The 288358-nt window shown below is 45.3% G+C and overlaps 1 protein-coding gene and 1 long non-coding RNA gene across 3 annotated transcripts; one reads left to right on the top strand and one right to left on the bottom strand.

Moving 5' to 3' along the window:
* Positions 1-68859: 68859 nt before the first annotated feature.
* LOC146854036 (C-type lectin lectoxin-Enh4-like) lies at positions 68860-183055 on the top strand. 2 transcript variants are annotated; one of them, XM_085651891.1, is made up of 8 exons: positions 68885-68932; positions 70529-70632; positions 77574-77621; positions 93024-93145; positions 138370-138507; positions 140869-140986; positions 177919-177994; positions 182828-183055. In XM_085651891.1, the coding sequence occupies exons 3-8, from the start codon at positions 77579-77581 to the stop codon at positions 182844-182846; spliced, it is 516 nt and encodes a 171-aa protein (XP_085508017.1). In that variant the 5' UTR covers positions 68885-68932; positions 70529-70632; positions 77574-77578; the 3' UTR covers positions 182847-183055. The 2 variants fall into 2 exon arrangements, with proteins under 2 accessions (XP_085508016.1, XP_085508017.1); XM_085651890.1 differs by lacking the exon at positions 70529-70632 and having other exon boundaries at positions 68860-68932.
* LOC146854035 (uncharacterized) lies at positions 157338-279867 on the bottom strand. Its single transcript, XR_014981160.1, has 4 exons — positions 279784-279867; positions 238603-238723; positions 228047-228140; positions 157338-157774 (listed from the first exon to the last, which is right to left on the bottom strand). It is a non-coding gene; the product is annotated as an uncharacterized LOC146854035 (long non-coding RNA).
* Positions 279868-288358: the final 8491 nt, after the last annotated feature.

Genomic DNA, 288358 nt, shown 5'->3' with positions numbered 1-288358 from the left:
TGGGAGATCTCAAGAAACAAGTAGAAAAAAATTCATCTGAAATTACAAGATTAAAAGACAGCGATAAATAACTGAAGGACAAACTAGAAAGTTTAGAAACTAATGCAAGAAGAAAAAATATTAGGATATTGAATGTCCCAGAAGAGGTTGAGGGAGGAGACATACGGTCCTTTATTATTAATCTTCTTAGTGAATTACATCCTGACATAGAAAGACAGACCCTAGAGGATGACATACAGAGAGTCCATTGTGACCGATACTCCAAGAGGCCAGGGGAAAACAAAACAAGATGGATCCTAGTTAACTTCAAAACGTATTTGATAAAGGAAAAGATTCTTACCTGGGGTCTAAAAACAGGAGTGTATAATAAAGGGGCCTGGTTGTTCCGTGTTAGATCAGACATATCCCGCATCACACAGGATAAACAGTGGGAATTAGGGAAATCTATCCAAGAACTAAGAAGTTTGGTTGCCACAGCAAACTTACGATTCCCCGCCTCACATAAGGAACAAAAAAATGTTCAATTTCAAGGATCCCTCTGAAGTTAACTCCTTGATTACCCAGATTAAAAGCACATCCAACTAAAAAATGCCAAAATTCTGCCTAGATAGAGACAGAGTCCAAGCCCAGAGGTATCCCAGCTATACCTCTATTATTGAGGGATTGGAGGGACAAGAATGATGGGAGGGGTAGGGTAGGATTTTTTGTTCTTGCACAGGGTAAGGGAGCATGTGGAAAATAGGAAAAAAAATTGTCCTCATTTATAAATAAAAAACAAATAGCTCAAATAACGTAGATTGGCCCAGAAAAGCGTGTCACTTTTTTAATTGTAAGTAGCATATATAGATTTCTCTCTTTGAGCACTTACTTCTCCTATGACAGACATAGGTAGGACAGAGAAGGCAAAAATCTAAAAATCATGTCATGGAACGTAAACAGCCTTAGGGTCCCCTCTAGAACAAATAAAATCCTAGCATACCTAAGACTCTCTGCTGGCGACGTGTTCTTTATACAAGAATCACATTAACTTAAGGAAGAATGGACATTGATTCTAAAAAATCAAAAATGGTTGGAACACTGTATTTGCACAACCCAAACATGCACAATAAAAGGGGTTGCTCTAGTATTCAAAAAAAATATCCAAGCTGTACTTCGGGATTGTACTGTCGATCCTCTAGGGAGGTGGGCAGTTGCCAGGGCCAAAATAAATGGCTCCTGGCTAATGTTTGTGGGGTATTATGGACCAAATTTAGATGATCCGGCTCCATTATGTACTTTACTCCTTCAATTAATCAATATAAATAATCCAATTAGATTTGGTGGTGATTTTAATTTGGTTTTGGACCCCAGTCAAGATTTGATTTCTAGTAGAGCAGTGACAACGACACAAAATATCAGAGCAGCCCTAAAACAGCTGATGTCAGATATGGGGCTTTTAGATATATGGAGAGAGATGGGAGATAAGACAAGGACAGCTGTGGGGGAAGTTTACCTTTCACAACAAGAAGTGCGGCCATCGTTCTAGGATTGATTTTTTCCTGGTCGATGCTTCTACATGTAAAAACAGAATTAAGGTTAGCCATGTCCCGGAAAGTTTGTCTGACCATTCTGGTGTGGTCCAAGAAATTGCCGTTACAAAGCTATTGTATTCTCGTAGGTGGACCTTAAACTGCTCACTGCTGTTGTAAACTACAGTAATTGATAAATTAAAAACAGCAACCAAAGAGTTTTTTTAATTTAATCTCAACTCAGCTTCCCTCAATATGGTATGGGACTCATATAAGGCATACTTGAGAGGTATCTTAACAACTTATTCCGGTGCCCAAATGAAGAGAACGAGGGATGACATTACAATTTTAGAAGCTGAGGTACATACTTATCAGGAGGATTTGATAATACTCCAGGTAATTTGAATACTGTACTTAATTTAACCCCAGCGAAACATAAGCTTGTTCAAATACTGGTAATATCATTGTTGAGGATTCCGGGATTGACGATGCCTTTGTTCAATTTTTCAAAATCTTTATACAGAAGAGTTGGTATTGAACGAAGATTATATGGATGATTTCCCTTTAGATCTAGAGCTCCCAACTCTTCAAAGTGAGTAGAAAATCTATTTAAATTGCCCCACAACTCTAGAGGAAGTTGGTCAATCCATTGGAGCTCTGAAAAAGGAGAAAGCCGCTGGTCCTGACTCTATCCCAAATGAGATCTATGTCATTTTAAAGGAGGAGCTTGCCCCATTCCTCCTTCAGCTGTTTAACTCGGCTTTTATAGAGGGCCAAGACCTCCCTTTGTCATGGGAAGAAGCCACTATAACTATTTTATTGAAATCAAACAAGAACCCGAGATTCTGTGAATCTTACAGGCCTATTTCACTCTTAAATAGTGATCATAAACTATACACCCAGATCATAACTAAACGCCTGGACAAAGTAATAGGACCACTAAAACACTCAGATCAGAAAGGGTTTATGAAAGGCAGGCAGCTTTTTGAGTTAACGCATAACTTAATCGGGGCAATAGACATGGCACAAACATATAAGATCCCACTAGCAGTAATGACTTTCGACACTGCGAAAGCATTCAATCGAGTTAGTTGGCCTTTTTTATTTAAAATGATTCAGTGTCTTAATTGAGGGGAAACGTTTTTAACAGCAGTTAAAGCAATTTACAAAAATCCATTTGCTAAAATTCTGGTTAATGGTAATCTTACAAGATCAATAAAAATAGGCAGGGGGACTATACAGGGCTGTCCCCTTTCCCCTCTTCTTTTCAATATATACATTGAACCCCTTGCTTGCAAACTAAGAGCTTGCCGGAACATCATTCATTTTCGTCGTAATGGTTGGGAAAAGAAAATCAGATTATATGCCGATGATTTTATGATTCTAACAGGTGACTTTGAGAAATCATTCCCAGTGATATGGGATCAGTTGGAGAGCTTTGGGAGGGCATCTGGTTATTTGATCAACCAACAAAAAACAGAGTTGATGAAATGGAATATCCAATACAGGAGTGATCTCACCAAGAAGGAAATCAGATATCTAGGTGTTCAAATAGTCCACAATATCGAGAAGATAGCTCAGGTCAACTTAGAAAAAGTAACTAAGACACTTTCTTTTCTGAGGTATCGCCAATCCAGATTTACATTTTTATTTTTGTGCCTTCCACCTAAAGAACTTTCGACAACTACTGATGAACAGCCCAACTTTCTCTCCGCTTTTTGAAGCCCTTACAGTTTGTGTCTCCCACCAGGCAAGGTTTTTCCTTTTAAATTTGGCCATCCAAAATTCTTAAAGAAGGTGAGACTGAAGATTCTGGTGGCAGCAGTTAAGCTTTGGTCTCAGGTTAGACGACTTCTAAAAATTCCTTACTATAGTGATGCAGCACCACTCTGGGACTCTCCAGGCACTCCGGCCTGTCTGGAGGAAGCCCTCACCCTTCCACTTCGATCTTGTGGTATCTGTACATGGGGGCAACTTATTGTCAACTCAGAATTAATTTTATGGCATCACTTTTCCACGATTTGCGAACATATGGCCTCGAAATTTAAGTACTATCAATTGTTAAGTTGGGTAAAATCTTCAGGAAAGGAGCTAGAAGGGAAATCTGACTTGGTGTTAAAGATCTCTACACGCAATACAACGCGGAAAGAAGTTGCAGAGTGGTATTGGCTATAAGTTCAATGTGGAGAAGTCACACAAGACTCATTTACAGAGATTTGGAAGAAGGACTTACTGAATAAAGATCTTGAAAAACTAGGGCAAGTATCTATGACTTTTTTATGGACACATGTGAAATCTGCACCTTTAAAAAGAACCATCTTTTCACAGTACATAAAGCATACTGGACACCACAGAAAATATATAAAATGGGGAGTGGTAAGATCAAGAAATGCCTGAAATGTGGAGACGACCGAGCAAATGAGATACATATGTTTTGGAGCTGTCCCTCAATTCAATCCTTTTGGCAGAAAGTGGGTAAGATCATATCAGATAATATGGGTCAAGAGATTAAGCAAACTATACACCTTTTAGTGTGTTATCAGGGAATTCAGATAATCAAACCTTAACAAAAAATCATAAAGCTCTTTTTTTTCCACTGATTCTTCTTGCCCGGAGGGAATTAAGTATTAGGTGGAATCTTCCCTGTTCCTCTACAGAAGAGGAATGAATATACTCCATTCAGAGGGTATCCCTATTAGATCGTTCAAGTAAACTGGTTAAGAAAACCACATATTGGGAAATTTGGGATGATTGGATTAAAAATTTCACTCAAAATGTACCTCACTAAATATCACCTTCTCTTCCGGTTCTTAGATTAGAGGTTTCTTTCCTTTCTTCACTTTCCACTTTTTTTCTTCTTTTTCTTTATTCTTTCAAAATATATTTTTTGTTTTGTTCGTGCACTATGGTCTAATGATTAAGGATATGCTAAAGAGGTTGCTTTGGTGGCAGGGCCGCTGATATGTTAAAAAGCACCTACCTAAAGGAAAATCTAAGATTAGGTGTCATTCTCCAACCAAGAGGTTAATTTGTGGACCCGGAGATACATTTTATCCTTCTCTCCCCAGTGGAGTGACCAAAGATAAACAATATCCTCTTATTGGATTGGTTTATGCACTTTCTCTTGGAATTTAAAGCATAATTTGGATAAATGCAGAGTCAAGAAGCATGACACGTACTTTCATATGTTTCTATCTTTTTTGCAAAGGCCTATTCAGAAAACAATATGCCTCACCCCAGAAGCTTCATTCTGCCCTGCAAAGGACATTAACTGTACCATGTGAGTTAGACATTTGACAGCACAGCTTTACCCTAAGGCATTTTGGCACAAAAACTACACAAAAAGATGATAAATCTCCATACGGAACAGTTGGTCCTTGATAGGTTTATGAAAAAAACTGTGGTTTACATTGGACCAGAGGGTGATGGAAAATATATGGCTAGGCTGCAGAGTCAAGACTGAAAAGACAACACCGCTAAGTTGTAATCTCATAAAGCAATCAACCGTGTGTATGTCTGCTTTCAGAATCATCGGAAAGTACACGTCGTGCTTCTAGAATTGCTGCATTTCTTCTATTAATAGAGTGTGGATGTGCAGAACAGTGTGAGCCTTTTTCAAAGTAATCATGTTAATCACAGCACCCGTCTTGCACTGCAATTACCATGAATGCTTTCTCGGAGGCCCACAATCTGCCCCACAGTCTTGCTCGTATTACAATTATATTTGATGTAATTGAAAAATGTACCTAAATGAAATGAAATCACCACAGTAATTTTGTCTTACCACCAAAAGGATCTGCCTCTTGCTCATGAAGATCTCGATGCGAGTTGAGAAGAGCGGCATCCCTGGTGTCACCATCAATGTTTCCAACCATAGATGCCTCCTGCTAAAAGCCAGCTTTGCGTGGCTGGAATCCGGAACAACGTGCAGGAATGCACCTGAAAAATCTTTATGTTTTTCCCTATTCCAGCTGCGACAACTCAGAATAGTATGTTCTAGGGAGGAAGTTACCAGCTGGATCCATGATTGAGACCCTCCCTTCAATGGCAATACCCTTGATTGGTCCCTACAAAAGAGATCCTTTTCAGTACAACCAACATTTTAGGCAGGGCTTTTAGTGGGCTGGGTCCTGCCAGTGCTCATCACCGGCAGTTCTAAAAAGCAGGTGCTGAGACTGGTCCCTTTCAGAATCTCAATTAGTGTCCTCACCTTCCGAGTGAAAATAAAGTCTTAACTTGACAGCAGAACTACTCTTCACTGCTTTTGAAGTATCTTTAAAGGGACTCCTTACAGTTTTCCACAGTCTCATAATTTCAGGACTTAGACATTTTAACTATTTTATACAAAGATACCATTGTTGTTCCTTATTTTTCCTATGCTACTAAAAAACATTGGCAAAGCCAATGCTGGTGTGTAATGTTACTTTTGGTAATATATATTCAGAGATATTGTTGTATTATAAATCTTGATGCAAACACAGAAAGAAGCAGAAAAATACCAGCCGGGCGGCACACTATGCTAAGCAGAGATTTCTAACTGACATGTTTTAAGCCGTGCCCCTAATTATATCGGCCACGTGCCCTTGAGAGACCCCCCAGTTTTTTCATCCCACTTAAAGCCCTGATAATGGGCTCTTGATTTTCTAATCTCCCAAATCAATCTGCCTCACAGCAGTGCTCTACTAGGAAACAAAATGCATCAAGTCTAGAAGATTGACCTGACCATTTGTTAATAGAGCGCTTCTACGGGGCAGATTTTGTGCCTTTACGAAAGTATACATGGTAATTGGAGTGCATGATGGGCGTAGTGATCATCTTGAGTACTTTAACAAGGCACACAATCAGCCCTGCAGCCGTGCTCTATTAACAAAAGAAATGCATCAAATCTAAAAGCACAACGTGTGCTTTCAGATGATTCTGAAAGCACATGTCATGCTTATGGACTTGCTGCATTTCTTTAATTAATAGAGCACAGCTGCAGAGCGGAATTTGGGCCTTTGTGGAAGTATTCATGTTAATTGCAGGGCATGATACGCTTTATTAAGAAAGGAAATGCAACACGTGCAGGAGCCACTAGATGCTGAATGGGTGCCCCTCCTTAGCACCACAGGCTTCCAAAAGAAGGACACTTGCCTGCAGCTCCCCCGTGTTCACCTCTTCCACAATGGTCTCTTCCTCCACCTCCCACAACCAGAAAATGCCTAATTTTTGCACTGCTTGCATTTTAAAAGCGGCTGCATGAACGCTCTGACAGGATATGCTATGTGCGTTGTGGAAATGTGGATTCTCCTGACCAGTTATGTCCCCTATCTTGGACCCCAACGGTTCTATGTGCATGTCACAAGTACATGTATGTTTCCCTCCAGTTCCAGTTATGAAGACGCAAATACATGTGCGTCCACCGTCAACATGTCCTCTGTCAGATCCGCCATGAATGGGCTGGATATTCGATTCCTAAGTATGAAAGGCCACCGACTTTTTATGGCTAAGTTACTCCATTTTTGCAGTTCAGGCAGAGTAGGCCCGATTCTGTCCTCAAGCCTTTCCCTGCTCTCTGCCTCTGACAGCTTCAGCTTGAGCTCGCATCTGTATCCATGAACTTTGTCCTACTCCCTGTGCGGCTAACGGTGCCTGCCTCGGCCAGTTTTGCCTGCCTGCCAAGAAACTGTATTTCACCTTCGAATTATCTACTTTGCTCCTCAGCCGATGCATTCCTGTCTAGTAGTTTAAGTAAACATTCTTCCAGCTACCAAGCAAAAGGCCCGGCCTCTCTGTCCTCATGCAAGTAATTCATAGCCCTGTTACCATGGAAAGTTTCTGCCCCTTGCATCTCATATAGACACTTAGACGCTTGTACACGCACACACAGTCAGTATAGAATAGATTCTGTCCGAGAGCCCTTCCCTTGTGGATAACACAGTTCTTTAAACATAGGATATTAGATATGATTTGGGATTAGGTTGACATAACCCCAGACTTTTGTCTCCACATGTAGAGCTAAATGTCAAGTCCCTTTCACCCTCTAGTTGCACGTCTATCACACGTCATGCTGCTGCGCGCGCATCTCTGCCAAGTATTTCTGCTGACATTGCGAAATCATCTCCAGGTATCCACCCACACATGACAATTTACCCATTATCATCAAGTGGACGCCCACATGGACGCCCACCTTCACGCCTACTTACACACCCACATGCTCTTATCTTATTCTCTCTTGCTCTCTTGCTTACGTACAATTGAGAAATGTATATATACTGTACTCTGTGAATAATGTTTTGAGAATATTGAGAATACTTTTCAGCCCCGTCCAGATCCTTTTTGGTGATGGAGATATTCTCCCTTTGACTCGAGTTATTGGAATAAAGCCCTTTATGAATCTGATACCACAGACTCAGCCTCTTGCTTTATGCATGATCTTATTGATATCTGAAAAATTATGACAGCGTGATATTTTATTTACCACAGAATGGCGCCCGAACAGTTTAATCTCTTTCCCCACACGCCGGAGATGAAGGTCCAGTTTTGCCCCCTTCCATAGCCGTGATGGACTTCAAGCGTGCACGTCGCGGGTTTTCCCGCCAACTCCCTCAGGCCACCGAAGGGGACAGACTGCGACCAGGCATCCATACGAGGCGGTGAGGAACGCAGATTGTCTACCCAGAGCCCACCTGCGAGAGAGCTGCGTCCGAGGTATACAGAGGCCCACCAGGTTTTCAAAGTCCCGATGTCCAGAGGGTCCGATGTCCGCAGTCGTCGAGTCCAGTCCATTCTCTGAGGCCTTCCGTTTCAAGGAGCTACTCGGTGAGTACCATCGCCGGGGAGGCGTGTTGACGCGCACATAGGTTGTGCCGGTCAAGACGGATTTGGGTACACAAATCCGGTCTGCACTGTTTAGCAGTGTATATGTACTGTTTAGCAGTATATCAAGTATTCCGAAGTATTCAGTTATTGTCAAGAATTCAGCGTGGTGATTAGTTAGGCAGACTGTCATCATTGTCGGTCGTTGTTAAAATGTTTAATGTTTAATGTTTAAAGTGTTCAAATATTGTGGTATGAATGATTGTTCATTGTTCATTGTTCATTGTTGTGCTTTTTGTATTAAGTGTGTTCCAGATTAAGTATCAGATCAGTTGTCAATATGCCGCTCTTTTCGAAGTTAAGACAGATTATTACTAGAAAAGGGGTGCTTGAAGAAGCAGTTCCTATTCCTCCTAGGGACACTCCAGGGCAAATAATGTATCACAAGCATGGCTTAGACGCCATATTATTCCTTGATCTATGGGTGGACTACACCAAAGAGTTACCAGAAAGTCAGAGATGGCCCGTAGCTGGGACCTGGGATGCCGACTGTATCATGAAAGTCGAAGAAGAGTTGTGGAAGAGGAAAGCTAGACAGTCACAGAAAGACGCTGTTGAATTATGGCGTAAAGAATAGCATAGACGCACAGAGTAAGCGCTCAGAAAAGAAGAGAAAAGTAGGGAGGATTCAGACAAAGCCCGAGAAAACGTGTTAGTTGAGGAAGGTATACGAGTAAAAGCAGGACAAGTAGATGGACAACGAAACACTCTTATGAAAGAGAAAATGTAGACCAGCTTGGAAGGATGCCATTGAGTTTTTGGCGCAAGGAGTGACATAGAAGGACAGAGTAAGTGTTTCACGAAGCAGAGAGAAGTGGACTGGTGTCTGGAAAAGCCAAGGATGAGATGTTACAGGAGGAATTTGAGCTGGTAAAATGAGCGCAGGCTGACAGAAAAAGAAATACTGACGTTGCTGGTATTTATCCCGTCCTTTCAGAGGACCTAGCAAGAGTGGCCCCAGTAAAAAGACCAGTTATAATACATATATTAATTACATAGTAGCCCAAAGGTTCTTGAGCCCCCACCAAATGAACAGCGCATAGCTGGTGTTTACATGGTCCAACATTTGACTACGTTGTCAATAGGAAATTGAGAGGGGTGCAGCTAGAGAAGGAGCAACTCCTGTGATTTGATGACACCCCTAATGTACAAAGTGTTAACGAAAAATAATTAGTGACAAGTTTAGCTTGGAAAAAGAATTGAGGGTATTTCGAATTTGCAAATTTTTCATGAATACAGGTTTGTGTTCTTGATGGTCCAGTGAGCCAATGTGCTGGGTCAAGTCGGTAAGATTATGACCCCCTGAGTGCAAATTGTATGTAAAAATAATTTTTCAATTGAGCGAATTATTGCAGTTTTTATGGAATTGAGTAGTCTTTTTGTCTTTGACAGCTTCAGAGTGAGGAGAAGGTGGGGGCCGTGTAGAGCAGAATGTGATACAGAAATCGGAGACAGATTCTGACCTTGTAGCCAGTGTAGGTGGGGGCCGATGAGAGGAGCAGAACAGGGCACTGCTTAGAAGGCTTCTCTGACATCGCATCTGTGTAATGCCTGCAGCTGGAGAGCCTTGGGGCCAGGAGTAGGAAAAACAAACAAAAGATGGCTGGAGGCCCAGGCTCAGGCCGCGCTGAGGGGCTATTTTTAACTTCTCTGATAAGACAGGGCAGCTGAGAAATGTAAGTCGAGAAAGATTCCCTTGTTCTATTCTGTGCAAAACAAGTGCCCCGAGGAAATGTCTATGGAGAAGATTTGTTTTATTTTTTAGCAATTGTTATATTGCTTCTGGTCAGAAAGTAAAATGTTGCTCTTGCTTGGAATTTTAAGGGCTATGTGCCTATATAAAAACGATTTTCAAATTCAGACATTTTTGAATTGTGGCCACAAGCTGCCACCAGTTGCATTGGATAAATGATCCAGTGGTTACGGGTCTGTGAGGAAAGATGTGAGATGCATCTTCGACTAGGACATGAGGGTACATTGTGTACAAAGAAGCATAGCACATTTTTATAAAAAAAAAAAAAAAAAAAAAAAAGAGACAGGTTCGTGTGTTCGTCATTTTTTTGATTATTGTTGCTGATCCTGTGTGTCAGACTTGACGCGGTCATCATTGGAATGACCCACTGCCAGATGGGGTTGTATAGGGCAGGTAAATAAGTTATTGATTATAAGCCTGACAAATTAAGCAGGCCAGAATGTTCGCATCTGAGCTGTAGGTACTGTAATTACGCATCGCTGCTCATTTATATATGTTAGTGTAATTATCTATGCTTTCTGTGCCCGGTATACTGATGGCTTGGCACAATTACTAAATTTCACAGACATGATATTACCATTATCATGCTGTCAAAATAGCAGACAACACGTTATCAGTGTATGTCTAATTGGTGTTGGAGATGAATGAAACAAAAGAAAAAGGCTATGCAAGACTAAAATATTTTTCACATAACTGCCTTTCTCTTATAGACAGGCAGCCTCGGTCATATGTTTCCAGATTGGACATTAAGGAACAATTATGATCTGTGCACTCGCATTTTAACTCTTGAAAGGCCTGTTTTAAATAAGGACTGCCACCACAGAGTGACATATGAGGCCCGGTATTTAGGGTAATGAGAAAATATCTGACAGGATTTTCCTTTTTAAAGTTTGCTTTAGTAAGCTCATTCTTGTGAGTGGTGGCCCCAAAAGTTGACTTGTTTTTGAATTAGGCTATTTATTGTATAGGTGGAAATTATTGCACATTGATTGATTTCTTTAGCAGATAAATTATTAATTATCAACATTAACATCTGTTCTTAAACTTGGTTTTCCGAATATTTAGGTAATTTAGCATTCCTATTAGGGCCTCCTAGCATTAATATTGACTTCAGGTTGGTGTAGGTTCATGTACTAGGGACATTTGCATATGAGATGTCATTTGGCTAGCTTATGAGCTAACACAATGAGGTTTGTACATTAATTTGAAGGATTTCTCGCCGTTTCACATACGCTGTGTATCTCCTATAATTTTGCTTACGCCCAGTAGCTACACACAGGGATTAATAGTGTTGACAAGACACAGGGTTTGATAGTGTTTGACAGCAGTGAAATCTGTTTCAGATTTCCTCCTGTCAAAAAGGGGGGGAAGGAGGAGAATATTGGCTTTCTGCTGGCCCCTGAGGAGGTTCGCTTCCCGCTAGCCCCTTAAGAAATTAAGCCCCTTAGAAATTAGCCCCCTTAGAAATTAAGCCAAGGAAATAGGTATGGTGTTTTCCCCTTTTTCTCATGTTTTATTGTGATCTTTCAGGGGAATTAGTCCAAGCCCCTAATACAGCTTCTACTAAAGTCCTCCCTTGGACACAAGAACACACTGTGGCATTTGAAGAATTAAAGAGAGCTTTATGTCAAGCACCAGTTTTAGCAAACCCTGATTACAACAAATCGTTTATGCTTTTTGTGACAGAGCGGGATGGAACAGCACTATCTGTCCTAACACAAGATCATGCAGGAAAACACGAGCCCTGTGCTTATTTTTCTAGTACATTAGACCCAGTAGCACAGGCTGTGCCTGCGTGCCAAAAATCAGTTGCAGCAACGGCCTTAGCCATAAGACAAAGTGACTCGATAGTGCTGGGCCACCCTCTGACAGTACAAGTACCACACGCAGTAGAGGTTCTCTTGAACCGGACACAAACACAACACCTGACTGTAGCTAGACTGACGGATTATGAGCTGACGTTATTTCAACCACACATAGAGATCAGACGATGCAACATACTGAATCCCGCTACCCTTTTGCCCTCCAGTACAGAAAGCGTTTCACCACACAACTGTGTTGAAGTAATACATACCGTGACTAAACCAAGACAAGACTTGACAGATGTTGCACTCCCAGACCCCGAGCTAACACTATATGTTGACGGCTCATGCATGAGGACAGGGGCGGGAGAATTAGTGGCAGCATATGCAGTGACTGCTGATACTGTAATAATAGAGACTAAAAGAATAGACATATTGTCAGCACAAGCAGCAGAGCTCATCGCCCTGACACAAGCGTGCATAAGAGCTAAGCACCTGAGAGTAAACATTTACACCGATTTTCTGGCGAGAAAGAGGTTTCTTGACCTCTCATGGGGCCAAGATACAGCATGGCCCCCTTATTCAAGCCCTACTGGAAGCAATACATTTACCAACAGCCATAGCTATCCTAAAATGTAAAGCACATACTAGAGCCACAGATACCATTTCCCAAGGCAATGATCTGGCAGACCGAACTGCTAAACAGACAGCTCAGACCCCACTAGACATGACAAAATCACAGATACTATCACTGTCCAAAGCCATGACAGTTAGGGATCCTTCCAGGGATGTACAAGACATTCAGACACATGCTACTGTAGACGAATTAAAGAAATGATCGGAACAAGGAGGGGTACTGACTGATCAGGGTTGGATGAATAAGGGCAAATTCGATGGTACAAGTGATTATAAATACCGCACATAGTCCTGCACACTTAGGAGAGAAAGCAATGATAGATAGCTTACAGAATATATGGTTCAACAAGCACCTGCGTGCAGCAGCGAAACAAAAGGTCAGAACATGTATGATCTGTTGCCAATTCAATGCAGGTAAAGGCATTCCGATGGAACAAGGTGGATTCCATCCACCTGACCACCCTTTTGAAGTGCTCCAAATGGATTATATCCAAATAAACAGATGTAGAGGTTACAAATATGTCCTGGTACTAATGAAGCAGGTGTCCCTTCTGTTAGGGTATACCTGGAAATTCCATTGTGTGCGACATCCTGAAGCAGCAGGCCTTGTAGAAAGACATAATCAGACATTAAAATTTTGCGCAGACAAAGGTATAGACTGGATGGTAGCCCTGCCGGTTGCCCTCTTTTACATGCGAATTGTAGCTCATTCTAGAACAGGCTTATCTCCCTATGAAGTGGTCTTTGGTAGACCACCAAAATATGTGGGCACTACAATGCCTAAAAGATTACTTATGTTGACAGTAACATGCTGACAGATTACCTGGCTTCCTTGATGTCTGCACTACTCTCTTGTTGTTCGCAGGTTGCTGCCGCCTTCCCTGACAACACCCAGGTCAAAGAATACTCCATCGCTCCTGGATGACAGGCGCCAAAGTCAGTGCTCTGGACCACGGGGACGGCCGTTAAAGTCAAAGTGCACCTTCACCACTCTTTTACAAAGGAAAAAAAAAACTTTGAACTTGGATTTTGAACAACATTTTCTAGAGGAGAATGCCCAGAAGTTTCCACAAAGCTAAACCTTGATTCAAAAAGTCAGAACCCGTTTGATCAATTAAGTCCACTAGGTGGTGAAGCGGTTGAACATGTATTCTGGCTCGCATAAGATCTTGGACAATAACAAAGCAAAAATAAGAGAGCTAGATAAGAAGCAAATAGATGTATAGTGACTGTAATTTTTCAATATCTTAAGAGCATCACGATAATATGTATCAGCTTAATACTACATGCTATTTTTCCTCCTATTGCCTCACTCTTATACTCCTCCACTAATGATACCATAAAGCACACCATAAAGCACACATTTAGTGATCTGCCATCCTATGAGCTATCATATCGACTTGCCTTACGCAACAATACCTTTATTCAGATGCTGCACCATTCACATCAGACTAGCAATGCTACAGACTGCTGGGTCTGTGGCCGACTCCCCCCCTATCAGAACTATAAGGGAGTTTTGCCCCTTTATTCTCTATCCGTTCACACACAATGGCTCCTGTGGAGCATGGTTTAGTTTGATTAATTCCCTAGATTCGAATTCCGCAGTTTATCAAGACAACTGGGTATGGGGAAACCTGAACTTAGTTTTGCTTAAAGTCTGCTACCCTAACAAGGAGGGACTTCCCAAAAGAACAGGAACTGATCTAAGAAATGAAGTATATGGATTAGGTAATTTTACACTTAACCTCATGATCCTGAACGTTGAATCTGAAACTACACCAATCTTGCCCGCCATGTCCGTATTCCCAGTAAAAGAGGAATTATGTATAAGAAAGAATGGCTCCATACACATGGGCCATAGTAAATGCACCACTGTAATAAAATTCAGTGATCAAGGCAAGTCTACATTTAGAGCTTCTCGTCATTCCTACTTTATATGTGGCCAGACCGCATATATACGCTTACCTCTAGATTGGGATGGTACCTGTTACATAGCATTCCTCCTACCACCTGTTTTCCTAGCTCCTCCTGATTCTCATAGAAATACTCATTTAGTACACAATAGACAGCAGAGAGATCTCCCAATTGTCGATTACACTGAAACAGCATGGGAAAAATACACAGATTTCAATAAAGGTTTCTTTCCCTATATAGGTACAGTTACCAATAGTAAGCTGATACGTAGATTAACCAGAACCCTTGAAGCAGTAGTGAACGAAACTATTCCCGCCTTAGGCAATTTAACAGAAGAGCAGTCTGCTATGCGGATTGTTGTGCTTCAAAATAGTCTTGTCCTTGACGTTATCCTGGGCGATAGGGGCGGAGCTTGTAGGGTCATCGGATCAAGCTATTGCATTTTTCATACCAGAAAATTCGCCATCTGTATATAAAGCCATAACTCGCCTTCATAAGATTGTAAGCCAGATACACCAGAATCCAGGCACCTGAACTTGGTCCGGTTGGTTTTGGAGTGTATTATCTACCTTTGGATGGAGGGTCCTATCCTTCCTAGGTATTGGCCTTCTCATACTATTCAGTTGCTGTCTATGTCTACAATGTGGACCAGCGATCTGTGGTCTGTGTGCCACATCGTGTATTCCACCACCAAGATTTCATTCAAGATCACGGAAGAAGAAAGAAGAACAAATGATGCTATATGAACAGATCAATGGATTGATGAAGATTGATATCTCTTGAAGGGCAAGTAGGGGACAAGGAGGGAATGTGGAAATGTGGATTCTCCTGACCAGTTATGTCCCCTATCTTGGACCCCAACGGTTCTATGTGCATGTCACAAGTACATGTATGTTTCCCTCCAGTTCCAGTTATGAAGACGCAAATACATGTGCGTCCACCGTCAACATGTCCTCTGTCAGATCCGCCATGAATGGGCTGGATATTCGATTCCTAAGTATGAAAGGCCACCGACTTTTTATGGCTAAGTTACTCCATTTTTGCAGTTCAGGCAGAGTAGGCCCGATTCTGTCCTCAAGCCTTTCCCTGCTCTCTGCCTCTGACAGCTTCAGCTTGAGCTCGCATCTGTATCCATGAACTTTGTCCTACTCCCTGTGCGGCTAACGGTGCCTGCCTCGGCCAGTTTTGCCTGCCTGCCAAGAAACTGTATTTCACCTTCGAATTATCTACTTTGCTCCTCAGCCGATGCATTCCTGTCTAGTAGTTTAAGTAAACATTCTTCCAGCTACCAAGCAAAAGGCCCGGCCTCTCTGTCCTCATGCAAGTAATTCATAGCCCTGTTACCATGGAAAGTTTCTGCCCCTTGCATCTCATATAGACACTTAGACGCTTGTACACGCACACACAGTCAGTATAGAATAGATTCTGTCCGAGAGCCCTTCCCTTGTGGATAACACAGTTCTTTAAACATAGGATATTAGATATGATTTGGGATTAGGTTGACATAACCCCAGACTTTTGTCTCCACATGTAGAGCTAAATGTCAAGTCCCTTTCACCCTCTAGTTGCACGTCTATCACACGTCATGCTGCTGCGCGCGCATCTCTGCCAAGTATTTCTGCTGACATTGCGAAATCATCTCCAGGTATCCACCCACACATGACAATTTACCCATTATCATCAAGTGGACGCCCACATGGACGCCCACCTTCACGCCTACTTACACGCCCACATGCTCTTATCTTATTCTCTCTTGCTCTCTTGCTTACGTACAATTGAGAAATGTATATATACTGTACTCTGTGAATAATGTTTTGAGAATATTGAGAATACTTTTCAGCCCCGTCCAGATCCTTTTTGGTGATGGAGATATTCTCCCTTTGACTCGAGTTATTGGAATAAAGCCCTTTATGAATCTGATACCACAGACTCAGCCTCTTGCTTTATGCATGATCTTATTGATATCTGAAAAATTATGACAGCGTGATATTTTATTTACCACAGCGTGCTACCCACACAACACTGCGCGCTCGGAATGACAAAGGTGTTCGCGCATGCACCTTACAGGGAACAGTGGTCCTGTTCCCCTGCAAAGTGCTGCATATACCCCTGTGGTGAGTCTGGAGCCAGGGCAGGAAGGGAGTACCTCTGTGCACTTAAAAGGCCATTTCTGAAGTCTCTCCTACTGCTTGCAACTGTTACACTGATGGTTATTATTTTCTTGTAGACAGTTTTGGCTTCCATCTTTTGGGAGGTGCCTGGCTACCGCAACCACTCTAGGTGCATTGAGCACCACACTGGATAGGGCTAATTCCCTTTATTTTAATTGTGTGCTTCTAATTTAGTTTTATTTGCTTTACCAGTAAGAAATGCCAGTCAGGGGAGCATGTTGACGTTCCGAGGGGTTGCTGGACCTCAATTTGTTTTTAATTTTACTCACCTTTTTTTCGGATCTCTGAGCTGCAACGTACATCAAGCCACTTTTGGTGGGCTATTTTTACAACGGAAAAGTGCATCCGCGCTCATACCGCTGGGAACTATTACACTGACTGCTTGTATTTCCATGTAGGCAGTCTTAACTGCCATCTTTTGGGAGGTGCCTGGCTCCCACAACCGCTCTAGGTACACCAACGCCATACTGGATAGGGCGGATGCCCTTTATTTTTATTGTATGCTTTTAATCTTTTCTCACTTCTCATTTAGTCGTATTTGCTTTACCAGTAGGAAAAATCAGTTAAGGAGCCTGCTGACGGTCCTATGGGTTGCTGGACACTAGTGTGTTTTAAATTTGACCCACTCTTTTGTTTGGATCTTCGCGCTGCAGAGCGTAGCAAGCCACACCCCCGTAACATGCCCCTCATCTATGGCGGGCTATTTCTACAATGGAAAAGCTTGTCCATGTAGCGGGCACTCAACTCGCACGCCAAAGGCAAGCCCGTCTGAGTCCGTCCACGCCATGATCGCGCCAAGCGCCAGCCCCCCAGGTTCTTTTACTCCAGGCCCTGAACCACCTCAGTTATACCTAGGCTTTCCTGTTTTCAGTTTCTATTCTTGGTAAATTCTGGTGGTGTTTTTTTCAGTGTTTTCAAGTGATTTCAGTACCTTAAAAACAGTGATTATCAGTTGTTACTCATTTTCATGCTGTTAAAAACATCAGAAACAGTATTTTGCTGGTGTTTATGGATTGTTTTGCTTTTAATATTGCTTTCAGCAATTATAGTGCATAGTATATAGATAGTCTACCTACAGTGTGTATGAGGTCCAAATACATTTTTACAAATCAACCTTATTGTAGTACACCATAAAATACTTCTTCAGTGAGTCTTTGGTCATTCGTGCTTGCTCTTTCCTTCCCATGTAAACCTTTATCTGTGAAAAGCCCCTTCCAACATTGGCACTTGAGACGGGTAATGCCAACACAGCCAGTACACAATTTGATAACTCTGTCTACTGACATAACTTTCCATGCCAATAGTTGTGCACCTGAAGGGACATTTCTATGCATCTTTGCAAGCCATTTCTCATACATTGTCAAATAAAATTTCCTCCATTGCTCCTCAATATGTCTTTGCTGACCAAGTGGCAAGAACTCTAACATGAAACGTGTTGCAGTGCCAAAGTCACTAAAAGTGTTGTCCAGCCTACTCTAAAGGAAATGTTTCACGTCTATACCAATTATGGTGAACAAGTGTGTTTTCAGACAGTTTATTTTTATTATGTCCACTACAGCATTCGTATTTTCCTGTAAAAATCTAAGAATGCAGTAGAGTGTACTTTTTTCACATCACTATCTATATGGGACTGAAGATCCTCACATTTCTTGCCTTTGGCATCAGCACTCAGCAAAAATTCTGTAAACACTTGACAAATGGATAATATAGTATTCCCAGGCTCTAGGACTGAGAGCCACCAGCTAAACGACACAGTTGGGAAGACTCATTCTTTAATGTCACACAAAGCACGAAATACGAAATATTTGCATTTTAGTTCAAGTGTTTAACAAAACAGTGCACCAGAACGGACTAAAAAGTCAATAGCATTCTTCATCAATTCTGAGGATTGTAAAGATGCTTTTCGCATAGCATGTAGCTAGTGGCAAGGATCCCTTACAGGAAAGCACTTCAGCTCAGGTACCAATTTTTACAGGTCATCACACAACATTGTCATATGCGTACCTGAATTACTACAAAAACCAACAATACCACTCCAATCTTTGTTGAACTTGGTAAGAACATTTTACAGCAGCATTCCAAGTGACACACCGTTCCATGTTTTCCAAAACTCTGGTGTCATGTTTTCACCATTATCCCAGTTGTTTGGTGACAGCACTCTTTTCACATATACCTGTATTGAATCTTGGGGTGTTTGGCAATTCACCTACTATCAATACTGACTCGCTAGAAATGGGGGCTGATGTATCACAAGGTTTTTACCAATTCTCAGTGGGTAAATTTGATGGTACATATTGAGAAAGATTCTTATGAAACCAGCCATTTTACCTATCAGTGAAATAATCAAATGTAAAAATATCACATTTGATTTTAATATTACTGAAATCTCTACACTTTATAAAATAATTGAACAAAACCTAGCACATCCTTCTAAACCCTGCACCTTTAGACCAAAGACCACAAAACTGGAATAGCAAAAGGAAGAAGAAATACTATTTTAGTGACATCCCTAAACAACAAAACTCAAACAAAATAATGTTAGCACAGTCGTTCTTGCTGCTACCTTGTATAACAAAGTTACATTGTATTGGCCCATATGACTCTTTTAATCTCCTTTACCTTTCTTTGAATGACATTCAGTTTGTGGTTATTCAGGTGTTCTTTTAATGTTTGTATGTTTATACTGGTGAAGGATATTTCCCTGTTGGTGGGGTTTTAACAGTTATTATAGGTTCAAACCTAAAACAGGACAGCCTAGTTATACCCCACTGAAGATCCTTTAGCTCTTCACTATAATAGTAAGTAGCAACTTCCAATTACTGCAGTTATCACTAATTTAAATCCGAATGACCATGTCACTTGTCCACAGTGTAATCCATCTTTAGACCTACTTGCTCCCATTTCTGATTTACCAAATGGCCCATGCATCTCTACTAACTCTCTCCTTGCAGGCCTTCATCTTTCATGCATGCTGGTCAAAGCTAGATTGCTAGTCAAGTACAATACAGAATTTCACTTATTCATTGAAACTTATAAACCATCTCTAGTATTCATCAGAGAAATGTGGCCCTACATCTGCCCCTGATCTCATTGGAGCAATTCCCGTAGGTATTTCAATCTATCGCTAAGATAGATCCATTCATGAGGGGAGAGGCCTGGCTATTATTCATCTAACCACTCTATCTATCTCTTGTCGCTCCTTACCTGCCACATTTTTTTAGGTGGTTTTATTTTGTGTCTCCTTGCCTAATACCCAGGCTTTAAATGGGACACTGATGCCCTCTGGCCCATGCTCTAATTGTATTCAAGGAATTGGCAGCCTATTGAAAGCTGATATCCTCCACAACAATTGTACTGTGATGGGGGATTTTAACATCAACACTTCTTCAAACAATTGCCTCTCCGGGACTTTCTCAGCCAATCACTGGCGCAACACACTCTTGATGGAATCTTTTCCAACCATTTTACTCTGAGTATTAATAATATTTTACCTTTAACTTTGATGGACCATTCGGCCACCCTATTCCTGTTTACAGGAAGGGGACCTCCTTTGCCCGGAAGATCAACTCGACGCTCATTAAGTACTTATGATTGGCACACAATTGATACTGAAGTTCTTCCCAATCTTCTACATAACTCACAACCTATGGTCTCAGAAGACCCGGAAACTGTCGCTCCACAATATACTGGCTGGGTCATCGAGGCAGTACAAGCAAACTTGCAGAAGGCAAAAAAAGGACTGGCGCTGTCAGTACAACTCAGCGGAAAGAATTAAGTATAAATCTTGCCGAAACTCCTATAAAGCCATGATCTTTTCTGCTAAAAATAGCATGCATTTCAACAAAAATTGAAGTAGCTTCTATTTCCTCCAAGAAACATTTTCTTACGGTGACTAAGCTCACAACAGAACCTACTAGATTCTCCTTATTTGCTTACCAATCTTTCTGGAACTCCTTACCCAACGTTTCTCAGCAACAAACATTTACAACACATTCAGTTTTTTCTTGTATCTCTGACAACAGTCTCAAAGCTTCCAATGACCCCAAGCTTCAATCCTTTTCTCCTCCATCCATTGAAACCATTATAAAACTAATTACATGAGCAAGACCAGGATTTCCAGAAGATCCCTGCTCACCTAAGATAGCAGCCGCTATCGCAGAGACATTAGCCCCAATCTTGACCGAATTCTTTATCACATGTTTCATACAGCCATTTTTCCATCCATCTGGAAGAAAGCTTTGATGCTCCCTTTAATGAAAAAGCCATCTCTTGATCCCACAGAGCCAAAGAACTACCCCCCATATTGTGTCCCCCCTGCTGGCAAAGATTATTGAAAAATAAATGGTCAGCTAGTGAAATTTATCCTGGACAACAATCTTTTGGATTAAACTTCATTTGTCTTTCGCTCTGGGCATATCACTCTGATGACTTTAATTAAAGCAAATGAGGAAATAAGGATATTCTTAGTTCACGGCGGGAAGGCCGCCTTGATACTTCTGGACCTGTGAGCGGCATTCGATATTGTACATCATGGCAGACTACTGGAGAAGTGTGGCTCAATGATTAGAGCGGCAGACCCTGATGCAGAGGTCTAGCCCGGGACCAGGGTTCAATTCCCCGCCTCAGCGGGTCTTGGGCTCAAAAATTCCACGGACCTGATAATTCTTGCCTCGGTGCCATTCCAATCATGGGGTCCCACTCTGCAACTCTGGGAAATAGCTTGCTTAATCTCCACAACGGCCCCCACAACGCTAAGGATGCCTAGCCTCCACCTTGGGGGTGCCCAGAAGTGGACGCCTCACAGGGAAAGCCAGGATGGGTTCCACAGCGGTATTCGTACAAGCGCCTTGAGACCCTTGCGGGTGAGTAGTACGCTATACAAGTATCAATTTACAATTTTTACTGGACTGTCTGAAGCATATCGGGGTCACTGACAGGATGTGGAAACTTCTTAGTTTGTATTTGCAGGGCCTTGAACAAATGGTAAGACTGGAAAAATGTGTATCTCACTCCTTTTCCCTCCCATGTGGGGTTACACAGGGCTCATCACTTAGCCCTATTCTTTTCAACATTTATGTTACCCCTCATGCGCAACTTATCAAATTGTTTGGCTTCAGCCTTATGTCTTATGTCGACGAAACTCAAATTGTGGGCCACTAGCCAATGACTCGAGAGAAATTGGACTCAACTTTCACAAGTGTATGCAGGCCATTAATCATTGGATGGCATATAACTGCCTCCAACTGAATTCAGCCAGGACGAAGGTTCTCCTTTTTGGCACCGACCAATCCTTCATGATGCCCACCTGGTGGCAAATGGTTCCAAGAACTGGTTTGAGCTGGACTAGGCACAGGGACACCAAATGTGCCCCTTGTGCAGACTTTATGGCACGGAGTCTGTGCACCCACCCAGTTCCAATACACTAAATCCTGTCTGGGGGGTGGTCACCTGAGGTGAGCCAAACTCCAACATTTGAAAAGATAGTGGGCCGGTGGGTGCAGGCTCCCAAGGGAACTGGAGGAGAGGGTTCCCAGCAGAATGAAGAAGATTTACCCACAGTCAAGGTTCACAAATCGAACTAGATGCTCCACCTCAATTCCAAGGAGGGCACCCCGAGTGGAAAACTTGCTATTAGTCGGGGCCTGAAACAGAAGGTGGGGATACTTTGTTTTCCCTGTCGAATATTTCAGATTGGTCTGATTCAGAAAGTCACTATCATGTATCGGACACTAGTAGCTCGAATGGGAAACAAGACAAAGCCTTGAGTGATGCTGCCACAGCAAAGAAGTGTAGAAAATTCCCTTGTTGTATTCCACTTTAGGTCTCCGTATTTAAATCTTCCTAAAACATGTCCTTATATAGGCACAATTTGCATTGCCCTTATATAGGCATAAGATCCCAGTCCTTATTTAGGCATTAGCCATCGAAATACAGGCATGGTCACCTACATCCGTCCACCCCAACGTCACTACGAGTTCTTAGAAACCGAACCCTTAAGCTCTTGGTAGTTCCTCTAGCACAGGATTATTGGTTTCTCCAAGAACTCATTCATTATTCATGAACCGCTATTCCTTAAGAGTTAATTCCTGACTTCTTCCTCTGCCCGACTTTACGTCAATGCTAACATACCAAAGCACCTACCAGGTATAAATATACCTTCTATTGCCCAAGCAAGTTAGAGGAGACCTCAACTTTAGAGGAGCCCGCATCCCAGCCTGACGCACTGAGAAGACACTGTTATCTCTGCTCACAGAGAATCCAGCTCCCAATGTTCTGCCTCCCTTTGCGGGGTGTTAGAGTTTGAGACCCGGAAAGAGATTCCCACCGCTCTCATTCTAAGGTATGGAGCCAACTAGAACATAGAGGGACTCTTGGCATACCAAACTATAGCCTACCATACTATAGAATACAGCACCTACTTCTTACCTTGTACTATACTTAGGTTAGGTACACTAGAGTAGAACTAGATAGAGACGCATTGTATGAGTACTCACATTTTAGCTTGTGTTATTTATGTATATAACTATATGTGAAATAGCTAAAAGACAATGCTAGCGCAGTGTTATTTCTTTCTAATGCTTACACTGTACATAATATATCTCGCATACTGTCTTATCATCGTAACAGCTTATATCACTTACACGAGAAATAAGACTGTTCAATAAATCCTTTTACTGAAACGCCCGTCTATTCTTTCTGTGTTACTCTGAAGAAACTAAGCATGCACGATTAGCTGAGTGAAAGTGTTATCTATTGTTTCCACGATTCTGAGAGCATTCCGATTCTAAAGGGAAACAAAGTTTATGCGGTTGCCAAAAACTACTCGCTTCTTGTTAACAAGGAGTTTCTAGTGGCCTCTGAGTAAACTGGCACAAAGTAATTACGTTTAATTTACTTGTAAGGGGCATACTGACCTCAGTCGCCTGCCGAACCTATAGTGTTTCATATTCCAATGCGCAGAGCCTATTAGGGAAAAAGGAACTACACTACATGGCGCCCAACATTTGGTAAGGCACTAATTTAACGCTAGATACTGAGTAACTCAGTCGTGCTTTTCTCAGAGACCCTTACTCACATACTCCATAAGACGTCTGGAGTGGGTAAGGCTATGTATCCACCATAGCTAAATCAGAAAAAAAAATCCAAGCTGTTTGGTTTGTTCAACGTTGAAGGATACAGTGTTCCAAAATAGTGTGCACCTTATCTTTGTTTCCTTGAAACTTGTTCTGCATTTTTCAAACAATGTCCCTTAACGGGGATTAGTAACACCGAGAACTGTATAGCTGCGGCTGACCCAGTTGTAACAGCTTTTAATCTTACAGGTTTTAATGAAACCAATGAGGGTGTTATACACATCCCTCCAAACTTAAGGAGAGCCATCACTCTAAAACTTATAAAACACGGCCTGACATCAAGAGGTTACAGAGCAGTTTTCGTGATAGAGGCACACAAATCCTTTCAGACAGAGGTACTCTATTCATGGATTGCATTCCCAGAATAGAATCCAGTAACACATGTGTTTCACTTCTTTAATGAAGATGAACCACCATAAGGAATATATTCCTTTTGAGGATATTGAAATTCCACTAACTCACCTGGAGCATAATCTCTGGTTTAAAGGCGCCCTAAAACATCACAAAAACATTACCAGGCTCAGTCCACTAGGTAGACAAGGAGCGACGTGGCCAATTCTAGCCAGCTACACACCTCATCCTAACATCGAATCGATGGCAGACGATGAATTACTTACTGAAATACAAGAGTTAATAAAACTTTACAGACAATTAGTCCAATATGTCATGTGGACTTTCACAGTCCAACCACCTATAACCATTCCAAATCAAACCCCTCAACAGGGTAAAACGCTAAAAATCACTCCACACACTTTACACGCAGTCATGGGTAAAATGCACACAAAGGGTGAACAAATTACATTCTGGATAGCTCAAAAAATTACTCAAATCAAAGCAGTATTTCCTAATACTAGCCCTTATGAGAAATACAGAATTCTAACAATCTTTTTACCAATAAGGATCACACCACAACTGGGAGACTGCACCACTTGGGGCACAGTCTTTGCTGCCATCTATACTAAAACACATGGTGTTCCGTCAATTGCAGTAATACCAGATGTCCTGAAGCAAATTCAAAATGAATACGGGGCAGAGCCTGCTCTGAATTTAGGTATGAAATTACTGAAAAACTTTGACCAGGTCCCAACTATAATATCATCTAATATTAAAGGGGAGGCAGCATCAGTGGCGATCCGCCAATGCTTAAGGGAATTTGATATAACAGAACATCAACAGGAACTGCCCAGAATAATAGAAAAATCTGATGCAGAATTAGGCAGAGATGGTTTGGGGAGAAAACCATTGAAGCCTAAACTGACTGAAGGCCCTGAGATGAACTCTATTAAACAAAATCCTATATCTTCTAAAAAGAAGTGGAAAATTAATAAACAAAAGTCAAAAGAGAAACGTTCTCAATCCCGAGGTAGGTCTCCTCAAAAAGGAGCCCTCTGAAAGGAGTTATAACCTCAGGAATAGGGATAATTTGAGAAAACCTGACAGGTATCAGGATACTGATACACATTCCTCTCGTACCTTCCAGATATCCTCACAGACATCAGAAAGAAGAGGATGGTCAGATCATAAAGAAGAACGGGTTAGGTCCAAAGACGATCAGCACGTTCAGAAAAATAAATCAAAACCTCAATTCTCAAAAAAGAAGGTAGCAGGTCTGAAGATCAGACATGCTGAGGATACTGAGAACACAGCTCAAGAACGGAGAATGGGCTCAGACAATGCTGGACAGTGCAGCAGGAGTAACAATAGCTCGCTAGAACCTGAAGGAACTTCTGGAGACAGTGGACTTGAATGAGTACATCACAATAGAGACTGTAGACACCAGGGTTAGTACTCCACAAAGATTATATGAAATAACATGGAGGAGGGGGACATACCAGGAAAAGTGAAAGCACTCTTTTGGGAGAAACTTTCAAGGGGTTATGATATACTTCTAGCAGAACAGGACTGGCCACCAACATTTGTCAGTGAGTGCCCACATGGCGAAGACAGCATTATGCCAGCCTTCTCCAACCATATTCCAATTCACTTAAAATATACTTATGCCAGGAAATGGGCCGTTGCCCAGTCCCCAGCATTATACAAAAATCATGTAGGATGAGATGAGGACTCACCTCACCACTGCAGTGTAGTTCCTATTTCCCTTATAGGCTCTGCGCATTGGAATAATATACACTATAGATTTTGCATAGGACTAAGGTCAGTATGCTCCTATCGAGTATATTAAGCTTAATTACTTGAATGTGCCAACTAACTCAGAGGTCACTAGAAACTTCTCGAATAAACAAGAAGGGATTAGTTTCTGACAACCGCATAAACATGACAACTTTGTTTCCCTTAGAATCGGAACGTGGCGCAGAATCGTGGAAACAATAGACAACAGGTTCCCTCGGTCAATCGTGCATGCTTAGTTTCTCCAGAGTTACACAGAATTAGATAGATGGGCGTTACAATAAAAAGGATTTATTGAAGAGTCTTGTTTCTCTTGTAAGAGATATGAGCTGTTACAATCATTAGACAGTATGCAAAATATAATACGCACAGCGTAAGCAGTAAGAAGAAATAATACTGCAATAGCATTGTCTTTTAGCTATGACATATATTCATATACACATACATACATAACACAGGCTAAAAAGTGAATACTCGTCTGATGCTTATAAATAGCTCTACCCCAGTGTACCTTACCTAAGTGTAGTGCGAGGTAAGAGTAGGTGCTGTTTTCTATAGTACGGTATATACTAAGTTTATATGTTATATGTTAAATCTGGTATGCCAAGAGTCCCTCCAGGTTCTAGTCAGCTTCATACCTTGGAATGAGAGAGGTTGGAATCTCTTTCTGGGTCAAACTCTAACACCCCGCGAAGTGAGTCAGAACACTGGAAGCTGGATTCTCTATGAGCAGGGATGACAGTGTCTGGTCAGTGCGTCAGGATATGGTCTCTTCCGAATTTGCCGTGGCGAATCGTGCAGTCAATACGTGCCGAGCTGTCCCGTGGCTTGCCATGGTAAGGGAAGGTATATTTTGACCTGGAAGGTGCTTAGGAATACTAGCATTGACGTAAAGTCGGCAGAGGAAGATGTCATGGATGAATCCCTAAGGAATAGTAGTTCATGCATAATAGATGAGTTCTTGGAGAAATCAATAATCTTAGCTAGGGAAAGTCCCGATGGCTTAAGGGTCTGGTTTCTAAGAACTCGTTGTGAGTTGGGATGGATGGATGTAGGTGACCATGCCTGTATTTGGATAGCATGGCTAATGCCTAAATAAGGACTGGGATTCTGTACCTAAATACGAATTGTGCCTATATAAGGACATGATTTAGGGAAACCTATGTACGGGCATCTGAATCGAAACACAACACCACAAAATACAACTAAAAAATCAACCTACTGCACAAAGGCAGTACCCAATAACGCAAGAAGCTAAAAAACAGATCAGGGAGATCTTAGATCAACTTGAATACCAAGGGGTGATTGAAACATGCATCTCCTCAATGAACAATTCTTTGTTTCCTGTAGCCAAACCAGACAATACATATCGTCTAGTTAAGGATTACAGACACTTGAACATTTGTAGTGCAAAATGCTCATAGTACAGCATTAATGAATAACATTGTGTGTAAAAAATATAAAACAACATTAGACATTTCAAATGGTTTCTTTTGTCAAAACATAGCACCGTAAAGTAGGTACTTAACAGCATTCTCAATAATGGTAGTCCAGATCAATTTTATCGACTCCCACAAGGGTACAAGAAGAGCCCGGGGTTATTCTCAGCAAGGGTAACAGAGTTACCACAAATTTATGATGACGAGGCATTGTCATATGTCGATGACATCTATCTGACAGACGATGACCTACATAGGCACTTGAACAGGGTGAATACCATAATACTGGGCTTCACATCTGAGGGCTAAAAATTCAACTTTAAAAAATCCAGAATTGCCCATCTCAATGTCCTTTTCCAGGATATGAGCTTTCATAAGGCAAAAGCATGGCAGCTAACTTTTTAGAAAAGTGCGCGCTACTCCAACCTCCAAAAATGCTGAAAAATTTACAGTCGATTCTAGGTTTCCTAATTTCGAAAGAACTTACATTCCAAATTACGCAGAGAGGGTTAAACCTCTCTATGAATTAATCAAACCTGAATTTTCAACAAAACATTGGACACAGGAAAGCACAGACATCCTGTGTTTACTCTAAGCTATCATGTTAGCAACAAATCACTTACAAACACGTGTAAATAAATGCAATTTAGTGATCCGAATAATTTTGAGTCACAGCAGATTAACCTATTTAACATTTAATGAAGGTGAAAAAGTACCAATTTGCATACAAATCACATTTGTATACACAGGCAGAAATGCGCTTCACGTCAACAGAAAAAATACTGACAGCAGTTCAAACCGCTGTAGCAAAAGAAAGAGCACTAGCTCTGGGGAAACGCATTATTGTCGTGACTCCAGTACAGGCCTTAGAGGCGGTAATGAAAGCGAGCATTCCAAATGCAAAAGCTTTACATCCAAGATGGATACAATGGGTTAATTCTCTTGCTGCAATAGATGTTGAATATGTTTTTGATCCTGATTTACTAACACAAGCGTTCCTGCAATATGAACATGAATGTCCTCTGCCCACTGAAATTCTGCCTCTCGATCAGTACAAATTCATAATTTATACTGACGGATAAGCATAACCCGCTACAGGGAGTAAGCAAGCTTACAGTGCAGCGTGTGCAATCATTAAAGGTCGCATGCGCGATGGTAAATTTCGACCAATGGTCACTAAAACTCAATCTCTAGGATATTGTACAGCTCAGCGGGCTGAACTACAAGCATTCAAACTGGCCCTTGAAAGTACAAATCGCAAATTCCCCACACTTATAGTGTGCGATTCCTTTTACTGTGTTCAGTCATATAATGAATATTTACAGAACTGGCTTCAAAACGGATTCAATGATGCAAAAGGTGACACAATAAAGCATAAAACGCTTTGGGAACCAAAAACTCAATTGATACACACGCTGAGTCATTAACGGGATGGCGTTCACATTGCAGGGAATTCATTGGCTGATGAAGCCATGAAGGGGGCTGTACAAACAGCTTCCGTAGCTGCGATCACTTGTTCAAAAACAAGAATAGACAGTGAGATATTGTTGGCTGTCAATGCTTCAAGCAAAGGCAGTGGTGCATCGTTACCAAAGAAATTTCCACTCAAGTACTCTTATGTAATTGGTGCAAACAACATTCCTTTTGCTCGAATCCCTGGAGTGGGGGGATAGGGTGATTCCAAACATGGAATGTAGATTAGGACTGATCCTAGCAGCACATGAAGGGATGGCCTCTGCGCATGCAGGTGTTTCTGCAACAGTAGCTTTACTAAAGCAGAGATATTGGTGGCCTGGCATTAGGAAACAGACCAAAAACTATGTTTTGGAATGTGAAATATGACAACAGATGAAAGTCTTCACAGTGAAACGTCCTGCGCAGACACCCCTGTTGATTTCAGGCAAACCATTTGCTTGTGTTTACCTGGACCACTGCGGTCCCTTGCAAAGGGACGGTAACTATAAATATATAATGGTCGCAGTGGATTCAATCAATCAATTAATCAAACATTTGTAGAGCGCACTACATATCCGTGAGGGTCTCAAGGCGCTGGGAGGGGGGTGCGCTACTGATCGAACAGCCAGGTCTTGAGTAGCCTCCTGAAGGTCAGCAGGTCTTGGGTCTGTCGTAGGCTCAGTGGGAGGATGTTCCAGGTATTGGCGGCGAGGTGGGAGAAGGATCTCCCGCCGGTGGGTGTTCTTTGGATGCGCGGGACGGTGGCGAGCGCGAGGTCAGCGGAGCGGAGCTGCTGTTGGGTATGTAGAAGGAAAGTCGTTTGTTGAGGTAGGCTGGGCCAGTCTTGTGGAGTGCCTTGTGTGCGTGGATGAGGAGCTTGAAGGATATCCTCTTGTTGACGGGCAGCCAGTTCAGGTTTCTCAGGTGGGGGGTGATGTGGCCGTGGTGTGGAACATCGAGGATCAGTCGTGCCGAGGCGTTTTGGATGCCTTGCAGTAGTTTGATGAGCTTTGTCGGGGCTCCGCGTAGAGGGCATTTCCGTAGTCGAGTCTGCTGCTGACAAGGGCCCGGGTGACTGTTCTACTTGTATCTGTCGGGATCCACCTGTAAATCTTGCGGAGCATGCGGAGGGTGTTGAAGCAGGAGGAGGAGATGGCGTTGACTTGCTTGGTCATGGAGAGCGTTGAGTCAAGGATGATTCCCAGGTTGCATGCATGGTCGGTAGGTGTCGGGGCTGCCCCCAGTGCTGTCAGCCACCAGGAGTCCTCCCAGGCTGAGGTGTTGGAGCTAAGGATGAGGACCTCTGTTTTGTCCGTGTTCAGCTTCAGTCGGCTGATCTTCATCTAGTCGGCGACGGCCTTCATTCTTCGTGGAGGTTGGCTTTGGCGGTGATGGGGTCCTTGGTAAGAGAGAGGATCAGTTGAGTGTCGTCAGCGTAGGAGATTATGTTGAGATTGTGCTGTCGGGCGACGTGTGCGAGCGGGGCCATGTAAATGTTGAACAGTGTAGGGATGAGGGAGGATCCCTGGGGTACGCCGCAGATGATCTTGGAGGCTTCAGATCAGAATGGGGGAGGCAGATGCTCTGGGTTCTGCCGGAGAAGGCTTTGTCTTGCATCCCTATGGCGTGGAGGCGTGCGCGTAGTGTGCGGTGGCGGATGTTGTCGAAGGCGGCGGAGAGGTCCAGGAGGATGAGGGCTGCGGTCTCACTATTGTCCAGCAGGGTCCTGATGTCATTGGTGGCGGCGATGAGGGCGGTCTCGGTGCAGTGGTTGCTGCAGAACCCTGACTGGGAAGGATCCAGGATTCTGTTTTCTTAGAGGTATCGGGTTAGCTGTCTGTTGATGATCTTCTCGATGACCTTGGCCGGGAACAGGAGCAGCGAGATGGGCCGGAAGTTCTTGAGGTCTCTAGGGTCTGCCTTGGGTTTTTTGAGTAGGGCGTTGATCTCAGCGTGTTTTCATCTCTCTGGGAAGCTCGCGGTTGCAAGGGAGAGATTGATGACGTTGCGCAGGTGGGGTGCGATGGAGCTGCTGGCTTTGTTGAGGATGTGGTGCGGGAATGGGTCTGACGGGGAGCCGGAGTGGATCTTCATGGTGTCATCGATGCTCACGCTGGTCCAGGCTATCAGGGGCTCGTGGTCGATGGTTTGCGGAGAGTCTGTTGTGTTGCTGTCCATTGGGGCTGTCTGGGTGTTGAAGCTGTCGTGGATGTCTGCTATCTTGCGGTGGAAGAAAGTGGTGAGGGAGTCGCACAGGGCTTGCGACGGCGGGATGTCGTTGGTGTTGGATCTGGAGTTGGAGAGTTCCTTCATGATATTGAAGAGCTCCTTGCTATTGTGTGCATTGTTGTCGAGGTGGTCTTTGAAGGAGGTCCTCTTGGCAGTTCTGATGAGGTGCTGGTGGTTGCGGGTGGCGTCCTTGTGGGTTGGTGGCTGTCCGGAGTCTGTTCGCTGTGCCATTTCTTCTCTAGTTTCCGGCAGGCTCGCTTGAAGGCTAGGAGTTCTGGGGTGAACCAGCTGGCCCTCTTGCTGGTGTCTCTGTGGGGGGGTTTGTTCAGCGGGGTGAGGGTGTTGGCACAGTCATCGATCCAGCTTATGAGGCTGTGGGCAGCGTCGTCAGTGTTGGAGGGTTCGGTGGGTGGGCTGAGAGCGAGGTTTGCGTGTAGTTGGTCTTCGGTGATTTTTCTTCTGCAGCGGCGAGGGATGTGTTTGGTACGATAGTGTGTGGTGGGTTTCTAGAAGGAGAAGTGAATGCAGCGGTGGTCGGTCCAGAGGAGTTCGGTGGTGTGGTTGAAGGCGACGTGGGGGCTTGCGGAGAAGATGGGCGCAAACGGGCTTGCCTTAGGCACGCCCGCTATGGCCACCATATATGGAGATGTGGGAGGGAGGAGCTGGGTAGCGGGAAGCGGGAGGCAGGGGCAGCGAATGGGCAGTGAGAGGGCGGGGACGCAGCGGCGGGAACGGGAGTGGCGGGGGCACCTGAAGACAACCGGGCACAATCAGGGGCAGCGAGGGGGAACAGACGACAAGAGGGCACAGAATGAAGGGGCAACGAGGGGAACAGAAGGCAAGCAAAATGGCTACAAATCAGGGGCAGCGAGGGGAAACAAAAGGCAAAAAGTGTACAAATCAGGGACAGCGAGGGGGAACAGAAGGCAAAATGGGTACATATCAGGGGCAGCGAGGGGGAACAGAAGGCAAGAGGGCACAGAATGAAGAGGCAATGAGGGGAACAGAAGGCAAGCAAAACGGGCACAAATAAGAATGCAGGCAGTACAGGGAAGACAGACAGCGACACTTATACAAACCTAAGGCCTACCACTCGCCACCAGGGATGAGGCGCAGGTGGTAGCCTGCGGGTGGAGGGGACCTCAACTTCTACAGCAGCGGCAGCTGGGGCAGGGTCAGGACACACAGGCGGAGGTGTATGGTGGGGGAGCGATCTACCAACAAGGTCAAGTGTTTAAGGTTCCTATGGATGTGTCGTGCTTAAGGTTCCTATGGATGTGGCCTCAGCGCTCAGCTGACGCTCAAACTGTTATAAAAGATTTGCGAGTCTTTATCGGCACATACACAATTTGCACACTACATTCTGACCAGGGCCCTGCGTTTTGCTCTTGGGCTTACAAAGAAGCCATAGCCAGTTTGGTCGTAGCATTGCGGTATTCCTCTCCGTTTCAGCCTGAGGGAAATTCTGTTGTGGATAGGAAAAAACGGGACATAAAGCAGTCTATAACAGCTAGAGTATTAGGTTCGGGTGATGGGTGGGTCAAACATCTTTATGGTGTCCAACGCTGATTAAATAATTTGGCAAGAAGTTCTCTGGGGGGTCATTCCATATGAGGTCCTATTTTGGACAAGAATGTGGGTTCCTGATTTCGAATGAAAAGACACAGTGGTGGAAAATAAACCCTTTGATATCAAAGATCATTTGGCTGTTTTACAGGATCTAAATGAACTAAGATCGAAACAAAGCAACGTGTTCCTGAAGCCAACCACCACTGTGGAAAAACCAACAGTCCCAGCAAGGCCTGTCTGGATCCCAAAAGTTAGGGATCTAGTCAGAGAGAAGATTGCAGACAAGAAGGTATTTGGTCCTTCTTACAGACAACCAGTACCTGTTGTAGCCGTCCACCGAACAAGAACAGTACTTCTGCCGCCCCTTGCTGGAAAAAAGGAGAAAAGATATGTGTAAATCGACCTTATCAAACCACACTATGTGGCCGATACTAAATAGTAGGCCTCGTGGACTCCGACCTAGTAGCAGACGCCCTCTTCTCGCTACTATCCAAGAGGTTCAGACTGAAAGATTCATCAGCATTGAGACTTCAGCAGTAAGTAATGAAGGACTAAGCAACAATGCTATGGAACTCATCCCTCTTGAAACTCAAGTAACAGTTCATCCAGATACACCTGTCTACACCAATGTAACACGGGATCAACTGGTTCCAGCGCTTTCAACAAATCCTGATGCAATTACAACAATTGACCGAACTGCTTCTAGCGATTTCAATAACTTTAATGCGGTTTCTGAGGATCCGCATGAGCCTGAAACGACCCCAGCCCAAAAAACTTTCAAACAACAAGTACAAGACCTTTTGCATTTCTTGATAGAGACTTATGTGGTTTCACCATGGGTTGAACTATGGATAATTTCTGTAATATTTTTCTTTCTGCTTTGGCTAGCTTCAGTAATGACTCTTAGCGTGCTTATAAATGGCAGATACATTTGTTTGGAGATTGAAAGTAAAATTGTGAACTTACTTTTAAAACCACACAAATCAACCCATCGTGAAGCAAGAGACTTGTCAGCAGTGAACATCACAGCAGTTCCTATACAAGGTGGTATTGTTTGGGACAAAACAGATTATGATATATTCGGCCCGCCAGAACTTTTGAAGATTCCACATTTATTTAAAATTTCATTAAGTGACTTGATTACCTCCAGTACCTATTCTGATGATTGGGACTTTGAGGCTGTTAATAACATGATGTGTGATCTAGAAAGGTCAGCTGCATTCTCTAAGAATGAATACTTAGAAGGTTCATCAGACTATGAACAGCTATATTGCTATAAAATCTGTATTTGTAAAGCGTGAACTACTCACCCTTAAGGGTCTCAAGGCACTTAAGTGAGCTATTGCCCAGAGTCACATGGTGCTGAGCTGCCGCTGGAGCCTGGGATTGAACCGTGAACACAGTGCTCCAAAGTCTTCTGCACTGGCAGCTGCACCACACCTCTCCACTATAACCACTATGGCCATCATTTCTTGCATAAATCTGCAACACCTGGAATTGTATTCATGTTTAACCAATGGGAACATTGTCCTACACCACCAAAGGGTAGCTCAAAATGTTTGTAAATAAGTTTCCATATTTTTCAGGATACAATACATCTGATCCAGAAACATTTTTCTATAGGAATGTAAACACAACAGGACAGAAACATATGGTTACTTATACAAAACAAATTTATTCTGCAGCCTTTATTGCCCAACTGTCTAGACAAGGGTTTGACTTTTGGAAAGACACAATCAACACAAAATCTGTCTGGGGTTCTAAAGAATGGCAAGTGCAGGTGATAGAAGCTTTGTTTAGAGCCTGTATCATCCCACAGCACATAATGTTTTTGAATGACACTGTCCAACAAACGTCTTCCCTTTGATTAGCCAAGATCAAAGACATGAACACCCCTTCTGTACCAACACCTGCAAGATATGACACTACACAGGGAGTGGTCACAGTAGACACAATACTACAAAACAACAGATCAGATCCTGCATTGGAAAAATGATTGCCCTGGCCCACAGACACAAACATCTGTCAAGAAAGATTCCTGAATAGAACACAGGGATTTACTATCCATAAGCCAGACCTACGCTATGTTCAAAGACAGCACCTGGGGGTAGTCACAACATACAGTGCAGGAAAATTGTGCCTCGACTGGTTATAAAAATCTACACTCAAGGATGTGAAACAACTTAAAGAAGGCGCAGACCTTAGGGATTTCTTGCTAGGAGCAAGAAAACCGTGTCAGAAACGTTTCATATACGCCGGCATTTATGCTGCTTACAATGAAATATGGAAGGTTTCACAGGCAGAGGCCGCAGAAAGAATACGCGAAATTGATCGTTTTATTTTAGAGAAATCTCTTGCTGTGGTCGACAATGGGTTAACAACTTTGTCATCCAGAATATATTCACTGGGCAACATTGTATCCTCTGCTATAGACATACTGGAATAAGATTTCACCATGTTACAACAAGGCCAATCTCAGTTACGTTCTATTATGTTATTAGGCTGGACGCTGCAATCCTTGCGTGCAGGCTATGTGCCTTGGGGTTTTATCAACACGTCGCCTCTAAATACAATCTCACAAATAAACAAATCAAACTGGCACAGAGGGGAGCAAAATATACAGTGCTGAGCATTGAAAAACTGGAAAAATTACCATTTACGGTAGAAGAAAAACCAGCTACAGAATGGCTCATCCATGGCAAAATTACTCTGCCTGTCACTACTTTTCATTTTCAGTATTGCCTCAAACAAATGCAAGCAGGCAAATAAAGGGTGGGTAAAGAATACATTAAGACATCCTGGGATTTACCTTACAAATACAGATGTCGTGAAGTGCTTCTAAGCGGTACACACTGTGAAAATGCACTGAGCGGTTCACTCATGTCAAGACATTTCTTTACACGGGGCTTGTAATGGTTCAGTGGCAAATTTGTCCTGCCACCTGCAAGGTACACCAGCTACTGTGATTATTCCAGCGTTTGGCCAACTTTCTAACTGCAGTTACCGCATGTTCAATGATCAGAGTTGCTGTGGCATGTTGCCAGGGATCCCATATCTGGTAACGGTTAGCTCCAGGGCCACTTGTTGTATGCAAGTATTGTTACCCCAAATAGACACAGTCAGGAAGTCGCCTCTATGGCCTTCTTTGAATGTTTCTTTGATACGTTTTGATACTTTAAGCAGAATGTAAGCCATGCTTTTGCAACAAACTGTGCCTTTGACCTCGGCCAAAGAAACCTATGATATGCAAATTGCAAGGACTTCGGCTGAGATACAGGCTCTGTGGAGTACAAACTGCCCTATACATTTCATAGAAATGATGGGACGTAACTTAAACATGTCTGATTCGAGCGGGATTGTACATGTATTTAAGACCATAGGTTCAGGACTGTTAACACCTTTTCAGGCGGTCCTTGGAATCATTCCAAACTTCGTGCATTCGGTGTTTGGTGGTCTGCCATTAATTCTGGCAATCGTTGCAGGAATCCTGATTCTATTCTTACAATTATGCTATGGCAAGCATATCCACCGGCGTCACTCCCAGCAACTTGGAGAAAGCTCTCCTAGAAGGGAAGTGCCGTGAGCACATAATGCAACTTCTGGGCATACTTAGCCTATGTGAATTTAATACAACATGGTTTCTGTCATTAAGACTAATCTGGCAAGATTTCTTCTTACCCGTTCTACGCTGCCTGCTTTGCGGTGAAGAATGCGTGCTAGACAGCTGTCTAACACTCCCATCAGTCATGCCAACGGATGTGGATACTCTGCTGGACCGGATAATGGCCCATGCTCTTTGTTGTTCCCAGAGGCTACCAATTCTGATGACGGCATTCATTGAGATCGCACAGATGCTTCCTGCTACTGCTGAGGTACGAGATGTATTGACAGGCACACAGGTAACAACGGACGCGGACATTACTGTGGCATCCACTGTTGAAGGCGAAGCTTCACATCTCTGTGCAGTCAACCTTCTAAGCGAGGTATTCCAACTGTCACCGACATCAGTAGACGATCTTTTGTCTACAGGAAAAGATGAATTCATGTTTACGCCAGACCCATACACTGACTTTTGATTCGGCTCACAGTGTACCGGGAAAACTATAAGTTTGGCCTCCATATTTTCAAAACAGAACGAGATTTGGATCTCCTCCTAAAATTGACTTTTTACTAAAGATTTGAAATTAGATGGCGATACAATCGGCTTACAGTAGAACTATTCATATGGAACGGACTTCTTTGAATACTTCCTGGGACACATTGTCACCTTGTTTATCACAATTTCATTTAGTACCATGTTTAGCATATAATGTTTAGCATTGTGCTCGGGCGGGCTGCGCCTGCTAGGCACCGCCACCATATCCACGGTCACTTCCACTCCACCAGGCAATCGCAACGATTGCCTGTGGCTGACGCATGGTGGGAACTCTTTACGCCCGCGACACTTGTGGCACAATTCCCTCTGCCATCCTAATGTGGCTGCGGCAAATGAGAGCCAGATGGCGAAGGGACCGCTACCGCCGGCCCGGTGGTGGCTGTTTCTTCGCCATCGGAATGAGCCCCTAACTTCCTTAACCTAGATGCTCATAAGATGGAGCTGGGTATTCTAAATCACAGAACACATCTCTGGTCCAACACTTACTGGCCCTCTGAGCTTGGTGCCCTTCCTGTTACAGCGGCCTCTGTCAACAAGATGGGTGATGTGGCAGGCAATCAATTGTCCATGATCCCCATATCAAGGCAGTCATGACAAAGTGCTTTGGCCTATTCAAACCCATCAGGAAGGTCACTCCTCTTCTGACACCCAAGACTTTGCAAGCGGCTATTGCATCGGTAATTGTAACCGACTGCAAACTCCATGCATTTGAATCTCCCTGAAACTTTTTACACAAATTAAAAATGATTCAAAATAAGCAGAAAGCATATCTGTAAATTGCATAGACCTGTGCACATCTTTTCTGCCTTAATGGAACCTCACTGGCTCTCTGCGAAATAGAGAGCTTCTTTTTAAAATGACTTGTATTATTTAGAAATCAATTTATGACTGGGCTCCAACCTTTGTAGCAGGTAGAGATTCTGCACATATACAGAACTATGCACAGGAAAACAGGACCTCAGTGAATAGGGGTGTATCAACCTACCACATTAGTACCCAAAATCCCAAACTGACTAGCTATAGTGTCTCATTCGTTCTCCATCTACAGCGAAGCTACCAATGATTAGACAACCCAGAACACATCACTCTATATTGGGAACCGTGGGAGCCAAACACTCTTTCGCTCAAGCACTCGTACTTTTCCAGAATGCGAGTAGTCAGAGACGTGGTATAGTTTAAAATATTTATTTCAACTAACGCGTTCTATGGTGCAGTACACGTGCCAATACTAGCAGCAAAATGCATAAACACAATATAGTCAGCATTGTTACAATACCATAGAATCCGAACGGGGATATCATTTTAGAAACAACAGTGGAAAAGGGCTAAACAACCTAACGACCCTCCCTGTGACAAGACATAGTTTATTATAAAAAAGAAGACCACTAGGCTTTGTCAGCAAACCCCCCTACCTCAAGCCCTAGATGCAATGTTCACATCGCAAGACAAGCACAGATCTTCTCTTCAGAAAGGTATCTCTCCAAGTGAGTTAAAACATGTGGCGCTTGCAATATTAAAGCACACGATTTCCAGTAGTGCAGCTGTGTGTAGCATGTTATGTCTAGGTGCGAGGGACTGACCAGAACGGAATAATAAGGGGCCTTGTTGTTTAACCTTGAACAGCGTGTGTAGACTAAACCTCAGAGCACAGCAGAGAAAGTGCAAGGTAGACAGTTCTAATGTGAAAAGGGGCACAAACAGGGTCTTGTGAAATATATGCCTGCAGTGTTGTGCGCAAAAGCAGCCTCATGGCCGCAAAGCTCATGACAACTTAGCAAATGTCTACAATGGACCTATAAGCCATACTACACCTCCTTGACTTCTTAGACCCTCTTTTGCCAACCAGTTGAGTAACCCTTGTTTCAGGGAACAGAAAGCAGGGGGCAGGAGATTCTCAGTCCTGTCCCCCACCTTATGGAATTCACTCCCCTCCTTGATCAGGCTGGAACCTAACTCATTGATGTTCAGGAGATGTCTGGAATCCTCTGGTAATTGTGAGTGTCTTTAGTGAGCAAATTTCAAGGCAAAAAAATCACTGTACCGTTTGTAGTTTATAATTCGCTCACTGAAGATCCTGTTGCAGTGATGATTAGGCAGCTGAAAAGGTGGTGCACTTGGATACATGTAGTGCTGCATTTATTGGTCAATTAAGAAAACAGTGCATTATTGCATGTGCCATAGTCAATCATTTTCTTCAGAGTTCCTGTGCTTTTCTTTAAGGGTTTGTCCTTCACACTACATTTACATCAGTTTAGTGAGGCACCTGTAAGTGGCCCCAGTCGGGGTATCTATTTTTGATGGTTTATATTAAAGAGTGGCTATTGTTTGCAGAATGTGTCATCTTATTATGAGTTGTTAGGCCTCCCCCCTCTCTGTACCTGACTTGGAGTTTATACTGGTAAAGAGGTTTTACGTGGGGATCTTGTAAACATATTAGGATGAAGTCAATTCAGTTAAGGTTTCATGGGCATTGCTAACCCTTCTCTCCTAGGATGTGCATAGGGTGATATCAGTGCAGGTGGTGTCTTTTAGCCTACACATGTGCAGGATGATGTGTAATGGGTGGGAGTGCCACTTATTTGAGCATTAATGGCAAGTGCAAAGTGCCATAAAGTCAATTATGTACCCCTTATGTCCCTACCCTGCAACGTGCAAATTGACCCCTGTGGCACCAGGTGTCTTGGCTATGCCATTTTTCTGTTGTTTGTTTTAGGGCTATTTGGTACTTATTTTCGTTGGTATTTTGGGTGCCTCCCTAGATCTATAGTGATCTTATTTTTCATGAAAGCGGAGATAGTCAGGAAACTGTTTCCTAGCACTCTGTACTCCAGCTCGTGCCTTTTTATAGTGTTTGAGGCTGAGTTTACTGTTTTCTCTAGATGGTGCATGTAATTGGTGTTGGATTATTGTCAGGCCTATTATGAAGGTGAGCACATTCTGCATTTTACTATCGGTCAGAGCTGTGATGGACTTTGCAGACCCCCTTCTTGCAGACACTCCTATTTCCCTCGGACCATGTTTTTTCCAGGGTATTTGGACCTGCGGTTCTTGGCTGTAACTAGGGACTTCTAACCTGAGACACTCTTCTGTCGTTCTTTTGATGGAACTTGACCCTGTAAACAGACTTTGGATATTTGGATGATTTGTTGGAAAGGATGATAAAAGTTGCTGAATAGAGGGTTTCAGGCCAAGAATGCCTCAAAACTCGCCTAATGATGGTGATTGACTAGGAAAGCTGGTTGTTCTGGCAAAACCTCTCTTCTGACTGATTGAGTGCCATGCGGTGCTTCACAACCTGTTGGATCTTGTGTGTGTGCTGTGGAGGTTATGGGGTTTTTACTTTCAATACAATAAACCAGGCTCCTGACACTGCAGGACAGCCTAGTTTTAGAACTGAAAGGGGGCCTCCATTTGGCTGGAAGCTTCTGGTAATTTGGTGCCACTGTTGTGGCTTTGTGCCATGAAGAGATTTTGGGTCCAAGGCTGGGTGCCCGAAAATGGGGTCTCTTTGATTATGTGATTGGAACACCGTCCCAATTGGATTTGGCTACGCAGACATGCGTGCCTGTTTTTGAAGAACCGGTTGGGGAGCCACCCTGCCGCCTTTTTAAGACTGCCCTTGAAATGGAAAGTGGTCAGCCAGCCCCGCCCTGGGGTATCAGTAGCGGAGTGGGGCCCCTTGCTCCCAAAGGCACCCTGAATGGCAGACTCTAGCGAGGATACTTGGTCGACAAAACACATACAGGAGACATGACAAGTAAAGGCTTGAATTCCTGATGTTGTTTCCATTTTTCATTCTTTTGTATTTTTTTGGGTGCAGCAAATTTTGGGGTGTGGATGAAATGGGTGGAATGCATATGAGGTTCCTAACTTACTACAAGTTTGGCTTCTGTATTGGTGCTGAGGCATTGCCTTCCCAAACAGTTACCTTTACCATCTGTGGTTGTGGCCTTGGTCTCTGTTGAACTGGGTTCCCTGTCTGTTGTTGCTGTTGACACATGTTCATTCAACTACTTAATCTCTGTTGGGGTGGCACAATAGCTGACTGACTTCCCAGCGGCTGAGGGTAAGCTCTATTCGGGTTTCCCTGGGCTTGCTTTGTGGATGGAGACTTTGCGGGACAGGCTTAATCTCATTGACCTCTGTTCGTGATATGCTTTTAGTCAACACTTGTTGGCCATGTGGCCCATTCTGTAACAGTTGTGACATTGCCTAAAGTCTGGCTTCTGACAACCTCTCTGACTCCTGTCATTAAAGCTAGGTTGAAACCCTTTGGGGTTTTGAGATGGAGCCCCCTTCAAAACTGGTGCCATCTGTACACTGCCGGCCAACCCGGTTCCCTCAAGCGCAATCTTTTGCAGTTTGTGTTGGACCAGCTTAGAGGTCTCTGGGCTTGCTCCTGTTTCTCCCTATCCTTTCCTTGATTTTTTTTAAGATAATTTAATATGTGAACTTGTATCTCCCGCCAGGGTTTGGTGTCTAGCCTCACTATGTTGTCCAACCCACCTGTATTTCGGTGGGCAGCCCCTTTTTAAGGATATTATAGAAGAAAGCAGTGTGGGGGTCCGTATTTGTCCATGGCTGTCCTCTATCCTGCAGAACACTTTTAACACCTCCTTCGGTGCTACTTCACGATGCACAGCCATATACTGAAATGAATCCAATCAATCAAATGCTCTTCTTATTTGCTTAAACAGTTTATCCTTAATTTTCTCCATGTCCTTTTATTTCTTCACTTATCCATTCAATCCATTTTACTCATTCCAAAGGAACATAGGAGGCGTTCTGATGTCCAAATGCCACTTTATTAAAAACACCCAATGCATTTCGGGAATAGGATCCCTTCGTCAGGGGTATCTAAAATGCAAAATTACATACATAAGTAACTGATACCATCTTCTTCACTGAATAATACAACGAAACAAAATTGTGCAGCACAACATTGTTATCATTGCAATATAGACATGCCCGTTTGCGCACCCCATTGCGTATGTATATCTGGCATCACCGTGGCTCTAAGTAAGACCATTATAACACAAAAGAAATGTCAGCAGTGTTTTATTCCTCAACCTTCCGCAGTTGACCCTTGACTTAAACTCGCCTTACGCTGAAGCGCGTGAACCAACGCTTACCGTGACACTTGCATGATTGTATGTTTAAAATACGGCAAACTCATTCAAACTGCCGAGCTCCTCTGCATGCTTCAGCAACGCACCACTGCGTCGATATTCTTCATTTTTCAACCGAGTCAAAAATGCTGGCCTCTCGTGCGGTTTAAATCTCACCTCCCTAATTTCGCGCAGGTGCTTAATCACTTGTTCACCACAGTGCGAGTCCACCAGAAACTGCGGACGGACTAACAATACCAAGTGCCTCAACCTTCACTCGTAATGCAGTAATTACACTACATTTCCCATCACCACCCAAAAGTCTCTGTCTCACTGTTCCAGCCTATATATAAACCAACGGGGTCTTTTATGTTCGTTGCGTATGTTAACTAATCCCTTTAAAAAACATGTCATAATGCAATTAAATTTCTTAAACTATTGATGCTTCGTTAATGAACATAATCCTATAAATATTTTGTTATCTTGTAGCAATTCATCGTGGCCAAAAACACACTCCTACGTTCAATGTCTGATTTTCCCATGTCAAAGGTGCTTTCATCATTGTCCTTGTAATCATGCAAACTCACAAGCGGACGGGATCTATAAACATGAATAAAGTAGTGAGATGCATCTCACTACTTTATTCATGTTTATAGATCCCGTCCGCTTGTGAGTTTGCACCCTGAGTTAACCAGCATGATTACAAGGACAATGATGAAAGCACCTTTGACATGGGAAAATCAGACATTGAACGTAGGAGTGTGTTTTTGGCCACGATGAATTGCTACAAGATAACAAAATATTTATAGGATTATGTTCATTAACGAAGCATCAATAGTTTAAGAAATTTAATTGTTTTTTAAAGGGATTAGTTAACATACGCAACGAACATAAAAGACCCCGTTGGTTTATATATAGGCTGGAACAGTGAGACAGAGACTTTTGGGTGGTGATGGGAAATGTAGTGTAATTACTGCATTACGAGTGAAGGTTGAGGCACTTGGCATTGTTAGTCCGTCCGCAGTTTCTGGTGGACTCGCACTGTGGTAAACAAGTGATTAAGCACCTGCGCGAAATTAGGGAGGTGAGATTTAAACCGCACGAGAGGCCAGCATTTTTGACTCGGTTGAAAAATGAAGAATATCGACGCAGTGGTGCGTTGCTGAAGCATGCAGAGGAGCTCGGCAGTTTGAATGAGTTTGCTGTATTTTAAACATACAATCATGCAAGTGTCACGGTAAGCGTTGGTTCACGCGCTTCAGCGTAAGGCGAGTTTAAGTCAAGGGTCAACTGCGGAAGGTTGAGGAATAAAACACTGCTGACATTTCTTTTGTGTTATAATGGTCTTACTTAGAGCCACGGTGATGCCAGATATACATACGCAATGGGGTGCGCAAACGGGCATGTCTATATTGCAATGATAACAATGTTGTGCTGCATAATTTTGTTTCGTTGTATTATTCAGTGAAGAAGATGGTATCAGTTACTTATGTATGTAATTTTGCATTTTAGATACCCCTGACGAAGAGATCCTATTCCCGAAATGCATTGGGTGTTTTTAATAAAGTGGCATTTGGACATCAGAACGCCTCCTATGTTCCTTTGGAATGAGTAAAATGGATTGAATGGATAAGTGAAGAAATAAAAGGACATGGAGAAAATTAAGGATAAACTGTTTAAGCAAATAAGAAGAGCATTTGATTGATTGGATTCATTTCATTATATGGCTGTGCATCGTGAAGTAGCACCGAAGGAGGTGTTAAAAGTGTTCTGTTATGTTGTGTCGCGCAACTGGGCGGAGCGCGAATCATGTTTGCACGCCAAAACGATTCAAAAGAGTACACGATTTCAAGTTTTTGAGTACGCCGGTGTGCATCTCACTACTTTATTCATGTCCTCTATCCTGCCCCATCAATCCTTCATTTTATCCAGAACATTGGTTATGGTCTCCCCAGGTTTTATACTTTCTACAATTAATCCTCCTACATCGGGGCAGTCAGATAAACATTTCCCTCAGAGCATTCCAAATTTGGTGCCTGTACAGATTGAATGCGGCCCGTCATGCTCGGTGTTTGTCAGCATGATTACTGGAATGCGAGTTTCGGCATTCACTGTGTTAATGTACTCTTCAACGAGACTACTTAGCAGACTCTTGACATCGCTTATGGAAAAAGACACCTATCATGGGATTTGTTTCAGAATCACTCCCATTATCCCACTCAGGGGCCAGGGGTACCATCGGTATCACGCCCAGAGGTCCAAGCAAACAGCATCTCTCACTTCTTCCAGATACCAACAGTGTATAGAAACCGGTAGCACTGAGAAACGCCTTTAAGACTAAAAAACGAAAATTGAGGTGGCAGCCCTATATCACACCCAGTGACCATGCATACCATTTGTATCACACCCAGGGGTACAGGCAGTGCCCCTGTATCACACCCAGGGGACAAAATACCATCTGTATCATGTCCAGCTGTCCAAGCCACATCCAACATTTACCTTTCCTAGCTGACTATCAAAAAAAGGTGACTCAGAGGGAACATCTTAGAGGCCGCTTTTCGACGACTCAGTTCAGAAACATAAAATAGGTAACATGCCAGATATCTGTCAGTGGCAGGGTGCTCAGGTGACATTGTTGCTTGTCCTCCTAGTTTGCAATCTGTCAAATGCTGGGGCTAATGATCAGATGTGGTCTCTGACAGAACTTTCCCCCATCTATTCAGCAGAACTTACAATACATGGCTGCATAAAAGTGAATCTGTCCAGGTGGGATCTCCTTCCTTCATCTGCAGTAGGTCCAAAGTACAAATCTCTCTTGGCTGGCTCACCAAAATGTTGCTCGAATATGAATTTACCTTGAAAATATGAAAGACAAGAGGCGTTTGGCAAAACAGGAACAGGTGGTTTAATTAAATGCTGGAGCCAAGAGTACAGAAACAGAAGTGGGTCTGAGCACTGAATTGAAGTACAATCGATCTGAACAAGGTTTTATATACTTTTATTTCTAGATCATAGACTGTTTCCGCTGATCCTCGTTTGGTAAAGAATGTGGGATTTTCTTTGGAGTCATAAATAATGTTCCTGGTAAGAAATGCAGTTGGCCTTTCAGCTTGTGTAGACACAGTGAGGGCCAATGGGCAACATGTCCAGATGTCCAGCTTGAGGGGTGCATGATCGCTTCATGTACAGTGTGCGTTGTATTCTGATTGGCTGTGTGTTCCTAACTTTGTGTGGCATCGACTTTATGGTGTTTTGAGTAATGCATCCACCCCTTTGGCCATGTGTACTTTATTGGGGATCATCTCCCTGACCATTTTGGTGTCGCTGTAGCTATCTGTGGGTTGGATCTGAGTTTCCTGCTTGCGCATTTGTCTTCTGGCTACATGCCACTCCACCTGTGACATATTAATCAATAACTTTAGGCCTTGGTCTCAGAGCCTGCCTACCAGACCATGTATTTCTGAGTCATGGTTGCTAGAGAGTTCATGACAGGAGAAACCAATAATAATTATACAATCCCATTCTTGAACATACACGCATCATTGTCTGCATCGACTTTTCCAATATTAACATTGTCCAGTAGCCAGTGAGTCTTTGGAGTATGTATTCAGTGCAGCTTAAATGTGGAGTGAATGAAGATAATTAAAATGAATACACATTTCATCCCCAGAAATGATCAGGTTACAGAAGACCCATTTGTGGATGAGGACACTTGGTCTGACATCACAGAAGTGGCAAATGATCATTCTCTAGATGATCCCCCTCCAGCTTTCTGATTAAATACATAACATAAAAACAGATATGCATGTATATTTGTTGTTTGGTAGTGCAGCGTATTCCAGCTATTGTAAATGAAATTAAAAGGAACATTGCGTATAATGCAGAAACTCAATCAAGGAGGACACAACAATTGTTTTGTGGCAAGACCAACAGATCAGTTAGAGGTAAGAGAGGCTAATTTAACCTTAAGTTCAACAGTAGACTTTGGAAAGAGAAATGGTATTATAGTGTGCAATGAAGAAATTCATTTCATAAAAAGAACCACACTACACTTGTTTCCTTCCTGTGCTGTGGTACCAGTGAAAATTCTAAGAGACATTGGTAAATGGACCCCACACTAAATAATGAGGTTTAATGTGATGGTTGAGAGGGTCTTACCGGTAAACTAAACTTGGTATGCAATGTTTGTGTGATTATTCTAAATCAATGCTTGACATCCACATATGACTGTGATTGTTTTTACTTTACTAGATTCTCATTTCAACAGCTCAAATCTCTTGTCTCTAATTTCTTCTGAGACCACTCGGATAGCAAAAAATAGACTAAGAGCCTGATTACGGGTTTGGCAGCATGGGAGCGGGCTACCACACCACTGCTAGGCTCTCATACTGCATAACAAGACTGTCCCTGCCTGCCAGATTACGAGTCATTTTGTGGTCTGGCAGGTGAGCGGCGTGGCCATGCCACGGCGGTGCAGTACAAATGCTCATATGTTAGCCTTAGAACTGCACTGCTGTGGGATCGCCAATGCACGGTCCTTCAGGACTGTACCATGCAGTGTAGGAACACTGTTGCATGCACCACTGCATGAATCCACATGCACAGAGGCAAGAGGAGGCCCAATAGGGCCTCCTTTGTTTCCTCACTGCCAGCAGTTTTTATGGCATGAAAACTGCCATAAGGCCGTTGGTGGTGAGGAAACTCGTAATATGCTTGGTGGGGCGCAACAGCACCAGCAAGCATATTGCGCCCCCAAGACCCCGCAATGGATCACGGATCCTCAGCGGCTATGAATGTTTTCTGGAGGGTCGACCGCCTTACTTGTAATACTGCAGTCGGACCACTGGTGCGGCAGTCCCTGACTGCCACCACACCTCCACTGCGATTGTGGTAGTCCCATGCACCGCCAGACCCTTAATTAGGTGCTAAGACTCAGCTTAAAGTAATTTTCTTCTTCAACACATTTATCTCATTTTAGAAGAAATACAATCTACAAATACCAGTCAAAAAAGTCAGAGAAAGTCCAATGCTTACCTGGGAAACAAGAGGACACTTACAGACCTAACCATGTTAACTGGAGAGAGGTACATTGATTACGACAATGCTGAGCAGTGGATCAAGTGTCAAGCTCCACTAAACAGTTGTGGTTTGTGCATATCGCATGATAGGCTTAGCTAAATGTTTTTATTGTTTGGGTGATCAGCAGCATATATGTCATCACTATAAAACTACACCACAGACAGTCACAATCTTTCATCAGCACTAAAATTTCATAATTGATTGTTTACACTGTATTCTATTGGACAATCCACACATATTTGGTGTTGCAAGAAGCTAGACACTCAGGCCTTTATTAACTTGGTTAGCATTGTGGGATTATTTTTGTCCATTTCAGAAGTGGAAATAAATATGGAGGACATTTGTTAAAAATGAAAATATCTCCACCTTTTTATTATATCTGAAGGCTGCAATCAGATATAAATGCAGGGTTTGTACCAATACATAACTCAGTGTGGGCTAAATGGGCTGAAAAAATATATATAGCTTGAACAGATGGACACGAGACAGAAGAAGTATGTGTGATTGAAAACCTAATGCAACACTCCTTGGAAGCTTCTTCCGGGTAGCAGAATGCCTGTTGGTTCCTCATACAGCTCACCATATGAACCAAGTTCCCGTAGAATGGAAAACTGCTCACAACTCAGCCCAAGCTACATTCCCAATGGAACTTGGAATCTTTTAAGTTTTCAACTTGCCAAGAACATAGATGAATTCTCCTCCTGGACAAACTTTCATCCTTCACGGGCAGACACTCTGCGATGCAGTCTGAGACGGTAGGAAAGTCTTTGAGGTACGAGGCAGACGCAAAGCTTCTTCATCAGTTACATGGATGATGTCACCTCATCTCTGGGAGATTGGTGGCTATGCTAACACTAGCCCTGGTCTCAGAGGAGCTGTATGAGTATTCTGCAGAGCAGTCCCTTAATTCGCCATGAATAATTTGAAAATTTCAAACTGGAAAAAATGTGTTGGTTTGGGTCCTACTTTATACCCATTTTCCAAAGAGTGGATATGGTTCCACTGTCTAAAGGCATAAAACTGGTTTGAGGTGGTTCACTTTCGATTGCCAATTTATGGCTTAGTGCGGACACACGATTTGTTTTACAGGTTAAGAGTCTCACAGAAGTTAGTAATGATTTTAGTTCCAGACAGGAGTATCTACACCATCAGCACAATGAAGCGTAACTAACATTCTGCACCTAGCAGTCACCAGTATTTCTGTGGTAGTAATCAAGGATAAAGAAAAGGGCAGGACATGCAAAGAAACTCCTTCACACTTAGGAACAGAATCTGCTGACTTATCCCCTCTCCTACTATCTACCAACTTTCAGTGCCCAGAAAAATCTAATCATCAATTCCTTGCTAAAAGTCATTACAGACGTTCTAAAGGTAGTCTTCTATCCATCTCACTTGAGTAACTGGGTCTCGAAGAGAGGTGTGCAAAATGTGCATAATTAAAAAAAGTATGTAAAATGCAAAACCAGTATTTCGCGGTTACATTGGCATGAACACACATCCTCAGATCCATTCTAGATACAAGGACACATTTTCAAAAAACAGATTGCAAAAAACACAAGCACAGCAATGTGGAATGATATCGAAATTTCAAAAAATTCAAGTTAGCAAGGATAACTTAATGGCATTATGTGATTACACTGGGTAATTGTGCCCAGGCCTAATCTCCACCCTTTGGCCACAATAATAATGGAGCCAACACACTGGTGAAGCTGGTAACTCCCTCTAGCTTGCTCCATGCTTATCCATGGGCAAAATATAAATCACTCTTTGTCTTGGTTCCAGGCCACTATGAAAAGAAACTACTGAAGTGTGTGATTATATTACATTCATATATTTAGACAGTCAACTCTTCATAGGCGCTGGACATAGGGGTTCTAAGGGTACTGCAGCAGCGCCAAAACAGTTATGTTCAGACAGTGAATCAGCAATGAACATCCATTTTTATCTTGTTTTATTTCTGCAATTTTTTCATATTGAAATTGGTGTTTACTTTTCTCTCTCTGACAAATTGAGAGACATTTGTAAATTGAACTATGTGACAATCATGCTGGGGTACTGTGAGTGTAAAATGCTAATTTTTTAACCCACAAGAAAAGGTAAATATCTGTAAATGAACTGTACATATATTAAAAAATATATCAGCAGTTAAAAAAGTACATTTGCTATGCATATTTGTAGTGTAAGAATTGAATGTTTTACAATCCCTTTGATTTCAATGATGTACCACTAATGGCAGCACCCACTTTCTAAAAATTGTTCCAGCACTACTGCCTCTGTTACAGGTATTTGTTTCTTGTTATGGATTATGCAATACTTCTACAGAATTTTAAGCATATCAAGTTTTAATAAGGTAGAAGAAGATTGCAAGTACCTGGATGGCTGGTAAAGTTGTAAGAACCTGGCACACATCCAGGAACAAACATTTCAATACAATATCACACCAGGATCTCTCTTTAGTGGTAGCCAACCTACTGATCCCAGGGCATTGGTGATTAAATCTTTGCACCAGAGAATGCAAAGTAGTCTTTCTTTAACATTGTGAAAACAATACAGTTTGTTCAACAAGTTTTTAGAGAAGCCAACAAGAATGCTTTGTAGCATGCCAGGTCAAATAAAACCATGTATGAGGACCAGGGGAGTTTTTGGAGGGAATTGGAGAAAGTCAAATAGTCTTACTCTAGTTTAGATGGCATAATGCACAATTGTAACACATGTGGAGTAAAGATGGCATTAATGTCAAGATTACACTCAGATTATGCATTTTCTGGACAGGAATCAGGCTCAGGGTCTCAGATTCTAGTTAAAGAAAGAGAGAAAGCGGTGAAGGTTCAACTCTGCCCCAAGTAGTAGCCCTGGAGGCTTTGGTAAAGCCAACTATGGTGTATCACATTTTCTGCTAGTTTCAAGGAGTATGCAAAATGTTAGATTGCTCTCCGGAATTTAAACACAAACTCTACAAGTTAACTTCTGAAAGTTTTACGAACATCCACAAATTCCAAGGCTCCAGAACCTACACTGTGAGGCCTGCTATCGCCACTGTTTTAGACCAAAACCTAATCTGACATGCAAAACTACAAAATCCCTGCAAGATCTCACCTTGATGCACTGCAGTTGAATTGAATTTGATGAAGCAACAAATTAAAGTCTGAGCAAAGAGATCCGTAGAAAGCAGAAATTGCATGTTCCCTTTTTTGTATATCCTCCACCAAACAGCAGTTTGAAAATATTGACACAATATTGCACTATTATTAAGGAGAACGTTTGAGAAGAAATAATAATAATGATAATAATAATAATACAATCATCAATAATGAAGTTATGCACTATGTCAAAGCAGGAACCAAAATCTTAGCCAGGGTAAGTCACAACATGCCCTACATTATCCTGTGCTCACCCTCTGGCAGCTTGGCACAAAGCAGTCAAGCTTAACTTAAGAGGCAATGTGTAAAATATTTGTGTAACACTTCAAAAAGTAACACAGTGAAAACACTACATAAAGACTTCGCACCAGGTTAGAAAAAATGGATTAGGATTTTATAAATAAAACAAAATCAAAAAGAAAAAATTCACACAAGTAGAAGTCAAGATATACATTTTTAAAGAATAAATGTCAAATAGTGTTTTGAAGCAATAGGTGCTCTAATCGGATCGCACTGGGCCGGGGCAAAGTCAAAGGTTTAAGCCAAGAGCGATGGAGCGTGGACTGCATACAGGGACCTACTTAGGTGCACTGAACCTACGTGCCTTGATCTGGGATGCGTCGTCATCGACGAAGATGCAAGGTGCACCCGAAGCGATGTAATGGAAGAGAAACATAATTTCTTTCCACACAACTGTGGCAATGTTCCCTGTGTGAGGCGATGGTTTTAAATGTAATGTGCAGCTCCTGCTCTCCCAGTACATGATCTGTATTTGCATCTGAAAGCAATGCGCAGGGTTTGTTCCACGAATGACGAGGATGTATTGGTTTGTAACTCATGCAGAGATGAAAATGGGCCGGTTCCAATGGGAATGCATGGGTTCTAGTCAAAGTAGTACTTTATACCCACTTCCAAGAGCCTAGAACTGGGGTGGCACCACTTCCAAAGGCAACACTTGCAGCAAGAAAAGTCCAGGTACTGTAGCAGGATAAGTTGAAGTCTTTGATGACCCAGATAGATAGAATAGGAGGCAAGTCAGCAAGCCCTTAGAGTCAGTCTGGGTTTAAGTGAAGCAGGTTTACACCCAGTCAATAGTACAGCAGGCAGCAGGGCAGCTCAGCACGGCAGCAGAGTAGAAGTCCTTTTAGCAGCAAGGAAGCTCTTCTTCCTGGCAGACTGGCCACAGGTACAGAAGTGTACTGAGGTCATGGTGTCAAAGGCCCAGTTGTGCCTTTGAAGTGAATGAGATTGCAAAGAAAGATTTGTGCACAGAGGTCCTCCTTTCCTGCCCTGGCTCCAGACTCACTTCAGGGCGGTATGCAGCCCTTTCTTTGTGGACAGGACACAACCTATTCAGGTGTAAGTGTGAGGCTGTGACCAGCTCCTCCCTCCCATCACCCAAGATGGCCCATCAAGTCAGACATAAGCTTCCTTTGTGTGTGGCTGCCTAGAGCAAATACACAAAGTCCAGCTGTCGCCCAGCCCAGACTGAACAGAGACAGGCACCATGCACCAAATGGCTAATGTAAGTAAATGTCAACTTTCTAAAAGTGGCAATAAATGAATATAGTGTAAACTGTTCTTGATGAATAGGGAACACCACTCCAGAGGGCCGAGAAGGTGGCGAATCAGTTTTGCCTCTATTATTTAGACCTTTATTCCTCCCAAATTGTGCATGACAAACAGGCACACAAATGACTACCTAACTTATATCACCATGAAATGGCTGAAGGATGCCAATATGTACAGCTTATGGAGCTACTCCACCCCTCGGAAATTGCTGCTGCAATAAAAGACATGCTGAGTGGGAAGGCTCCCAGCACAGACAGTTTGACGGTGGACTTCTACAAGACCTACCAGGACAGGCTTGTGCCTTCGAGGAAATAGTATGCAATGGGTGTATGCCCCCAACTCTGCGGGAAGTCCTATTGGTTATTGTTCATCCTATTAGCCACTTTTACTTTTTAATACGGACACAAAGACTTTTTTACAAATATAGGCTAATCGACTGGCACCACAGTGTCCCTAACATCATAGGCCCTAAGCAGTCCTTCTTTATATCTGCCAGTTCTCATATATAGAACCTTCATGCGCTCTTTGTTGGGATTTCCCATATCTACCCGGATGTGCTTGCCATGCCAATTGTTCCAGATGCGAAAAAGGCTTTCGATTTGGTTGAGTGGGAGGATTTATGCTGTCAATGCTGCGGTGTGCTGGAGTGGTAAAAGTATGTTTGAAACTAGTGCAGGTCTTTTACATGGAACCAACAGTCGAGTGATGGCCCAAGTGCCATGGCAAGGGGAACTCGTCTAGACTGCCCTACTCTCTGCTTCTGTATGCACTTGTGGCATAGCCTCTGGCCTGTACGCTTAGGGATGTTGTCCTGTACGGCTGCAACTCTGGATTGTGAATCAACTGTGACAAATGCCTAATATTTACTCTCACCACTGCCACAACATTGATACAGTTGGAAAACCTGCTCAGGTGGACCACGGAGCCCATGTGCTATCTGGATGTGGTGTTGGGCCTCAGGGCCTTTTTATTAGCGGGGTCACGTCACTCGTGACACCCGTGATGGATGGGTGGGGTGCATGTGTGTCCAGCCCTCAGGAGAGTGGCTGGAAGTACAGCTTCCTGCGGGGCACTAGAACGTGTCCCGCAGGACACTACATTCCTCCCCAACTTTATTGAGGAACAAACAAAACGTTAGTCCAACCTGTGGGGACAAAAACAAACAGTTAACTGAATACCACAGGGTCCATCAGTCTTCTGAGTCAGGTGGCAGGACGACATCAGACAGGAGCTGGTGACTTTGTTTGCAGCAGGACTTTCATGGCAGGCACCCGTAGTCTAACCTGAGGAGTTCAGGACATGACCGCTGGCTTGGAGATGCCCGCTGCGTAACGTCAGTTCACTGATGACATATCTTGCGTGGCTCTCATCTCGCTGACGTCGGTGATGGTCTGTGGTGAGTTCGAACAGTTCTTTATAGTGGGTTGCGTCATGAAAATGGATGGAGTCCCAGGTGAGAGTTCTTGGAGGCGTTGTCTGATCATTTGTCTCTGTGGAACCTTTTGGCTGCAGCCGATGACCTGTCGGTGGGGCAAAGTTTCTCTTCACTCTCCTGCCTGGGGAGGCCCGTTGTCGGTGTTGCTGCGGGACTGCAGGAGGGCTGCGCTCGTGGCTGCTTGTGTGCCGACTGGAGGCAGCTGCAGGGCCACCGAGGAGCCGTTACTTAGTCGCACGCACAACTCTCTAGGGCGGATGAGTCTTGGCCAAGACTTGCTCTCGCTGCTGCGGTTCAGATGTAGGCCAGGTTCACAGGTAGCCTCTGGTTCTCTTGTCGGCTGGTGTGGCGACGGTGCAGGACTCCAGTCCACCGATATTCTGGGAGTGATGTTGTTTGACGCAGGTGCTGATGACTGGCATGATGGCGGTTGCCAGCCATGTGGTGACTTGGGATGACAGGTGGTGGTGACTTGCTGGGAGAGTTGGATGTCAGGAGGGACTTGGCAGCCATGTGCCTCCGCCTTGCTGAGGTGGAGTGTCTGTGGCGGCTTGACATGTAGAGTGTGGGGATCCTCTCTTGCCTGTCTTGGGGCCTCTGCCGACTCCATCTTGAGACGGTGTGAGGACGGACACTCAGTGCTGATCTTCACCCGTGGCAGACAGGAGTAGGGATGCAACTTGACTTAGACTGCCTACGCTTGGGGATGGATGGTCGCCTGGGGAAGCGTAGGGATGAGACGCGGTTTGCGCTTGCTGCAGCTTATGTTCAGTTCACCCGTGGAGCTGTATCCAGGGATGTCGGTCCGCCTTGGTGGCTGTCTGGTGTGTCAGGCTGTGCTCTTGGCTTGCTGGGCGAGTCCTCGGTCTTCTCCCTTCTGTTGGTCTATTCAGCCCACCTGTGTTCCTCCAATTTTCGGGGTGACAGGGCTGTCACTCTCTTCTTTCTTCAAGGGTGTTGCGCTTGGACCTCGAGGTGGCGCTGTCATGGCGCTGGCTTCTGCCTTTGCTCCGGTGCACTCCTTGCTTGCTGGGCGACGTGATGTCTGGTCACGTGCCGCCAGTTGTTGGAGCGCATGTAGCGGTGGCGGCTTGCCACGTGGGGTGTGCGACTCCTCTCTTGCCTGTCATGGGTCGCGGCCAACTCTGTCTTGAGGCAGTGTGAGGGAGGACACTGTGTGTGGTCTTCGGCCCACTGTGGAGATTTGCTGGGGCGGTGGAGATATGGGTGCTCTCCTACCTGCGTTCAGCAGTGTTTCCTTTGCAGAGATGTCTTTATCTCCCGGGCGCTTGCCCATGCTGCCAGGTTCGCTGGCATGGCTTTCTATGCGCCTCTGACTTGGTGCGCTCCATCTTCTTACGTGGGCACTTTCTTCTGGCACTTGGGGTGCCTGTGGTGCGGCTTGTGGTTGTGCCTGTTCGGTGGTGTTGGTCAGCCACGTGTGGTGCTTGCTCTGCACCAGTCTTTCTTGCGCTGTTGCTGGGGGCAGTTCCCTGGAGACGTTGCTGTCTTGGCTGGTCATCCACTTCTTGCTAGTGGGGTTGTCCTTGGTGTTGTTGCTTGAGCTTGGACAGCGCTTGCCGGGGCCGGAGAAGCTTTTCTGGTGGCCCTTGGTGATGTGCCATAGTCTTTTCTCCTTTGAAAGTCTAGGCAGCCCGTTGGGGTGGTGCGCAAAGCACCCAGTCTTTGTGTGCTTCATTTGGGGCTCGGTGTCTTACGGGGCTTTGCTGTCTTTTGCTTCTTTGCATGTTCCGGTGCTGGGGTAGTCCTGGATTCCGGGTATCTCTTTGCAAGGTGTGGGTATAGTTGCACAGGAGTGTTACAATGGTGAGCATTGGTTTGTAGACTTGTGCTGTGCTCTTGGCACTCTTGGTCTTTGGGTGGTGCTGCAGCCTGTCTGCTGTGCCTTAGACTGTTAGCCTCTAAGGGCAGACAGCGCACATAATTGTCCTGCAGGATTTGAGCCTCGTTCTTCCTCCCAGGATTAGTGGTCTGTTTTGCTGACTCTGCGCCTACAGGCAGAGTACTGGTGCAGCCGAGCCTTCCATACGGCCGGCATCTACATTTTGGGGAGAATAGGTTGTGAGGACACTGCTGGCAATTTGCTCTGGCTGGGCAGTGTGTCTTGTTTGAGGTGGTGTTAGGCATCCACCAGTGGTGTGCGCTTGGTGCCAGTTTTCCTTGTTGTGCACCTGTCCCATTCTATGTGCTACTTCTTGCACTTCCTTGCTGCTCGGGCACTTGGCAGCATTTAATTGCTTCACCGGGAGTGTGCTTAGACCCGCTTGTGGCTGCAACCAGGTTGCTTGAGTCGTCCAGACATACTTCTGCGATCTGACTACCTCTTTCCCGGGGTGACAACTGGTACGGGCTCTCATGGGCTTACTTGGTTGGGGTGGAGTGGACTAGTGGCCACCGGGTGGCAGTGTAGCATTTGTGTTCATGGCAGGCTCCGACAGTCTTTCTTGAAACTGCGTGCTGTGCGGCTTCTCATGCAGAGAAGAGGTCACCCCCCCCTCCTATGGGATTCCAAAAGGTATGTTGGAGCAGTGCAGGCTATTTCGGGATTGATCCTGGGCGGCTGGGAAAATTCTCTTTCCCTATTTAGTTTCTTTCGTTATCAGCATGAAGGGGCAATGTGCAGTGCAGGCACTTTTCTCGGGGTGGTGGCAGTTGATCCACGCTCCTCTTCCATCCTGGGGGCAGAGTGCTGCAGCTATGGCACGAGTGTTGCTTTCCTTGCCCTGCCCTCCTCTCTTCCATGCTGCAGCAGTTTTGGGCAGGCCGCATTTATTTCTCAGGGCAAACTTCCTATGCCTCAGTGCGGTACAGCGATTTCGCTGCTGGGTGGCGCTGTGACGATTTTCCATGTGTTAAGGAAGCTTCACAGTTGCTGCGGGGCAGTCGTCTGGGCCATAGCGCATCCCCCGACAGGCTGATGGCTTCTCACATGTGGTGAGGGTCTGGGGTGAGGACCTGCAGTTTGTGACCCTTTCGTTTCCGTCCTGAGCAGGGGGCTGTGTCTTGCAGCTTTCTCGCTGGGCAGGGAAGCCGGTGCCGCGCGGACACGGCAGGTGGGCTGAATATGTTCCTCGACTGGCCGCAGCGTTTGCCTCTCCGATCGCGGGCATGGTAGGCGGGTCTCTTTAGTGATGGGCCGCCTCTGGGCATGAGGTAGAGGCACTCCTTACCTGCAGGCCAGTCGCTGCTTGTGGCCAGAGTCTGGGGGACAGCGCTTCTGCTTCTATTCACGGGGGAAACGGCGTCGGGCGAGATGGCTTCCAAATGCCTGAGCAGGTAAGGGGTGCATTGCCTGTTCTCCGCACCGCTCCTTCCACTTACGACACCCCCCAGTCGCTCGTGTGTCAGTTCTGTGTGGCAGCGCACCTTTCGTGTGCAGGGCAATCCCAGCCCTACCTTTGGCGCAGTCGCTGTACACCGGTGTTCGCAGGCACTCTTCTGCAGCGGATTTTACTGAATCTTGCATTTCGCTGTAGTGCTGTAGAGTAACTTTTCCAGCTGGCAACGAACCAGGGAGCATGTTCATGCGGCATGTTGCTGGGCCGTGTTGTTTCCTCCGGCCGGCTGGCACCTCGGGCCACCCTTGTGCACAGGGCTGATGCAGGGGTGCCGGTCGAGGGACAATGGGCTTGTCACTTGCTACAGTGGTAGTCGGAGTGCAGGAGTAGGCACACTCACCCGCTTCCTTGGCGAGGCACTCACTCACCCTGGCGCAGGATGGCTGCAGTTTCTCTCCTTTCCCCCAGGGCCATAGGAGATGAGAGATAGCCATTCTCCAAGTGTCCATTCGGGACAGTGTCGAGCTCGTGCCTCAGGGCCGTGGGGATATCACATCCCGAGCGCATTTCCTCCCCAGCAGGAATGGCAAGCGCCTAACAGCGGGCACGCGAGGGCAGACCCGTCTCGTCACCAATGTGGTGTTGGGCCTCAGGCCCACATTACAGTAACGTCGGACACAGACACCAGGAGATGTATAGTAGTAACTGGCCACGAGCACGTGCACCCGGGCCATTTTATTAGCGGGGTCACGTCACTCGTGACACCTGTGATGGATGGGTGTGGGAGTGCATGTGTGTGCAGCCCTCATGGGTGTGGCAGGAAGTACAGCTTCCTGCAGGGCACTAGAACGTGTCCCGCAAGACACTACACTGGGCATCCAGATTCATACCGACCGGGATGTAGAAGGTGACCTCAGCTAGGCCTACCAGTGCAAGGGTTCGCCCTTCTCTGCACAGAGTCCTCAGACCAATAGGAAGAAGTTGGCACAGAAACTGGAATAGAAAATACAAAGTTTAATAAACCTCATGAGGTGGAACTACATTCACACAGCACCCTTCGGTATTGAATGAAGTAGCACACCAAACAGAAGGAGCATGGTCCTTTTATACCCACACAGGGGCTTAAAAGAGGGCGGTACAAGTACAGGAGAAGGTTTTATGAACATATAAGGTCATATAGAAATGCACAGTCGACAAGTAGGAGGAGTTAACAGTTTGCCAATGCTAGTAAACACATCCTGACTGTTACATACTACTAACAGAAATTCTGTTCTCCATTCCTATAGAAGTACCTTCCCAGGGGTCCCGCTTCGCCTGGTGTGTCACTTGCTGCTGAGGAGGTGCTTTCCCTCGGTGTCATCCAAGAAGGGGCTGCCTGTTACCGCTACTGTCCACAAGGAGCCGAGGAGGGCTGTAGCACGACGTGGGACTCTGTGTCCCAGGATCCCGTGCTCTCCAACACCTGTGCTCGCTCCCCGCCCACCCGACCTGGACTGTACTTAAAACCTCGCGGAACCCGCTGGCGCGGGTCCCGCTTCGCCTGGTGTGTCACTTGCTGCTGAGGAGGTGCTTTCCCTCGGTGTCATCCAAGAAGGGGCTGCCTGTTACCGCTACTGTCCACAAGGAGCCGAGGAGGGCTGTAGCACGACGCGGGACTCTGTGTCCCAGGATCCCGTGCTCTCCAACACCTGTGCTCGCTCCCCGCCCACCCGACCTGGACTGTACTTAAAACCTCGCGGAACCCGCTGGCGCGGGTCCCGCTTCGCCTGGTGTGTCACTTGCTGCTGAGGAGGTGCTTTCCCTCGGTGTCATCCAAGAAGGGGCTGCCTGTTACCGCTACTGTCCACAAGGAGCCGAGGAGGGCTGTAGCACGACGCGGGACTCTGTGTCCCAGGATCCCGTGCTCTCCAACACCTGTGCTCGCTCCCCGCCCACCCGATCAAGCCCTCCCACCCCTCATAAAGGAGGAGGCGCCATCCGCTACGCGGGACGCGCCGGACGAAGCCCGGACAAAGGGCGGGCCGTCTGTGGCCGTCAGGGGCTGAAGGAGGCTGGGCTGGGCCACGTCCTTTTCCTCTGCAAGAACTGTGAGTACATATCCCGGCTTTGTACCCAGAAAACCATGTCTACCCGTTCTGGCAAGTTGTTAAGGAATGAAGGCGCAAGGGGGCCAAATGCGGCAAGCCCCATCATTGGAACCATGGACCGCTTTATTACCAGGGTGGCGGCGGTGATTGAAAAGGAGATTGCCATGTCTGAGCGGCGTCTGTCTGAGGTTTACCTCCCCTCAAGACGTTCATCCCTGGGGGTCGACGCTCAATCATCGTCCATAATGGCCAGTACCCAGGTTCAGGCCGCTACTTCGCCTAGTGTGTCTAGTACTTCTATAGACCCACCCCAGCTGGTTGGCATTGAACAAAATATAGGCAGGTTAGAAAGTTTGGCTGCTCTCTTTCCAACAGTCATCGTGGAGGCCGATGGCCTGGGTAAAATGACTACGCCATCATCCATTAATACCCCAAGTGAAGTCATTAATGATCTGGAGCCCCTAACATCGTCCACTTCGCCCTTGGCTCTACCAGAAGGGGAGACAGTTAGGTCCCCCAAAAACCCCCAAACTCCAATCATGAGACAGGAGATTAGGCCCTTAAGTAAAAAGGCTCGAAAACGTAAAAAGGGCTGCCCAGTTAGACAGGCCGCTCTTTACCAAAGCTTAAGAAAGCCTTTTGGAGTAGGAATGAGAACTACAAGGGGTAAAGCTACAGTGAATAAACCGGACATAGCTGGGGATGTATTGAACCCTCCCGAGGAGTTATACCCTGGTGTAAATAGTGTGAAGCCTCTAAAGCTTCCTGACTTAGCAACGGCAGAAAATATTTTTGAGAAGGTTTATAGCCTCTTGAACCCGTTGCTAATTCAAGTTAAAGGCCTTGGGGAAAGGATAGACAAACTCGAGCAATCAACCCTTGACGGCTTTCATTCACTTAAAGCAGTAGTTAAACAAATAAGTAGAGTGACCAAAGCTACGGACTTGGTTGCAAATGGGAACGTGCCTTTATCTCAGCGAGTCCCTAAGCACCCAATATGTTTTGACAAGGGAGTTTCCAATAGTCCATCAATTTCACCTTCCACATCTCCCCCAAGTCCCAAAGCAGGACCCCAGCAAAAGGGTTCCCTAACCCACATAGAGCCCGATAAAAATAAGCTTAAGTCTTTGCAACAAAAGCAGCCACAGGAAGCTAGCGGCATAATGGAAGTCCCCAAAAAACTAGGGGCATGCACCAATTTTAACAGGTTAGCTCTCGAGAAAGCCCCTAGGCCCGTCCCCCATCCTACCATTACATCTACCCCCTCACTGGTCTCTAGTAAGCAAGTTCGACGGATCCCTCCAGTAAACCTTCCACCAGACTGTCAACCCTTTGCGGCAGTCATGGTTAATGTGCCCCATTTAAAGGACGGCCAGTTGGAAAATCATCAATCACTTAAGAATAAGTGTATCCACTGGCTAAAGGCAAATAAGCCAATCCCGCTAGGTGTGGATGGCATTATACTAAGTGTCCGTAGAGTGGACTGGGTTGGACAGGGGAAAAAAACGCAGGAGGGGGACTGTATAATTATAAATTTCCGAGATCCAAGAGTGGTACCATCGATTTGCACCCCTATTCCCAACATGGGGGCTCCGGGGGTTAAAGTGGTAGATCTTTCCTTCTTTTACCCCAGGCAAATCGTTGATTTTACCGGTGGAAGCTTAAGTCCCCCTGTCCTTGGCCTGAATTGGGATGAGGCTTCAGGGGATACTAGGGAGAAACATTTGTGGCCAGCAGGACCTATTTGACTGGAAGTTGGGCATAGAGCAGATTCAGCGGAAGCATTATCATTCAGTAAAAGTAATCCTACAAGTGGGATAGATGACCCTATACTCACCTTGTATGACCCTCGCTCCCCTCATGTTTCCCCGAGGAGCTCTACAGGTGGGGGCATTCCGGCGCCCTGCGACACTCCAGCTGTGGCGGACCCTGGCTTTAAGGTTTTCAGCTGGAATGTCGCAGGGATCGCAGGAAAACTGGCTCTGCCTGACTTTATTGCTCCGGTCGACGAGCACTCTCTGTGCCTCTTCCAAGAGACATGGAGTTGTGTGCCGGTCCACAGGGTGGGTTTTTCGTCTTATTTTTCCCCTGCGCAGGTTTCGTCTTCAGGGAGGGGGCGCCCAGCGGGTGGCCTCCTTATTTGGGTTGCGGCATCTCTAGATTGCAGAATTATGGAATTCCCCACAGGTTCTCCTGACATTCAAAACATCACCCTAATAGACCAAAGGGGGAGAGTTGTTTTAAATGTTTATAATGTTTATGCCCGGGGAACTGTGGGCGGGAGAAAGTCTCCTGTAATATCTCTCCTCGAGACTTTGTTAAGCAATACCCCATATAAGTCTCGTATATTGGTTGCTGGTGATATGAACTGTACGTTCGAGCCCTTGGGCTCGGACGTTTCCCTCGACCAAGAAGAGGAGGATACCAGGTGGGGGATTCCGACTCTGGAAATCCCACCGATTAGAAGGTGGTCAGAAGTGACGCTTCAGTTATATTCCCTGAGCCTTGAATTTAATCTAAGGGCTGCTAATGGGAGGACACCCTCGGATAGGTTGGGCGTCCACACGTACAATAGGCCAGGACATACCTCTAGGTTAGATTATTTTTTAGTAGACGTATGTCTGTGGCCCCATGTAAAGGACATGCAGGTGGTCCCCTCGTCTGAAAGTGACCACAACCTGCTTTCTTTAAGTATGGCCCAGTGGTGGCGACACTCAAGCAAGGATACTATAAATCGGGTAGCAGCACCACCGGAGGTCTCGGAAGTCTCCCCTTGTGGTAGGCGAATTAAATGGGCCAAAATGGTTTTATCAGAGGGGAAGCTAGAAGAAATACAATTTCACCTAAACCACACGGTACTAAACCTTGTATATCCACGGAAGGTGTGGGTAGAGTGAGTGGGCTCTTTGTCTCCCTGACAGAAGCCTTAACTAATGTCTTTACTTTACACCATAACAAATTGGGTAACAAACACTCTAAAAAACCCGTCGATGGCTGGTATACCCAATCATGTAGGGTTTATAAGGTTAAGCTAGTTGAGGCGATTAAAGCTAAGTCCCGTCCTGTGATACAGGAAGCAAGGAAGGCCTACAACAAGTCCCTTAAACTAGCCAGGAGGGAGTGGGAAGACAAATATTGGGATGACCTGCTCCAGGCCAGTAAAATTAGGGACTCAAGGGCATTTTGGCATCTTATAAGTGCACGGAAAAACCCCGATGCACTTGTGAGACCCTGTAACATCCCGCCTCAAAGCTGGGTAAAGCATTTCGGGTCCCTATACCTCCCTCCAGATGGGGATTGTAATGTGGGGTTGGACCTCACTCGAATAACTGAACCTCATGCCTATGATCTCTTTACTCCGCTAGAGATTGAGGGGGTTATAGGGTGGGTAGCCCCACGTAAGGCTGCGGGCCCCGATGGCCTCCCGGGGGACCTTATGAGGGCATATCCAGCGGAATGGGCACGGGTCATATCAGCACTACTTAATGATATCATGATGGGAGGGGCAGTACCAGAATCCTGGAAAGGGGCGGTGGTGGTCCCGATATATAAAAAAGGGTGCAGGGAAACACCGGGGAACTACCGACCCATAAGTCTGATCGACTCCACCCAAAAGATAGCTGGTAAAGCTATCCTTGGAAGGATTCTCCATTGGGTGGAGGAGAACAAAATTCTTTCAGACTTTCAGGCAGGTTTTCGGGTTGGAATGGGGACAATAGAGCAGGTGTTTAGGTTGGTATTATTGGGGTGGAAGGTGGTGGAACTGGGCAAGGGCAGTCTTTATTTGGCCTTTATAGACCTGAAGACTGCCTTTGACCTAGTCCCCCGGGAAGACCTTTGGAGGGTACTTTATGAGCTGGGTTTACCCCCTTACATCTTGTCACTTCTCATCAGCCTTCACACCCATACCTTTGCTCAGGTCCGTTGGGGTAAAAACGGTGAACTTACTGAGAAGATTCCAGTCTCTAGGGGCGTAAGACAGGGCTGTGTCTTGGCACCCACCCTATTTTCACTTTATGTGAATGGGGTGGTAAAACATCTTCAACAAGAACCAGCCGACGCCCCCTGTCTCGGAGGAGTCCGTATCCCCACCCTGCTTTTTGCGGACGACACGCTCCTGATTTCGAAGACCCCTCAAGGCCTCCAGAAATTATTAACGCGATTTCAGGAGTTCTGTGGTGCAAGAGGATTAACAATAAATGTGGATAAAACAAAATATCTAGTCCTAAATCCTCCTAAGAAACTGGGCCGCCCACCGACACTAAACTCGATCCCCCTAGAGAAAGTAGCCGAATTCGATTACCTTGGTATTCGGATTACGGATAGGATGTCTTGGGCTAGTCATATTGATAAAATGGTCCTCAGCCACAAGAGAGTGGGAGGTGCTCTAATGAGGGAGTTCAGGGCCTCTCCAAGGAGATCACTCACCCCAGTAGTTGATATCTACAAGGCTAAAGTAGTGTCATCAGCCTTGTATGGGGCAGAATTGTGGGGCCACTGTTGTTTGAACGCCCTAGAGTCAGCGGAGAGCAAGCTATTGAAATCCCTTATCTCCGTGCCCCTGAGCACTCCATCCGTACCTGTCCGGTTGGATATGGGCTGTAAAAATATTAAAGACCAGGCCCAGCTTCGCCCCCTTTTGTTATGGACACGAATCTGGAGGGGTGAAGAACTAAAATCTTACGCTGATGCCCTGGGGGAAATAATGAGCTTGGGGGGTTGGGCTAAGATAAAGTGGCTAAGAGATACTAAAAAACTTTTGGAGAATATCGGTCTAGGAGGCTGTTGGTCATCACGTTCAGCCCCTCCAAAAGAAGTTGTCAAGGCGCTTTATTGGAACTGGTGTGCGGAGCGTTTAATTACAAACTCTAATCACTGCAAGTCGACTGTCGCCTTTTTGCAAATCAAAGACACTGTGGCTTTTGAACCCTACCTGGACTTGATAACTCTCCCTTTTGATCGAGCCCTTTACTTCAAATTTAGAGTTGGATGCCTCCCCCTAGGCGCAGTGGTATCAAGTTGGTCACCTGTGGCCCGTATTTCTCCCAACTGTGCGTGTTGCCGAAGCAAGGCCGAGACCATTGTACATGTCTTGTTTGTTTGCCCGGATTATGCAAGGCCTAGGAGTGTTTGGTTGAAACCCCTTTGTCGCAATATGGGCACACGCAGCTACCTTGAAGCCCTTCGTATCCTAACTACGGACACTTCCCCCCCTTTAGTGTGTGGAATTGCAAAATTTTTAAAGTGGTCTTGGCTTATTCGTTGTAAGAGATTGTCAGTAGCTGTTTAATTCTCTTTTTAGTTAATTTATTAACGGGCAATTTATGTCCTTTTTATCTTTTTATGAATTTCCTACTGGCTTCTTGTAGCTTGTGTTTTTATGTATCTATTGTAATAATTGTATTTTTTATGTGCTTACAAGATATCTTGCATATCGAATAAAAGCTTATGACTGACTGACTAACAGCTGCAAGGACAGCTGAAAATTCACTGGGAATGTGCAAAGGTGGAAGATGCTAAATATAGTTCGTTTATAGGCAGATTACAAGAGCAGTCAACTCTGAGGGAGGACAAAGCACATGGTGAGCACGTGGCAGCACATGGCAAACAAAAACGCTGCCAGAAATACAAAATGGATTCCACAAAATGGACAAGATAGCCTCTGAATACAAGATGGATTCCGCTAATGCTAATCCAATCGCTGCCAATTTACAACAGGGAGGTGATGATGGACAAAAACAATGGGAAGGCAATACACCACCTTACCACAGCGAGAGACCACTGAGTCGCCCTCCCCTTTCTCTCTGCAGCAACATTGCCATCATTAAGATGGTGGTGTTACCCAACTTTTCATTTTTGTTTGCAACATCCCAATGCTGCTTTCCTGTGTGGTTTTTCGCATGCTGCGTGCTTTGCTGATACATTTTGCGTGGGCCAGTAATCTGGCATGAGTACGGTGAAACACACTCACTCTTAATGCCCAAGATCTTAAGGCTTATTGTGGAGCGGCGCAGTGCATGTTCGCATTTTATTAGCTCCATGGCCCGGCAGACCTGGCCCATCTATGGCTGGAAAGCGATGCTGCCTCTCCTTTGTCACTACCCTTATTCTTGTTCAGTAGGCCAGTATGTCATTTGCATGTTTTTGACATTTTGGACACTTCGTAATGCCTCTGAAATAAGACGTTGGACCTTCACCCAGGACTCTTATTACTGCCCCTTTTGGCTCCAATTGGAGTTGTGCACATGGTTCCAATTGGGTCAGGAATAAGCAGCTGCGGCAGCACTCCATGGCCCTGGGATACGGTTCATTAGGCATTTTTAGGAGAAAAAAGTTCTATGTGACTGGGCCCAGGTAAGCACCCAGTATGCTGCTCCTACTGCGCATGTGCAGTTTCATTTCTGTTGAGCGCATCATTTGTTGAGAACCTTGGGGCATATTTACAAGGACGGCGATAAATAAACGCAAAGCGCGCTTAACGCTTTTCTATTTATCGCCGTCTATCGCTGGATTATATCGCCCTGTTAGCGTGTTATTTACAACGCGTTTCCCCAGGGCGATATAATTAACAGCGATAGCAGGGAATTTGCCGTTTTGCAGGGAACATCGCTGGTTTTCCAGCGATGTTCCCTGCGATAACCTTGCTGATACGACCCTGTGGTCGTATCAGCACACCCCCCCACCCCCATATTAGGTATGATTTTTCTAACATCGGTACATATTTAAACCTCTGTCATAAATTGAGGCAAGCGGACTTAGGCACATTAGAATCCTTAGTCTGGTTAGAAATCACCCAGAAAAAACCTGGAGGTACGTTTGGTTGTCTTTTCAAGGACCATATCCATCAACTGTCGGCGAGTGAGCTATGGGCCTTCAACCCCAGTCGGGCAGCATTTAAAACTGGCATCAAAAAATGTGTGAGAATGAGAATGACGTAGTCATGCTTGGGCCCTTGTAAATTCATGCAGACGGCTAGCCCCTGCCACCTACCTGTCTTGCACATATTCATTGTATCTAAAACGTAGTTTTATGGCAATCAGAATGGGTGACTGGCGTTTCTTGCAAGATTTGCCCCCTTGGCGACGCACATCGGAAAATGTAATCTGTAGAGGGTGTGACAAGACACCCGAAACTCTGTTACATGTGGTTTGTCTTTGCCCAGCCTTTAATTCTCAACGCAGGTGCAAACTCAAATTAGAGTGGAATAGGCTGGGTGTTCGGACACGTAGGCAAGCCATTATCGCGGCCCTGAACCCCGAAAATACAGATTTAAACCTGGGTTTAATAACTTTTATTCAGCAAGCATATCGTAATTTTGTGCAAAAGAGGCCTGCTAATAAAAATTTTAGGGAAGATGAAATGAAATGATTATCATGCTCTGCAATCTGATAGATTAACTCATCAAATTGTATTCCAAAGAACACTGCCTTGTCTTTAACATGTATGTTGTATTTTTATAGTCAGCGTAACAAAAAAAAAATGTCTGAACAGTTTTGTACATTACTTTTTAAACGTCTGCTATTATCCAAATGTCATTGAATCAGGTGGTTCAGGATGTAGAAGATCTCTACTTTTATTATGGTTACTGAACTGATGCTTGCTTTTTTTTGTATTTTTAAAGATATCTGTGAACACAGCAGTTTTCTCCCAAAACTAGTGTCTGCTAAAATGCGTTGGCAGCCTTGTAAATATCGCAATGTGCACATCAGCGATTTTTGCTAGGTTGTACTGACCAGTGAGGCCCACTTTGCATCTCATTAGAGATGCAAAGGGAGGCGTCGGGTAAAAGGGTGCTAACATGTTCTAATGCATGTTAGCACCCTCTTGTTCATAGGGCGATAGTTTTATCTCTGCCTGTTTGGCTTTAAAAGCCACACAAGCGGAGATAAAGCCCTTGTAAGTATGCCCCCACGTTAGATGAGACACTGGTGGAACCGCTGTAGAGGCCGGCTCTCGCATGCATCGTACAGGCATCATAACCAATATCAGTGATCGCAACACTGTACGCCTGCTGTCAGGAGGTCAGGCAGCTGGTGTCACCAAGGGTCACCGGGATTGACAGAAGACCTGGGCATGGACATAAGCGATGCGCAATGGGCCAACTCTCGCTTCGTAATTCGCACTGTGTTTTTGAATGGTCGCCATCCTCTTGTGCACTTCAAATACCTCAACTATATTTCACACCACAGCCCGATGGTGCCGGTGTGGCTTACACGACAACCTCACACTGCTTGCATTGACAAGGCTGATTTTGCTCTGTTTGAGATATTTCAGATCCTGGAGGAGATCACAGGGGAGGCAGTGCCCCGTACACCACTAAAAGCCCTCCTGGGCCACGACAGAGAGATCCCGAAGGACTACCGGCAGCTTGTGCCTTTAAGACTTCTACTGACACGATGCAGAATGGGGATGCGCTGGATGAAGGGCCCCCTACCTACAGTGTCAGGGTGGTACTGTGACATGACCTATTGTAATGCCCAATCCGACGCGCACCACAACCTTGTGCCAGCATGTAACCGCTCCAAAGATATCTAGGGCCCATATCAGGAAACCTAGCGTAAAGATGTGGATGTACACAAGGTGAATGTTGCTGTCTGATGGGCCTCGTGTAGCAGCTTTGTTTGTTTCTTTGTTGTCTGGAGATGATGGCGCGGGTGTGAGCAGACAGCAGAGTTGCTGCTTTGCAAATGAACGACCTACGCCAGCTCTCCTGCGGACAGCCGTGGAGTAACCACAAATATGTGTGTCAGAAACATCTGCACTGATCGATACAAACACACCAATGCACTGAGTATTCATATTGACATATCAACATGCCACTCATGCACCAGTACTGCTTTTCTATTTGTTCAATGAATGTTCTGTGCTTGAGAATCCATTCTCCATTGCCTGACTGTTAAATGAATCACACTGAAAAAAAGGTTTAAAATTAACTTTTGGCAAAGGCCATCGGTCGATGTTGCATGTTCAAATCGAGCAAAGCTTAACCTTGATATGTATACATCACATGAAAGCATTTTACTTTCCAGCACAGTGTATGCTCCAGAAAAGTAGTGCTGCAGTGGACAGACATACAATTAAGGCATTGATGTCATTTTTGGGTCTGAGCATTGGCCACAAGAGCAGTTGTTCTAATGAACACCTGAATACAAGTTGTCAAGATCACAATGTCTTACCCCTGCTGATAGGAAATCAACAGGGCGTGGGATACTCACTTTACTTTATGGTCTATACATGCCCCTACCACAAGGTCAGTATAATAACAATGAGCGGTGTCCATTACCAAGGCACTGATGCTGCTGAAGGCACAGGATGAAGGCCTTTGACCACATCTCCAGATTCACCATTTTCATGCAGCTTCTTCATTACAAATGACCTGATCTATATATTAATATCATCGGCTCTATATATTAAATGCAGTGTAAAAGAACTAAGAAGGTGATTGATGATACTATTTGTGAAAAAATGTGTTTTAAAAGTACTTAGGGGCAGATTTATGTTGCACTTGCGCCACTTTTGCGCCGCCGTTGCGTCACTTTTGTGACGCAGCAGCGGCGCAAATCCTGCGCCATGGTGCGGGGTATTTACAACGTGACGCATCTGGGAGATGCGTCACGTTGTAATGCCCTGCGCCACATGTAGGCGTTCCAGGGCAGGTGGGGGCGTTCCGTCGCAGGAACGCCTCCTAAAAGTGGCTGAGTGAAATCTACAAGATTTCACTCAGTCACTTTTATGCCCATGCTGCGTCAAAACCCTGCGCCTGCTTGAAGCAGGCGTAAGGATTGACGCAGCATTGTAAAGATAGGGCCCCCCAGATCATTGCTGGAGCTGCGTCGCACTTGCGACGCAACTCCAGCAATGCGCCACTTTTCGGCACAGATGCGTCACGCATCTGTGCCGTTTTTGCCCCATGGTGCGCCACATTATAAATGCGGCGCATCCACGGTGGCGCAGCTGTGGCGCATAATAACTGGCGCATCCCTGCTGATATGCAGGGATGCGCCAGTCGTCATAAATCTGCCCCTTAATGTACATGGTAGACAGAACTAAGTACAAGTGATCAAGCTGCGATTCCTAAGAAGTGGTGAGAAGGGTCACTGCAAAATGACACCATAAGTCCTGTGAAAAAAAATAAAAACGATTCTTGTTATTCAGGAGGAAGGCCATATTTGTGTCAGTTGTGTAATGGCAATGGCAAGATGGGAAAATTCCTCAGATACCCTAGACAGATAGGAGAAAACTCGTCAAGGAGGAAATGCCCCTAGATATTTGCATGCAATCGAGGAGGGAGACCAGTCTAGTAAGCCTAGATACAGGAAATATTTGGGGGACCAGAACGTGCATTCAATTATTTGCATAAGCCTGCTAACATAAGGAGAGTATAATTTCACTGAAATGCAACTTCTGTTTTTGACATACAGTGAGTTCTTAACAGTGAAGCTTGCTGACCCAGCTTTGCCAGGTAAGACATTTGCTCATTGAGCAGGGAATTCAACTGTTGCTTACCCCTTCATTCTGCTACAAGGGTGCTGTATGGGGAAATGGGACAGTGTGTGGCAGTGAGGTTTGTTTGTGTGCAGGAAGGGGATGCATTGCAGAGGAGCTCAGGGTAAGGGTCTTTCTCATGCTGGGGAGACTAGAGTTGGAGGAAGCTTAAAGGTATGGGATGTTTTTCCATTGCCCCAAAATGCTGCCTTAAAATACTTTTTATTTTTCTTTAAATGTACAAAGTTGTGGGGTGACGGATGTTGTAATTTAGCACACATATAATGTACATAGGTGTATGTCTCATCAGTATTTTGATTACAGTGCTGGAACCTAAATGCTGGACTTTTCGGGGCAGATTTATCAATATTTGACATAAAACAATGTAGCAAGACAACTTGCTGTGCTGTGTGAAGTGGAGAGGGCTGGAATGTACTATATCTACCAACAGATGGGGCACACCTGCTCTCTCCCTGTGCTGACGCACTATGAGCTGGCTAGCGCCTATGCTGGCACCTACTCCTTGTGCAAGGGTGCCTGCATTGCAGGCAGGGTCATTTAGGTGCATGAAGGGATGCCTCCTGCACAAAAACACCCTTTAGAGGTGTTTACCTCTTTCTAAGTGTGCTGTACAATGCAGCACACGTAGACAGAGAAAACAATAAGGAGAAATGAACATATTTCTCCTCCCTGCACTTCTATCGGGAAGGCATATATTTCTGATGCAATCTTAGGTTTACCTGTCTTGATACATTTCAGAATTCATGGTTTGAATGTGTTACTCAGCATGGTTTGAATGTGTTACTCAGCATGGTTTGGATGTGTTACTAAGCCTGGTTTGGATGTGTTACTCAGCATGGTTTGGATGTGTTACTCAGCATGGTTTGGATGTGTTACTCAGCATGGTTTGAATGTGTTACTCAGCATGGTTTGAATGTGTTACTCAGCATGGTTTGGATGTGTTACTCAGCATGGTTTGAATGTGTTACTCAGCATGGTTTGAATGTGTTACTCAGCATGGTTTGGATGTGTTACTCAGCATGGTTTGGATGTGTTACTCAGCATGGTTTGAATGTGTTACTCAGCATGGTTTGAATGTGTTACTCAGCATGGTTTGGATGTGTTACTCAGCATGGTTTGGATGTGTTACTCAGCATGGTTTGGATGTGTTACTCAGCATGGTTTGCATGTGTTACTCAGCATGGTTTGGATGTGTTACTCAGAATGGTTTGGATGTGTTACTCAGCATGGTTTGGATGTGTTACTCAGCATGGTTTGAATGTGTTACTCAGCATGGTTTGGATGTGTTACTCAGCATGGTTTGGATGTGTTACTCAGCAGACTTAGGAGAATCTGGAGCACCTGGGTCATATTTTAAGCTTTGGAGTGAGGCGTTTGGAACAATACCCGGCATGAACGTAGATAGTTCTGAATAGCGTGGTGATCACTGTTGAGATATGCTGTGTGTTATTAGATACAGGTTTTACATAGCGCTATGATACAGAAAGATTACTAATATTCAGCTGACACGTGATCAAGTATGAGTTTTTAAGGCATTCCTATGTTTCTTTAGTGCTCTAACTTTGGCTCATGGCGAAGATTCAATGTATATGCAACGTGGATATCAGAACATAGATTTTATATTCCCTGTGGGATGGAATTATCTCCACTGATAAAGTAAGTAGACTTAATATATGGACGTATTAGATTCCTAGTGAACTGTTCAACTCTAAATAGTGCATACTAAAATAGGGTTTGGTTCTTTCAGGGAATATTTTGGACTCTTGAAAGGTATTTCTGATTTTTAACTTTGGAGGAGTGATGTGGGATTTATTTTTAAAGTCACCACACTTAGCTCACCGCTTTTGGCTCGTCTCACCTTCACCTAGAAATTGGAACTAGATCCTCAAGTGTGTGTGACACAGGAGGTGATCATGTTGTTTCTTGACACTTATTGATCAGTGCACACACAATGGGTGCACGCAGATGAATTCCGATAATTTGGTCATATATTGGTTTTCTCCATCACCGCATAATATACGGGGCAAAATATATGTTTGCCCACACTCACCAACTTATAACATTTTATGACTTGCAATTTGCTCGTCCTAGTGTGCCAAGATCCCTGTGCATGCCGTAAACATTCTTATAAATACCACTACGGACACGGGTGAGGTTTGATGGGTGTAATAAATACACCTTTATTGTGTAGCTTTACAAGGGCTTGTGTTTGTTTTGTATATACAGCCTTGTGAAATTCACGGGAGAGTTTCCCTTTTGTGCGACAAAACACTTGTTGGCTGATGCAAGAACAGAAAGAATAAAGAAAAGAAACCAAGCTCAAAAATTCTTTGTATCATTTATGCTTGACTAAATCAGATTGGATAATTGCGTATTACTGTAAAGATGTGTGCTGAGGATTGTGTTTTATGTTTATGTTGGTTTCGACCACGTGTTTGAGGAGGCTGGTGGTTCTTCTCTCCTTTTAGCACCGTCCATATAAATTTGTCAGAAATCCAAAATGTGTGTGAAAGTGCTACTTATCCTTGGAGCGCTATTTTACCTATAATCATACCACTGCACCGTCAGAAATTAAATTCTAAATGTTGGTGATCAAACTACCCCAAACTTTTCAGAGAAATGTATGTTGAAGTACATAAGAATTAACATCATGTTGGGAAACAGCACAGCCAGTTCCTAATAAATCAATTTTTTTTGTCTATTACCCAAATGAAAACCCTTTGGTCATCTTAAACAAGTCAGGTAGGCTCATCAGATAGTGGTCAAACCATGAAGCATATCACAACCCAATTATACAAACAAATGAATAATCAAAAGTCCAAATAATAGTGCTATTGAACAAAGGTACATTCCACTCCAACAATACAAAAATCTCAATTGTCCACTTACTTTTTACAATGGTATATGTTTGCTGACAATTACTGCCCCAACATTAGTTTTATCAACTGTATTAGTATTGTCATACCTAAAACATTTATTCAGAGCCAAGTTACAGAATCATGGTTGAGTGTGAAAATAGTGCCATGATATTATTCTCCCAAACTTATAGAAGCCAACCTGGAAGCACTTTCAATAAGCCAACACATATTGGACACCTGTTCAATATCAACAGTATAACATTAGCCATCCTGGTAAAAAAACTGAAACGTGTTCTTTCAAAACATATAAAATACAAAGGGAGCCATTATTAGGAAAAAGGTTTGTTACTGGTATACTAAAGTCAGCTCAAAATTCGAACCACAATCTAATAACCAGTCCCACAAGTTGTAACTATATTAGACATGCATGTAAAACCAAATCATGCCAGTGTCCATCTTAGAAGAAGAAACAGTAAAATACTTTCAAACGTTCAATTAGAGTTAATTCTCAAATCCAAAATCACCTATATTATGTCCATAGCTCTCATAGTACCAACAAAATAAAAAGATAAATCAAAGTTCTCAAACACCAATTGTGCTTGATAATCAGTAGTTGGACTAAATATCAAGAGACTTTATAGATTCTTTGAAATGTAACCAGGTAATAAATCATTACTGCTTAAACAAAGCACATCAACATTATAGAACCCCAACCACAATAGGGGGTCTCTTCAGGACCTAACAATAAGGAACACTTGAGAAAAATGATCAAAGGTTAACTAAGTGGGCCAGAATGGAGAAAAACGCAAAAGCTAGTCTAATGACTAACGGTTGTACCTAAATGAATATGAATGATTTGTCAAAGTTGTGAGGAACACACCAAAAGGAAGTGCATTCTTAGTAAAGGTACTCACATGGGGCCCAGCCGGGCACTAGTCGGGAGAGAGAAATAAAAAACTACATGTGAGCCTTAATGTGATGCGAAGAGGACCAATTGGCATAGACTGTATTGATCTGTAACTCACCCCTGTGAGGGGAAGGGGACAAACAGTCCTTGCGACGTATTGGATAGTGGTATACATCCGTACATACATAGATTACATGACAATCCGTGTTGTAGATTATTATCTATAAGAAGAAAGGGGAGAGAGAATGAAAAGGGGCCGCAGTGCTCAATGCTGCCTCTCTCAAGGGATGTCAGTGTTATCAAGCAAGAATGACAAGTTCCCAAGGGACTTACCCAAAATAGGAGAGCTAGAGAAGATTCATCTCATAAATAATTTTGAGTCAGGCCGCCATAGTCAACCTCACTATTTCTTCGATGTCACAGAGTAATGAAATCCATTTCTGGAGGACTGCCAAGGTCAGCCTCACCTGCAGGGCCTTGTGTCATACGGCGTGGTTGGCATTCCTAGAGACAAGAGAAGAGCGTACAAGTATTGTGCCACTCTGGGTTCACTTGGGGAAGCACACACTAATTAGTGCCCCATGCAGGGATGTTTTCTATCTCCATGAATTATTTTGCAAGGATGAAATTGGCAAAGCCCATGCAGGCAATATGTTCTTTTATGGAATTAAAGTAAAAATAAAAAAATAAAAATTTAGAAGAGTGGCAACGGACAAAGATATTTGGAGAGTCCAGAATGAGACCATATCTGTTTAAAAATATCTATACATACATGCATAGAAGGAGAATATCACAATTACAATTTTGGAGTTATAATCAAGACAGTTTTGAAAAATGTATCATTGTGTTTTGACAACTCTGGGAGGTGATATCTCATTGTACTCATTCATGGAGGTACAGTTCAAGGACATATCGTCAAATCAGTTCAATAGAATGGCGACAAAACTACGCTGTTCTTCAGCTGTATTCAGTCCATGAGTGAAATAGTTGGCCCATTCAATCCATCGGCATTCCAATCTTTGTAGAAAATGTGATAGGTCTCTTGTTCTTTCAGGAATGGTTGCCATGCTGATAACTTGCCATTTAAGATCATTTGTGGTATGGTTCTTTTCAATGAAGTGAATTACCAAAGGTGCGTTCAGTACAGTGCATCTTATTCTGCTACGATGACGGAAGATGTGTGTCTTGATTGGATGTAATGTTTGCCCAATATAAGGCAACTGGCATGGACTCCATATGCAGTAGACTACATTACGTGTATTGCAGTTTGCGAAAAGAATCAAGTCTTGCCGGATGTTACCGTCTTCAAAAACCTTTGTGTCAAAGGAAAAGGTGCTGGCAATACAGTTACCACATCGGAAGTGACCTTTCACTTCTGGAAGGCCCCAAGCTGATTTTAGTGTTCTAGGTTTATGACTAGTGCCGCATTGTGTGGACGAGTGCACCCGATGGTCTTTGATATTTTTCCCATGTTTGAACTCAAACATTGGTTATTCTATTGTGGGATCAATGTTTCAAATAAGATACCAGTTTTTTTAATCAAATTGCCGATCTTTTTTGTATGAGTGCCAAAGGTGGTCTCACAAATCAATTTCTCGAGATGGGCTTTGTTTTTGGTAATGAGTAATTCCTCTCTAGGATAAAACCATGCACGTTTTAGGGAGTTCTTCACTATTTTATTGGGATAACCCCTAGCAAACAATTTGGCTCTTAGAGTTTGAGCTTCTCTCATGTAGCCCTCTTTGTGGGAACAATTTCTACAGAGAAGTAGATATTGGCCGAATGGTAATCTATCCCTCAAGGCTCTGGGATGGTTGCTGGTGTAAGACAAGAGAGTGATTCTGTGGGTTCCTGTGGAGGCTAGTGCACAGTACTCCTTCCTGTTGTTTGATGGCTAAATCAAGGAAGGCGATTTCTGAATTGTGTATGGTGGACGTAAAGGTTAGATGTTTTTGAACACCATTTAGATATATTACAAAATTGTGAAAGTTACATTCGGGGCCAAACCAGATATGGAAAATATCCTCAATATAATGTTTACAACATAAAATGTTATATATTATGCATTGAAAGAGCATGTGTTTGTTCAATATAATCCATATATATGTTTCCCAAATTGGGAGCAACAACTATTCCCATTGAAGTTCCAGAGCATTGTTGGTACAATTCACCCTCAAATATAAAGTGGTTGTGTTGTAAATCAATTCTCAGTAGAGAAATAATGAAACTAGTAGGAACTTGAACAGGCTGTACACATGTATTCAACAGGTATTAGCAAAATGCTTTCTTCCTGGGGTATGTTTGTATACAATAATGATATGTCTACTGTAGCCAGCCAGTCAGTCTCTCTATATTGAAGGACATGTTGTCAATGAGGTTTATCATAAACATACTATCCCAAACAAAGGACTCTTGTATGGGTCATATTCCTAATGAAATAATCAATATATCTACCAATGGGATCTAAAACTGAGCCACCACCAGATAGAAAGGGCGAACTAGGGGATTAGTAACACTTTGTTGATTTTCAACAGAGAAAAAAGAACTGGCGTACGGGGTGTTTCTGTATTCATATAGTTAAACTCTTTTTTAGTTAAGTTTAGGTCCTGAAGAAACCCCCTTTTGTTGGTGGGGTCAAATGCCATTAACACGCATCTAAAACAAATCATTCTATAGCCCCTACTATTGTACTAGAAGGCTAGCCACTACTGTTGTACTTGGGGAGAGGATGAAGCCTTGCAGCTAGAGCAGTCGACTTCAAAGCTGGGGAACCGGGTTCCAGTCTCGACTACGATGCTCAACATCCTGTGATTCTGGGCAAATCACTTAATCTCCCCGTGCCTAAGAAAAAATTAATGTGTCCTTGTGTAACGAAACTGGTGCTATGTAAAGCGCTCTGATCTATATAAAACTTTCCCCCCCAAAAAAGGCTTCTATTAAATAATGAATATTTATGCTATGGTCATATTTGTATAATTTGAAACCTATTTTATGTCACAAACAGTCACCTTTCGATACGTAGGTTCTATGTTTACTTGGGACACCACACACTTTTCTTGATTAACTTGATTACGTATTTACATAAATAGCAAATATTTTTGACTGTCTTGTTGTGTAGAGTTTTACTTCTCTCTTCGACATCTCTTTACCCATAAGTGCTGCCATTGAGCTAACTATTATGATATATTATACACATTGTCCACAAGAACTCAGCGGCATAAGCAGCAAGTGCAACTACTAAAGAGAAGCATCAATGGTAGAGGCATCAGTATGTGCAGGGATTCTATTAAAGTGTGCCTTAACCTCAGCAACCTGCAGTTAAACTGTGAATCCATGACATTCTTGGCAGTGGCCATTACCAAGAATCCCTGGGTTGCTTGATCTCCATAAAATGGGTCCGGGTTATATTCATGGTGAACAGATGACCTCAGTGTTCTAGCCTATTTGCATAAAATTAATGACTTGCCAGGGGCCACTCAAATGTTGAAAAACATGACCTGGGTTGCATCTACTACAGAAAAAGTCCACATGGCCAAGCTCATGCACAAACACTACTCCAGTTTCTTGAACTTGGCCCAGGACCTCCTGTCCTACTAAAAGCTATGATCATGTTGATCGGCTGCCATGCTGTGATTGCCCAAGAAGGAACCTCGTTGATTCACTTAACCCATTGTAGACAGTGGTATCTGTAAATGTTTTATCTTTGAGAAAGGCCTATATACCCCACCAGTTTTTAACTATGAAATCATTTAAAGAAATTCTGTGGCAGGACGTATGTAAAGATCAAAGTTCAGTGGTAGTTTTCATCTTCCCGGGATATTTTCAGTTTAATGTGTGCCTATTTTGAACAAATATTGGACCAGTTTGAATTCATTAACTTGCCCTACAAACGTACATTAGCAAGAAACAAGCTGCATGGTCTCTGGAATGTTTGGGATACACATTTTTAAGTTATTATATTGATTTATAGTTTTAATCAGTGAAATGTTTATGTTCTTAACTAACTTCAACAATAAACTTAAAATTGAACTTGGTCACAACCACAGATAATCACATAAATTACATACTAGGTCTGACAATTTATAAAATGTCTTATTTTGTGATCTTGATTTGGTGGTATATTTGAACAAGGTGTTTTTATTTATGCCCAATTTACAAGTGGTGCAAGTTGTACAAGTGAAACCCAATGGTTGAGCTGACGTCCTGGTTCTCTAGTTGAAGGGGCTATCTAGCTTACAATCGCTTTGTTCAATCAATGATACCATTACTGACTTTCAACCCACAGGCAGAATTCTATGTCCATCTAAAAACCACAACTGTTTCCATGAAGCTATCCCATGACAATCATCTTCTTGGACAGCCAGCAGACATTCTCACATGTACTGTAGTCAATTCAGCTTCACAAGCACTAGTCATTCCATACCTTTCCCTTTGGAGCAAAAGAATATCTCCCTCCTAGAAAAGTGTTTTACCTCCTAGCCATCTCTCAATCCCTGTCCGCGTCAACCTCTAAACTACATAAGGAGTTTGAGTTCCTTGCCGGTTCCTGATTCAGTAAGCTCTAGTCTCTTGAAAAGATAAACAAACCCATCCTTTCAGGCACTTGGCTACTTCTCAATACGCCTCCATTTAGCTTCCTTTGGGTTGTTTAGATTTTGCTCTAGAAATATGGTTGGTTCAAAAGAAAATATAGCAGCCTAAGCCTGCTTTGCATGTTTTTCCTTTGTCAATATGTGGTGAAGGCTGACTAAAATACATTTACCCACTTTATGAACCTTCCTGAGCAAGTCAGAAGGAAATCACTAAAAACGCCTAATTTTATTTGTTTTCAGAAACCATGAATATATTCGGAATTCTGCTGCTCTTCTCGATCATAGAAGGTTTGTGATTTATATTTTTCGTAAAATGAAGTGTTACTAGTTGCATTGTTCTATAGGTAATGATTACCCATGTAGCTATTTTATTCATCCAATAGTGTAATAAATCTCAATCACATTTCCAAATTGTATTCTGCCTGAGGGGACTTTGCATATATTTTGTTTTAATTCTGGAATGACACAATAGTGAGAAGTGAAAAGCTTGCATATTCATGTTTTCCTAGAAGAGCTCCAGGTAGGAAAGATAAAGGGTTGGGACATTAAACATTTTAATTCAGAGTTCTTGCAAATATCAACATATATGCGATTTAGAGCACATTAGCACATAGAAATTCAAACAAAGTAAATAAAATAGTCACTAACCTTGCTGCATATCCTCTTTGCTACAGTCTAGGTGTTCTTCACCCCGCCAGCAGGGGCACCAGACAACTCCCCTAATCAATCTTGGAGCTGTTCTCATGCTGTTAACTAGCATGAAAGAAGTGCCAGGATTTGGTGGAGGGGGCTCTGTCAGTGCCCCCAAGGGCACTGGAGAGCTGTGCTTGTCCTCAACCCTGCTGAATGAAACAGCTGGGTTAGCAAGGTTTAAAGTGCACATGCCTAGCTGCCCGTCACAAGACAGCCAACCAAAGTGGCATGTGCACTTTAAACTTAAATGGCCAGTTCACCAATCCTCCTTGCTGCTGCCACTCCTGCCCCGTCCTGACACTCAGCCCGAGATGTGGGTTAGTGAAAAATAAAATGGTAGTAAACTAACTTTATACCATTTGTTTCCATCCCTGGGGCATTTCCTGGGAGCATTTAATTTAGTGGGGGCGACGCTTTACCCCCGTAGAACTTGACAGATTTCAACTGCTGAAATGTTCCTGGAGAAAATAGCGAGGCATATGGTAAATACCTCAAAACACATTCCTGTGCAAACAGTAGTTTGCAAGTGGGCTGGAACAGAATGGGCCACTTACATTGAGAGCCAAAAAAGAAGTCTACCAAAAGGGAGACAAGAGGGCTATGGCAAAGCAATTGCAACATGTGCCCTAATGCAAGCAGGGAAAGTAGTCTCTCATCTCCTGGTTTGTTAGTAGAAAACAGGTATACTTTGAGTCCAGGGGCCCTCCTACACCCTGAGCCCTGGTACCAATGCACCTGCTGTACTATTGATAGTTATAACGAAGAGGAAGAGAGACTCTATAAATGAAGATGCTTGGGAGAGAACGGTGGAGTGCAGTCTGAAGTTTAGGCATTGGAAGTAGGTGTCTGGGGGGCTGTAACACCCCCAAAAGTAACCATGCTGGAGTTCAAAAGGGGCATGAGCAATACATATACTTTTACATTTTGTCTTTATCTTGTCATAGGCACTGTGAATTTAGTGACAAAGGTCAAATGTCAGGCTATGACTTCTGATAAGTCAATGATTAGTCAGAAACTGTTTTTTTTTTCATTTCTCTGGCTGCAACGTGGGAGGATTTTCTGAAAGTGGCCTGGCTGACTTTCTTGTTGGGATCCAAGAAGTGAAAGCAAAGGCTGTAAGAAATCTCCTTATTTAATAATATGCAACAACATTTAAATACCTCTTATCAATTACAAATTTATTTCAAAAGATACCACCAAATAGAAAAGCAGAAATAAAGCATATTTTTTTAACTCATAAAAATGTGCTATCTATAAACGACAATGCATTTCCACACCAGGGCCGTATTATGTATACAGCACACTTTCCCTATTTGTGCCCTGGCACACCTCACTAAAGGTGTGCAGGATGCAACATAGGCACCATATTAGAAAGAATGCACTACCCCCCGGGCAGCCACAAACTTGCACTGTTCTGAGGGTAGCTCATTCAAGTGAAATACAGAGAGGCTGCTTTAATGCCACGCTAAGGGGCATATTCTCAAGGAGCTATCATTGACTTAATGGCACTTTATCGCAGCCAAATGCGCAATAAATGTATCACCCTATTCACAATCTGGTGTTAACAGCCCACAGCACCAGTTTACCCGCGATAGCAGCCACAAAAAACATAACCACAGATGACCCCCGCAACTATCGCTAATGAGATGCAGAGTAGGAGATCCCGTTTGAAAAGCCGCGACAACACCACTCCTCAACATTCTCAACAACTAGCCAGATCGGCGATAAGGACACAAAACAGGCGATAGGAACACAAAACAGGCGATAAGGCGCGTTAGCACCAGAAAACAAACACCTGCTCTGACATGGTGCAAAGTCGGACGATAGCCTGCACCACAAAAGGGAGCCCAGCCCAGAGCTACACCTGAAGGGCAACACATGCAATGGAGCCACTGATCATGCGGCCTGGACACCCAAGAGGGCCACAACAACCACTGCCACCACCCCCAGGACCTCAACCCCCACCCGGAACCCCCACCGGACCACCACAGAGGCAGTGCAGAGAAAGACAGCGGAGCCCCAGGAAACGCACCAGCCTCACAGACCCAACACCTGAAAATGTAATTGCCTACTGCAGGCTCAAAAGGACAACCATCCGACGCATCCTGACCATCATCGCCCAACAGGCCGATTGCACCAACACAGCGGACAACCAACATCCCACCCACACAAAGATGCTGGCTGTGCTGCAACTGTTGGCCTCTGGTAGCCCCCAAACAACACCCACCAGAGTCGGAGGAGGCTCACAGCCAGCCACATCCAAGTCCCTCACACCAGTCCTGGATGCCATCATCAGCCTGGTACCCCAGTACTTATACGTCCACCACAATGCACAGAATCCGCTGGAGACCAAGCAAGGCCATAGCTGGATGCACGCACGTGTGGGGGGCAATCCACTGCACACATGTCATACCTGTGCCCCCTGGTGACACAGCACACAATCACCACAACAGTAAGCACACGTCTCACATCAATGTGAAGGCAACATCCGAACACCGTGGAATCTCCACCAATGTCGTCTCCAAATACCCAGCCAGTGTACATGATTCCTTCATCCTCTGACAGTCCATCATTAACCAGCGTTCCCAGGATGGCACCAAGAGAAATGCACCGCCCCTGGGCAAGTTCATGAACACCCCAAAACACCTCAACTCCACAACCATGCAACGTACTCTCTGGTAAAGTACACATCACAAAATCACAAACAACATGCAAAACAACATGCCCACCCACCAGACACGACAGAACAACTTACAATGGTAACCAGGGCAAGCCGTGAACATGAGCCATCAACGGCATGGCACCTCAGCCACACAATAGCAGAATGTGGGTAAAAGTGGGAACCAGGCATATGTGAAGGAGGCAGGAGAACCATGACTTTGAAAGCACAAAATGCCAAGAGTGGCAGAGATGTGCTGGACAGACCGCAGTATGCAGAACACACCCATATCCATGGCGGCATAGACCGCTGGTGTATGGTGTGCAGTGGACACAACCATGTCACCCCAGCCAGTGGAGGTGTTCACGGAAATGTTGCCTGTTACGTTCCCCCTGTAAGCGTGAGCGGAGTGGGATGGCCCAGTGTAGGCCAGGCCAGCGTAGGGGTGTGAATAAAAAGCACATAGCCCTGGGCGTCGTCCTCTTACGGAATGCCCAATGTCTCTGCCAGGGCGACGCCTCCCACCCTGCAACGAGGCTGACGCCATCCTCGTGAGTGGAGTTGCCTGCGATCCCGTGCGCCTGCCGTAACCCGGCCCACTGGACCCCAAACTCGTCAGGCCCGCCCCTGAGCAGCCAGGCCACACTGATCACCTGCCGACGCCGGCATGTGTCAAGGAGGGGGCACCACGTGCCGGCGCAAGCTCCAAGCCCGAGGCCCGAGGCCCGCGACCTTGGCAGCCTCCTCAGACCATCACGGCCTCCACGACACAGGCCTGCTTTAGTCCTTTCTCTTTGATGTACTCTACTGCTGCCTCCCGCCTACACTACGGTCAAGTAGGTCACACATTTGGAACTGAGTCTTGATTACACTATGGCAGAGTACATATGTTTATTGCAGATTTTATATCAGTGTACTTCCTTCGATGTGGTGCCATCAACTCTGTTCATGGCATTCTTACGACACATGTCTGTTGTTCCCTGCTGTTTACTGCCTTCGGCCTACACTACGGATAAGTAGTTCGCACATTTGGAACTGAGCCTTGATTTCATGATGTCCGAGGCCATATATTCATGGTAGCCTGTAATTCACTGTACTCCTTCGATCAGGTGGCAGCAACCATGTGCAAAGTAGCCAAACGACACATGTCTGTGGGCCCACGCGGACTACTGCTCCTGGCCTACGCTGCACTCGAGTAGGTCACAGAATTGGAACTGAACATCGATTATTCAAAGGCAGAGTAAGAATCATTGCACGCAAGGAGAGGTGAAAGAGGAAGACGCGGTTCAGTTAGGAGGAAAAAAAGGATCATCGTTACGGAGGTGATCAAACTCTACCAACAAATAACTCTGTGCATCGCAAGACAACGACAAGTGGCTGTGGGCCCATGCTGACTGCTGCCTCAGGACCTACATTGTGGTCGAGTAGGTCACACACAATTTGAATTCAGTCTTGATTTATTTATAGCTGACTTGATGTCATTGTACAGGCCTCAACGCAGACTGCATCCCCTTTCAGCCCCGATGCACACTTTCTGGTTGGACTTTGGTGGCGACTGACTCCATGGACTTGGGTTGTCGTCGCCATAATCTCAGTGATACTGACTTTGTGGTGAAACAATGCCGTGGCATTCTTCTCCTCCATTTGCTGCTTCTGGACAGCTTTCACCCTCTGCATCATGCCCAGGAGGACACCTTCCACTGTCTCCCGCAACCCTCCGCCGCATACGCCTTGGACATTGATGAGGACCTGCTCAGCTTGCGTGGCCCATCTGACTGCACCGCAAGTCACCGTCCCGTGGCGGGGTGCATGTGCTGGCCGGAGTGCATCCAGGGCCACTAACTCTGTGCTGGTCAGGTCCGGGACCCCTTCTTCTGAGATATTGGATGGCCCCTGAGGCGATGGCCTTGGGGTCATCAACGCCATGTGTCTGGGGCCCTGCACTGTCCGCTGCCTCCGGCCTCAACTGCAGCCCACCAGGGCTCACATATAAAATCGAGCCCTGACCGGCCCGGATGTCGCATTACCGCAGGCGGCACACGCCAGCACCGCCAGGACCAACTCCAACTGCCAATTGCCAACTGCCAGTGTCGAAACATTCGTACTGGCAGACTGATGGAGTTGCTCGCACATGTTGTAGATGCCAACTTCTGCCTGATCCCCTGCTCAGCACTCCGGGTGCCACTAACTCATTGCACCACAAATCATTGGCCATTACTGTTTTGGTTATGGGCTGTGGAGAGCTCACGCAGCAATGTCACCTCACGCAGTGTGGTAGACCTGGTATGACTATGTGGAAGATGATGCAGGTGCGACCGCCCCACTGCAGCTGCATCAGAAATGTCCCGAAGGGACACAATCCTAGACATTTTCTTCACATGAGCGCACTTAGCTCCGGAGGCCCAGACTCAGCACACTGCAACTCACGGACACTTCTGTTTGCTCATTGTGTGACCTCTGGACTTGCTCCGGCAACCTCCATGATGCTCTGCAGTTCTCCCTGTAAGGCTTGTGTTGTCTATTTCTGTATTCATTGTGTTCACTGTTGTATTTGTTGCCAGCACCAACAACTCCCTGAGGACTGACTTGCACTCACCCCACACACATCCAGCACAGGCATGGCTATACATGTGGCCCTGCCAATAAAGGGGCCGGGAGCACGTGACCGTAGCCAGTTCGACATAATATCTGCGTGTGTCCCTGTGGTCTTGTTGTATGCATGAGGGCCCTGGGCCATACGACATTACATTGTGTACAGTGGACACAGACATGTCACCTTAGGCAGCGGGTTAGAGCCTCCACATGTAGCTTTGTCGTCACCCACTCAGTTCATAAGGGAAGTGGACTGGGGCGTCGTATGCAAAGCCAACATGGGTGTGTGACTAATATGTGCGTGCCCCTGGGCGTAGTTCTGTACTGGGAATGTGCTTCTGCATGTGTCTCTATGGCAGAGTGGGTCTTCTTTGTGGGGTGTAGGTGGTCCCTGAAGGGTAATGGACACCCACGTATGTGTTCTAGTTTGCCTTCCATGGGTTCGGACCACAACCGCACCTGTTGGGCTACCTCCTTTTGGCACTCTGACACCTGGCATTGGGGTGCCATTTGTGTGTCGGTGATTTGTGAGCCAGCCGTGCTTGCGGATGCTTCATGCTGTGTGGTCTGTTGCAGGGGCTGAGTTCTTCTCTAAGTAGCTTGTCTGCACTGGTAGTGGGTTGCATTGGATGTCCATGGACTGTTGTTGGGTGTCGCTGTTGAAAGTGTAGTGGTCGTCCCCGGCATCACTGATGGGTTGTCTGGTCTGACTTGCTGGAGGTGTTGTTTGTCCCTCTGCAATTTGAAGGGGAGATGCATGTTGACATGGTGTAGACATTTATGTTGGCGCATTGTTCTTGCAAAACACAAAGATCCACCTGTAGATGGGGTTCTTTCGGTTGAGATTCTCTCTATTGTCAAAGGTGTGTCTCCTACATTGGTTGGAAGCACACAGTGTTTGCTTAAATACCCCTCACACACCAAAAGGGCCCTTGGTTTCATGCTTCATTATGGGGGTCTTCCTGTCCTGCTGCGGGACAGGCGTGCTACGACCTGTGACTATGAAGGAGCACTGATCTTCAGTACTATGTGTGGTGTTGGAGTTGTGAGAGGAAGGGTCAAGGGTGAATGAAAAAGTGAATTTAAAAAAAGAACCTGGCCCCTGTGGACTAAGAAAATTTAATAGGTCACTGGAGCTGGTCCTGTTAAAAGGCGTGGGTCGGAGATGTCCTGCGTATAATGTGCGGATACTCCTAATCTAGTCAACATGCTTCGAAGCTCTGGGGCTTCTTCATCAGGACTATAACTGATCCTTTCAGTACTCACTGTGTTACAGAGAAAACTATCGATAAAGTGAAACTAGTGATATGTACAAGTGAGTGAAAATGCAAATAATCATGCACAGTATACAATACCCATTTGGTTTTTTAAATTTTAATTAGGATTTATAAGAGATAATGCTCCATGACACCACGGAGCCGCGGGGAAGGCGTTACCTTGAACGAGGCAGTGTTGACAGAACTAATGCAGTGGCAGCACCCTTCCCACCCAGTTGTGTCCCCTGCAGTGTAAGTGTTGCACTTTGTGAGACATTGTCATGGGATGTGCTGTGTGTGTGCTACAGTGTGCCACGGGGATGGGGGATATGTCCCTGTCGTAATTGTGGTTGTGCAGTGTGATATACATTGTTGTGCATGTGTGCCATTGTGCCCATCGTCCCCCCGCCCCCCCAGTCCCTGTTCGATCCTCACCCTGTTGTTGTGGTGTCAGGTCCTCTCGAGCTGTGTCCGTACTCCCACCTCCACACTGATGACTGACCTTCAATTCCTCCAGCTCCTCCTGTGGCGCAGGACTCCTACCTCCTGTCGCCATTGCTGCCTTGCTATTGGCAGTGGCTTTGGGCCTGCTCCTCTTGGCCTCCTCCACTCGCCTCCTCAACACTCCGTCTGCATTCAAGATAGTCTGATTGTGGGTCAGTTGCTGGTAGTGTTCTGTCACCTCCGTGACGCTGGTCTTGTTTTCCTGTGGACTGCACCCTGTTTCCCTCTCCCTCTTCTCCTTGGCCTTCTGGGGTTCGCGTGGCCTCTGCGCTGGGTCAGGGTGCATCCATGTTGCTACGCACTTTGGATTCTTTCTGGTGTGTTGTTTTTGTTGCTTTTATAGTGCATTTTCCCACCAGACACGTGGGATTTGCAGGCCTGACGCTGGTTTTTGTGGCTTTTTGTATCGCAATTGGCCTCATTGCAGCTTTTTTGGTGTTCGTGTTTCGCATTATTGCGGCATGGCGTTGAATTTAGCACGGCCATTTGACACATTATCTGGTGACTATCGCATGGTACCGCTGTGTTGTGAATACTTGGTTAACATGGCGTAAATTTCCCGCAATAGACTGCGATGTTGGAGGTTGCACTAAGTTACTTTTGCAATGGTTAGCACACTTTCTAGAGAATATGCCCCTATATTTTCACAGTGTAGATCACAACCCATCAATGACTGCACCCACCGTTAGAGGGATGTCTGGGTGGCCAATGGGACCCCTTTTTCCCCCCAGAGGGCTGATTTTATGAGGCGGACTGAAAATGCGGCACATTTTAATGGCAAACTTTCAGTGCACCTTGTAATGGCATTATTTGCCTCTGCACCTGCGTCCAAAAAATGGCCCAGGTGCAGAGGCAAAGTGATTCGCTCATTTGCATGGGGCCTCACTCCCATCCAAATGAGGGAATGCCCTCTCACTACATGTGTTCCAGCAATATCAATATTACAGGAGGGGACGCACAAAGCACATGCATGTTGCCCCAGGGCACAATATGGCCCCATTTTTGAGTAACTCTTAGATTTTTCACAATTCTTATGACTGATATAAAATGAACATAACATCAATGGCAGCATCCCCACTCTAAAAACCTTTCCACCACCACTGGTATGTAGTGCTACCAGGAGACGGGTAGTAAAGATCAAACTGCAGAGAAAAAGATCTTCAAGGGCGTAGGAGAGAGAGAGACCGAGAAGAAAAGCAGAGAAAAACGTTAGCGAGCAGTCCAGAGAGACACACTGCATACAGGAAGGATAGCAGAGGAGCAACTTCAGAGAGGAATGGTAACATAATTGATTCCAAGTGGCAAATTGTAAAGAGGCAGGTTAGGAGGCAATTGAGAGAGACTTTAGACAGAAAGGTTAGCTGAGCAGCTGTGATTACCCTGGGAAAGATTGTGTGGAGCTAAGGGTGCAGCGAAGGAGGATAGCAAAAGTGACAGGGGTACAGTTTCTCATAAATTGCACAGAGGCATTTTGTCATCTATGATAAAGATTCTTATTTGAACCTTTAAAATGTCTAATTCTGTAATTTCTAAGTATTTAAGTAGCATTATTTCTATATGTACACCAATGAATCAATCATGGGTTTGTTGAGTACGACTACTCACCCGAAAGGGTCTCAAGGCACTGGGGAGGAGGGGAGGTACAGGTTCCAGTCCATAAGGGAGGAGGTCTATCGAAGAGCCATGTTTTGAGGTTTCTCGTAAAGATGGGGAGGGATGTCATATGTCGGAGGTGGAGCGGTAGTGCATTCCAGGCTCTGGCAGTGAGGAAGGAGCGGCCTCCCGATCTGGACTTCCTGGTGCGGGGGACCATGGCGTAGGAGAGTTGGGCTGATCATATGGTCCTTTGGGGTGCGTGGAATTCAAGTAGGCTGTTCAGGTATGCTTGTCTGGTGTTGTGGAGGGCGTTGTGTGCGTGGGTGAGAATCTTGAAGGTGATTCTTGCCTCAATGGGGAGCCAGTGGAGTGCGTGCAGGTGCTGGGAGATGTGGCAGTGTCTTGACAGGTTGATGACCAGTGTTGCAGCGGCGTTCTGGATGCTTTGTAGCTTGCGGGTGAGGTTTTTGGTTATTCCGGCATAGAGTGCTTTGCCGAAGTCAAGTCTGCTGGTGACAAGGACATGAGTGATGGTCTTCCTGTGTTCGTGGGGGATCCATTGAAGGTCTTGCATAGGAGGCAGAGGGTGTGGAAGCAGGAGGATGCAACAGAGTTGATCTGATGGTCCATTTTGAGTTCAGAGTCCAGGATGATTCTGAGGTTGCGTGCGTGGTCTGTGGGGGTGGGTGGGCTTCTGAGGGCGGGGGACCACCAGATGTCGTTCCAGGGTGTGGGCCAATGATGAGTACTTCTGTTTTGTAAGTGTTGAGTTGTAGGCAGCTGCTTTTTATCCATTTGGCGACTGCTTCCATGCCTTCTTGAAAGTTGTGTTTGGCTGCGTTGGGTTGGTTGGATAAGGAGAGGATGGGTTGGGTGTCGTCTGTGTATGAAACAATGTTGAGTCCATGGGTTCTTAAGATGGGGGAAAGCGGAGCCATGTAGACGTTGAACAGCGTGGGGCTGAGGGAGGATCCCTGGGGGACTCCGCAGGTGGTTGGTGTAGGGTCTGAGAGGAAAGGAGGGAGTCTGACCCACTGCGTTCTGCCTGGAGAGGAAAGAGTGGATCCAGTTGAGGGCCTTTTCCCCGATCCCTGCGTCGTGAAGTCTACGTGTTAGGGTGTGGTGAGAGACTGTGTCAAAGGCCGCTGAGAGGTGGAGATGGATGAGGACTACTGTCTCTCCTCAGTCCAGGAGGGAGCGGATGTCATCTGTTGCAGTGAAGAGGGCGGTTTCTGTGCTGTGTTTTTTTTCTGTAGCCCAATTAGTTGATAGCTTTATCGATGACGTTCACTGGAAACGAGAGCAGGGAGATAGGTCTGTAGTTTTTGAGGTTGGTGGGGTCCGCTGAGGGCTTTTTCAGGAGGGGTTAATCTCGGCGTGTTTCCTGTCATCGGGGAAGGAGGCGTTCGCTAGGGAGTGGTTGATGGTGTGGTGAAGCATGGGTGCAATGGTGTCGGCAGCTCTGTTAAAGATGTGGTGGGGGCAGGGGTCCATGGGGGCCCCAGAGTGGTTTAACTTCAACGTCTTCAGTGTGTCTTCGGTGGTGAGGCCTGTCCAGCTGTCAATCGTTGGCTTCAGGGTGTTGGGGGTGGTTAATGAGGATTCAGTGTGTCGGCTGTCTTAGTCAAAGTTATCGTTAATGTTCTTGATTTTGTGTTGGAAGAAAGTGCTGAGTTTGTCACAGAGGTCATGTGAGGGAGGGATGGCATTTGACTCGCTGGTGGGTTGGGTGAACTCCTTGATGATGCCGAAGAGCTCTTTGCTGTTGAGCTCGTGTATGGAGATTCTGGCTTTGATTGCTGTTTTTCTCATATTTCTGATGAGTTGGTGTTGTGCGTTGGTGGCGACTTTGAAGTTGTTGTGGGCTTCTGTAGATTTGGAGTTCCTCCAGGCATTTTCGAGGTGGTGGCATGTGTGTCTGGACTCTTGAAGTTCAGTGGTAAACAATCTGGCTGTCTTTGTGTGTGTGTTATTGTTCCTCTTGTGGGGAGCTATGGTGTTGGGCTGTCGGAAATCCATCTGTGCAGAGTTTCGGGCTGCCGTGTTGGGGTCGTCGTCTTCCGCAACGGTTGGGGTGGAGTTGCCGAGTGAGGAGGTGAGCTGGTCGTCGGTGAGGGTTGTAGCATTGGCGGTTCGGAGATCCAGGGTTACTGGCTCTGGTCGCAGTTGGGCGGAGACAGACTTGCCTTTGGTGTGCCAGCGGCACACCCTCTGCGCATGTCTGCTGCACGGTCCCGCAGCAGCCCCCATTAAGTAGGGGTCGGGGAGGGCCAGACAGCTGGGAGGCAGGAAAGAAAGCGCAGGAGAGGCGCACAGAGGTGAAAAGTGAAAGGAGGATCCAAAATGATAGAAAATGACAGTAAAGAGGGTGAAAAAATTGAGGTGAAAGGCAAAAGAAAACCAGGCAGAAAAACTAAGCAAGAGAGAGATTGAGAGGTCAACTTGACCACCAGGGATAAGGCTCAGGTATACCCTCCGGGTGGAGGAGGGCCTCAAACACTAACATAGAGTTCAGGGGCTCAGGAGGGCCTCACTTAATGTTAGAGATGTGAGGGTGGGAGAGCAATTTCACTGACAATGAGTCAGTGGTCTTGCTCGCCTGTCCTTGCAGCGGCCGCCATCAAGTAGGGGTTGGGGAGGACTTGACAGCTAGAAGGCTGGGAGCTGAAACCAGCTTGGGCTGGTCGCGCTTGGTGGGAGGGGCTGCGGGGCAGCAGTGGCAGGAAAGAAAGTGGGTGAGAGGTGCACAGAGGTGAAAAGTGAAATGAGGATGGAAACTGATAGAGAGTGACAGTAAATAGGGTAAAAAACAGAGGTGAAAGGTAAAGAAAAAGCAGGCAGAAAAATGAAGCAAGAGAGAGATTGAGAGGTCCACTAGACCACCAGGGATGAGGCGAAGGTATAGCCTGCGGGTGGAGAAGGGCCTCGAACACCAACACAGAGTGCAGGGGCTCAGGAGGGCCTCACTTGATGGTGGAGCTGTGAGGGTGGGAGAGCAGTTTCCCTGACAATGAATCAGTGGTCTTGCACCTACAGGATTTGTCTAGTTCAAGTGTCCTCTGCTTGTGAGATTTGTATTGCTTTTCATTTTCCTACCGGCAACAGTGGAGGAGCGTCACCCCCATGCTGCAAGTGTTGCAAAAGTGAAAATAAAATGGTAATAAAATTAATTACTGTTTTATTTTTCACTGGTCCCAGCCCTAGCAATGTTTGAGGGCAAGGAATTGCTACTGACCGTCAGCAGGGGAGTGGTGCTTACTCCAGTTTACATTGTGCATTTCACTTTGGCCAGCTGTCTTGCGAAGGATAGGCTGAGATGCACAGTTATTATCATTTTATGTTTTCTGCCTCTTTGCCGGCAGGCGGGTGGGAGGGGCTGTTCTGGTCATCGAGCAGGGCAGGGTAGGAGAGTTTTGTACACTCCAAAGTGTGTAATGACTGCTTAGTCTGCCCTCTCGGGCCGCTCAAATCAGTCATGTGCACCTTCCCCATTCTATATGCAGGCTGCATTACAGCCTGTATGGAGAACAAGCCCAGGTTCCCATTCCCTGGTTGAGCGTCCAACCAGGATGCTCAAAACCAATCACAACACTGCACTGCAGCATAGTGATTGACCAGGGGGCCTTGTTGCTTACCAATCATAACACTGCATTGCTTCCTGTTCCTTGAGTTCCAGGAGAGCAGGAGCAGTGCCACAGGACCCGGTGACACAGTAAGGTATTTAATTTTATTATGCGGACTCCCTTCCGCCCGCATGTCACCCCCTTCCCCCGCGAAACCTCCCCCCATGCCCACCATTGCTGTGAGCCATGGCGGCCACACAAGGGTTTTAGTTTGAGGGAATGTTAACCAATCTCAAAGAAAAGCCACAATCCTAATCAGGGTGTATCACAGAAGTCACTAAATTAACCTGTGTTTAACACTCTGGAAGCTTGGCACAAGAGCAGTCAAGTTGAATAACTGATTGACTGTGTTAAGTATTTATGCAGCACATAAACAGTAAGAAAACACAACACAAAAAAATCCCCAAAATAGAGTACATTCGAATAAATTGAATGACACCAAAACCCTGCAAGACCAAGGCAAAGTCAAACGTTAAGGCCTACCGTGGTGGAGCGCGGTTCTTTTATAAGCAGTAGATTGGGCCAGCTCTTGGCTTACTTTTTGACTTGGTAGAAATTTGAGATATTCATTTTTAATGTTTAAAATAAAAATGGTGCAAGAAAGCATTAAGTAGCAACTGCCGTCCAATGGTCAGAGTAGACAGGACCCCGATGCAATTTTAGGCTGACTGTGATTGAGCATCATAGGACTCAACCAGATTGTACCAGAACGTACACACTCAAAAGGACACGCCCTCAACTCTATCTTCTCAGTAGAACACTCCATCTTCTTCAGCCACACCTCCAAACTCCCTTGGACGGACCACAGCTGCATCCACTTCAACTATAAATCAAAGATCTCCGCAGATGCCCACCCCAGCTCCAATGCAGAAACTGGAGCAAAATCTCTGACAAGCAACTACCCACCACCCTCAGCAACTCTTCTCCCACCACCTCAGACAACGACCCTACCCTCACCCCCATACCCTACACAAATGGATCACCGAATGCGCAAACACCGCCGCCCCCCTCAAGAAATCTCCCAACCCTCACGCCAAGAGGGCCAGCTTGTACTCCATAGAACTCCGGAATCCAGACCTGCAGACGCCTCAAAAAATATGAAGGAACTCCAAAAACCCAGCAGACCTTGACAGCTATAAAACAGCCACCACTGCCCACCACAAACTCATCAGACATTCAAGAAAGAATGTACTCCAGGACAGAATCTCCACCCACGCACACAACAGCAAGGAACTCTTCGGCATTATCAAAGAGTTCGTCCAACCCAACAGCGAATCCACCGACATCCCTCCCTCCCAGTACCTCTGCGACAAACTCAGCACCTTCTTCCATCACAAAATCAAGACCATCTATGACAACTTTGACAACAACAACCTCCATGAGGAACCCACATCCACCACCTTCAGCACCACTCAGCCAACGCTGGACAGCTGGACCGCCCTCAGCATCAAAGGCACCCTAAAGACAATGAGGACCACCCACTCAGGGGCACCCTCAGACCCCAACCCCCACCACATCTGCCGCAGAGTCGCATACATCATTGCCCCCAAGCTGCAAAGCATCATCAATCGATCCTTCGAGACGCCTCCTTCCCTGATGACTGGAAACACGCCGAGATCAACCCTTTCCTAAAGAAACCATCGGCAGACCCCAATGACCTCAAATACTACAGACCGATCTCCCTACTTCCTTATCCGGCAAAAGTTCTCAAAAAAGCAGTCAACAGCCAACTCGCCTCCTTCATCAACGAAAACAACACCCTCGACCCCTCCCAATCAGGCTTCATAAAAAAACACAGCACAGGGACCGCCCACATCGCTGCAAATGATGACATCCTCTCCCTCCTCGACAAAAGTGAGACTGTGGCCCCCATCCCCCTGGACCTCTCTGCGGTCTTCAACACAGTCTCACATGCACCCTATCCCGCAGACTCCATGATGCGGGAATCCAAAACAAAGCCCTCAACAGGATTACCTTTTTCCTCTCTGACAGAACACAGTGGGCCAGACTTCCCCCTTTCATCTCAGAGACCACACTAACCACCTGCGGAGTCGCCCAAGGATCATCCATCAGCCCTACACTGTGTTACAATGAATGCTGGAGCCTACTGGTAATATTTAATTTACAGGCTCTGGGTACCATATACGAAGGACGTACATGTAAAATATATGTGCCACTCAGGTATATCAATGTTATCATGTTTAGAGAAGGGAGCCCAAGCACTTTACAAAAGGTCAAAAGGAGTAAAGTGCACAGAGTCTTTTTGCCAACAAAAACGGCTTCAGCAACTGAAGGCAAAACTCTGGGGTGATCCTAGAGAAATAGCACATTTCCAAAAATGTGGATAGAGTTATTCTACGTAAGCAACGCTGTAACATTGCAACACTATGCTCCTGTGCTAACATAGTACTATAGAACTGTATCACAGTGCCATTAAGATGATAAGGGTTTTCGATCACTGACATCTATATTTCTCCTTCACCCTTTTTGGTTTCAACTCCCTCCTTGCCTGCGCATCACTCTCTCTCCCATTCCTTTCCCAGAGCTAATCTTTTTTTCCTTGTTTCTTTCACTGAGAAGGTAGATTCTTAGAGAAATGTTGCTCCTTTGTGTATGTATGAATACCTAATGGCTTTATACATTTCAAAAATGAATTTTGCAAACAAAAAGAATTGTGAAAATTGCCATAATTTGTATAATAATAACTCCATCTTTCTGACAATTACTTACATTTCTATTTTTATTGCTATACATTACCCTCTGCCAGTTATTGCAGGTGCCCAGGAAACATGTTTGTGTGCTCAAGGTAACTGTGAAGCCGGCTGGGTTCAGTATAAAAATGCGTGTTACATGAGATTCGATTCAATGGTTTCTTGGACTGCAGCAGAGGTAAGTTCTTTATGCATAGTTTAAGATTTCCATAATGTATTGAGGACATCCACAGAACCATAACAACTAGACCTTACATCCAAAACCTTAAGGGATACAGAAAACCATAGGGAACCTCCCAACTCCTCCAAACCCTTCAAGCAAATATGAATTGAATACCCTGTTTCTGCTGCAGATTACATACACATTTGTTACCATTTTCTAAACATAAACCGCATTAACTTAAGTCATCAACTTTTGCATGAAACACGGAGCACTGTGTTCAGTTTTTTTGTTTGTTTGATTTGTGATTTAGAATTTAAAAATTTAAATGCCTGGTAATTTCACCTGCAGAATCACTTCTAAGGCCACTTGTCTCCCACGATGGAATTCCCCTGTTTGTTTTAAACCTGTAATTTGGAGTGATTCATAAAAACCTTGTATTCCCTGATCACAGTTCAATGGAGCTCTATCCCTATCTTTCTGAGCTGCACTGAATGCATATCTGCTCCTGGTAACCCTCACTACGGGCATCATTTATGAGAAGTGACGCATCGCTGCGTGAAAGCAGTGATGCGTCACTTCTCAGTGTGACCGCCTTGCGACATGATGGATGCGTCATATCTACTGTATGACGCATCATGTCACAAGGAGTTACAGATACGTCAGTATTTCTGATGTATCTGTAGGCGTAAAAGTGATGCATTGCTGGAGTGTGTCACAAAAGTGACGCAACTCCAGCAATGTGTCCTTTTACATGGGGCACGCCCCATGTGAAAGGGCATGTATCAGTCTTACGTCTGCTGTGAGCAGGCGTAAGTTATTGATGCATTTGCACCCTAGAAGTGGCACAATGAAATCCTGTAGAGTTCACTGCGTCACTTCTACGAGGCTTACTTACGTGGGAACGCCCACCCTGCATACATTAAACCTGACGCAGGTATAATGTAGCGCAGGTGTTTACAAAGTGACGCATCTGCTTATATGCATTCCTTTGTAAATAGGGCGCAACAGGAGGCATGTTTTAGGCCGCCGATGCGTCACAAAAAGTGACGCACCGGTGGCGCAAAAGTGACGCAAGGGCTCATAAATAAGCCACTATGTTTCCACATATGTGCAGCTTCATCTACTCCAGTATCAATGTGCCACTATAGAAGTGGCTGCAGATCTGTACACAAGCCTATCCACCGGCGTCACTCCCAGCAACTTGGAGAAAGCTCTCCTAGAACGGAAGTGCTGTGAGCTCATAGTGCAACTTTTGGGCATACCTCGTCTACGGAAAGTAAATGCAACATGGTTTCTGTCATTTAGACCAATCTGGCAAGATTGCATCTTACCTGATCTACGCTGCCTGTTTTGTGGTGAAGAATGCGTGCTACACATCTGTTTAACACTCCCATCAGTCATGCCAACGGATATCGATACTCTGCTGGACCCGATAACGATCCGTATTTTCAAGTGCCAGTTTGAATGTTTGTAGTTCAGCTCGCTAAGCTGTACAATCTCCTAGAGATTGAGTTTTATTGACCATTGGCCGGAATTTACCATCGCGCATGCGACATTTAACGATTGCGCACGCTGCACTGTAAGCTTGCTTACTCCCTGTAACGGGTTGTGCTGATCCGTCAGTATAAATTATGAATTCGTACTGATCGAGAGGCAGAATTTCAGTGGGCAGAGGACATTCATGTTCATATTGCAGGAACGACTGTGTTTTTAAATCAGGATCAAAAACATATTCAACATCCGTTGCAGCAAGAGAATTAACCCATTGTATTCATCTAGGATGTAATACTTTCGCATTTGGGATGTTCGCTTTTGTAACAGGCTCTAAGACCGGTACTGGAGTCACGACAATAATGCGTTTCCCTGAGCTAGTGTCCTTTCTTTTGCGACAGCGGTTTGAACTGCTGTCAGTATTGTTTCTGTCCAAGTGAGGCGCATTTCTGCTTGTGTATACAAATCTGATTTGTATGCAATTGGTACTTTTTCACCTTTATTATATGTCAAATAAGTGAATCCGCATTGACCCGAAATTATTTGGATCACCAAATTGCGTTTACTTTCGCGTGTTTGTAAGTAATTTGTTGTTAACATGTTAGCTTGGAGTGAACGCAGGATGCCTGTGTGTTCCTGTGTCCAATGTTTTGTTGAAAAATCAGGTTTAATTAATTCGTAGAGAGGTTTAACCCTTTTGGCGTAATTTAGAATGTAAATTCTACCAACATTTAGAAAACCCAAGATGGATTGTAAGTTTTTCAGCGTTTTTTCTAAAAAGTGAGCTGCCAGGCTTTTGCCTTCACTTGAAAGCTCATATCCTAGGAAAAGGACAGTGAGGTGGGCAATTCTGGATTTTTCTAAGGTTGAATTTGTAGCCCTCAAAGGCGAAGCCCAGTATTATGGCATTCACCCTGTTCAAGTGCCTATCTAGCTCATCGTCTGTCAGATAGATGTCATCGACATATGATAATGGCTCGTCATCATACATTTGTAGTAACTTGGGGGCATATTATCAAGCGGCAGCGATAATTATCACTGGCCGCTCTTAGCATGAGATTTATTATCGCCGCCTATCGCTGGAAATCATCGCCATGCTAGTGCTGTATTAACAACGCATAGCGCAATGGCGATAATTGTCCAGCGATAGCCGTGTTTTCCATGGAACATCGCTGGTTTTCCAGCGATGTTCCATGGAAAACGGCAATATCCTTTCCACCCCCAATGGTAAGTATAGCTAAGTCAGGATTTTAGCAGACATTCGTTTGCCAAAAACCAACGTCTGAAAAAATCCTGAGGCCCACCTTGTAAATATCTCGAAGGCCCGTTAGCGATATTTTACAATGCAGTTTTACATGGCACGCCTACCTTGCATCTCATTAGCGATGCAAGGCTAGGCGGAAAGAAGCCGGGTGCTAAGGCAAGGAAACACGCGCTAGCGTGTCCTTGCTAATAGAGCAATAAAATTATCGCCGCTTTTCGCCCAAAAACGGACGCTAAAGCGGCAATAATTTTATTGCGGCCCCTTGATGATATGCCCCGCAGTTACCCTTGCTGAGAATAACCCCGGGCTGTTCTTGAATCCTCGTGGGAGTCTACAAAGTTGACGCTGGGTCCCCATTATTGAGAATGCTGTTAAGTACCTGCTTTCAGGTGCTATGTTTTGACAAAAGAAACCATTTGAAATGTCTAATGTTGTTTTATATTTTTTATGCACAATGTTATTCATTGATGCTGTACTATGTGCATTTTGCACTGCAAATGTTTTAGAACAAGTGTTCAAGTTTCTGTAATCCAATACTAGACGATATGTATTATCTGGTTTGGGTACAGGAAACAAAGGATTGTTCATTGAGGAGGTGTATGTTTCAATCGCCCCTTGGTATTCAAGTTGATCTAAGATCTCCCTGACCAGTTTTTTAGCTTCTTGCTTTATTGGGTACTGCCTTTGTGCACTTGTTTGATTTTGTAGTTGTATTTTGTGGTGAGTTGATTCCTTATCCCATCCTACATGATTTTTGTATAATGCTGGGGCTTGGGCAACTGCCCATTTCCTGGCATAAGTATATTTTAGGAGAATTGGAATATGGTTGGAGAAGGTTGGCATAATGATGTCTTCGCCATGTGGGCACTCCCTGACAAATTCTGGTGGCCAGTCCTGTTCTTCTAGAAGTATATCATAACCCCTTGAAAGTTTCTCCCAAAAGAGTGTTTTAACTTTTCTTGAAATGTCTCCCTCAATCTGGAGTGTTATTTCATACAACCTTTGTGGAGTACTAACCCTGGTGTCTACAGTCTCTACTGCGATGTACTCATTCAAGTCCACTATCTCCAGAAGTTCCTTCAGGTTCTGGCGAGCTATTGTTACTTCTGCTGCACCATCCAGCATTGTCTGAGTCCATTCTCCGTTCTTGAATAATAATAAGGAAGATGCACACAACACAACAGGTTATAACACATGTGTTCTCAGTATCCTCGGCATGTCTGATCTTCAGACCTGCTACCTTCTTTTTGGTGAATTCGGTTTTGATTTATTTTTCTGAATGTGCTGTTTGTCTCTGGACTTGACGCGTTCCTCTTTGTGATCTGACCATCCTCTTCTTTCTGATGTCTGTGACGATATCTGAAAGGTACGAGAGGAAAGAGTATCAGTATCCTGATACCAGTCAGGTTTTCTCAAATTATCTCTATTCCTGAGGTTATACCTCCTTTCAGAGGGCTCCTGTTGAGGAGACCTAACTCGGGATTGAGAACGTTTTTCTTTTGGATTTTGTTTATTAGTTCCCCACTTCTTTTTAGAAGATGTAGGATTTTGTTTACTAGAGTCCTTCTCAGGACCTTCAGACAGTTGTGGCTTCAAAGGTTTTTCACCCAAACTGTCTCTGCCTAATTTAGTGTAAGATTGTTCTATTATTCTGAGTAGTTCTTGTTGATGTTCTGTTACATCAAATTCCCTTAAGCGCTGGCGGATCGCCACTGATGCTGGCTCCCCTTTAATACTAGATAATATTATTGTTGGGACCTGGTGGAAGTTTTTCAGTAATTTCATACCTAAATTCAGAGCAGGCTCTGCCCCGTATTCGTTTTGAATTTGTTTGAGGACAGCTGGTATTACTGCAATTGATGTAACACCATGGGGCAGATTTACAAGCCCATGCGTCACTTTGTATCACTTGTACCATGTTAAAAGTGACGCAAAAGTGGTGAAAGGGGTTTGTAAATCTGCCCCTATGTGTTTTAGTATAGATGGCAGCAAAAACTGTGCCCCAAGTAGTGCAGTCTTCCAGTTGTGGTGTGATCCCCATTGGTAAACAGATTGTCAGTATTCTGTGTTACTCATAAGGGCTAGTATTAGGAAATACTGCTTTGATTTGAGTAATCTTGTGAGCTATCCAGAATGGAATTTGTTCACGCTTTGTGGGCATTTTACCCACGACTGCGATTAAAGTCTGTGGAGTTATTTTTAGTGTATTCCCCTGTTGAGGCGTTTGATTTGAAATGGTTAATGGTGGTTGGACTGTGAAAGTCCCCATGACCTATTGGATTAATTGTTTGTAATGTTTTATTAACCCTTGTAGTTGAGTACGTAATTCCTCGCCTGACATCTCTTCAATGTCAGGATGTGGTGTGTAGCCGGCTAGTATCGGCCATGTTGCTCCTGGTCTACCTAGTAGACCGAGCCTGGTAATGTTTTTGTGTTGTTTTAGGGTGCCTCTAAACCAGAGATTATGCTCCAGGTATGTATGTGAGTGGAATTTCAATATCCTCATAAAGAATATATTCCTCAGGTGGTTCATCTCCTTTAAAGAAGTGAAACACTTGTGTTACTGGATTTGATTCTAGGAATACAATCCATGAATAGAATACCTCTGTCTGAAAGGATTTGTATGTCTCTATCACGAAAACTGCTCTACCATCCCTTGGTTTTAGGCCGTGTTTTATACGTTTTAGAGTGATGGCTCTCCTTAAAGTTGGAGGGATGTGTATAACATCTCATAATTCCAATGAGGCCTTGCTAGAAAGTCATCCTTTTGCCCTGTTCACCTCCATATGTTGCTAAAGGATACTGGTGGTAACAGACTCTTATTGTAGCTTGGCCTCTGCTAAGCAGGCCCAGGGTCAGTGCTATGTGTAAAAAGGTACATGTAATTGGGTACACTTACAATTGGCAATAACAGACTCTATAAGTGTCTAGTAGATAATAGGGACAGGGGGTGCAATCTACCTGTGAGCTCCTAGTATATAATGGGACATGGAGGTTTAGAGGACCGGCAGATTTCTTGCATGCTTGTGCTGCTGTTCACCTTCTGTCCTTTAACAGCAGTCCTGCCTTTCACCATTGGTATTTATAGAACCTATAAGTCCCTAGTATATGATAGGGCATGGACGTTTAGAGGCCTAGCAGATTTCCTGCAGTTGCATTTGTGCACTGCTGAGTGCCTGCTGTTATTTTAAAGGCAACCAGGCTTTGCAGACTGCCTTTAAAATGTAATTGCGTGCAAACTTGACTTTGGTGGTACATGCATTTTTAAAGATAATCTACCTAATTTGTACCAGGGGAGAGGGGGCAGGTAACTGTAAACTGGGACCTTATAAAAGATGTTGTATTTGCCCTTGTTAAGGGAAAACCTGCCCATTTAATTTTTCTCCTATTGTAAATACTGAGCTCCATAGGCTAACATTGCAATATTTTAGGTTGATATAACCATTGATAGGAAAGGAAGCCAAATATAATTAAACAACTTACAAGACTGGTGCTGTTGAATTTATCATAGCTTGTACAGAAAAATAGTTATGCAGCGTTCTCTTCTGTAAGCCAAAATCCAGCCTTCTATCGGTCTCTGCTGACTGGTAATCCTTAGCAGGCTTGGCCAGGCTGCTCTGATTAGGTGGAGGATGTGTCCTGCAGAGGGGACTGGGTAAATCAAACTGAACTCAAGGAATGAACAGATCAGAAAGGAAAGCCACGCGTTTGTTCCTCACACCCCGTGCCCCTGCCAGATGGCAAGCTTTGGACAGGAATTTGCAGAGGTCAGGGGGAGAAGAGCTTATGGAAATGAGCCACACTATGGATTGGTTTATCAAGCTCTTACACCTTTTGAGATATATCATCCATGTTGGATTTTGGAAGTGCAGTGCTTTGTGGGACAAGCACATGCCACACTTTGGAGGAAGTTGTCTTGCTTTTGGGTGGCACCCAGCACCTCATTGGACAGGGGTACCCCTTGCTTGTCACTCCAGACCACTGAATAAATATGTGAGAGCTGCATAGTTTCTCAGATCTGCTACCCAAATCTACAAGGAATATAAGGACTGTCCTGCAGGAATCTGGATTTAAACCCAAAGTCCTGCACTCTGAATGGCTCTGCCTGCTGTACAATCTGGTACTACAGTTCTAAGGACTGTGGCTTGCTTCATGAAGGATTAAGGAGTGTAATCCCTGCAAGCTACAGGTTAACAGAGCACACCTGCATCATCTCCACCAGGGGTACCCATCTTGGAGTGCGTACAGTGAATTGCCAAGGTGCATTGTGGAAATTGTGGTCCAGACATCCCAAAGACCATCTAGGAGACCTATGTACTGGTGAGTTGGACAATTTCAACCTTAAAGGAGACCTTTAGGAAGCACCTCCTGAAAATGTAGAACTTTGTGGAACTTTTGGAGGAAATGCTCCATTGAGTGCCCAACCTGACTTCGAGGGTCAAGCCGGCCACCTTCAATTGTGACCCAGTCACAGTTTAAGGTTAGTTGCCTTGCCAAAATTTTGATCAGGGCCTCCCTCTTAGTGTATCATTGCAACCAGGGCTCCTTCGCTGTCGGCCTCAAACTTTGACTTTGTCACAGTCAAACGTGAACAGATGTCCCACAGTGGTGCTATAGGTTTTGAGGTATTATAAAGTGGTTATTCTTTAAAAAAATCATATCTCCAGTTCCCTACACTGGATTTATTTAGTTTTGGTCAGTCAAGTCAGTCAAGGAAAGCTTTATTTGGCTGTTTTACAATACAGTCATAAAAGCACATAGTTATAATAAAATACAGTTCAATTCAAAATATTTACAACATTATACATATAAAAAAAGAGAAACAGATATCATCCTCAGTTATAAAGTTTACAAATTCATAATAAATGATTTCCTGATTTGTAGCCCCTTTTTAAAAAACGTTGTTATTCTCCACGCTATGTGCTCATTTTTCAGAAGCAGGAGTGAGAGCATGGCCTGGTGGCACAGCCTAAGCCCTAAATCCTTTAAAAATGGTACAATCCAAATTTTCCTTGGCTCCATATAAAATTTGCAGAATAAAACTATATGCATGGTCGACTGGTCTGTGATCTTATCGCAAGGCCACGGTATTAGTTTGCGTGACCAGTCGTTCATTTTCGGCAAAGATGTTAATCTATGAATATTTCCCAGTCTAAATCTAATTAAAAGGAATCTATCAAATGTTCCAGATACAAATGATAGGTAAGGCTCCATCCCTAAGGTTGTACGTGTCAGCTGATGTTGCCTCACAGTGATTTTGTTTGAAATTTCCCCTATCATTCTGCTTGTTTCCATTAACTGGAGACAATCTTTATTTAAGATCTTTCTGGGAATCTCCAGCATTGATATTGGATTTAAATAGTACTCTGGATGCCCCAGGTCATTCATAAAATCGTGAATGTATTTAATCCAGGGTATCCGCAGAGCCCCCTCTAACCTCAGTGCATCTTTCAAAATCTCCCTAATTAATTTTGTTTGGTCTTTACACCAAACTGTGTGCCATAAGAGTATTGGCTCTACTTTTACTAGGTCAGACATATAGTGTAGACCCAGCTCTTTATGACAAATAAATGAGGAGGTCTTGGGGGGTGCGGATAAAATATACCTTATGAAAGCATTTTCAAATATTTGTATCGGGGTGGCATCTGCAAAACCCCACACCCCAGCCCCATAAGTTGCCATACTGATACATTTTGCCTTATATATTTGTAGGAGTTCTGAGGATGGTTTCCCACCTAATTGTTTTGCAAATGTTACTAGAGCTGTGGTTGATCTAGAAAATGCCAGCTTTTTAGCAGAATCATGTTGATTAAAAAGTATACCTAGATAGAGAAAGTTTTTTGCTGTTGATCCCTTCTACCCATCCAGAAACATTTCTCAGGTCTTCTGGGTGCCTTGCCTACATCTGATGACATATTTTTTCGCAATGTTACTTTTAAGACCTAAATCGTTCATAAATACACTGAAGCTATCCTGAACTCTCTTCAGGCCATTTTGCGTACATGCCAATAACACATCATCGTCCGCATAAAGGAGTGCGGGAATGGGCCGACTGTTTACTTGCGGAAAATCATTGCCCTGCATGAGTAATGCTTCTTCTAATCTGTTGATATCAAGATTAAAAAGGAAAGGGGCCAGATCACAACCTTGTCTGACCCCTCTCTTGATTGGGAAAGCTTGCGTGCATTCTCCCTTCAGCCCATACCGAACACTTGCCGTAGCTCCACAGTGCAGTCGTCTTAAAAACATAATAATTTGTAGATAAACCCTGACCGTCTCAAGGACCTCCCACAGCCTGTGATGTCTAACTGAATCAAAGGCCGCGGTAAGATCTACAAAAGCCAAGAAAAGACTTCCTTTTTTTGTTCTGGTGTACTTGCCAACCAAAATTGGCAAATTCAGACTCTGTTCTATTGTGCCTAAACCAGCACGGAAACCATACTGCAGATCTGACATTATCTGACTATCCTCTGCCCAGTTTTGAAGGCGCTCCAGGATGACCCTCCGTACCACTTTGACTATGGAGTTCAGGGCGGAGATCGGTCTATAACATCCTGGGTCTTGGCGATCGCATTTTTTATAAATTGGGATTATTGTTGAATGCACCCACGTTGATGGGAGATCAGACTTAATGCTGGCATTAATAACCTGAGTTAAGATGGGCCCCCAAAGAGAAACGTTGAATTTAAACATATCGACAGGAACCCCATCAGGTCCTGGGGCTTTGCCACCCAGACTACTAGCCAGGGCCCTACTCACCTCTTACAAGGTGATTTCCAGATCAATCCCGGTGCCACTACTTAGTGCACCATCATCAAATTGCCGCCCAGTATTTCTCTGCTCATTGTACACCATTGAGAAGTGGCTAATCCATTTTTCTTCCGCAATTGCTACTTTGACAGAAGGGCCACTACTAGAAGATAACAAGGGGGTCCTCAAGACCTTCCAGAATGCAGCAGAGTCTTTCCGCTGGGCCGCATTGTGTAGGGAATCCCAGGCTTCGTTGCTCAGTGTTTGCTTTCTTCCTTTTATTGCCCCTCTATATTCTAATCTAGCTTGCCTAATTTTAGATGGTGATCTCGGTTGTTTATGCAATTCCTTCTTTAAACTAGCATAGGCCCTGGTACATTTTCCATTAAACCACCCGGGAGATGTTGATCTGTTCCTTTGTTGCACTGTTAACACGTTTTTTACCTCCCTCGTAATATCATTAAAGGAATGAACAATAGCAACATCGGATACAGCCTCACCCAGGCAAATATCCAGAGCAGACCAGCAATTCACTATCACGTTTTTGGTCAGCAGATCCGCATCCACCTTATCCCATTTTAGTGTATAACCATTCGTTTTTCCCAGTACTACATTCCCCAGCAATGAAGTAGTGTTTGTAAACTTTTTGGATCTACAAATTGGTAACTTAAGCTTTATGGAGAGGGGGAAGTGATTGCTTTTAGCAATATCACCCACTTCAAAGGCAGCGACCACGTGCGCATGAGAGCGTGAGGTCAATTGTTGTTGCAAACCCTCTCCCATTAAAAGTGGGGGAGTTGCAGTGCGGTGTAGCCAGCAATTCATTGACATAGGCGAGATCCATACCGAAGATGAGTTCGTTAAATAAATCCCCCGCTTTGGAGTGTGTAAAATGGGTGCTATAATCCTACCCAATGAATAAACCACACCTTCTGTCATCAGTATAGTTACATTGGGTACAATTAAAATCTCCCATCAACAGAAACATAGTACCTTTACCTTCCACAGTGCATAAACCTTTAGAAACCTCCTTGATATTCTTTACCACTACTCCTTAGGCATCTTGGGGAGCATTATTATATAAGTTGATCAATATGAGGCGATTAATTGCATTTAATACTAATTCTACCAGATGATAATAACAATCCCCCTCATGAAAGTAGATATTGCCTAGGGGTATTATGTTGGAAACATAAGTGCAGTTACCACCTTTTGACCTTCCTCCCATAGCCTTCACTGCCTGAGTGTGATATGTCCTAAAACCATTTATATGGATGGGTTCTATTGCCCAAGTCTCCTGCAGACAGAGGATATCTATAATCTCTATGAAACCAACCCAAACGGGATTCTGTACCTTTGAGCATAAGCCTGATATATTCCACGTAACAACAGAGGTAGTAGTAGCAATCTGGTTGGATAACGAATTAATGGAAGTCGACCCTACTTCAATAATAACATCTGAACTAGATGGCACCAATAGACCTTTATTATCCTCATTCTGTTCTAGTACGGGGGCTAAGTTCTCATGATGGTATCTCACATATATGTGTTCCTCTGTTCTTTTGAAAGGTATAACCCCCGCTGAATCCACTCGCGGGTGTAACTCAACCTGTGGAGATGGGTCCAGATGGTTAGATTTACTTTGTTCACCCCAATATCCAACTATATCAGCAGATGGCTTCAGTCAATCAACCACATCCATACTGTAGAGGGGCTCAAAGAAGTTAGATGTTGGAATACCAAATCTCTGTTGACGAGCACCTCTGATATTCTCTATCATTGGTACAAACTTGGGGGTCATTGCAGGGTGATAGAAAAAGCCTAGGTGAACCACGCTTATCCCGCCCTTCCTGACTCGATAGTGACTGATCGTGTCTAGTATGCTCCTCACCAAATCTGGGGACCTAAAGGAAATCACGACATAATCCCCTGGCAATGATTTAGGAGAACCTCCAACCCACGGAATGCGGCGTTTCGTCTTAAATTCTGAGAACAATATATCTGCATACCCTGTCTCCGTTGCCACAAAGTGTAACACCCTGTTCTTCAGGGTGGACCAGTGCTCAAGTTTTCCATGAGGAAGTCTAGGTACGTTAGTAAGAACAATGGTGCAAGGTTTGGCTTGCGGGGGGAGATGCATCTGCCTTGGCTCAGATATGAAACTTCCCTCCATGTTTTGTTTTGCTGGATTATTACCATTCTGTCTCACAGTGTTTGACTTCTCAGAATTTTCATCCCAGTTCTTCTGCTTAAGCTGTACATGCACACCTACAATACCCTCCTCCTTTCTGTTCTCAGGCTGACCAGGAGCTAAAGAGACCTGGCGTCTCTGTTGGGAAGATGCAGAACTATCTGTCTGGACCGCAGCTCTCATCTCCAAATTAGTTGTAGACAGAGTGTCCGGTTCATGCGAATTCTGTGGCACTCTCGGAGCAGGGATTCTCTTGGAATTAATTTCTGAATTTCTGTGGGCCCGCCTCTGCTACCTCTACTACCTCCGCTACCTACCTCCTCAAGCTCACCCCTTTTTTGCACTACAGACTTCGAGTGTGCTACCGAGCGTTTGACTGCTCCTTCCAGACTAAGCAACCTTTCCTCAATAGAGGACAACATGGTTATCATGGGTCTAATTATGGCAGTTTTGCCCAGAATTCCAATTGGCTCATACTTTGAACCCCCCCCCCCCCCAACTACTAGATTTTCATGCGGGGGTAGGGGGCACTCCTGTAGTTGAGGAACTGCTCCCTTCTCCAGCACCAGCCCTTGGCCTTTATGCCTAGGGGGGCCGATTTATGGGTAGTTGTTTGGTTGCAGGGATTCTGCTTTTGCACAGAACTATGCGCAGGAGACCAGGACCTCAGAGAATTGTGGTGTACCAGAAAACTCCCCTCAGAACCCAGAACCCCTTATCCGACTAGCTTAGTATCCCATTCGTTAACCTAGATCTAGCTAGGTGGTCCCAATGTATAGACAAACCAGAACAAGCGACTTAGATATTTCTCAGGAGTGGTGGGAATCCGAAATACCTGTTCGTACTTATTTGTTAGTCCACAACATAATAATACAGACACGGTAAAGTTTAAAGAGTTTATTTTATAAACCTCGCGTCCTAAGATGCAGTATTTTGGCTAACACTAGCAGACTAACAGTACAGATCAGAACCATAAGCATTATTACAATACCATATAAAATGAAAGGAGCAATCATACTATTAATGACAGTGGTATACGGCCACACTCCTTTCACTATAATCTAATACATTATTATTATTAGACTATTAGAAGGTCTCTTAGGCTAACAGGGGGGACCCCATACCGTATAGATCAGCTTAGTAGAATCACATCAAAGGATCAGCTACCGCATGCATCAGCTCTTCTGTTCGAATGAATGTAAAACCAATCTGTTCTGCAATATTACAGACGCTTGTCCTTCAGATATTGGCAGCTGTATGCATGATATGTCTAACAAGTGGTACGATCAATCTAAACACAACACTCTGTACCTTCTAGTGACCCAGACGCGTTCTTTGCATGATGTACAGACCAAGGGCACATTTCACGGTTAAGAATGTGAAACAACAGTTTGTTATCCTGTAAGGCAAAGTCGAGTCAGCATTTCTAAAATGAATAACACATAACAACAGTGTTGTATGCAGCGCAGCAGAAACGACAAGCTTGCTTGCTAAAAATGATCTAGTTTATGCTAACTTAGTGTTGTAAATAGGGCGTGGCTTAATCCATCTCACACCCCCCCATGATCGGAGCACTAACCAATAGGGACACACTTATCAAGAACGCAGAGTTCAAGTGATTCAGAATGGAACCAATGGCATGAACTATAAGTCCATATAAGGTAAGTGTAAAGTCCGAGAATAATAAAAAAAGAATTTGTTTAAAAAATGAAAAATGATATATAAAAAAAATAAACAAAACTTTCGTAGAAAATTAACACTCCTGGATGCACCCCGGAGTGACAATGTCAATCAGTCAATCCATGAAGGTATATGCACCGTAAGTTGCAACTGATTCCAAGAGGAAATCATTGGAGCGTTCCGCAAAAGTATCTGCCATCCAATTGAGCAAGGGAAAGGAACACACATGTTCATCAAGTATCGGAGCATCCAGCACCATGATAGGACAACTGTCAGTCTCCTCAATATAACTCCTTTCAGGGAAATCAATAGCTGCCTCTCCGATATCCCAGTTTCCAAGGACTCCGTGTGCAGCGCCCAAAGCCATAAACCCGACACCAGAACAATCAAATTCATGAGCCACTAAGGGACACATTAGTTCATCAAAATCCGGGTCAGGTGACGCCAAGTTGGACAGGCACAAGTCCAGAGCCCATTGGAAGGGACAATCTAGGCAATGAAAAACAGGTTGCACACACGTAAAAAAGGGAAACCGGAAAGACAATCCATACTTGACGCTTAATACCGCCAGTGGTAAGGTGCCATAGAAATCAAGCATCCGGCTACGAAGATGGAGCAAGCATAGCATTCTGTCTTGCAACTCCCGGTGTGCAGCCATACCGAAGTGCGCAAATCAACAAGAGGATCCCAGCCACCAAAGCGAGGAGCAAGGGGAAACCTCCGAAGACACTCGAAAAATAGAATGTAAAAATGCGGGGATCACACCAAAAACAGTCTGGAAAGATGTCACGAGGCCCGAGCCCACAATTTTAAAAAAATGAACAAGGCCAGTCGTAGACGAAGCATTAAAGATAGTTTGAATCAAGGTTCCAAAATGGAGGGGGAGGTCGGTATTTAAAAGAGCTTGTACCTCAGTGCGTGTGTTCGCAACATTAAGAAGAAATGTTTCACGGGACGAAGTCAACGCAACCTCTTTTTTAGACAAAAGAGCCCTTATTCTGCTCATCCTATTTAACTCTGCGTTCAAGGTTGGAATCGCTGGCCAGATGGATATATCGAGTCGGCCTTGCGGGGGTGGGAAAAGGACGTTATTACAGCAAACTACTTTTTGTGAAACAGTCACTATGAAAGGAATACCCTCTAGCATCCCACAGCAAGCTTCACTATTTAAAAGCAAATAACTACCGTTGGCAAGCAGCTTAAAAGAAGACGTTATAACTGCCATTGGAATCGCCCCCACAAGCTAAATTAGGAGCGTGTATATTGCAAGCGCCATGTAATTGTATATGTCTACAAACCACAGAGTGATCAGGAGCGGAATTGCATTCTTCACCTTTTAAGTAAACTTCCTTGCCATACCGCACGCATCTGTAAGTGAACGGAAGTGACCAAACTTCATGCAGAAACGCATCACCAAGTTGTTCATATCTGCCGATGGCATAATGTTTCATGCACGAACTAAACTTGAACAAACTGAACGGTAAAGTGACTAATCCGTGAATTAGCCACACGGCTGAATTTAACTCAGCTACAGAAAAAGGTAAAGGTTCTAATTTTTCAATGTGCAGCAATGCATAAGTTGCATCTTTCATGGACATGAACTGCTGTTTTTCAGTCAAATTAAACGGAAGGAACAATGATGAAATATTCATGTAATCCCAAGGGACTTTCCCTGCCTTTAACGTTTGCAATGTCCATGCAAACTGCATAATTGAACGCAACTGATTTTGACCATGATACAACACAGATACATCATCTTGCACAATGTCTACGACAGAAGAAACAATATTATCTAATGTATAAATTCTAGAAGACAACGTATTAATACTATTATCTATCACAGCCAATACTTTTTCCATATTGGCCTGGTCAATAGCACATAATCTAGAAGCAGCTTCAATTTGCGACAATTTCCAGATTTCATTGTAAATGGCATAAGCCCATCGTTTAGACCTGCCATTTGCAGGACCCTTAATAAAATCATTTAAATCTATTTTGTCATTTAAGCGTGATAAATGAAGCTTAACTGAAGTTAACGTGGAATGTTGCAGCCATGACTGACATAATTTACCTACAGAGTAGGTAGTCACTGTGTGTGAAGATGTAAAACGAGGGTCAACCCTAAGTTGTGTATACCCTGGAGTCAAATCCAGAAACCGACGTTGACAGGAATCTGAGCTTGTTTGCCATACCAACCAACCCTCAGGATTCAATGTCGAAATATTGAAGGTGCCATTGGAAACAAGCGACTGCAACATAGTAAGGGACAGATCTGAGTGATTTTCCCAACCAGGATAAGCACCCAGATCAGGGATCGAGGGGGAAATTAATTTTTTAGATATTGCCAATCCAAAACAGGTGGTCTGAAAAATAGACGAATTTAAAAATAAAATATGGTTTGGGATAAGACAGGCACGATGCAAAGCTTCTGTTCCTTGTACCTGCCACGGTTTAGTTCCCCAAACCGATTTAAGATCGATAGTAGCTTTCCATACGTCATAACCTCCAATAGCCTATTCATCCATAAAGGATTTGGAATATAATAATTTTGTGTGTGTCAGTCTGACCTTAGAAGTGGGTTCTACCTCCACCTTAAAATAAAAAGACTCAGGGTTTGACACACTAAAATCCGAAAAGTATGTGAATTTTTTCAATAAAGTGGCAGAGCTGCCGGGCATAGGGACATGACAATGTTCCCATTGAGTGAAATTAACAAAATTTCAAAAAGTATTTGCTCTGTGTAGGAAATGTGTGCCATAATGTTGAAAACAAAATTGCTCATCATAGTTTGCAGTATTTAAATAGAGATCTTCAGCATCAAATGCAGCATAATATTTTAAATCAGAAAACAATGCTTCTATTGCTTGTACATCCCAATCATCTGAGCGGATGTTTTGTTTAACTACATCACCCATAGAAACACGAAAACAGTTGGCACATTAATAACTTCTGTGGGACCATGAATTTGAAAGTTCACCGCATCCCAAGCAATCCCATCACGTACAGGCCAGGCGGTAATGTTCACAAACGTCTGGTCTCTTTTCATGATGTGTGATGAGGAATGGGGGGCCAAAGTTCCATCAATTAATTGAATTGTAGAACGCTCATTCAGGTAGTGTCCATTGATAAGTCTAAAAAACACTACCACAAAGCCAATTGTCATGAATAAAAAAATACAAATTAGCACCAACCAGATGTAAGTCCAAGGTGCAACCAAAAAATTTCTCTTGAACCAGGCAAAAAATATAGAGATTTTGGAAGGGACAGTGGAAGTCAATGATTCAGTTTCAAAGGAAGAATGTGACTGGGTAAGTGTTGTTGTATTCAATAGGGCCAAAGTGACTTCTGTAGGATAAGCATACTCCGGATCACCAGGCAAACCACCAGCAGAAGGAGGCACAGCCAGGTCTGAAACTGTATGCATCTCAATGGAAACTTCAGGCACGATGATAGAGGGTGGCAACACAACAGAGTTTCTCAGCATTGAAGGGCAGGAAACCGAAGGTGTCATACTATGGAGAATCGGCCACCCTGTGTAGCTTGACATTTTCAATTGAAATGTACCTGTTTTCCTTGCGACCAGGAAGTGGTGGTAAAACAACTGTACGTGTACCCAATACTCCAAGCACCGGGACTGGTGCACGATAAGAGGGGCCAAACTCCTTCTTGTTCTCCACCTTCTCACGGACCAGTTCACCAACTCGAGGCAGCCAGCCGACCACCGGAATCAGGAGCGCTTCTTCAGATGTAGAGGGCACGTGTTCCTTCGCTAGAGTGTCTCTTGCTTCTTGTAGATTCTGTAATACAGCACAGTGGTCATCGAGGTCAAAAGGCGCGGCAGCCGCCGCCATGTCTAGACCATCAGGGTCCGGAACAAACATTCTCACTCCAAAGAGCATGATGTACGGGGTCCGCCCACCCAGAGACCTCCTAGGGAGATTATTAAGTGCACGTTGGACGTCATACAAGTGGGCAAGCCAGTTCCGGCCTGTACCTAACACCTTGGCTGTCAACGATTGCTTTAGGTCACGGTTCATCCGTTCCACAACACTATTGCCCTCAGGCCGGTATGGAGACGAAAATTTGACTTGGACCCCCAAACTTCTCATTGCTTCTTTGTACGCCTTAGAGGCGAACGCCGGGCCCTGATCAGAGTGAAGGGTACCACACGCAAAACTCCCTATAAAGACACGCAATGCTTTGATGACAGTCCTGGCATCAGCACTCCTTTGTGGCCACACCCACAGAAAACGTGTGCACGAATCCACTGCAACCAAGATGTACTTGTACGCAGTATCAGAGGTAAAAGGACCGCAGTGATCTAAATAAACACACGCTAGTGGTTGATTAGATATATGCAGCTGCGTTGGAGGTGGACGCGCAACAGAAGAGGGTTTGATCTGCTGGCAAATGTCACAATTAAGGACCTAAGCCCGCGCTTGTTTATACAAACCGTACCACCAGTAACGTTGCTGCAAAAGAGACACAGTTGCTGACACTCCAGCATGCGCAGACGCAACACCTTCGTGGGCAGCTGTTATCAAATTTGGTCTGCAGTCCGCGTTGGGGATCAATCTATCACCAACGTCGTTAATCCTCACTAATGGGACGTTATCAGGACTTAAGTGATAATGGTATCGAGAAGGGAAACCTCTAGGGAAGTTTGTCCTTGTCTCAGAAGCAGCTATAGCTGCTAAGATGTCTGCATCTATCTAAGATTTTGATCTTGTAACTGCTGCTACTAAATATGTCGCCACTGCTGTTTTAGCTGCCTCTTCAGCCAAACTGTTACCGACAGCATGGATACCAACTCGTTGGTGACCAAGAGTGTGAATTACATCCACAAGTGGCAGACTCACTTTGAGTTCCGACACTCGAGCCCAAAGCGTTTTATGCTTCACTGCGCTACCTTTGGAATCACGAAAAACATTCATAATCCAAAAAAGTAAATTGTCGTTGTAAGATTGAACACAATAGTAAGAGTCACTCACTATAAGAGTAGTGACTCTGTGATCAGCAAACTCAAGTGCAAGCACCAGAGCACGAAGCTCCGCCAGTTGCGCGGTGCAATCACCCAATGACTGCGTATGCACCGCATCAGATTTGAACTCTCCATTCATGAAAGTACCGACTACAATTGCGCAAGCCGCTGAATAAGCGTGCCTTGATCCAGTTGCGGGTTGCGCCGACCCGTCAGTGTATATGACACAATGGTATTCCTCAAAGGGGCGCAATGACTGTGGAGCAGGATGAACGAATTCATACTCCAAACTCTCTTGAGTCTGCAACGCCACGTCAAAGATGTATTCGACGTCAGGCGAAGGTAAGGAGGTCGCCCATTGTATCCACCTTGGATGCAAAGCCTTGGAATTTGGTACACTAGCTTTAGTGACTGCTTCGAGAGCAGGAAACGGTGTTACCACCAGCATGCGTTTTCCCTGTGATAGCGCTCGTTCTTTCAGGATCGCCATCTGAACTGCTGTTAAGACTTTTTCAACAGTGGAAAATCGCAGCTCAGCCGAAGTGTACAGATGAGATTTGTACGCAATGGGGACTGTGTCACCCTCATTGAACGTTAAGTACGTGAACCCTTCCGCGCCTGGAACAATTCTAATGACCAGGTTGGTGTGGTTGTCACGAGTTTTTAGATATTTAGCTGTAAGAAGATCAGTTTGCAAAGTAAACAATGCATCGAGTGCTCTGGCAGCCAGCAAGATCTGGTATAAGTTGGTTGTATCAAGGCATAAAGCGTCTTGATACGCTGGGCATAATCAGGAATGTAGGATCGACCGAAATTCAGAAAACCCAGCAAGGATTGTAGTTTTTTCAGTGTCGTGGGGATACGAAGGTTTGTGCATTTCTCAAGGAACTGCGGTGCCAAGCCTCGACCTTCATTATTGAGTTCGTACCCCAAGAACAACACTGTAAATTCAGCAATGTGGGACTTCTTGAAGTTAAACTTGCAACCGAAGTCTGCAAACATAGTCACTATGTTATCCACACGAGCAAGGTGTGGAAGCAACTCGTCGTCTGTCAGATAGATGTCATCAACATACGAGTACGCTTCCGGGTCTACCATCTCCAAGAGAGAGACCACGCGAGCGGCAAAAACTCCAGGGCTGTTCTTATAGCCCATCGGGAGCCTCTTGAACAATTTTTGTTTACCACCCGAGGTGAATGCTGTCCACTCATAACTAAGAGGGGCCAGGTTATGGCAATAAAAGCCATTGGATAAGTCGAGCGTAGTTTTGAAACGTTTTCTCACAAGACTATCTACGAGAGCCGAACTATGAGTATTTTGTACCGCACACGTCCGGCAATGTGAGTTTAAATGCCGGTAATCCAAAACTAGGCGGTACGACCCGTCAGGCTTCGTTACAGTGAATAAAGGATTATTCATGGGTGACACACATGTCTCAATCACTCCTTGATATTCCAATTGTTCAAGGATGGACGCGACGTGAGGTCTTGCCTCGCGACGCATGGGATATTGGGGTTGAGGCTGGGGATCGGATCGCAATGGAATCTCGTGATTGGGAGAACGTTTTTCCCAACCAACCTGATTACGATATAACGCAGGCGCGAGCACCTGCGCCCACTCCCCGGCTAACCTAGTAGACTCCTCCGTGGGCACTGCGTGCCCAAAGGAAGGAAGTATAACTTCCTCTCCCCTAGGGGCGTCCAAAATGAAAGCCGGAGGCCAATATTTCTCCGCCAAAAGAATATCATATGTGGTGGTAAGATTATCCCAAAAAACCACTTTAATTTTGCGTTGTATGTCACCCTCAATATTAAGGACTATTTCAAATAATCTTTCCGGGGGGGCTACGCGAGTATCAGCAGTTTCAACTGTCAATGTCAGTTACTGTCGCCTCCAGAAATGGACGCAATGCTTCCTGCACTACTGTAACTTCCGCCGCGCTGTCTAGCAGCGTTAGTGCCCATGTCAGGTTCCGAAGCTGTGTCCTGACCATCTGAGGCATATCTCGCTGAGATAGCAGCAACTTTCTTTTTCTGAAATGGTGGACGTGGTCTGGCAGCATCTTCCTGCTTGCCTTTACCGTCAGTCTGGCGGGGCTGGTCTCGACCTTGAGTGCCCCGTCCTCTTCCACGCTCTCCACCACCACAGTGCGAAGTCGATGTTTCCTGTGAAGAACGAGGAGAGCGTTGTTTAGAAACCTGAAACCTATTAATACGAGTATGATCGCGCAAATCATAAGTGCGTTCACTATACGACTGAAGTGGTGAGTCAGGACGAGAAACCTGTTTCTGTTGCTGCTTCTCTTGTTTTTTGGCTCGCCAACTTTGTTTAGGAAAGTTGGGCTTTTCGTCTTTTGTAGACGAACTCACCTTAGTTTGTTGCACTACATCGGGAATTTTGATGGTGGGTTTCACACCTAAGGCACTACGTCCAACCATCCTATAGGCTTTCGCAATAATTTTTGCGAACTCCCTAGGCTTATCGGCATTAAGGGTGGGCGTAGTTCGCGAAGTAGCACTTCGCGAAGCTATGCAAAGTGAAGTTCGCACTACGCGAGCTACGCGTAGCACTTTGCGAACTGCGTAGTAACATGTTCGCACTGTGCAAGATGTTGTTTTCAATGATTGCACAGTGCGGACAAGCAACCGGCACTGTGCAATCATTGAAAATGGCATCTTGCACAGTGCGAGCTGTAGTTTTCTGCTGCTCGAGTAGATTTTTCCTCGAGCGGCAGTTTTCTCAACGCGAACTGGTAGTTTCTCATAGCGAGCGGTCGCGAGCATACGCGACCCCTCGCAATGAGAAACCTGACCTCCTCGCGTTGGGAATCTCGCCGGGAGGTTTATTTTCCATGCTCGTGATCGCGAACAAGGAAAAAGTCTCGCCGGGATGTCATTTTGCTTGCTCGCGGTCGCCAACTTGACGTTGAGGACCGCGAGCAAGCAAAAAATGACCGCAGCACTACGCAACACTACGCTACGCGTGTTCGCACTGTGCTACGTGCAGTTCGCGTAGTGCGAAGTAGTGCGAACTTCGCAAACTACGCGAGCGTAGCGTAGTGCTTCGCCCAGGCCTAATCGGCATCAGCCACAAGCTCCAGCATATTACCAACTTGGAACTGCATGGCATCTCCTTTGAGGTTGCCCATTACCATGGAACAAATCACATCGAAACTGTCGACAAGCCTTAATCCCAACTCAATAGCTGCCTCCGCACCATGACTTTCTTGAACTTTCTTGATGACTGAGGGTAGTACAGCCATAGACGGAGTGCCGTAGCACTTCGAATATGTCCCAGCAAAGACCTTGCCCCAATTGTCACAATCAACAAGTTCAGGGACTAGGTCTTTCGGCAAAGTAATGGTGAGTATCCAGTGTTTATCCACAGGTGTAGTGTTTGGAAACACGGCTTCCAATTGATCAAGTTTTTCCGCAAGCCAGTAAGGAAATTCATCCTTACTGAGGGGGCGCTTGCCGACTACCGCGTTAACCATAACAGGGCTAATCACCACCGCGTGATGGTGATCCGCCCTGTGTCCAGCAACCGCAGGTGCTCCCACCTGAACTGTGTGTGACACATACTGCACTAAAGCCCTATGGACCATAATCAGGGCTGTGTGTAGTGTTCGTAAATCACCCACTCCCACCGTCAGGTAGCGTGGGTGGGGAGTATATCCGGCCAGTACCGGCCATGTAGCCCCTGCAATTGACAACGGGCCCATTCTCGCCGATACGACCTCATGGGGGAGGGGGCCATTAAACCAAATTGTATGCTGCCAGGCAGAAATAGGAATTTCCAGAGTTCGATATGGGGCATAAGCCGCAGGTACAGCCGAGGCTGTATATTCGTGGAACAAATTATCGTCTGTATCCACCTCCGCAAAGGTCACCCATGAGTAAAACAACTCATATGGGTAGGTGGTATCAGCACTGACCACAAAGACTACGGACATCCCGTCGTCAGGTACCCCATACGCCCTCAAATGACCGCGCAGAGGAACCCTACTATGAGCGGGAATATTAACCGCCATAAGGACACCTTAAAGAGTAACAACGAGATTCACAGTAGCACTTGGGATCAAAAATTATAACCTTTTTAATTTTCAAGATTGATAGAGCCTTTAGTCTAAACCTAGGTAGGTTAAACTGTCACTCAAGTTTTCCGGAAACGAGAGTGAGGGCAGTTGTGGACTAAACACTAGTACTACTAAAGCGTCTCAGATCTTAAGACCAAACGTTAGGTGCGCCATGTTGCAGGGATTCTGCTTTTGCACAGAACTATGCGCAGGAGACCAGGACCTCAGAGAATTGTGGTGTACCAGAAAACTCCCCTCAGAACCCAGAACCCCTTATCCGACTAGCTTAGTATCCCATTCGTTAACCTAGATCTAGCTAGGTGGTCCTAATGTATAGACAAACCAGAACAAGTGACTTAGATATTTCTCAGGAGTGGTGGGAATCCGAAATACCTGTTCGTACTTATTTGTTAGTCCACAACATAATAATACAGACACAGTAAAGTTTAAAGAGTTTATTTTATAAACCTCGCGTCCTAAGATGCAGTACTTTGACTAACACTAGCAGACTAACAGTACAGATCAGAACCATAAGCATTATTACAATCCCATATAAAATGAAAGGAGCAATCATACTATTAATGACAGTGGTATACGGCCACACTCCTTTCACTATAATCTAATACATTATTATTATTAGACTATAAGAAGGTCTCTTAGGCTAACAGGGGGGACCCCATACCGTATAGATCAGCTTAGTAGAATCACATCAAAGGATCAGCTACCGCATGCATCAGCTCTTCTGTTCGAATGAATGTAAAACCAATCTGTTCTGCAATATTAAAGACGCTTGTCCTTCAGATATTGGCAGCTGTATGCATGATATGTCTAACAAGTGGTACGATCAATCTAAACACAACACTCTGTACCTTCTAGTGACCCAGACGCGTTCTTTGCATGATGTACAGACCAAGGGCACATTTCACAGTTAAGAATGTGAAATAACAGTTTGTTATCCTGTAAGGCAAAGTCAAGTCAGTGGGCCCGATTCACAGAACAAACTTAAGACAAAATCCTAAACTTAGTACCATTTTGGTATTCACAGAATGCACTTACTACTTCTGGTATGCACAGAATGAACTTACTATTTTTGCGATTCACAGAATAAACTTACTACTTTTGCTATTCACAGAATGGATTTACGACTCCTAACTTTACTTTACTCGGGCCGGAAATTCTGGCCCGGAGGCGGAGCTTCCGGCCCGGAGGCGGAGCTTCCGGCCCGGAGGTGGGGATTCCGGCCAGTGGCGGATCTCCACTACTGGCCGGAATCCCCACCTCCGGGCCAGAAGCCCCGCCTCCGGCCTGGAAGCCCCGCCTCCGGCCCGGAAACTCCGCCTCCGGCCCGGAAGCTCCGCCTCCGGGCCGGAATTTCCGGCCCGAGTGCGGACGTAAAGTTAGGAGTCGTAAATCCATTCTGTGAATAGCAAAAGTAGTAAGTTTATTCTGTGAATCGCAAAAGTAGTAAGTTCATTCTGTGAATACCAGAAGTAGTAAGTGCATTCTGTGAATACCAAAATGGTACTAAGTTTAGGATTTTGTCTTAAGTTTGTTCTGTGAATCGGGCCCAGCATTTCTAAAATGAATAACACATAACAACAGTGTCGTGTGCAGCGCAGCAGAAACGACAAGCTTGCTTGCTAAAAACGATCTTGTTTATGCTAACTTAGTGTTGTAAATAGGGCGTGGCTTAATCCATCTCACAGTTTTTCCCTGTCCCCTTCTTTTTTTCGATGGGGTGGCTGTCCACTTTCCTTGGCTAATCTTTACTTTTCGGCCCCTCGTCAGGACATTTGTCTTTGTAGTTAGATTTAGTATTTCCGGTGAGTCTTTTGTCGGTGCTTGGGCCGCTAAAACTGGTGAGACTTCCTCTTCTGAGGTTAGCAGGTCAATTTCGGCTGTTTGTCCAGAAACTGACATTGGTTGCTCTAACGTATTATTGTGGTGCCGTGGTAGTCCTGCTATAGGCTATAGGGACTGCCTACGCTCAGTTAGAGCAATTTCATGTATCAAAACGGTTTCAGCCCTAGAGAGAAAGGCATCTCATGTCCGGGCTACCCACTGCCCTTTTAGGGATTTATGCTTATTCATACTAACCCCCTCCATACACGAACATGTGATTAATAGCTTAACTTTATGAGTCTCATGCAGTCTGTTTGATAAATAGTTCTTGTGAATTAGTCAGCTGTCAGGGTAAACCAGTCACAAATCCAAAATATCAGTAACATGGCCCAGCCCAGGCTCCGGTCTCTGACGGGGTCAGACGGGCCCGCCCTTGGTCCGTGCTTCGTCCGGGCGTCATCCCGCACGCGCACCACGTCGCGGGTGGAGAGGCAGCGCTATATGCACGACTCCCCCTCACGCGCGGCAGCTGCGGTGTTACCCTGGGGGCTGTAGTCTTCTCCCTGGGTGATAGAGCAGTTCCCAACTTCGATGGCAGCACAAAGGCATCCTGCACAGCCGCCCACCAGCAGGGCGACAAAACCAGCAACAGAGATTCTCCCTTGCAACAGGAGCAACAAGGTAACAGCTATAAAAAGGCTAAAACCTGAACAGCCGCTCTTTGGCTTGGCTCTGAGCACTGAAGCGAACCCAGGACTCCATATCTGCTTGCAGCTGAAAAGATTGGAGTCCACCTGGAACTGTCACAAACTCCAGACCTTTGTAACCCTTCCGGGAAGAAGACCGCTACTTTAGTTTTGGTGTCTATTTGTTTTTAGAAATATTTCCTATTTTTATGAAATTGGTGTAGGAGTTTTATTGTGTGTTCTGTCTCAATTTTTTGATGTATTGGTGTTTTAAAATGCATTACACTTCTGTCTCCTAAGTTATGCCTGAATGCTTGTTGTCGGCAACAAATGATTGAGGACACGGCTAATATACTGTGACCTTTACTGGAACCTATACCATGTTAGTGGGCTTGTTTCTTGTTGTAGATACATACTTACCCCTACCAATAAGCCACTTTCCAACAGGCCTGTGACTGCTGTTACAGATCCTGTTGGATTTAAGAGACCACTAGTAGGGGACGAATACACTGCACAGAACATATACATTCAATTACAAATATTTGTTTGAATCCCTTGATCCCCCATAGTTCGAAAAGGTGGTGCTCTTTTCACTGAACTTTTAATTGTCTAAATTATAAAGTAAGGTATAACTCGGATAGAATATGTCTCACTAAATAAAGGCACTACAGTCTCTCATTTAGAAACAATGGTGCTGAACCATACTTTGTTTACACAAATGGTCGTACAGTGTTTTATTCATAAGGAAAGTCACACATTACTGGACATTTTTTTAAGTCCTTGATCATGCTGATATGTGGTTATTATAGAGATAATTTCTGTGATTATATTCATGGATTTTGTCTAGATCCATTAGAAAAACTGATGCTTTATATTATTAGAGTTTCCTTGTACCACATACAATGAATGCTAGTGGCTTGTCTTTGAACTGATATGCCTTAATAACATTCAACTATGGTTAAAAAATCCTGACCAGTATTTTGTCCTTGCGAAACACAGCACTACCAATGAATTTCACAGGTTGTTCTTTCATTCATATGTGCTGTGACAAAAACTTTCTGCTGCATGTTATTTATAGTTTATTTGCATAATGAATTGCTTGTCCTTGTTTTGTGCCCTCTGTATTGGAGGCTTTACATAATTTGTAGTATGAGTTTTAACCTATTCCTAACTCTCAGAGATATCCAGTTGAAAAATGTGGGTTACTGTTTTAAGATTGATACAGTAAAGGTTGCTTATATCACTTTTGACTAGGCCTGGGCGTCAAATTCCGTTCCGCTTTGTAGAATTTAGGTAATTTTGCGTTCCGCAGAGAACGTGGAATTGCCCAAAATTCTGCGTTCCACGGCTTTGCAGAATTTTTTGCTTGTTCGCGTTCTCAAAATGTGTGTTCGCAAGATATTTCCCCCGAGCACGCAAACAGTGATCGCGAACAGGAATAAAGCATCGCAAACATGCAATTCCGCGTGTTTGCGTAATTTCTGCGTGTTCCCGGAGATTTTTTACTGTTTCGCGGAGCTTTGCGTAGCGCCACCATGCAAATTCCACCCACCCCTACTCTTGACACCTAGACATGCCCTTACAGGCACTCACCAGGTTTATGATCTTTGAGGGTTTGAAGATTAGATAGATTAGATCTTTGGTCATGCTTGCTGTGTCTATGACCTCACCATCTGTGTGTCCAGAGAACACCACAGAACCCTCCCTTTATGGCATTTACTCTCCTGCTTACTGCAGGCCAGGAAGAAATTCCACAAGGTAAACTATTTAAGTATGTATGTTTTGGTAATTGTAGAGAGCAAACAGTGTTTAGAGCAATGGAGTGCTGAAAAAGAGGCATGGCAAAGATTTGTAGACAGATGATGCTGTAGACTGTAGTGCCATAAATACAGATATTCAGATAATACAGATAATCAAACAATTCTTTGAATACTCTACTCTTTATGCTAGCCCTTATTTTGTGTCAGGTGACAATACACTGTATGTTGATGTATCTTCACTGTGGGAGTTCCATACATTGAGAGTAATTAAGGAACTAATAACTTTAGTACTATGTGTATAGCTAGTAATGACTGTTTATTTATACATAGGTATTTGTTTGAAGATTCTAAAAGGAGAGGCACATTACATTTGTCTTGATAAAGGTGGCCATTACTCTGTGAACGCCACCGAAACGCGTCGGCACTTGGAATAAACTTAATCCAGTGTACCGGCCAATGATTGTGATAAAAACGCTTGGACTGCATACATGTCTGGCATTTGAGTTTTTTTACCTGGATTAGTCTACGGACCACAATTAAGTGTATTGCTGTCTGTCTAGCTTTCTTCTTCTTTTGTTTTATCTTTCTTTTAGACTATACAGTATTAATTGCTTTTAATACGTGGATATAGTGTTTGTAATATTTGTAGGATCTATGTATGTGATATAATATTTTTTTGATACTTGATGAATTTTTGCATCTCCCTCTTGATTAGTTGATATGTCCTCTATGTAATACATGAAATTGTATAATGAGATATGTTTTTTATTTTATGAAGATTTGTGAATTCTGTATAATGAACCTTTTTTGATGGCTCCAACATTACTTCAATAAAATATAGGTGGCATTCCTTTATTAGTCAGTGGTTGTCTTGTAGGACTGCAAATATAGATATATTTTTTTTGTTGTATGATTGATATGAATGGTTTGCGGTACATTTGAGATAATTAGTTGAACAACTATTTTATTTGGTTACCGAAGAGAATTTATCTTTTTCTTTGACTAAGTAATGCCCTGTCCCTTGGTACGTGGGGCTTCTCTCTCTTTATTAGTTGACAGGGGTTACACCTTAGCCACATGGGTTCTATTGTTATAAATACACAACCACTTCCTTGTTTAGGCAGAGGAGCACTCATCTGACACTGTGGGGTTACCACATGTCGAATTCCAGCTTTGCTGATTCCTGCATACCAACACAAGAGATGTCCAGCTCTACTGCAAGACGGGCATCCTGATGGCACCTGCCCACAGGTAATGGGGCGTTAGTCTACCCTGGAGGGAATTTGGCAGACCACAGACCCTGTGCAAAACTAGGTTAGGGAGCACTAGGTAGGAGTACAACTATATAGTACTTATATGCCCACACATATTCACTGTCTAAGCACATTTGTGGAAATATTCACCATTTTCACTCTTCTGGTAATGTTAATTACACTAATCTGTTTCATTCTACTAAATATCACAGTGCAAATATTTTACTAAAGAATCACAATGTTTAAATACATTTGAAAATACTTGCTGAGTATTTCTTATGTTTCTTTGGGTATGCATGAGAAACCAAACGAAAAGGGTTTCTGCAAATTCCTTGGGGGATCCAGTATGTCATGTTCTAAGATTGTACATACAGTTGTTGCCCTGCAGGGTTGGGGTTACAGATTGTGCACTGTGACTGGCAGGGTCATAGGTCACCATATCCTGAGGGTGTGAATTGAATCAGTCCGGCACATTCCTGTCATTTATGTTGTCCAACAAACGCACAGTTATACTGATTGTGGTTCAAGCGGTACAACATAGCACTTCCAATGTTAGAGTTTGGGTTCGCTGGGGTAGTTTTCTTTTGTGTACCCAAAGACCCCTAATCACCTATTGACAGGAGACGTCCTTGGTGTTAGGGAAAAATTCTCCTCAGCTGATTAGATTAAGCTCTATATATTGGCTGTATGTTATTCAGGTTTGAAAGGAACTTGGAGGTGGGGATTCCGGCCGGTGGCGGAGATTTAGCCATGGCAGAAATCTCCACCTCTGGGCCGGAAGCTCCGCCCCCGGGCTGGAAGCTCCGTTTCCGGGCCGGAATTTCCAGCCCGAGTGCGGACGTAAAGTTAGTAGTCGTAAATCCATTCTGTGAATACCAAAAGTAGTAAGTGCATTCTGTGAATACCAAAAGTAGTAAGTGCATTCTATGAATACCAAAAGTAGTAAGTTTAGGATTTTGTCTTAAGTTAATTCTGTGAATCGGGCCCACAGATTATGTTCAGTACAAGCTGACATGCTAGCTTCAAAACATTTACACACCTGTGTAAACACAACAAACTAAGTGATCTGTGTCATTGTGGGTTCATCAGGATACACCTATGTTACATTCGATGAAAGTGACATTGAGAGTGACACTGGACCAATTACATATAAATTGCCTTTATACACTAATGCAGAGATGCGTTTTGTAACAACAGAAAAACTCCTGACAGTGATACAAACTGCTGTGGTGAGAGATAGAGCACTGTCCAAGGGGTAACAAATATTTGTCGTGACTCCGGTGCCAGCCTTAGAGGCTGTCACGAAAGCTACCGTTCCTAATGCAAAAGCATTACATCCGGGATGGATACAGTGGGCCAACCATCTTACTGCAACAGCTGTAGACTATAGATTTGACTCTATACTACAAACACAGACATTTCTGCAATAAGAACATGAATATCCTCTGCCTAATGAAGTCATGCCTCTTAAACAATATGAATATATCAAGTCAAGTCAAGTCAAATAAGCTTTATTTCGGAGAATATCTCCATAAAAGATGCATAGAATTATACTATTATAAAAATATTTAAAAACATGCATAGAATTAGTTAAAAAGTGGTTTAAAATATTTAAAACATTTAGAACACCAGGACATCTATATGGCCGCTCGTTACAACAGTCATATACAGTTTAAACCAGTACAAATTGAATCAGGTGAGCGTTTTCAGGTACCGTCTCCTTGTATGCCAGAAAGCCCCCAGAAATTTGGCCACAGCAAACACAATATGGGCAGCCATTTCACTCTTGAGGATTCTAAAGGCTTCATGACACCTAGTAAAACCCAAGTTCCTGCAAATGGGGATGATCCATTTTCTCCGCGCCTCACTATAGCCCGGACAAAAGAATATTATATGCAGTTCAGTTTCGTCACTTAATCTGCATGCCGGGCAAGTGCTAGGGGCGGACTCAATCCAGTGACTAGTGAGTGCACGGATTGGCAGGGACCCATGCCTCCATTGCAGATACAGCTTCCTTATTAGTACTGGGTGTATATTGTCCAGGGCTGGTTCCAGGCTATAAGCATTTTTAATACAAATAAATTGCTCCGTGAGGGTCCCAGGGGTTGTGCAGGGGTGCAATGTGGGAGCCTTGGAGTCATAGTACATTTTAGTGAGGGCCTTTTTTGGAAGCCTGGGGCAAGCATCTAGAGGATCATTCCATAGGGTGTCAAGGCCTAGACCCACCAGACTACTCCTTACAAATTTGAGCCAACCAATGTTCCCCGAATTCGGAAGGCTAAGGACTTCCTGCAAGCCCTGCCTATAATGGATCAATTCGGGCACCGCCCACAATCTACACCAGTAGATCAGAGGGCGGAGCGCCAGATCTTCTTCCAGGGGTCTAATCCCTAAGTCGAGTCTTAGTGGCACTAAAGGTGTACTTGGAGGGAGGGCTACTAAGCACCTGAGAAACCTGTTCTCCTCCTTTGCCAAGCAAGACGAGACTTTGTGGCCCCATAATTCACTGCCATAAATAACGGCTCCTCTGGCTTGCGCCCTATAAATGTGGAGCGGAGGGCCTATAGGTTTAAGAGTTGACCTATTCTTCCCCAACAGCCTTAATATCCCACCCACATGTTGTACTAGTTTTAGCTTTGCTTTCTCCTGATGCGGACCCCACCCCATTTTCTCATTGAGGGTTACACCAAGATATTCAAAGGTGTTAACCCGTTCTAGCGTATTGTTCCCTATACGGGGAATGCAGTGGAACCTAGGCGGGGGATTGAAGGCCATAAATTTGGTCTTCGTGGTATTAATCTCCAGTCCGTGCTCTCTACAGAAGTCCACAAAGCCATCCAGAACACGCTGGATTCCCATTGGCGACTTGGAGAGGAGGAGGGTATCATCCGCAAACATAATTGCCGGAACCCTCCTTCCTGCCAGCTTTGGGACGTCAGAATTAGGGACCCCGTTGAGGTGGTCAATGACCCCATTGACAAAGAGGCAGAACAGGGTCGGTGCAAGTACGCACCCCTGTCTTACCCCTCTGCCAACGGGAAACTTGTTGGATAGGGCGCCCTGCTTACCACACCTCACTTGAGCATAGGTGTTGGTGTGAAGTCGAATAATCATCGACAATAGATCACTTGGTACCCCCACTCTAGCCAGCACTTCCCACAGCTTACCACGTGGAACCAGGTCAAAGGCCGCCCTCAGTTCCACAAATACAGTATAGAGGCTGCCACCCTCCAATTGTATTGTTTTCCAATATATGAGGGACAGCCTGAAGACCTGGCCTATGGTAGAGACCTTTTGTCGAAACCCAGCCTGGAGGGGGCTCAAGATTTCCCTATCTTCGATCCAGTCCGAAAGTCGATCCAACAGAAGCCTCGCGAAAAGCTTCTGGGGGACGTCTATCAGACTGATCGGTCTGTAGTTGGCTGGAAGCAGAGGTGAACCCCTTTTAAATATAGCGACAATCTCTGCCCCCAGCCAAGTAGAGGGAACCGCCATACCGTGGACAATGGCATTAAAAAGTACGAGGAAGTAGGGGGCCCAGATTCTAACCTCATGTTTTAAGAGGTCGCCTGGGAGCTTGTCAAGTCCTGGCGCTTTTCCCGAGGAAAGGCGAGCAATCGCCATTTCCAGATCCTCCAAGGTAAAATCTTCCATCATGGAAGAATTACCAGTGGTTAGGGACACTATCTCTCCAGCCTCGGTTCCCAGGTGATCCAGCCCAGCTACACTATAGAGGGATGAAAAATCCCACGCTTCGGGCGCAATATTTGCCTTTATAGCCAGAGCAGGCTCAGCAGAGCCATGTTTCACTATTTGCCAGAACTTCCTGGGATCTCTGACTTTGAGAGCAGATGTCATTTCTGACCAGTTCTCCCAGTCCCAATCTATTTTGGCATTTTCAAGGAGGAGCTTATAAGCGGCCCGCTTTTCCCTAATAACCAGATGGGCCTCCCTGTTTTTGAGTGTCTGGAGAAGGTCTGCCTTGGCTTTCCTGCAGCTGGCATTGAACCAGGAGGCTCTTTCTCTTCTCGCTTTCCTCTCCCGAACCACCGGGTTCAATACCTCAGCAAGGTTATTACACAGGGTCAGATGAATATCCCCCAAAGAACGGCATCCATCAGGCGAAGGCAATTGTGGGAGAAGCCTTCCCACCTTTTCGAGGGCTGGGGCAACTAACTCATAAATCGCCCGGATACGATTTGGTTTTTCCAAGAGTTTTTCCCACCTTATTCTTCGCCTATTACTGGATATAATTAAACTTGTCACCAATGCTCTGTTTTCTACCACAACAGCATTGAGGAATCCGTCGGCTGCTAAGGAGAGGGACAGGCCATTATGATCACTATCCGGCCTGGGGACTATTTTAAATTCTTTGACTAGTTTCCAATCCTGTAATCTAGTTAGTATATAATCTATCCGGGACTCATGGCCTAGTCTATTAAAAGTTGGTCGCGGAGGTATGTCCCCTTTAAACCTGCCGTTGCAAGCTCTGAGTGAGTTTGCAAGGGTCATAGTTGTTATTTGGGATACAAGTGGTGAGCGTGCCCTGACCGGGGGACCCGCAATAGTTGTAATATCCCAGAGATCATCCTCCTCACTACTGACCCCGTCTAGATAAGCCGGGAGTGGTTCGTACTGAGTGTTAAAGTCGCCTCCGACAAGGAGTGTTACTGAGCTAGAGTCGAGAAATGTAGCCAGGTCCTCCATTGTCCCTGAAATGCCCGCTACTCCAACCGGTCTGGAATATACATTTACCAGTGTTAGACCCATCCCAGTGGGCCAACACAAGGCCACACACAAAATATCCAGAGAGTTGGATTGTACAATCTCGGCCTTGCAGCCAAGATGAGAAGCAACCCATATTGACAGACCACCGGACGGGCGTCCCTTCCCTCCCCATGTGGCTAAAACATTAAAAGTTGCAAACCCAGCATAGCAGTGACTCTCTCTGGCCCATGTCTCCTGGAACATACATATATCGTATTTTTTAATGAAGTCCGCCCATTCACTACAGTATAATTTATTGGGTAACCCCGCTATGTTCCAAGATAAGATTTCTAATGACCTCAGATCCTTATCTGTATTTGTAGCAATCTCGGCAGGAATACTTTGATCTGACCCCGGGAGGGCCCAATCCCCAGTGACAGAGCGTCCACTGCCTAGGATAGCCCGTGGCGAAGAGACCTTTCTTGGTGAGCACCCACCCACCACAGTATTCCTCTCCCCCCCCAAATGTTGGACAGACAGTGTGCTCCCCTTTGGAATTATACCGTCAATCCACAGCATCAAGGCAGTCAAATCTATTAGAGTGAATAAATGGGACCCCATTCAGACCCAAGGCTGGCTGGTCCCATCTATTCATGCCCCGGGGTTCCCCTTGGGGATAGACTCTTCTCCCCTGGTACAACTTTCTCGGGCCCACCCATGACCAACCCTCGTCGCCTCCCTCCGCAAACCGCTCTAATTTGTCGGGGTAGAAGGCCGATAAGGGAAGTGTCTGTATGGTGGTATGTGGTGAGCCCCCAACCCAATTACAGATGTAGGCAACTGTTCTTGGGTCCCCTGTGCCTCTTTTGATTGACTCTCCTACCCACGGAACCCGCCTTGCCAAAATAACCTCATTATGCATGCCCGGGGGTAGGGGCCTAAATTTGTTGAGCCAATCTATGGTCTTATTTTTAATAGAAGTGGGAGTCTCATTGGAGCCCTCAGCAAGCTCAGGGACACCACTAAGCACTACCACATAAGGAGCGGCACCTGGAGGTAGATGGGCTGGTCTCCTGGCGGAATTGGAATCAGGGATCTTCATTGAAGGTTGCATAGCTTGCTCCCTAGGATATAGATTGGGTCCCTTTAGCAGATTTACCGGGAGATTAGGTCCCTGTATCTGGGTAACAGGGGTATCTACAGGGATTTTGTTGGTAATGTCCCCCCTGAGAGGTATAGATGGGGGGGGGTGGTGGGGAAGGGTTTGGAATGCCCCGTGGTGTATCATTACTTGGGACTAGATTGTTGGTACCAGGTGTAGTAGGTAGAGTAGTGGCTGAATAGAATGGATTCGTTGGGTGGGTGGATGATGTTACGGGAGCTACATCTCCCCTTGCTGCGCACTTTGAACAGATACCACTGCTGTTTTGCGGTACCTTCAGTGTCCCTACACCCTTTACCAGATCTTTCATTAAATCCTCCATTCTAGTCAACCTGCCCTCTACTTTCCCTACCCCCTGGGTAGATTCCATAAGGGTTTGCTGAGTAGCGTTTATACCCTCCTCAATACCACTTAGTCTAGCCTCTAGCCGTGTTAATCTAGCTTCGAGGAAGTCTATCAGGCATTCTATAGTGGAGCTCAGGTCTCTATCCCCCAATTGCACTTCCCCGTCAGCGTTGGAAATTGCAGAGAGACTGCTTGAGAGTGGGGGAGTAGCTTCTACCCTTGGGTTGGTGTTAAATACCTGGGGGTTCCTCCCTTGTCCCTTGCTCATATTCCGTGAGGATTGGAGGTTATCATGTTTTGGGATTTTAGATTTTTTCCCCCCCAGACCCTCGGTGCACTGTTTCCTTTTCTTGATTGCACCTTCGCGTTGGCCTACCTCTAGAGTCTTATTCCTAAATACAGGGCCCTGTGGGGGTTGGGTGGAGGGGACAAGGAGGGGGCTTTGGGAATCACCTTGTGTGTCAGGGATAACAATGTTAGTTGAGGGTTGAACATCGCCAACTAACCCTAGTAATGGAGGTGTTAAACTCAAATCCCTGGCATTCACCGGAAGACCCTGCTGAATGGGCGATAGAGCCCTAGCAATAGCCCCCAGAGAGGAGCGTTTCGATGCAGCTAAGCCCTGTGAAAGTCTCCTCTCTAGCGTGGTGATTTCTTTGTCCAGTACAGAGTTGGCCCTTATGATGAAGTTGTCCATAGTCCCCAAAGTAGAAAGTGTTTGGGCTCCAGACCTTGCAGCAGTGCTCCTAGTTTCCCTTGCAGCCATGACCACCTATTCGTGTCAGAGATGATGTGCACAACTCAGACCTATCCCCTGGCGATTCCTTTGCCTGGTGTGAGTTCAAAAAGGGGGGCCCAGTCGGCCCAGTCCGATCTCTAACTGGCTACAACAGGCCCGGTCTTGGCCCGGTCATCACGCGCGTCCCACGTTGCGGGAATAGAAGACTGAAGTTATGCCTCACAGGCAGGAGGCGTGGCCACAGAGGGGTGGAGCGGGAAGAGGACCCAGGTGCGGCCGGTGACAATCTTACTTGGCCCCCTGGTCCTCGTAGTCCCGCAGAACACCCAGGCAAGCCTCAGATCAGCTGAGGAGTTGTAAAAGTCCGGGAGCCTTTCTCCTAGCGGGTCCCGTGCGTGTAGCAGCAGCGTCCAAGAAACCACAAAGACTAGAGCGGCACCCCAATCCTTCCCGTGGCTCCCTTCCCACCACCGGTACTCCCTGCACATGCGGCCCGCTTCACTTCCTATCGCCGTCCAGCCCCACTCAGCGCCGTCCACACAACTCTGCTTGCCTGAACATAGATAGGACTGCAAATCACCAGGTGCAGCTGTTCCGATGGACGAAAACCACTGAGTCTCAAGTAAACCAGTGACCTCTCCAACACCGTTCCGCAAAACCGCCCGCAAACCACACCACGGCTGCAGACGCGAAATCGAGGGTGGAAAGAGGTGTGGAAAGAGCCGCTCCGGTCAGACTTGCACTTCAGAGCGCTGGGAAGCCGTACAATCAGAAAAACGCCGTCCGCCGGCCGCCATCAACCTCTGCCTCAGCGGTGCAGCCCGGGAAAGAGGAGGGGCGATGTGATATATAATGATTGAATATATCATTTATACTGATGGTTCTGCCCAACCTGCGGTAGGGATAAAGAACCAATAATCTGTAGCATGTGCTGCCATGAAGGGTTGCATGTAGGATTGAGAATTCCACCATGAGAAAACTAACAGGCAGTTATTTGCTGACTGCACTACACAGCTGTCAGAACAAAGGGCTCTAATTCTGGCACTGGAGAATATGAATCTAGAATTCCCCACATTCATTGTGATTTGTAATATTGTGTCCAGTATTACAACAAGTATCTATGGTATTGGATTCAGAATCGATTCAGAGATTCTATAGGTACACCATCAATCATAAAATGCTTAGGGGCAAGTAGCTAAGCTGAAAGAACGCTTGCCACGACTCATGTGTAGGGATACAAGTTGATGGGAATTCCATAGCTGATGGTTGAAGAAGACATGCTTTGTTCCTCCATGGCTATATCTGTGGATTACAATTTCATGACTTTTCCTCATCCTATGGATTGGCTTTGTGAAAGTCTTTTTGTTGATTCTAACTTGGGACGATCTCCCAGAACGCTCTGCTGTACAAACAATTAACTTGATTTAACACCCCGTTCTTCATCATGCAAAGTGCAAAGAGATCTTTTCCTGGTGAACAGTTCTGCTGTACCGGTTCCAGATGAAATTGTTTGGGATAGTGTATATTCAGTCCTACTGAACATTTGCAAATTCCATGTTTGTTTTGTATCCCCTAGTACCATCTCCGATTTTTCTGACATTGAAACCGTGCATGATGAAGGATCTCCAGTATTCTACTGCTTTTAATTCTGAGGAAATGTATAAATGCACTTCTAACTATGATAGAATATGCTGATTTCAGCATTATGGTGATCATTTCTTGCATGAAGCAAGTACTCTACATGCAATATTTAATTAACTGCAATGCCCTATACCACCATGGAGTAGCTCACAAACATTTGCATAGTTCTCTGGTCACTATACAACTAACCCAGTGTCTTATTATTATAGACGTGCACCATCTCCAGCAAAGACAATTATGCTCTCTAATACAAAGTTGTTTCATTCTGAATTTATCTTTTCAGATTGTCCACATGAAGATTTAACTTGTGGAGGGACACAGTTAAGTTAAAAACAATTTGGGAAAGATTGGCAGGTTCAGGGGAATGAGGCATTATTCAGAGCATGCCAAATACCACAACATGTGATTTTCCTGAACAAAACAGTGCTGCAGACATCTTGTCTTGGCCTGGCTAAGATAAAAGATTTAAATACACCTAATAGTCCCACATTTGTATGTTTAGTGAACTGACAACAGTTTACAAATTACTCAGAGGGAGCATTAGAAATCTTGCTTTGCAACAGTTCATGCAACTCTTTAGGGACCAATTAAAAAAGGGAATGGTTTGATTGGTCGGTAAATACTAACCGGTGTATGCACGTTTCCTGGGTGACACAGAAGGGTTTAAGATCAGCAGACTCGATTCAGACTCGATTAACGTGACGTTCAGGCACAACACTCCAGAGTGGTAACAATTTATACTTTTGGGACGTTTTGCCTTTATTAGGTAAAATCCTCAACATTGCCCCAGGTGAAACAACACTTGTCTCTTCATTCTGAGGATGTGGGACTACAGGAATCATTTACTAGATCCTCGAAAAGCATGTCAAAAGCTCTTCTTGTATGCAATATTGACGGAGCAAATTTAAAAAGCTCTATTGTGGTAGTGGATAGGGGTATAACTACATACTCCACCAGCATATACTCCGGGTAACATTGTGTAATCTGTGATAGACATCATACAGAACAAAATCTCCTCTTAACAACATGGGCAGTCACAGTTAAGAACAATTTTGTTATTAAGCTGAACTTTGAATTTGAATTGAATTTGAAGGGATTTGTATAGCGCTCGTACACCTGGCGGTTTCTTGGCGCTCACTGACAATTGCTACTTGGTAGATCGGAGAGAGGGTAAGGTGAGCGTTTAAGATGGGAAGGCTTGGGTGAAGAGGAAGGTCTTCAAGTCTCTACGGAAGAGGGGGTACTGGGTGCAGGTTCTGAGGTGCAATGGAAGAGAGTTCCAGAAGACTGGACCCGTGGTAGAAAATTTAGAGCCACCCCACTTCTTCCGTTTAAAACGGGGAACCAGGAGAAGGTGGTGAGAGGCGGATCGAAGGTCTCGTGAAGGCGTGTAGGATTGAATGGTTGAGTTGATGAAGGAGGGGGCAGATCCTGTCCGGGCTTTAAAGATGGTGCAACCAAGCTTGAATAAAATTCGTTGTCGGACAGGGAGCCAGTGCAGGGTAGAGAGGAGAGGGGTTACATGATGTGACTTAGAGAGGTTAAAGACCAGCCGAGCAGCCTGGTTTTGGACAAGCTGAAGGCGTCTCAAGAGGTAGTTGGGCATGCCATGGTAAAGGATATTACCATAATCTAGGCGAGATGTTACCATGGCTAACAGAATTAGTTTGAGCGCTTCTGGGGTGAAAAATCGAGAGACTCTGCGGATGGTCCTAAGTGAAAGGAAGGCTGAGGAAACCACAGCAGACACTTGAGAGTGTAAGGAGAGTTGATTATTAATTTTAAATCCAAGGGTTTTGACAGAGGGTACAGGGGTGGGAGGAGGGCCAAGTGAAGGGGGCCAAAAAGAAGATGTCCAGGGACTGGAGCAACCACCCGTTAGCACCAACTCCGTTTTATCGGGGTTGAGCTTCAAGTGGTTGAAGTTCATCCAGTCCTGAATAAAGGTCATAATGGACTGGACATTGGACATAGACTCAGGGGTGGAGGAAAGGGAAAAAATGAGCTGGAGGTCGTCTGCGTAATTGTACACAGAGACCTCCAGACGCTGTAAAGCAAAAATGAGGGGGGCAATGTAGAGGTTAAACAAGAGAGGGGACAGAGAGGAGCCCTGGGGAACACCACACTGAATTGGTTGAAAATCTGCAGAGAACTCTCCGAAACTCTGCTCCAACTGCATACCATGGCGACACCTTGATGCCACAAGCTTGTTTTTACCTTACAAACTGACAAGAAACAGATAATCATCGCAAGGAAGTATGCAACGTACACTATGTTGCACATAGAGAAGTTACCATTCAATGTTGCAGAAATACCTTCCATAGATTGCAAAATCAATGGGTTTATTTATCTGACAGTATTGGCATTCCACTTTCAATTCTGTTTACAATACCATCAAGTAGGCAGATATGAGGCACTAGGAGAAGGATATGTTTATTTATTTATTTATAAAGTTTTATATAGCGCAAACTTGATCCAGAGGGATATCAGAGCACTTCACAATTTGAGGGAAAGGAAGGTAACAGATCACAACAAGAATCAAATGGGGAATCTAATAGGCATTGAATCATATAGTGCACACATAACAGATCCTTTATAAACCTGGGGTAACGAAGAATGGGCTAGAGGATGATACATAATGACAGAAGGGGAGCAAATACAATAGTAATAAACAGGATTAATAACCAATACTGTAGTATTTCCGATGCGATTAGAGCTGATAATGGTCCATCATGTTAAGGTAAGAACTTATTCATGAGGAATGTTTTTGCTTCCAGTTAGAAAGCAACCTTGGAAGAGATTCAAATTTTTGGTGCAAAGCTCGTTGGCATGTTCTCTTTTTATATGGAAGATCTGAGGTTTCAAGAGGAGGGAGTTAGCACTCCTAGGCGGCCTCCCCTCTCCGGATATTTCTAGCTTTTGCGCAAGGTAGTTGGGGGTTTTGAAGTGGAGGACTTTGTGGGAAAGGCAGGCAATCTTCAATTGAATTCTAGCTTCATAGGGCAGCCAGTTTAGAGATTTTAAGACCGGGGAGATGTGTGCATTTCGCTTGGTGGCCGTAATCAATCTGGCCGCCGCGCTCAGTGAAGCCTTTAGGGGGGCCAAAATGTATTTGGGGAGGCCACATAGCGTAGCACTGCCATAGTCAAGCCGCGGCAAAACAAGCGCTTGGACCACTTGCTTGAAATCTGGTTGAGGTCGGAAAGGTTCGAGATTCCTGAGTGTTCTCAGAAGGTGGTTAGCTCCCTTGCACACATTGCTAATATGGGTCTTCATATTCAGATGCTTGTCCAGGGTGCTTCCTAGAGATTTAGCCGAGTCAATAATGCGGGGGGAGCAGTTGAAGGCGGTGAGTTGGTTCATCCAGAGGTCTATTTTAGGAGTATGTTTCGGTGGAGAAATGAGGAGGAATTCTGTTTAGGAGGGGTTTAGCAGGAGGTGGTTAAACAGTTTTGGGTAGTCAGTAGGGTGGAGTTGAGTGACATGATGTCATCCGGGGAGGAGATTTTCATATAGAGTTTGGTGTCATCTGCAAACATGTGGAAGCGAATGTCCAAAGATTTTAGAACATTAGCTAATGGTTCCAGGTTCCACGTGCATGGATAATGGAATTTTACTTTTAAATATCGATATAGGAATGGCAAAACTGAGGTCTTTCTTAGCGGGTCAAACTGTGAGAATAATTTAGGATATTCCTTGGTTAGCAGAGTGGTTTCACTTCATGGCTCATATAATGCATTAATAGTAAACCTGTTTTCCTATCTGAAGGGCTCCTCAGCTGCTGTGATACACCTGGCCTTCGAATTGCTCTCAAATTGGAGTTATTTGATGTTGAATGATTAATGCTGCCGGGAATCACCTATGTGTTGATGGTTTCTGCAATTGTGACTTGTTGTAGACAAGTACTGTTTCCACTTGCCTGCCCAGTTAGGGAGGTGACCCCTTGGTCTTAGATAAAGCTTTCAAACGTGCACTTTGATGCTTTGAGAAGACTGAAAGCTTTACTGTATCAGAAGGATGTGGAATTAACATCTGCAAAGGAGACGTTTGATCTTGCAAGGTCTTCCTCTTAGATACAGTCGCTACTTAACACTAATTTTCCATTACATTGTCGGGAGCTCATACACTGAATTTTTAACATTTCTAGTACCGTAGGAGTAGCACACTTTTGTAAGAAAATAGTTATTGCTTCATTTATACACTCCATGCTGGGAAGCATTTTTGGAGGTCTTCTGTTGGTCCTGTTCCTAATTTTTAAGACTTTGCTTATCTTTTTTCTGCTGTGTAATAGATGTCCAACCAAGAAGACAAATGTAATTACCACTTCTGCATAGGCTACTCTGTCATGAATGCATGATACAGTGTTTTAGCACACTCTTGCTTCAGGAACTAAACTAACACTGGTTCTTGTCCTTTTGGCCTCTGTGGCTACACCACATGTAGTTCTCATTCCACTGTATCCTGTCCACCTTCAATTGAACTGGATTTATGCCTAGGAACGCATTTGGTTCAGCATTTGAACATTGACCTACTGGTGAGCCCATTAAAGGCCTACATGCACTGCTGTCCCCTGCGCTTGCTGTTGCTTCTAACATAATTTTACAAGCTCTCCCGGAATGCTTCTGTGTCTAGAGATCTGGATCTTGGCTTGACTTCTGCAGATCTCACACTGGCTACTCGTCCTTCGGCAGCTGCTCTGGTGGATGGACAGGAACATGTTTGCTCGATAGATGTGATTCAATGGTTGCCTCTGGGAACATCGTTTAGGGTGACTGGGAAGAGAATATTTCGTCTACCTCACAGAACATATAAACAATCTGGCAGTTTTGAATCGTGAGACACCATTTAAACTTGCCTTTTTTTTAAGCTAAGGTGTTTTCAAATATATTTTAACAGCTTTTTTATGCTTGATTTAATCCTTTCTATTGATTTTAAGTGAAGGCTTTCTCTGTGTTCCTTGTTATTAAAGAAACACGATGCTTTGCAGATTTTAGTAGGGTTCCTTTAATATTGATTGATCCTTACATTTTAGCACTTATCTAGAGATTATTTTTACTGACTTTCTTCCAAGGACTGGGTGTCACATGGTCTGGATAGACCCGGTGAGAAACGCCACAATTTTACACACCTATGTTTCTTAAGTTGCCCTCTCTTTTTTCACATAGTGACTTTAGACATACATTTGCGTGCATGACCATGCAGAACTAAATTCTCTGAAACTGCACTGCTTATATTTCCACTTCATAGGCACACTATCCCAATACCCTGAACATTCTGTACAAGGGATAAAGTTCACTACACAAATATTATTTGTTTTGTTGTCCGAAAGGTGACAACTATATCCAATTACAATAATCAATTATGGCCTGACAGAGGTTCTGATATGCCCACATGGGATCTATTGTTATATATACACAACTACCTCCTTGTTTAGGCAGAGTATCACTCAGCTGATACTGCAGGTTTACACTATGTCAGAATTCCAGCTTTTCTAATTCCTGCGTACCAAAACGTGGATGTCCAGCTCTGCTCCAAGACAGGCATTCAGATGACACCTACCCACAGGTAATGTGAAATTAGTCCACCCTGGCAGGGATTTGGCAGATCACCCACCATTGGCAAAACTAGGTTAGGGAGTGCTAAGTAGGAGTACAATTATACACAGTACTTTTATGGATGCATATATTCTCTGTCTTAGCACAATGGTGGAAATGTTCATCCTTTTAAATGTTCTTATAATGACAGTTATGTTAATATGTTATATAATACTAAATATCACAGAGCACGTATTTTGCACAATAATAACAATGCTTTTATAAATAGTGAAAAGCCTTGCTGATTATTTCTTGTGTGTTTCTCTGGGTATGCATGAGAAACCAAACGAAAAGGTTCTAGATCGATTACCATGATATCGTGAGGGGATCTGCCTTGTCATGTTCTAAGTTTGCACACACATGTATTGCCGTGTAAGGCTGGGGGTATGGATTGTGAGCTGTGACTGGCAGGGACATAGCCCAACATATCTTGGGGGTGTGTACGAAATCAGTCTGGCACAATCCTAAAATGTATGTTGCCCAACAAACGCACAGTTTTACTGAGGGAGGTACAAGCCATACAACAGGGTAGATTCATTATTTAAGGGTCAAGCAAATATGTTGTTAGTTGTTGTGGGCTCTCGTTAACATATTAATTCACACCCATTATGGCTTCCCTCATCTTTGCTAATTTTTTCCTTAGAGATCCTTTGCATCCTAAAGTTGAATTCCTCTTCCTGATTATTTCCGTATGCTTGTTATGATACCTCTCTACATTCTTTTGTTTTTATTTGCTTTCTTTCTCATCTCTCAATGCTTGTTATGATACCTCTGTTCATTATTTTGCTTTCATTTGCTTTCTTTCTCATCTCTGTTCAAGTTTTCTTTGATGTCACATCCATGAACAACTACAAACAGGAGGATGGTGTGATTGGTGCAATGGTCCCAACATGTACCAGCATCGCACATTCTGCTTCAGGGAACAATTTGACAGGATTTTCAGTAGCCCTTGTTCCCTCTAAGGCCACTAACCTCCTGTTCACAAAGCAGGCAGATGCTGGCAGATGCTGGTGCTTCAGAGCAAGTGGCCTTGATGCTCATGGGTGACATCCCCTCACCCACCTGTAAGACGAGCAGACCTAATTCCTCAGTCCTGGTCACAACAAGCAGATATGCTGAGCTTCCCAAGCTTTGATGTACAGCTCTCATTTGACAATTTTGGGAGACTCAAACTCCTCATTTCATAATCTGTTTCCAGATACAGATAGGATTTATTGTCTTAGCATTTGAAGTTCATGTTCTGAGGGTTGCCCACTTTGCAGTGCCCAGTCCTCTGTCCTGTCCGTTGAGTAGGAAGCCGTCTGTCTGTCATACAGGCGTGACTTCAAGCAAGATAGCCCCACAACACAGGCCATAGGAGTGGCTATTGTATACCACCCAGGTATCAGCCTCACTGCCGTGCCTACCAAAATGTTACAAAGGCCTTCAACCTTGCTCTTTATGACTCCCGTATCCATTCTATCTCCTTCCTGAGATGTGCCCTGGCCCACTGACCAGTGACCTCGTCAGAATGAAAAAACCTTTTTGAAGTGCCTGATGCTACTTTCTTTGAATATGTGTGACCCACACAGCTCTCAGGAATGCAGGGAATCCACAAGTCTGTCTGGGAAGCTCCTACACTTTCACATGCATTTCCAAGACACTTGCCTTCCAATATGGAACCTACAGGCTTCTATATACTATACCACAAACAAGCATGCCTACATTGCAGCTGCACAGTGTTACTTATTGATTGGATTTTTGCAGTTCTGGTGCCAAATAATTTATTAAAATGTACTTGACTTTTCTCAATTGGTGTTGGATTTTTCTTGTGTTGTGTTTTCACATTATCACTGTTCGTGTGCTGTATACAGATTGCCTCTACGTTAAGCCTGACTGCTTCTTGGGCCAAGCTACCCAGGGTTAAGCACAGGTTAATTTAGTGATTTTTTGTTGTTTACCCTGAAAGGGATTGGGTCTGTTGCTTGACCAGGACTCACACCCTAGTCAACTCATGAACTAAATGTGGCTAAACTGTCTGTGGATGGGCTCCTTGTGAAAGAGCAGAATGCTTTCACTCAGAGTAAAGTTAGACAATGGATGAAGTTTGCAGACCCCTGTTTACTGTTGTGGCCAGAAGATAAATGTGAATGACCCAACAATTTACCAATGGATGATGAGGGCTGGATGAAAGCCCCTATATGTAATTATATTATGTAAATCATTTTAGTAAAATCAAAATATCTAGGCTAACGCCATACCTAACATTGCATACCACCAGCACTGAGCTTGTGCTACTTAACTCTTTATAAGGGCAGTAGTCCTATACCATTTCTAGGGTAATGCTTTGTGTGCCCCTCTTGTTGTAACAATGCAATCTTTGAGACAATCTTAGGTCATAGCACAGAATCTATGTTGACCCATGACTAAAAACTGGTACCAAGGATGCAGATATATCTGCTGCTTGGGCAGTCTGGGGGGGGGGGCGGCATGTCTCTCACCATGCAAGGAATTTTCTTCTCACAACATATGGTGTATGAATAATCATATTATATGTATGAATAGCTCTACAAATGTTGTATTATTAGTTACATCAATTACGACACTTTGAGACAATTAGCAAATACTTTTGTTCTTTAAAACAATGGTAAAATGAAATTAAAACAGTATTGGTATCATCATATAATCAATAATGTTAATAATGATGCTATTTGACAAGTCATGAGTGATGTATGTGTGCTGTAATATGCAAGCTCATAAGAAATGCATGATAGGGCTCAAGTTATAGTCAGTGTACTAAACTTCAACTTTCATAGTACAATTATTTTTAGGTTTATCGATAGATATATAGATAGATAGATAGATAGATAGATAGATAGATAGATAGATAGATAGATAGATAGATAGATAGATAGATAGATAGATAGATAGATAGATAGATAGATAGATAGATAGAAACTTCAAATGATACATTTTTATTGTCATTTCACTGATCTTTGTAAGTCAATATTACATTATCTGGAGTCTCGCTCATACTCAATAAAACTTGCAAGAAACAAAGTAATACAATAATAAAACATTATGAATTTTCTATTTAAGACAGCATGCCTTGCCATCAGTTCTCATCTAGCCTCTATTCATTCCAATGAGGAAAATGATTTTGTGTATACTTTGATGGGTAAACCTAACCCGCCCACCGGGGCATCTTACTGGATCGGCGGACATGACTCATTTCAGGTGAGTGACTGCTAGTCAGAGTCAAACAGTATGCATTTCTGATATATTTTCCATCTCTACTTTTTGACCTAAATGACCCTTGTGCCCTGATTACAGGCTGAGATGCAATTCCAAAGCATTAAAAATGTCCATGAATTACAAATTATGCATTTAACATCATTCCTTTGATGATGGGTTTCCCGCTAACTCCTATTCTTATAATAATCTTTCATGTTGTCCATGTGGTGGAGTCTCCCATCAATTTAACAAGCATATTCTGTAATTTTGCCAGTTTTATGAGCAGCAGAGGCCCCGGATTTTAGTTCCTTTCTTACGTAGTACGGGTGAACTGCACAGTAAGAATGCCTTACACTGTTTACAATGCTTCATTGAACCCACAGTGTATTATATAATGGCCTCTTTTCTTTGGGCAGCCTTCTACGTAGAAAAGAACTGAATTGACTTGAAGAAGGAAATGTGTAGGATCAGTTGTTCTATGTAATCAGGTTGTAGTGTAGTTCCTATTTTCCTGATAGGTTCTGCACACTATAGACTTGGCATAGGACTGAGGCCGGTATGCCCCTATCGCGTATATTAAACTTAATTACTGTATACCAGCTAGCTCAGAGGCCACTAGAAACGTCTTGACCCCAAGAAGGGAATAGCTTCTGGCAACCACATAACATAAAACCCTGATCCCTCAGGATCGTGGAAACATTATACTACTTTTAATTCAGTCACTCATCTCAGAGAAGTACATAGAAGAAACAGTCAGGTGTGTTTACAATAAAATGTATTGCACAGTTGTTATTCTAGTACTGGTAATATGTGCTGCAACAACTGTTGGGCAGTAGCAGAGAAATATGGCCATCAGTGCAGTAGAATAAAAATGCATGGTACAGTTTTACCATTGTGTAATAGTAATGAACACATACATGAAATACAGAATGCATTAAGATAAAGCCTATACACCTATGATGCCTAACTAGATGTACCTATGTGTACCTAGCATGTGTGCAGGTCCTAGAGAGCCAAAAATCCCCCTAGGATTTATTCTAACCCAATTACCTTAGTGGGACTTCATCCTGATCTCAAGCTGGACACCCCAGGATGGGTGGATGGACCTCTACCAGCTGAAGCTGTGGCATGACGCAGGTTGAAGCGTCTCAGGTCAGAGTGTCGGCATGGAAGTCTCGGTCCACTCTGGTTTGCTTGGGCACAGGGAGGTATATTTATACCTGATAGGTGCCTTGGAATGTTAGTATTGAGGTAAAGTTGGTCAGAGGAAGACGTCAGGAATGAACCCTTAGGGAATAGTGGTTCATGCATATTTAATGAGTTCTTCGAGAAATCAATAATCCTGTGCTAGGGAAAATCCCAAGAACTTAAGGGTCTGTTTCTAAGAACTCATTGTGACGTAGGTTAGTCACTGTAGGACATGGAAATAACGTATTTAGGATGGACTGTCTTCTGCACCCAGAGCACATGTCAGCTAAGGGACAGCCTCTGTTGCTCGTTATTGTGAAGGGAGGGCTAATGTAGGGGAAATGGCCTGCCTGTCTTTGTGGCACAAAGGATTTGTGCCTCTGAAACGGCGCACCTATGTTAGGGCCTCAATCCAGCACATAACAAGGTATGACTTAACTAAATTAGGACATTTCAATGCGGTCCACTATTATTTCTTTGGTATAGTAAATTTTAAGTGATCCCTTTGTCCTGTTAATCTTTGTGACGAATTTGACATGTTTACTGATTTTGCTCCTTTTGGATACATCCTTTAGCAATTGTAGGCACGCATTTGCTAGATTTGATGGAGAGCTTTTAACTTTGTACATATCAAGATATATGTTTAAACTTTGGATGTACTGTTTTAGCTCTAATGCATTATTTTTTATAAATTTTACTGTGTGACATTTATGCGATGGAAACATTGTGAATAAAGTATCACTTGACTTGATGTGTTTAAATTGTTCTGCTGTTTTCTTTGCTGAGCATATTTTGCCACCATCTGTCACTGTGTATGTACCCTTCATACACTCATCAAAAACAAGATGATGGATGGAATGTTTGAATTAATCTCAGCACCAGTAATTATTCAGGCCACATCCCAATCCAGTGTTTATCGCTTACCATGCCAACTCAGTTTGACCCACCCATAATCAAATCAGCCTTGACCCTTCTCTAATGGGAACAGTTCAGCCCGTATTGCCAGGCCAGCAACACATGCAACCCAGCACCGGGTTCACACTCATGGTCCAGGCAGGTATAGCTAGATTCCAGTAGCATTTTCTTTTATTCTAAGCTAATGCATTTTAACTGATACTATGTTAATCTATGATGTGTGGTTCATTCATCACATTAATTTGCTTTTTTTTTTCTAAGGAAGGGAATTTCATTTTTACTGATGGATCTAAAATGAATGTTAAGCTATTTGGTGTTGGCGAGCCTAACAACTTTAACAACGATGAAAACTGCGTTGGTATTTGGCGTTTCAACGATGGTGAGTACCTTTTTATGAAACTAGCTACAGAAAGAGCACTACATTTGCTTAAAGTGGGGCTATCACAGACCAAACAACCTCACATTATAAACCTCCTTTCTAAACTCCAAATACTTTGTAGCTGCTGAACTATCTATATGGATATATGCTGAACATTCTATGTGTATGTTTTTATTCGATACCCAATGTTGGATAGTTGGACTGTTTTATAATAGAAAAATCATTCATCAAGGAATCCTTGTTTTCTTTTGTTTGCATATCGGTTAAATGTTGTTAATTGTTTACTCTGTAAACTATTTTACTTTGGAGAGTAGTATTTGTAATAGGTCCTTACAAATATACAATAGAAATATGGTTTGCTGTTGTGTTTCACTTTAACTTATCTGCCTTGCTCTTAAATGGTTTTTACTATGTAGCACCAAGCCTACTCAAGCGCTTTTGTTAATTCTCATGAGAACACCAATTGTGGTTTTATCTTTGAAGCACCAAGATGTCAGATGCTATGTTTATGTTTATGGATTTGTAAAGCGCATAGCTGCCCGAGGGCTTCCCAGCGCTGAGAGAATTGGCAGAGGTTGCATAGAGGATTACGGGAAGAGCCATGTTTTGGCCTTTTTTCTGAATGCCAGTTCATCAGTTAGCATGCGTGTTTCCCTCGGCAGGGAGTTCCATAGTCCCGGGGCCAGATACGAGAAGGATGTACCTCCCCATCTGGCTCTCTTTATCCTGGTCTGTTTCATGAGTAGATCTATGGAGGATCTAAGGTGCCTACCTGGGATGTAATGTGTGCAAGTTTTTAAATTAAAGTCAGGCCTTTATCATTCATGGCTCTATGAGCGATGCAGAGTGATTTGAACTCTATTCTGGCCTTTATTGGGAGCCAGTGTAGTGTCTTCAGGGCTGCCCTAGCTGACTGCTGTCTAGGGATGCAGAGTAGAATCCTAGCTGCTGTGTTTTCTGCCACTTATAATCTGTTTATGAGGTATTTGCGTGCGCCAAGATACAGGGAGTTGCCATAGTCCAGCCGTGACAGTACTAGGGCCTGTATCACTGTTCTCTGAGTGGTTTCAGGAATGAGCGGTAGGATCTTCCGTAGCATTCGCAGTGCTCCGAAGCATGAGTCTGATATTTTTCTGGCTTGAATCTCCATGGACAGATTTTTGTCCAACCAGATTCCCAGATTCTTTAACTCTGTCTTTGGGACCGGGGATCTCCTAGTTCTGGAGGCCAGCTAATCGTGTTTCTTGGGATCTCCCTATTACCCAGGAACATGAGCTCTTTTTAGGCACCCCTTGTTCATCCACTCGGCAACTTGCATCATGCATGGTGCCAAGTTGTGGTGCCTAGATTGGGGGCCCTCCGTCACAGATAATATCAGCTGGGTGCCATCCGCGTATGTCACTATTGACAATCCAAATTGCTGCACTATCTTGGCTAGTGGTAGCATATATAGATTGAATAGTGTTGGGCTCCACACACCAGTTGGAGGATATCAGAGTAATGCTCACCTTCCATTAGCTGGAAGGATCTGTTTTCTAGGAATGAGGCTATCCACTTTAGGGCAGAGTCTGTGACACCGGCTTCCTATAGCCTGCGTATCATTCACCGTATCAAAGGCGGCGCTGAGGTCCAGGAGCAGAATAGCTGCTGAACTTCCCTGGTCTAGGATTCCCTTCAATTCCTCTGTTGCAACCAACAGAGCTGACTCTGTGCTGTGTTGGGATCGAAAGCCCATTTGAGTGGCATGCAGTATCTAATTATCCTCTATGTATTGGGACAGAGCCTGATTAACATATTTTTAAGCTATTTTGCCTAGTAGTGGCAGGAGTGAGATGGGTCAGTAATTCCCTAGTTCTGCTGGGTCTAGCTGGGGCTTTTTTTTAGCAGCGGACAGATAGTAGCATGTTTCCAGGATTGGGGGACAGTCCCTTGTGTCAGGGAGAGTGATATAAATGCTGTGGTTGTTGATATGGTTTTTTTACCTCCTTGCCTCAAGATGTCTGGCGGCATCAGGTCTAGGGGGAATCCAGATGTAATCTTTGTCAAGATGGAGGTCATAGCTTCCTCACTTATGTTTTAAGTGGTCTAATCTCATCCCTGTATTCCTTTCCATGTCATCTGTGTTGCTCGGTTGAATCTCACCCTGATTTGGGCAATTGTTTCCTAGCAGGGAATTGTATATGATTTCTACTTCATTCTTAAAAAAGTTTGCCATTCTATTACATCTCTCCTTGGATGAATTGGGAATGTTTGTTTCCTGCTCAGGGGAAGTGAGTGAGCGCACTATCTTAGTAAAGTTCTCTAGCCCAGTTACCTTCTGAGCTAATTTTTACTTCGAAAAATTTGGCTTGGGCTTGGAGCATTTCATTATGATACTGCCTGATAGCTGTCTTGTATTGGCTTTTTATAGCGGGTCATAACTTTTTTTCCAAAGTCTTTCCAGTTTTTACAGGCCTTTTTTATCTGTATTAGGTTATTGTTGAACCAGGCTGCTTTTTTCCTAGATGGTTGATTGTTTGGTCTGGTTCTTTGCAGGTATTGGGCTGCTACATTATTAATCCATTCTGTCCACCTCTTATCAGACTTTTCTAGGTTGTCTGTTATGCCTGGGGCCTGGGCTTCTAGATCATTTAACATGGTATCCTTTAACAATCTAGGCCATTTATTCCTAGTCTTGGTTAGTTTATCACCTAAGTGCTGTGCCTGGGGGTTATCCAGTGTGAAAGGGATGAAATAGTGATCAGTCCATGGCACTGGCATGGTTGTCCCTACCACTAACTTGGGTTCATTGGAGAAGATGGCATCTAATAAGTGTCCTTTTTCATGTGTGCTCTCTCTGACCATGTCAATTTTTTCATTTCTTTGTCTGAGAAAAGAAATGTGGAACTAGTGGTGGATCTGATTTGAAGCAAAGACGCCAAACAAACAAGGTTCCTTTGCTGATCATGAAACCTCAGCTTAACACCCCTCTGGATACTCTTCTAGTATCTCATTATGATCCCTATTAGTGAAATTAGGTAGAACCCCACCACATAGACAGATAAATAAGAATTAAGGGGTCGATTATGTTGGCGGGCGGATAGCCACTGCCCGCATGGCGGTGGCGATCCACCCGCCAAAATTCACTGCCCGCCTCCCATTTTTCCCACACCACGGAAAGACCGTCTGCCGGCTATTATAGACGGCTGGGAAGCACTGGTGAACAGTTTATTAAATGAATTTCCATCTAAGTCTTATCCCCGGCAAGATCCACCACAACCTCGCATTTCACCAGCAACAAAAACGTTAAAATCACTAAGAAATGCTGCCCTACGCCGGGCCAGAAAAAGCACTGGAAACGTAATTTTATTCAACCACTACAAGCAAGCTCAAAAAGCTTTTAAGACATCCGTGCACAGAGACAAACAATCGGCATCAGACCAGTTCTGGTCGAAGTTAGTCTACGCCAGCAAAAGGTCCAATACAAAGTTATTTTGGTCCCTTGTGAACAGTGGCCCATTAGGAGGCAGAGGACAAAGCAGCGCAAACATAAGTGCTGATGACTGGACTGAATTTCTATTTAATCACTTCAGAGAACATATAAGAAGGACAGAGCACCCCGTTCGACTTGCAAACTTTGGCCATCACTCACCGGAAACCACTGCACAGGCAGCACCAGGTCCACAACTACAGTTGAAAGCATCCTGTATTCACCCATAATTATGAGAAAGGAGCTACGCAACGATTCAACCCCAGCGATCTTTACGACACACAGAGTTTTAATAAACACCATTGCCAGGACAATTGGGAAAGGCAGGTCAGACGGAGCCCCCGGCCCCAATGGTCTATCTCAGGGCCTGTTCAAGTCAGAGGAAACGCTGTGGTCAGGTCTCCTTGCACCACTGTTCCCACATTGCAGGCTCAATGACCACAGCCCGGATTCCTGGAAAGGTGCCATCATTCATCCCATCTACAAAAGTGGTAAAAGAGATGATCCAAAATGTTACAGAATGATAGCCCTTCTTGATATCGAATCCAAATACTGCGCCAGCATTTTACTAGACGAACTGTCAACCTGGGCGGAATCAACACAGCGTCTCCCCTTCAACCAGACCGGCTTCGTAGCTAATTCAGGCACAACCAGCAACCTATTGACAATAACTGTTTTGATGGAGAAGGCAAACGTTCATCTTATTCAACTATATTGCTGCTTCATCGACTTTAAGGCAGCTTTTGAGCGGGTGCCAAGCGGCCGCCTATGGCAAAAATTAGACCGCTGGGGTATATCTCCCGCCCTCTTACAAGCCATAATCCAACTCCACACACAGACCTGGATAAGGATAAAGTTGGGCGACGGGTCCCATGTTTCAAAAATGATCCAAACAGGAAGCGGTGTCAAACAAGGCTGCATCTTGGCGCACCTTCTTTTTAACCTGTTTATCTCAGATCTATCTTCCATACTTGACAAGGGTTACTCTCACCCGCCCCAACTGGATGGAACCTGCATCAGCAATCTGTTATATTCTGACGACCTTGTGCTACTGAGCCACACAAAGGTAGGCCTGCAGAGGCTTCTTGACGAAGTCCTTTCTAACACAGCTGACAATGCTCTTGAATTGAATCTGTCAAAAACAAAAATAATTCATTTCAGCAAACAGAAGCAGCGGAAAAGCAGCTCAGTTTTTCAACAATAAAAGCATCGATACAGTGCCACAATATAAATATTTGGGAATTTTCCTTGACCCCAGAGGTTCCTTTGTCAAACAAAAAGACCCCGTCAAGGCTAAAGCATGGTCGCTTGAGGTTGCGTCCGCAAAACATTCAAAACATTTACTAGGGCCAAGCCTAACCTCTCTGCTTAAGGTGATGAAGGCAAGATCACCAATTCCTTATCATACGGAAATGAGATTATGATGGGTTCAACAAACACCTTATTAAATAAATGAACCACCAGAATCTTTAAGCGAGCATGGCGCCTGTCGAGTTCTTCTTCTCCAGCCCAAGTCAGATTAGAACTCGGCCTATTAGATCACAATGGCGTTGAGGCCGGTGCTTTTATCAAGCTCTGCATTAGACTACGCAACTTCCGGGATGGCAGCCTTGAGTCCAAACTCTGGAATGAAATATCAACCAGCGCATTTAGCCAAAGATATTGGCAACACTCTACAGCTACTCGGAGTCACGGAATATTGGGGAACAAAACCACCACAACAGGCATTGAAGATCATATTCAAGCAAAGCGTTCGGCTCTGGTCTTTCCACTCCGGCAGGGCAAAATTATCCAGAAGAAAATATGCCTGGGCCGTTGTCTCCGATTATAAACCAGGGGTTGAGTCATCCTACTTATCAAACACATACTCCCTCTTTTGGAACATCAAATTCATGGCCCTTAGGCTAGGCGAGTGGCCCTTTTTAAAGTATTTGCCGCAATGGCGGCACCTCAGTCTTAACATCGAATGCAGGGAATGCAGCTACCACTCCGAAAGCTTGGAGCAGATAGCCTGCGCATGCCCAGCTTTGCTAAATGACAGAAGGACTTTATTGCGAGCGGAGTGGAACAAACTAGGAGCTCGCACATGTGGCCAGGCCATAATAGCAGCTATGAACCAAGAAAATACAAATCTGAACATTCGGTTCACCAAATTTGTCATCAGAGCTGCTAAAGTGCTGGGGAAAGAGAAGGCAACAATTATTCCGCCGGTTGGCCTTATCATCTCTTTGTATTAAAAACTCTAGCGGCCACTGGCTCCCTCCGCCAGGCCGGCACGGACACTGTTTTCAGAATTTGAAAACCAGCTGCCATATTTATTTGTCCGTTTTTCGAAATTTTCTTAAAATCACTCCATGACAGTTGTGTTATTTAATGAGCCTGAGCCGTAAAAGACAAATGCACATTCGGACAATTTTTCAACCCACTTTTATCGCAAGATTATTGCACTGTTCCTGCACTAACTAGGGTTCTTTTTCGCTTCCTTTTAATTCTTTGTATATGTATTCATGAGTCACATGGTTTTAATATTTTGTTATGGTTTTAGTAATCAAACAATAAATTTGAACTTGCACAGTGACCATGACTACAAATTGCGTGTTGGTGGGTTTTTCCAAGGAAACAGTTGTTCCATGAAACACAGCCAATGCTGGAATGATTTAATGACTATGCTGTAAGGTGGCTAGTCCTCTACCTCCAAAATCTTTGATATATGCGTGACGAATGGTTCATTTTGCAGTACATTTGGCCAGTAACATTGCTATAAAAATTTGGCATTTATATCTGATTGGAAAAGAGGGTTTGGGGATCTTTCCTGCTGCAAATGTTTTAGATGTGTAAGCCTTCATTTTGAGTAGTCTGGTCATTCTGACCCTTGTGAAAATCCCTGTTTGCCTAGCGATCAGAAGTGCTACCACCCTTAGTACTGGGTTTAATAAAGTTGGCATACCATATTAAACTTTGGTAGGTCAAATCAACCGGAATATAATATGAGAAAAAGCAACAGTAACTTTCCGGACAGTACATATTTTGATATGATAAACACTAACATCAGCAGTTTATTTCCCCAAATCTGTTATAAGAGGATGTTTAGTGCACTAGGTTTATGAATATAGCAAAAGCCAGGTTAAAATCAAATACTAAGTGACGATTCGATCAAGTAGGCTATAATCAAAGGTAGATTTAGCCACATAACCTTTAACTGTGAAGCTCCGCCCAAAATTTTATATGCAGACTATTGTACCTCTAGAGCAGACCAGTTATGTGCTTTAAGGTATTGAGGGTGGAGTCTGACAAGTGTTGATTTCGAACGTTCAGGTTCTTTTACTGTATTTTAATCCTCGCACAGAAATGGAATTTCATATGTATTTTTAATGCCTTTACCCTGTCTAATCATAATTCATGTGTATTTTCAACATAAGATTGCTTTTTAATTTATTTTTTCTACTGTAATGATTTTAATTAATCACACAATAAAGAATTTTGTAGCTTTTGTACATACTGCACCAGGTGAATTCCAAGCTCTGCAGTGGTGGATTTCATTGGGTGCAATCCATAGTGCAATCTGTTTCTTGCTACTCATAATGAGAACCCTTATTGTAGATGATATATTTAGAGAATATTGTGCCAGCGATATTGGTCAAAAGGGTGGATGGTTCTCCCCATGGACCTTCTGATAAATGTAGATAAAATCAGCTAAATAACATAGGTCAACATTTGATATGATACAAAGACTGATGCCATTTCACTTGCAATGGTGATTCTTGTAAGGTGTTGATTCTTCTATCGATAATATACGTTCAGATCGAGGATGAATAACTTCAAATATACATTTTACCATTATACATATTCAAACGTGTCTCCCCATGCATTTCGGGCTAGGTTTGCCCTTCATCAGGGGAGAAAATCTGTAGAATAAACATATCAAAGAGGACGCCACTCATGAGTGGATAAGCAGCCCTCACCATGTTTTCAGGTATAAGTTAGAGGAAACCCGAGTGAGGAGATTCTGATAAATAAAAAAATCGGAAAACAATGCCCAGAAGTTTTCAAAGTACCGGCCTGGCCACTGGTTAGTCTGTGGGATGATGTCATTAAAACATAGATGAACGTAAGGAGATCAAACGTGTGTCGGTAGGTGTGATAACGGTACGTGCAATAAACATGCAGTCTGGTGATAATCAAATGAAGTAGTGAAGTTAAACCGCTAAAGGCAGTCAACAAAGCTTAATGCCAGGCCTCTAGACACGAAAGAGGATCTGAGGTGCATGCGGATGTCAACGCGCAGGAAAAAGCGCCAGAAGTTGTAGACCGCCGGTGGTATGTGAGAACACGTACAGAATCAAAAATTAGCTAGCATTCGCGCCAAGAATTTTCAATTCTATTAAGGACACGGAGGCGAGGATTATGCTTCTCCTTCTTTACTGCATAAATCACAGCAGCCAGTAAAACATACAATTTAGTAAAACAAACTACATTGTCCATGGTACTTTGCGTCAGCCACGCCTCCTTAGCTCTCCATAAGAGCCCTGGTTACTGTCCCATCTTCCTCTCTCTTTGCTCGAATTGTATAAAAGTCCACTAAATCAATAATATTCACGAACATCCTCCAACATGGAAGTTAACAGGAAACCAAATTCTATCGAAAGGCTTCAACTTGAAGACATCTCTTATTCAGACTTCTTGTCTGCGCCTAGGGAAAACAAACATGAACAACCCGTAATTTCTGCATATTACTATAATTCGGTACAATATCAACGGGTGGGTAAGCATGAACAGGGATAATCCTCACCTCCGTGTCCTTAATAGAATTGAAAATTCTTGGCGCGAATGCTAGCTAATTTTTGATTCTATTACAGGACCGGAGGCTTCGGATTATGCTAGTTTAACGCTTATTAAAAACAACAGATGTTATATCTCCCACCGGTTTATAATAAAATTTTTGAAAGTTGATTCAGATGACCAATCAGCACAACGCATAATGTCTTGAATGCTAGATCCTAACATAAATGACTTTGATGCCATGGCACCACGCACAGAATGTGCACCAAACATTTGAATATCAACACCAGCTTCCTTCATGATATTACAAAGCCATCTGGCTATGGTTGCAGCAGACACTGGTTTAAAAGGTTTTTGCAAAGCAATCAAAAGTTGAGTAGAGCATTCAGGTCTCAATAATCGAGTACAATCCTCATAAGTTTTCAAGCATTGGACAACACATAATTTCTCATTGCTGGAAAAAACATTGTACTCTATATGCCTGGAGAGAGTCTTGGTACGGCCTGTAGTAGTAAAAGAAACCCCTTCCGGAGTAAATACTCTATCTGTAATTTCCAATGCCCGCACATCCGATGAACGCCTGCAAGCTGACAAACATAAAAGCATTGCTAGTTTTGCAAACAACTGTTTTCGTGATAATAGATTATTCATTGGCCAACTATTGAAAAGAGAAATGACTAAAGAAACATCCCATAAGCCTGAATACTTAGGTGTGGGAGGATTCGCTATCCTTATGCCTTTAAGAAGTTTACAAACCATAGTATGCATACCAACCGGTTTCCCATTGAATTATGTCCTGCCGAAATGGCTGATCGAAAGTTATTTACAGATCGATAAGCCAACCCGCTTGCTGCCTTCTCTGAAAGGAAATTTACAATATTGGGTAAGCCTGCCCCCATGGGATCCAGGTGCCATTCCACGCACCAACCCATCCAGCCTGTCCAGGCTGAAGAGTATCGCTTCCTGGTGGAAGGCGCCCAAGCTTGCTTGATGAAAGCTGAAGCTGTCTCCGAAAATCCCGGCATTTCCCACTGTTGCCGGAAAGTCGCCATGCCATCAGCGTCAACCGCTCCGAGAGGATCAGAGGATGTCGCTCCCTGTGAGGTCCCAGGAGAAGGTACTCCGACCATGGGAGCATCCTGGGAAGATCGCAGCTCATTTCCAACAATATCAGGAACCATGGTTGCGCTCTCCATTGTGGCGTCACTAAAATCACCTCTGCTTGTTGTCTGAGAATCTGAGAGGCCACTCTCAGGATGAGAAGGAAAGGTGGGAATGCATAATTCCCTGCCCCCGACCAATCCTGAAGAAACGCATCTGTTGCTTTCGCTGCTGGGTCCGGCCTCCAACTGAAGAAGTTGTGAATCTGCCGATTCAGCCTGGAAGCAAACAGATCCCTCTGACACAGACCCCAAATATCCTGCAGCCATTGGAATATGCTCGGCAGTAATTTCCAATCGCTGTAGTCCCTGAGATGCCTGGAATTCCAATCCGCTATTAGATTGGCCTGACCCGGAATATATTCCGCTATTACCGTTATCTGGCGGTTCAGGCAGCATGCCAGAAGTCCTTGGCAATCTCCACCAACAGGGATGATCTCGTCCCTCCCAATTTGTTTATGTATCTCACTGCCGATACATTGTTCATCCGTAGCAGGATGCAGCAGGAGGTCTGCTTGGGGGACAGGGTTTGAATCGCAAAGGAACCCGCTAGGAGTTCCAGACAATCTACGTGTAGAGATAGTTCCTGGGGAGACCACCTTCCGGCTGTGGAGATATCGCCGCAGCGCACGCCCCAACCCCAACGACTGGCGTCGGGCTCGATGACCACTTCGGGTAGGGAGCCAAAAATGGCTCTCCCGTTCCATGCCTCCACGTGGCCTAGCCACCATTGCACCTCGTTGCTTACTTCCTGTGACAGGGGAACCAGGTCTGTGTATGCCAGACCCTTCTGTAGGTGTTGAATCTTGAGCCTCTGTAATGCTCTGTAATGTAGTGGCCCCGGGAAAATCGCTTGAATGGATGATGCCAATAACCCCACTACTCTGGCAATAACCCTGAGAGAAACCATCTGCTTGCTGAGAATTGCTACTATCTCTTTCTTCAAGTCCTTGAGCTTCATTTTGGGAAGACGCAATTGGGCCGTCTGGGAATCTATCACAAAACCCAGAAACTTCATCGTCTGAGACAGGATCAGGGCCAATTTGGCATGGTTGATTACAAACCCCAGACTCTGCAGGAGAGAGATCGTCATCTGGAGATGATGTGAAACCAATTCCGGACTGTGAGCCATTATCAGGATGTCGTCCAGGTAGATAATCCAGCATATTCCCTGCTCCCGCAAACGTGCAACCACCGGCTTCATCACCTTGGTGAAACACCAAGGAGCCGAGGAAAGCCCGAAAGGAAGGGCCAAATACTCGAACCACCGACCGTTCCATTGAAATTGCAGGAAACGGCGGTGTGGAGGAAAAATGGGAATGGACAGATAGGCATCCTTGAGATCTAGTCTGACCAGCCAATCCCCCTGCTTTAACAGGTCCGCCAAAAGGTGGATCCCTTCCATTTTGAAATGTTTGTAAACGAGGTAGTGGTTGAATTCCCTCAAATTCAGGACCAGTCTGTGACCCCCATCTTTCTTCTGGACCAGAAAAATATTGCTGCAAAAACCGTGTGGCTTGTTGTTGCATAAAGCTATTGCGTGTTGTTGAAGCAATTCTTCTATTTCGTTGTCTATAAAAATGCATTCTTGGTGGAAAAAACGGAGAGGATTTGGAAGTGTGTCCTGACAGGGTGGCTCGTAAAATTCCAGTTGGAACGCTTGAACCTTCTGAATTATCCACTCATCCTGGGTAAGGTTTCCAATTGTGTAGAAAGAATTGAGTGCGACCCCCCAAATGTAGAAGGGACAAATCTGACACGCTTACCTGCGGAGTTCTGTGCTTGAAAGCCCGCTCTGTTGCCACCTCCTTGGAACCGGCGTTTGTTGAATCGACGACGAGTGGGATAGAAGGTTCCCCCTCTAGTAGAGTCCCAATCACCTCTTCCGCGACCGTAGTCACCTCTGGGGGGACCTTGATTAGCGAAATGGCCTGACGAGCGTCCCCTGCCTCGTCCGGCCCTGTTGAAAAGGCCTTGGGTAAACACGCGCTTGATTTCTGATTGAGCCTTATCCAAGGATGTAAAAGTTCCCACATACTTTGACACATCCTTCACAAAACGGTCTCCAAATAGGTTGCCCTCTGCGAGGGGACCGGTTTCAGCATTTGCCAGATCAGTAAGATTAGTGTCCATACGCATGAGCAAGGACTTACGTCGTTCAGTAGATATGGCACAGTTGGCATTGCCAAGCAGGCAAATGGCCCTCTGCGTCCATCCTGCAAGGATATCCGGATCCACCGGGTTCGCTGTTTCCTTGGCCACCAGCGCCATCTCCAGTATTTTTGCGAGGGGTCCTACTATGTCAAGGAGCTTGTCCTGACACCCTCTCCAGGCACGAACTATCCCTTTTTTGGGGTCTCTGGCAAACTTCTTTAGAAAAGTAAGTAGACTTACGTCTATCTCGGGAGTCTCTGCAACTTTATCAGGTAGGTCTGGTCGAGGGCACTCCAACCTAAGTCGGTTGCGGACCTCTTTGTCAAATCCTTTTCGGACGTTCTCATGCAAGTATTCAATGACCTCGGGCGCTGGAGCCCAGTCCGACGATCTGGGGTGTATTATTTCACTAGGATTGAAGGTGAAAGGAGTATTGGTTGGATTCTCCGGAGTGGAAGAAGCCACTTTTTTGGTCTTCTTCTTGAGAGGGGCGTCATCATCAGTTGTAGTAGCATCGGTATCAGTGGTCGTGGTATCGGAGTCCACATAGACCTTTTGCTTACTCTTTGCCTTGCCTCCCGTGGAATATTCGTGATCGCCTGCAGGTGGCGGAAGTGAATCCAGGGCGGTAGCATGTGGCCATCGACGCGCTTTGACTACGTCAGTAGTTGGGTGCGCAGTACGTTTATCTTTAGTAAAACCATGACGCTTGGCAAAACTTTCAAGCTGCTTGGTGATAGGTTTGAGCGCAGCTGCCAATGCTTGTTGCACAGTATTGGGAACTGTGGTCGCTAGAGCCCTGTTCACCGAGTATTGAACGGAAGCGTCCAGAGCCTCCACTATATTATCTTCCAGGACAGTCTCCTGCTGTCCCTCATAATAGACATCCTCCTCATTCTCATAGCGCACCCACTCATCCATGGTAATAATAATAATGCAGTGGGGCAGAGTAATTAATATCAGATAAGCTTGCCAAGTGACATAAAGTTTATATTGGAGGAGTAAACGGGGGGGGGCAGCCCACATGCACACAAAAAAGTTAATATTTGTACCAAGTCCCCTCAGCAAAAGCTGTATTCAGATTATTGCATCCTAACATAGGCGCAGGAGCCGAAAAGAAGCTATTCCTGGAGTGTGTGCTCACTCCTGCAGGGCGACGATTCTTTCAGCCAGTCAGGCGTCCTTCCTACTACCGGTTTGTGTTCAAAACGCAGTAGAAATGGCAAAACGGGCCAATCTCGGCGTGTGCAGCCCAACGTGAGCCCAAAACAAGTCCAAAACCAGCCCAAATCAGATCGCGTGGGCTGCACACGTCGGACGGGAACCACCCTGGCTCCTGCGGTGCACCAGGGCGATGAGGGAAGCCCAAAACACCGGCGCTTGAAGCGCTTCGACCCAACCAGTCGCTTTCTCGACGCCCAGCGGCTTGGTACCTCCGCGCCTAATGCGCGTCTTTTAAAACTCCATTCCAGCAGCGCTGGGGATCGGAGCAAAGCTCCCACTTACGGCGTGACACGCCCTCTATAAAATGCTGAATGAGGCAGCAAACCGTAAGTAAGACAAACCCATGCATGCACATTGACAATAACTTCTGAAGCGCAGCGCGCTCTATCGTCCCTGGCATATAATGACCAATCCAGTATTCAAATAATAATACAGCGTGAGGGGTACTTATCTCTTGCTGTGAGCAGCAAAGATAGAGGATGATGGGACAGTAACCAGGGCTCTTATGGAGGGCTAAGGAGGCGTGGCTGACGCAAAGTACCATGGACAATGTAGTTTGTTTTACTAAATTGTATGTTTTACTGGCTGCTGTGATTTATGCAGTAAAGAAGGAAAAGCATAATCCGAAGCCTCCGGTCCTGTAATAGAACCTCAAGTGCAGCAAAAAAACAATGCTAAGGATATACTTATATAAACAAAGTTTGCCCCGAAACAGGCATGCCAAACGAGTGAGAAGAGTGCTGAGGAAAAAGGTTGAACGTTGAAAACATGTACAGAGTGTACTAACACCTCCGGGCTATGAGTTCAAGCGCGTACGTAGCGAGGAACGATGTGAGGGCGTTGTGTCCTGAGTGTTAAAGACAGTGTGTTGGGAAAGTGAGAAGGGACTACAAACGTGTACGGAAGTGTGAGGCGAAAACGTGTGCCATGTTGAAGTGGGTACAAGAACCCAAACGACAGTAAAAAATGCAGTGTGTGGACTGCTGTAAGTGCAACATGACAGGATTATGTGTGTGAGTGATTACCCTAGACGCCAGCAAAAGCTGAGTATACGTATGGCACAACGATGTAAAAGGTGAGAATAATCCGAGGTGAAAAACATGCTAGGCCAGGTAAGTGAAAGTAAGTAAAAACATGCAGTGTGGGTTACTTAGAAGATAGCATAAACGCAGTTCAGTATAACTAGGCGAGAATGTATACACCTAAATATGAGGTCAGTTTATAACAGTTTCTTCTATTCTAATATTTCTGAGCTTAATTCTGAACACTATCTGTTTAGAGTTTATGTTTAAAGATAAACATTTCCACTGGAAAAAGATGACTGTTAAGATTTGTCTTTCTTCTATCAAGGAAAAACTCACATTTTTAATTACTTTTTGGATACATTTATGTGTCTCATGTCTTATGTGTCTCATGGGAGTAGGCTTTATATTTAATATCTATTTTCCCTGAATAAATTAATAAATGCACAAAGGGAGAAGTGTAATAGTTCCTTTTTTCGCCTTTTCAGCAAGATTTTAGTACAGGATGGGTAACTTTGAAAAACACATAATTTAATATATATTTTTTTATATAAAATAGTACACATGAATCATTGTCCCAAAATAAAGACAGTGCCATTAATTAAGTGTCCATAAGATTTATAGAAATAATATACATTCTCTAAAATATATAACTGTGAAAATATTTCTTCTTCAATGGTCTGGTACATTAAATATAGAAAACTAAGAGGTCCATTAGGATGGCGGGCGGAAAATTACCCCGACCGCAATGGAAGCAGAAAACAACCGCCCGCCGGCACCGTGGGAAAACTGGTGGCCAAATTCGGATCAACTGCCAAAAAAAAAAATCCAACCGCGGCGGAACCAGGCCAAGAAAAACCACCCGTAGCAGGCGGAGATTGCCAAAATCCGTCCGCGGCGGTCGGATTCGCGGTGGAAAAATACCAACCCGCCGCAAGTATAGCGGAAATTAGGATATCCCCGACGGTCCTGCGGTACGTACCGCTCTCTCTGACCGCCACGGTCGCACAATGGGATGAATGGGAGAGTCAGCGGAAGAGCTGTAAAAAATATGGCGGACCAAGCAAAAAACCCACAAGAAGGCCAATAAGTGCACACAGAAAACTAGCCATGCCCCCCAAATACACAAAACACACATGGCAAAAAGAAAAAGAAAAATCCCAGGACAACACACCTGTCAGCAACACCCCAATTGGACACACCCACATAGCTGAGTATAAAACCAGCCCCTTCCCCGACCACATTCCTTTGCAATACTCCAGGACAGAAGGGACACATACCCCCAGCTCACCGGAGAGGCAAAGGACACAACATCACTAGCCACACCACACACAGCACCACCACCACCTCCACACCAGCCCAACTAACCCCCCTGCCCAACACACACCATACACAGCACAACCACAACCACCACTCACACTCCTGCACCCACAACCCCTTTGCATACCACACACCATGGCCACACAGAAAATGCCCAAATTCACTGAGAGTGAGTTGAAGGTCATGGTAGATGAGATAGTCAGAGTGGAACCACATATTTTTGGTACCCTGGTCCAACAGACACCATTAGCCACAAGGACATAAATGTGGGCAAGGATAGTCCAAACGGTCAATGCAGTAGGGACCACCCCAAGATCAAAAAAGGAGATCATGAAGCGTTGGCATGATCTGAAGAGGGTGGTCAAGGAGAGGAGGAGCAAGAACCGTGAGCTGGCTCAGAGGACTGGCGGTGGCCCTCCCATTCCACCAAAACCATTCACACAATGGGAGGAGAAGGTGCTTGCCATACTGCATCCAGAGAGTCTCACAGGAGTAGCCTGGGAGTGGAGGCTGGTAAGTACAAACAAATTAATCTCTCGTGGATTGTGAGACTTTATGGATTGGGGAGAGACTTTGATGTTTGAAAGTTCTGAGTCACAATGTATCATGGTTGTGCCGCAGTAGCCGTAATAGGAGTGCTACTTTGGTGTTTATTCTCACAAGAGCACTATTACCAGCCTCTTGATCGGATGTCATTATAGTGATTCACAGGAATACACAATAGGACGGGTTGGTTTACTACGAGGTGATGGTCTTAATTATAATATGGATGTTAATGAGGATCCTTTGATAACTAGCAATTCACGGATGGTTTTAAAGCCCGGGTATTTTCGATTCTAATGGCCATACGACTTCAAAAACTCAGTTTTGAATCATACTGAAATTTCTCTAACAAGGGATGATTACCAGGATTGTGTTTGTGGTCGTGTGTGGGTCATTTGGAGCTGTGGTGTTTGCACTATAACATCCGGATTGGGCGTGCATATATACACTGTAACGCATTACTAGATGTGGCGTAACTCTGACTTTGGAGTGTTATTCCCGATGTTCATGCCTTGAAAAAGTCTGAGCAAAGACGAAACATGAGTCGGCTAATCGTGTGCTGGGAATTTTGAGATTTGTATTATGAGAATAAAGACTGCTAATCGACATGAAGAATGACCTCTCTGGATTTCTGTTTCTGATTAATAGTGTTGTGCTTTCTTTGTTTTGAATTTGGGTTTATTTACAACAGCAATATCAGCAGACAATGGGTGTGTTGCACATTGACACCCACCGTCAAGTTAAGTAGTGGGTGATGAGCTGTTCACGCAGGTCAACACTTTCCTCCTCTCCAGTGTCCTCATCACTGGACACGGCTTGGTTTGCTGGCTGGGGCCTTGGGTCCTCACCATCATCCAGGAGCAGGGGAACCTCCTTGCGAATGGCTAGGTTGTGGAGCATGCAGCATGCCACTACAATCTGACACAATTCCCTGGGCGAGTATACCAGTGCACCTCCATCTTGTCCAGGCAGCAGAAACGTGACTTGAGCAGACCAAAAGCACGCTCCACCACACGAAGTGTCCTCCCATGGGCCTCATTGTAGCGTATTTCTGCCGAGGACCTGGGATTCCGCAGTGGGCTCAGCAACCAGGGACGGTTGGGATATGCAGAGTCACCTAGGTATGACAAACACAAATAGACATTTCAACGTCGCAGAGGTTGAGGGCAGCAGGTCACACACCTAGCATGCCACACAACTAGGCATACTCACCCACAATCCATGCACACTAGGGAAGAAGATTAGCCAAGATGGTCATATCTGCCAGGCACACCACTTGCACATTGATGGAGTGGTAATGTTTGCGATTGTGGTAAATGTGCTCACTTGCCTGTGGTGGCACAAGACTGACATGGATGCAATCAATGGCCCCAACAACATTTGGGATGTTGGAACAAGAACAGACAATAGGTACAGAACAGATAAAAAATGTTCAGGTAGTTAATCTATCGAGTAAAACCTTATCCAAAGACCTTATTACAGCACTCCAAAAGGGGATGAATTTCTGTCCAACTTCAATTTATGATGTTACTGATACTAGAATTGATGTATTTAAATTTGTAAGGCAACTAAAATTAAAAAGGTTTTTTGAGCAAAACCCAAAGCCTAATGTTTCTAGAGGATGTGATGAGATTACTGGAGATGTGTCAATTCAAGATGTTCTCAATGTCACGACACTTTTATCTTTGAATGAGGAAGCTGATGCACCAGTTGATGTTCGTGATGTGGCCTCTGATCTAAATCATTTGACTAACTTTAGCATTGATAGTGGTCTCAAAAATAAGTTCCGTTGGACCCCTCAACTTATTAGTGGAAACAATATCAATCTCTTTTATAAACAAGTCAATTTAGATTTAGACAAGTGGGATAAACATATGACTACCACTAAATATACATCTAAATCATGCAATTTGTCTTTTAATGAACGGAAAGCACTTAAAGATCTATCTAAAGATACAGACCTTATAGTGAGAGAAGCCGATAAGGGAGGAAATATGGTCATAATGGACAGATCAAAATATGATATGGAGATCTTATCACAACTTACTAATGACATTTGGTATAAAAAAATTGATAACAATCCGATGTTTCAAATCACAAAACTTTTTCCTTCAAACTGCTTAAATGGCAGGAATGTGGCCTTTTATCCCCCAAAGAATTTCTATTTCTCAAGACGGATAAACCTAGATATCCTTGTATGTATTCCCTTCCTAAAATCCATAAAAATCTCAGTAACCCGCCAGGTAGGCCAATAATCTCTGGAATTGGAGGGCCAACTGAAAGGATGGCGGAATTTGTCGACACCTTTTTACAAAGGTATGTACACAACCTTCCCTCATACATTAGGGATACGAAACATGTTTTAAATATTCTTAATGACCTCACATGGGTTCATGACATGAGATTCGTCACAATGGACGTTGTCTCATTGTATACTAATATCTCACATGAACATGGCATTCAGGCTTTGAAGCATTTCTTGTACCGACGCCCGATAGAACTCCTTGAGCATTCTGAGATGCTGATTGAAACGTCATCATTAATCTTAAAAAACAATGCCTTTCTTTTCAATGAGGTATGGTACCTGCAGACCTGCGGTGTAGCGATGGGTTCCAGGTTTGCTCTGTCTCTTGCTTGTCTCTTTAAAGAATGGTTCGAGGCGGAGCATATCTGGGCCCTTTGGGTGCTAGATGGCATGACTCCATTTTATATTGTGGAAGATATATAGATGACTGCCTAATCATCTGGACTGGCAGTAGTGAGGACCTTGAGGAATTCTTTCAGCATATGAATTCCAATATTTACAACATGACCTTTACCATGACATCTGATTTGGAAAGTATTATCTTTCTTGACCTTGAACTTTTCCATCAGGAGGGGAGAATACATAGCAAAATGCACCGAAAAACCACAGCGTGCAATTCCTTGCTCCATGCCAATAGTGCTCATCCGAAGAGCCAAATCAATGCTATACCCTTCGGTGAAATGCTGAGGGCACGCAGAAATCGCAGCAGAGAGGAGGATTTCGTTGAACAAGTGAAGGATATTGAATGTAGATTTCATGCTAGGGGCTATTCAGGAAAAACTATCTGTAGAGCTAAAAATAGGGCCATACGACTGAATAGATCTGACACCCTTAAGAGTATACCATATAAAGACAGGAAAGACACCAAGTCTTTAGTTAGACTTGTGACCAACTACCATCCTTGGTCACATAAACTTTATGCCATTCTCAAGAACAACTGGTCATTACTAATGGCAGATAGATCATTGGAACAATACATCTCAAAATCCCCAAGTATTACATATAGGAGAGGAAGAACAATTCAAAGCATCATTAGTCCGAGTTATCCTAAACAGACATCAATCAAAAATACTTGGCTTGACTCACTTAATATTGGATCCTACGCATGTGGTAACTGTAGTATGTGTAAGTTCACTAAGAAAGGAATAAAAGACTTCGAATATAATGGATCACGTAAGTTTCAAATTCGTGATCATATTGATTGCCTGACAAAGTTCGTTGTCTATGTGATTCAGTGTAAGTGTAGCATGATTTATGTGGGCAGCACCATCCGCCCCCTTAAGGAACGCATGGCAGAGCATTTTCGCGCTTTAAAAAATCTTGATATTAGATACCCAATTGGTTGCCATGCGTCTATATGCCAGAAACAGGGATCCTCATTGGGATTTCGTTTTTATGGGATTGAAACTGTGAAGAGTGACCCTAGAGGTGGTAATAGGGAATTGAGGTTACGGCAATCTGAGGCCCGATGGATTTCAAAATTACATGCAGTCAAACTCGGAATAAATGTAGATCATGAACTACATTACTTTCTGAATACATGATTAGGACCTATTCGTGGCCCTGCTCATCATTATCTTGATCTGCTATGTTATCCTAACCCACCTAATCTGAATCGTCTGCTCTGTAGTTCTGGTTGATGATCAATCGGAATAATAATGACAATTTTGTGGTATTTGTACTATAATTTCACTTTATTGGAGTATCTGAAAATGAGTGACTTTAATTTAATCTTCTGTTCTGTAGTTCTGGTTGTTGATCAACTGGAATAATAATGACTATGTGTTGAGATTCGTACCATAATTGCACTTTATTGGAGTATCTGTAAATGAACGATCTAAATTGTCACTTTCATATATATTATTATTAGTAAGATGGAATATTAATATTTCCACATTAACTGTCAAAATACCGTTCAAACATTTATTGAGTATTTTATGTTGGTTTTTCGTTTACAATACTATAAAATCCTGATGTTTTGATCTTCCAAGCCATCATTCTGTACTTATATGTATGATGTATTTAAATGTCATAATTCATGCCCATTTAGTTTGGATCATAGTACCTTTCATACCGATTTTAGGATTGATTTGCAAACTGTTGTATGTCATTGTGATCTCTTTGGGACATTTGGCCTTACTATATTCTAAACCCTAAAGATACATGCTCCTTTGCTATTTACAAATTATGACTCCTTTTTCGCTGTAGTTTTCTCTTATGGGTTGTTCTGGTGATATTGTGGTTGGCGATGCGATGACATTTGGAAACACATAACTGTGTTCTTACTCTAATTTAGGGTTATATTTACTGGTTTATATGTGTTACGATTTAATTTGTTTTTAAACATTATGATGCTCAACACTCTTAAGTTACTTTTGTATTTACACGTCAGAACTAGGGTTCTCCCAATTATAATTACCCTTTAAAGATGGCGACTCCCATACAAACGGTTTGCTCGTCAGTCCTTTCTCTAAACAATCATTAGTGACGCACACGCTGGGACGAGCCCCTATATATACGGGACCATCATGGTGCCCGTTTGCTTTACTTACACCGGACCCCAGATACTTATCGGAGCACTCTCCACATTTCAGGTAGGATTTTGGGTGCATTATGGATGTGCTTAGTGTTACCGCCTAGTAGTCTCCTTGCGCTTTGGAAACTCTATTTATTGATATATGTCATAAATTATGGCTGCATAGAGAGGCGTCCATACTATTGAGTTATGAGGGATTGATGTTCCCTCTGATTGAGAACTGCTTTTTAGATCGAAGTATGTTATGTGTTTCTGATGGAGAGACAATGGTATATCCCCTTTGTGTTTTCAGACTACTCATTGCCGTATGAAAATATATGCTGACTGGGACATATTCTCGGAGTCAGATTTGAGGTAACTTTATCCTTTAGACCGATGTTCCGTGGTTTTCCCTTTATTTATGATAAATGTTACTGAATTTTGCTTATTAGTCCACAAAGGGTAACTTTGTCATAAACTGATGAATCTTATCGACACCTTGAGACTTATTGTTTTGAGGTTTTTTAAAACCGTGACATAGGGACTTTAAACTTTTGATCCTTATTTACCTTTCAGATATCTGGCATTGTACTGCAATATTTTAAAATATTGGCTGACTTTCTCATCGTACTCGCCACGTATATTATTGCACTAGATGACACTCAAGCAGAAACTTTATTGCTTATGGTGAGTGTCACATATATACATACAATTTTACGCACAAATTAAATTGTGATATTATGAGGACACTACACTTCTATTGCATACGAGAGTGTTTAGTGATTATTCTTCTACTCTCCGTGTTTGGTGGATACCTATATCAATTACAATGATTTCTTATTCACTATACTATGCGGTAATATCTTAGGGGATATATGACCTGAGTTTATAATTGAGCTCTTGAGTTGTGTTATTCATCCTCTCTTCTTCTTTATTATGTTTGGATTACTTTCACACTGATCCTTTCGTACACTTCCAAAAATCTTTTTCAACGTTTGAATTTTCTCTGACACACTATGTAATATTATAGTAATTATCACAGAGGTGTCCTCCTATATTTTGTCTTTTTACTTTTCTCTTATTTTCTTTTTTCTTTTTTCCTGGGTCTTTCATTGGTGTTATTATCTGAATGGTTCATGCTGCTCACAGTAATATATGTGATTAGTAATGAGATATTGTCTGATGAGTAATTTTTATTGTAATTTTTATTATTATCTTGTAGCCCTGAGGAAGTCGTTGGGGCCATTTGCCCTAAGATGAAACACGTGGTGGCTGCATATATCCTTGGTTGAATTTATAAAACATGTGATCTGGACAACTGAGACAATAAAGAAGATATATCCTCATCCATATGGATTGGACCTTCTTCTTATACAACTGTTATCCCTACAATGAACACTGCTCTCTTCTTTGCTCGGGAACAAACCATTGTGTACAACATTTGGGATGTGTCCAAGGGGATAGAAGTCTCCCTTCACAGCTGGCAATTCAGCACCCCTGGGGAAATGAATGTATCTGTCCTTGTATAGCATCATGGCGGACAGTACATCACGCAGCACCATGCTGAACATCGGTTGTGACATCCCACCAGCGCTGGCCACTGTCTCTTGGAACGATCCAGTGGCAATGAAATGCAGGGCTGCCATCACCTTATAAGTAGGGGTAAAAGCTGTTGGATATGTCCTGCGGGGTTGCAGGTGGGGCGCCAACATATCACAAAGGGTTTTCAGGGTGGCTCTGTCCAGGCGACATTTCCGTATGATTGCAACATCCTCAATGTCCTCCAGCACCGTCAAGTGACAAATCAAATTTGGCCTCCTCCTAGTGGAGATGATAGTGAACATGTGTCAATGCAATACATCATGAGATGTGCAAAGCACATCACGTTCTGGATGACACAACGACAACAATGACTGACATCAACCTTGACTAACAGACCAGCTCACATGTAGGGACACCTTCATGTGCACAAAGGCCACACCTGTCAACTTACACAAGACAAGTACCTAAAACACCACCTTGGTCAATGTGAATACACATAGGGATAAGGCCACATTTCAAATGGGCATGCCTGGGAGTATAGCATCCATCAAATGTGTAACTAATCGAACCCACAGTCTCATACCTAGCTGCTGGCCCTGTCACACCTCAATGCGTCATTACAACCTGGCACACATCCACCACACAATGACCACAGTTGGCGCTGGAATGACGAATGTGTGCATGAGCAGACATGAGAGGCAATGCAACATAGTTCATCATTCATTGGGACGAGCATCGCTGTGATTGTCACTGCACCTCAACACATTGACATGTCTAAACATTGTAGAGTCAATAACAGCACTGTCCTGCCTACACCAACATCACATCCATAAGTGACATGTGAGTGGGTACAGGCCAATCTACGAAACACACACACAAACATGGCATGTGTAGCGATCAGTGGAGTAAATGGGAGATTAGCCTTGTGTGCACAGTGATGTTCCATTGACCATCTTGGCCCTGTGCCCTGTTGATGTTTGACAGATGGGCATTGCGATTGTATGGCATCCATATCGCGGTAGCTACCGCCTGGCCCCGGCGGTGTATCGCCAGCACCCCCATTCACACAAGTGCAGTAGTCATAATCATAGAGACATGCCCATATGGCGTGGGCATGCTCCGCCACCCAAACCGCGGTGCCTCGTGTCAGTGCATGGCACCCATAACGCGGTAGCTACCACCTAGCCCCGGCGGTGTGTCACCAGCACCCCCATTCACACAAGTGCGGTAGTCATAGGCATGGACACATGCCCATATGGCGGTGGGCATGCTCCACCACCCAAATCGCGGTGCCTTGTGTCAATGCATGGCACCCATATCGTGGTAGCTACCGCTTGGCCCCGGTGGTGTGTCACCAGCACCCCCATTCACACAAGTGTGGTAGTCATAGGCATGGAGACATGCCCATATGGCGGTGGGCATGCTTCGTCACCCAAATTGCGGTGCCTCGTGTCAATGCATGGCACCCAAATCGTGGTAGCTACCGCCTAGCCCCGGCGGTGTGTCACCAGCAACCACATTCACACAAGTGCGGTAGTCATAGGCATGTAGACATGTGGTAATTTACACAGCTGTCCGCCTACAACCCGCGTGGGGCCGGCAGCGTCACACTAATCTGCAACATCTGTTGAGGCTGTAAGTGAAGCTGCACCATTCTGTGTGTCGTGTAACCTTTATGCCATCAGTGACCATGGGAACATTCATAAGTTGTGTCTTATACAGAGCCGACCTGCGCGGCAGCCCCCCATTCCATATTTTCAATATAGAATACATCTCACCCACAGTGGTAAACCATCGTTGTCGGAGGCGCCGTGAGGGGGGATCCCCATCCCGCCACCCCCTCGCACCAGTTGAGTGGGCTGTGACAACTCCCGGCCACCCCGCCAGTTATTAACGGGAGCGCCGATCTGCAGGGCAGGAGCGAGATATATGGACATCTGCACCGGATTGAATCTCCCCTACCATCCCTACAAGCAATTCAACCTGCGAACCGTTTTTTTGACGCTTTTTGTGTATCCCAGAAGTGCCTGCGTTGGGGAAGGTGTCATAGGGACATCAATCATCACTGAAATGCCAGCGTACACCTGACACCAATAGTCTGCGATTTCCCGGCAGTTCCAGGCCATGTGCAGAAAGTCTGGCGCTGGTGAGCGGCAGCGCCAACAGAAATCATCCCCTCGCAGGCCCACCCTGAACATGTGAGCAGGGGTGCAGTAAAGTCTATGCAGGAACTTGTAGTGAATAACCCTGAATCTACTGCTGGAGGAGATCTGCTCAGTCTGCAGACAACAATAGCTCCAGAGCTCGTCTTCCATGGGTACCCCTAAGTCTGCTTCCCATTTTGTGCGCGCCCTGCAGGGTACTGGGTCCGGCGCTGCGCGGAGTGAATGATAGAGCTTGGAGACCGCGTGTGCTGGAGTGACAGCCTTGACAATTGGTGTAGAGGGTCTAAGGTGGGCGGTTCATCCGGAAATCCCTCTGTGAGTGCGCGGATCCCACTGCGGAGTTGAATGTAAAGAAATGTGTCCATGGGGGTAGGTGTGTTGTCGGCTAAGATGTGTGTCAGTGATCGAAACTGTCCATCTTTATATAGGTCACCCCATGTCTTAATGTTATGTTTGTCTAAGAAATGTTTAACTAATCGTTCCTGCAGACCGGGTAACAGAGGATGGTATGCCAGGGGAAGCAATGGGGAATACATCAAGGGCGTGCAGAGTTTTTTCGCGATATGCCGCCATGCCAGGACCGTGGCGGAAACTGTGGTATGGTGCACAGCTCTGGCCTCTGGCACACTAAATATGGCGCCCTCCAGTGGGACGGGATCTGCCAACCAGTGCTCTACCGCTATCTGTGGCATAAAGGGAGTGGGGTGGAACCAATGATAGACGTAATGTGCCTGGGCACTATAGTAGTAGAGCTCAAACTCTGGTAAATCAAATCCCCCCTGCGCGAATGGGCGAGTCAATACATCCCAGCTCAGGCGGGGTCGTTTCCCCCCCCAAACTAGACGGATGAGCTCGGAGCGCAAGCGTTGGAAGAAGGACTTGCCCGGATAATATGGGATATTTAAGAAGAGGTAGAGGAGTTTGGGAAGGACCACCATCTTAATAAGAGATGCGCGGCCCGCAAATGAGAGCGGCAACGTGATCCATCTGGTTACACAAGTTTGAATATGATCAAATGTGCGCCCGTAATTCATCCGCATCAATTCTTCCCTATCCCGGGAGAGCAGTATACCCAAATATCGGACCTCATCTTCGCACCACCTCAGTGGATAATCAAGGGGGAACGGCTGTGCAGCTGCGGTGAGCGGGAAAATAGTGGATTTTCCCCAATTAATATGTATACCAGACATGCCCGCAAACCGAATGAATTCCCTCAGGATAGGATTAAGGTTAGCAGCAGGGTCGCGGAGGTATAGAGTGATGTCATCCGCGTACAATGATATTAGCACCTCCCTCTGCAAGCAACGCAGGGCCTTATCCCTGTGATGCTGTCGGAGCCGAGCAGCCAGCGGCTCCATCGCAATGGCGAACAGCAGCGGGGATAGGGGGCACCCCTGACGTGTCCCCCGTGATATAGCAAAGGCCTCTGATATTCGGCCGTTCACCCCCACCCGGGCCATCGGCTGACGATAAAGGATACCTATCCACTGCGTGAATCCGATCGGCAGCCCCGTATTGCGCAGGATACATTGGAGATAGTCCCATTCCAAGGAGTCAAATGCCTTAGTGGCGTCTAAAAAGACCTCCACCAGTGGCAAGTCATGGTCTACGTTTTGCAATATTGAGAAGAGGGTCTGGAGGTTGTAAGAGGTGGCCCTGCCTGGGACAAATCCCGCTTGATCCAACAGCACCAGACCCCCCAATAGCAACTGCAATCGATTGGCTAATACTTTGGTCAGAATCTTGGCATCGCAGTTGATTAAGGAGAGGGGGCGGTACGAGTAGCAACACTGGGGCGGTTTCCCGGGTTTAAGTAGGGAGGTAATTAGGGCTTCCTGCATTGATGGGGGAAGTGCGCCGGATTCATGGGCCTCCATGTAAACCTCGCACAGCACCGGAGCCAGGATATCCACATAGGCTTTGTAGAAATCCATGGGCAAACCATCCAGGCCGGGGGCTTTACCCGAAGACATCTGACCAATTGCGTCTCTAATTTCCTCCAGGCTGATGGGCTCAGCCAGGAACTCCCGCTGGCGATCCGAGAGCCATCCTAATGTGAGTTCCCTCAGATAGTCATCCATATCAAGTTCACCTACTCTGGTAGTGGAGTAAAGTGCCGAATAATGGGCAGTGAAGGCATCCAAGAGCGAGTTTGTGTCTCGCAGAGGTGTCCCACCCTCGCTCTCCAGCTCCAATACGAAATTTGAGCACCGCGGAGGGCGAACCACTCCTGCTAGGAACCTCCCAGGGCACTCTCCCTCCCCATAAGCCCTCGCCTTGAAGTATTTACCCCTGAAGTTAACCTCCCGCTCCGCGGTGGACTTGTATTCCGACAGTGCGGTCCGGTATTGTGCCTGCGTAGCTGAGTTAGTGGCATAATCAGGTTGAGTTTCTAATGTGTGTAACGTGGTTTCCAATTTATGCAATGTGTTACGTACGGCGCGCAGCACACCTGAGCTTTTTGAGATACAAATACCCCGCATCGTGACTTTCAACGCCTCCCACAGGGTGGCAACTCGGTCCACTGATCCCTTGTTGTGCGACAGGAAGTCCTCAATGTCTTGACACAGTTCTGTGCGGAACAGTTCATCAAGTAAAATGTTAGGTTGGAGTCTCCAGGAGGGCGACCTCCCCATCATGTCATGCAAGCGGAAATTAGCCAGCACCGGGGAGTGGTCAGAGAATGTGCGGCCCACATGTTGTGCTGTGACCAGCGAGGGGGCTAAACTTCTGGAAAGCAGCAGGTAATCCAGTCTGGCCCACGTGGCGCGTGCAGTATTCCAGTGCGTACCCTCCTTTTGAGTCAGATGCAAGTGACGCCAGGCGTCTATGATTTCCTGTGCATCACAAATGTCACGCAGGTATCTGTGTGTGGTGGTGTAGTGCAGTGTAGAGGGATTGGACCTATCTAGCGCAGGGTCAAGCACCGCATTGAAGTCGCCTCCCCATATGAGATGTGTGGATCCCACTTCCCTTATTCTGTTCCAGAGAGCAATGAGGCTGCTAGGGTCGTCGCAGTTAGGGCCATATGAGCAGGCCAGGGTGATGGTTTCAACACCGATCCTACCCCAAGCCATACAATAACGTCCCTCCCGATCGGCTACGTGGCCCAGGGGAGTGTAGGGGACCCCTCTTTTTATCAGAATAGCGGTGCCCCTCGCATAAGACGAATAGGGCGCAAAAATAGAGTGTGCTGCCCATCTGGCGGCAAATGTGCCACCGCGGTGGGGATCCATATGGGTCTCCTGTAAGAAGACCACCTGCACCCTTAATCTGTCTAACGCTCCCAAGATGTGTCTACGCTTCCTAGGATCCCCTAGGCCTCTAACATTCCAGGTGATCGCCGAGTGTAGCCCTCCCCCACCAGTGTCAGTGTCTACTGCACGACTCATGTCTGCAGGTAGTGAAGGAATAGATCTTGGAGCGTGCCACGCAAGTCTGTCCCTTATGCCACTGGAATTTGAAGGTGTCCAACGGTACAACAACACTATGCATGTTGACTTTACCCCTGCTAAATTCAAACAAACCAAATCCAACCCCTTGAATCCCTCCCCGCCCGCCCACTCCGACATCCCAAACATACCGAGCATCTCCCCCACCCCATACAAACTCCCTACAATAAGTCATTACCCTACTGGGGAACACCCAATTGGGGGACACTCGGAGTCCGGACCTGCCGTTCACCTCCCCCGATATTTCACCCGCAGTCCACCAGACGCATTAGTCAGCGGAAGGCGCGGGAGGGGGAGGCGAGTGCCGGGGCGAGTTCATAGTTAATTAACATCCAGAAAAAACATGAGGGCAACAAAGTCCGGATAGTAACTGCTCATCGTGAGAGGGCCAGGGCCCAGACCCATGCGCACAGCGAGCACCCAGGTCCGGATCTATGGCGTGGGCCAAAGCAAGTCTGAGGTACCAGGCTGGGCTAGAGTGATAGCCATGACGCTTTTTATCAGTCCAGCGCAGAAGTGGGTGATCGGGAGCCAGCCCTTTCCGATGGAGACCCGGCAGCTCCCCGGGAGTTCTTGTGGTCTTTGAGAAAGAGTTCCACTTGAGAAGGGTCCTGAAAAATGTGAGGCTTGCCATGATAGACCACCCGTAGGCGAGCCGGGTACAGCATGGAGTATTGAATTCCACTCTGCATCAGACGTTTCTTGACCGACCCAAATTTACGGCGCGCATCTTGCGCCGACTGCGTGAAGTCTGGAAAGAAGGAGAGTATAGCGTTTTCAAACTGGACAGGTTGTTTCTCCCGGGCTAGCCTAAGCAGGGTATCGCGATCTCTATAGTTCAGAAATCTGATTATGATAGGCCGCGGGGGGGCTCCGGGCACGGGGCGAGGGCCCAGGGAGCGATGGGCTTGCTCAACCACCATGTGTGGAGAGAAGGCAGTCGTGCCAAACAGATCAGACAGGAGCTTTTCAATGAAGGTTTCCATTTTACCGACAGATGTAGACTCCGCCAGACCAATGAGGCGCACGTTATTGCGGCGCGATCTCGCTTCTAAGTCCTCGTTCTTGTTGGAGATCACCTTCAGTAATCTCTCCATTTGCGAGACTTTGAGTGCGGTGCCCGTCGCCCCATCCTCCAGCCCCGATATCCGCTGTTCCGACTCTTTGACTCGCTCCTCTTGTTGGTCAAGTCTATGTACTACAGAGTCTAGGCGCCGAGACATTCCGTCAATTTTCGAGTCGATTGAGGTGAGGCTAGTTTGCATGTTGAGCAAGAGTGCCTTCCAGTCCACGTCTTCAGCGTCTCCTACATCAGAATCGCCATCCCCCGGTGGAGGACCACGAGCTTTCTTCTTTTGAGTTTCGAAGGGGAGTCGTGATTGCTTAGTGTCTGTTTTCCCCATTATAGCCAGGTGGTAGTTCCCCTATAGTTCAACAGTATGGAGGACTCTCGCTGGAGCCGCTAGGGTCGCGGCGTGTATCGTGATAGGCAACAGCCCCGCACTCTAAGCCACCGCCACCCACGGCCTCGCTCGTAGTTTACAAAAAAGGGGGGGGGAGGGGCCCGGTGCCACAAAGGCGGGGGGACCAGCTCACAAAGAGCGCCAAACTCAATGTACCATCCTGAGGTGGAGTTTCAGCGCATAGTCACTACTCCGCCAGAGCCCCTCCGCAAAGTTCCCTGGGGTCCTGCGATGACGGTCCGTCCGGCTCAGCAGGATAACCAACCTGCTCTAGTAGTGTGTGTCATGCGTGACAGGACTCAGCAATGGTGATGTCTGGGGGGCTACAACGCCATGCTCCACGCGCTATTGGCCACGCCAGGGAGCCAGTCGGTTACTGTCAGCCCCTCCCGCAAGACTCCAAGATTAGCTGTGGTCAGCGCAGTATCCGCGGGATCGTCCCTCCACAGTGGATCCTGAGGGGGGGTGGAGGGGGGGCGTAGTCCACAGGGATTCGAATCGTCCTGCAGCTCTAGGGTAAATATTGCACCTCCCCCCCACTGGTCTGACAATCTAGAGATCCGCCAGGCCGCGGCCGTAATGCAGCTCAGAGCCCCCAGCAGTGCCCCAGCTCGTCACCGCCTTACCGGCACCGCAGTAGGTCCGCCTCAGCCGTCAGATGGCCCGTCTCCAGCGCCAGTTGCTGCTCGCCGCTTCCACCAGCCGCCACCAACAGCCGCCGCGCGCCGCGGCCCTCTGTCCACGTGGAAGCCGCGGCGTCGCGTGAGCACCCGCGCCAGCCTCCTCGCTCCAGCAATTACTCAGCAGCATCTGCCAGAGCTTACGGCGGCGATTTCTCCCGCTTCGCCAGTCCGATCGGCCAGGACCAGCCACAGGTACGCTCCAGCCCCAGCTCAGCACTCGGCGCGGGACAGAAGTTTGTTTTCTGGATGCAGGATGGGCTAATGCAGTATTAACTCGCCCGGCTGGCGAGAGCCTCACAGGAGTGCGGCCATTGCAGTCCGGCGCCCTCTAGCTCCTCTACTTGTTGTTTTTGTCACTTGTGAGTATGCAGAGAGTGTTACTGGCAAGTCAGTGTTGTGTTTAGTTGCACATCCATGTGTCTGCTGGCTGTTTATGGGGACTGTGCAGATTTGCTGCTCCACACTGCCATTGTGCTTGTGTTTTCTCATGCCTTCTTGCCTCCAGTGTGGCATGTTGTGTGTGTTGTCATGCCATCCCCTATCTGTGCTTCAGCTGCCTACCCATTGTGGGTCTGCACTCCCTCTCTTTGTGTATGGTACACTCCTGACATGTCCCCTACTGACATGCAGTACACTTCACTTTGGTGTGGGCTGTCACCTTGGTTTTTATGTGTGTGTGCCTCCCCATGACTTCATTTGTGACACTGTGCTTTGTGGTGCAGTTCTTTGGCCAGGGTCAATGTGTCACTCAGGGCATTTCCCCAATGGGTCATGTGTGATGTTCTGGTGCTGTTTGTGAGTCATGGTTGCTCCAATGCAGTTCAACTGTGTGTGCTGCCCAGTCCTGTGGGCAAGTTGTTTCCACCTTTGTGTCCCAGACTTGTGCATTTATTGGGTGTTGTGTTGGATGTATGTGTGTTGTTTATGTGTTTGCTTCACTTCCTGGGTGTGATGTTGTCTTTGTGCTGTGCTGTATGGTGTTGTGTGGGTTGTTGTTCTGTCACTGATGCCTGTGTGTGTCTGGTATGCTTTTTGTGCACACACAGCTTGTTGTGCATGCAGTGCTGTGTGTGTATGTTGCCTTGTGATTGCTTGGTGTGCATCCCCTGATTTCCTGCTGTGTTTACTATGTGATTGGTCTGCCTGTGCATCTGTTGTTTGTTTGCTGTGGCTCTGTTGCTCTGTGATGGTGCACTTCGTGTGTGTGTTGTTGTATGTTGTCTGTGCATTGTTCCTGAGTGAGGAGGTTGTGCACTCCTGTTGTGTCTGTGCTCCCATTGCCTTTCCCTAGTTTAGCTGCACAGGGCATGCCTGTTATTGTTGTTGTGGCTTTGTGTGTGTTTCTGTTGGGCTATGTGTTTGTCTGATGTATTTGTTTCCACATTTGTGGTGGCATCCCTTTGTGTGTGTGTGTGATGTTTGTGGCTGAGCCCAGGGTGTGCGGTTGTTTATGTATGTATTGACTGTCAAGTGTTGCCAGCCTTCAGTGTGTTTGGCACTGGTGCTGTGTGCTGCTGGTGTGAGGGGGGTATGTGTGTAGATTCTTACTGGTGTTTGTCAGTCCTGAGGTGTGTAGCTGGTCCCTGTGTGTAGTGTGCTGGTGTACTCCTGTGAAGTAGTTGTATAGATGTGTGGCTGTTCACAGTTTGACTTCAGGGCCTTCCTTACATCCTTGTGCCTATATGTGGTTTGCCTTGCTGTCTCCCTGTGTTGTTGCACTGAGCTGTCTGTGGTTTGAGTTCACTGACTGTGCCAGCCATGTGTGATTTGATGGTGTGAGGGTGTTGTGCTCTGTTCCTTGTGTTGATGTGATGTACGTATGCTTGTTGTGTGTCTCCATGGCCTTCCATTTGTGTGCAGCCCACCTTGGTTTCCATATTTGTTGTGCTCAATTGCTATTGGCATGTGGGGCGTGTATGTGTGTGTGGGTGTCAGTCTGTGGTATGTATGTGTGAGTGTGCAGGCTGTGTGTCCATTTGAATGTTAATTCCTTGTATGTGTTCATTTGTTGCTTGTCCTCATTTATATTTCCCTGAGTGTGGTGGTGTGGTGGTGTATGTGTTTCCCTGGCCCTGTGCTACTGTGCTGTGTGTTGTGTGTTCCTGTGCAGCCACTCCTGCAGTGTGTGTCTCCATGATTGTTTGTTGTGTGGTGCAGGGTGTGTATTGCCCTGTCTTGTTGTTGTGCATGCGGTGCACAGGAGGGGCACATGGCATGTGCCTTCATGGGTTGTGCTAGTGTGTGTTGGGAGGGGGTGTGGCCCTGTGCCCTGCCCATGCCTGTCACTGGCCCTGCCTTCTGCATTGTGCATATGTATTTGCTTGTGTTCGCAGCTGCGGTCACATGACTGGGACATTGCTGCATGGTGGCGGTAGCTGTGTGTCCGGGATCCAGTGGGGTGACTTTGTGGCAGGTGGGAGATGTGTGGGTGCCCTTGTGGATGTGTCCCTGTCCCCCCTAGGGTGTCTGATGTCGATTTGGGCCCTGTGTCAGCCCGTGTGTTGTGTGTTGTGTTTGTGTTGTTGCGTACCGGCAGTGTTGTCCGCGGCGGTCCATGAGTTCCTGGTGATGTAGCAGGTACAGCACCGGAAAGACGTGTAGAGCTGGGTCCATGGCGGTCGTGACCGGGACTCTGGTTTCGCGCTCCGCTGTCGAGCTTCTGCCGTCTCTGGTTGGGCGGTGTCTCTGCTGCGGTGCGTCTGCTTGCTTGAGTCATCCTAATTTGTGGAGCGGGGCAGACACCATTCCACACGGCGGTGAGTCTCCATTGGCTCACACCGCCGCTTTTGATGGCGGTGCGCGCTGCACCGGGGCGGTCGGGAAATGGCCTATGTTTGACCATACTAATATGCCGGGTGTGAGGTCCGCTGTTCACGGGCGTAAAAAGGCATTTTTCCGCACTGCCAGCGCTGCGGTGGTGCCACCGCCCAACATCCTAAATGGACCCCATAAATTTTTTTAAATATGTTTATGTTAAAAACGTTTTGGGATTTCTCAGCTATTAAATCCAAATGATATCACTTCTTTAATAGATTTACAAGTTAATTTTAATCTAACCTAAACATGTTTCCACAATATTTATCATTTTTATAACTGAAACTATTGCATCCACATTAATTGCTTCTTAGGGTTTTTCCCATGTGTAATTCTTATGTTTTTCCACAAAAATGACATTCTCATTGTAAATGTGCTAATATATCTAAGCGTCATTTATTTATGAAGAAGTTGTGAGAAAATGGGTTGTTGGTTGACTTGGTTCTTAGCCCTTATCAAGCAACAGCCACAGTTCCTTGCAGAGTGAACAGCAAAGGAAACTAAGATAACATAAGTTTAACACTGGGAAGCTTGGCACAAAAGGCAGTCAGGCATAACTTAAAGTTTAAAGTATTTATGCAGCACACAAACAGTAATACAGTGGAAACACAACACCCAAAAACTTCCAAACAAGTTTAGAAAAAAAGAGTAAATATTAATAATTTATTTAACACTACAATGACAAAAATCCACCTGGATCGAGCCCGCCGAGCCGGATGTGCAACAACTCATCCACCTCCAGACGTGTCTATGCTGTGTGGATCTGCCATCGGACATGCTGCTCTCCTGGACTGATTTTCTCTGGCATGGGCGTACTTCGCCTCGTCTCCTTATCCTCCACAACACCTAGTCTGAATGGGCCTCAATATGGCGTTGTCGTGGTCCTCCCTGTCGGGGCTAATAACTGGTGTTGGTTTGCCTTTTGGGGAGCCCTCCACTCGTGCTGCTGCCGGAGCTCTGAAGCCGGATCTGAGCCCTCTGCCTACTTTGGTCCTCAGGTTGCCTCAGTGCCCAATTGACGATCCTCCTGAATTAAGTGCTCCTCAAGATGGCTCCTCAAGATGGCTAACAACTGAATCCCCCCAGTGAGGCCAATGTGAGTTGTTACCATGTTACCCAACCAACGATCCTCAGCTAAATCGCCCGACCGACATTCCTCCCGCTGAGTTGCCCAACCAACTATCCTCCTGCTGAGTACCCCCCCAAGATGGTGACGACCGGACCCCCCAGTGAGGCCACTGTCTAGAGTTTGTTTGGACCGTGTTGGGGCGTTTTCTTTCCAGCAACATCTGGACCCTGAGAACCAGGTCCGTGGCCTGACTCTGGACTGCCTTGCAGCCAGTCTAGCATTTGTTCAGGCTGTGTTTTGTTGTGGCCCTCTGTTCCAGCTGTTCTCCAGACACCGGGAAACAGGTCCGTGCCCTGTCTCCATACTGCCCACAGCCTGTCTAGCATTTGTTCTGTATAAAACCTTTCAAATAAATAAATAAAATAAATAAAAATCCAATCAGTAGAACTGTAGTTATGAACTTATAAGGTTTTAAGTGAAAACTAGCACCTCAGTGATCTACGCGCCAACCAGTGATTTCTAGTTCACAAGTGACAGGTTGATAGTCAAAGGCTATGGCCGACCACAATGGAGTCTGGTTTGGAAACAAGAAATGTATTGGGCCCTGTCAACTCTTACCTTCGGTCTTAAAAAAAAATTGATTGTCTTCATTTGGCGAAGCTGAAGTGAAGATTTTTATGTTCTGACTTAGTTGCTGAAATGGATGAGGCAGAGGGCTGTATCCGAAAACAGTTCCAGTAGGTCAGAGTCCCATTTGGTGACACACTGCTGAAACAGACTTTCTGTTCCGGAAAACAACACAGAAGGAGCAGCCACAAAGTCAAACCGACCGGCAATGCAAGCAGGTTGGTCCCAGTCTTCTACTGGTACTCAGAGCACTTTGCTCATCAAAATAGTTATCGCTCACATCGACTGATGCGATGAGCCTCGAAAATCATTTATAAATGGTTCACATAGATTGATGATGTGAGCCTTTGAAACCCCCCCAAATTAAAAGTGGGAAAGTGTGATGTCCTTGACACATTTCTGTGAGAGTTTAATTTTACCCATTTTTAGACCCTCATAAACAAGGACTTTGTTTTAAGGTTACTAACACCATGGTTGTTGGCTGCCATTCAAATTATATTACACCTTTGTACTCAACCAAATTGTGCCTTTCCTGGGTAAATCTCTTTCCCCCTGACCCATACTGTGTGCACATTTGGGTTTCATGTAGCTGTCTCCCTGCTACTTAGGAACCCCTTGTTTTGGCTGAGTTTACGGTACACCGATTCCTCAATGGTGACATTTATGCTATTGGGGCAGGTATTTCTTGACACACTGTTCTGAAACATAGCTTCTCCAGGCACATCTCATTTCTACAGTGGTTTATTATTTGTTTGCACCATCAGAATGTTACGTACTGTGTACCCATTTTATGTTTATGGACAGTTTTTGGAGCCATCCTCCACAGAAGTCACACATTTCTAAAGGGGATTATAGTTATTAGATTTTAGCATATCTATGATTTCTGAATCCATTCTCAAATGCACTGTTCATCATTTACTACATGAGTACTACCTCATGGGTGTTCCCTATTCTTTGGCCTGATGATGATCCAGTACAAATAACTTTAGAGGGCCTAAACAGGGACGTAACACAGGCTCCTGCATCCCCCCCACGATGTGGGGGGGGGGGGGGCCCAGCTGCAGGGGGGCCCCCTCAGCACAGTACTCAGGCCTGAGCGGTCCCGATTAAATCCGGAGCAGGGGGCCCTCCATGTACATTGCGGGGGGGGCCCTTAAACTTTCATTACACCATTGGGCCTAAACATTGATATGATAATAGTGTACTGTGTGTATGTGATTTAGGAGCCTGCAAGTCTTTTTCAGAGTACATATTAAACATCTGTGCATCCTCCACAGTCACTATTCATTTATGTATATATACTATAGCACTAGCGCACTTTTTACTCACTTAACTCTCACTGCACCTGTGCGTCTTTTGGGGAACACCTCTTCCGTTTCAAATCTATAAAACAATATAGTCTAATGGGTTCTTCTTTGTGTGATTCCAAATGTTGAACAACTGAAAAAAACCTTTTTTTTCATAGTAAAATCAATCTTTTGATAGTGAGCCTTTTACGTAAAGTAGCACTCTGGCAGAGTGTATACCAGGTCGTAGTAGCATATAGTTCTCTAAGAGTTCTTCCGCAGGTCCAGTCGTCAAATTAGGAGTTGGTCTGAAGGTCCTATTTCTAAACCCTAGTGCTCTTCTTCTAGGAGGTGGGAGAAGCTTTTGGAAGGTTCTTTGAAGTGCATGGAATTTCCTTACTCCCCTGACCTGGCTCCAAACTGGCTGCACTGACAATACACCGTTATTGTGTGAAGGCATAGCACAGGCTATTCAGGTGTAAGTGGGACTATACTCAGTTCCGCCCCTACCCCAGTCCTGCCAGCAGATGGCAAATTTAGGCCCACCTAATCCCTCTATTTTGTGACTATCTGGGAGGAATTCACAAGGTTTAACTGTCAGCTACACCCAGTCATGTAATCCAAGACAGGCAACAACCACAAGGGGATTAGGGCAGGAAAATGCCAACTTTTGAAAACTGGCATTTTCAAAATTGTACTGAATCTGACTTTACCATTAAAGAAGGAGTATCATTAAACATCATTACCTAATCCCAATTAGAAATTGCAGCTTTTAAAATATATTAAATAATCCCCAATAATATAACCTATGGGAGGGTTAAGAAGTGAAAAACTAATTTAGGAGTTGTTCACTTCCTGAACATGGAAATGTTTTTTTTCATTGATATTTAATTACCAGAAATTATAATATGTATGTGTTTCTTATCATATTGCTATTATTGAATTTTCTATTGACCTTTTAATGATGAAAATGTAAACAAATAGTATTAAATAAAAATATAAGCATGTATTCACTATATATATATAATGCACCAAAGAGATAATTGCTGAACTTTGTAATATCATCTCCTGAAGGCTTTGAAATAGTAAAAGGAGAAACATTTGGTTTAATCACTAACCCTGTAAGTCTAGAAGACCGATACCCACCCAAATCTAGCCACATTTATTACATATTTGACTGAGCTCATCCATAAAGGCCTTAATGTATATCTCTACTGTTGAAACGCCTTCATATGTATTGGAAATAAATATGGAAAATGTTAAAAGACAGTAGTTTAGTTAAGGGTGCTGAGAAAAAAATAACACAAAAATGACACAAAACTATTTTCTTTCTGCTCTAGGACACATTACCTGGAATGATTTCCCTCTGGCAGGAGTTTCCTTCCCTTATGTCTGTAAATATTACCTCAGTAATCGGTAAGACTCCATTATTCGTACCGTATTTAAAATATTATAAATGATTTTGAAACTTCTTTCTGTGTACTATAATAATTGATGTATCCATTGATAAACACAGGTTAAAGTGACCATATAGTTAGGACAAATATTCAGTGACAACATTATCATTAAAAAAAAACACAGGAATTCAGCAGTTACATTAAGCAGCACTAACAATAGCGTGTGCCCCGTCATGTATTGCAAATGACTCACATACGATATCACTCATTACTACATTAAAGGCCCTATTCCAACATTATGTGATTGTTTTATGTGATTGTTTCATGGTGTTAATCCCTTTTTGTAGGTATACTGCCATCTGCAAGACTCTTGCAAAAACAGGCACACCCAAACACCTACCCTCTCTTGAATATTACTCCAGCTCTTGCAAGAGTCTCACAAGCCCATCATTTAACCTATATTGCATGCATAATAGCTGTGTATCTTAGGGTATGTATATTAAACTCTGCAAACAAAGAAGCCTCTACACTGAAACCTCTCTCTTGAGAAAGATTTTCTCCACCCCCTATGTTCTTTTTTTTCAGTCCTGGTCTCGTCACTGAGTCCCCTCTCTTAAATAACATGTGTGCATAGTAAAGTGTGGGAAGTTAATCATCTTTTATTTCAGGCCCCTGTCTCCAATGATGGGTATGCACATTGGTGAATAGGCAGGGACTGGCCTCTACTTTCAGACCCCTGCCTCAAATGATGGGTGTCCATAGTAGGGTGCGGTGAGGAACTAGCCTCTCATTTCAGACTCCTGTCTCAGATGATGGGTGTCCGTACTAGGGTGTGGGAGGGACCGCCCTCTCTTTTGAGAACTCTCTTTCAGATGACGTGTGTGCATAGTAGTGTTCATGGATGGACTGGCCTACCTTTTCAGAATTTTCTCTCAAATGATGATTGTGCATAGTAGGGTATATGCGGAGTAACTGGCCTCTCTCACATGACAGATGTCCCTAATCAATAATTTCAGTGCAACTATTGCAGTGATGTTATTATCAATGATGTCATAGAAGATGTCATGAGTGATGTGATATGTGGGGAATTAGCAGTGTATGGAAAGGGAATGAGTTATAGCTACTTGAAATACCTGTAACTATAACTGATGAATTTCAGTGTGTTTTTATATTAAAATGTTACATTGTTACTGAACATTTCGCCTAACTATAACATTTCTTTAACCTTTGTTTTTTTAATTGAATTTCAATGTGTTTTTTTAATGTAAAGTAACATTTAATTACCCTGTGTAAATCCAAACCCCGCAGCCAACCCCTTGCATGCTACCAACCCCACACTGGGGAGGCTGGCCAAAACCCACCAGGCCAAACCCCTAAGCAGAGGGTTGGCCACAACCCTGGCCTAGCCCCTCTAAAGGCAGCTAACCCCACACTGCACAGGGCATTTGGTCATATGAAACAGGAGTTGGCCAGAGGGTCTGGCCTGTGGCCAGGCATTGCGGGCAACACCTGCTAGAAGCCAACCCTATGCTGTGCATGACCTTCTGGTATGGTGGGGGGTTGGCCACAGGGCCTGTCCCTAGGGACCTCATCCCCTAGGGTGTTTTTTGTAAGGTGAGGGGGCGCTTGGCACCCCTTCCAGAGCCTCATTAGGCACTAAGGAGCCCAGCCCTCAAGGCACTACATACTTTAAAGGGGAACAGGGCTCCGTAGCCCCCCTCTCCAAGTCTATCATGGTCCTGGGATTCCCAATTTCCAGGGCTGTTGTTTTAATTTTAAACATTTCACCAAAGGTTAAAGGAATGTTATAGTTATTTGAAATGTTCAGCCCCCCTCCCTCAGCCTCAATTGGCCCTTGGAACCCCAGACCCTTTTTTTAAAGGGAGGAGGGCTGCCTGTCCCCCTCCCTGAGCCTTATTAGGCCCTGGGGACCCCAATCACAGGGCCTTTTTTTCTAAAATGGGGGGGTCTGAGCCCCACTCCGTGAACCATTTTGGGCACGAGGACCTCATCCCCAGAGGCCCTATACTTTATTCAAAGGGGCGGACAGGGAAACAGATCAAAAGTCTGTGTCCTGGGGTGGACTCCCCTGGACAGAAGATGTAATGTGGCCCCAGGAGATGGGATCCTCGGGCCTTTAGAGGCTCAAGGAGGGAGCTGCGTGTCCCCCTCCCCTGTAAAAATACTTCAAGCCTGGGGGACCCCATTCCTGGCCTGGGAACATTTGCAAAATGCCCCTTCACATCCAAAGTGGACGCAAGGATGCATTTTGCGCTAAGAAACACGAATAGTGGGCACGGGCAGCCACTCTCTAAATATGCTTTCACATTAGGATTTTATTCCCCTAAATTAGTTTTAGCTATGCAAGCAGGACTAATCACATAATTATTAGTCATTCCACACCAAAGAGTAATACCAAAATTGAAATTACTCTGATTTTTCCGGTGTAATCTAAATTCTGCCCAAGCCTCCCCTTTTGAGCAACTGCCACTGCAGGCCCTGGGGGCTGCTCTTGCAGGAAATGGTGCGTATTTGACTCAGACTAGACCTGGATAGAAGGAAGAAGTGAGGCACTGGGCTGTCCTTGTACTCTCTCTAAGGTCAGCAGTCATCCTTCATTGTGAACTAATCGGTTTTAAACTGAAGATATTTGTAATCATCTGAGAGAGCCCTAAAGATAGTTTTACTGAAGAAGATCAAGAACTACCCTACAGATGCAGATATTCTGAATTCCAAGGCCAGTATTGCAAAACTGATGAATATTTAACTCAGGAGCATTCACATTGTTAAAAAATAACACATATTAAGGTAATCTATTTATCAGGATTACTGGAGGTTGCAGGCATCCTCCCTGGGTACAGACACTGCACCCCAAACCAGTAAATGTAATGCCACCATCCCAGACACCAGAAACATGTATTGGGATTGCTGCGCCTCAGTCACAGTGGGCATGGTGACCAACTTTCATTCTCCCTTAGAGAATACAAGTGCTTCCAGAACCTCTTTCAAACTGTTCCATAGATGGCTGGGGATTTTAAATTAGTTGACAGTAGTTATTCAAATGCATCTCCAATAGTCACATATTTATTGGCTCTCTTGCATGAATCTCAAATGAGCACTATAGTGCAGGGCCTATATTTTGCACTAACTAGATCTACAAACGCACTTCAGACGGGCATTAAACCGATTTTTCAGTTTGGGTCAATATGGTGAAATATAATTGTGGGGGTTTCTGTTGGATTACCGCTACATAGTATTAATTCAAATGGATAAAACAGAAAAACATATTTACCACACTCTGTTAAACATTTGGGAGCTTATTGGGGCCACCACTGGAGCGTTACTTCTTTTGGCATTCCGGCAGCGCAAGCCTCACAATCATATCCATGAGGCCACACAAAGCAACTTTGCATGGCCTCATAGATAAGGAGTAAGACAAAGTAGCGCAAGTCAATGCCTTGCCTTACTCTACGTCAAGGAGTTATGGAAACCTGGGGCAGTGCCAAAACCTTACGCCTCCCCAGATCAGGTGTAATAAGGAGAAATACGTTTATTTCTCCTTGTTTTTTCCTCTTTCCATGTGAGCTGGATTCTGCAGCACACATGAAAGAGGAAAACGCCTCTCAGGATAGTTTTTGCGCAGGAAGGTGCCCCATCCGACACAAAAACAACCTGCAATGGAGGTATCCTTGCACTAAGATGCAAAGCTGCATATGTTGGTGCTAGGTAGCAACATGTGCGCACGCACAGGGGGAAAGGGCAGAAATGCACTGAATTTCATTAATACAGTGTATTCTTCCCCTTTCAGATAGGCATAGGGTAGTGCAGCAAGAACACTTGTTTGCGCTGCCCTAGCCAATTCCTCGTAAATGAGGCCCTTGGGCAAGTCTTCTTGCTGCGCTGCCCTACTCTAATATGAAAGGGCAGGAATACAATATATTTATGCAATACGCTACGTTCCTGTCGTTTCTCCCTGCGCTGGCGCACAATTTATTGCCTAGCATGAACGTGCCAAGGTGCCACGGTGCCTCCACTGCAGGAAGGATTTTTTTGTGCATGAAGGTGCACCTTCCTGCACAAAAGCAATCCAGAGAGGCATTTACCTCTTTCTATGCATGCTGCAGAATGCAGCACACAGGGAAATTGGAAAAACTGAGGAGGAATAAAAATAGTTCTTGTTATGCCTGCTATTGGGAGGTGTATGATTTTGGCGCTGCTCCAGGTTTAATTATTTAAGTAAATATGGGGCAACATCAAAGTTCACTGGAGCTGCATGGGGTCACCCACGGCAATGCCTATGGAACGCCTCCTTGATGCAGAGTAAGGCAAGGCAGTGACCTGCGCTGCGTTGTCTTACTCCATATGAATGAGGCCATGCCAAACCTCGAACAGAGGCTTTGCATTGCCATGCAGATATGTTTGTGAGGTTTGCGCCGCTGGAGCGTAAAACATAGTGACGCCCCGGTGGTGTAAGCCTCTCATAAATAAGCTCCTTGATATTTAGCCCAATAATTACAAATATGGCTGTATTCAGAAAAGTATTTAGAAGTACTTTGCAAATTCCTCTTTCTCAGACCCTCAAAAACTCAGAAATACCTGAAACTACTTCGATGAATGCTTAGTCACAGCTACGGTGACAACATGCCTTGGTCTCTTCCGCAGACTTTGAATGCACCCCCTTGGCCGCACACACCAGTTCTCAGTGATTGATAACTTTCACCCTTTGAGGTGTAATAAAGTTGAATTTTACAATCATAAAGGACAAGGTAGCGCAAATTGAATGCAGTGAGAGGTTTAACAGTATGCTACTGGTGGCTGGGGCTGATAATTCATTTTTTTTTGTCTTTTTCAGACTGTGTGGCACTGATTAAGTCCTACGAAATGTATATGAATCCTGGTGTCAATGCCATAAACATGAAAACAAGCATCCAACCAAACTAGTGTCTCTGAGAGATAAGAGGATATCTTAACTTTCATCTTCAAAAATGTGTTATATTTCTGATTTATTTACAAAGAGACGGTGGCGTAATCAAAGTGAACTGACTCTAAAATATAATCACTTATAAACATAATAAAAATATCTTCGAAATTGTTGTGTTGTTTTGAAAATATAAGGACACTTTCTCTAGAAACATGAAGAACAATTTCTGTCAACTAAAATGTTTTGCTAGTATTTTTATGAGAGTTTCTGCCCTATGGGTCTGGTTTGCCAAATATGTTTAGTGTACTTTTCACATCCTGCTGTTGCGAATCAAGATTTATAAAGGTTTTTGAACTGCAAAATAGACTTGCGACGATGGCACATTTGGCACTCTGGCACATTAGGTACTGTGTGTGAACTTGAACCTGATTTGTTTATTGGTATCACAGCACACGGAATGCTCATCGCTTAAGGACGTGGTGAGTCTGGTTCTGATTGGATTAGGGGAACCAATCAGTACATAGAAGGGCGGAGCAGGCAAGCGCTCCAGAGCCCTTAACACTCTGGTGGCACTGGGGACGCGCTGGTAAAGAAAGCGGCACTGCGTTTGCTTTATGCAACTCACATTTTAAACATCTTTAATTTTAAAACTGAAGCACTATGAATATGAATTTGACCTTTAATAATCTATCTTTTTAAAACTACAGTACTGTGAGCTTGAATCTGATTTGTTTAATCGTATCACAGCACTCTGAATGCTGGTCGCATTTGGACGCATTTGGTTCTGATTGGATTATGAAAACCAATCAGTACGCAGAAGGGCAGAGCTAGCAAGAGCTCTGGATCCCTTAAAGCCCTGGCGGCAGAGTAGGTGCAACGCTGGAGCACCAAAGGCAAGCCCATCTGTGCCTGTCTGCATCCGTCTGGGGCCAGGGGCCATTTCCTATGCCCAAAACCTGACCTATACATCTAATGAATTAATACTCTTCTCTTCACGAAGTAGGGGGCATATGTATCAAATGATTTTGTATTCGCAAACGCTGCGATTCGCAAAAAAATAGCGTTTGCGAATACAAAATCGCAACATGAGATGTATGAGCCATTTTAGCATCGCATTATTAAGGAATCGCTAATTTTGCGATTCCATAAATGCCATGTAACACGCACCCAAGTTGTGCCATTTCTCCTTAAGAAATCGCAAATTCCCACCAACTTCAAGTTGGTGGTAATTTGCGATTTCTTTGACAAATGCACTTTTTGGCATTTTTCAAAGTGCCATGTGGCGCACATACATGCCCTTAGGGCATGTATGTGCGCCATATGCGCACACATGCTAATTTCAGGGGTGCATCAGGGTGTCATCATGACACCCTTGCACCTTTGAAATTATTCTCAATTTGCGATTAGCAAATTGCGATTTGCAATTTGAGAATGACTTCCCATTCAGTGCTATGGGCCTCCTGGCCCATAGGAATGAATGGGAAGGTATTCCTTAATTGCTATTTCGCAATTTGCTAATCGCAATTAAGGAATATTAAGAATTCCCAAAATATGTGAGAATTTTTCAATACATCCCGTTTTGCAATTCTCAAATAGCGATTCTCAAAAAATCGCTATTTGAGATTCGCAAATGGAGATTTTGATACATATGCCCCTAAGTCACTGGAATCCTCAGTGGACCATAGACTTAAATCGTTATGTCTCTATAATCCCTCCTTTAACATGGCCATTACAAAGCAGAACCCAAACAATATCACAGCCACCATCAATAGCACACCCTCCACTCCCACCATACATAAAACCAACAGTCTCACTATTTTATATCTTAACACACCATCTAAGGTCAAACATCAGTTAGAAATATTCCATCTATTAACACAGAATCACAGTACATTCTGCTAATGACTGTGACACGGATAACAAACAAATCCATGCTAGACATATTAGCAGCTTTGCCAGAAAACTACTAGGTTTTAAATATAAATAGACCATCAGGGAAAAAAGGTGGAGGAGTTGAAGCAATAATCAAAAGACATCTGGACTTCACCAAATTTACACCATTACATATCATGTCAGGTGATAACATTATAATTAAACTAGAATCTTCCACCTCCTAAATGGTGTGTGTCCTTATGTACAGACCATCAGATCACATACAGGAATTTCCTCAATGACTGGCTAACAACTAAAAACATGTCCTCGCTGATTATTGACAGCAAAAATCCTGCTTCTCAGAGACCTGAATTATTGGGAAAATGAGGAGACAAGGGGGGCAAACTCCAGGGATCTGGCAAAAATGCTAGACAATCTTAACCTTACCCAACAAATATTTGGCCTGACTCACAATAAAGGCCACGGCCTGGACCAGATTTGGTCTATCAGTCTCACCATATTTATCTCTCCATAATTCCGTGAATATGGTCGGATCACCATTTATTTAGGTTCACTCTAGATGAGCCTGCCCTACCTAAAATCACCACGTGCCCAGTGATTAACTCAAGAACTCCTTCCACAACACCTTGTCATCTAATATGCCCCTCTTAACGGAGAAGCTTAATGAATTATAAGGAAGCAATATCAGACTGGCAAACAACAGCCAGTAATATACATGCACCGTTTCAAAGACGAGGATGCAGCCTTACGGCTAGAGCGGTCAACCTTGAAGCTGGGGAACCAGGTTTGAGGCTCGGCAACGACGCTTAACATCCTGTGATTCTGGGCAAATCACTTAATCTTCCAGCGCCTAACAAAAATGAATGTGTCCTTCTTTAACGAATCTGGTGCTCATGTAAAGCGCTCTGATACCCGATTCGGGTCTAGTTCACGCTAGTATACAACTCTATAATAAAAAATAAAAAAAGAACACGATCTATTCGATGCCATGAGGTGATCAAATGGCTCTCGGTAGATTTAACCTGTTCCGTGTGCAGGACGGCTGGGAGTCATTCTGCGACATGGTACTTGTGTGCGCAGGATGGCTCCCGGCTGTCCGCACACACGGCACTAAAAATCCCCCTGGTGAGGGCAGCAGAGGGATTTCTTTGAGGCCTGAACAGCTTCGGGAGCTAGTGAAAGGTTTTCTCAACTCCTGAGGCTGTTCTGATGGTTTCAGGGAAATGACGATCAGCTCGCACGTTGCACTGACGTTATTTCTCTGAAACCGAAACTCAAATGAGGCTATAGGCTCATTTCAGTTTCACTTTCTTCATGCTCAGAGGGTTATCCCAGCCCTGAGCATGTAGAAAGACAGGTGTGGTATAATTGGAAGGGGGATCTTCCTTTTCCAATGGTACCCCTCCCTGCTTGGGGATAGCCCATGCAGGGATCTAACCATTGGACACCATGGAGGGGTGAGCAGCCCCTTTGGCAAGTGCCTTTGCTGGTGTAGGTTTCAGAGGGATTTAAGTGTTTAAAGTACTTCCACAGAGTGAGTGGTGATTACCTGGCCATGGATATGGCTGGGGACCTCTCAACATTCCTCTCAAGAGGGCCCCCAAATATTTAATTACGCCACTAGTGCTTTAGTGTCTAACCTACTCTTAGAGAACTCTCACCAGGATATGCAATTTAAAACATATCTCTCTAAAAATCTGCCCTGGCACAATCGGAGCAGATCACTTACTCTAATTCCACTCATGTCAACCTCCAGTCATGCACATGCCTGAAGTTGCGCCAGAACAAGGATGACACAACAATGGCAGCTAGATAGAGCAACTATCCATCAATTAAAATACTTTATGCGACTCTAGAAACCCATAAACATTCACATAAAATCATGTAAATTTCCATGATGCAAAATAAATAAACATTAAAAACAGTAATAAGGTGTATTCATAGAAGGCTTTCAAAGATACGTGCTAATATTTGCTATGAGTCTTAAACACTGTAAAAATGTAGTCTAAAACTCCACATATAATATCAGTACTTCCCAAAGAGTGCAAATAAGCCATCACCAACTCATGGGCTCTAATTTCCAATGCTAATAGTAACGGGATAAGAAAGTTTTCTCTGGGGGGGGTGAAAATTACAAAATAGAATAAAGTGCTTATGGCCAGATGTATGACCACTAATGTTTGCGACTCGCAAATTGCATAAAATTGCAATCGCAATTTGCGAGTCACAAACATCAATGTACAACAGTGTCAGAGACACTGTTTGTGATTCTCAATGGGGTCGCAAACTGCATGCCTCATGCATATTATTAAGCCTATAGCAATATGCGACCCCATTGGGAATGGCTGGCACTCCCAGGGATGGTGGCCTGCTGGGGTCAGCTGACCACCATGCCTGGGACTGCTTTTAAATAAAGCAGTTTTTTTCAAATGTAGTCAATATAACTTAAAGGAAAATGGAATGCAAATTTTCATTTTTGTTTTTTAAGGGCAGGCAGTGGTCCCTGTGACCATTGCCAGCCCTTAAACATGTTTGCGCATGCATTCCCAAAGGGGAAGGGGTCCCCTGGAGACCCCTTCACATTTACAAGTGCTTTACCACCCTTTTGAGAAGGGTGGTAAACTGCAACTGCGGTCGCAAAACATTTTTACATAGCTTTTGGAGTCGTTATTAGAAAGGGAATGCCCCTTCCTAATAGCGAGTTGCTAATCCTATTTATAGGATTAGTACATGGGCCACAGGTTTTTGCCGGTGCAAACGGGTCTAAAACCCATTTGTGCCAAAAAACAACTTAGTACATTTGGCCCTCTGTGCTTTGGCATGCAGAGCCGTCACAAGGACAGACAGGGAGTGAGGAAAACCATGTGAACCAGGTTAGAATGGCAGCCAGGAAGTGTATAGTTTTTAACTGAAACCTTGTCAACAAAGACTTTTCCTCTCACTCAGGTTTAACTACAAATAGAGGGTGGGTTGTATTTTGGGGCTGTCAAGAAAACTCCAACTGTCCAGCAACATTAAATGCTGCACTTGATCGCTCAGAACAGTGTTTTAATTTTGGCAGATGAAACATTTTTCAGGGTTTCAGAGTTTGTAAGGTATTCTGGGGTGCCCATCCTGGCAAAACTTGTTTTGATGAATATTGTTCTACAAAAAAGTGCCTCAGGGTATTTCCAAATTCTTATCTGGAGAAATTGCGGCTGCAGTTTTAAAGAATCATTTAAAAAGCTGAAACCAGATTCCTCATGAAAAAAGTAACAGGTTGTTTGAGGCACTGCAAGCAGTCTCCTTATAAACTTATTTTCTACTACTTGAAGCAAGTTACAATTTACATATCCCAGCCACACTGAGAGCCATTTACATAAGATTTCTTTGATTGGCTCATGGCCCAGACTCTTGGCAAAACTAAAGACGGCATCAATCGACTTTTGAAATTGCACGGCTCTGACATTTAGTAAAAACTTCCAAATCAAATGGGGCTTCCAGATAGGTAACATGAGGGACTTTCCTGATTTCTTCCCCTCTGAGTAAAAATTCCCTTGTCTTAGCATTTGTTGGCCCACATTTCATTATGTATGATTTGGAGAGATTGGTCTTGAGCCATAAATTATTCATAAAAACACTAAAAGCAACAAGCAAAATTTGTAGGCTATTAGCTGTCCTCTCTGTGAGGACAGCATCATCTGCATATAGACGTCTGCATATAGTAACATAGGAATTCGGCATAAATTGGCCCTCTGGGAGTCCTCCCTCACCCTACATAAATGTTCTCCTAACCCGATAATATGCTATAGGAAAACAAATGGAGCCAGAACACAGCCAACCAGAACACAGCCCTACCTGACCCTCATATCAGAAGAAAATTCTTCTGTTAGGTCTCCCTCCCTATTATTACGCACTCTAGCTGATCTACAATTATGGAGCCTGCTGAGCAAGGTGATCATTGTTCCATTAATCCCTAAGGGAGCCATTGCAGGCCATAGTTTAGGACGGTCAACTGTATCAAAGGCACACTTTAAATCCATAAAGGCTAGATGACCACAGCCTTTTTGAATCTTTGTATGTTTTTGGAAAATTAGGGAAAGGTTTAACAACTGCTCCATGGTTCCAAGCCCTGGTCGAAACTGAAACTGAAAGAACGAGAGCACCTGAGACATGGACACCCATAGTTCTAATTTGGCCAAAATAATCCTGCCCTAGATTTTACTTGTACCATCCAACAAAAAAATAAGGCGTCAAAAGTAAGGTTGACTCTTGTCCCCCTTTTTAAAAATTGGAACTATGATGGATTCCTGCCATGTCTTGACTAGGAGTCCCACCATAGCAGCTTTTATTATTTTGATTATTAACAGGCCCAGAAATCTGGTAGATGTTTATACCAATCTATTGGAATTCTATAAGAAACTGGAGCTTTCGCATGCCGGCTATTCTCTATTGCTAATATTACATCAGCTCCCTAGACTGAATTACACAAGGCCTGAGATGCTCTCATGTGAAACGGAACTTTTGTGTCCAAATCCACGTTGACGGTCTGGGAGGTGCGGGAAAATAATTTCAACAAGTATTCTACCCAATCATTAGTTAATACAATAGTCTCTAGTTTGAGCGTTTCATCTACCAGCAACGTAGTGGAATTCACAACCTCCCAAATGCCTCTTGCAGCAACTAATAGATAAAAAATACCTCAGTATACCCATTCTACTCACCTGCTAACTCCACAACTCAAACACACTCACTTATTCATTTTAATCGACAGCTCAGCCTTTTACCTTCACCACCTAAATAACTTACTTCATAACTCACAGATAAGAGCCATACTCATCCTCCCCCACACAATATTCACAGCAACAAACACTTATTCCACCACTACACGCAAAATGTACCCCTTAATTTCTCCCATCCTCTCCACCTTTTGCCAATTTCCTTGCTCCACTCACATATTCACTTTATGCATTCTACTATTCACTTTCATATATTTTTCACTTGATCACTCAGACACTTTTTAATTTAGCTCTCTCCCTATAGTATCTATAAATCAATGGGTTTTCTGTCACTGTGTACCAGTCAGTCTAGTTGACCTCGACCTGTATGTTTTCCCATCATTAAACATGTATTTTTTTGTTTTAAATCTGTTTTTTGGAATTTTATTAATATAGGGTACATCGTAAGTAAATATTTTCATTGATTATCACTTCAGTTTAGCACTTAGTATACAGCACACAATTTCAGTGATTTACATTCTTTACACTAAGCATCATCCAACATTGATTGTGTACAAAATCTCCCCTTTCCTGTAATGCAGTTATCCCTGTTAGAATCCGTGAGGGTAGCAGAAGTGTCTGCACGTATGCCTTCATATTTGTGTATTCATGAAAAGTGATGTACTTTCCTGTTTCGGAGGTGACAAAACCGGGTAGGGAGTGTTATATTGCCATGTAATGCTCCTATGATAGGCTCTCAATGAACAGTACTATTACTATTAAAGAAATAAAGAAAGGAAAAAAAAGCACGACAAAAAGTTGAGACCAGCAATAGCTCAGGTTGAGGACACTAGGAGGGACTCTAGGGGACATGCGGGTGCGGGGGGACCAGCTCCTGATTCAGATGTGCTAGATGCAGGGGCGCACTGAGCTCAATCGTACATTGTCATGGTGTTTCTCTTTTAGGGAGGGAGGGAAGGAATATCTATCAGTGCGTAGGGGTTTCCCTGTCTTTGTCCGAATTATTAACATCGCTTGGGTGCTCCCAGATATGTAGGGTATCCCTCCAAAGGTCTGCGACCGGGTGCTGTCACAGACCCCTCAGTTCCTCTCTATGCAGTGTCCTGCCTTCTGCCCCTAGCCCACTTTGTCAACTCCTGTAGGTCTGTGGCCCCATTAATTGCTTCCATGTCACTGCTATACATCTCTGTGCTAACACCAAGGGCAGGTCCTTGATTCTGTTGCCGACTTTCCATTTGGGGGACGGGGGCATAGTCCAAGTAGGCCCGTTACTGCTGTTGATTCCAAGGCCCGCCCCAGCGCAGCATTAAGCTTAGAAAGTACTGCCTGCCAAAAAGTCTGCAGCCTCTCACAGCTCCAAGTCATGTGCAGGAAGTCCATGTCCAATTGCCCACACTTTGGGCAGCTCAGCAGTCCTCCCCAAATATAGCAAAGAGTTGATGTGGTTTCATATAGGACATGTGCATGTTGGGGGCCATGAGAAAGGGCCATGAGAAAGGCCCTGGTACCCTTTGGCCCCAACCAAATACCCATATGGTGTGGGATACAGCATTGCTCTCACCTGGCCAGAGCTGCTGTCTTAGCATGCTCCCTCAGGGTGGGACTAATATCTGATTCCCTGCCCACAAGAGTGCAATCCACTAGAAGTCTGCTCCTACCCTGCTGATGCAGGTAGGGAATGCCTGCTTGATTCTGCTTATTGGGAGATTTAGATATACCAGGGAAACAATTCTATCCCTGGTGTGAGCTGGCATCAGGGGTGGGGTCCTCAGGACCTTTTTGGGGCTGAGGAGTGGGTCCACACGGCCTCTTAGAAGCTTGGGAGAGAGGCCATGAGCTCCCTCCCCCTAAATAGAAAATGCACCTCCCCCGGTCTCTTGCCCGCGCCAATGGGTATTTTTTTACAATCACGAGAGTCTGCATATTTTTGGGTTACATTATGCTGAGGATTCTTATTTTTGGCCCCAGGTGGAGTCTGTCTGGGACTTCACCACCAGGCCTGGGTGTCATTGTATCCTACCCTGCCCCTATGTATTTTTTGGGATTCAGGTCTGAGTTACAAATCCTAAAATGGCTGTAAGCCAAACTGAAATATTTGTTTACTGTGAATTTGTGGAGGAGGCATGAATCTCCAGAATTTCTTTTTTCCGTGGTAGGAGGGGGACGGTGGGACAGCAATATTTATTTTTTGGGGGGATGAGGCGTGTTTGGTCCCATATCCCCAGGCCTGGAATGGGGTCCCAAGGGCTCGAATTATTTTTTCCATGGAGGGAGACATGCAGCCCCCTGCTTGAGCCTCAAAAGGCCCCAAGGACCTCATCCCCTGGGGTCATTTTACATCTTATGTCCTCCACGGGAGTCCACCCGAGGATGCAGCTGATCCCTGACCCACAACGTGGTAGACAGGAAAACGTGTGTCCACTTGACAGGAGCTTTTTTTTAACTCCAGCCAAATGGGTGCAAATAAAAACTCCTATCTCAGCTTGAAAATGCTCCTTCTAGCTGGTAGCAGACTTTTGAACTGTACCAGAGCACCCCCCTTTGAATAGAGTGTAGGGCCTCTGGGTTTGGGGTCTCCTAGGCCCAAAATGGTCATGGAGGGGGGCACACAGCCCTCCCTTTTTAGTAAAAAAGGCCCTGGGAGATGCAGTCCCTAGGGCCTAATAAATGAAGGGCATGGATAGCGGCTGAAGATGGCGGACACGTGAGCAAATAGCTACGTGCCGGCCTGCCATCAATGTGCATGAATCCTGGGTGCAATCGCCAGCCTGGCTGCACTGACATCAATTCCCAACTCCGGGGCTGTACCAGAGACGGACCCCTGGAGCTGGTGGGGCCACGGGGGCCAACGTGGTGAGGTAGTGATCAGGGACCCCCGGCAACCTCAGGCCCATGTGGGAGCCGTGCCTGTGAGAGAAGTGATAGCCTGCCGTTATTTCCCCAGGATGCCTGAGGTAGTGGTGTGAGTCCTGGGCTGGAGCCGTGCGAGCCTGGCTGCTTAAGTGACCGGTGGCCGCAGCTTGGCCCTGGGCGGTGGTGTTGGCTGGGTGAGAGGCCTATCCCGGGACTGTGCCCCAGGGCGTGGAGCCCTGGGTGCAGACGGTGGCGAGCAGTGCCCAGCAGGGACTTAGCGGAGGCAAGAAGAGACCTCGCCTCCTGCCATTTCCCAGAGACCCCTGAGGCGGTGAAGTGAATTCTGGGCTCCTTGCCTGGCTGGAACTGTACGGGCCCGGCCACTTTAGGGAGTATTGACGGTGGCTTGGCCCTGGGCGATGGTGTGGGCTGCGTGTGGGGGAAATTCTGGGACCAGGCTCCGGGGCATGGAGCCCTGAATACATACGGCAGTGAGTGGTACACAGCGGGGATCAAGCAGAGGTGAGAGCGGGTGATGTACCCTCGGGGCATAGACAGGAGCCAAGCAGTGAGCAGCGGTGGACCTTCAGATCCTGATGACCCTTGTGGCCTGGGCACAGACAGAGTACCGGTGAGCACTCTGGAGGGTTCTCAGGGTCTGGGGTGGGGCCCAATGGAGGGGGAGAATAGCGGGGGTCTGCTGGGTCCCCTGCCTTGGGCAGTGAATCTGTCAGGGCTCAGTTCGGAGCCCAGAGGAGGAAGGAGTGTAGATTGCCAATTTAGGTGGGCCTTGCCGGTTCCCGGGCCTGAGTCAAGGCCCAGTGGATTGCAGAGGTAGAGGCAGGACAGAATCCCTCTTCCCCGAGTAGCCGCTGAGGACTGGAGACACAGTGGTGTCGTCCTGACTGCAGAGAGCGCCTAACTGCTCCTGGGGCTGCGCAGAGGAGGTCGGCTGTGGCGACTGGACTCCGGGGAGAGGAGGCCCTTTATGGAGGCGCCATCAGGGAACAACAAAGCCACTGAGGATCCCCAATAGACTGGGAATAACCCCCCAGGGTCTCAATGTTCCCGGATTATACCCTTGAAGTTCAGCAGAAGCGGGACTCGTTCCTGACAGTCAAGAAAGCCTCATGGAAGGAGGGCCTTCAGTACTCCCTCATGTTCCCTGCACAGCTCCATGTGGCTCTTGATGGCAATACACACTTCTGTGAGGACCCTAGGGAGGCTTGGTACTGGATTGAGGCATATAGAACCGAGACCCATTGGAGCATGTGGGGTCGACCTCCCATGACCGAAGGCTGCAAAACCAGGAAGAGATCTAAAACGCATTCGTCCAAAGAAACCGAGTCCCTCTCATACTGAGCGTGAGTGAGAAGCCACCCTGCAGGAAGTTGCCAAGATTGTCTGAGATGGTGGTCCCTCATCGGAAGCTGGTTAAACTTACCTCAAGGGATCTGGGGGCTCAGACTTGGACAGGATTGACTTACCCACAGTGAGACACAAAAGTGCGGATGAGATTATTTAGCTGGGGGTCTTCCCCACTCTCCTTCCTTTTTTCCTCACATGGGGGCCCCCTGGATGCTCCTATGGGACCACTAGCTGTTCTAGCAAATGGTGCAGCTGTAAGACTGGAGGATTATTGGGAACGATGCACTGCAGGCACCACACCAGGAATCACCACTCCGTGTGTTTGAGCACATTCTTCTTTGGAACCATGACATCCCTGTAGGCTCTAGCTGTGGCTGGTGTGGGCCTATCTTGAACTAGAAAGATGTATTCATGGTTTGGGCAGATGGCTATTCCCTGCATTCCCTGGGATTGGGAATTTGTTTATTGTTTTGGGGTTATTTTGAATGTATATTGTTTAAGTTTTCAAACCAGGTTGAGGCACGCATTTCACCCATTTTGGGGACCAAGACAGGGTGGGGGCCGTGGTGGGGGTAGGCTGGGACTTACAACGAATATTTCACACAATGAGCTCGAGCTCCTTACTTGGAACTTCAGAGGGATGGGGTCAATGTCCAAACGGCACAACATCTATTGCTACCTGGAAAGATGAGGGGTGCAGATACCTCTCTTGCAGGAGATGCATTCGTCTTCAGGGGGAGCTAGATCTGCTGCGTAGGAGATGGAGAGGGCAGGTATTTGCAACCACACACTCAGTATTGGCCTGTGGGGTGCTGATATGGGTCAGACTGGGGGTTCCCTTTGAGGCCACTCGCACCATAATCAACAGAGAGGCTAGATATGTTCTGCTAGCGGGGCAACTCTAGGGGCGGGAGATTACTGTGGGGTGCATATATGCACCAAACAGGGATCAACTGGGTTACCTGGCCGGCTTGTCCGCTCTTCTTGCTGACATCAGGGTGGGACAGGTGATTCTGGGTGGGGACTTTAATTATGTACCGGTGTGGCACTTGACCGTTCACACCCCCCCACTGCCTGGTACCCAGGCCCATCAATTAGCAACAGGGTTGCGGGAATGGATGGCCCATTGGGACCAGCAATACATTTGGTGGCTCCAACACATGGGACACAGGGGATACTCTTTTTACTCCCCCATGCACCAACTCCACACGAGGCCACATGCCTTTTGGTGCTGCCCAGGGACTGGCAGCTTCATTAAGCACACTGAATACTTAGGTCGAACATTCTCGGACAATAGCCCCATGACAATATCATACCAACCCCCTATGCAAAGGCCCCCGATCCCGACCTGGAGGCTTTACCCCCCTGTCCTCCCAGGATGTTCAGTTCAGTGAATTCCTGAGGGCACTGGTGGATACGTTTTTGTAGATAAAGCACATAGCTCTGGTGGAATGGGAGGCATTCACAGTAGTTGTGAGGGGGTGTGTATGGGAAAAATAATTGGTATCCAGAGGGAGCTACATTGGGAGCTCCTGACTATCGAGGACATTTGACACTATGAGCTGGGACTACCTCTTCGAGGTTATGTGGGGCTGAGGCGGCTGTTAGGCTTCTGGTGGCTTTTGGGACTCTGTCAGGTCTGCAGGTCAATGACGTAAAACACATCTGTTTCCAGTGGCGGGACCGTTAGACCTCCCCACTGAATTTAGCTGGGGCCCTCACACATTTAAATACCTGGAATCCTAATCTATCATTCCCTGGAGGAGTTGAAGAAGGGTAAGCTGGACAGGACAATTTGAGCACTCCGGTCTAACATTCTCCTGGGGCAAATTGCGTCTTCCCATAATGGCTAGAGTAACATTGAACTTTTTTCTTAACCTGCCGATACTTATGCCTGCAGCCTGATTTTGCCTGATTGACGCATTGGTGAGTATCTTATTTGGGCATATGGTAGACAGAGGATGTCACTATAAACTCTGCTGTGCCCTATGAGTGAGAGGGGCTAGGGGTGCCAGACTTCAAATTTTATCAACTAGCTGCATAACTACAATGGGTGGCCCAATGGCTGGAGGGTGTAAAGCCAGAGAGAACCTTTCTTATGGAGCCAGAGCAGCATCTCCACCTGCTGCTAGCAAAGCTCCTCCGCCAGGCGACCAGCATCCCATATACCACGACCCTGAAGACCACTGCCCTGCAGCGCCGGAAACTCTGCATGTCCAGATTACCAGACACACCACAATACTCTCTGGTGCTACCACTGCTTAGGCTGCCCTACAGACAACCACAGATGATCTTAATGACTGAGCAGCTGGCGGCCTGGACCGAGGTTGGATCGAAACTGTGAGGGACTGTTACTTGGACAGGAACCTTCTCTCTTTTGCAGAATTGGTTGAGGGCTGTGGACTCTGGCCGGGGCAGTTCCTTGTGTATGAAGTGCTGGTTCAGGCATTTGGGAAACTCTGAGGAGTGTCCCGGGAGGAGCCAGAAACCCATGCAGTACTGCACTCTCTGGTCACCCTCGGAACAACAGGTCATCAGATCAAATGGTTTTATAGATCGCTGCTGGATGCTTCCTTGACCCCACTCTCGCACTCAAGGGATAGATGGGAGAGGCTCCTGGATAGAAGCTTCACTGACTCAGAGTGGAGTAGGGTATGGGAATCTCCCCACAATCACTCACAATTAAATCAGGCCATGGGGGATGGGATCCCCAGGGCCAAAAAAGGCTTATTGTAGCCCACCTCCTCATTAATATGTTAATTGGCCCTTGGGGATGGGGTCCATGTGGCCTATTAACACTCAGGGAGCAAGGCTAGGTGGCTGCTTCCCCTTTTCTATGATGTTCACTCTCTATGGGCATGGGGATTGGGCTGAATGGCCCTATAACCTTAAAGAATCTCGGGGTTGGGGTCCTCGGGCCCCTTGTAATTTGGTATGGGGAGGCACGTGGCAAAGTGGCTGGTGAGGAGGACCACATCCCTCTCAACTTAAAAATAATCACTCAGGGAAGGGAATACCCAGTGACCAAAGTTGCATGGGCGAGAGGTCCACCCCCCCCCCTCAACTTAAAATTAAGTCTTCTAGGAAAGGGGTTCCAAGTGCTCAAAATGGCATGGGAAGAGGAATGGTAATGGCCTGGCCATGCTTAAAGTGGTGTTGGCTACCTGCTGGGGTTTGAACACACGGCCTGACCACAAACCAGGCCCACCAGCCAACCCACTGCTGCTCACATCTAAAGCCTGTGCACAGGGTCGTGTTGGCTGACTGCAGAGGGTTAGACACAGGGCCAGGCCGCAGGCCATGCCCTGTGGCTAACCCCCACAGCAGCGCTTAACACATAGTAACAGAAATATTAATTCACATTCAAAACCCCAAGAAATTCACTGAAAAAAATGAAGGTTAAAGTAACGTTTTAGTTAGGTGATGATTTGAGTGGAAATTTAACATATTAAACTCTGGCAACTCTAACTCATGCCCTGGGGTAACTTTAACTTGTCCCCTCCTCATAAATTAGCAATTACTCCACATGATACATCACTCATATTATCTTCTATGACAACATTGATAAAATCACTGCACATCATTGATGTGAAAACTGTGCATGGCGAGGGCACGAGGAATGTGGACCCTACTGTCTCCAGAGGGTATTGAGGGTCTCCTGCCCACCATTAATACTGAAGTCACTGGCTTAGCTCTTATGTCCAGCTCTCTGCAACTTAGCTCAAGGGCCATTCTCCTCTTCTTCATGGCTAGCCTCTTTCCTCCAAGGTACTTTCGGCCTCTCCCTTTTCTCTTGCCAAGGCTCTCTCAGCCTCAGCTTTCTGTTATCTGGCCTCCATGGCCAGTTTCTTCTCTATATCTTAAGCTGGGTTATCTGCAGCCTAAACTCCCTCTCTGCCTTCCTGTCTAACAACTGCTCTGGGGACAAGCTTTTACAGACACAGTGCCTTCTATTCTGGGAGGAAGTTCTTAGGCAGGGACTGAGTCATCTCCCTATGCTTGGTTCTACATTTCAGGACCTGTGCCCAGCTCTTCCATTTGCTCTTCTACCTCATATTTCTCATCCTCTGCTTTAGCTAGTGATGGGTGGATTTCCACCCAAGCACTCAACACCTTTTGTACCTCCAACCTTCTGAAAGTCCCCTCTACTGACAGAACTCATTAAGTTTCAGCCTTCGTGTGTGCATCCAGGTTGGCAAGGTCAAACTCTATTCTGACAGGTGTGATTCTAGGCACAAACGTCAGGTAGAGTAAGGGTACATTTGGAAAAAGCATAAGGCTAATCAAGAAAAGTGTAAAAAACTTGAAACGGTCTCAGAATATTTATCTGAGATTTTCAGTGTAACAAAAAAATCACTGTATGGCATTGCACATACACAAGTCCAAATCCTTACTGCTGATCACCAATAAAATAAATTGTGTTACTGATTGAGGGGGGGTGAGATCCTACTTAAGCAGCAACCACAACCCTTGCCAGGGTGAAGTCACAAGCACACCCCAAATTTACCTGTGCTCAACCCACAAAGCAGTCAGGTTTAACTTAGAGGATAAGTGTAAAATATTTATACAGCCCTTCATACAGGAATATCACACCAATTTACAAAAATAGATCAACATTTTATAAATAATTTAAGACCAAAACAACAAAAATTCAAACAGTAGAGCCAGATGTATGCAATTTTAGAGGTTTCGGTAAAATTAGCACCAAACAGTACAATGCGACAACTGTGGATGGCCTTGCATGAGGATGCCTCAATTCTGCTCTGTCCATAGATGAACTGGCAGAGCAACTTCAGGCTCACTCCCTTGGGTCTAGGACTGGAGTGGCACGACATGGGAGGGCAAGACTCATAACTGGAATAGTCTATTTGCTGCATTCAATGTTATTGGAAGATTGCACTGTCCGTGAGGCTTCTGATCAGGAGGCCAGCCTACTAGCTCTTGGAGTCACTTTGGTGATCCTGGCTCAATGTGCAGGTCCAGTCCTCCTCCCCAGGCAGGAGGGCAGAAGGGCAACAATCCAACAAAGTAGTAGTCCATTCATCCATTCATTTCTTTATTCGATCAGTTTAAAAAGATCATAAAAGCACAGAATAAATACAAAGTAACAATTTCATGTCCATAAAATACTTCATGTCCCTTGTATGAGAATAAAAAAAAAAATAAGAGGATAATTATATAATATAGGTACCCGTTTAACCTCGACCTTATGCGAGCCACTCTCTGAGATGCAGTAGTGGATAACTTTTCCATGGCCCTTAAATACAAGCCATCCCCCTCTTCCTTTTTCTCATACAGGCCCAATGAAAAGAAGCTAGTGACAAACAATCCAACAAAGTAGTAGTCCAGTGGTGAAGCAGTCCAGCAGAGTGGGGATCCTTTCAGAAGCACAGCAGTCCTTCTCCTGACCGCGTTTTACACCGGTACAGAAGTGCTCTGAAGAGTTGGAGTCTAAGGTCCAATATGTATACCTGGTGCTGTCTTTGATGTGGGGGAAGTTCTAGTGAATTCCCCTTCAAGTACCCAGTCATCTTGCCTCCCCTGCCCTCACTCCACACTAACTACAGGAGGTATGCAATCCTTTGTTTGGAAGTAGGACACAACCTATTCAAGTGCAAGTGGGGCAGTTCTCAACTCTGCCCTCCCATCTTGACAGTGATGGGTCATACAGGCACACCTAAACTCTGTATTGTGTGTAGATGTGTGAGAGGAATACTGAAAGTCCAACTGCAACCAGTCATGTCACCCAGGCCAGGCTGCAGGCATTAAATGGCTAAGCTAGGACAATCAATAAACTAAGTGAAAAGAAGGGTCTAAGGGAATAGTTTATAGACCTGCCCACGTCCCACTCCCCTAATAATAACTTATGCACAAAGACAATAGGAACTGGGGGTCTTACAACAGACAGCACAAAAGTAACAAGTGAAAAATAGACTATGGTGCGACAGACCAAATCAAACCTGGCCACGAGCAGAGCATGGATTACCATCAATCTTACTCAAAATACAGAGCGAATGGTGAGAGAAAGATGACTCTCATGATCAGTAATATCATTTGGTGATCCAACTGTATGGCAGAGGTGTGTCCCGTGATCATAGGGACTGCCTCGCTAGTTTGAAGCTCTGTTGTTGTCTCAGGCTGGTAAGTATTAGCCAGCAACACATGGGGTGTGTGCAATTGTGAGAAACAAGGATAGTGATCCTATAATGTGCAGTGCAGAAAATCAAAAAAGTGAGAATAAAAAAGGTTGTGTAGAGAAGACAAAACTTAATGTGCCGAGTTCTCCACACACCTTATTAAAAGGGTGTAACAAGTTATAGCAGTACTAACAAGTGACTACTATGTAGAGGTCAACATGTTTCAGCCATCCGGGTTTGACTCCCTACGGCTTTCGTCAGGACCTATGTTTGCACTGGGACTAGCTACTGCAAGAAGTACATAAAGTACATAACTAGGCGTGAGAAAATCACACTTAACTTCAAATGAGGTTGAATAAAATTTTAAAGATACAACCTTAAACACTCAAAATCCTCTGAGACGTAGAGTGTGAACATCACCTAGAGAATAAAACAGCCATAGCACATAGTCCAAAAAACACTAAAACAAAAGTGCTATCATTACGAAGCAAGAAACTTTCTTGACATTATCATCAGCATATCAAAATTGCTTACCCAACGTGCTCTAGGATTGTACCTCACCTACCCTGGAACCATGCTCGGGTGTAGGAGGCCCCGCTCTATGATGTGGGTAAAAGGCAAAACACAAACAGAGAAATTCTCTTCAATTTTGTCAATATTTTGTGATTTTTACATTTTTTTGTATGTTTTACAATTTTAGGTCAACCATAATGGAGGTGCTCCCCTAGTGTGCCCCTCTATACTTCTGGCTTAACAGCCAGAAAAAGCCCACTGTGCTCTTATTTCAACTAAATCACCCTGAATACAAAACTAACACCTAAATCCGCAGGGCGCTACCATTTGCATGTCGACTTTCAACCCTCCCACTCACTTGGTTCCATCCCAAGTTTTGACCTTTGAAAAAGCTGTGATTAGTGATGTCACTACTTTATATAAACAGAAGCAACCGAGGTTTTATAACCTACCACGCTGTGAACAACTGGCACTTACCACTTTGGCCAAAGACAATGAGATTACTATTAAGCCGGCGGACAAGGGTGGCTCCATTGTCATCTTGGAAACCGCCGACTATAGGGCAGAATGCCTTCGTCAGTTGAGCGATGAAAATTCTTACAAAGTCCTTACACAAGATCCAACTGAGAGACTAAAAAGCACCATTGGGCAGCTTATTGAAGAAGCACAGAGGGAAGAGTGGATTACAACACGTGAAGCACAGTTCTTACAGACAAAATTCCCTGTCATTCCGTATTTTTACGTCCTACCCAAGGTGCATATGCCCAAAAGGCCACCTCCAGGGAGGCCTATCATCTCCGGCATAGGTTCCCTCCTGGAACCGCTGTCGACGTTTGTGGATCATTTCCTTAGACCCATTGTCCAGAAAATGCCGACATACTTACAGGACACTAAGGACGTCCTGCGACTGCTTCCACACGTTGAATTTGCTATCGAGACAGACTTCTTAGTCTCTTTTGACGTCGAGTCTCTTTATATATCAATTCCTCAGAATGAGACACTCGACACCATACGCACTATTTTGGAAGCTACTGATTTACAATCGATAACACCAGTGCATTTCATTATGTCTTTGGCACGCATTGCAATGAAGGAAAACTTTTTTAAATTTGAGAACACCATCTATTTGCAGGTCTCAGGTACCAGCATGGGCAGCGTTTTCGCGCCCAGCTTAGCGAATCTGTACGTACATTCATTCGAACAGGAACATGTGCTGGCCCCCACCAATCCCTTCCTCACATCAATTCGCTTATGGAAGCGATATATTGACGATGTGTTGGTGGTGTGGCGTGGTGACCAAGAATCAATTGGCCTATTCCATCATTGGCTAAACACACGTAATGATTACTTGAAATTCACGGTAGAGAGTCACAAGGAGCGCTTGGCCTTCCTAGATTTATCCATCTTTGCAACACCTCAAGGCCTAGAAAGCGAACTGTACCGAAAACCCATGGCACGTAACTCACTGTTGAGATATGACAGCCAGCACCCGAAGGCCCTTAGGGATAATTTACCCTACGGCCAGTTTCTGAGGGTGCGAAGGAACTGCTCTACAACGGAGGGTTTTGCCAAACACTCAAACCTCTTAACAGAACAACTCAAAGAGAGACTCTATCCACACAAACTGATTAAAAGGTCATGTAAGAGAGCCTCAAACAACAACCGTGAAGCTTTGCTAGAGATACCCACATCTAAACCACCCCTTGAACGGTTGACGTTTGTTAACACGTTCAGCACTCTCTCCAACAGTATCAAGAAGAGTGTCAAAAAACATTGGCGTATCCTCAATAGTTGCAATGACAATGTAGCCCCACCGTTGTTCGCCTTCAAAAGATCAGGCAATATAAGAGACAGACTGGTACATACACGTCCCCAGGTGTGCCTTCCTAGGCCACCAGGAACTCTATGGGATTTACCGCCAGTATCTGGACACCATCCATGTGGGGGCTGTTCAGTTTGTTCACAAACTACCAATAGCACTACTGTAGATATTGGTTCCGACAGACCTTGGATTCAGAACCAATTTACTAACTGTAATAGTAGTAACTTGATTTACCTACTCACATGTCCATGTCACATCCGATATGTGGGTATGACCACTCGCAAAGTGAGGGCACGCATGCTTGAACATAAGAGCACGTTCAGGTGCAAAAAGCTTACAACTAGACTCACTAGACATTTTGCAGAGGCAAATCATGCTGCGGAAGAGTTTCACTGGACGGTACTGGAAAAACCTATCATACCTCCACATGTGAGTGATGTCTCCAGATTCTTGTTTATTAAAGAACAAAAATAGGTACACAAACTTCACAGTGACACTGAAGGGTTAAATGATGATATACCATGGGTTAGCCTGTAGACATACAATTCATTATTTCTGAAGAACATTCTTCATTAAGAGAACATCTGAGCACAGGATCATAAAGGGCTTCATTAACCTACTGATAGGGTATATATCTATCAGCGACACAGAGATACTATCTCTATATTTGACTCTTTGAGATCTATCTGTGAGAAGACCTTCTAATGCCAAGCACTTTTCTCTTGCGCAATCCCCAGCTGGCCAGTATGAATGACCATGTGGCTGCCATATTTAATTTCGTTATCACACGATGTTCCAGTAAAACCACGAGTGTTATAGTACTGTCTCGTGTATTTTATGTAATACTAGTCACTATAACGCAAAGGAGTCAGCATAGACACCTGTGACTCCCCTTCGGACAATGCTTTTGTGCGCTATGTAATAATGTGGCGCTTCTGCTCTAGGGGGAACCACCAGATTAGTACACCTATCTGAGTACCATCGGACCGCGCAGAGGAAACATGGTCCGTTTAAACCGTGGGATTCTGTTCGTAGATCACAGCCTCTAGTAGATGTTAGCAAGGGGTACGCATTATGTCTCCTATGTTTTTTTAGATTGGATTAATGTAATTGATGCTTCGCCATGATACTGAACAGTGCGCATTAGAAACCATGTGCGATTTCAGCGGCGATGTCTTTTTTCAATTGGAACTACATTTCCCGATTACAATGACGTCATTTTGTAGTTCTCTGTGTACGCCACTCACAGATAGCGAGCGGTGACCTCTGTGGGCGGGACAAGTGACGGCTTGCATTACGAGGCGAGACAGACAATAGGATTTAAGCGCATTCCTCAATCCACTTGCTGCCTCCCACCCAGCTCGACCAGGTCTGGGGCAACGACGGAGAGGTAAGCGTTTCGATGTAGTTAGGATGTATGCTTTTTCCTTGATAATGGGTTTCTTATTATACAGAGAGGACTCAGTGGATTGGGTGCCTTCTTTTGAGTGTTTTGGTGTTTTGGTTTTTAAAGTTAATAGCGCTTGGTTGAGAGGGCTGTCCCATGCAAATAGCAGCGCTTTCTCATGCAAATGGTAGCGCCCTGCGGATTTAGGTGTTAGTTTTGTATTCAGGGTGATTTAGTTGTAATAAGAGCACAGTGGGCTTTTTCTGGCTGTTAAGCCAGAAGTATAGAGGGGCACACTAGGGGAGCACCTCCAAGCTGAACCAATAATTATGGTTGACCTAAAATTGTAAAACATACAAAAAAATGTAAAAATCACAAAATATTGACAAAATTGAAGAGAATTTCTCTGTTTGTGTTTTGCCTTTTACCCACGTCATAGAGCGGGGCCTCCTACACCCAAGCATGGTTCCAGGGTAGGTGAGGTACAATCCTAGAGCACGTTGGGTAAGCAATTTTGATATGCTGATGATAATGTCAAGAAAGTTTCTTGCTTCGTAATGATAGCACTTTTGTTTTAGTGTTTTTTGGACTATGTGCAATGGCTGTTTTATTCTCTAGGTGATGTTCACACTCTACGTCTCAGAGGATTTTGAGCGTTTAAGGTTGTATCTTTAAAATTTTATTCAACCTCATTTGAAGTTAAGTGTGATTTTCTCACGCCTAGTTATGTACTTTATGTACTTCTTGCAGTAGCTAGTCCCAGTGCAAACATAGGTCCTGACGAAAGCCGTAGGGAGTCAAACCCGGATGGCTGAAACATGTTGACCTCTACATAGTAGTCACTTGTTAGTACTGCTATAACTTGTTACACCCTTTTAATAAGGTGTGTGGAGAACTCGGCACATTAAGTTTTGTCTTCTCTACACAACCTTTTTTATTCTCACTTTTTTGATTTTCTGCACTGCACATTATAGGATCACTATCCTTGTTTCTCACAATTGCACACACCCCATGTGTTGCTGGCTAATACTTACCAGCCTGAGACAACAACAGAGCTTCAAACTAGCGAGGCAGTCCCTATGATCACGGGACACACCTCTGCCATACAGTTGGATCACCAAATGATATTACTGATCATGAGAGTCATCTTTCTCTCACCATTCGCTCTGTATTTTGAGTAAGATTGATGGTAATCCATGCTCTGCTCGTGGCCAGGTTTGATTTGGTCTGTCGCACCATAGTCTATTTTTCACTTGTTACTTTTGTGCTGTCTGTTGTAAGACCCCCAGTTCCTATTGTCTTTGTGCATAAGCTAGGACAATGTCAACTTTTCTAAAGTTGGTATTTTCACACTTGTGATGTAAAATACGACTTTAACATTAAAGATTGTTTTTCATCACTTTTCCAAAGACACCAAACTTTTTACCTGTTCCTAATCGAAAGTTATTTCCTATTAAATGTAACTATTATCCAATGGGAAAGGTAGGCCTTGCTGCATTTTTTTCACTTCCAGGACATATATATGTCCTGCTTTTTAAATACCCTGCACCCTGCCCTATGGGCTGTTTAGGGCCTACACTAGGTGTGACGTATATGTATTAGAAAAAGGAAGGTTTAGGCTTTGCAAAAGGTTTATTTTGTCAGATGGAAATGGAAATGGCAGGTTGAAATTGCATACATAGGCTGAAATTAAAGACCTAAGACATGTTTAAAGGGATAAACAAGATAGTGTAAAAGCTCGTGGTGCAGGCTCACTAGAAACACTTAATTTACAGGCCCTGATACATGACGTTCCACTTTACTAGGGGCTTATAGGTAAATTAAATGTGCCAATTGGATGTAAGACAATTTTGCCATGTTTAATGAGAGAGAGCACAAGCACTTTATCACTGGTTAGCAAAGCCAACAAAAACAAAGTCAGCACAACAGGAGGATTGAAGGCAGGAAGTTAGTGGGAAGCAATGGCAAGTATGTCAGGTCCAACACTTGGTTGGGATTTTCCTGAAACTTACACCCACCATTTAGCACTATTTTTAGTGTGCAAAATGCTGCCCCACATCCAAAGTGGACACAAAGATGCATTTTGCCCTAACAAACACAAATTGTGAGCACTCTCTAAACGTGCTCTTGCAGTAGGATTTGTTTCTTCTAAATTAGTCTTAGCTATGCAAGCAGGAGTAATCACATCATTGCAGGCAGAGATCTGGGCCTAAATCCATCGTTTTGTTCGCTCACCATGCCATTCCAGTTTGGACTGTTCCCATGAGGCACAGGGTCAAGACTGATTTGCATATGGCCAGGTCTAAACTGGGGTAGCAAGGTGAGCAAAAGATTGATTGATTTAGCCCAGATCTCTTGACTGGGGTGAATGTTTTGATTTGTTCTGCATTCCGTCCATCAATTGTGTGTCTTTTGCTTTCTCGCCCTAAGTGCGCCGGGTATGCCCAGACGTGGGTCCTGGGCTCACTGTGCCACTGGAATTAAGCTATCCTGGCTGAAGAGGGGTGAAACCGTCCATCAATTGTGTGTCTTTTGCTTTTTCTCCTCCGCAAACTTTGAATGCAACCCCTTGGCTGCAGGGTTTAGGCATAATGTACACACCAGTTCTCAGTGATTGATGACTTTCACCCTTCGTGTTGAAATAGATTTGAATTTGTGCTGAAGTATACTCATAAAGGACAAGGTAGCACAAACCGAATACAGGGAGAGGTTTAACACTATACTACTGGTGGTTGGGGCAACATAATTAAAGAGCCGTATCATTGTTAATTAATGTCTTTTTGTCTTTTTCAGACTGTGTGGCACTGATTAAGTCCTCTAAAACTTATATGAATCTTGGTGTCAATGCCATAAACATGAAAACAAGCATCCAACCAAAATAGTGTCTCTCAGATATAAGGAGATATCTTCACTGTCATCTTCAAAAAATTGTGATTTGTATGATTAATTTGTCAAAGAGACAAAGTAAACTGACTCTGAAATATGATCACGTGTAAACATAATAAAAATGCTGTCTTTGAAATTGTTGTGTTTATTTGTAAATATAAGGACACTGTGGATACATGAATAACCATTTGAATATACATCTCTGCCTACTAAGATGGTTTGTTAGTAAATTGAAGCACTGTGAATTTGAATTTCACCTTTAAAAATCTCTCTTTTTAAAACTAAAGTACTGTGAACTTGAATCAGATTTCACAGCACGCTGAATGCTCATCACATTAGGACGCTCTGAGTCTTGTTCTGATTGGATTAGCGGAATCAATCAGTACACAGAAGGCCAGAGCTAGCAAGAGCTCTGGATCCCTAAAACACTGGTAGCAGTGCGGACGAGCAGCGAGCATGCCGCTGGAGCACCAAAGGAAAGCCCATCTGCACCTGTCCATATCCGTCCGCGGCCAAGGGCCAGTTACTATGTCAGAACCTGGTTTATACATCTCATGAATTAAAACTCCTCTCTTCACGAAGTAAGTCATTGGAATCCTAAGTGGAGCATAGACTTTAATTGTTAGGTCTTTATAATGCCTCCTTTAACATGACCATAACAAAGCAGAACCCAAACCATATTACAGCCACCATCAATAGCACAGCCTCCACTCCCACATACATAAAACCAACAGTGATACATGGCCAAACATCAGTTAAAGATATTCCATCTATTAAGCACGGGATCACAGTATATTCTGCTAATGCCTGAGACATGGGTAGCGGATAAAGCCACACCAGACATATCAGCAGCTTTGCCAGAAAACTACTATGTTTTAAATTCAAATAAATCATCGGGGAATAAGGGGAAAGAGTTGTTGCAGTAATCAAAAGACATCTGACATTCACTAAACTTACCCCATTAGAAATTACATCAGTTGCTACCATTATAATTAAACTAGACTCTTTCACCGCCTCAATGGTGTGTGTCCTTATGTAGGCCGCCAGATCACATGCAGGAATGTCCTCAATGCCTGGCTAACAACATATCCTCACTGATTATTGGCCATGCAAAAATCCTGCTTCTCGGAGACCCAAATTATTGGGCAAATGAGGAGAAGGGGTGCAAGACTCCTGGGATCTGACAAGCATGCTACACAATATTAACCTTACCCAATAAATATTTGATCTGGCTCACAGTAAAGGCCACACCCTGGACCAGATTTCGTCCATCAATCTCCCCATATTCAATCTCTCCAATCCTCAGTGTATGTGGTTGGATCACCATTTAATTAGGTTCACTCTAAATGAGCCTGCCCAACCTAAAATCACCACTCACCCAGAGATTAACTAAAGAAATTGGAACAGTATTAATATGAACTCCTTCCACAACACTTTGTCATCTATTATGCCCCTTTTAACCCCTTCGCTGCCAGGCCTTTTCCCCTCCTGTGCCACGCCCTTTTTTGGCTATTTGGGGTAGTGCGCGCTGAGGCCCCTGTAACTTTTGTATCCATGCCATATTTGCGTCCTTTTCTTCCAACATCATGGGGATTCTGAGGGTACTCAGGGTTTGTGGATTCCCCTGGAGGGGTCACAGAAATGAGCCAAAATACAGCAACATTTTTTTTTGGGGGGAAAATGGGAAAAACGGGCTGCAAATGAAAGCTTCTGAGTTTTTCCCTGCAAGTGTTATCAAAAAAGGGTTTGTGGGGCTGAAATCACCATTTTCCCAGCTTTTAGGGGATACCAGACTTTTGTCAGAAACCCAAAATCTTTTACACAGTTTTGGCATTTTTCTGGGACATAGCCTATTTTTGCTATTTTTTGTGCTTTCGACCTCCTTCCAGTTAATGGTAGAAATGGGTACAAAAGCAATAATGGATCCTGGAAAGCTATTCATTTTAGAGAAGTAGGCAAAATTCTGAATTCAGCAAGGGTTCATTTGTGTAGATCCATCAAGGTTTTTTTATAGAAACTAACAGTTAAATATAGGATAAATTGAAAATTTGATGAATAAAAAAGACTTTTGTGTCAACATTTTCACTTGTAACTTCTTCTAATTATGACAGCTCTTTGAAAGCAATATACCGTTACATCCGCTGGACATTACTGGTTGTGGAGATATATAGAACTTGTAGGTTCACCAAGAACCCGACTAACCCAGATCCAAAAACTGAGCAGCAACTTGCAATGGTTTTTTATTATGTACTGGGTATATAGTAATTATTCTGTAAAAATATGTACATGGAAAAATCGGTATGAAAGACACCTATGTATTTCTGAAATGGGAACAAAATATAGAGTTTAGAAACAGTAGATACTTGCACATTTCCGAAATTCGGAATACTCATACTAGCATGAGAATTATCAGTCATTTTTTAGAATGGCTTTTTTTTTACACAATGTCTTTCATTTGGAAGGCAGAAATGCATCGAAAGTCAATAGGTAATAAAAGTTCCTTTACAAATCTGACTTACTCTAAGTCTCCCGATAAAAATGGTACCTCACTTGTAGGGGTAGGCATAGTGCCCACGACAGGAAATGGCTCAAAACCCAACGTGAACACACCACATTTTCACAATGCAAAATTACCCTTTTTTAGCAAAGTGCCTAGCTGTAGTTTTTTAACCCTAGCTCTGCCGACACCTAGGGAAACCTAGAAAACCTATACATTTTTGTAAACTAGACACCCAGGAGAATCTAAGATGGGGTGACTTGACAGCCTCCCACCAGGTTCTGTTACCCAGAATCCCTTGCAAACCTAAAAAATTGCCAAAAAAACACTTTTTCTCCATATTTATCTGGTGGAAAGTTCTGGAATCTGTGTGGATCCACAAATTTCTACTCACCACGCGTTCCCCAAAGTCTTCTGAGCAAAATGGTACCTCACTTGTGTGGGTCAGCCTAGTGCCCGCGACAGGAAACGGCGCAAAACGTAACATGGACACACCTCAATTTCGTAGCGAAAAATGACCCTTTTTTGGCAAAGTGCCTAGCTGGTGTTTTTTAACCATAGCTCTGCCGGCACCTAGGGAAACCTAGCAAATCTATACATTTTTTAAAACTAGACACCCAGGGGAATCCAGGATGGGGTGACTTGACTGCCTCCCACCAGGTTCTGTTACCCAGAATCCCTTGCAAACCTCAAAAATTGCCAAAAAAAACAAATTTTCCCCATATTTCTGTGGTGGAAAGTTCTGGAATCTACTTGGATCCCTAAATTTCCACCCACCCAGTGTCCCCCAAAGTCTTCCGAGAAAAATGGTACCTCACTTGTGTGGGTCGGCCTAGTGCCCGTGACAGGAAATGGCGCAAAACGCAACGTGGACACACCTCAATTTCGCCATGAAAAATGACCCTTTTTTGGCAAAGTGCCTAGCTGTAGTTTTTGAACCATAGCTCTGCCGGCACCTAGGAAAACCTAGCAAATCTATACATTTTTGAAAACTAGACACCCAGGGGAATCCAGGATGGGGTGACTTGACTGCCTCCCACCAGGTTCTGTTACCCAGAATCCCTTGCAAACCTCAAAAATTGCCAAAAAAAACACGTTTTCCCCATATTTCTGTGGTGGAAAGTTCTGGAATCTACTTGGATCCCTAAATTTCCACCCACCCAGTGTCCCCCAAAGTCTTCCAAGAAAAATAGTACCTCACTTGTGTGGGTCGGCCTAGTGCCTGCGACAGGAAATGGCGCAAAACGCAACGTGGACACACCTCAATTTCGCCATGAAAAATGACCCTTTTTTGGCAAAGTGCCTAGCTGTCGTTTTTGAACCATAGCTCTGCCGGCACCTAGGAAAACCTAGCAAATCTATACATTTTTGAAAACTAGACACCCAGGGAAATCTAGGATGGGGTGACTTGACTGCCTCCCACCAGGTTCTGTTACCCAGAATCCCTTGCAAACCTCAAAAATTGCCAAAAAAAACAAGCTTCCCCCATATTTCTGTGGTGGAAAGTTCTGGAATCTACTTGGATCCCTAAATTTCCACCCACCCAGTGTCCCCCAAAGTCTTCCGAGAAAAATGGTACCTCACTTGTGTGGGTCGGCCTAGTGCCCGTGACAGGAAATGGCGCAAAACGCAACGTGGACACACCCCAATTTTGCCATGAAAAATGACCCTTTTTTGGCAAAGTGCCTAGCTGTAGTTTTTGAACCATAGCTCTGCCGGCACCTAGGAAAACCTAGCAAATCTATACATTTTTAAAAACTAGACACCCAGGGGAATCCAGGATGGGGTGACTTGACTGCCTCCCACCAGGTTCTGTTACCCAGAATCCCTTGCAAACCTCAAAAATTGCCAAAAAAAACACGTTTTCCCCATATTTCTGTGGTGGAAAGTTCTGGAATCTACTTGGATCCCTAAATTTCCACCCACCCAGTGTCCCCCAAAGTCTTCCAAGAAAAATGGTACCTCACTTGTGTGGGTCGGCCTAGTGCCCGCGACAGGAAATGGCGCAAAACGCAACGTGGACACACCTCAATTTCGCCATGAAAAATTACCCTTTTTTGGCAAAGTGCCTAGCTGTAGTTTTTGAACCATAGCTCTGCCGGCACCTAGGAAAACCTAGCAAATCTATACATTTTTGAAAACTAGACACCCAGGGGAATCCAGGATGGGGTGACTTGACTGCCTCCCACCAGGTTCTGTTACCCAGAATCCCTTGCAAACCTCAAAAATTACCAAAAAAAACACGCTTCCCCCATATTTCTGTGGTGGAAAGTTCTGGAATCTACTTGGATCCCTAAATTTCCACCCACCCAGTGTCCCCCAAAGTCTTCCGAGAAAAATGGTACCTCACTTGTGTGGGTCGGCCTAGTGCCCGCGACAGGAAATGGCGCAAAACGCAACGTGGACACACCTCAATTTCGCTATGAAAAATGACCCTTTTTTGGCAAAGTGCCTAGCTGTAGTTTTTGAACCATAGCTCTGCCGGCACCTAGGAAAACCTAGCAAACCTATACATTTTTGAAAACTAGACACCCAGGGGAATCCAGGATGGGGTGACTTGACTTCCTCCCACCAGGTTCTGTTACCCAGAATCCCTTGCAAACCTAAACAATTGCCAAAAAAACGCATTTTCATTACATTTCTCTGGTGGAAATTTCTGGAATCTGTGTGGATCCACAAATTTCCACCCACCCCGTGTTCCCCAAAGTCTTCCGGGAAAAATGGTACCTCACTTGTGTGGGTCAGCCTAGTGCCCGCGACAGGAAACGGCACAAAACGTAACGTGGACACACCTCAATTTTGTATCGAAAAATGACCCTTTTTTGGCAAAGTGCCTAGCTGTAGTTTTTGAACCATAGCTCTGCCGGCACCTAGGGAAACCTAGCAAACCTATACATTTTTGAAAACTAAACATCCAGGGGAATCCAGGATGGGGTGACTTGACTGCCTCCCACCAGGTTCTGTTACCCAGAATCCCTTGCAAACCTAAAAAATTGCCAAAGAAACCACATTTTCCCCACATTTCTCTGGTGGAAAGTTCTGGACTCTGCGTGGATCCACAAATTTCCACTCACCCCGCGTTTCCCAAAGTCTTCCGAGAAAAATGGTACCTCACTTGTGTGGGTCAGCCTAGTGCCCGCGACAGGAAACGGCGCAAAACGTAACATGGACACACCTCAATTTCGTAGCGAAAAATGACCCCTTTTTGGCAAAGTGCCTAGCTGTAGTTTTTTAACCATAGCTCTGCCGGCACCTAGGGAAACTTAGCAAATCTATACATTTTTGAAAACTAGACACCCAGGGGAATCCAGGATGGGGTGACTTGACTGCCTCCCACCAGGTTCTGTTACCCAGAATCCCTTGCAAACCTCAAAAATAGCCAAAGAAAACACATTTTCCCCATATTTCTGTGGTGGAAAGTTCTGGAATCTACTTGGATCCCTAAATTTCCACCCACCCAGTGTCCCCCAAAGTCTTCCGAGAAAAATGGTACCTCACTTGTGTGGGTCGGACTAGTGCCCGCGACAGGAAATGGCGCAAAACGCAACGTGGACACACCTCAATTTCGCTATGAAAAATGACCCTTTTTTGGCAAAGTGCCTAGCTGTAGTTTTTGAACCATAGCTCTGCCGGCACCTAGGAAAACCTAGCAAACCTATAGATTTTTGAAAACTAGACACCCAGGGGAATCCAGGATGGGGTGACTTGACTGCCTCCCACCAGGTTCTGTTACCCAGAATCCCTTGCAAACCTAAAAAATTGCCAAAGAAACCACATTTTCCCCACATTTCTCTGGTGGAAAGTTCTGGAATCTGCGTGGATCCACAAATTTCCACTCACCCCGCGTTTCCCAAAGTCTTCCGAGAAAAATGGTACCTCACTTGTGTGGGTCAGCCTAGTGCCCGCGACAGGAAATGGCGCAAAACGTAACATGGACACACCTCAATTTCGTAGCGAAAAATGACCCTTTTTTGGCAAAGTGCCTAGCTGTAGTTTATTAACCATAGCTCTGCCGGCACCTAGGGAAACCTAGCAAATCTATACATTTTTTAAAACTAGACACCCAGGGGAATCCAGGATGGGGTGACTTGACTGCTTCCCACCAGGTTCTGTTACCCAGAATCCCTTGCAAACCTCAAAAATTGCCAAAAAAAACATATTTTCCCCATATTTCTGTGGTGGAAAGTTCTGGAATCTACTTGGATCCCTAAATTTCCACCCACCCACTGTCCCCCAAAGTCTTCCGAGAAAAATGGTACCTCACTTGTGTGGGTCGGCCTAGTGCCCGTGACAGGAAATGGCGCAAAACGCAACGTGGACACACCTCAATTTCGCCATGAAAAATGACCCTTTTTTGGCAAAGTGCCTAGCTGTAGTTTTTGAACCATAGCTCTGCCGGCACCTAGGAAAACCTAGCAAATCTATACATTTTTGAAAACTAGACACCCAGGGGAATCCAGGATGGGGTGACTTGACTGCCTCCCACCAGGTTCTGTTACCCAGAATCCCTTGCAAACCTCAAAAATTGCCAAAAAAACAAATTTTCCCCATATTTCTGTGGTGGAAAGTTCTGGAATCTACTTGGATCCCTAAATTTCCACCCACCCAGTGTCCCCCAAAGTCTTCCGAGAACAATGGTACCTCACTTGTGTGGGTCGGACTAGTGCCCGCGACAGGAAATGGCGCAAAACGCAACGTGGACACACCTCAATTTCGCTATGAAAAATGACCCTTTTTTGGCAAAGTGCCTAGCTGTAGTTTTTGAACCATAGCTCTGCTGGCACCTAGGAAAACCTAGCAAACCTATACATTTTTGAAAACTAGACACCCAGGGGAATCCAGGATGGGGTGACTTGACTGCCTCCCACCAGGTTCTGTTACCCAGAATCCCTTGCAAACCTAACAAATTGCCAAAAAAACGCATTTTCCCTATATTTCTCTGGTGGAAATTTCTGGAATCTGCATGGATCCACAAATTTCCACCCACCCCGCGTTCCCCAAAGTCTTCCGGTAAAAATGGTACCTCACTTGTGTGGGTCAGCCTAGTGCCCGCGACAGGAAACGGCGCAAAACGTAACGTGGACACACCTCAATTTTGTATCGAAAAATGACCCTTTTTTTGGCAAAGTGCCTAGCTGTAGTTTTTGAACCATAGCTCTGCCGGCACCTAGGGAAACTTAGCAAATCTATACATTTTTGAAAACTAGACACCCAGGGGAATCCAGGATGGGGTGACTTGACTGCCTCCCACCAGGTTCTGTTACCCAGAATCCCTTGCAAACCTCAAAAATTGCCAAAGAAAACACATTTTCCCCATATTTCTGTGGTGGAAAGTTCTGGAATCTACTTGAATCCCTAAATTTCCACCCACCCAGTGTCCCCCAAAGTCTTCCGCGAAAAATGGTACCTCACTTGTGTGGGTCGGCCTAGTGCCCGCGACAGGAAATGGCGCAAAACGCAACGTGGACACACCTCAATTTCGCTATGAAAAATGACCCTTTTTTGGCAAAGTGCCTAGCTGTAGTTTTTGAACCATAGCTCTGCCGGCACCTAGGAAAACCTAGCAAATCTATACATTTTTGAAAACTAGACACCCAGGGGAATCCAGGATAGGGTGACTTGACTGCCTCCCACCAGGTTCTGTTACCCAGAATCCCTTGCAAACCTCAAAAATTGCCCAAAAAAACACATTGTCCCCATATTTCTGTGGTGGAAAGTTCTGGAATCTACTTGGATCCCTAAATTTCCACCCACCCAGTGTCCCCCAAAGTCTTCCGAGAAAAATGGTACCTCACTTGTGTGGGTTGGACTAGTGCCCGCGACAGGAAATGGCGCAAAACGCAACGTGGACACACCTCAATTTCGCTATGAAAAATGACCCTTTTTTGGCAAAGTGCCTAGCTGTAGTTTTTGAACCATAGCTCTGCCGGCACCTAGGAAAACCTAGCAAACCTATACATTTTTGAAAACTAGACACCCAGGGGAATCCAGGATGTGGTGACTTGACTGCCTCCCACCAGGTTCTGTTACCCAGAATCCCTTGCAAACCTAAAGAATTGCCAAAAAAACAAATTTTGCCTACATTTCTCTGGTGGAAATTTCTGGAATCTGCGTGGATCCACAAATTTCCACCCACCCCGCGTTCCCCAAAGTCTTCCGGGAAAAATGGTACCTCACTTGTTTGGGTCAGCCTAGTGCCCGCCACAGGAAACGACGCAAAACGTAACGTGGACACACCACAATTTTGTATCGAAAAATGACCCTTTTTTGGCAAAGTGCCTAGCTGTAGTTTTTGAACCATAGCTCTGCTGGCACCTAGGGAAACCTAGCAAACCTATACATTTTTGAAAACTAGATACCCAGGGGAATCCAGGATGGGGTGACTTGACTGCTTCCCACCAGGTTCTGTTATCCAGAATCCCTTGCAAACCTAAAAAATTGCCAAAGAAACCACATTTACCCCACATTTCTCTGGTGGAAATTTCTGGAATCTGTGTGGATCCACAAATTTCCACTCACCCCGCGTTTCCCAAAGTCTTCCGAGAAAAATGGTACCTCACTTGTGTGGGTCGGCCTAGTGCCCGCGACAGGAAATGGCGCAAAACGCAACGTGGACACACCTCAATTTCGCTATGAAAAATGCCCCTTTTTTGGCAAAGTGCCTAGCTGTAGTTTTTGAACCATAGCTCTGCCGGCACCTAGGAAAACCTAGCAAATCTATACATTTTTGAAAACTAGACACCCAGGGGAATCCAGGATGGGGTGACTTGACTGCCTCCCACCAGGTTCTGTTACCCAGAATCCCTTGCAAACCTCAAAAATTGCCAAAAAAAACACATTTTCTCCATATTTCTGTGGTGGAAAGTTCTGGAATCTACTTGGATCCCTAAATTTCCACCCTCCCAGTGTCCCCCAAAGTCTTCCGAGAACAATGGTACCTCACTTGTGTGGGTCGGACTAGTGCCCGCGACAGGAAATGGCGCAAAACGCAACGTGGACACACCTCAATTTCGCTATGAAAAATGACCCTTTTTTGGCAAAGTGCCTAGCTGTAGTTTTTGAACCATAGCTCTGCCGGCACCTAGGAAAACCTAGCAAACCTATACATTTTTTAAAACTAGACACCCAGGGGAATCCAGGATGGGGTGACTTGACTGCCTCCCACCAGGTTCTGTTACCCAGAATCCCTTGCAAACCTAAAAAATTGCCAAAAAAACGCATTTTCCCTACATTTCTCTGGTGGAAATTTCTGGAATCTGCGTGGATCCACAAATTTCCACCCACCCCGCGCTCCCCAAAGTCTTCCGGGAAAAATGGTACCTCACTTGTGTGGGTCAGCCTAGTGCCCGCGACAGGAAACGGCGCAAAACGTAATGTGGACACACCTCAATTTTGTATCGAAAGATAACCCTTTTTTGGCAAAGTGCCTAGCTGTAGTTTTTGAACCATAGCTCTGCCGGCACCTAGGGAAACGTAGAAAACCTATACATTTTTGAAAACTAGACACCCAGGGGAATCCAGGATGGGGTGACTTGACTGCCTCCCACCAGGTTCTGTTACCCAGAATCCCTTGCAAACCTCAAAAATTGCCAAAAAAAACCACATTTTCCCCATATTTCTGTGGTGGAAAGTTCTGGAATCTACTTGGATCCCTAAATTTCCACCCACCCAGTGTCCCCCAAAGACTTCCGAGAAAAATGGTACCTCACTTGTGTGGGTCGGCATAGTGCCCGCGACAGGAAATGGCGCAAAACGCAACGTGGACACACCTCAATTTCGCTATGAAAAATGACCCTTTTTTGGCAAAGTGCCTAGCTGTAGTTTTTGAACCATAGCTCTGCCGGCACCTAGGAAAACCTAGCAAACCTATACATTTTTGAAAACTAGACACCCAGGGGAATCCAGGATGGGGTGACTTGACTGCCTCCCACCAGGTTCTGTTACCCAGAATCCCTTGCAAACCTAAAAAATTGCCAAAAAAACGCATTTTCAATACATTTCTCTGGTGGAAATTTCTGGAATCTGCGTGGATCCACAAATTTCCACCCACCCCGTGTTCCCCATAGTCTTCCGGGAAAAATGGTACCTCACTTGTGTGGGTCAGCCTAGTGCCCGCGACAGGAAACGGCGCAAAACGTAACGTGGACACACCTCAATTTTGTATCGAAAAATGACCCTTTTTTGGCAAAGTGCCTAGCTGTAGTTTTTGAACCATAGTTCTGCCGGCACCTAGGGAAACCTAGCAAACCTATACATTTTTGAAAACTAAACACCCAGGGGAATCCAGGATGGGGTGACTTGACTGCCTCCCACCAGGTTCTGTTACCCAGAATCCCTTGCAAACCTAAAAAATTGCCAAAGAAACCACATTTTCCCCACATTTCTCTGGTGGAAAGTTCTAGAATCTGCGTGGATCCACAAATTTCCACTCACCCCGCGTTTCCCAAAGTCTTCCGAGAAAAATGGTACCTCACTTGTGTGGGTCAGCCTAGTGCCCGCGACAGGAAACGGCGCAAAACGTAACATGGACACACCTCAATTTCGTAGCGAAAAATGACCCCTTTTTGGCAAAGTGCCTAGCTGTAGTTTTTTAACCATAGCTCTGCCGGCACCTAGGGAAACTTAGCAAATCTATACATTTTTGAAAACTAGACACCCAGGGGAATCCAGGATGGGGTGACTTGACTGCCTCCCACCAGGTTCTGTTACCCAGAATCCCTTGCAAACCTCAAAAATTGCCAAAGAAAACACATTTTCCCTATATTTCTGTGGTGGAAAGTTCTGGAATCTACTTGGATCCCTAAATTTCCACCCACCCAGTGTCCCCCAAAGTCTTCCGAGAAAAATGGTACCTCACTTGTGTGGGTCGGCCTAGTGCCCGCGACAGGAAATGGCGCAAAACGCAACGTGGACACACCTCAATTTCGCTATGAAAAATGACCCTTTTTTGGCAAAGTGCCTAGCTGTAGTTTTTGAACCATAGCTCTGCCGGCACCTAGGAAAACCTAGCAAACCTATACATTTTTGAAAGCTAGACACCCAGGGGAATCCAGGATGGGGTGACTTGACTGCCTCCCACCAGGTTCTGTTACCCAGATTCCCTTGCAAACCTAAAGAATTGCCAAAAAAACAAATTTTGCCTACATTTCTCTGGTGGAAATTTCTGGAATCTGCGTGGATCCACAAATTTCCACCCACCCCGCGTTCCCCAAAGTCTTCCGGGAAAAATGGTACCTCACTTGTTTGGGTCAGCCTAGTGCCCGCGACAGGAAACGACGCAAAACGTAACGTGGACACACCACAATTTTGTATCGAAAAATGACCCTTTTTTGGTAAAGTGCCTAGCTGTGGTTTTTGAACCATAGCTCTGCCGGCACCTAGGGAAACCTAGCAAACCTATACATTTTTGAAAACTAGACACCCAGGGGAATCCAGGATGGGGTGACTTGACTGCCTCCCACCAGGTTCTGTTACCCAGAATCCCTTGCAAACCTAAAAAATTGCCAAAGAAACCACATTTTCCCCACATTTCTCTGGTGGAAAGTTCTGGAATCTGCGTGGATCCACAAATTTCCACTCACCCCGCGTTTCCCAAAGTCTTCCGAGAAAAATGGTACCTCACTTGTGTGGGTCAGCCTAGTGCCCGCGACAGGAAACGTCGCAAAACGTAACATGGACACACCTCAATTTCGTAGCGAAAAATGACCCCTTTTTGGCAAAGTGCCTAGCTGTAGTTTTTTAACCATAGCTCTGCCGGCACCTAGGGAAACCTAGCAAATCTATACATTTTTGAAAACTAGACACCCAGGGGAATCCAGGATGGGGTGACTTGACTGCCTCCCACCATGTTCTGTTATCCAGAATCCCTTGCAAACCTCAAAAATTGCCAAAAAAAACACATTTTCCCCATATTTCTGTGGTGGAAAGTTCTGGAATCTACTTGGATCCCTAAATTTCCACCCACCCAGTGTCCCCCAAAGTCTTCCGAGAAAAATGGTACCTCACTTGTGTGGGTCAGCCTAGTGCCCGCGACAGGAATTGGCGCAAAACGCAACGTAGACACACCTCAATTTCGCTATGAAAAATGACCCTTTTTTGGCAAAGTGCCTAGCTGTAGTTTTTGAACCATAGCTCTGCCGGCACCTAGGAAAACCTAGCAAATCTATACATTTTTGAAAACTAGACACCCAGGGGAATCCAGGATGGGGTGACTTGACTGCCTCCCACCAGGTTCTGTTACCCAGAATCCCTTGCAAACCTAAAAAATTGCCAAAAAAACGCATTTTCCCTACATTTCTCTGGTGGAAATTTCTGGAATCTGCGTGGATCCACAAATTTCCACCCACCCCGCGTTCCCCAAAGTCTTCCGGGAAAAATGGTACCTCACTTGTGTGGGTCAGCCTAGTGCCCGCGACAGGAAACGGCGCAAAACGTAACGTGGACACACCTCAATTTTGTATCGAAAAATGACCCTTTTTTGGCATAGTGCCTAGCTGTAGTTTTTGAACCATAGCTCTGCCGGCACCTAGGGAAACCTAGCACACCTATACATTTTTGAAAACTAGACACCCAGGGGAATCCAGGATGGGGTGACTTGACTGCCTCCCACAAGGTTCTGTTACCCAGAATCCCTTGCAAACCTAAAAAATTGCCAAAGAAACCACATTTTCCCCACATTTCTCTGGTGGAAAGTTCTGGAATCTGTGTGGATCCACAAATTTCCACTCACCCCGCGTTTCCCAAAGTCTTCCGAGAAAAATGGTACCTCACTTGTGTGGGTCAGCCTAGTGCCCCCGACAGGAAACGGCGCAAAACGTAACATGGACACACCTCAATTTCGTAGCGAAAAATGACCCCTTTTTGGCAAAGTGCCTAGCTGTAGTTTTTTAACCATAGCTCTGCCGGCACCTAGGGAAACTTAGCAAATCTATACATTTTTGAAAACTAGACACCCAGGGGAATCCAGGATAGGGTGACTTGACTGCCTCCCACCAGGTTCTGTTACCCAGAATCCCTTGCAAACCTCAAAAATTGCCAAAAAAAACACATTTTCCCCATATTTCTGTGGTGGAAAGTTCTGGAATCTACTTGGATCCCTAAATTTCCACCCACCCAGTGTCCCCCAAAGTCTTCCGAGAAAAATGGTACCTCACTTGTGTGGGTCGGCCTAGTGCCCGCAACAGGAAATGGCACAAAACGCAACGTGGACACCCAGGGGAATCCAGGATGGGGTGACTTGACTGCCTCCCACCAGGTTCTGTTACCCAGAATCCCTTGCAAACCTAAAAAATTGCCAAAAAAACGCATTTTCCCTACATTTCTCTGGTGGAAATTTCTGGAATCTGCGTGGATCCACAAATTTCCACCCACCCCGCGTTCCCCAAAGTCTTCCGGGAAAAATGGTACCTCACTTGTGTGGGTCAGCCTAGTGCCCGCGACAGGAAACGGCGCAAAACGTAACGTGGACACACCTCAATTTTGTATCGAAAAATGACCCTTTTTTGGCAAAGTGCCTAGCTGTAGTTTTTTAACCATAGCTCTGCCGGCACCTAGGGAAACCTAGCACACCTATACATTTTTGAAAACTAGACACCCAGGGGAATCCAGTATGGGGTGACTTGACTGCCTCCCACCAGGTTCTGTTAGCCAGAATCCCTTGCAAACCTAAAAAATTGCCAAAGAAACCACAATATCCCCACATTTCTCTGGTGGAAAGTTCTGTAATCTGCGTGGATCCACAAATTTCCACTCACCCCGCGTTTCCCAAAGTCTTCCGAGAAAAATGGTACCTCACTTGTGTGGGTCAGCCTAGAGCCCGCGACAGGAAACGGTGCAAAACGTAACATGGACACACCTCAATTTCGTAGCGAAAAATGACCCCTTTTTGGCAAAGTGCCTAGCTGTAGTTTTTTAACCATAGCTCTGCCGGCACCTAGGGAAACCTAGCAAATCTATACATTTTTTAAAACTAGACTCCCAGGGGAATCCAGGATGGGGTGACTTGACTGCCTCCCACCAGGTTCTGTTACCCAGAATCCCTTGCAAACCTAAAGAATTGCCAAAAAAACGCATTTTCCCTACATTTCTCTGGTGGAAATTTCTAGAATCTGCGTGGATCCACAAATTTCCACCCACCCCGCGTTCCCCAAAGTCTTCCGTGAAAAATAGTACCTCACTTGTGTGGGTCAGCCTAGTGACCGCGGCAGGAAACGGCGCAAAACGTAACGTGGACACACCTCAATTTTGTATCGAAAAATGACCCTTTTTTGGCAAAGTGCCTAGCTGTAGTTTTTGAACCATAGCTCTGCCGGCACCTAGGGAAACATAGCAAACCTATACATTTTTTAAAGCTAGACACCCAGGGGAATCCAGGGAGGTATGGCTTGCGTGGATCCCCCAACGTTTCCTTACCCAGAATGCCGTGCAAACTTCAAATTTAGCGGAAAAAAACACTTTTTTCACACATTTTTGTGTGGGAAAGTTGTGGCATCACCGGGCTGACACAAATTTCCCACCACCCAGCGTTCCCCCGGGTCTCCCGATAAAAACGGTGCCTCACTCGTGTGGGAGGCCCAAGTACCCGCGACAGGCAAGGGCCCACAACGTAGTGAGGTACTTGGGCCTCCCACACGAGTGAGGCACCGTTTTTATCGGGAGACCCGGGGGAACACTGGGTGGTAGGAAATTTGTGTCAGCCCGGTGATACCACAACTTTCCCACACAAAAATGTGTCAAAAAGGTGATTTTTTCAGCTAAATTTGAGGTTTGCAGTGCATTCTGGGTAAGGAAACTTTGGGGGATCCACGCAAGCCATACCTCCCTGGAATCTCCCGGATGTCTAGTTTTCAGAAATGTGTGGGTTTGGTAGGTTTCCCTAGGTGGCCGGCGAGCACCGGGCCAAAAACCCAAGTGACCCCCCTTGCAAAACCAGGTCGTTTTGAGATAGGCAATTTTCATGTCGCCTCACTACTTTGTGGGCCCTTGCCTGTCGCGGGTACTTGGGCCTCCCACACGAGTGAGGCTTCGTTTTTATCGGGAGACCCGGGGGAATGCTGGGTGGTAGGAAATTTGATTCAGCCCGGTGATGCCCCAACTTTTCCACACAAAAATGTGTGAAAAAAGTGATTTTTTCAGCTAAATTTGAGGTTTGCAGGGCATTCTGGGTAATGAAACGTTGGGGGATCCACGCAAGCCATACCTCCCTGGAATCCCCCAGGTGTCTAGTTTTCAGAAATGTGTGGGTTTGGTAGGTTTCCCTAGGTGGCCGCCGAGCACTAGGCCAAAAACCCAAGTGACCCCCCTTGCAAAACCAGGTCGTTTTGTGATAGGTAATTTTGATGTCTCCTCAATTGGTTTTGGGCCCTTAGCTGACACGGGCACTAGGCCTACCCATGCAAGTGAGGTACCATTTTTCTCGGAAGACTTTGGGGAACGCGGGGTGGGTGGAATTTTGTGGACCCACGCAGATTCCAGAACTTTCCACCACAGAAATGTGAGGAAAATTTGTTATTTTGGACACATTTTTAGGTTTGCAATGGATTCTGGGTAACAGAATCTGGTGAGAGCCAGTCAAGTCACCCCATCCTGGATTCCCCTCGGTGTCTAGTTTTAAAAAATGTATAGGTTTGCTAGGTTTGCCTACGTGTCAACAGCGCTAGGGCCCAAAATCCACAGGTATGCACATTGCTAAAAAAAGCCGGAGCCCGGTGGGCTTTCTGCTGCCCTGGGGGGGAATCGGGGAAGGGGGTTTCATCCCGTTATGCCCCTAAAGGGGCAGAAAGACTGTGGCTATTTTTTGTGGGGGTGGGGGCATTGGTATGACCATTTTGGGCAGCCCCCACCCCCCACGCATAAAAAAAGCCTGCGAACTCGCTGGCGCTTAGTGGGCTTTCTGCCCCCTCAGGGGGCAGATCAGGGGCCGCTGTCGCCAACTACCCTCCCAGAGGGGGGAGAGACTGGAGTTTCTCTGGGGGTGGGGTGGGGGTATTGTCATGCCCCTTTTGGGGAGCCCCTACTGCTACACTAATAAACCTAAAAAATCCATGGTTTCTAGTGGGCTTTCTGCGCCCCCCAGGGGGGGCCAGATTGGGGGCTACAGCTCCCATCTGCCTCCTGGGGGGCAGAAAGACAGTCATTTTTGTGGGGGGGGAGGGTGGGGGCATTGATGTGCCTGTTTCGGGCAGCCCACACCCTAAAAACAATTGCGCAAAAGAAATACTTGGTGGATAGTGGGCTTTCTGCCCCTCAGGGGGGGGGGCAGATTGGGGGTTACTGCCCCATCTGCCCCCTGGGGGGGGCAGAAAGGCTGTAATGGTGGCGGGGGGTGGGGGCATTGGCGTGCCCATTTTGGGCAGCCTCTACCATAAATAAAATCCATCACCCTAAAGAAAAATGCGCTAAAAAAATCCCTGGCGTCAAGTGGGCTTTCCGCCCCCCGAAGGGGCAGATTAGGGGCCAAAGCCCCATCTGCCCCCCAGGGGGGGTAGAAAGGCTGCAGTAACTGGGGGGTGGGATGGGGGCATGGGTCTGCCGGTTTTGGGCAGCCCCCACCTCTATTTTTTTATTTTTTTTATTGCCTGGTGTCTAGTGGGCTTTTTGCCCCCCCGGGGGGTCAGATTGGGGGCCGATGCCCCATCTGCCCCCCAGGGGGGGCAAAAAGACTAAATGGTGCCAACATCAGTTGGGGGGAGCAAAGGCCTTTGCCCAAGGGGCCGCTCCCCCCTCCTTGGTGTCTAGTGGGTGGATCCCTGCTTGGGGATTGCCCTCCCCTTTCCAATGATACCTCTCTCAGAAAGGCTGTAATGGTGGTGGGTGGGTGGGTGCATTGGCGTGCCCGTTGCGGGCAGCCCCCACCCTAAAAAAAAACTAAAAACGAATCCCTGGTATTTAGTGGGCTTTCTGCCCCCCGAAGGGGCAATTTAGGGGCCAATGTCCCATCTGCCCCCCGGGGGGGGCAGAAAGACTGTAGTAATTGGGGGGGTGGGGGCATGGGCCTGCCCGTTTTGGGCAGCCCCCACCCCTATTTTTTTTTTTTTAAATGCCCTGGTGTCTAGTGGGCTTTTCACCCCCCCGGGGGTGCAGATTGGGGGATAACGCCCCCATCTGCCCCCCAGGGGGGGCAAAAAGACTAAATGGTGCCAACGTCAGTTGGGGGAGCAAAGGCCCTTGCCCAAGGGCCCGCTCCCCCCTCCCTGGTGTCTAGTGGGTGGATCCCTGCTTGGGGATTGCCCTCCCCTTTCCAACGATACCTCTCCCGTCTTTCTACGTGGTCAGGGGGCTGAGATAGCCCCCTGAACACGTTGAAAGTGAAACTGAAATGAGCCTGCTCATTTCAGTTTCACTTTCACTGTAATGACGTCGGTGCGACGTGCGCGCTGATCGTCATTACAGTGAAAGGGGGGAGGGAGGGGCCTCGGGAGCTGGGGAAGCTCTTCCCCAGCTCCCGAGGCTATTTACACTAAAAGGGAATCCCTCTGGTGCCGCACCAGAGGGATGCCCCAGGGAATGCCTCATGACGAGCTGGACTCGTCATGGGCACAGCGCGACTGTGCTCCATGACGAGTCCAGCTCGTCATGGGCACACAAGGGGTTAACGGAAAACCTGGAATGATTGAGGAAGCAATATCAGACTGGCAAACAACAGCCAGCAATATACATGCTCCGTTTCAAAGAACACAATGCCATGATGTGACCAAATGGTTGTTGGAAGATTTAAAGACAGCCAAACTAAAACAGCGCCAGGCAGAACAGAAATGGAGGAAAACATAGTGAAAAGGACATGTTTGTTCAAAACATGAAAAACTATAAAAATGCTATTTTGCAGCCTTAAACTCGAGAAATAAAGCAAAAGTCAATTTTGAGCTATCTAATCCGGATCGAGTATCACTATCAGTGATCTCCACACAAACATTTTGCAATGACCTAAATACATTCTTTGTAGACAAAATAAAGTAGATAAAATATACCATCCCAGAACAAACATTAGATTTAATGACTAAACCCGAAAATAGAAATCCCTTTTCTCTCACACCTTTTCTCCTCATCAATCAAGACCATCTCATGGAACTAATGATAAAAGTTAAATCTCGATCTTGAAAAGATGTGTGCCCCCCACATAAATTGTTCTATCCCTTCTGAATCAATCCTTACTTCAGGGTTGTGTTCCCCAATCCTTTAAAGAGGCTGTGATGATCCCACTTTAGAAAACAAAATTAGGTGAAGACCCTATGTTGTTTATAAACTACAGACCCATCTCCCTGCTTCCCTACCTATCGAAAATCTTAGAGGCACATGTGGTGATTGCTTATGCTCCTTCCTAGAGGATTCTAACTTCCTTGATCTCAGCCAAGCAGGATCCAGCCCCATTCACTCAACTGAATTAGTAATTCTATCTGTGATAGATGACATGAGAGAACAAGCGGATGGAGGCAGTACTCAGGCACTGGTACTGCTAGATCTCTCCGCGGCCATTGATATGGTAGATCATGCAATTTTAGTTGACCGACTCTAGGCTACAGGCATACAAAGGGTCACTCACTTTGCCTCTCCCCTTACTGCTCAGCAAAGCCCATTTGAGTTGTGGAGTACCAGAGGGCTCTTCGCTAGCCTCATATCTTTTCAATCTATATTATATTTGTGCACTGGTACATACCCTCCGGCAAAAGAAGGAAAAAATCTACAACTACCCTGACAATATACAGCAAATCTTTACCATTGACAATATGTCAGAATCAAGGGAAGCTTTACAAAACTTCATGCTATACATCAGAGACTGAATGACCAATAATTAACTAAAGCATAACTATTATAAGATAAAGATCGTTGTCATTTATAACAAGCTCAACCGGTGAGCATCCACATTGATGAAAATCTATCCATGAATTCAGATGGGAGCAGTAACTTTATCATACTTCCTTCAACGTAAGAAAATCTAAAAAATTAGGAACTTTTTCTATTTGGATGCAATTATCCAAATCATCACTGGTCCAGTTCTATCAAGAATTGATTATGCAAATGCCCTCTACCTTGGACTTCCAATAAGCCTCCACCACAGACTTCACATGGTCAAAGAACAGGCAGCTAGACTGGTCTTTTAACAACCAAGGCACTGTCACATCAAACCACTGATGAAGAAACCACATTGGCTTCCGGTGGCTCAATGGACCATCTTTAAAACAGGCTTTATTATCTATAAATCTCTCCATAAAAAACCCAAAAGTTTATATCCTCAAGAATCCAAAGATGTACCCTGAGCGCAGTCTCCGATCAGCCCACTTGCACCTTTTAATGGTTCCAAGATTAAAGCTGAAAAGGTTGGAAGGAGCAAGATTCTCAGTGATAGGTCCCCATATGTGGAACTCAATTGCTATTGAAATTAGACTAGAAGCAAATGATATAACCTTCAGGAAGCTGCTGAAAACCTGGCTGTTCTCATTCTCTTACTGTTAATAACCTGAGCAGATGTTGCCTTCTTTACCCTAACATTAAGAAATCTATGGTGAACATCCGCATTACAAGATCGATAAAACATACCGTGTCCCCTTGCAGGAGAAGGTGAACAACTATTTTGAAAATGATAGAATGTACACTTTTGCAAGTTTTCTAGCATCATTAATATAGGATCGGAAGTTAGCACAATGCCGTGTGTCACCTTGCAAAAGTAGGTGAAAACCAGAAAATTACAAAATTGCAGGTTTGTGGGCATCCAGATATGTAGATATATCTCACAGGTAGTCTTACCCTGAAACAAACACAGACTTAGTCTTCCTAAAGACAGAAGGAGTTCCCTTTAAAGTGTGTGTGGGAAAGGCAGGGAAACATCCATATGTTTGATAGGGAAATAGAAGGACAGGTTAATCAAGTGTGACAGTAAAGAATTCCCTTATTTGCAAGGAGCTAAATCTCCGAGCCCCATTAATATCGCACCGGCGCTAAACATATGCTGGCGCAATCAGTATTACAGAGGGGGCTGCACAAATTAGTGCTGCCTCTTCGGTGATACCAAAGTGCACTAGGGGCCCAAAAAGGGGCCTTTCTAGTTATTTCCAAGGCTTAGTCTCTGCTGAGGGGCAAGTTTACAATCAGAGTTTACAGACTCTATACCCAATTCACACAAGTGTCTCCTCAATAACGGTTCTACAAGCAGCATTGGTCTGTTCCAGCTTCATTGAATTATATTTAGTGTACCTTTCCAGTCAAAGGTTGCACATATGAATACAGATCATAATGATTCACCATTTTAGAGCAGAGGTGATAAGTTGGGCATCCAACAGGTTGCCCATAGTAAGCACTTTTCTTATTGTTTCATACCATTGAAATACATTAACCATCCCATTAAGTATCATGCCCCAGCACTATGGTGCCAGACCTTTGCCAGCTATGGCTGCGAGACTCGTAGGCCAACAAAGGAGACAGAGCCCGAAGGCCTTTCTGCGTGGCTGGCCTACCGGTTACAGGGGCCTTTGAGGCTGACAGTCATCGAACCTGTGTCCCCCTCCTGTTTTTTAATGTGTTAGCACCAAAGTGAAATTAGTGTTAAAAAGAAAACCTTATTCCAATTGCAAAACATTCATTCATACCTTTGCAATTCGGTATTAGGGATGGATGCCCTTAACACGCCCCTTCCTAATACTGTCAGGCAAAACCCAAATTATGATTCGGTAACAAGTTCCTGAGTTGCAATCTGGGCTTTGTACATCCTAAAATGCATTTTTCCCTTTCGCAAACTGCCCAATTTGCAGTGAAAGGAAAATAGCTTTGAACATGTGGCCCTAGGTCTTCTGTACGGTTACATGTAAGTGACATTACCAATGTCTATCATCTGCAGGCTGTGTGGTGCTTGACCAGTTGTGACATCAGTACCAGGAGCAGAATTCCCTCCTGCCTGGGACGGGTTTTCGGCCAATATCACTGGGCCTATAAGAATATGGGTGAATTTCTAATGAAATTCAATATTTAGCCTGTCAAACCAACATATACTAGCTAAGTTTACATGTAAAAACCAAGCAACATATCAAATGATTGTGTAAAATTAGAGTACAACCTGGAACACACTTCCTTTTAGCATATTTGCATACCAGTTTGTGCAGGTGGTTGTGGTTGACCTGGCCCTTGACACCGATCTCCTGCAGGGGGCATGGACCTCTGCCTCAATGGAAGGATTCACTCTGGCTGAATGTTGAAATTAAATACACACAAATACAACAATTGATGATTATGTACATATATGAAAATAACTATGTAGCACAATATACAATGCATCTAAGATTGAAACATTAACAAGGTAAAGTACATGAGTCAGTTATAATTCACATTCAAATCACAGGTAGAGGATTGGCAATTGTTACTCAACATGAAAATGAAACTTTGATTCTGGGGCATGTAGTATGATAGAGAAAATGAATCGCTCTGTTGGGGCACAGAACTACAGCCCCCAAGAGCCCTTGCTCCACATGAGGCTGCTTCCTGTACCTGGAGGCACTTAACTTTGGCTACGAGGCCATGCTGCGTGGGACCCTTGAACCGCTGTGTTGGGGCACGGAACTACAGCCCACAAGAGCCGTTGCTCCAACAGACTCTGCTTCCTGCGCCCGGAGGTGCTTATCTTCGGCCACAAGGCCCCACTGCGCAGAACCCTCCAACCGCTGTGTTGGGGCACTGAACAACAGCCCCCAAGAGCCGTTGCTCCACCTGATGCTGCCCGGAGGTGCTTATCCTCGGCCCCGAGGCCCTGCTGCGCAGGGCACACCCGGGCGAAGCCCGGGTCAAGGGTGTGTTCGTCATTGCCAGGAAGAGGCAGGGCAGGGCAGGTCCATTTCCCTTGGCTTTGTAGACTGTGGTGACATCCATGAGTTGTTCACATTTTTCAGCACTGGCTTTTAAATCCATCCTGTGAACTCTGACTGTGTGACCTGGGAACCTAGCGTTCCTTTAAAGTATTATCATAGCAGACACAAGACACTCGCAGTGCCACGTGAACAGTGTCACTGTGGGACTTGGCCCTTTTTGCAGGGTCATCCTAGAACTTTTGCCTTCCTCCTGGTATTTTTTCTGACCTGGTGTTGGTGGTTTTAGGACTCTGGACACTTTATCACTGCTGCTCAATTTAAATTGCATCTGCTCTCTTTGGTAAACGCGGTAAGATTGATCTACACCTGTTTTGCATATTTAATTTACCTATCAGTCCCTGAAGTGGTATCTCATATACCCAGGGCCAGTAAATTAAATGCTACTGATGGGCTTACAGCGCTGCTTGCACCACCCACCAAAGTAGCCTTTCAGACCTGTCTCAGGGCTCAGCCATTGCCGGGCCTGCGCGCGCAGTTTACTGCCGCTGTGACGTGGCACATAAAGTGGGTGCCACGTCTGTGACTCCCCTTTTACCACAGATCAGTCTCCCCTAAGGTAGGCCCTAGCTGGCCCTATGGGCAGGATGCGCTGTAGGTAACAGGTAGGACGTGTGCCTTAACTGTGTGGCATGCCCTGGTAGTGACAAACAGCCATTTTGATTTCTCACTACTGTGAGGCTACTCTCTCATATGAATGCATTAGTGAATTGTCTGATATGTGTTTCAGTGGTAATTCCTGACATGAGAGGAGCAACGTGGCCAAGTTTGGTATGTTTGGGATAGGGGTAATAAATGCTGCGTAACGATGTTTGCAGATTTATTATGGCTATTTTAGAAATGCCACTGTTAGAATTAGGCATTTCTGCGTGCTATGTGTGTTTGTGCCTGCCTGTTGTGCATTGCATGTCTGGCTCTGGAGTGACAGGGGTTGGGGAGGTGCAGTGGCTCCAGAGGTGCTGGGTGAGCCAGTGCTAGGCTGAATAGGCCAGTCTGCATTTAGAGTAGTGGGAGGAGTAGCACCTGAACCTGAATAGGACTGTGCCTGCCTTACACAATGCTGGCTCCGAACCCCTGTGGTGTGTCTGTGGCCACTGACAAAGGAGGGTGTTGTGCACATGTAAGGAAATGTGTAGGTGCCCATCAGAACTGGTTTGGACCATTCACAGAGCCCTGTGCCAAGGGGAGAACAAATACATGAGTGGTATAAGCACTGGGGCTGTGACTCCATTTTAACTGTTGGTGCTTACTGGGAACTTGTGGCCGGCAGGCTACTGAACTGCCAGGATGAACCGCAGCTGGGGACCGACATGCTGTCTGCTGGAGAGGAACTTTAAAGGACTTCCCCTCTGCTGTGGGACCCTGTGTGCTGGTCTGCCTGTGCCTTGCTTCCTCCCTTCCCTGGAATGGAGAGATATAACCCGTGGTGAGAGCTTTCCCTGGCCCAAGAGAGAAGAGTGTTTTTCTGGCTCTCCTCTTTGAGACCTGTGTGGTGGGTACTTTTCCTGGCCCTGTAGAGAGTGGTGCTTGCTGGCTCTCCTCTTTGAGCAGACACGTGGTGGGGGCTGCACTTGTTCCCGGGGCCCGAGGCACGGGCTCACCAGCTTAGTGGGCGGCAGGAGAAGCCACGGATAAAACGTTAGGGTGGGAACCATACCCCGCACTGCGGTGAGTCATGGCCCGTTGCCGCTAGAAGCGGAAGTCAGGTACAGCTAGCCTGACTGTGGGCCGGACTCCCATAAGGAGAGGGAGAGCCCCGTGTGCTTTCTGCACCGAACTGTGGGCAGGGCTGGTGGCAAGCTTGAGCCAGAGTCTCACGGACTCCGTTCTGCCACTTCCCACCTCCCCCTTCACTGGGTAGAAGGAGAGGCAGGTCACAAGTGGAAAACAGGAAACAGGACACCAGGCAGAGACTGAGCCTGATTGTGGGCGGGCCCCCTGCCTGGAGAAGACGAGACGGAGGAAGCAGAGCCCCACTGCCTGCCATCAGCTGGGGGCAACTGGAGGTCCATAGGGTGCGAAGTCAACGGAGACTTCGCTCCTTGTGGTGCGGGCCATCGTTCCCCTTTTGGTTTACAACGTACTGCGGCAGCTGAGTTGAGGCACCAGCCACAGGTGGGCTGTGTATCGTAGTAAGGAGGCGACAGACGCGCTGGTTCAGGTAAAAGCCGGCTGTGCCGGTGCACCGATGAGCACAAGTGCACCAGAACAGTTTAGGCAGGCTGGTCTGACCGAGAGGAACCGTTTCTTGTGGCAGCGCCATATCCCCATGTGGGCTTGAGGGGAACACTGCTTTTGGTTTAGAAGACGCGCCGCACAATTGCAGGTGGTTGCTTGTTCAGGCATTCTTGTTTGGGGTTAGAATAGGGTCAGACCGCGGCGGAGGCCCCTGGTGGTTGAACCTTCCACTTCCAACCCTCTTTTTGGGACAGACGGCCTGGCAGTTACAAGTCAGCTCAGAAGTGCCTGTAAGCACTGGCAGTTGCCTGATGCACATGTGTGGTGCCCGGATTACTGTAGTGCATTGTACCGAGGTGATAAATACATAATTTGCTAGGCTGATGTGGCTAAAATATGTGGCATTCTATGCAGTGATGTTTATGCCTAAGAGGAGCATGAAGTGCTATGGGTCTGATACACTGCACTACTGCTGATTATGTTTTGCATAATATCCTACACTATGTCATGCTATGATGTTCATGCCTAATGCATTAGTGGTAAGTGCAATGTTACCAGTAGTCACTGTTTGTTTTCAGTACTTTTGAGTTGTGTTATGATGACAGTCGCCCTAATGGCCCTGTAGTGTATATAATCCCTGTAAAGTAGAACCTAGTGCCAGGTGGCACAGTGTATATATGTGATTGTGTTCTAATGTGTTTTATGAGTAATACAAAGGGCTATTTTTATATAACCTTGAGCGGAGTTTCTTTTGTGGTGTGCCTCGTGTGTCGCGGCTGTGTGAGTGTGTTGTGCAAAAGCTTTACACATTGCCCCTGGGATAAGCCTAACTGCTCTGCCAAGCTACCAAGGGGGTGAGCTGGGATTATCTTTGGTGTGTAACTCCCTTACCCTGACTAGAGTAGTGGTTTCTGCCTGGCTTAGGCACATGCCCCAGCCAACCAGAAATCCCTTTGCTAACAGTCATGATACTGTATAGATTTGTACCCCAATACATGTATACGTTTTTTTATTTGTATCATACTCTGTCTAACTCTATGGGGAAGAGAAAGCTTGCAACCTGTGAGGGGGGTGGGACTGAGGGGCCCCACTCTAAATCCAGTAGAATAAAATTGGTTCATAAATCAGCAGCCAACAACTGTTTTGAATTGCATTGGCAATCTACTAGTGGAATGTGAAGAAATCTTAGCCCCCCCCTCCAGCCTCACTTGGCATCTTGCAACCTCCAGTTGATCTATCCCACCCTTTTAACCCAAATCTTAATCCCATCCCAATCCTGTGAAATGTATACCCGCTATTTTTATCAAACAAACACACGTAGCACTAAATATTCCACCCCAAGCCACCATAATGCCATTGAACATACAGCCACAACATATAGATGAGGCAGGGGTTATCACAATTTCTATTGTTGCTGCGGATAAAACCATAGCGGGGTACTACTGGTACCAACATTGACACTAACATTGTTTTATCCAACAGATTTCTCCCCCTACAGCATCTGGTCTGTGATAAGCAGGGAGAAGCGTTTGAGCTAGTGGGGGGGCCCTCTCCTATGAGGCTCATCCTTATACGTACAGACAAAAATATAATTGACCGAAGGGCTGAGGGCACCCCAGTAGAGGCAGTTCTGACGGGACAGGATATGTCTATTATTGATTAAAATCTAAGGTCTGAAGTCACTTCACTCAATTTACTAATCATAGCTCTTACGGATCAGGTCAAATTTCTGCTAGAGAGAGGTCCCTCTATGGAACAACAACCCAAGCAGAAAACTGGGCGCTCGCAAGAACTTAGCAATGCCCCAATTCGCAAAGTCCCCTTAATGTCCATTTCAACCCAGCCTCCGGCTGAGAGCCCTAGCAAGAACTTTATGGAACTAATGCGAAGCTGTTACAGAACATTAGCTGGCAGTGGACAATACACTAACTAAAGGCGAGATCCCATGTCCCCGTAGGAGTTTTTATATGGCGAATGTTCCCAAAATTCCATCACACGTGAAATAAGGACTCTCTGATAAACAAATCTGAACATTGGATCTGTAAAGTGAGGGGGAGTGGATCAGTTATCCGGGATGACATTTTATGGGCCAAAAAGTTAACTAATCATACCTTCCCAACGGACTGTTTCAAATTACATCTAAGAGATGGGGATCTAGTCCACAACCTCATAGCACTAGATGCAAGATCATGCTCACCAACTCCTACTGGTATTCAACCAAAATACAGACCCTTTACCACATCTCAGTTACAAACTACCAATCGACACATCACCTTATTGGGTTCAGATTCCCCTTTGGCCACCAACGATTGACTGCTCGTGCAAATCGTGCCCACCCAATACAATACCTTTACATCTAAGTAGGGCTGAACACCCAGAAAACAAAGCTAGGCTTCATATTGACTCCATGTTATCAACTTCAAAGTGTAATAGCCAAAGGCTTCCTGATCGATCGCTGATTACTATTGGTACTCACGATGAGGGATTCTGATCATTGCGAGGAACCGCCCACGGTTGGGCATTGCTATGGATGGGAACCAGTCTTCTTGCCCAGCCTCCAGAGGTTTGTTATCAAAACTCAGCATATTAACATGGAATGTGGCAGGAGGAAGGACCAAGGTAGCATTTGCTCACTGGATCCAATATATAGAGCAATTCGATATATGCATTTTGCAGGAAACCTGATCCACTGCCCCTGTTTTTATCCCCAGGTATGTGACAGTCTGTCGGCCGCCAGTTACCAGTAGACCAGGAAGACAGGCTGGGGGGCTGATAATCTGGGTTAAAATCGAGCTTCACTGTACCACACAAGAGTTTAAGACCAACAGCTTAGATATCTTAGCCATTCACATTAGGGGAAGGAACGGCATAGGGCTTGATCTTTTTAATGTCTATGCCCAAGGCTCTAAGGTTGGTTGTAACTTACCCACTTTCCAAGCTTTAGAAGATTGTCCTGAGGTGAGGGAGCACCTGACACTACTAATAATAGAAGGAGACTTTAATGTCATCTACGAACCCCTAGATATAGAGGATATAACAGACAGTGACAATGTGGACAAGTTCTTACTCATCCCCCCCTAGAGTTACCACCTATTAAAAAATGGACATGTACAGCGTTACAGCTTCATGCCCTACCCTTGAGCATGGGCTTAGGGCAGCAAACGGTCGAACTAAGTCAGACAAGATGGGGCGAATACATATAATAGGACTATAAATATAAGCCATATCAACCATATTCTAATAGATGTCAGACTGTGACCTGGAGTGATGGACATGTTAGTAGGAACGACCACCGATATCAACCAAAACCCCCTTGAGCTTACTACAACATCGCTTTGGGCCAAAAATCCTAGTTTTTCAAGTAAGCTCCTTACAACAATGGAGGTTTGTCAATCTCATGATAATAGGTGACTCAAATGGGCCAGAGTAGCTACCGATATATCAAAACTTGAAGGTATGAAGTCGAACCTCCTAAATAGTATTCGTGAGTTATACAGCTTGCTCGAGCAGCAGGATGGGCTCACTAAAATCATGGCTTGCCACACACATTTTTTTAATCAGTTAGCATCCTATTATAGTATGCCCCAACAGCTTCAAGGCAATCCTAAATCCGCCAGACCACACTCCTGGTTCAATCAAGAGTGTAGTAATTTAGGATCTAAACTGGCTATTGCCATTAGAGCACATAATCTGGTGGAATTAAGAGAGGCAAAGAGAATTTATAGGGCAGCCGTGGTCAAAGCCAAAAGGGACTGGGAAGAGAGCAGATGGCTTCAGATTAGCGATGCTTGGCAGAGGAAAGACTTGCAACAGTTTTTACTTCTAGTCCACTTACTAACAATATTGCCATCTCCACCTGGCATGAACTCTTCACAACAGTATATACCGGATACAGTATATACCGGATCAGGGGATCCAGCTACTGAAGCTCCTTTCACTAACCGTACTAGTACCAAGACCCTCAGGCTGTTTTCACACGCTGAAATCATGCTAAGCATAAACTCAGTTGTTAGGAATAAAGCCCGGGACCTGACGGAATCCCTGGCGAGTCTTCTTAAACGACATCAGCAACTGGTCTAAATACATCTGGGCCCTGGCCAATGGAATTGCTGCAGGGGCTCCTATACTGCCCTCATGGAAGGGCGCTGAGTTTATCCCAGTTTTTAATAAGGGCGATCACTCACTTTGATTAAACTACAGACCTATTAACCTGATCAATGGTGCTAAAAGGTCTTTTCCCGTGCTCTCCTTATTACAACCTGGATGGAGGAGAACAATATCCTATCTTCCTTCCAAGCAGGGTTTAGACAGAAAATCAGCACCATCAAGCAGGTATTTTGTTTCTACTGGCCTGGAAAACTGTGACCATTGAACAAGGAAGTCTCTATATAGCATTTACTGACTTGAAATCAGCTTTCGACTTCATTCCTAGGCATAAGCTGTGATCTGTCCTTCTGAGATCCTTGGTTTGGTTGTCCGTCTTCACGAAGACAACTATGCAAGGGTTCGCTGTGGGGACAAGAGGCAGCTGACAGACTAGATTAGTGTCGATAGGGGGCTTCATCAGGGGTGAAATATATGTGATAAAAAGAAAGGTTTAGGCCTGGCAAATAGATGAACTTGCTAGGTCGAAATAGCAATGTAAAGCTTCTTTCACAGCCTCTGCAGTGGCATGCCTGGGACATGGTTAAAGGGCTACTGAAGTAGATGGCACAATCAGTGCTGCAGGCCCACTAGTAGAATTTTGTTCACATTTTGGGTAAACACCCTAAATATCGATTCCAAAATATAGAATGGACAGAATATCGACTCCAAAATATAGAATGGACAGAATATCGAAAATCAAAATATAGATAGGTCAGAATATCGAAATTGGGGTACAAAATATCGATTTCCATAATATAGAATGTAAAAATATAGAATTCCATAATATCGACTTTAAAAATATAGAATCCCATAATATCGAATTGTTTTTAGTGTTATGTATGGTAGTATATGTGTTAAAATTATGTATTATGTTTGTAATGTATGTTTAAATTTTTTAAACTAATGAATGTTATGTAATTTAATTTTTGCGTAATTTAATTCCATAGCGGGTTGTGGGTTTATAGGGGAATAGGGTGGGAAGTAATTTAATTATGGTAAATTAAATATTAATTATATTTAAATAGTTAAATTAATTATTAATTGGTCATTAATTTTTATTAATTGATAATTAATTTATATTAATTGATCATTATGTTAATTTTAATTTTGATTATTAGCAGCGGGTTGTGGGTTTATAGGGGAAATGGGTGGGAAGTAATTTAATTGTAATAATGTAAATATTAATTATTTAATTTATGTGTATTGATAATTAATTGATAATTAATTATTAATTGGTAATTAATTTGTGTTAATGGGTAATTAATTTGTATGAATTGCTAATGAATTTTTATTAATTGCTAAATTATTTTTATTAATTGATTAATTGATAATAATGTTAATTGTATTTTTTATTATTGGGAGTGGGTTGTGGGTTTATAGGGGAATTGGGTGGGAAGTAAATTAATTGTAATAAAGTAAATATTAATATTTTTATTTATGTGTATTGATAATTGATAATTAATTTTTAATTGGGAATTAATTATTATTAATTGGTAATACATTTTTATCAATTGATAGTTAATATTTTAAATGGTAATTAATTGTTATTAATTAGTAATTATTTTTAATTAACATATTATCGGTATTGATAAGTGATGTAATCTTATTTTAAATTTAAATCATTACTTTCCCTACTTTTGCACTCTCAGGAGTGGGAATAGTATGTTTTACCCTCTGCTATCCAACTCTTTCCCTACTGGTGCCCTCATTGGAGTGGGAATAGTAATTTTTACCCTCCTGCTATCCAACGCTTTCCCTACTGTTGCACTCTTTGGAGTGGGAATAGCAATTTTTACCCTCCCGCTTTCCAACGCTTTCCCTACTGTTGCACTCACTGGAGTGGGAATAGTAATTTTTACCCCTGCGCTATCCAACGCTTTCCCTAGGGTTGCACTCTCTGGAGTGGGAATAGTAATTGTTACCCTCCCGCTATCCAACGCTTTCCCTACTGTTGCACTCTCTGGAGTGGGAATAGTAATTTTTACCTCTACGCTATCCAACGCTTTCCCTACTGTTGCACTGTTTGGAGTTGGAATAGTAATTTTTACCCCCACGCTATCCAACGTTTTCCCTACTGTTGCACTCACTGGAGTGGGAATAGTAATTTTTACCCCTACGCTATCCAACGCTTTCCCTACTGTTGCACTCACTGGAGTGGGAATAGTAATTTTTACCTCTACGCTATCCAACGCTCTCCCTACTGTTGCACTCACTGGAGTGGGAATAGTCATTTTTACGCTCTCACTATCCAACAAAATCTCGACTTTTTTAAATTACTTATATTATGTTTACATTTTAAGCATTTTTATATTATATTATGTATGTTTTATTTAATTGTTTTTAATATTTAATTAATTTTATAATAATTTTAATACATTTAAAAAATTCGATATTTTGGCTAACTATATTTTGACAGTCTATATTTTGGAATCGATATTTTAGTACTTACCTGTTTGTAGATAGGGAGTCGATATTCTGTCCCTCTATATTTTGGTGTCGATTTTTTGTGTACTCGATATTTTGTCCCTCGATATTTAGTCACTGAACCCACATTTTGGAAAGGGTGTTGGTGTTGGCTGTGAACCCTCCAAAAGCATTTCATCATCAGTACAGCAGAATTAACCAACACCATTGTACTCATACTACGCCAACAACAACAGCAGGTTCACTTGCACCATCTGCAGCAGAGTTGTTTCACATTTCAGTGCTCAAATCAAGTGCATAGATGCAGGCAATATAGGCACATCTAGTGGCATCCCCAATGGCAATTGGGAAGATGGTCCAGGAAGATCTAGATGAAGCAGCAGTGGTATTCCGTAACTAAGACTCTTTAAAGTAGTGCCTTGGGAAGAAGGAACAATGGCCATACACCAGCATGGTGGAAGTTAGGTATCTAGCAAGTTCAGTAGCCAGGGTGTCAGCTCCAAGACAACAATGACAACAATTTTCTCTAAAATAAAGTACATCTTCACAATCGCCGGCCCTCTTTGGCTGAGTTTAAGCTACACCTAATCTCCCAGGTCCAAATTTCCCTTGATGCCCAAATTATCCTCTGTATCATGCCCAGCTGTCCAAGGAAATACACCTTTCACTTCTTTCAGATACCAACAGTGTTAAGAAACTGGTAGCCTTGAGCAAACCCTTTTAGACTACAAATAATATCAAGTTGCTGACCCTATATCACACCTGATGCTTATGATTATCTAGATAAGGTCACCCCAGTGGAATCACCGCCAAGGCCCCCTTGCAACTGCTCAGTTCAGGCACATAAATGGAAAACTATTTCAGATTTGTGTCAATGGCAGGACACTAAGGTTACATTTTTGTGCTTCTTTGTTTGCCATACGCCAAATGTGGGCAATAATGATCAAATGCAGTCTCCTACGCTCTTGACGGCGGCTTCAGTACGGACCTCTGCCCCTCGGATTCAACAGAATTGTCAATCCATATTTGCTTCTGCTCACCTTCCTTGCTGTGCAGATGTGAATCCAGCTGGGAGGGGTCCTTTCCTTCAGCTGCAGTGGGGTTCAAAGCACCAATGTCTCCTGGCTGGCTTGCCAAAACGTTGTTCGGATATGTGTTTACCTTGAGAAAACAAAGAGAGAGGCATTTGGAAAACCAGGAGCAGTTGGTTTAAATAAATACAACGGCCAGGAGCACAGTTACAGAAGTGGGCCTGAGGACTTCTCAAATTACAATCGGTTTAAGTGCCATTATATAAATTTCTTGGAGCATCATAAAACAATTCATAGATCCTTTTTAGGGTGAAAAATGCAGGCCTAGTTATGGACTCCTAAATTACTCCCACGTGATAACACATGCTGGTGGGCCTCGGCCATGTGTTGACACAATGAGGGCCATTGGCTAACGTGTTCAGATAGCCGGCATGAGACATGCGTAATCATTGTGTGTGTGCTGTGCCCTGGCTGGCTGAGTATTCCTGACTTCATGTCAAATCTAACTTTATGGTATTTTTGGAATGTGAGCCCTTCTGACCATGTGCACTTTATTGGGGCCAATCTACACATCACTGCTGAGCCCTGGTTTGAATCTGTTTGCAAGTTTATTCTGCTGCTTACGTGCCACCCCACCTGTGATCTGTCAATCAGTTGCCTCAGGCCTAAGTCGCTGGGCCTGCCTGACCAGGTATTTCTGACTCTGGGTTGATAGAGAGGTCATATCGGTTGATTTTGACAAGAGTGATTTGATTTTGTTTTTATACACCCATGTAACATTGTGCAAATCAAAATCAATATTAACACATGATTGAGGGACATATGGTCAAGCTGGATGAGAAGAAGTTAGATTACCATGGAGGAGTAGTAGAAGTCAGATCTAGCAGGAGGGTCAGGGACTAGAAGGACCGGGTATACCAAGACTAGTGGAACTGGCATGAGATGACGTAATACATGAAGGTCAGACATAGTAGTATCAGAACTATGACCAGGACTACATGGACCATTAACCAGTATCAACAGGATTAGGAACAAGCAAACAATGTGACTATATAAACTAGCCGAGATCAAAATTACTTAGAGCAGGGGCACATGGGAACGATGACCGGTTAGGCCAGCAGGATCAGGATCAGGATTAGAATCAATGGTACCAGGATCAGAAGTTTTAGGAAGGGCTAATACAATTATGAGCCAGGAGAAGGGCCAGTAACACCAGGGCCTGGAAGGACGACAATCAGTACCTCCAGATTCAAGAAGCCAGTACCAGGGCGAGCAGAACTAGTTAGACCAGGGCCAGGATGAAGAACAGGAGAACAAAAACAACACAGGAAAGGAGGACCTGGAACATAAGTAGGAAAGTAGGAGAAGGACCAATGCCTAAAGGCACAAAAGGACTTGGATGTGAAGGGGGAACACCAGGAGCAGAAAGACACCTGTGTGAGTATGGGCCACATGTATAAGGATCTCCCTATTGTTCATGCTTCTTATATTGCCATCCACTAGAAACACACACCTCTTCAGCCCTTGTATAGAACTGGTAAGTATCCCTGAAGACACAGAGCACACAAAGTGAACAAAAAGCCGGGACTGTTGCATTCTGACTTCTGAGTGTAGTCTGAGGCTGGCACAATAGTCCAAGGGTGGATTGTAGGGCATAGGAGCTGAAACTTGGCAGAGGATCTTAAAGGTGGATGGGTGAAAATGAGTCTGGCAAATAAAGGATAGCAGAAAGGGTTTGAGAAACTAAGATGGCTGAAAAATGGTTAATAACTAACAAAGAGGTCAAGGGGATAGGACAAGCAGCAAAGAAAGTTCAAGATCAGAAGAAGGCTCTGATGAGCAGAAGAGGGGTCGGTGGATGCTTGAGATAGATCATCTAGGATGGCTCAATGAGGGATTCTGTCTGATGCCCCAGATCTTTTGGTTGACATTCCATGTGTGCGTATGTGAGGTGGGTACATAGCAAGGGGTAGATTAATCAAGTCACACATGGCAAAGCTGCAAGCCAACTTGTTGCACTGTGTTGCATGACAAGATAAGGCATATTTCTGCTATCTCTGTGTGGTGGTGCTTTGTGTTCTGCTTAGCTCTAACACAGTCAGCCTTGCACAATAGTGCAGGGTGCCTGTGTTATTAGTAGTATGGTTTCTGTGAACATAGGTGTACCTTCCTGAAGAAAAACAATAATTTGAGTCATTTTCCTCTTTCTGTGGGTGCTGCAGAATGCAGCACATATGGAAAGAGGAAGTAACGCGGAACAATACAGATGTTTCTTCTTGTTATGCCTCACTTGGGAGAGCATACCATGTTGATTCATTCCCAGGTTTACTCACCTTAATAAATCTGTGAGGTGGATGCATGAGAACTCCCATGCTCCACGCATGGGATGCCTTCTTAACACAGTGTAATGCTATGCAGCAATTTGCGCTGCCTTGCTTTACTCTGGCTTTACTAGAGTACCCACACAGGGTCATAGAAGGTGACTTTGCATGGCTTGGTAAATCCCATTTAAGGACTTATGTTGCCATATGTAACCTCTGTGTGCATTGTAGTAAGACCCTTAGTCTGATAAATGTCTTAGTGCAAGGACCAGTTGAATGCATTTTGCATGACATAATGGAGAGTATATACAGCTTCCCTACACAGTGGGAGTGTATTGATTGCAGCTCTGTGGATATATGGTGGAAGCCCAACTGAAATCAGAGAGAATAAATAAATGACTATCCTGAGTGACGATATAGTGTACATGGCAGAAAGAATGGTAGGTTGTATGGTTTCTCTTATTTTAGGTGTCAAAGGTTCTAAGCCGGGCTGGCCTTTTGTTTGTGCCTGATAATTATTCAATAAGGCTGATGACAGCCAGGTGCTAAGATCTCATGCTTCATTCTGTCCTTCTTTCGGATACTCCAGCTTGGAGCCATCACCATTGGTACTGCTGCAAGAGTCTTCACCTTGGGCAAAGGCTGTGTCTGAGTGACATCTATAAAATCATATTTGAAAGAGAAACACCCAAAAATCAGATCTCTAACCTCAATAGTGGATCGACATACCTTGTCCTGTAAGTGTAGTATTAAAGCGAAAATGTGAAATGATTGATCAGTAAGTCACAAGAACGAATATAACAAAATGTTTCTGTTTATTCAATGTCTTTTTTCTTGAAATGTTTGTAATAAAGTCAATGAATAAAAATCTCTGTGAGTTTCTTTTCATATGTGTTTTACTTTTGATGCATATCTGTCTTTCTCTGATTTAATGGGAAAATTAATTCATATTCCAATGACATTCAGTTAAATTATAGTCCTATTTCCTTGCTTGTGGCTTCCCAACAGAAGACATCCTCTGATAGCCCGACAAACTATGTATGGGCCATCGAAGAATGGACTTTATACCATCTGCCCTGTGTCAGGCCGACTGCTGTGGGGACAATGGACTTGGCACCATTTCTTTGCCCGTCCTAGGTGAACAAACCTTACCTCGTGGTGTTCCAGGGATTCTGCTCAGAAACCGAACTATGCTTTGGGCCACAAGAAATGAGTATGTAAGGACTGAGTCACCTAACCACATCAGCACCTGTGGGCCTGAATCCAATTAGCTTATAGTGCCTCAATTGCCCTCCTAACCCTCCCAGGGAAAAACAAGTGATGTGGCACCCCAGAACACAACACTCCCGGCCTTCTCTCACTTTTACTTGTCTACAATATACTAAAGTTGCAACACAAACACAGTATATAATATTTATTTAAACAATTGCGCTCTGATGTAATAAGTGCGACACAATTGCAAAGCAAATGCATGCCCATAATGTCAAAAGCATACTCAGCAGACCATACACCTTAAACGGTCCTGTCATGTTATATTTACCTAACTCCCTCCCATTTCTACTAAAGCTAGGTGGTTAAATATTACAGATAAAAGATCTCTGGGTATTGGTGGTATACCCGCTACCATAGCACATATAGTAGATGGATCTACATCTCAGCTAATGCAGCTCTCTCTTCTCCAGGGCCCTGGCTTCTCTGTCTCTCAGAACAAGCTGTTGCCAGTTATATTACAAAACGTGTTCATTTGAAAACAGCAGCTGGATTTTTTTATTATTCCAGGTGCTAAGTTGTGGACCATAATGATTTATAAGGAGGGATTTTGTTTGACGTTGCTCAGGCAACTCAGCCAAAATCCCAGGAAATTAACAAAATACGTACATCTGTGCTGCCTTTGTACTAATTATAATGTGGAACAAAACAATCATGATGTTTTGTAACATGTGCTAAGCAAGCTCAACTTACTTTATGCAAAAACTAGGCTAACTTAGGGAAAAAGACATTGGAATCTATAGGAAACACACAACCCTGCCTCTGTCTTCCTTTTGTAGCATTTGTAGCCTTTGGACGGGGGTCGGACATGTGGTATTAGAGACACCGGCACCTCCTCCCCTTGGCAGTCAGATGACTTTCTGATATGGCCAAAACCATGTCCTGGACCCTTTAATTGCTGCATTGATGTCAGCAGGAAGGATGATATGAATATGTAGATGCCAGCACAAAAGCCAATCTGCAAGACTTTCTGGGTGGGAGGAGTGCCCCGACACTGTTCGTGATGAGGGATCGAGAGGAACCGACCGAAGGAACCCTGTGGGAAGGAGACGCGTGGAGCGAACCAGTGAACTTCGCATCGAGAGCAGAAGCATTGGGTGCTGCTAGTAAGCTGACAGGAGACCAAGAGCTGACATCGATGGACCAGCCAGGGATGAGAGTGTCTGATGGGAAGACCCGAGAGGCGAGTGGTTATGGGCGAGGGAGGGGAAGACAGATTGGGAACTTAAAACCATCTCCCACTTGCACTGTAGCTTACTGCTTGCCTTTCACCACACTACCTGTCCTTCTCACTATACACACGGACTTCCATATTTTGAGTAATTACTTCCTAGTGAGGAAACTAGGACCTGCGCCACTCTATTTTTTTTTTTTCTGGTTGAAGTCACTTACCTTAAGACTGTTCTCCCTGGGTGCCCTCACAGTCCTGACCCTCTCTCCATCCCTTAATAAGTTAAGGCAACTTACAAATTCCTTTACCTCCACCTCTAGCATCTCCCTTCTTCGAGGGTGTAATTCAGCCTGGGTGTTCCGGATCACCTCAGTCCTAAAAGGAGGAAGATCATTAACATCCTGCACCTTCTTACACATGGTGAAGAATGCAGGCAGCCCCCCATTGATGAAAATGGATGCTATTGTACAGCAATTGGTGCAGGGTCAACTTAAATAGGAATAGGCCATAAAAAGAGAGATGTCTTCCACAAAAAGGAACAGAGACATATTACGAGATACCATGAAAACACACATGAAACCCTTACATAAAGTGGCCGAAGATCAGTTTCAGCTTATCGCCAATCTTTGTGCCACCCTGGGCATAAGCAGAAATGTTGTGCTACAGAAGGACATACCCAGAGAATAAGAGCGGTACATGCATGTGCATGGTCACAAAATAAATTGCCATTCTTTCTAGCTCCCCTCCGAACCAGAGAAGCCCAGGCCCCCCATTAAATAGCCAATGCCCAGGGAAATGCCCCCTATCAGGAAATCAAGGTAATTATTCTAGATCATCTAGGCATGGATACAGAGTCCTACCAGGTAGAGGTTTGCAAGGAGAGGAAAACACCTGGAGACAATCCTACAACCTTTTAAAAATAATAAAGATGGCCACTGACAAGTGGTTGAAGCACAAGGGGGACCCCAAGGAAGAAAAAAATAACCAAATATGCATGGAACAGTACCTGGAAGCCCTATTAATGTCTGGAGCTCGTGAGCCTTCAGGGCATGGCGTAATAGGAGGTAACGCAAAAACAGCATGTTGGGTTGGGCATACCTAGCCTTCAGATCTTTAAACAACACAATGTTACCCCGCTTCTAGACATCTCCCAGGTAGGTAATCCCTATGCATACCAGGGGAAAAAATATCCCAGGTCGAAAGTTGACCAAGCCACGTTCGCCCCCAGAAGGAGATCATCCCAATGAAGTGGCAACTTCAGCCACTGAGCCTAAGGGCCACTCTTCAACAAGTGAGACACACCCGCAAACAAGAGGGTAATGTGATGGGCAGATGTGCTCCTTACAAAAGATCGAGCAGACCATCTATATCCAATGAATGAATGAATTTCCATACAATACGCCAGGTTTTCCCACACCCCCATGAACGAGTCTTTAACCGGGACCAAGTGAGCTGCAAAGTAGTATAGATAGATATCCAACAAACCCAGGCTCCCATCAAACCGGGATCTGCGCAGGGAGCGAAATGCCACCGTGCCCAAAGTTGGGGATCTAAGCTGTAAAGGATTGAAACCACCTGAGGGGGATGGGAAATGGATGTTTGCCCAGTCTATACCAATAATGCAGCAGAAATACAATTTTAAACAGGGCAGTGCACCCCATGGGGTTTAGTGGCCAGTTGGCCCCATGTCCGAGGTCTCAGTCAAGCCGCAGGTCCAGCTCCAAAAAATAAAGGGCACAAGCCAGGTCCGGGAGGGGGGACACTTGAATCCCTAAATGCTTGAACAAGTTATGCTGGATCCGAATGTTGGGATATCAAACTCGCCCCAGGGCATCACACCTCACTTCAGACAGGACTTGCTTTAATTAACTCGGAGGCCAGGTGCCTTGCCATAGAGTGGAAGAAGAGTCAGACCCCAGGTCCCAGAGCGTTCAGCATCCTTAAAAAAACAGAATGAAACCATTTGCATATAACGCTATGCAATCCTCAAATCCAGCCAGCACCAAACCTGGGCGTCACAACGTATAAGCTGCGACAAGGGTTCTATCACCATGGCAAATAACAGGGGGAACAACGGACACCCGTGGCGTTTATCATGCTTGATAGGAAACACAGGAGACACAATCCCATTTACTCAGACCTGGCATCGGGATCTGACAGAGAAGACGGATCATGTGACGAAATCCTTCCGCCAACTGCTAGTGAACTCTATCCATAAAATCCCAAGACACTGTATCAAAAGCCTTGATGAAATCAATGAGTAAGAGGGCCAGGGTACCATCAAGGTCCTGCACCCAGGACAGTGCCACGTGGACCCTTCTAATACAATGACACGTGCTGTGGCCATGGATAAATCCACAATAATCCGAATGCTTCAAATGCAGGAGCGCCTGGCTTAGCTGCATTACAAGCACTGTTGCATTGATCTTAATGCTGCTTTAATCAGTAAAATCGGGTGATAGGCTGAGCACTGGAACCTGGGAAGACCCTTCTTGGGCAGTGCCATGATTGTGGCACAATCGAGATCGGGAGGGATAGACTCCTGCTTCAGGGCAGCTACATAAAACTTCAGAGGGTGAATGCATATGATATCAATGGATACCCATTGGGGCCAATTGTCTTCCAGGCTTGCATTCCCAACACCACTGAGTTCACCTTCACCATCGTAAGGGCTTGATCCAACTCACTGGCCAGGGCACTAGGTATAACTGGTAACGCTCTGCTAACCAGGGCGTATTAGCGACTTCTGCTGGTTGTGGGGGACCTTGCGAGTATAACCGCCAATAGAAATCAGCACAGGTCTGAGCAATGCCAGGGAGAACTTCTCAGTGGCATCCTGAGGGGTTCTGAACCACCGGAACCACTTAGTCGAAGACACCATGAGTCGCCAGTCAGTACAACAGTTTACCCAATTCATCACCCTTTGTGTAGAGGCCAGTCAACATTGTATGGCTTCCACAGGGAAACCTGTTGTAGTTATGCTTGGGCAATTTCTGGGAGATGCCAAGAGTGTTAAGTATCACAATGGCAGAGAGAGACCACCAAAAGTTGAATCTGGGATTCCAAATTAGTAAGCCATTCATTGCGGAGCACCTCCACCTGACCGACAAAGCCTTTAAGACAGCCTCTCGGAGAAGGCTTACTAGCCACCCAGAGGGCTGCCGCCAAGGGGACTGAAACCGCGCTATGTTTGAAAAACTGTTTAGTTCCTACTTAGCAAAGTCAGTGCATTCGTAACTTTGCAAGTACCATGCACTTAACCTCACGGCTGGGTGTAGGATGGTGGGCTGGGCCCCCAGGCCAGCAAAAGCGGAGCATGATCAGAGATGCTGCATGGAAGAATTGCACAGATTGAACCAAAAGTAGATCTGCTGGTGGTAGCCACAGCAGTTATATGCGGGACTCCATTGCATGTGCCAATGACTGGTGAGTGTAGTCCTGCTGGACAGTGTGCCAAGGGCACCATATATTGCAAAGGCCCAGCAAATAAGCCCAAGAAGACACACAAATCGACCAGGAATGCCTGGCAGGGTATGGAGCAGAAGACTCATCTAAAACCGGGTCAGTTGTTTCACTAAAGTACCTTCCTACCATCAAAACCCCCTTGGGTAGAATCAAGATAAAGACTTGCAATTCTTGCAGATGGGGCTGCAGCAGAGGAGGAGGAACATTGCAGGGGGCAACATTGTAGTGCCTCGCCTCCAGACGGCCCTCTATACCCACAGAACACTCCGTGTGCTGCACCGTGACTGCAAGGGGAAAGAATCTGTGAAATAGTATGGCGACTCCTCTAGAACCACGTTTGAAGCCGGAATGATAAACCCTATCATAACCGAAGCAGCCTAGAAAGAACCACTTCATACCTAGTGGGTGAGTCTCCCGCAAATAAAGGGACCACTGGCCTGTGCCGTTTGATGTACCGTAGCACTGCGGATTGTTTAATATGATCCAGCATGCCATTCACATTCCAGGAGAGCACTGTTATTTTAGGGGGGTTTATGATACTGTTGGGAGAGTAGGAGGTAATCGCTGCAAACCCTCAGTGCTGTGCCATACACAGTTAACATTCATGACGTGTGCTTGCAAAAGCCGACCTAAGGAAAAAACATTATTAAGACAAAACAAAAAAGGAAACAAACCAGGCATAGAAGCCCAACTGTAATACCCACTCACCAACACCCCCACCCCACACTTCTCCCCAGGAAGTATCTGTTGCCATAACTGAGTATCCCAGAACAGCTAACTAGGGGGGAAAAGTTATGTTTTCTATTGATACCCATGAAACAGGATCTAGGATCTGCCAACTCATTTAAACTTGTTTGCATAGCAATGGAATTAGAAACCCAACAGAAGTAATGTCATGAGCAGGGTGAGAGTCACCTACACAAGAGCCCCAGCTAAGAGAGATGTGGAAAGCCAGCTATCATCATTATGAAGCCTTTTGGCCGGCCCCCCAAACCATGCCCCACACAAGAATAAAGAGTGAACAGTTGAGTCATGATGTCACAGGAAGCTGAGAGGAGGAACCCAGGTCCACCTCCATTGACTGAAATATCATGGGGGTAACTGAAAGGTTCTCAACCTCCTTCAGCGAGACCGGGCTGGAAGCATTTCCTTCTTGAGCCGAGAAGATGACCATTCTCATCATTCCCATGCTTGACCCAGGGTTTCCGAGAGTGCGAACAATCTCCCTTCTACCTATGGCAGGGCAGCCATCCAGCATATTCCATCCTGTTCCTCGAGTCATGCAGCCCAGGGGGCCGTCTCTGTAGCAACCACTGCTCAGTTTCCCACTCCCAGGACTGGTACAGCATGTCGAAGAAGACAAAACCATTTTTATGAGTTTAAAATTTCTTTAGACTAGTAAAAATACTTTTGTGACTGTTTCTGAAAAGCAAATAAGATGGTTCATAAAAGGGGGGTCTTCCCTCACGTTTCCAATTCAGAAAGGAAATTATTGATATTTGTGGCTGCAATTATTGTCCCAAACCATTGATTAGCTTCCGACCCAGAGTTGGGGTGGTAACTTATTTGCAAAGAGGAAGGGGTCCCATTCAGACAGGATGCTAGCAGCTCAAGGAGGAGAGGTTTTAAAAAACTGCTGATAAAACAGTACAGAATCTCTACTACTTAGAAAGCAACCGGGTAAATAGTGAAGTTTCTCTGCTATTTGTGTAGCTGGAGGCCAAACAGTGCAGAACTTTCACAGTTTAGCCCGCAGCCTGATACATTGTGATGCTTTCTGCTATTGGCATGGCTGCAGCCAAATAGTGCAGAATCTGTACCATTCCGCTAGCAGCCGGGTAAATATTTAAGTTTTCCCGCTTGCACAGCTGCTGGATGAACAGTGCAGAATCTCTTTTATTTAACCAGTGGCCGGGTAAAGAGTGAAGATTTTCTGCGATTTGCTATTTGCACTGCCTTCTCTTCTATTTGCACGACCGACAGCCAACAGTTTAGAATCTCTACTGTTTAGAGAGTGGCCGGGAAAATAGTGACGTTTTTCTACTATTTGCAGTGCAGAATCTTTTATTTAGGCAGTGCGGGGTAAATAGTGACATTTTTGTGCCCGTCAGACAATGCAAAATCTCTACTATTTAGCAGCAGCTGCATAAATATTTAGGTTTTCCTGCTATATATATGGCTGCCCACCAGACAGTGCAGACTCTACTATTTAACTATGGCCAGATAAATAGTGAATTTGCTATTTGAATGGCTGCCAGATGAATAGTTTTAAATATCTACTGTTTAACCAGCTGCCGGGTAAACAGTGAAGTTCTTTTTACTATTTGCAGATCTGCTGGCCAAACATGCAGAATCTCTAATATTTAGCCTGCAGCCCATTAAATAGCAGAAAACAATCACTATTTTAAATATGCACTACGTTTTGCAAATTAATGACTCTCACAGTAGGTAGCGATGATTCTGGCTCAAAGCAGGAGTATCCAAAGCATGGGCACAATGCAGTGTGAAGATTCTGCACCTGGCTATCACCAGTCTTTTTGTGGTAGTATTCAAGGATGTAGATACTTGCCAAGTAGCATCCTAACCCTTAACAACAACTGTTAACTCATTCCATCTACCCTACTCTCTACCAACTGGCACTGCCCAGGAAAACCTAATCAACAGTCCTTTGCTAAAAGTACTCATAGAAGTTCTAACGGTAGTCTTGTCCCTGTTCTCCCTCACTTAAGTGCATGGGTCTTCAGTAGAGGTGTGCAAAATTGTCATGACTCCAAGATATTTTGTAAAAATTATGTGAATTTTAAAAACAATATTTCATACAATACTTTAGCATGAAACACATCTTAACATCCATTTTGGATGCAAAGATACATTTTGAGCACAAAAGTGCAAATAGCAGCTGCTGGCTTTTTGCCTGTCTGCTTAGCTCCCTTGTGCTTGTACAAAACATTTGCTGCCAACAATGCATAATTACACAATGTGGAGTAATAGTGCAATTTCAGGAATTGAGCAAGGGTAAATAAATGACATTATGGTGCCGATCACGATCCGGCAAAAAATTCCCCCGTGCGACTCGTATCGGGTCTTTTTACCGTACGAATCGTACAAGTGCCGTACGAACTGGCAATCACGATTCGCATGGTAAAAAGTCCATACGAACCGCACTGGGAATCATTCCCCACACGTCCTCGGGTCGGAAAATGTGTCCGACACGTCCTCGGACGATTTACCTTACAAACGTGAAAAGCCAAGTCCGACCGAGGAATCACGATCCATCCTGTGCGTCCGAGCGTACAACCGTATGGAAAAAACACCGTCCGCACCGAACACCTATAGCAACCATGGAGACATGTGCCCGCATACGCGCCCAACACTCCCCCCAGCCCCCGTACGTCCGACACGTACCCCCCGTATATGTATACCCCCACCCGTCTAGGTACACCCCAGTACGTTCCAGTCGTACCCCCACCCCAGTACGTGTCGTACCACCGTGAACCTACACCCCAGTACGTTCGAGCCCCACCCCCACCCCGTACGTGTCATACCCCCCGTGTACCTACACCCCAGTACGTTCCAGTCGTACCCCCACCCCAGTACGTGTCATAGCCCCGTCTACCTACACCTCAGTACGTTCCAGTCGTACCCCCACCCCAGTACGTGTCGTACCCCCCGTGTACCTACACCCCAGTACGTTCGAGCCACACCCCCACCCCAGTACGTGTCATAGCCCCGTCTACCTACACCCCAGTACGTTCCAGTCGTACCCCCACCCCAGTACGTGTCATACCCCCCGTGTACCTACACCCCAGTACGTTCCAGTCGTACCCCCACCCCAGTACGTGTCATACCCCCCGTGTACCTACACCCCAGTACGTACGAGTCCTACCCCCACCCCTGTACGTGTCGTACCACCGTCTATGTACACCCCAGTACGTTCCAGTCGTACCCCCACCCCAGTACGTGTCGTACCACCGTCAATGTACACCCCCCCACCCCTGTACGTGTCGTACCACCGTCAATGTACACCCCCCCACCCCTGTACGTGTCGTACCACCGTCTATGTACACCCCAGTACGTTCCAGTCGTACCCCCACCCCAGTACGTGTCGTACCACCGTGAACCTACACCCCAGTACGTGCGAGCCCCACCCCCACCCCAGTACGTGTCATACCCCCCGTGTACCTACACCCCAGTACGTTCCAGTCGTACCCCCACCCCAGTACGTGTCGTACCAGCGTCAATGTACACCCCCCCACCCCTGTACGTGTCGTACCACCGTCTATGTACACCCCAGTACGTTCCAGTCGTACCCCCACCCCAGTACGTGTCATACCACCGTGAACCTACACCCAAGTACGTTCGAGCCCGTCCATGTACACCCCAGTAGTTTCTGGCGCACCCCCAACACAACCTCCTAAGTACGGAGCGCACCCCATGCCCCAACATCACAACCGCATGTACGAGTCGTACAAAGCCACACACAAGGACATAATCGTACAACCAAATGGCCCATGTACACACCGTACACACGCTCAAAACGCACGTACACAACCAGGACAAAACAAAACAACACAAGAATACACCATTCGAAAGGCACAAAGCCACTAAACATGGCCAACAACCACTAAAATAACACAATCACTGACCTGCAACTGCCAAAAACAAACAGAGGCCCAATACACCACCACTCCTTATAACACACCCACCCAAACTTCAAACACTGCCACACCCACCCATGGACCAATAAAAAGGGCCCACACACACAAACCATGAGCCTTTGCAACAGACTCACTGCTGCCAGACACCACAGAACCAGACTACAAGCTACACCACACCTTACACTTGCACACCTTCACACGACCACCCTCACAAACACCCTCTCATCACATTCACACACACACACAACCATCCACACCCCCCCCAACATCCACACACCCCCCACACCCACACCATCCCCACCCACACCCCTCACCATGCCCACTACCAAGAATCCAAAGTTCAGTCACCGAGAGTTGGAGGTCCTTGTTGATCAAATCCTCAGAGTCGAGCCACAGATCTTTGGAACATTGGTCAGAAGCACCAGCCAGGCAGCCAAAACAGCCATGTGGCAGACCATCGTCGATGCTGTGAATGCCGTTGCGGACACCAGCAACCAAGCAGGATTGCCAGAACAGGTGGTACGATCTGCGGAGGAGGGTCAGAGCCAAGAGGCAGGAGGAACACGACCAGGCCAACGCCACCGGAGGAGGGCCCTCCCGCAGAGCCGTACAGTACCATCCCTGGGAGGAGAGGGTGATGGCCATACTGCCGGTGGAGGCAGTTGAAGGAGTAGAAGGACTCCGAGACCCGGGTGAGTCCACAAACAACGCACCTCACATGGGGGGAACTGCAACCACAACCAAAATTACTAACAGGCACGCAACCACCACAAGCCATCGCATGACTCAACCACACTCCATGAGCAGGCACATGCCACTGCTGCCACCATGCCCCATGCACCCAGCTGGACAATGTCAAGTCACAGGCCACAGAAGACAACAACACATGACACGGTAACCCGGATGGCGGGAGGCTGGGCACCAAAAATCACATAGTGCGACTCCAAAGCAGACAACAATGCCCTCTGCCCATATGGCCTAGGTCACAGCCAGACAAACAGTGTGTCCCAACACAGGAATGACTTGCCAGCAAATGGCGGACGCCTTGCATCAACACATGGGGGTGAAGGCACTGTTTTGCACATGACAGCAGCTAATGAACAGCCAACATTGTGAAAGAGTGGCAGCACACACCACCACAGCAGCAGCGCACAGACACACAGCAGACAAAATGGGTGCCTGGAGATCAGAAACAAACTCACATCAACAGGCCAAGGGCCACTCAAAGATCTGCTAACAGTGTGTGCCCAGGAAGCTGGGCCAAGGTGACAGAGGGTGACACACGGAGGGAGGGAGAGGGGGACACAGAGGGAGGGAGAGGGGGACTGAGAGGGAGGGAGACGGACAGAGGGAGGAGGCTGACACACGGAGGGAGGGAGGAGGCTGACACACAGAGGGAGGGAGAGGGGGACAGAGAGGGAGGGAGAGGGGGACAGAGAGGGAGGGAGACACAGGAAGACGGACAGAGGGAGGAGGCTGACACACAGAGGGAGGGAGAGGGGGACAGAGAGGGAGGGAGAGGGGGACAGAGAGGGAGGGAGACACAGGAAGACGGACAGAGGGAGGAGGCTGACACACAGAGGGAGGGAGAGGGGGACAGAGAGGGAGGGAGAGGGGGACAGAGAGGGAGGGAGACACAGGAAGACGGACAGAGGGAGGAGGCTGACACACAGAGGGAGGGAGAGGGGGACAGAGAGGGAGGGAGAGGGGGACAGAGAGGGAGGGAGAGGGGGACAGAGAGGGAGGGAGAGGGGGACAGAGAGGGAGGGAGAGGGGGACAGAGAAGGAGGGAGACACAGGGAGAGCAAATCAGTCCTTTGGTGTGTGGGAATGTCTGCTCGTCAGCAGGTGGACTGCGTGCATGTAGACAAGGGTGGCCAGTGCCAGAACCCCCCCTCTTCATCATGGCAAAACGCAGGGCCATGTCACAACCTGTACACGAGCACAAGGACAGCTACCTGCATCATATAAGTGTGTGGATCCACTCCATGTGCACATGTACAGTGCTACAAGGAAGGCGCAAATGCATGGCTCGCCACACCTGCACACTCCACTGCTGACTGCAGTCACACTTGACGCAGCAAGTAAGACTGTGCCACACATAGTTAAAGGGGCCAAATTGGTGCCCAAGGGACACACCCATGCACAAGTGCACTGTGAGTGGAATGCAAGACAGATCCTAATTCCAAGAGGAAATGTGCCAACTTTGAAACGGATGAAACATGGATGTTGCATGGACCAAAATTAACATTGTCTCTCTCACACACAGGTCAACGTCGTGCTGCACCCCCCAACACTGGGGGGGAACACTCACAGGACCCGGATCTGCAGGAGACCGATCCCACCGGCAGCGACCACTCTCACCACTCTGCGGACGACCCCGACCGACCTGGCCCCTCTGGTGTCCAACCACCTGCAGCACCTGCGTCAGGTACAACCGTGCCAACCACCACCCCCACTCCTGCCACATCCCAGGAGACACCCAGGATCCCTGCCCCAACACCACAATGCAGCCAGGCTCGCCAGGAGGGACACGGTGTCCCGGGCACCCAGGAGGAGGCAGGCGACAACGCCAATGCCACCCCTCAGGGGTCCCGGAGACCCGATGTGCCCACAAGTGCAGGCCAGACGCAAGTGGGCAGGGGTGGTGGGAGTGGAGGACGGCGGAGGCGCGAGCCTGACCAGTTGGCTGGGGATCCAGTATTTTCCCATGTCCGTAACATCCTGGACTCATACCGGCAGGACACCACGGGCATGGCCCAGGTTGTGTCCGTCCTCGAGGGGATCAAGGTCCAGCAGGCCCAGCAACATGCGGAGCTAATAGCCTGTCTACTGGTACACCAACGGAGGATGGAGGACAGACAGGCTGAGCAAGTGACGGCGTTCCAGGGGATTCACGCTACACTCCGTCGGATGGCCAACACCATGGCCGACCCTCCCTGTGCCAGAAGGCGGAGAACATCACCACCCACAGGGAGGGATCAGGAGGAGGAGGAGGAAACATCCGACGGAGCATCCCAGACATCGTCACGGCCTGCTGCTGAGGTTCCCCGCAGGAAGCCGGGTCGTCCACGGAAAGGACCGTGAGGGTGGCTGCTACATCACCATCTCCCAGGACACCTGGCCTGGCACCTGGCCCACTGGAGCAACAGCATCACAGCATCAAGAGACATTCTCTGCCACATGGCCCTGCTGGTCACTGGCTGACCAATGTTGACAAAGACTGTGGCATGGACTCTGAGGATTTCCAATGGCAAGGACACCAACTCCCCTACTGAACTTTGGATTCCCTAATCCCGGAAAGCCCCTCACTTTGTCCCCCCCCCCCCCAATAATAAATCACACTATTAAGAGTAGATGCCTGCTGGTAGCATTATTACCTAACATGTGTCTTGTACAGTCTAAACATGCCTGAGTCATCTGTTCACTTCAACCATCCACACCCTGGGGCCTGAGTCTGGCACAGGACACATGGGTCACAGTTTATTAGGCAAGACAGACATGGAACACCATACACACCCGTGATGGGCAGAACCAGCTGAGGGGGTGGCCGAATAACCGTGCTGACAGACACATTGAGTACAGCAACAGTCATGTGCAGAGGTCAGGGATCCTGGCCAGTGTCCTGGGGGGCACCCAGGTATGTGTAGACAGGTGGCAGAACCATGTCCTGCAAGCTTGAGTCCGGTGGATGCAGAGAATGGGGTCATGGACAACGTTGGATGCATGGGGATGGCACATGTCACAATACCCACACAGTCATGGACATCATGCCCAATACACAGTCTCAGCACACACACACAGCTTGCATCTTGCCACTCGACACATTGACACATAGCCACAATCAGGGAATACCATGCCAGACATGCAGGATGCACCGTGCCAACACACCAGCATTGACTGAGAAGAGGCACCTTGGAGGCATAGGGACACCTTCATTAGTTATGTTTTTGGGATTGCAGAGGCAACTTGAAGTACACATGAACACATCATGTGGAGTAACATGTGGGTCCAACACTGGCACCCCCCTTCTGCAGCACAAATGCGTGATAGCCATGGAACTGGCACACAAGTGTCGGCTAACAGCTAAATACCCACAGCTGCACACGGAGAGCCTGACATACACCATAGATCCGCTGATGTGGAAGTCCCACGCCATGTCAAGACAATGTTAAACGTATGTGTCCGAGGGCAGTGTCACACACATTGATGCCATCATCACAATCCACTATCCCATCACTGATGACTGACAACCAGGCAGCCCATCTATTCAGGTGTACCCAGCTGCATGTCGTGTCCCATGGGGATGCCACATGTCTGCAGAGGAACCAAACCCCGACCGGGGCAGTGTGCACACATCGTGAACAACTGCCACACCCAATACACCCCAGATGCATCCCTTACCCCATGGAGACTTCCAAACGTGTCCGTGCCTGTAACGCTGAGTCAGCCCACGATGTCATGTCCATGAGGAATAGCAGTGCCACAACAATGCAACCAGCAAACGGCATGCGCAGGTACCTGGGGAAGAGAGACACACAAGAAGTCAGCCACAAAAAGCACCGCCACTTGCATGTGCATTTACTCGACACATGTATGGATGACAACATGCTAGGTCACAATTATGACTGGGGAAATACTACCATCACTGCCACCATCACTCCAGTGACACACCCACACACACCTCTGACCCACGTGCCATACATGCAGGTGGAGACACACATCACAACGCATGCCACACGGGGACCAATGCGTGCACACTCAGACACTGGTACTCACCACTAAGCAAAGAAGTCGCGTATGAGCCGAGTCCGGATGTCCTCTTGCGGCTCCACATCCTCCACATCACTAGCCCCATTGCCAAGCCCTTCGTCCTCCACGGGTGGATGGTCCTCGTCATGTTGATTCAGGATGAGTGGCACAGCTCTTTCAACTGCCATGTTGTGCAGCATGCAGCAGACCATGAAGATCTTGCAGACCTTCGCCGGGGCATAAGGGAGTGCACCGCCGGTCTTGTGGAGGCACCGGAATCGGCTCTTCAGCATGCCAAACGTCCTCTCTATCACTCTCCTTGTCCGGCCATGGGCGGTGTTATAGCGGAGCTGGGCCGGCGTGATGGGGTTGCGGAGAGGTGTCAGCAGCCAAGGCATGTTGGGATAGCCAGCGTCCCCTACATGGGAAGCACATGGACATCGTTAGAACTGGTGAAGCGGTCGTGCTGGTCGGCTATACAGAATACAGGACAGACAGACTGTACCCACCAACAACACATGCCCGTTCGTTGCGCAGCTGCATCATCATATCAGGCATCCCGCTACGCCTCATGATGTAGGCATCGTGTGCTGATCCTGGGAAACGAGCACAGACATGTGAAATCACCATATTGGACAGACACACCACAAGGGCATTGATGGAGTGGTAGTGCTTCCGATTGCGGTACGCCACCTCCCGTGCGTGTGGTGGTACCAAACCTACATGTGTCCCATCTATGGACCCAATGACATGGGGCATCCCTCCCAGGGCATAGAATCCACGCTTGACATCAGTCATCTGTTCAGGGGTTGGGAACTTGATGAAGTCATCCAGGTGAATCAACATGGCCTCCAAGAAATCATGCAGCACACCGCTGAACATGCTCTGGGACATGCCACCAACATGAGCTATGGTATTTTGGAAGGTACCCGTGGCAAGAAAATGTAGGGCAGCCATTACCTTCAGCTGGGGTGTCAGTGCCGTAGGATACCTGTGCTGCGGTTGCAGGTGTGGTGCCAGTCTCGCCGTCAGCTCCAGAATCAACGGTTGGGTGAAGCGGTAGAGCCGGATCCTGTCATTCTCCTGCATGGTAGCCAAGTCTGGAATTCTTCGGGCAAGAGGCGGCACTCTGCAGTAATTTGGAAGTGACAAGGAAGAGTGAGTGCACTACGAGAACAACTCATGTCTACTGAGCACATGTAAATCTGGCAATACACACATGCTACATAGGGAGTCAGGTATGTGCTACATGCCCAGGACACGTATGGATGCAAGGTGACACTCCTTCCAAGACCCAGCTACACACGGTGATTGAGAACCTCCCCATGCCACGCCATGGAAATAGCTGTGTCCCAGTGCAAGTGAACAGCCTGACGCAAGACAGGAGTGACATACACCCACACATCAGCAGAAGTGGGATGCCGATTGCAGAGACTGGTAGCGGAACACTGGAGCCACAGGTCACATGACATTACACTAGTCCAGCCCACACACCTTGCCATGAAGGTGCACATGTCATGACTCACCACACATTCCTTGTGAGGATGCTGACATGGCCTTGTCACGCTACTCCGTGTCCCATGCATACATGTGCACCTCACATCCGATAACACATGTGGCATGGTGTGCGGAACAGTGTGCAATGACAATCTACACACAGCCACATGTTGGTTGCTGCAACGGCTGCAGCTTTTGAGGGTGCTACAACATCAACCTGATGTAAATCCCGGACACATATATGACATAGTCACATTGTGCACTGTGGGTAGTGACAAGTCATGTGTCATGACCCCTGTACCGGGCATCATGGGACACTTCCGTGTGTTGGTGTCCGTGCCATGCCAGTGACGCTCACCCCAAGTGCGCAGTCCCACATGCACACATGTCAAAGGAGTCAAGGGCATGCCTGGCACACATTGCACCCTCACACAGTACACCTGTACACATCTCATCATACATCTGGTGCCTTCTCCACTCAGGAGGCATGTTCCACATCACAGCCTGTGACACCTGTGCCCCACACATGTAGTAATGCACAGACGATGCCTTGATGTCCATTCCTGGACAAGTATGTCCATCCATGGACAAGTATGTCCGCCCTATTCCTACCTGTGTGTCGCCTATCACCACAGTGATGTGTAAAAACCGCGGTACTGCTGCTGAGAGGGCCTGTGTATGTTCCCAAATCACTGTGGGAGTGCTGCCGTATGTGTACCCATCGTGATGGCGAGCGTACAGGCATTTGTACGGTCCGTAGCACTACGAGTACGCATACGCGTGCAGACCCATAGTGATAGGGCCGTACACACGCATGTACGCTCACTATCACTATGGGTCTGCACGCGTATGCGTACCCGTAGTGGTACGGACCGTACACACGCATCTACGCTCACTATCACTATGGGTCTGCACGCGTATGCGTACCCGTAGTGGTACGGACCGTACACACGCATCTACGCTCACTATCACTATGGGTCTGCACGCGTATGCGTACTCGTAGTGATAGTGAGCGTAGATGCGAGTGTACGGCCCGTACCACTACGAGTACGCATACGCGTGCAGACCCATAGTGATAGTGAACGTAGGCATGCATGTACGGGCCGTTGCCATGCATTTGGGGTGCCCTAGGGCCCCGAAACGCACCGTACCTGTGTGTGATGCTCCAAATTACATAGGGGCCAAGTATTAAGGCCTACATGCATGCTGGTTGTCATGGAGACCAAGTTCAAATTTCGAAATTGTTCTGGAAGGTGCACAGCAGAAGTCAGTTGGAATTCTTCTACTTTGTTGCAATGTGTTAGTGGGGCTGACATCATGCAGGAGAATGAAACCGATAGAGAACCCACAGACTGCTAGGTTTGAAGGGATTGGTGGAAACATAGGATGCAAATGTGAGTGACCAATCACTCTGTACTCCTGTGCATGAGACTGGGCAGAAGGGCACATATAAGGCAGCCAGGTCCCATGAGGGAGCACTTGCCTGCACATCTTTGCATTCGTCGACCCAGCTGCTGCTACTGATTCCCTGGAACCATGTCAAGGGCTGTGGAGAGGACACAGCCATTCACCCTGGAGGAGAACATGGCTCTGCTGGATGTGATCCTCCCACAGTACTCCATGCTGTATGGGCGACCAGGGTATCAGGTGAGTGCATAGGCCACTGCCACAGACTGTCCCTATGTTGTGACTGTGACTTCTGCCATTGTGTCCAGGTGTAACACACATGCCATGTACTGTCGGGGGGTCCCAGGGGGGGGGGGTGCCTGATGTCTCCCAGCAGTGCCCTGAGACAGGAGGGGTGGGGGCCTATCACTCACAGCAGTGCCCTGAGCCAGGAGGGGTGTGTGCAGAGTCCTCCCAGCAGTGCCCTGAGACAGGAGGGGTGGGGGCCTATCACTCACAGCAGTGCCCTAAGACAGGAGGGGTGGGGGCCTATCACTCACAGCAGTGCCCTGAGACAGGAGGGGTGGGTGTGATGCACAGTGTGAGCCTTGATCATTGATTGTGACATTGCCATCATTCCACCTGTGTACCCACTGTGGCACGTACTGCTTTTTCCCTTACCAGGGGATGATGTCCCTATGACAAAGGTGCAATGCGTTGGCTGCATGACATGCCTTGTTGTAACCAGCTAATTTGTACCCATATGTCTCTCTGTGACATGTGGCTGGTGTATTGATGTGGTGTCACTTGTTCCTCCTCACAGGTAGGCGCCACTGCCAAGGAGCAGATCTGGCTGACCGCCGTCAGTGCCGTGAGGGGTGTGGATGGTCGGAGGCGGAGCCTGCCCCAGGTGAGGAAACGCTGGCAGGATATCCGGTGCTGGACGCGGAGGATTGCACGGCTCCTGCTGGGGGACTCACCTGAGAGCCACAAGAACCGCGGCCGCCGCCGTCTGAGCCACCTCCACAGGCGTGTGCTGCCGGTGGTCTTTCCAGACCTGGAGAGGCGCTTACAGGCGATGCAGCAGCCGGAAGGGGGTAGGTACATGTGTGTTTGTTGTGTGTCACCGGCATTTGTAAGGGCACAGTAGCATGATTTCACTGGCAGGGTTTAAAGGTGCTGTGCAGATCCTGTTTGCCCCAGTATAGCGCTGTGCCCCTGCCACCCTTCCCCTCCTTGCAATGTGTTCCCTGGTCTGTGTGTAGTCACTCCTTCACAAGGTAATGTAGGCTGGCGCTTTGTCCACGAGAACAATGACTGTAGCATCATGTGTGGGGGTGGTGTGTAACAGGTTGTGGGACCTTGCCTGTGCACTGTCAAGTTCACTGCATGTGGGTTCCATGTCAGTTGGCACTGATGCTGACTCCAGACATGGGAGTTGGTCTCTCATGTGTCATGCCTTACAGCGCGCATGTCCTATGTAGTGGCCTGTGACATGATGTGCATGAGTGTGCGATACACATAGTGCAGGGATGGTGATGTGTGTTGCAGTCATTACCATTCAGTAGCATGTAGTTGCGTGCCCACTACTGTCCCCTGGGGCACCTTTTCCTCAGTGGTGTATGTGTCATTATAAACGTGGCCAATCTCAGTGTCTACAGCGTAGGTTGTGCTCTGTGCCATTGTCCCCTGTCACCATGTATATAGACGTGCTATTTTGTACAGGTGTCCACTGTGCAGCCTGACCTGATTGTCCTTCTTCATACTCACAGTTGCCAGTGCCTGTGTGTCTTGTTATACTCATCTGAGGATGGGCACTGGTACCTCATTATTTGTACAGGCGCACCTTGGCTGTTTGGCGTCCAATCTTGCTTTTTGCCTGCCCCTGTGTGTATCACCCAGACTATGAGATGTTGGTTCCACCTGTGTCTCAACAATTTGCCTCGTGTAGGGTCTTGTTGGGGCGGGCAATGCCTATGTGTCAAATCCTGATTTCTACTTGCTGGGTCTGGGCAGTGTGTGATGTGTCTGGACACACACGCAATGTGCAGTGACCGAGTCATGTTGGGCATGTTTTCAGCATTACCTATGCAGCATGTGTCTCAAGTTCATGGATATGGGCCCTGGTCATCGGTATTTTCGTCAACGCTGTGTGGTGCAGATGCAGTGCTGGATTGTCCCCAGGGCCTGGGTGCTATGTCAGACTCCGTTTCCTGTGTTTAGCTATTGTCTCATGCTCTCCATGGTATTTCAGTGGCATGGTGGCTCAACCAACTGTGTGTTTCATGCCCTACATCGGTACCCTGTTCAGTAGATGTTAGGGATCTTCCTTTTCAGGCTATGCAATGTTACCTATGTAGATTGGACTCATGTGACAGATGTGTACAGGTGTCTGATTAATTTCTGTCTCTCCACCCTGCCCACAGCATCGTCGGGGGACACAGAGGGAGAAATGGACACAGACCAGGTGGAGGGACCGAGCACCAGTGCCAGCCGTGACATCGGGTCTGGCACATCGAGTGGGACAGAGGCAGAGGAGAGTGTGGCCGAGGACCTGTCGACTGGCACATCAGACTACGAAGCTGACAGGTCCGAGGAGGATGTCTCCGAGTGGGCGGAGGCTGCACCAGCAGCTGACAGCGGAACAACACCTCGCACCGCCCCCTCAGTTTCCATCAGCCGCCTCCCACTTGCTCGTGTCCCTTCCCAGCGTGCCCGGTCACAGCATGTCTCCTTCCTGCCAGGCACCGCACCCCTGCCCCTGTCTCCACTGCTGCCGCCAATGCAGAGTCTGTGGACATCCAGCGGCAACTGCAGGTTGGTCAGGCTGCGATCCTTAATGTCCTCCATGCCCACGGCAAAACCCTCACCAACATCGAGGCTTTCTTGGAGGGCATTCATTCATCGCAGGCTGACCAACACAACTTGCTGAGGTCCACTGCAGCAGTGGGTCTCCTGCAGCGCGACCTTCCCCCACCTACCCCTGCCCCATCCACACTTCCCACTCCCATGCCTGTCCCACGTACACCCAGACGTCGGCATGCACCCACATCAACGGACACGGGCACCACACCAGCAGGGAAGGTCCACCGCACTCCTCCTGACACGCACACACAGGGTGAGGTAGGCACACCCACTGGGTCGGGGGGCAAACGTGTGACACGCAGCCATAGTGGGAGTCCGCATTCCACCCAGTCCACTCCCTCCAAATCCCCTCCCCTCAGCTCTCCTGGCCACATCTCCCCCAAGGACTCCTTCATGGCCGCTCTGTCCCTGAGCCCCACAGTTACACCACCAGGCAAGCGGTCAAGGAGGTCCCCGGTCAGGGTGGTTGAGTCTCCCCCCCTGTCTCCACCCTCCCCCGGTGGCGCTGCGACCCATCCCTCTGACCCCCCCCCCTCCTTGGGGCCTGAGGTCCCTTCGGGTGCAGGGGACTCCCTGGAGGACCTTGCAAAGGTGTGTAGTGCCATCCTGGCCTCCGCCTTTGGCACTGACCCACCCCCTGTGGTGGAGTCCTCCATCCCTGCACCCACAACGCCGCCCCTTTGCCCTGATGTCCCTGCGGTGCCTGTTGCTTCCCCCCCCTGATGCCCTCACCAGTGTGGAAGACGATGCCATTTGACTGTGCAGGCAAGGTAGGGGACACGCATCCCACTGTGTCCCCCATCCAGCTGAGAATCATTGACTGCCCTATGGGCTTTGTGAAGATTGAACTGCCTGCGATCCACGGACATTGTGCTCATGCTGAATAAAGCTTAATTTTGTTTTCATTATCACACTACTGCTATGCTGGTATTGGTGTTGGTGGGGCTGCTACATGGTTTTGGGTGGTGTGTAAGGGTTTGGGTGTGTGGGATATGTAGTAGTGTACTGCTCATTGGTGGGACCCTGGGATCTGTGTGCCATCACAAGGTGTTGGCTAACTTTCTTTGTTCATGTAAGCAGTTACTGCATGGTGCACTTGTCCCAGGGTGTATTCCTTCCTCTGTGTACCCAGCTTTCTTCCCTGCAGGGTGTTCCCAATGTTTAGCACAGAGCTGTGTCTACATGAGCTGTGTGTGTGACGGAGCCCTTCTACTTTGGCCATGCATGCAGGGCCATGTCTCCACCTGCAACAATCGTGGCATCCTTGGTGATCACTGTACTTGTGTGTGGAGTCTGTTGCCATGAGTTCATGGGGACATGTTCCCTTGTAGCCAGTATGCATGTGGATAATTCTGGCCTCACACACATGTGTTACACCCCTCCTGTCTCAGGGCACTGCTGTTAGTGATAGGCACCCACCCCTCCTGTCTCAGGGCACTGCTGGGAGGACTCTGCACACACCCCTCCTGTCTCAGGGCACTGCTGGGAGGACTCCACACCCACCCCTCCTGTCTCTGGGCACTGCTGGGAGGACTCTGCACCCACCCCTCCTGTCTCAGGGCACTGCTGGGAGGACTCCACACCCACCCCTCCTGTCTCAGGGCACTGCTGGGAGGACTCTGCACCCACCCCTCCTGTCTCAGGGCACTGCTGGGAGGACTCTACACACACCCCTCCTGTCTCAGGGCACTGCTGGGAGTGATAGGCACCCACCCCTCCTGTCTCAGGGCACTGCTGGGAGGACTCTGCACACACCCCTCCTGTCTCAGGGCACTGCTGGGAGGACTCCACACCCACCCCTCCTGTCTCAGGGCACTGCTGGGAGGACTCCACACCCACCCCTCCTGTCTCAGGGCACTGCTGGGAGGACTCCACACCCACCCCTCCTGTCTCAGGGCACTGCTAGGAGGACTCTGCACCCACCCCTCCTGTCTCAGGGCACTGCTGGGAGGACTCCACACCCACCCCTCCTGTCTCAGGGCACAGCTGGGAGGACTCCACACCCACCCCTCCTGTCTCAGGGCACTGCTGGGAGGACTCTGCACACAGCCCTCCTGTCTCAGGGCACTGCTGGGAGTGATAGGCACCCACCCCTCCTGTCTCAGGGCACTGCTGGGAGGACTCCACACCCACCCCTCCTGTCTCAGGGCACTGCTGGGAGGACTCCACACCCACCCCTCCTGTCTCAGGGCACTGCTGGGAGGACTCCACACCCACCCCTCCTGTCTCAGGGCACTGCTGGGAGGACTCTGCACACACCCCTCCTGTCTCAGGGCACTGCTGGGAGTGATAGGCACCCACCCCTCCTGTCTCAGGGCACTGCTGGGAGGACTCTGCACACACCCCTCCTGTCTCAGGGCACTGCTGGGAGGACTCCGCACCCACCCCTCCTGTCTCAGGGCACTGCTGGGAGGACTCTGCACACACCCCTCCTGTCTCAGGGCACTGCTGGGAGTGATAGGCACCCACCCCTCCTGTCTCAGGGCACTGCTGGGTGGACTCTGCACACACACCTCCGATTTCAGGATATGTACGCTTGGAACATACACGGTGGGGGTACGCTCAATGCATTCGAGGTGAGGGTACGAGTCTACTTACACTGGTGTGGTGGGGGTACGCTCCGTACGTCCGCGGGTGGGGGTACGGGTCGTACTTACACTGTTGGGCTGGGGGGTACGCTCCTTGCATACGCGGGTGGGGGTACGGGTCGTACTTACACTGTTGGGGTGGGGGTACGGTCCGTGAGTCCGCGGGTGGGGGTAGGAGTCGTACTTACACTGGTGGGGGTGGGGGTACGCTCCGTACGTCCGCGGGTGGGGGTACGGGTCGTACTTACACTGTTGGGGTGGGGGGTACGCTCCTTGCATACGCGGGTGGGGGTACGGGTCGTACTTACACTGTTGGGGTGGGGGTACGCTCCTTGCATACGCGGGTGGGGGTACGGGTCGTACTTACACTGTTGGGGTGGGGGTACGGTCCGTGAGTCCGCGGGTGGGGGTAGGAGTCGTACTTACACTGGTGGGGGTGGGGGTACGCTCCGTACGTCCGCGGGTGGGGGTACGGGTCGTACTTACACTGTTGGGCTGGGGGGTACGCTCCTTGCATACGCGGGTGGGGGTACGGGTCGTACTTACACTGTTGGGGTGGGGGTACGGTCCGTGAGTCCGCGGGTGGGGGTAGGAGTCGTACTTACACTGGTGGGGGTGGGGGTACGCTCCGTACATCCGCGGGTGGGGGTACGGGTCGTACTTACACTGTTGGGGTGGGGGGTACGCTCCTTGCATACGCGGGTGGGGGTACGGGTCGTACTTACACTGTTGGGGTGGGGGTACGGTCCGTGAGTCCGCGGGTGGGGGTAGGAGTCGTACTTACACTGGTGGGGGTGGGGGTACGCTCCGTACGTCCGCGGGTGGGGGTACGGGTCGTACTTACACTGTTGGGCTGGGGGGTACGCTCCATGCATACGCGGGTGGGGGTACGGGTCGTACTTACACTGTTGGCATGGGGGGTACGCTCCATGCATACGCGGGTGGGGGTACGGGTCGTACTTACACTGTTGGGGTGGGGGGTACGCTCCATGCATACGCGGGTGGGGGTACGGGTCGTACTTACACTGTTGGGGTGGGGGGTACGCTCCTTGCATACGCGGGTGAGGGTACGGGTCGTACTTACACTGTTGGGGTGGGGGTACGCTCCATGCATACGCGGGTGGGGGTACGGGTCGTACTTTCACTGTTGGGGGGGGTACGCTCCTTGCATACGGGGTGGGGGTAGGGTCCGTACATATCCGTCCCCACGCTATGTGATGCTCGTGCGGCCCGTACCCAGGCCTTTGCCACGTGGGTGCGATCCGTCCCGCCATTGTTGGGGTGACGTGTGTGGGCGTGGTCCGACTCGTACCCACGCTCTTCAGGCGTGGGTACGGGACGTACCTGTCTGGTTGTGTTGCCGGTTCGCGTGGTGACGGACTTCCGTTGTGGCGGTCGCTGGCTTATCAGGACACGCCCCCACCCCCTCGTGGTGACCAGGGCATGGGAGTCAGGTATGTCCAGGCCATGTGTGGTGTGTGACTTATGTGGTTGTTTTGTGGCCTGCCCTGGTCCTGCCACCCCCACCCCACTTTCCCCCCTCCCTTAGTTATTCTGACCTTCTGCGGCGTCTGCGTCGTAACCTGTAGAGGAGGTGGACTGCTATGAGGGCAGGGATGACTCGTAGGTTCGGGTCCATGTCTGTCCGTCGCGTACTGGTACTCCTTGCTCGCGTCGTCCTGTCGCGTACGGGTCCTCCTTGATCGCGTCGTCCTGTCGCGTACGGGTCCTCCTTGGTGGCGTCGTCCTGTGTGTCCGTCACGTACTGGTCCTCCTTGTTCGCGTCGTCGTCTGTCCGTCGCGTACTGGTGGTCCTTGTTCGCGTCGTCCTGATTTCCCGGCAGTTTTTGGCTGCCGCAAAATATTCACCGTGCGGGGTGACGTCGGTGCGAATCGTGATTCCTGGGTCGTGAATGGCTGGCTGCGAGCGTCCCGACGTCAGGTCGGCGCTTTCCCGGATCGCATTGGTAGGTGTTTTTTTGTTCGGTCGGGCTTTTTTACGATTCGTACGGTAATGGTGTACCCGTGCGAATCGTAATTCCTTGTTTGTAAAAATTGACGACCGGGTACGCGTCGGGCGGAGATTGTGCTCCGTCCGACGGTTCGTACCCGGTTTTTGCCGGATCGTGATCGGCACCTATGTGAGTTTATGCTGGGTAGCAGAAATTTTACCGAGGCCTAATCTCCATCCTCAAGCCACAGAAATGGAGAAAACACATTGGAGAAGCTGAAAACTCCCTCTACCTTGCTTCCTGCTTAAGCAGGTGTGTTGTGGGTTTCTCATATGGCCCATTGTCATTTTCCCTATGTTAACCTAATCATGCACATTGTAGACTGCTTTGGTTTTGCATATGTTACTAAATATCATGCTTGCCTTTGTGCCACATTACATCTTCAGAAGGAACCAGCACATGTTTTTGTATTTTATTATTTTCCCGGGATTTAGTCTAAACATAAGCACACAAACCCGAAAAATACCCAGGGTATGGAACTAGAGGCAATGGGGTCTCAAGGGTGAGCTGGCCTCCCAACACAATATATGCATACAAAGCAAGCTACCTGAGACGTTTGTTCAGATGAAATTAATGCATCCCTCCCAACACTTCTCAATATGAGAAATGTACATACACAGAAATGTGATGGGTTGTCCTCACACACCACCAGGTGCCATGCTTCATCATAGGACACGATCTCCGAAAACCCGGTTTAATGGAAAGTGAGCATTCATCTGGAGTCAGGAATGTACTTCTAACTAAGAGTTGATCTCTGATTAAAGGGTATTAAAAAGCCAATGTGGCATCCTAAAAACATTTTACTCACTAGTCATCACACTTGGTACGAAAATCAAACGTGGGGACAAGGGGATTCAATACCCCATCAACACTATCACTGTCAACATTTTTCTGCCTTGTGTCGCAAATGAGTCCGTGAAATTCTTCAGGACGGGTACACTGGATCCTAATGAGGTAACTTTGCATTCAGAATTATCTCTAAGAAAGCGTGACCTATGTCTACCTCTTAAATTGTCTGGCTCTTATATTTCTGTGAATAAACAAAGATACTCTTCTGATTCCATTCTCTGTAGATGAGGGGGTGCATTACAATGCTTGTACATTTGTAAGCAATAAACATCTGCATGCTTTGTGGCTTGTGGCACTTCACATGTGAGGTAACAAAGATTTTCCTTTCTCAGTTCTAAGATCAGCTCACAATTTTACCCCAATGTTGGGGCTTCTGTGCCCCATGTAGGGACGGCTCAGGAACCATGTAGTCATACTCAAAAGCATAATAAAGCGGAGGAGGTTCAAAATCATTACACATGACACGTGCTTCCATTTACTATCAAACATATCCAGGGATATTGTATCCCTCTACTAATTCACCCTCTTATTCGTCAATGTGCGTTCCTCACGCTTAGCCTAAATACATCTGCTCCTTTCTCCTGATGTGTGTTGAATGGAGCAAAGGGCATGGCTTTAAGCTGATGCTATTCAGCGGGAACAGGAGAAATTACCTGCACCTGCTTCAGAGCTTGGTATTCTAGAATGGGCATGTCCTCCATTGGAGGTTGCCTGGTTCTCACGTCATCACACAACATTTGCCCCTGGGTGCTTCCTGATGGAAGGCTCATGGGAATAGCAGTCCTGGATGTCGGTGGCACGAGATGATGGCCGACATCTGGAATTGTGCGGAATCTTGAGCCTTGCTGCACAAGATTGCACGCGACATAATGTAGTGCTCTTTCTCATTCTCCTTGCTCGTGTATATAGCATACAAATTACATATTGACTTCATATCCATTGGGATAACAAGATACCGGATAGTGACATTTTTCTACTTAATCAATAGTAGGCCATACTAACCCAATGTCTTGTAGTTAACAAAGGGCAAACCTTTAATCTTCTAAGTGGCTGGCACAATTGCACCTCTTTTGTTGTTTTATATTCTTTTAATCAGACCATTATTCTTAAGTTACCAACTATCCCCCTTATCACAAATGGCATGCTGAACCTAAGTCCACTAGGGACTTTGGGCATTTTGTTGTTGGAGTTGTAGAAATATACAGATATTAGTGATATATTAAATAGGATCTCATGTAAGTTGTAACCACAGGATTTCAGCATTCAATCCCTTTTCCCATGATCTCCATTCGTATACTCATCTTTGCTCCGGGACCAAAGGTATTTTCCGGGTGTCTGGAGTACTAATGAGTACTTTCTCTAAGACCAGCCATGTCATATCAACATCTCTGTGATTTTAGTCAATATAGTGGTATGTAGTTTGATGTTGTTCTGTTTGAAGCGTATTGTGCTTCTGTGTTCATTGATGTGCACTTTTATTTTCTGAGTGGTCATTCCAACATACAATAAATGACATGGACAAGTAATCAGTTGGTCAGTTGCTTTAGGACCCACCGTCTCTCTGTTTTTATGTCCGCCTATTTTGTTACTTTTGAGAGCTGGCACGGTGTACAGTTGCCACATGGGCTGTGGCCCACAGGTGTTGTCTGTAGTGGAATGTGCAAAGGTGATGTTTTGGTGTGAACCAGTTCGTTGAGGAGATTGGTATTCCTTTTGATTGCAAAGAGTGGGGGAGACCATTGTTTGGTTCCTCTATTTAGGATCCTCTATGTTTTTAAAGAATGTTCTGGACCTTGTTTGAGGTAGGTGTGTATGTGGTCACACATTCGATTCCGTCAGTGTCTGGTTTATCGTGAGTTTTCAATAGCACTTCTATGTTGTAATTTCTTGCTCTCTTCTTTGCCCTTTTCACAGCTTTTATTAAATAGTGGTGGGCCACTTGTTTCTGTTCTAATGTACTAGCCTGTGTCGCAAATGTCTCCATTGAGGAGCAACATTGTCTGACCAGCAGGCCTGTAGGAATTATAGCATAATGATCTCGGGTGGAAACTCTTCTACAAGAGTAGACTGTTGTTGTTGGTTGTCTTATTGTGAACCTTAGTGCTGATGCCTCCCCGATCAATAGTGATAACTAGGTCCAAGAACACTGCTTCTTTTTTGCACACAGTATGTGTAAATCTCAGATGTCTATCTCTAGTATTAACCCACTGTGCAAACTCAATGACAAGTTGTTCATTGCCATGCATCATCATACACCATCGATGTCTCTACGACATAGTTTAATGTGGTCTTTGTAAGGGTTTTTGGAAGAGAATATATGATCTGCGTAAAATTTGTATACATTTAGGAAGGCCATACATGGAGAGAAGGTACTCCCCATGGAAGTTCCTCGTACTTGATGGTATATCACCCCATCAAATTAAGAAAAAATCTCAGTGAGTGCCAGTTCTACACAATCCATAACAAAGTGTCTTGAGATCATAAAGTCCCATTCATTTTCTGTTAGAATGTGTTTTACAACTTCGAGGGTCCGTCTCTGGGGAATGCTCATATACAGTGCCTCAATGTCCCTTGTTATGATCATTGTCATCAGGGGTAGTAATCTCCATATCTTGGAGTAGACACATGACATCCTTGGTATCACTTTAATATTACGTGGACGTTTTCACTATCAGTATTAGGGAAAAGTCACAAAATTGTGACAAGGGTTCTAGGAGTGACCCAATCCCTGAGGCTATTAGTCTGCCTTGAAGTGGCATCCTATGCTTGTGGATTTTCAAGAGGGTATAACACCTCAGGGCTTTTGTTTTTTCGGCAACTAGGAACTTTGATTCAAGTTTGGCAATCCAATCCTTTATTAGTGATTCCTCTACCATGGATTAGCTCTATGGAAGGAGATAAAAACACTGGACTGAGGACTGAGGAGGAGATCTACCATTGTGCCTCGAACACAAACCTTACCTTGCCAAGTGTTGGCATTCAAACAAGCAATGCTCACAGAAGTAGATGGAATCGAGTGGCATACGCAGAGGTTTTTCCAGAGCCTCAGTAAAAGTATGGAACATGCACTAGAGATACTAAAAAGAACACTGATCTGGTTTACAGCAGAGGGATTTCTCGGTATGTGCCGAGGACGTAACGGTTATGTCCTCGGCACACCAGTGTCACAGGCAAGGATGTTACAATTACGTCCTCATCATGGAACCGGTAAATGTACTAAGGAATCCCCAATGTTGACCTATGAAAGGGGTAGGCCTCACAGTAGTGAAAAACATGTTTGGGGAGTTTTTAAAACTTAAAACTACATTTTCTATTTTTTAAAAACACTGCACACTGCCCTTGGGCTGTACAGGGTCTACCATAGGAGTGACTTGTATGTACTGAAAGGGAAGGGTTGCTCATGGGAAGAAGTTTAACTTTTCAAGTCGACATGGCAGTTTAAACTGCAATGGCAGGGCTGAGATATGCATAAAGGGCTACTTATGTGGGTGGCACAATCAGTGCTGCATGCCCACTAGTAACATTTTATTTAGAGGCCCTTGCAACATGTAGTGCACTAAGTGGGTGGCACAATCAATGCTGAATGTCAACTAGTAGCATTTAATTTACAGGCCCTTGCAACATGTAGTGCAATATACTAGGGACTTATAAGAAAATGAAATATGCCAATTGTAGATAGGCCAATGCTACCACATTTTAAGGAGAGAGTACAATCACTTTAGCAATGATTAACAGTGGTAAACTGCTCAGTGTCCTAAAACCAACAAACAAATATTCAGCAAAAAGGGGAGGAGGAAGGCAAAATATCTGGGAGTGACTCTGCAGAAAGGGTCAGTTCTAACACTTCCCCTTCTCTCTCACCACTAGCAGCTATGTACTTGAGGTATTCTTCCCACACAATTGATTATTGATTTGTTGTATGGGTCAGTTGGCACCCGGCACTGTAATGACCACTGGTTTACCAGCTTTCACAACATATGTTTTAGTGGCAAATTGAGAACTCTGTGATGTGCTCCTCATGTACGCTAACAAAAAAGAATTGTGGGGCATTCAAGTAATCCTGGGAAACTGGGTACATATACATATGGAAACATATGGACACAAAGATTTCCTTGGGAAAAGCTTGATATGCACACTTTTGCACCTGTTTCAACTTTCATTTAGCTCATGCATGAACTTGTTAAGTACAAGCCAGGTAGCTTTTTTACCTTTATCCAGGGCGGGTTGCGTCTATGGTAGGGGTGGTGGCTGTTCCTGGTTTATCGGGCTTCTTGAAAAAATGTAAGCAGGCCGTGGTGGTGGAACAAACTGACTGAGAGCAGGTTAAATAGAGCTTTACTCCTATTGTTGAGTTTGGCTTCTGGCATAAATCAGTTCAGACTCACTCTACTACATGGCTGCATTCCTGGCTGCACTGAGAAACCTGATACTTGGGTTTGGTGGTGGTGTCATTTCTACAAGGATGCAGAGGATGTTGTATTACTGGAAATATTAGGATGGCTTAATGCCAGTGATAGCACTGTTTTCTTCTTCACCATGGGCACTTTCTTGTCAGGAGCCTCTTTCTTTTGGGTCATCTTCTTAACATTTTTTATGAAATTTAGCTCTACTACAGAGAGGAAAATTTAGCAGAATACTCTTTTCATGCTGTGAGCTAATTCACAAAGTTCCAACTGTATCACACAAATCATCCTCAATCATCATAAATGCCTAATCGTTTTGTGCCCATGCATAAACTACCTATGTTTGTTTTCCTACAGGGACCATGGGATTCCTTTGGCATGCAAGAAGAGGCAGCAGAAATCTAAATAAAAGAATTGAATATTTTAAGGTGTCCCATCAGGGTCCCTGGAGACCCTGTAACAGGCAGGCTAAGGGAAGGCAAAGGTTGAATATCCTTATTACCTGGTATCTGATCCTTCCAAGGCAAGTAGATAGCAGACAAAAATTAAATAAAATATACAAAACACCTGTGTACTACACACTACTACAATCAGCTAAAAGGACAAATAAATATATGAGTGAAAACACAAAATGACCAAAATTTCTTCTGTCAATTTTACTAGAAAATGTGTACTAAAAGTGAAAAAATGACTGATGCACACACTGGCTGCACACAATGGTGGTTGTTATCACCACCATATGGCCAGCAAAGAAAGCAGAATGGAGAACACAGAGTAAATGAACACCAAACACATACACAAGCACTCACATCCGCCACAAACGGTGGTTCCTGCATTTCCAGGAAAGGAGACATGGTGAACAAAGACCATGATTGGAAATCGTCCAGCGACTTTCTCAAGGCTTCAATATCTACCTTTAGTGGTGATACTTCCATCCCACAGAGAATTAATAATTGTTTTCGGATGGCAAAGTTCAAACCGAGGCGGATCTTCGTATGATCCCAAACCTAGAGTCTGCCAGAAGACGGATAAGTTTCTAAACACCATGCCGTGTATCTTGAGTGTTGGCTTCAGCCACTTTTCTGGGGAAGTTGGTGGTTCTCCTCAACTTGCAGCACCGTCCACAAAATATGTGATTGTTAGTACTATATATGTGTGACTTCTCCTGAGGGGCGCCGACATACCTAGCATCATACCACTGCTTTGTAAGGTCTCAATTTGTAAACTACAATAAAAGATAAATAAAAATCTTACTGACAACATCAACAGACAGTTATCAAACAGGAAAAAAGGGGTAAGCACAATTCTCCATTCACAGTCAAAGGTGATAACCATCTGAGAATTGCTGATGGGTGATTTTACAAAACAGTATTTAAGGAGGTCGTCACAACAGTAATTTGAGTCAATTGAATCAACAATCACACCATGTTCAAGAAACATTTTCCACAGGAAGCCTCCAGAAAACAAGTCAGGCTCAGAGAGTATGCCACCAAAATTTCAGGAATCAATGGCATCAACATTTATATAAATTCCATGAAAGCATCACTTCAGGTAACCATCACACTACAATTCAGAATTTAAGCAACTTCTTTCCTCTATCAGCAACACATTATTCTCCAATGAGTCAGAGCAACCACCACCTACGTGTCCCAATATATCTCAACAACTGGCGCAACATAAGATCGTGACCATCTCACCATTCATGCAACAAGAGGAACTCAAATGACTTTCTAAAATCTGAGTTGGTGAGAGTGGATGCCATTGATGATTCCAAATGGTTTTATTCTGAAGATAGGGTTTGATATCATGCCAGAGATATGTTGTTTTTTTCTCTATGAATGGCGGAGAGGTTGTGTTGTGTCGATACTAGAACTGCTTGACATTGGCTTGTCTCGATAGGTTGCCTGCCGGGTTCTTGTAGCCTGGCCTGTAAGATAGTGGAAATGCTCACTTTTGGACCTGGAACATCTGTATCATTGAACTTTGCAATCTGTGCAGGGAGACATGCAGTTAAAATATTAGCAAATCAAAAGTACGCCCAAATAAGAATTGTCAAAATCACCATGTCGGGTCCTCGCTGACAGGCAATCAGCAGGGCTGTGATTATTCACAGTACTTTATGGTCTATATATTCAGATATCAAGGTGGCATTCATTACCATGGCATTGGTTCTTCTGAAGATACAGGATTTGAATGGATAGCTCTGATGGTCTTTGACCAGATTCCAGATAACCCTTTTCATGCTGCTTTGTCATTTCAAATGACCTGCCCTATATATTAATATATTATTGTCTGTAAATGTATTTCAGTGTTAAAGACATAATTAGTTAATTGACGATGTTACTATTTGTAGAAACGTGTATTTAACAAATTACTTAATGTACAAGGTAGAACAAACTAAGTCCATCTGCTCAAGCTGTGATTCCTAAGAAGTAGTGAGAATGGTCACTGCAAAATGATACCATTAGTCCTACAAAAAAAAAAAATTCTTGTAATTCTGGTAGAAGATCATATTTGTTACACATATGTGATGGCAATGGCATGAAGGAAATATTCCTGAAGCAACCTTGCTACATAGGAGAAACTAGTAAATAAGGAAGTGCATACCTATCATGTATGCAAAGAAAAAGCAAGTGTAGATATGGAAACTAGTTAGAGGACCAGGATGTACTTCCAATTATTTGCATAAGAATGCTATGTTTTGTTAGGAAAATGTACACCAAATGTTTTTTTGATCCTGTGACGACCAGAAGGAAGGGAATCCAGGCTCATGAAAAGCTTGGTTAAACAGCCAGGGCTTCAAAACATTCCTGAACCTGAGAAGGTTAGGTTCCAGCCTGATCTAAGAGGGGAGAGAGTTCTATAGGATGGTGGCCAGGAAAAAAAGCCCCTGCCCCCTGTTTTCTCTTGGTTGAACCAAGGGCTGCTCAACTGGTTGGCAAGAGAGGATCTGCAAAGTCAAGGAGGAACATACTTCTTTATCCTGCCTGCTACAAAGGCTGGAGCATGGTCATAAATTGATTTTCAAATAATACAAGCAATTTTAAAAAGGGCTCTGTTTCACAGGGATCCAGTGAAGCTTAATTAAGACAGGAGCGATGTGTCGGGAGGTCTATGCAATTTAAAGATTATGCATGATGCTGTAGTTTGAATCACTTGTAATTCGTAGAAAGAAGTTGTAGATAGACCCAAATACAAGAGTATTCATAGTCTAAGCAGGATGCAATTACCGATGTAATAGCCACTCTCAAAACCTCAGGTGACAGAAGAGGATACCGGAATATTCAACAGAGAATTGAACTGGTACTAACAGAGGCATTCTACACCAAGGGTACTGAATGGTAGAATATGAAAGTATGTGGCAAGGAGGGACAGCTGTGTGTGGGACGGGGTGGTGCATTTCAAGGAAGGTCACTTTCAAGTAAGGGACTTTTTCATGCAGGGAGACTAGAGAATGGTGGGTGGCTAAAAGAAAGGGATGTTTTTTTCATTGCCACAAGTGGCTGACTTAGCTGGCTGTTTAAATTTGCTTTAAAATCATAAAGTTGTCAGTTGACAGAATTTTGCCCACACCTATTTGAAAAATGCTTAATTCTTGACCAGTAATTTCACTACAGTACTGGAACCTCAAAGCTTAACATTCCATATTCCAAACGTGGACACGCGAGTATGGAGACTTGCCTGATAAATATTATGGATCTGCTCTGCAGTATCTCCTTGTTTTGGCAGAAAACAGGTAAAAAGTGGATTTACTGGTATGTAACTGTCTTATGAAGCACCTGTTCATCCAAATAGGGTTCCTTAGTCTAGGGTGGAGGGAAGATATTAACCCAGATTTGCTATAAGCAGCAACTGATATTTGTAAGTGAAGAGCCAGGTTTTGATAGATTTGCTGAACTATGAGAAGTTTTTCCAGTGCTATCTTGAACCTTGTCAACTTTTGGTGACTGAAATTTGCGGATTTGAAGAGGCTCACAAGGTATAACCACCCGGAAGGGAAATGGTTTCTCTGGAGACATAAATCTTGCTGTGGTTATCACTGTGTAGGAGAAAAGCAACAATGCCAATACAGCCACAGACTGTCCCTCCAGCAGGGATCTGAGCGCTGTTTGATCACTTGTGAACAATATTTTTTATGTTTGTGATGAATGCTAGTAATGCTGATCCCCATTAGTATTAATGCTGTACCTAATCTGTTTTTGTCATAGAAGCTTGTCCTGCTACCTTTGATGTGCATGTTGTATGTCTGAGTAGTGTTTCACTTATTAAATAAAACGTCCTGGTGCCTATATTTTTCTCTGAAGCCCATTGATTGAACCATGCAAAATCTTGATTCCACCTCAAGCCTCTTTCATCCACAACCATAGACTTGCTTCCCCTTCCTCACTTTTGCAGACTCTTTTTCAGTCCTGGATTCTCACGTTGTCACTTTTTTCTCATCTTGCTCTTCTTGTTTCGTTACACCTTTTCTGCTTTTTGCTCTCTTGTTCCATGCAAATGACTTGTGCTGAAAAAAAAGTCCAGTTCCCAAAAAGAGTGCCCCTACCTATCACTGGCTCAATTTAAGCACGCAATATGAGCAGAGGAATCCTCACGCCACAAATGTTCATAATGTACCAGCTCTTTGTTTGGGGGTAGTTTGTAATGCTGTCTCCAGTGATATGTACAGTTTAATTACTGGAAACTTCCCCTATTGTACCTGTTCTGTGTGTAAGTGATGCATGCACTGTGAAAGATTGTACTCTTCCTGTGTGTGCAAGACTTGAACTGCAGATGCTTGCAGTGTAGTTGATCAGTAAAGTTTTTCCTCAAAACAAGGATAGACCCCCTGTACCTGTTCTATGTCAATGAAGCAAGCAATGTACAGGCTTGTACCACAGCTAAACCATGTAGAAGCTTGCTGCAGTATGTGTTGTGTATTAAGGACGCTTGCAGTACAGATGCAGAAATATACCTGTTCTTTGTAATTGGGATGCTTCCACTGGAGATACTAGTATTGTAAATGCTTTGAGTGAGTGAAGTCTCTCATTTAGTTGCCAGCGCTTCCCTTACTGTGAATGATTTTTTTATAATCTGAGGGAAGGTTACATCAATGCTTACAGTGAAAACGCTTGTACTCTATTTGCTATGTGTGTGAGGGAGGCTTGCACAGTAGGATATAATTTTTATCAGGAGACCTGGAGAAAACACTGGGTAATTGGAAATGTGTGTCAGCCCAGTGATCCCTCAATTTTCACATGGAAAATTTGTATTTTAAGCTAGATTTGAGGTTTGCAGGGGACTTTGGGTAAGAAAACATTGGGGGATCTTCACAGGCCACACCTCATTGGACTCCCCATGTGTCTAATTTTTAGAACTATCTGGGTTTGGTAGGTTCCCTTAGATGGCTGCCGAACACGGGATGATAAACACAGGTGACTTCTTTGCAAAACCAGATCTTTTTGTGATGAATAATTTTGATGTCTCCAGAGTAGGTTTTGGGCCCTTCCCTATTGCGTGTACTTGGCCCACCCACACAAGTCAGGTACCATTTTACTGGAGTAGCTGAGGGAACGTTGAATGGTATGAAATCTGTTTCATTCTTGTGATCCCACAACATTCCCACAAAGCAATGTGTCGGAAATGTGATTTGGTTTGCTAAATATGAGGTTTGCAGGTAATTCTGGGTAAGAACCCTATGGGGGATCCATGCAAGTCACACCTCCATGGTTTCCCCCTGGAGTCTAGATTTCAGAAATGTCTGGGCTTGGTAGTTTTTCCTGGTTAGCCGTTGAGCCCGGATCCAAAAGCACAGGTGACTTCCGTGTAAAACCAGGTAGTTTTGTGATGGATCATTTTTACATCTCCACAATATGTTTTGGGCCATTCCTGTTGTCGGCACTAGGCCTACCCCCACAAGGGAGGTACTATTTTTATCGGGAAAATGCTGGGTGTGTGGAAGTTGTGGCTACCCACAGATTCCAGAACTTTCCATTATATAAATGTAAGGAAAATGTTTGTTTTTTTACAAACATTTGAAGTTTGCAAGGGATTTTGGGTAGTAAAATCTGGTGAGACCCACAAAAGTCAGCCCATCCTGGATTCCTCTGGGTCTCTTGTTTTCAAGAATGCACAGGTTTGCTAGGTTTCTCTATGTGCCGGCTGAGCTAGGGCCCAAAAGATACGCACATTGCAACAAAAAAAGTCAGTTTTCACTGGAAAAATAAGATGTGCCTTTTGGGCCTATTCCTGTCATGGCCTAACCACACAAGTGAGACACCATTTTTATCGGGAGACTTGGGGAAATGATGAGTGGGTGGAAGATTGTGGCTCCTCACAGATTCCAGAATTTTCAATCATGGAAATGTGAGGAAAATCAGTTTTCTTTACATTGTTTGAGGTTTGCAAGGGATTCTGGGTAACCGAACATGGTGAGAGTCACACATGTCACCCCATCCTGGATTCCCCTTGGTGTCTAGTGTTCAAAAATGTACTTTGCTAGGTTTCCCTAGATGTCGGCTGAACTAGGGCTAAAAGTTTACAGCTAGGCACATTTCAAAATAAGGGTCAGTTTTCACTGTACAAATATGATGTGTCCACAAGCGTTTTGGGCCATCTCCTGTCACAGACACTAAGCCTACTCACACAAGTGCCGGGAATCCAAAACTAGGCGCTACGACCCATCAGGTTTCGTTACAGTGAGTAGAGGATTATTCATTGGTGACACACATGTTTCAATTACACCTTTATATTCCAATTGTTCAAGCATTTCTGCGACGTGAGATCTAGCTTCGCTGCGCATGAGATATTGGGGTTGCGGCTGGGGCATAGACCGTAAAGGAATCTCATGGCTTGGCGACAATTTATCCCACCCAACCTGAGTACGGTACAAAGCAGGAGCAAGCACCTGAGCCCACTCTTCTGCAAATCTTTGAGCATGCTTGTGGAGAATCTATTCAATGCTGTGGAACTCAGTGATGTCATTAGAATGACATCACTGAGAGATTCTGTGAATGCTGCCAGTGGAGGAAGCTGGAGGTTACTCTATGGATGTGTACTCTGTATCTTGAAGGAATAAAGGATTTTATTCATTAACCACCGCCTTTGTGGTCACTACATTTCTATGGCGACGAGGAGACTGCGCAGGGGGCAGATAATTGGGTGACCTCCACCCCTGGAAAAGCAGATTGAAATTAGAAATTCTGCTAATGAACTGTGAGTAAAATATATATATTTTCTTCCTCTTCAGCTTGATTTTACCAAAGCTTGTTTATTCTGAAGAAACAAGCAAGGAGAAGCTGTATATTTAATTAGTTTTACAAACTGCAAAATATACTTCAAAATAAACTTCAAAAACAGTTAATTGAAGAGTAAATAGTGATCCAGTATTTACTTGTGCAGCCAAGCGTGAAGGGAATTGGTGATTTCAAGACAAGAGTGCTTTTAAAAATGTGGCCAAGCGTGAAAGGAATCGATTTGCAAGGCTAATTTGTGAAGCTGTATGTAAAAGTATCCGTGTTTCAATTTGAAAATAACGTGAGCACGAGAGAATAAGCATTCAACTCTTTAATCAACTCTTTGATTGAAACTAAACATTGCGTCTAAATACTAGTAAAAGTACATGTGAAAGCATTCAACTATTTAATTAAAAGTAAACATCGTGTCTAGCGCGTGTCAAGTCAAGCGGAAAAGCACTTAGCTCTTGAAAGTAAACAACGCGTGCAATCGAGCTTGAAGGCATTCTAATTAAAAAATAAAACATCGTGTCTAGCGCGAGCCGGAAAAGCACGTGTAAGCGAGCGTGAGGAATGTCAAGCTTGAAAGCATCTTAATTGAAAATATACAACGAGTGAAGCCGTGTGTGTGGAAACAACCCGCTGCAAAGCAAACATTATTAGGATAAAAAGTGAATACTTTTAAAGTGGATATTATTGGATACTACAACAATAGAGCCTTCATAGACAATTATTCTTACCTGATTTGATCATTTTGGAAGCTCTGTCAAGTAATCCATGCTGCCTAATGTGGCTTCCTGTATGTGAGGAAAGGGAAGAAGGACTTACTCTAAGCTGCCTTTAGCTGTGGAAAGGAAGGAAAGACTTACATTTACAACTTCTATGTGGGAATGTAATTATTTTAGATTATTATTTTAGGTAATTATTTTAGTCTATTTTTATAGTTTATTTTTTTAATTAGTTTTGTTAGCTTGTTGTTTATATTTAAATTGCAGGAATGTCAGATCAAGGCATGGCTGCTCCACCTTCGTTTTTACCATTACCTGGTGAACCTACAATTCCATGGAAACGGTGGAAAAATATTTTTTATACATATATTTTGGCGATTGGTGGTGATAAATATGGGCCATTCAGGAGACAAGCTATTTTACTACATCATTTAGGGACAGAAGGAAGGAGGATATATGACGATCTTCCTGAAATTTCCTTAGGTATAGGTAATGGCCAACCTCTAAATGTTTATGAGATGTCTATACAAATGCTTGAGAAACATTTTACCCCAAAACTCAGTGTGGTGTTTGAGAGACAAAATTTTTTTTGTTGTGTACAAGCGCAAGATGAGGATATAATGACTTATGTGGCATCATTACGCGGACTAGCAGTAACATGTGAATTTCAAATGTTAACAGAATCTTTGATTCGCGACCAAATTGTGAGATGCACCAACAATAGGAAAGTAAAAGAAAGGCTTTTATCTTTAGATCCCACCTTGGATGAAGCAGTGCAGATTGCTAGAAGCTTAGAGCACACTGATGTGTGGATGAAAGAAATTGATATTGGAAAATTAAATATGAAATCTTCAGAAAAAGAAGTAGTTAATCTTGATGTGGAAGAAGTAGGACTAAAAAAAGCGCCCAAGGCAGACGCTTCACATTCATCTAACTTTAAAAATGAAAAAATTACTAATATACCCAATACTTCCAATGCATCTAGTGGAATTGTTAGAAAAAGAATTATATGTTACAGGTGTGGTTGTCCCGGGCACATTGCATCTAGTCTAGCATGTGGTGCTAGGACTGTAACGTGTAGGTCATGTGGAAGGAAAGGTCATTTGGCTAAAATGTGTAGAATTAAAGGCCAAACCTCCAGTGTAAAAACTGTGGAAAATCTGGGGGAAGTGAGAGAGGAATTAATGCTTTCCATTGATGAATGTGATGTATCCGATTGTAAAGAAATTATCAGTGTGGTTACTAATAATAATATAAAAATGGAAAGTACTGACAAATTAGAAAAACCCCATTGCGGTATTATTTTAGGAAAAATGGAAGTCAAGGTATTAGCAGACTCAGGTAGTTTGTTTACACTAATTTCAAGGGAGGTTTACTTAAAAGATTTAAAGAAAAGTTTGAATGAATTACAACGTTCAGATATAAGTGCTGTGGGGTATGGTGGAAAAAGAATAAACATTATAGGGATGTTGTGGATGGATATCCTTTTTAAAGGTAATAGCGTCCATGGGAGAGTATATATAACTGAAGATGGGTCAAATCTTTTAGGATGGCGACATCAAAAAGATCTCAATATCATTCTTGACCCGAATGCTAAAGAACCAGTCATGATTGTAGAATCTGCTCAAGAATATAGTTTACCTGTTTCAGATGATAATTCAGATTGGGGAGAGAAATTGATGTTGTCATTTCCACATGTCTTTACTGATGATTTAGGCATGCTCAAAAACTTTAGTCACCGGATTATTTTAAAAAAGAATGCTTGTCCAGTGGTGCATAAGGTTAGGTCCATACCTTTGCTAATGAGGGAACCCTTACAAAAGGAGCTTGACAAACTTTTGGAATGTAAAATTATTGAGCCAATTGAGTCTTTGGAGTGGCTTTCTCCGATTGTCGTTGCACCGAAGGATGGAAATAAAAATTGTCTGTGTATTGATTTGAGAGACTTGAATCAAAATATATGGGTGGATCGACAACCGCTGCCAAATATAACAGAAATGCTAAGTGTTATGGGTGGTGGAAAAGTATTTAGTGTTTTAGACATGTCCGCTGCCTATCACCAGATAAATTTGCATCCTGAGTCACGAGCTTTAACTTCTTTTGTTACACCGTTGGGGGCTTACCGCTATCGACGCATGCCTTTCGGACTAGCCTCAGCCTCTGCGGTGTTCCAAAGAATCATGCACAATATTTTTAAGGGGATGGATGGAGTTTTATGCTTTCACGATGACATTATGATTGTGGGGAGATCGTTTAGAGACCATGATGAATTGTTAAATGACGTTTTGAAAAGAATTGCTAGTCATGGGTTGACCATCAAGAAAGAAAAATGTCAGCCGAGAAAAGAGAAAGTGAACTATCTAGGGCATGAGATCTCTGCTGAGGGAATTAAACCTAAAAAAAGCATAATAAAAGCAATTGTAGATGCTCCACAACCAACTGATAAGGATGTGTTGAAATTGTTTCTTGGGTTAGCTGAATACTGCTCAAAATTTATATCAGGGTTCTCAGAGATTGTCGAACCTATGAGGGTGTTGCTAAAACAAGGAGTATTGTTTGACTGGAATGTTTCATGTGAAGCAGCATTTGAAAAAATCAAATCATCATTAGTTAGTGCTCCTACTCTAGCCCATTTTGATGTGACTAAGAAAACAATTTTGATGACTGATGCAAGCAACATAGGATTGGGTGCTGTATTAACTCAAAGATCGGCGGAGGGTGAAAGTGTGATTGGGTTTGCATCTAGACGTTTGCAGGGAGCAGAGAGATCTTACTCTGCTATCGAGAAGGAAGCATTAGGTTGTTGTTGGGCAATAAATAATTGTATTCATTAACCACCGCCTCTGTGTTTACTACAGTGCTCCTTCGGCACTGTGTGCGCAAAGGACGGGAGGATTATCTCCTCCCCTCTAGGAGCAGCCAAAATGAAAGCTGGGGGCCAGTCTGCCTCTGCTAACAGAATGTCATATGTAGAGGTCAGATTCTCCCCAAAAATCCCTTTTATGGTATGTTGTATGTCACCCTCAATTAAAAGGACTATGTCATATAGTCTGTCAGGGGGAGCCACTCTAGGATCCGCAGTTCCTACAGTAATGAACGTGTCAGTTGCTGTCGCCTCCAGATATGGACGCAGTGCTTGCCGCACTACTGTAACCTCCGCTGCGCTGTCGAGCAGCTTTAGTGCCCATGTCAGGTTCCGAAGCTGCGTTCTCACTATCAGCGGCATACCTCGCCATTAGTGCAGCAACCTTCTTGTTCTGAAACGGGGGACATTGACGTGCAAACTCGTCCTACTTGCCTTTACCGTTAGGCTGACGGGGTTGCTCACGTCCTTGCTGGGCACCCCGCCCCTTGCCACGTTCACCGCCACCGGACTGCGAGACCGTTGTTTCCTGTGAAGAACGAGGAGAACGTTGTTCAGTAACCTGAAATCTATCAGGTGACCTTATTCTAGTACGATCGCGCAAATCATATGTGCGTTCACTAGTCGCCTGTACAGGTGACGCGGGACGAGACCCCTGTTTCTGTTGCTGCTTCCCTTGTTTCTTAGATCTCCAACTTTGTTTAGGAAAAGCCGGACAATCATACTTGAAAGATGAACCCATCTTAGTTTGCTGTTGCACATCTGCGTTAGGAACAGCAGGCTTAATCCTTAAACTACTGCGACCTATGGTTCTATAAGCTTCCGCAATAATTTTAGGTAATTCTCGGGGCTTATCGTCTTCGTTCACGAGGGCCAGACCGTTCGCCACTTGAAAGTGAACCTCATCTACCTTGGGGTTGCCAAGGATGAGAGTGGCAACCACGTCAAACACACCGGCAAGCCTCATTCCCAACTCGACTGCCGCCTCCGGACCATGTTGATCTTGAACACGTTTGATCACTGAAGGAAGCACAGCCCTAGACGGGGTGCCGAAGCACTTCGAGTAGACCGCTGCAAAAACTTTATCCCAGTTCTCACAATCGGTCACCTCAGGGACTAAGTCTTTCTGCAAACTAATGGTGAGTATCCTGTGTTTCTCCACAGGAGTAGTGTGCGGAAATACTGCTTCCAGCTGGTCAAATTTCTCAGCAAGCCAATAAGGCAGATCGTCCTTATTTTGGGGGCGCTTGCCCATTACCGAATTAACCATGACGGGACTAATAACAATCCCGGCTGGGCCAGCTGGCTGTCCCGCAACAACAGGTGCCCCTACCTGTGCAGTGCGTGAAACGTATTGCACCAAAGCCCAATGTACTGTAATCAGGGCTGTGTGGAGGACACACAACTCATCCACCGTAGCGTTTAAATAACGAGGATGAGGTGTAAATCCGGCCATTACCGGCCAAGTGGCCCCTGGAATGGACAAAGGGCCCAAATGAACCGGTATAACCGTGTGGGGGAGGGCGCCATTAAACCAAATACAATGCTGCCAAGCCGAAATAGGAATCTCCTGTGTCCTATATGGCGTATAATTCGCCGGGACCTGCGTGGGAGTATAGGAGTGAAACGTACTATCGTCCGCATTCACCGCCGGCATAGTAACCCAAGATTAAAACAACTCATAGGGATATAATGCATCGGCACTCACCACACAGATAACAGCCATCCCATCGTCCGGTACCCCAAACTGTGTCAAATGTCGCCAGAGAGGTGCGCGGCTATGTGTCGCAATAGGCACGGCAGCCATAAGGACACAGAGAAGAAAAACAATCTAATATAACTGTAGCACAAAAAAGGGTTCAGAAATAGAAAAACCTTTTTAATTGACAAGCTTGATTGAACCTATAGAGAAACTATTAGGTAGGTTAAAAACGTCACTCCCGATATCCGGAAACAAGAGTGAGGGTGTGGTGGACTAATATAAGCACTACTAAGGCGTCTCAACTTGTAAGACCAAACGTTAGGCTCACCATGTTGCAGGGATTCTGCTCATGAACAGAACTATGCGCAGGAAATCAGGACCTCAGTGAATTGCGGTGTACCAAAAACTCCCCTCAGTACCCAGAACCCCTATCCGACTAGCATCAGTGTCTCATTCGTTCTTCATATCATCTTGAAGCTACCAATGATTAGACAACCCAGAACATGCGACTTAGAATACTCTCAGGAATGGTGGGAATTAGAAATACCTGTTCGTTATTATTCTCATATTAGTCCACAACAAGAGTAATCCGAGACACAGTAAAGTTCAAAATGTTTATTTTATAAACTACGTGTCCTAAGATGCTATACTTTGGCTAACATAAGCTGACAAATGATTAAAAATAAAACCATCAGCATTGTTACAATACCATAGAAAATGAAGCGTGAAATCATATTACAAATGATAGTGGAATACCACCACCCTCCCTTCACTAATAAACTAGTATTATTAAAATAATAGAAGGTCTCTAGGTTTGAATGGGGAACCCCATACCGTAAATATCAGCTTAGGTGAATCACATCACAAGATCAGCTTTGCTCTCTGTCTGGAAAAAGTCTTCTCCAAAGTGTGTGTATCATGCAAGCAAACTGCAATATTAAAGGCGCTCGAGTTTCAGCGTGTTATGGCTAGAGCGTGGGCCCATCAACCTGAATTCAAAAGCATACATTGTTTGCTGGCCCTGACTGTATCTGCACACAATGTTCAGACCAAGGTCGCGGTGCACGTCTAGGGATGTCTAGGGATGTGAACAAAAGGTCGTTCTCATGTGAAGAAAAGGCACGCTAGCAGAATCGTGTGCAAAAGCCGAAAAAGTGGCAAGATGGCGTTTTAATGTCTAAGACGCTTATGCTAACCTAGCAATGTGTGTACTCATAGTTCCGCCTCCACTTCACCACATATGCACCATAGATGTCAACATGACCATTTTCATACGGTCCAGTTAATTGGCAGCGTAAAATTCTTTCACAGCAGTAGAGATAGCTTCAGCATTTCAACTAGTCAGCTTCACTATGCCCCCAAACAGTGTTTTGTGCTCTGTTCATGTTACATGTTGGAACTTGAAATACAGGATGAGCATTTTTGTAACAGAAATATATGTGATTTCATTATTCATCAATGTGTGATACAGAGCGATGCGAAGTTCTGCCATTGCTTCACAGAGTAACAGGCTATTGAGGGTCTAAAGGAACTCAAAGGCATAGTTCTTGCTCCTCCAGCTGTCTGGTATCTTCACGTACAAAGCTAGGTGGTCATGGATGTCTTGGACAGACAAGATTGAAGTATTCATCTTGCCTGCCAGCAACACGTTGTTGATGAAACTCTTTATCCCCTCAGGCAGGGATCTTTGTTGTTCAACCTCTTCTATATGTTTGCTTTGTCGGTGGCAGTTTCTGTCAGCGTTTCCCGCACTCCATAACCACATCTGGAAGCAGCACTTTTTTTCTCAGTATCACCAAAGAAGACTTGTGAACTTTGCTAATTAGATGTTCTTTCATGTAATCCAGTTTCCAGCCATCACTCCATTTCTTCCCTGTTGAAAAGTCCACAACAATCTTGGCTTTGTCCCTTGCTTTGAAAATCAAGCCCGCATCTGGACTGTATTGAAATAGTTCTCTGAATTGTACGCAAACCTTGCTTTGTGATTTCTGTGTCTCAGCCTCCAAAATTTCTTTCATCCAATATTCATTGAATACAAGGAAACATTTCTTCCTTTGTGGTGAAGCACCGAACGCTGCAGAAGTTATAGCTAAATGGTTTTAGCCTTCAATGCCATAAATCCTGCAAAATGAAGGAACATGGCTAAAGTAGGCACCTATGCTCATGAATGCAATTTGTCACACAGTACTGAGGCATTGCCAGCAAAACATATTGTGTAATTACCTTGAGTTTTCTATTATTTGCCCTTCCCTTCCAAACGTATTTGTAGCTCCGTCCGTACAGACCGCAATAGGAGTAAAGATTCTTAAGGCGCATTGTGATATAGCAATATACCATGTGCATCACTAAAACAATTACCTATTGCTGTGATTGCACTCATGTATGCCTGTTTAAGTGTGCATGTGGTACTATCTGCGAAACCTGCAACAGAAGAAAAAATGGGTAAGGTATGTTGTTATACTACAATGTACAAGATGCACCACAGTGTAATTCTATCAAACAATAACCGGTTTGTTCTGCTGGTACCCATGAAGGCCCATTCAAGTTTTCATGTGGTCCTGTCTGCGAAACCTGCGACAGAAGAAAACATGGGCAAGGTATGTTGTTATACTACAATGTACAAGATGCACCACAGTCTATGCCTACCAAACACTTACCTGTTTGTTCAGCTTGTACTTGCGTATGCAAATTCAAACATATGTGTGGTACTGTCTGCGATACCTGCAACAGAAAAAAACATTTTACTTCAGTGTACAAGATGCACCACAGTTTAACTCTACCAAACAATTACTTGTTTGTTCTGCCTGTTCTCACATATGTCTGTTCAAATATGTGTGTGGTACTGTTTGCGAAACCTGCAGTAGAAGAAAACATGGGTAAGGTATGCTTTTATGCTACAATGTACAAGATGAACCACAGTATAACTCTACCAAACAATTACCTGTCCTGCTGTACTCATGCATGCCCGTTCTAATGTTTATGGTACTGTCTGCGAAAACCTGCAACAGAAGAAAATATGGGTAAGGTATGTTGTTATACTACAATGTACATGATGCACCACAGTTTATCTTTAACACACAATTACCTGTTTGCTCTGCCTGTACTCATGTCTGTCTGTGCATTTGTACAGGTAGTACGGTCTCACAAACCTGCAAAAGAAAAAAAGTGCAGATTGTGAATCTATTTACCCCGCAACCAGGAATGTAAAACAGAATGACCTTGTCTGGTACTCATGTCTGACCATTCAAATCCAAATACCTTACAGACTGCAAACATGCATTTGAAGACACGATCTTTAGCAAAGGCTCTAAGAGTTGAAAACAATGTGTGTGACTGTTCCAGAAACTCCAATAGGAAAAGTGACCAAATAGTTACCTGGGATTCCAGTTTAGACCAAACAGGCATGCGCCCATGTGCTTCATTATTATCATCCATTACTCTAAACTGATCTATAAATCAGCATTATGTGCTACACCTTCTGTGATGCAGCTTTTCCCTGGCATTCAAACTGCGCACGCCGTTGAGTTGGGTAAATTAAGAAATTCACAAGGAGCACTGAGCTGCACATAAGCCTTCAAACAATCCCACATGAACATGATGCAGCAAGAGGTGTGCAAAAAATATGATAAAAACTTTCTAATTCTCTAACACTTCTATTTTCTTGTATCACCTTCACTACACTAATTCCTCCATACACAATCCACACACTCACTGGCATTTTCTTTACCTTTTGCCACTTCAATATTTTAACAGCTGTGTGTCTCATTCACACACGTTTGCTTGTATTCACAGTTACAATAGACCATGGGCACTCGCAAATATTTTCCCAGGGGCCAAAAATGTTTGGTCGTGGTGTGACCGAGGGCCGCACTGATGCCGACAGGCTGGTGGTCAGGGAGTTGGGAGGTGTTGTTAAGGTGGGTGTAGTGGAAGGGAAGCATGCACATTTAGTGGCTGAATAAAAGTGCACAATGTTGCATATCTCGCTGTTGCCCAATGTGTGCTTAGTATCACATGCACAG

The sequence above is a fragment of the Triturus cristatus genome, chromosome 4_1, assembly GCF_964204655.1.
Source record: "Triturus cristatus chromosome 4_1, aTriCri1.1, whole genome shotgun sequence".
Lineage (NCBI taxonomy): Eukaryota > Metazoa > Chordata > Amphibia > Caudata > Salamandridae > Triturus > Triturus cristatus.
Note: the sequence above shows the minus strand (reverse complement) of the source record. Positions and strands in the feature narration are given on the sequence as shown.

What these genes read in the sequence shown, in the direction of transcription:
- LOC146854036 (XM_085651890.1), top strand. Translation starts at nt 68,866, where the DNA reads ATGCAACTTCTGTTTTTGACATACAGTGAGTTCTTAACAGTGAAGCTT. An exon ending in TGCTGACCCAGCTTTGCCAG is followed by an intron (nt 68,933 to 77,573) that starts GTAAGACATTTG and finishes ATTTGTTTTCAG; the next exon opens with AAACCATGAATATATTCGGA. An exon ending in GCGGACATGACTCATTTCAG is followed by an intron (nt 138,508 to 140,868) that starts GTGAGTGACTGC and finishes TTTTTTTCTAAG; the next exon opens with GAAGGGAATTTCATTTTTAC.